This window comes from Plecotus auritus, assembly GCF_963455305.1.
Source record: "Plecotus auritus genome assembly, chromosome: 3".
NCBI lineage: Eukaryota > Metazoa > Chordata > Mammalia > Chiroptera > Vespertilionidae > Plecotus > Plecotus auritus.
Genome location: NC_137772.1, coordinates 225,093,815 through 225,364,873, shown reverse-complemented (window position 1 = coordinate 225,364,873; position 271,059 = coordinate 225,093,815). Strand labels below are relative to the sequence as shown.

Genomic DNA, 271,059 nt, shown 5'->3' with positions numbered 1-271,059 from the left:
TCTCTAAAAGCTTTTTTTTTTTAAGTGCTATCATGGAAGCCTTGAAGTCCTGGGTCTGTGCGCGGTCCGGAGATCTGCGGCGTGACCCTTTCAGCTCACCACAAGGCCAAGGCCGCACGTGGACTGCCTGGAAAGGCCCAGCTGGTGGAACGCAGGGCGCTTCAGACGCGACGGAACAGGACTCGGGCCCACTTCCTGGGGGAGCACCGGAAAATAGGGACGGAGCCTCCGTCCCGTGCCCCTCTCCGAGCGCCCCTTCAAGGTGACGTTTTACATCTAAGCACTGAAAGCAGATCTACAAGGACGGGGAGGGCTAGCACTGGAACTGCGAACAGTAAGACAAGCAGGCCCCTTGCCAGCGGAGCCAGAGGGGCCATCGCAGAGGAACGGCCCTGCGTGTGTCAGACCTCACACCCTGGAATGTGGAAACGGGGCAACACACCCTCTGGACGGGGCCCAAGCCACCTTGCTTCCCGAAGAACGCTCTGCGAAGGCCTAACAATGCAGCAGTTATGACTAAGCACCGGGCCGGGGGCTCCTGGACTGAGTGAAACAGTGGCTAGAAGTCGTGGCACTGTGCTGTGTTGTCTGCACCCACAGAAGCGTCTCCCCCCTGTGGATGCCACGGCTCCCCTTCCCCGTCGCATACATGCCCATCGCCTGTCTCCCAATAAGAGCAGGAGGTGGGTTCTGCCTGAATCGATGACCCTGAATAGCTATCCCGATCGATCTCAGTAAATGCTTGTGCCCCTCCTTGAAAGGCCCTTCCCTATTTAGGTTCATTGAACCCGATAGAACCCAGCGAATCGGTGCATTGCGTTGATGACAGCCATGCTCAGGAACGCAAGACAAGAAGACTGACCGAGAGGACTGGACCGAGCGTATCTGCCTGCACGACCTCGGTGGAGATGCTCTCTGGACAGGGGAACGGTCACAGACCCGGGGGAGGCAGAGCCGCTCTGAGAAACTGGGGACCCAGGTCTCACTCACCGCGGAGGACGGAGATTGGAATGGAGGAAGGGCAAGGACTCTATGGCGTCCTTTGTTTGTTTGTTTGTTTTTAACTGTTTTTGTTTTTTTTAATATATTTTATTGATTTTTTACAGAGAGGAAGGAAGAGGGAGAGAGAGTTAGAAACATCGATGAGAGAGAAACATCGATCAGCTGCCTCCTGCACACCTCCTACTGGGGATGTGCCCGCAACCAAGGTACGTGCCCTTGACCGGAATCAAACCTGGGACCCTTCAGTCCGCAGGCCGACGCTCTATCCACTGAGCCACACCGGTTTTGGCTTAACTATGTTTTTGTTGATTTTCAGAGAGAGAGGAAGAGAAACATCCATCGGCTGCCTGCTCCAGGCTCTCTACTGGGGACTGAGTCTGAACCGGACATGTGCCCTGACCGGGAATCACACAGGTGACCCCTCTGATGACCGGGAATCACACAGGTGACCCCTCTGATGACCGGGAATCACACAGGTGACCCCTTTGATGACCGGGAATCACACAGGTGACCTCTTTGATGACCGGGAATCACACAGGTGACCCCTTTGATGAATGGGAATCACACAGGTGACCTCTTTGATGACCGGGAATCACACAGGTGACCCCTTTGATGACCGGGAATCACACAGGTGACTCACCCCTTTGATGACCGGGAATCACACAGGTGACCTCTTTGATGAATGAGATGATGCTCAGCCAGCGGAGCCACACGGCGGGCTAGGTGTTCTTGGTTAGAAGCGTTGCTAAGAACAAGGACAACAATACATCCCAAGCTCTGTCTGCGGGGAGGGCCTGGATGAATGAGCGCACGGAGCGCTCTTGGATCCGAAATCCCATCCCCCAGGGAAAGGCAGCGGGCCCCTTGGAGAGGGGTGGCCCCAGGACTGGCTCGGGAAAGGTCAAGAAGAGCCGGGAAGGAAAGGAGAGCTGGCAGGATCCCGGGCTGGCTCAGAGGGGCCGCACAGGAGGCTGTGAAACCACAGGATGAGAGAATTGCAGGGAACACGCTAAGCGGGAAGCTGGGGGCACCAGCGTCATGAACTGAGCCTAGCATCACCACTAAAGGGATGGACGACGGGCTGACCTCATGGGCTTCCTGGGGTCATGGCTCCGAGAAGCGCTGTTCTCGTCCAAGAAGTGAAATCTGAATCGCATCCACGCGAAACAGACTTCCTGCCAGCCAGCTCCTGGGTGCGTGGAAAATGTCAGTGTCGTGAACGACAAAGGCAACCACAAGGGAAAACGCTGTGGCCCGAAGGAGACGCGGAGACAGAACCAGCCGCACCCCGCGGCCCTCGACTAATCCTCAGATGAAACAGATCGCCTGTCACAAACACCATTACAGCTAGGACGGCGATGAGAGAAATCCGAACTACGGAATGTGTACTGGATGACAATATTAATTCCATGTTAAATTTCCCAAGTGTGACCCTGGTGTTGTGGTTACGAAAGAGGCGCACGCCGGAGCCTGCTGGGTGAAGTGCCACAGTACCCGAAGCGAGCACGCACACGCTTGTATGTGGAGTGAGGGAGAGGGAGCAAGCGATAGGGCGAATGTAGCGTGATGTTAGCAGCTGGCGAATATGGGCATTCGTGGCGCTGTTCTGCAAAGGTTCCTATAGCTTTGAAAAATTTTAAAGTAAAAGTGTTGACCTGGCTGGTATGGCTTGGTGGTTGAACTCAACCTGTAAACCAGGAAGTCACGGTTCCATTCCCAGCGGGGTCCGAACACATGCCCGAGTTGTAGGCTCGATCTCCCGTAGAGGGCATGCAGGAGGCTGCCGATCCATGATTCTCTCTCATCGTTGATGTTTCTGTCTCTTCCTCCCTCCCCCTCCCCCTCTGACATCAATAAAAACATTTAATTTTTTCAATGTTGGGAGCCAGAGGTTCTGAGCTCAGCCAGACACCCACAGTGCCTCTCTCTGGGCCTCGGTTTCCCCTCTGAAATGGGGCGGGCTCTCGGCACTGACGTGCCAGGAGTGGAGACCAGATCCCATCTCCAGGGAACAGAAAACGCCCCGAGATAAGAAACTCTTGAGCAAACGGTGGCGTGTTCCTCCAAGAATGTTTATGGACTGACATTTCTCGTCCTGCGATCGCGTGTAAACCTGAGTTTGTCAGAGGCCACAGAGCTGATCTTGCGGGCTCAGCCCCAAGCCCCGTGAGCGGGAGCAGGCCCAGGGAGCTGTCCTTTCTCCCAGACGACGAAAAAAAAAAAAAAACAAGAGAAAGGCCTCTGTCCTGTGCTTTACCCAAATATGGGGAGAACCCTGCGGGGAGGGGGGGGGAGTTCAAATAATAATCTGGTCTTGGATTTATAAGCAAGTGCCCACTGCACAGATGCTGACTGTGTGGGGAAAGCGCAGGAGAAAGGAATCCGGGGACAGGCTTCTGTGGAGACCCCACGCGGGCTGCAGGGAGGGAGGCGTGTGGAAAGAGTTCCCCACTGTGGCCTGCCCCCCCTGCGTGGACATTCCGGAAGGCGTTTGCCAAAAAAGCGTTTGCCCCTCTTGGATCAAGTGGATTCTAGGGCCCTGAGCTGCGTGACTTGGGCCTGTTTGTCCGACTCGGTCCGTCAGACCGGCTTCCTGAACCCTGGCCCAGATGCCTGGTCCGGAGGCCGCGAAGCAGGAAGCTCTTCCGTGTGAAAGGCTATGCAAAGGCCAGGCCCGCACCGGCCTCCTGAGAACACGAAACCTGGGGACTTACGGGCTGCAACTTCCTGACCCAGAAATGTTTCTCCGAGGGTCAGAGAGGCCTGAGCCAGTTTCCACGAGTCTCTTCCTTGGAAGTCAGGGCCGTTGGGGGTACCCCCTCCCCCACCCCCAGCAAGCCCTTGCTGCCAGTGTGTGCCACATCAGAGAGGTCTCAGAAGCCAAGCGCTCCTGCCCCTTGAGATGCAGACACAAGCCCAGGCTCCTGGCCCTGGGGGCTCAGGCACCCCCGCCAGCCCCCTCTCTCCCAGCTGCAGCCAGCAGCCCAGAGAGGGGAAGCGGCCGGGCCAAGCCGAGCAGCAGTCAGAGCAGCGGTCAGACCCCGGCGAGCTTCCCCTTCTGGGTGGCATCCACCAGGGACCTGTCCGTCCTGGGGCCTCTGTGAGTTTGTGTCACCCCGTGACACCTGAGCAGTGGCAGGAGGTAGGGGGACCCATTTACAACATGAATTTAACGAGCGTCCCCCGGAGCTGCCCGCTCTCCAGTCCCAGTCCTGGAGCAGCTCCTGGGGCCCCGTGTCAAGGCCAAAGGGCAGAGGGGGGTCAGGGGACCCGCCCCCCTTGCCTTGGGGGAAGGTGAGGCTTCCTGGTTGAATGTGGCAAACTGGTTTGTCCATCTCTGGAATGAAGCCGGATTAGACATTAACGTCCCCCTATCTGTGGGATCTGGAGGCTGCCGGGCATGGGGCCACTCCTGTCCAGCCCCGAAATGCTCAGAACGGCTCTCCCTCCACCACATGGGCCCTCCCCCCGCCCACCTGGGTGGGTCAGCCCCCACGTCCTCCCTCCATCCTCCCCTTCACCCCACAGCAGCCTGGGAGCCACGGGGCCCCACCCCACTTCACAGAGGAGAAAACGGGGTTCTGAGCTACGTGGCTTCCCGACTCCTGCAGGGCCGGAACCTGCCTCGGCCGCTGCCAGTCTGTGTGGGCTCCGCTCCCTGAGTCTGGGCCTCAGGGCTCTGGGTGGGGCTGGGGGCCGTGGGCGCTGGAAATGGAGGGGGCAGGTGGGGCACCCCCAGGCTGTGGGTGGTGGCTGGATCCTGGGACTCCTGCTGCTCCCCGCAACCCCGTCCATCCCAGGCACTTCTAACCAGCCACAGGGGCTCCATGTGAGCCCGAGCCACCCCCACACGGTGCAGCCACAGCAGGCCCCGCAGGCGCGGCACAGGCCGCTGTTCCCCCACACACACACCCCCAGCAGACGGTGCCCCTCCAGCGCAGATGGGAAGCAGCTCTGACCTGGTGGTTTCTGGCCCTGCCCTTGCACACCTGCCAGGAGCCCAGCTCTGAAGCAAGTCCTCCCGTTCCGCTCCCGCAGGGCGCCGTGTATGCGGGAAAGGAGAGATGTTCGTCCGATAACTCACAGCACGCTGACGTCAAATGAAGCCACAGCCGGATAAGAAGAGGCTCCCTCAGCCTCTCCAGGTGGCAGGAAAGGGCCCGGGAGGGGACCCTGCTGGGCTCCAAGGGAGGGATGTGAGGGAAAGGTGTCACTGGGGGCTGATGCGGGGTTAGGAGCCCAGCAAGCAGCGGCGGCCCCTGGCGGGCAGGCAGCATCCACCTTTACCCCAGGTCTGTGTGTGGGGCAAGGAGAGAATCTACTAGAAGCCAGCCGCACCCAGCAAAGAAGTAGGGAAGCAGGGCCTGAGCTCGAGCTCCACCCCCTGCAGTCTCCAGCCAGGCCCCACTGGCCGAGCCCCGGGGAACGGGCAGCGGCTCAAGCGGAAATCCCAAATCTCAGAGCCACGGCTCCGCAGACAAAGGACCGAGCCGGCACGTGGGCCGGATGTCCTGGGGGCCGGTGCGGCCAGAGCTTCCAGGCCTGACCCGTTGGCGGTTGCCCGAGGCTTACCTGTGTGACACCTGTGTCCCCGCCCAGAACACAGCCTTCCTGAGGACAGCGTGGTGCCCCAGGAGCTGTGCCTGGCACAGCAGGGGTTTGGGGCGATGGCGTGTGTGGCCGACCCTGGGGGAAGTGGGCCCCACTGTCCTGTTTTGTTTTTTGTTTTTTTTTTAATATATTTTATTGATTTTTTACAGAGAGGAAGAGAGAGGGACAGAGAGTTAGAAACATCGATGAGAGAGAAACATCGATCAGCTGCCTCCTGCACGCCCCCTATTGGGGATGTGCCCGCAACCCAGGCACATGCCCTTGACCGGAATCGAACCTGGGACCCTTCAGTCCGCAGGCCGACGCTCTATCCATTGAGCCAAACCGGTTAGGGCTGTCCTGTTTTTATAGCTGAGGATGCATCCCTCCGGAAAGCTGAGGGGCCAGCGAGAGTGGAACCCCGGCTTCCAATCGGAAAGGGGAAGGGCGGATAGCATGGGCCCATCTCCCGGCCACTGTCTCCTCAGTCTCCCTGAGGATGGGGGCAGGGCCCAGCTCTGATGCCCCTTGTCCGTTTTACAAATGGAGAAACTGAGTCACAGAGCAGTTCGGGAGCTCACCTCAGGTCACGCAGCTAGCCCGAGAGGGAGCAGGGCTGTGACCCTGGCAGGAGCGCTCCCGTCTGGCCAGGAACCACATTCCCGGTGCATGTGTGAGCCTGAGGCCAGCGGGGGACCCTGGGGAGCCGGAGGCTGCGTGCTCACATCCAGCGTTTCCCAAACCGCTGGCGGGCCAGACACACGACCTCTGACCTCCCGCAGGGTCACAACACAGGCGTGGGGGGGTGGGCGGAAGTGGAGGAGGGGGTGGGGGATAACTGGTGATGGAAATAAATAAAAACACGGGCGTGAAACGGATGATTACGGGGATAAGGGAATCCCTCTGACTCACTGACTGTGAGAAAATAATTTCCAACATCTGAGCACTTCGTTATTGTCACAAACTGACAACGAGTCTCCCCTGCAGGCTGGGAGGGCGGGTCCTGAGCCTCCAGAGGAATGGGGGGTCCTCAGAGGGTCCAGACAGAGGACGGGATGGGTGGGAGCCCCGTTACTGAGTGTCTGTGGCCACCCGGCCCTAAGCAAGGCTGGGGGCAGGGACCCAGGAAAGCTGCGTGGGGCTCCCCGCTCCCAGATCCATTCACCTGAAAACAATTCCCAGTGGCCCTGGGCGACCCAGGCCCATCCCAGCCTGGGGACTCCCTGTCCACGGTCTGCAGAGAAGGAAACAGTGACTGACCGTGTGGACCGGGCCCCGGAGCCTGTGGGCGCCCAGGAAGACGCCTTGCCCAGCCTGCCACCCGGGGAGATCTCCTGGAGGCCGTGGCACCTCCACTGGGTCTTGCAGTGGGTAGAGGGGCGTGAGGTGCACGGAGTGGGTCTCTGGGGGACCACCGTGGGTGGGCTGGAGCCTCCAGAGCAGGACCCGGCTTGCTGATGCGCTGCCCTTGGCCAGCTCCCATTCCGGCTGCCCCGTGGGGCCGCGCGTGGTGTCTGGCGCCCCCTGGCGGCGCCCCGCGGCGGTTCAGAGTCGGGGCGGTGCTGGCACTATGGGAACGCGTCCACCCCACGGAGGACTTGTCCCAGTTCCGTAGGAGTCAGGGACTTTTATGTAGAAGAAAACATCTCAGCATATAACTCTGACATATCTGTCTTTACTAGTATATCGAAGCAGTCGTAAAATAGTTTTAATCTAATTATTTTTTAGTATTATTCTTTTTTTTAAAATATTTTATTGATATTTTACAGAGAGGAAGGGAGAGGGATAGAGTTAGAAACATCGATGAGAGAGAAACATCGATCAGCTGCCTCCTGCACACTCCTCACCGGGGATGTGCCCGCAACCAAGGCACATGCCCTTGACCGGAATCGAACCTGGGACCCTTGAGTCCGCAGGCCGACGCTCTAGCCACTGAGCCACACCGGTTAGGGCTTTTAGTATTATTCCTAATGGAGGAAGGGTCCCACAAAGGCAGAAGTGCCCAGGCGCAGGAAAGCCACACCGCGGGCTCCGCTGGGCGGCCCGCTCTGACCCAGGCCCTCCAACATCCAATGGTGGGAGGCTGGGGAGGCTGGGGGGAGAGAAGTGGAAGCGAGAGGGAAAGACAGAGAAAGAAAGTGCTTCTCTCCATTGAAGGGTTCCTCGCTGTATTGGCTTTCTGTCACAAAACAAAGGCAGACCTGACACACACATGTCACCTTACAGTGCTGCAGGGCAGGGCTCCGGGGGCTGACATCGGGGGCGGGTGGAGCTGGCTCTCGGAGAGAATCCGGCTCTTTTTTTTTTTTTTTTTAAATATATTTTATTGATTTTTTACAGAGAGGAAGGGAGAGGGATAGAGAGTTAGAAACATCGATGAGAGAGAAACATCAATCAGCCGCCTCCTGCACACCCCCCACTGGGGATGTGCCTGCAACCAAGGTACATGCCCTTGACCGGAATCGAACCTGGGACCCTTCAGTCCGCAGGCTGACGCTTTATCCACTGAGCCAAACCGGTTTCGGCGAGAATTCGGCTCTTTGTCTTCTCCCGCTTCTGGAAGCCGCCTGCACTCCTTGAGTTGTGGCCCATTCCTCCACCTGGGAGGCTAGCAACATTTCTTCTTCTGCCTTCTCCTGCCGTCACCTCTCTTTCTGACCACAGCCAGGAAAGCCACCTCCAGTCCATCGGGGCCCACATGGATTACCCAGGATCACTTCTCATCTCAAAGGCCGTACCCATGTCACTTCTGCAAAACCCCATTTTGCCATGTGAGGGGGCACAGAGCCACCCGACCCGGCGATGAGGGTGTGGACACCTGCCGACACCCTTTTCTTCTCGGTGGGCCTTCGATGCGCATTTCACTTCTTCGAAGAAAAGAACAATTTCATCGTCATGGCAAATATGGCTAAACCAGAATTTTTATCCAGGCTTTGAAATCATTTTATTTTTTGTTTAATCCTCACCTGAGGATATTTTTCCATGGCTTTTCAGAGAGGATGAAAGGAAGGGAGGGAAGGAGCAGGTGAGAGAGAAACATTGATGTGAAAGAGACACATCAACTGGTTGTCTCTTCCAACCCGGGCTAGGGAGTGAACCCACAACCCTGGTACCTGCCCTTAATCGGGAATCAAACCCGAGACCCCTCGGTGTGTGGGCTGATGCGCTAACCACTGATCCATGCCAGCCAGGGCAACATCGTTTTTATCTGTGTACAGAGAAGTGCCTACGTTGCCATTGCAGGCGGGGAGGAGTGGCCGGGGAGAGGTCCACGGGGGAAAAGGGAGACTTATGTAATACTTCCAACAATAATTTAAATTTTTTAAAAAATCGCTGTTGCAGCTTGATTTGTACAAACTGACCACACACACCCATGTAATCAGCACCCAGATCGAGAAGCAGAACATGCCCTGTGGCCCCAGGCACCCTGCTCATGCCCTGTAAACAGAACTCAGCTTATTGGCATGGAAACAGTCCCTCTGGGACATCACCTGGAGAGCATTGAGGTTAAAAGGAGGGAGCCCAAGTGATGTTCACGTGTTCATTCAGCAAATACGTCCTGGCACCTGTCCTGGGCCGGATGCCAGGAAATATGGGCTCGGTGATTCGATGCTGGTCCTATGGCACAGAGGCTGTGGAGGCAACCCTGGGGCGAGCGGGGTGCAGGAAGGGAGTGTGTGAAGTGGATAAGAACACAAAGGCGTTGGCCAAACCCAGTCAGGCAGACGGCTTCCAGGGAAAGCGGGTTGGGGTGGTGAGTACAGTAGTGAAGACGAAGGATGTGAAGCGAGGGGAACAGCCCGAGCAAAGGGACGGAGGCGGGAATAGACAGGACTCACAAGTTTTGGGAAACAGGTGGGCTGTGACCATTGGACATGCCGGCCTCTGAGCCTGGCGCAGACATTTCCACTTCCCATCCCCCAGCTCCAGTCTCAGCTGTGCAGACTCAGAACTGGAGGCCTTAACCCACAGGCCTGTGTCCCATTTTACAGGCGGGGGACACAGGCCTAGAGGAGAGAGAGATACCCACAGCCCATCATTCACGGCACTAATTCCCCCCTCACTCCACACCTCTTTACAGAGCAACACCCCCCACCCCCACCCCCCCCCCCCGCAGGTCCCCAGCCCCAAGCCTAGTGCTCGGGACCCAGACATGGGCACAAAATTAGAGGTGAGGCCTGAAGCAGGAAGGCTCTTTGAGGAGGTGACACAGGGGTCCCCAAAACCCAAGGAAGTGAGTTTTATAAGGAATGGGAGGAGGGACAGGGTGGGGCCTGGAGGCAGGACCGTCCTCCATGGGTCAGAGGAATGGAGGCTAGCGTGCCTGCAGGGATGACTGGAGATTCAGCTAGCTGGGACCCAGCTGTGTCACTCCCTCTCCCTCTCCCCCTGTCCTTGGAAGTGGGCCGCCTGGGGTGCGGTCTGGGGGAGGCCTCTGGCTGCTTCACCCAGGTCTTCCTGTCTGCAGATGCCAGCACATGGATGGATGCCAGGCCGGACCTTGACCTTCATCGGGATCACATGCCCAGCTGACCTCCTACCTCCTCACCCTCGTCCCCCTCAGACCTACCAACCCTCGTGGGCACACCCCCATAAAGCACAACTGAGGTAACAGACTCATAGCCCTTGGTCACTCCTGGGCTGTGCCAGGTGGGGCAGTCAGTGCGGGCAGGAAGGGCTTTGCCATCGTGTGCTTGAGACCTTTTTTTTTTTTGTTCATCCTCACCTGAGGATATTTTCCCATTAATTTTTTTTTTTTTTTTTTTTTTTTTTTAGAGAGAGTGGAAGGGAAGGGGAGAGACACATCGATTGGCTGCCTCCTGCACGCACCCTGACTAGGGCCAGGAATCCAGCCTGAAACCCATGTATGTGCCCTTGACCTGAAATCGAACCCAGGACCCTTCAGTATGAGGACTGATTCACTGAGCCACAGTGGCTAGGACCCGGCCCGAGACCTCGTCATGGGGGATGGGTGTGACCCATTTCTGGGTTCTGCAGAGGAAGTTCTCAGCGAAACTAGTCTTTGCAACTGGATGGCGAGAGGGAGGTTGACGGGAGCAGGGTGGGTGGGTGACAAAGTCAGTCTGGCGCGGGTAGCAGTAGGCAGGAGGAGGGCAGGGGGTCGGAGGCCAAAAGCTGCGATAGGAGGGGCTAAAACTGCTGCAGGGGCTCAGGAGCAGAGGTGGGTCTCAGAAAGGGCCGTGGGGCCAGAGCCTGGAGAAGATGAGTAGCCACAGGGGTGGAGGGGTCAGGGAAGGTCGGGAGACCCTGGGCTGGGGTTCGAGGCACGATCACAAGGGCCATTTGAGGAAGAGAGTGGTCGGCGGAGGCACGCCTCTTGGAAGTGGGCGGGGCCAAAGGAGGAGGGGGTGGGAAGGTTGTGGGGGGAAGGGACCGGCCGGCGCGGACACTGGGCGGAGGAAGCGGTGGCTGGGGGCGGGGCCTGGTGGGGTGGGGCGGGGCTGGATGATATTAGGGGCGGGGCCTGGAGAATCAGGGGCGGGTCAGGGAAGTCGGAGGTGAGTCGGGAAGTGGCCGGGAGGCGGTGTGGGCGTGGCCTGGAGGTCCGGGCGGGGCGTGAGGCGGGGCGGGGCCTAGGAGGCGGGGCGGGGCCTAGAGAACGGGACGGGGCGGGGCCTAGGGGCGGGGCGGGGCGGGGCGGCCGGCGGCCCTGAGGCGCGCGGGCGGAGGCGGCGCGGAGGTGCGCTCGCCTCTCTAGGCTCAGCGGGCGGCGGCGGCGGCGACGCGCACAAAGGCGGTTGTGGCTTCTCTGGTGCTCGCGGCGGGCGGCGCCGGGGCGGGTGCGGCGGGGCACGCCGGGTGTCCCCGCGGGCGCGGCGCGGGCGATGAGCCGGGGCCCGGCATGGCCTCTGCGCGGCCGCCGGGCTGGGCCTGCGCCTCGGCGCCCGCGCCCGCGGGGCTCCGGGTCGGGCCACCTGTCCTGCCCGCCGCCGCCTCCCCCGAGCCTGCGGGCAGCGCCGAGGCCGAGGAGCGCTCGCTGCAGCGCATGCTGCGCGCCATTGCGGAGGAGCGCGGCCGCCTCAGCCTGCGCCGCGAGGTCGGCGGCCTCGGTGAGTGCGGCCGGCGGGGCCTTCGGGGTCGGGGCGGCGGGGCCGGAGCGGGCCGGGCTGTGCGCGCCTCCGGTGTCTGCGCGTCTCCGTCCCGTGCGTGTCTCTGTGTGTCTCTATGTCGTGTCTCTGTCTGTCTCTGCCCCTGCGGGGCTCCCTGCGTGTCGTGTTTCCCTCCTGCGCCCCCGGGTCCCCGCGCCTGGGTCGTTCCTGTGCCCCTGTCTCCGTCCCAGATTTTGGTCCCAGGAGCGGCTCCCGTGCTCTGCCCCCCGGCTCTCTTTTTATTTCCCGGGTCATCGGTGTCTCCTCCGGCTCGTCTTCCTCCTTCCTTTCCGTGGCGCTGCCAGGCCCCTTCCTGCTCCGGGAAGTCCTCTGGGGCCTCGGGGCCTCGGGACCGCTGCAGAGAGTGTGGGCGCTGGATTTGGGGAGACCCCCAGCTCATCATTGGTCCCTGTCCCCAGCTGACAGGGAGGCCATGTCCCCGCTCCCCGAAGCCTTTGTCCTGCACTTGCCTGGGCCCTTCCCTCTAATCGGGGACCTGTTGGGCTGTGGTCCTCTGAACCCACCCGCTTGGCAGAGGGAGCCGGGCCTGCTGCCCCTCTCGGTGCGGGTCTGCCCCCAGGGGGGGCCCAGGTCATAGACGCCAGTGACGTGGGGTGGGTGCCTTGTAGTGTTGGATAGAGCCTGGGACTGCATGTGTGGGTGGGGTCTCGGGCTTGGCTGGGTGTGAGGTCATCCGTGCTGATGGATCGTGCCCAGACTGGATCGGGAGCAGCCCCCTCCCCTGTGTGTGGGGTTTGCCATTTTCTTCACGAGAAGACCCCTCCCTCCTTCATGCGGGAATGACTTCATAGCACGTTGTCTGCCGCCCCCACCCCACCCTCATCCCCCGTCTGGGCTGGGGATTTCTGAGGAGGCGGCAGCACCGTGGAGAAGGAATGTCAGCCTTGGAGCTTTTGCCAGTACGCCCTTCATTCGCCACTGGAGAAACTGAGTCCCAGAGAGCCCACGCATCCCCCTTAAAGCCACAAGGCAGCAGGGACATGGCAGCCCCCGGGGGCCAGGCCCCTCAGCAGGCCACGCCCTGGAGGGTGGACGAGGAGAGGAAATGCATGCCAGTCCTCCTTTGCGTGGAAGGCAGGCTGAGCCTAAGACACTCCTCCTCGGGGAGCAGGTCCCAGCCGACCCGCCCTGGAGTGAAGCTTTGCTCGTGTGCGCGTGGGAGTGGGGGTGAGGGGGGGTGCCACAAAGCGGGGGTGGACGAGGACATAGGTTTCTTTTCTGAAAAGTGTCACAACTTAGTTCTGAGCAGAAATGGGAGGCTCCGCGTTAATTCATTCAGCAGACATTCACTGAGCACCTACTGTGTGCCAGGCCGTATGCCCACCTGTCCCCTGGCACAGAAGGTCTGCAGTGGGAGGGGTCTGAGGGACCATCTGCGCTAGCCCTTCAGCCCTTTGCTCAGCAGCTCTGGGCAGCCCCCCCCCACTCCCCTGTCCACATGCTCCCACTGTCCTCTGACCCCCTGAGCATGTCCCCCCTGCTAGTCCCACCCCAAGGAGCCCCGAGGGCCATCCCCTAAGAACAATAATAATTTGCTCCAGCAGCTGGCATTTGCTGGGTCCCCACTATGTGCCAGGTGCCTTCTGTGCTGTCAATTTGCTGCTGGAATCTTCTTTCCAAGTCACCGAAGAGGTTCCCGGGGACAACCAGTGAGGCTAAGGCACAGCTGGGATTGACCTTCAGTCAGTCTGACCCCAGATCCCCCCCCCCCGCCCCCCCCCCCGCCGATGTCCCCAGCCAGGCCTTGCTGCACCTACCGGGCTGCACCTGGCGAGAACTGCCCCTAGTCGTAGCCCAGGGCAGAGCCTGCTGGTCATGCTATTACTGTTTGCTCTCCCGGCCTCCAGTCCGCCCTCCTCACAGGTCTCTCTGTCTCACCCCTCACCCTGCCCCGCACTCCCCTGAACTCGGCCCTGCTCTGACGCGCTGCACCCTTAGGCCTGCCGTGTTCTCCACCCGGAAGGCCACCCCGACTCACCTGCCCTGCAAACACCTACAGGTGTCCCCTCGAGCCTCAGGGAGCCCTTCTGCCACTCCCTGCCCCCTGCCTGTGCCAGTGGACTGGGTGCGTGTCCGCTGGACGCTCAGGGTGATGGGGCGCTGTGAAGCTCTGTGCGGCTCTTCCCTAGTGAGCAAGGGACCCCTGCAGGGCACTGCCCAGGCTGCGTCTCCTCCGTGTCCCGCACGGGCACGTGCAGAGCAGGGGCCCGGTAAACACTTAGCAAACAAGCGAGAGAACTGATTTCTGGGCTGGGAAATGAAGGGGACGGGTGGCCAAGGGGAATGGAACCCTAGCCTCCTCGGAGGGCTCATGTCCCCGTCTCTCATTCTTCAGATGAGACATGCGATGTTCAGAAAGGGGCCAGCTTAGTCATGACCTCATGCCCACGGTAGAGAGAGGACCCGAGGGTTGGCCCGAGCACCCAGCCGTGACCCCGGAACGCGGGCCCCGAGCCACGTGTGCATCCGGTGGCTCAGGAATCCCTCTCATCTCCACTCCGCAGCTGTGACAACCTGTTCCATTCGGGGATGAACTGAAGCCTTGCAGATGGTTGTTGTTGTTGAACTCGGGCGTAGGTTCTTCTGAACTGTGCCGTGTTCTCTGAGGTTGTTTTGAAAGTGTCAGGGAGGCTGTGGTGGAGACGCCTGACGCTGGACAAGCTGTTGCGTTTCTGAGTCACAGTGTGTGTCTGCGAGCGGGAGGAGGCGACCGCCCCCTGCCGCTGGCTGTCATGATGAAAGGCACCTTGGAGAGCCAAACCTGACTGGAACAGCACAGCAGTTTGGAGGACTTGCTCCGTGCCGTGCCGGGAGGGGCATCGGCCCTGATCCCTGCCTGGTGGGAGGGCACAGTGAGCCGGGGAGAAGCCAGGTGCGCAGGTGACTGTGCGGAGGAAAGGCCCCGCTGGAAGCGGCCAGGGCTTGGCCACTCCTGGCTGGATCTCGGTGTTTTGTCCACAGGAAGCTGCTTGTCATTCCAGGTAGCGGATGAGCCACGCCGGCGGGCGGAGGTGGCGTCTGTGGGCCTTCAGGATCCGAGCTGGGAAGCATGAGGGGGGCCAGTGCCCAGATGTGCGATGCAGACATCTGGACCAAGGGAGGCTGTCCCCTGACCCTCCTGCTGCGGCCTGGCCTTCTCATGGGCCCTGGACATCATTCCAGGCGTGCTGGGCGGCGGCTCCCTTCCGACAGGGGCAGCAGGACACTGACGCTGCGGCAGGCCACGTGGCCATGGCCTGGCCACAGGAGCGTGTGAGGGTGGGGCCTCCATCACGCCGTTGTCTTTGGGTCCTGGGGGGGTGCATTTCTGGGCTGTCCCCTCCTGTTCGGTAGCCTGGGAATTCTAGGTTTGTAAGGCTGTGGGGCAAAAGGCGTGTTTTATGTTCACTATTTCCTTTTGTCCTCAAAGTAATCCTACCCGGTGGGTATCAGGGTGCTCTATTCTTTTTTTTTTTTTTTTAAATGTATTTTTATTGATTTCAGAGAGGAAGGGAGAGGGAGCGAGAGATAGAAACATCGCCCTAACCCAGTGGTCGGCAAACTGTGGCTCGCGAGCCACATGCGGCTCGTGAGCCGCGGTTTGACACTCTGTTGACTAATGAGTTTGCCGACCACTGCCCTAACCGGTGTGGCTCAGTGGATAGAGCGTCGGCCTGCAGCCTCAAGGGTCCCAGGTTTGATTCCGGTCAAGGGCATGTACCTTGGTTGCGGGCACATACCCACTAGGGGGTGTGCAGGAGGCAGCTGATCGATGTTTCTCTCTCATCGATGTTTCTAACTCTCTATCCCTCTCCCTTCCTCTCTGTAAAAAAATCAATAAAATATATATTTTTTAAAAAAGAGATAGAAACATCAACGATGAGAGAGTATCATTGATCGGCTGCCTCCTGCTTGCCCCCTACAGGGGATGAGCCCGCAACTTCGGGCATGTGCCCTTTACCGGAATTGAACCTGAGACCCTTCAGTCCGCAGGCCGACGCTCTATCCACTGAGCCAAACCAGCCAGGGCAGGGTACTCTACTCTTTTTGCTGATAAGGAACTCGGTTATAGAGGTGAAGTAACACGTCCCCAGTCCCATGGCTGGTAAGCGCCAGAATCTGTCTGAGCCCAGGGCCAGGGGTGGGCAAACTTTTTGACTCGAGGGCCACAATGGGTTCTTAAACTGGGCCGGAACAAAAGCATGGATGAAGTGTTTGTGTGAACTAATATAAATTCAAAGTAAAGGAGCGGAGGGGAGAGCAAGAGAACCCTCCACTCTTTCGGCTCCGCGGGCCGGTTAGAACAGCCGAACGGGCCGGATCCGGCCCGCGGGCCGTAGTTTGCCCACGGCTGGCCCAGGCTCTTAGCAGAGGTGAGGCACCCCCACACCTGTCCTCTGGTGCTGGCAGCCCGGCCATACAGGTGTGCCCAGCTACCTGGCACAGGGTGGATTGGGGAAGAGCCCAGGCTGAGGTGTGAGTGTGTGCCTGTTGGGGGCACAGAGAAGGGAGCCACCGAGGCTGGGGGGGGGTGTTGTGCAGTGTGTGGCCTTTGAGAGGGACTGAGGCCTGGACGGAGGAGGACAGGCTAATGGGGCCTGCACGGTGGTTTGGGGCCCCGAATGCCTGGCTGAGAATTCGCACTTCCTTGGCCGGACCTTCAGGAGCTGTCGGGTGTTTGATTTGTGGGGTGGCCAGTCCCAGAGGGGCCGTGAGCTCAGAGGACGCTGCCCGCCTGCGTGTGCCAGCCGCTCTGCACCTGCGGCAGATCTCCCGCTGTTCTTACCCATTTTGCGGATGAGAAAACCAAGCTTCAGAGAGGAAAGTGACTCACCCAGGGTCAGGTAGCCGGGAGGTGGCCGAGCTGGGGGGCCATGAGGCTCCAGCTGAGGCCGGTCAGGTGCGAATAGCCATTTTGCAGAGAGTTCATGGAGTGAGCCAGAAGGAATGAGGGGGGAACTGCCCCCCCATGAGCCTCTCCATGGTACTGAGCACCTGCCAGCACCCTGTGAATTGGGAGAAGGACACACCGTCGGCCTGGCCCTTGTTGTGCTGGGTGCAGCGGCGGGGGAGGGGGGTGAGGGACTTGAGCGGGGCCTGTGGCTGGAAGGGAAGTCTGTGGGGCCCAAACATGTGGCCCTTCAAGGCCTCTGTGTCCTCATCTGTAAAGTGGACACAGCGACGACTGGAGGGTGCTGGGTTTGTAGGAGAAGTGACAGGCGCAGCCTCATGGCAGCGGGAGGCGGAGAGGAGACGCGGCAGGCCCAGGGTTGCCCCTAACGCTGCTGTCGTCCTGAAGGATCCAGGACGCGCGCCCGCACCTGGAACTAGGGTTGGATTCACAGCCGAGCTCAGGCTGCTCTGCCGTCACTGGGGACAGTTTGGGGCCGCGGGCGGCAGAGCTGGTTCTGGGCCAGCGGCGCGGGGAGGAAGTGTGGATGCGGAGCGGGGCCTCTTTCGGTTCCTGGCCTATTTTTAAGGCCTGTGGGTTCCGGCCTCCACCTGCCAGTGTGGTTCTCTCCCGGGGCAGGGTCTGCGGCCTCGCCGGGAAGCCTGAGGACGCTGGACCTCACACCTTAAAGACACCGAGGGTCACAGCTGCAGGGACACCCTGCAAGGTGAGACGGTGGTCAGCTGTGTTGGCACCACCCCGTCTTCCCCCTCCCCCAGGCTGGCCTCCAGGCCTGCTCGATGGCCTGGGCCAAGTTACGTCCCCCGGCTTGCAGCCTTTGCTGTCCTCACGTAAACTCACTTCTCGCGCTGGGCAGGCTCCTGAGTAGCAGACAAGCTGTGAGCCACTTGTTAAAAAACAGCCTCAAAACCCCCCAGTTTCGCCCTACGTGGTTTGGCTCAGTGGATAGAGCGCTGGCCTGTGGACTGAGGGGTCCTGGGTTCGATTCCGGGTTGAGGGCTTGGTCCCCAGTGGAGGACGTGCAGGAGGCAGCCGATCAATGGTTCTCTCTCATCATTGATGTTTCTATCCCTCTCTCCCTCTCTCTTTCTCTCTAAAATCAATAAAAATATATTTAAAAAAAGAAAAACCCCTCAATTTTTTCCAATTAAAAAAAAATGTCACATGCACATAACAGAAACTGGAAAATATAAGAAATGGAGAACAATTACTCATAGTTCCAGTCACCCAGAGGCACACTACTTAGGAACTTTGCAAAGTCTTGCTTTCCAGTCTTTATAAAGCTTTTTAACGAACACTTGATGTTCTATACATAGTTTCTTAATCATGCTTTCTTACTTAGGATTCCTGAAACATTTTTCACGTTGTTCAAACTCACCACGCTATTTAAGTGACTACAAGATAGTTGAGTGGATGAGCCGTAACTTCCTAACTGGTCGGATCTGGGGGAAACTGAGCTTAGTTTTTCACTATTAGGAATCGTTTGCAACAAACCTCTTCATTTGCACAAAGGTCTGTGCACGTGGGAGGGTTCTTTAGCAGCCTGGGCTGTAGGTTTCACACCCGCCGAGCCCCCCAGCTCTGCCCCGGGTCCGTCCTCCTGGTAGCCAGTTTATCAGTGATGGCTGGTGCCACCCCAGGTGATCGGGAGACTGTGCCACCTGCCAGGGAGGTGGGGCCAAGGATTCCAGGTTCCTCCTGCCCCGGGGAGGAGGGGAGCTGGCCCCCCCACCCCCAGCAGCTCATTAGCCGTTGCTCAGCCCCTGGGATCCTTGCTCCGGTAGCAAAACCTGGAGAGCCAGACGTGCAAGCTGCGTGCTGCCCCGGGTGCAGGGTGAAGCCGTCTGCAGCCAGGGGCTCTGTGCCCCGCGTCTCCCCTGAGTCCAGCGAGGCTGCTTCTCTCCCTGGCGGCCTGGGGCCGGAGAGCCCCTCCTCCTGTTCCTGCGCGCCTGGTATTGTGTCCTTCCCACGGCCACCCTGTGACCAAGGGCACATCCCCCTGGCCCGTGAGGACGATGAGACTCGCGAGAGACTGAGGCTTTAGTTCAGGGCCCCCGAGCCGGTCTGGGGCCCAGGTGTCCCGCACGCGCGGCTGCTGCCTGTCCATTCGCCCTTACCTGCCCATCTCGCCCAGGAGGGCCTTTCTGTCTGTGTGGCCTCCCCAGCCCCTGCTCTTCACAGGGAAGGAGGTTGTAGCAGCGAGAGTAAAGGGGACATGTCGGCGGCGGCTGCGGGGGCTGGGCGCTTCTGAGGCCACCACGCAGGCAGCCAAGGGCAGGAACTGAGCAAGAGGCCCGAGGTCCCAGTTCCTCATCGGGGGACAGCGAGAGAACGGCCTCTGGGGGGTGGGGGGTGGGGGGTTGTCTGGTTTCCAGAGGGAGGATGCCAGGTGACTTTGGAGGTAGGACCACGGAAGGGCCTGTTGTCCCTCGGTGTCTGGCCAGCTGCGCTGCGTCCTCGTTTCCTGCAGCGCGTTGTCAGCTTTGCATCCCTCCCAGCAATGGGAGGGATCGAGTGCTTAGTAAACTGCCTGAACGCGGAGAGCCCGCGGGAGCTGGGTGCCAGGCACTGCAGTGAGCAAGGCAGTCCCTGTCGCCGGCCTCAGAGCTGGGCGGGTCCAAGCCTGGCTCCGTGAGGAGGCGTGCAGGAATGAGTGCGTGGTGCACGCACTCGCCCGAGGCCCTCCGGCGGGGTGTAGTGTCTCCCCATACAGTGAGCAGGTTGCAGCATCTTCTGCAGCTTCCAGGGTTCTGCGACCTGCCTCATGCCACGTCGCCATGGCGCTGAAGGCGGGAGGAGGCGGGAGGTTGACTGATCGGTGACCCCAGGCAGTTGGGGAGCGGAGGGGAGGCGGGCGTTGAGGTGGCCGGGTCACCGCTCCTGTCTGGGGTGGGGCAACTGTGTGGGTGTCGGCGGAAGCCTGGGAGATTGCTCAGGAGGATAGCAGCTCGTTTGGAGGCCTTTGTGTGTGTCAGAGCAAAGCAGTGAGTCAGGAGTTTGAATAGGGCCACGGCGCTGAGGGGCTCCCAGGAGAGGGACGTTGGGCGTGGAGACACTGGCGCTGACTGCTCGGGCAGGACGGAGGCTGGCAGGGAGCCGTGGCAGGGAGCCAGGCGTCACACGCCGCAGGGCTGCAGGGTGCAGGCATTGCTGTTTGCAGAGTCTGCAGGATTGCTTTTGGAACGGCAGGCCGAGGGCTGCTGGGGCCAAAGGCCCACCCCATGAAAGCAACCTTGAGGTCAGGGTCAGGCTTCTTCCTCACTGGGTCCCTCATGCAGGGCCTGGCGCAGAGTGGGTGCTGGCTGAACCCGGCCTGAACTCCTGACCCAGCTCCCGATCTCATCTTGCGTCACCTGGCTTATTAGGGAGATCCCAGACGGGATGCGAGGACTGAAAGAGCACTTTGAGAATTCCGCAACCGTGTGCACACGTGAGGGCGGAGCGTGGATGAGGTTACTGCCGGTGAGGGCTCTGGGGTGAGACTCGAAGCTGCTCCATCATTCCCGGAGCAAGCTGAAAGCTGGGTTTGTCAGTCACATGCTTGTTCCGCTGACTCCCTGTTGTGGCCCTGCCCTGTGCGGGGTCTGAGGTCACCCTGTGCGGGGTCTGAGGTCACCCTGTGTGGGGTCTGAGGTCACCCTGTGAGGGGTCTGAGGTCACCCTGTGCGGGGTCTGAGGTCACCCTGTGCGGGGTCTGAGGTCACCCTGTGCGGGGTCTGAGGTCACCCTGTGAGGGGTCTGAGGTCACCCTGTGCGGGGTCTGAGGTCACCCTGTGCGGGGTCTGAGGTCACCCTGTGCGGGGTCTGAGGTCGCCCTGTGCGGGGTCTGAGGTCGCCCTGTGCGGGGTCTGAGGTCGCCCTGTGCGGGGTCTGAGGTCGCCCTGTGCGGGGTCTGAGGTCACCCTGTGCGGGGTCTGAGGTCGCCCTGGACGGCAGGGCGCTGAGCCAGCCGTCAGGAGCCCGTGTGACGAGGCTCCGCGCAGCACAGGTTTGGGGCAGGGTTTGGGTTGGGGTGTGGGCTGTCGTCTGGCTCCGCCACTACTAGCAGAGTGACATCAGACGGTGACTCAAGCCTGGAGCGCGGTGTCCTCATCAGTTAAACGGAGGTAGTAATTGTATCGCGTGGGATTTGGTGACGTTCAAAGCAGGTACAGTAAGTAGCGTGGGTGGGTGCCCTGCAACGGAGGGATCGAGTGCTTGGTATAGGAGGCACAGGGCTCAGGGAAGGGGGCGGTCGGTGGGGGATGGACCCTTCCCCTCCCGTCCTGGGAGGTGACAGCTGAGCTACTGTCACAGGCAGGTCACCTGGGCCTCCGTCTGGGAAGGAGGCAGGGGTGGGGGCTGGAGCATGGGCCACACCTCGGCGTTCAGGGGGCTGCCTGGAGAGGTCCTTTTCCTGTCCTCACCTCCCCGGGGTCCCCCTCCGCAGGGCCTGGAGTGCTGGGCCCTGGCAGAGGAGCCAGGCCTTTGCACTGAAGAAGGCAGGCACGGCACGGCAGGGGTGTGAGCTGGTCCTGGTTCTGCCACTCGGCATCGCTGAAACCCCTCGCCCCTTAGGCTGGCGCAGAGGACCAGCCGGCCTGTGGGATGCTCACGTGGGGACCCCTGGGACCCGCTTCCCAGCCCAGGCCTCCTCGGGGCAGTCCTGGCCCCGGGCAGCTCCTTGGACTTCGTGCCCGAGGGAGGGGCTTCGGCAGCAAAGGGCACAGAGGCACGGGTTCTGAAAGGGCTATTGAGGGACACAGAGGCCTATTCACTGGGCCCTGGCTGCCCGAGGGGAAGCGGCCAAGCGCTGCCTTGGACGCTCCCCAACGAGGACACTTGACCCCATTTTGGGGGGAGGGCCAGGCTGGGCAGAGGCTGCTGAGCCAGGCGAGCTCGCAGGAGGCACCTGGCCAGGCCCTTGTTCCGACAGCACCGGGCATCTACTTATGTGGGTCAGGGGTCCTCCGTCCATTCTCCACCCTCCAGAGAGACTTCCCTCGACCCCTCCCCGCCACACCCTTGAGGGGTCCCGGGTCCTCTGAGATACCCACCCAGCCCCCAGCCAGTGAGGAGGTCTGAGGTTGGGTCGGCCCCAGCTCCGGCTCTCGCTCAGCATCCTGTCCTCGCCACACCGGGCGGTCCCCCGGCCGCGGGGCCTGCAGTGCTGTGTCCTGCTTTGCCCACTGAACCCATAGTTATGAGCCCTCAGCTGAAACCCCCCTCCTCAGGGCGCCTCCCTGACACCCTGACACCCTGACGTGCGCCATGGGCTCAGGGCACACACCTGCGCTCCTGCCATTGCCCAGGCGGCTGCCCTGCGTGGTGACACGCTCCAGGGTCAGGGACGTGCTAGATGCCAGTCACCCTCACCGCCCCAGCCCCGAGCACCGAGCACCGCCTCTAAGGAGCGCTCAGAGATGTGTGCCGGGCTGGAATGAGGTGTGGGCCGGTGGCTTCCGGTTCCAGCTCCAGCCAGCTGTGTGCCCCAGGACGACTGGTAAACAAACCCGTTTCTGGGAGTGATGTTATCGGAGGGGTGATGTTATCGCGGGGTGCCCTCCGTGTCCCTGTCTGTTGTTGGGGGAAGTGGAGTTCTTGAGATGTCGCAAGGAAAGGAATTTGCTGAGACTCACATGGAGGAGGAGTAATTTATATTTTCACGGACTTGAACCCCTGAGTTTGCAGTGTCACATTTCCCTGCGTCCCAGTCTCACCTCCAGCAGGGCAAGGGGAAAGGTCGCTGCCCAGAGGCTCTGCTCCATGTTAAAGCCCGGGCCGGGCCAGCTCCGGCTGCTTAGCTTGCGCTCCCGCTGCAGCCCGTGGCGCGTGGGGTCTGCACGGCCATGGTCATGTGGCTGCAGACGTGCCATGGTGATTACATAACTTCGCACGTGGGAGTGAGGCTGCGGGAAGGCCCCGAGTGGAACCGCTGGGTCAAAGTGTAAGCATTTGTGGGTGTTGTTTCACAAAGTCCCTCTAGGGATTTTGTTGTTGTTGTTAATTCTCACCCGAGTTTATTTTTTCCATTAATTTTTTTAGAGATAGTGGGGAGGGGGAGAAGGAGAGAGAGATTGGTTGCCTCCCACATGGGCCATGACCTGCAACCCAGGTACATGCTCTTTTTTTTTTTCATTTACCTTTATTGTTGGAAGAATTACAGATGTCTCCTTTGCTTTTTTCCCCACTGACTCCCCTCCACCACACACCCGTCCTTCCCGGGCCTTCACCACACTGTCCTATATAATACAAGGGTGATATGCAAATTGACCCTAACGGCGGAACGACCAGAACAACCGCTGGACCAATCTCAGTCACTATGAGGCGCACCGGCCACCTCTTGTCCCTCCCCCCGGCCCTCAGGCACCGAGCACCCGATGGCGAACGGGGAACCAGGGGTGGGTGGCGGCGGGGGGCGGGGCCGGCTGTGGGCAGCTGGGGAAGATGGCCCTGATCACAGGTCAGGCCTAGGGACCGTGCCCGCGCATGAATTTCGTGTGCCAGGCCTCTAGTTGTCTAATAAAAGCTCAGTATGGTAAGTGTCTGGTTATCCATTCAACCAATCAAAGTGTAATATGCTAATGATATGCTAAGGCTGCTCAACCGCTTGCTATGATGTGCACTGACCACCAGGGGGCTGATAGTCGACCGGTCAACCAGTTGCTATGACGTGCACTGACCACCAGGGGGTAGACGCTCCGACTGGTAGGTTAGCTTGCTGCTGGGGTCCAGCCCATCGGGACTGAGCAAGATAGGCCGGACACGCCCTGGAGCCCTCCCACGGTTCCTCCCCAGCTGGCCAACCTCCTGCGTCCCTCCCCAGCCCTGATTGTGCATTGGTGGGGTCCCTCAGCCTGGCCTGTGCCCTCTCGCAATCCAGGACCCCTCGGGGGATGTCGGAGAGCCAGTTTTGGCCCAATCCCACAGGCCAGGCTGAGGGACCCCCACTAGTGCACGAATTCATGCTCTGGGCCTCTAGTACACATATAAGTTCCCCTGTGAATTTCTCCCCACCCACCCCACCCCCGTCTTCCCTCTGATATTCGTCAGTCTGTTCCATGCTTCTCTGTCTCTGGATCTGTTTTGTTCATCAGTTTATTTTGTTCATTAGAGTCCACATATGAGTGAGATCATGTGATATTTATCTTTCTCTGACTGGCTTATTTCACTTAGCATAATGCTCTCCAGGTCCCTTCATGCTGTTGCAAATAGTAAGAGTTCCTTCTCTTTTACTGCTTTGTAGTATTCCATTGTGTAGATGTACCACCGCTTTTTTACCCACTCGTCTGCTGGTGGGCACTTGGGCTGTTTCCAAATCTTAGCTGTTGTCAGTTGTGCTGCTATGAACATAGGGGTGCATCCATTTTTTTCCAATAGTGTTTCGGGTTTCTAAGGATATATCCCTAGAAGTGGGATCACTGGGTCAAATGGGAGTTCCACTTTTAGTTTTTTGAAGGAACTCCATACTGTTCTCCACAGTGGCTGCACCAGTGTGTGTCCCACCAGCAGTGCACGAGGGTCCCTTTTCTCCGCATCCTCGCCAGCACTTGTCGTTTGTTGATGGTAGCCATTCTGACAGGTGTGAGCTGATAGGTACCTCATTGTTGTTTTAATTTGCATCTCTCAGATGATTAGTGATGGAGCATGTTTTCATCTGTCTCTTGGCCTTCTTCTTCGAAGAAATGTCTGTTTATAGGTCCTTTGCCCATTTTTTATTTGGATTGTCTTCCTTTTATTAAGCTGTATGAGTTCCTTAGATATTTGGAAATTAACCCCTTATCAGATGTATCATTGCCAAATATGTTCTCCATGCAGTGGGCTTTCTTGTTGTTTTGTTGATGGTTCTTTTGCTGTGCAGAAGCTTTTTATTTTGATGTGTTCCCATTAGTTTATTTTCTCCTTGGTTTCCTTTGCCCTAGGAGCTGTATTGGCAAACATATTGCTATGAGAGATGTTTGAGATTTTGCTGCCTGTGGCTTCTTCTAAAATGTTTATGGTTTCATGACTTACATTTAAGTCTTTTATCCATTTTTAGTTTACTCTTGTATATAGTGTAAGTTGGTGGTCTAGTTTCTTTTTTTTTTTTTTGCATATACCTGTCCAATTTTCCCAGCACCATTTATTGAAGAGACTGGACCTCAGTTGGGAATTCTGGGTGTATGTTCCCCACTTTAGTTTTGTTTCCAGTCTGGCCCTGGGAGAAGGTGCAAGAGAGATCTGCCTATCTGGCCACCATTTTCTCCTCCCTCCCCCAAAAAATCAGGTACGTGCCCTTGACTGGGAATCAAACCCGTGACCCTTCGGTGCACAGGGCAGTGCTCTAACCACTGAACCATACCAGCTAGAGCTCCATAGGGATTTTATCAGTCCACCTTCCACTGTCAGGTGTGACCTCCATGTCCATTCACACCCTCTTGAACCTGGAGTGTCATCAGGTGTGTGGGTAGGTGAAAAAAAATAGTTTTCGTTTACATTTCTCTAGTTGTAGGAAGTTGAGTGTGTTCCCTGTCCTAAAAGCCATTCGTATCCCTCTTTGCTTTCATGCTGTTCCATGTTCTGAGGCGTCGTATGAAACGTGTTACCTGTTAAGGCACTCAGCCCTCACGAAGGGGTTCCCCGTTTTCCCGTTTATGGTGTGTGGGTTTTTATCTCTGTAGAGATTTCTTACGTGGTTTATCGTTTTTTTCTTTAATAGCTCTTGTGCTTTACTTAGAAAGGGTTTTCTCTCTGAGAGAACAGAAAAATTAACTGATGGTGGTTTTTTTTAATGGTTTTAGTTATAACATTTAGAAGTTGTGATCTTCTTGGGTTTTGTTTAGGCCTGAGCAGGGACTCGGCCTTCTCTTTTTCCTCCTTAGCCGGCTGTGCCAGGACCAGCTGTCGAGTGCGAAATAACGCACCATCGCCTTCACCTCAGTGAGCTGAAGTGGCGTCTTTATGTCAATTAAAGGACCATGTGGTTTCGTTCTATTTCGGTCCTTCCTTTTCGGTTCCATGGATCTGTCTAATGATGTGCCAGTACCCCCTTGCTGTCGTTAATCACTTAGTTCATTTCATTATTCATGCAATTAGCCAATACTTACTGTTTCCTGTAGGTCAAACAGTAGTCTGGGGACTAAGACTCCGTCCGTGAACAAAATCGAAGAGGAAAAGTGTCCAGACTTGATGGAGCTCAGGTTCTCTCTGTTAAAATAGGCCGGTTCTCGAGGGGCAGGTCTCGGCAGACAGTGGCCCCCTGCCGCCTGTGTTTGTAAACAAACCTCCGCTGGAGCCCAGCCATGCGCAGTGCTCCCCTGTGAGACTGCGGCGGCTCGGAAGCAGAGACAGGACCGTGTGGGCTGCGGAGCCTCGGGTGTTTTCTGTTTGGAACTTTAACAGAAGAAGTTGGCGGCTCCTGTGCCAGGAAAGGATGGAAAGCGAACAGACAATAGTCGGGTTTATACTGTGGCCTCCGGCGACCAGTGCTGCGGAGGGGAGAGAAGCAGAGGTGGGATGGGGTGCTGGGTGGGCTTTGCCGTTTTTAGTGGGGTGGTTTGGGAAGGCCTCCCCGAGAAGCTGGATACTTGAGCAGAGAGCCCGAGGGAGGTAAGGATGTAAGCCTCCCGGAGGATTTTGAGCAGGGAAGTGACGAGCACTGACCTAAGCGTGGGGTCCAGAAGGAAGCTGGGCCGTATAGGCGGGCCCCGGCGGCCCCTGGGCCGGGCGTGAGAGTCATTCATGAAAAGTGGTTGGCTCCCAGGTTGTTTGGAGATAGAATTGATGGAAGGTACAGAGATAAAGTCAGAGAGTTCTGCGGGGGGAGGGGGGAGTGATGGTAGAAACTGACACATCTAATCTAATAAAAGGGCAATATGCAAATTAACCGTCACTCCGTCACAAAGATAGTGGCACCCATAGCGGCCGGGGCGGGACATTGGCATCATTGCCCGGGCGACGAGGCCAGCGTCCCGCGCTCCAGCCGCGGAGGGAGGGAGGGCGTCTGGTCAGGCAGCACGCCCCCAGCCCAGCGGACACAACGCAGGGGGGCCTCTGCACGTGAGCTGCAGAGGAAACACCTTTTCTGACCGCTCACTGGCTAAGCTCCCTGTACGCCACCACTCGCAGTGTTCTTGGTAACTTGGGAAATAAGAATCCAAGAAGGTGATCTAGGGTTTTTCCACCTCACTCCTGGAGGAAAAAACTAAGATCCGCTGCTGGAGGGCTAAGAAATGTCATATCCTGCCCTAGCCGGTTTGGCTCAGTGGATAGAGCCTCGGCCTGCCGACCGCAGGGTCCGGGTTCGATTCTGGTCAAGGGCATGTACCTAGGTTGCAGGCTCCTCCCTGGCAGGGCTCCAGGTCAGGGCTCATGCAGGAGGCAACCAATCACAGTGTCCCTCTCACACTGATGTTTCTCTCTGTCTTTCCCTCTCTCTTCCAAGCTCTCTAAAAATCAATGGAAACATATCCTCAGGTGAGGAAGGAAGGAAGGAAGGAAGGGTCATATCCTATGAAAGACACATCTTGAAAATGCCTAAAGAAAGTTGTCATTTTTTCGTGGTGAAGGGACTGGAGTCCGTGTTGATGAAAACACCTTGGCGGCTGCGGCGGCCAGCAGTGGCAGCAGCAGTGGGGTGATGGGGCTGGCGCCTTCCCCTGATCAGCCTGGTCACCTCCCGCAGAGGGAGGCCAGACCACGGCCGGGACACAGCCTAAGCCATCAGTAGGACATCCCCTGAGGGCTCCCCGTCTGTGAGAGGGGGCAGGCTGGGCTGAGGGACCCCCCCCCCCCCAGTGCACAAATTTCATACACTGGGCCTCTAGTCCATAAATGAACAAATAGGTCCAAGAAAAAGAGGGCCGAAAGGTTCCAGTTGGAATCAGCTTCTGACGAGGCCATAGCTACGGATGATGTGGGGTCAAGGGAAGCTTTTAGGTTTTTGTTTTTGTTTTAAGTTGGTGAGTCTTGAGTATTGCATTTGTTAGGATTCTTTTGGTCACAAGTGAAGAAACCAAAAAGAGAAAGTTACTGGCTAACGGGCAGTTGAAACCTCCAGAAGAAAAGCAGTCCCCAGTGCTTAGGACCCGGGGTCCTCCTTGCTCTCCAGCTCCGTTCTGGGCGTCTCTGGCCCTTCCTTTCTGCAGTGGACCTCCTCCACCGGCATGACAGAGGCTTCGGGCAGCCCTAGGCTTCATGGCTGCGCCACTGACGGGGAATGTGTAGTTTGGGTGGACCGTGACATGGGACTTAGCTTTCCAGTACATTTTAATACATGCCAGGGGTCATGTCCCCACGCCACTCTTTCTACATTTTCCTGGCTGTTTCACATTCTCTTGCATTTTCTTTTGGGTCATGTTAACTTGATAGATCAAATCAGGTAGAATTGCTCTATGATTTGAATGTTCTCGGCTAAGAACTTGGTAAACCTTCTCAGTTGTTCCAGCCTTTTTAAAAACAAACAAACAAACAAACACAATATAACCACTCCTCCCAATATAGCTTCTAACTAGCAGTGTTGGTTTGTGTGTTGTTGTTTTTTTATTTATTGACTAGAGGCCCGGTGCATGAAATTCGTGCACGGGGGTCCCTCAGCCCAACCTGCATCCTCTGCAATCCAGGAGCTTCAGGGGATGTCCTACTGGTGGCTTAGGCCCACTCCCGTGGTTCTCTGCTCTCTGCGGGGCCTGGGGGATTCGCTGCAGCCATGGAGATGAAGCCCCCATGCCCTGCTGTCCGCTCTCTGCCTGCCGCCGCCATGCGCCACGCGAAGGAAGCCCCAATGCCCTGCAGTGTGCTCTGTCTGCCAGGCCTGGGGGCATCGCCGACACTGACACACTAAGGAAGCCCCATGCCCTGCTGTCCGGGCTCTGTCTGCGGGGCCTGGGGGTGTTCCCATCGCTGCCTTGCTAAGGAAGCCCCCAAGCCCTGCTGTCCGAGCTCTGTCTGCCGTGTCGGGGGGGGGACCCAGCCTTGCCGCTTGGTCCCCGCGAACCCCGTCGGGTCTGGCAGGCCCAGACACTGCAGCAGCGGTGGAGCGGGGAGGCTCAATCCACCCCCTCCGGCGGCAGATCCAGCCTCGCTGCTCCGGCAGACAGGCCCGGACACTCCAGCAGCAGGGCGGAGGGGACTGGACGCCACCATCTTGTGGCTATGGGGGCTGCCCTTTTGTCACAGAGTGACGGTTAATTTGCATATTACTCTTTTATTAGATAGGATTTGAGAGAGAGAGAGACTTGTTCAACTTATTCATGCATCCATTAGTTGATTCTTTTTTAAAAAATATGTTTTTATTGATTTCAGAGAGAGAAGGGAGAGGGAGAGAGCTATAGAAACATCAATGATGAGAGAGAATCCTGGATCGGCTGCTTCCTGCAAGCCCTCTACTGGGGATCCAGCCTGCAACCCTGGCATGTGCCTTGACCAGGAATGGAACTGTGACCTCCTGGTTCACGGGTCAACACTCAACCACTGAGCCACACTGGTCAGACAGTGGGTTGATTCTTGTGTGTGCCCTGACCCCTGGGCTCGAACCTGCCACCTTGGGGTCTTGGGATGATGCTCCCAACGGCGCTACCCGGCCAGAGCTCGGAGTGTTGGTTTTATCAAAAGTGTTGGTTCTGCCCTGGCTGGTTTGGCTCAGGGGATGGAGCGTCGGACTGCAGACTGAGGGGTCCCAGGTTCGATTCCGGTCAAGGGCACATGCCTGGGTTGTGGGCTCGATCCCCAGTGGGGGGCGTGCAGAAGGCGGCCGATCAATGATTCTCATCATTGATGTTTCTCTCTCTCTCTCCCTTTCCCTTCCTCTCTGAAATCAATAAAAATGAAAAAAAAAAAAAGTGTTGGTTTCTGGATGTAGTGATTTTGTCCCCAAATACCGTATGATTTCTATTTTGAAGTTTGAATAATTTTTAATAGGTTTTTCTTTTCTTTCTTTTTTTTTTTTTTTTTGCATTTTCAGGTCAGGTATAACATCACCTATAACTAATGTTAATTTGACCTTATATTCAGTGTCTGTTCTCAGTATCTTCCTTGTATAATTGCAGTGTCTTGGTTCCTTTATTTTATTTGTTTATTTTTCATTTTTCAATTATAGTGGACATTCACTATTATATTAATTAAATGTCTGGTGTCTTTACAACAATGTTAAGATTCGTATTTTATGGGGAGTTATTTTTTAGATCCAGAATGGGAGTTGAACTTTATTGTTCTCCTACATCTGTGGAGATGATTGTGTGTTGTTTCTCACTTGAACTATGAATATATAGTGAATAAATGAGTAGATTTCCTAACATTGGGCCTTCCTGGTATTCCTGAATTAAACCCTGCTTATTCATGGCGTGTCCTTTCAGTGGACGGATGGGTTCCCTTTAATGCTGTATTCAAGGTTTTTACGTTCCTATCCAGGAGTGAGATTAGCCTGTAATTGCGGGGCGGGGGGGGGGGGAACGGGGGAGGCACGTGCACACTGCTTTTGGAATGAGTGTTATGCCTCCTTGTTGAAAAGAATTGGCAAGTGCTTAGGCTCTAGGGACGTGTGCGTAACTCTCTCTTCGAGGTCCGGTAGAATCGTCCTCAGAAACTTCTCCGCTTCGACCCCAGTGTGCGTTGTTGGGAGTAGCTCTTGGACAGTTTTCCCCGTTGCTGTACGTGACCATCATGCTTGATGGCTGTACACTTCGAAGATTAGGGTGACGGGCTTGCTTAACCCGTGTGGTTTAGGGGTCTAGAAAAGAATAGGGGTGGGTTCGAAATGCCCTCTGAAATCCAATTCCGGGTTACTCCGGACGTCTGGTTAGTTGATGGAGAGTGGTTCCGCGTTATCCGCAGTAACAGTAGCAGTCTTCATTCAGTGAGGTTCACAGAGTGCCAGGTGCTGTTCCTGCCCCTTGTAGGATCTCATTTGGTCTCCATAGTAACTGCAGGAGGGAGCTGCTCTTCTCCCAATTTTACTGATAAGGAAACGGACCTGAGAGGTTAACTTACCCAAGTAGACAATGGTCAAGAGTGTGGCTCAGTGGCTGAGCCTCGACCTATGAACCAGGAGGTCAGGGTTTGATTCCTGGTCAGGGCATATGCCCTGGTTGTGGCTCCTTCCCCAGTAGGGGGACATGCAGAGGCAGCCAATCAATGATTCTCTCTCATTGATGTTTCTATCTCTCTCTCTTCCTCTCCCTTCCTCTCTGAAATGAATTTAAAAAAATATTTTTTTTAAAAAAAGAACATGAACCAAGTCTACCCTTAAACACTGTGCTGACAAAGGCTTCCCCTAACCCAGCTGTGGGCAAACTACGGCCCACAGGCCGGATCCGGCTGTTCTATCCGGTTCTCTTGCTCTCCCCTCCACTCCTTTACTTTGAATTTATATTAGTTCACACAAACACTCCATCCATGCTTTTGTTTCGGCCCTCCGGTCCAGTTTAAGAACCCTTTGTGGCCCTCGAGTCAAAAAGTTTGCCCACCCCTGCTCTAACCCCATGTTGTGTTTGCATTAATGTGGAAAGCCTTATAAGATATAAAAGCTCCCTTCCTTCCCAGTGTACATTTAAAGAATCACCTCTGTGGAAAATAGTTTAATTATGTTAAACTAGTGGCCCGGTGCACAAAATTCATGCCCGGGGCTGGAGGGAGTCCCTCAGCCCAGCCTGCTCCCTCTCCAATCTGGGACCCCTCAGGGGGCCTAAGCCGGCAGTCAGACACCCTCTCACAATCCGGGACCGCTGGCTCCTAACTCGGAGCGCCAGCGGGTCTTCCTTTATTTATTTATTTTTATTTATTTTTTTTAGGGCAAAAGTCTATGATTTTTAATTAAAACTGAAAAACTGTCAGGGACAGGGATGACAGAGGACCCATCCTAGGTGGATGGGATCCTGGGGGTGGGGAGTGGGGAACGTGGTTGACACAGTTGTCAGAATTCACATGGGGCCTGTGGATTGAACCCTAATGCCGTTGAATGGAGACTTCCTCACGTGGTTGGGGGGAGAATTGTTATGTAGGAGTGTCTGCTTTTGGGGAATACACGGGAGTATCCGGCATCCTGTCATGTGCAGAGCATGCTCTCACACAGCTCAGAAAAGACCGGGGGAAATGGGCATACATGTGTATAAATGCACACACTCCCACCCAGTCTAACCTTGCTGTTTTCGACTCCACCTTTGTGCACCTGCCTCCTTGCTAAGGTCCGTAACTCCAGAATCAGGGCTTGCAGAGCTTCCCCGGGCATTGGGCCACGGCCAGGGTGCAGGAACCCTGCAGGGAGACCCGCGGGCACAGTCCCAGCTGAGGTCCAACAGGTGCCACCGTTTTCTTGTTTCCGCTCCAGTATGTGAACTGGGGTCTGTTTCACGGCGGGTTCAGTTGGGGCTTTGGCATTTCTGTGCTTCCTGTGGCGTCTGGCTGTGTGGGATGGCCAAGCTGGCGCTCCAGTGCCGCCGGTTCCCTGAGCCCGAGAAGACTGTGCAGTAAAATACGGAGAGAAGGGGGAAGGGGAGGCCGGGGGAAGGTCAATGGGGAAGGAAAAAAAAAAAAAAGAGAGACATATGTACTACTATTTGTAATACTTCAAACAATTAAAAAAAAAAGAAAATAATTTTATGGTTGGGGGTCACCACAACATGAGGAACTGTATTAAAGGGTCGCGGCGTTAGAAAGGTTGAGAACCACTGATTCTAGTGGGTCATTCAAACCTTCAGTTTGAAAAATATTTCTCTAAATAAAGAACATTATAACTGATGAACAAAAAAATAGATACAGAGGCAGTAAAGCACCGAACAGACTGTCAAATTACAGCGGGAAGGCTGGGGAGTGTTGGGGTGCGGGGGAAGAGACCAACCAAAGGACTTGTATGCATGCATATAAGCACACCAATGGACACAAGACACTGCGGGGGGTGTGGGATGAGGGCATGCGACAGGGGGTAGGGGAGGCTGGGGGAAGCTCAATAGGGAAAAAAAAGGAGATATATGTACTACTATATGTAATACTTTAAACAATAAAAAAATAAAATTAAATTTAAAAAAATAAAAATAAAATACGGAGAGAAGTTCACATTGTAAGCAAGTTCAGGCTGCCCCGTTTCAACCTTAAGGAATCCACAGCACCATCACATACGGTATCCTTTCAACGGAAACACAGAGAGCGCTGCCCTTGAGCACGCACGGTGCCGGCTCACTGGGGCCCACAGACCAGCAGCGATGGCCACTTGTGGGTGACGTCGTGAAGTCATGACGCTGAGGCGACGCCGGGGGTGAGTCCAGCTGCCACGGCCACGTCCTGGCCCACGTCTGGGCCTACACCCCACAGTGAAGCCTGTGGTCGGGCACCGACAGGCGGCTCGGGGAACTGACATAGCCATGTCGGTACCCCGCGGTTTCTCTATGTACGTTTAAACCCTCCATGTTCTTCCGGAAAGAAGGACTTTTTCTCCTGCTCTGGACGGCCACGCTCCCCCAGCGGCGCCTGAGGACCTGGGGTCTACCTCGCACCCCAGCCTCGCTGACCCCGCAGGCCACGGCCCTGACAGCTTCGGGCTGCTCCCACCCGGACTCCGCTTCCCCACACCTGGCGGTGGGCCCAGTGCACCTGCGTGGAGCTCCCGCCTGAACCGGTCGTCCGTCTGGTCGTGACGGCCCTAGTCTATTATTAGTATGGATTGCCACTCTGCTGGGAAGTGGATGCTCATCCAGACGTCCTTCCTGGATATCATAGCACAGCAGCGCTCAGGAGGCCACTGTCACCCCCCTACCCCCTGGGGCAGGGCTGTTCCTGGGGCTCAGCCGTGTAACGGGGAGGCTTGGGAGAAGTCTGAGCTGATTTCCTGGCTTCCCAGCGGGTGACCTGAAGGTCCTCTGTCTCCTCAGGTATCCACGCCCTGCATGTGTCTGTGCGCGGGGCCGGGTGTGAGCCCCAGGTGCCAGCGAGCCCCGGATTCCAAGGTGTCAGTCGCCTTATCTTGACACTGCAGGCTGCAGCTAGCGCGGCGCTCCCAGCTCACCGGGCCGCCTCGCGGGCCTGCAGTCAGGAGTGAAAGAGCTTTGCTGAGCTGTCCTCCGCTCCGCGTTCCTTGGTCACTGTAGGCAGACCTCGCACCCAGAGCTGCACCCGTCTTGCATTTTTTACAAACGGAAGGCAAGACCCTCCACCAGCAGAAGACGACGACTCGCTTTACTCAGAACCTGCTCTCCTGCGCGGTCTGCCACCGAACCGACATCTCAGGTGTCCTGCCGAGCTGTTGGCACTCGTCACCCGTTCAGTGTTGTCCAGGAGACAGAATCTGTGGACCCCGGTCCTAGAGCACTGATCGGGCCAGGGAGACGTGAGCCCTCTCTCCGGCCCTGAAGCTGCTCCTGGAGAGGGCTCGCCCAGGTCTGAAGTTGGAGGACAGCGGTTACAAAAGCAGGTCCCCAGCGGCGGCCCCTCGGAGCTGGCGACGCCGGGTTTCCCGATCCTCACCCATCCTCATTACTCATGGACTCTGCGTTTGCAAACTCGCCTACTTGCTAACATCTACTTCTAATCCCAAATCCGTACTTAGGGCGCTTTCGAGGTTCCTTGGAGACGTGCAGAATGGTGAACATTTGCGTCACCTGAGAGGCGTGTCCCCGCTGAGGTGGGACAGGGCGGGGCTCTGCCTCCTGCTTCAGCTCCCGCCGTAAACGGGGGTCCTTGGCCGTCTCCTTAGTGCCTTTGTGTGCTTTGTGTCGGTGATTTGCCGTTTGAACCGGCCCCAGCCATAGTGCTAACGTGCTGGCTGGCCCCGGGCACGCGGAGGCTGCAAGGGGCCTTATGGAGGACATGCACGTCCGGTGAGCTTCAGGCAGGAGTGATGGTGCTCTTGGCCTGGAGTTCGCTGTTAGTGAACCAGCCGTATATTAAAGAAGGGTGTCTTTATTCAGAGTCACACATAAAGCAAGGTTATGTGCCGATTGGCGGACAGAAGCATTCTGTGACCAGAGGCTTGAAGGAACCCAGCCCTGCATTTCTCCGCGGAGCTGTGGTGTGTTTGGTGTTTGCTAATGCAGCCTTTGTGGCTACTTGATAAAACAGAACCTCCAGGGATGAGAAGAAGGGACTGTAATCAAGGCTGATTCCCGGGACCCAGGCCAGCAGGGAAGGCAGGCCTGTGGCGTGGAGCTGTCCGTGGTGCTGCCCAAGCGAGCGGCTCGGTGACCAGACTGACCACATGTCCTCTAAGTGGATCCACTGAACTCAAGGGCCAGGAAAACCCTCTGTCCCGAGGCCAGATGTCAGGGAGACGGGGGCAGAGGGCATCTGGAGATTAGGGAGCGCTCTGCTGGCGTGGCAGTTCCCAGGCCTGTCACCCAAGGGACTTCTTGCTGGTCAGGCCTTGGAGAAAGATTCGGGGTCCAGGGTTTACCTGTGGGAGAAAGACAGCACTGATTTCACAGGCCACACAGGGTCCAGTCACCCCTCGTGTGTTTATTCACGCACAGTCACTGCACCACACGACCTTGGGAAGTTTGGGATCCAGTGACCTCATCCGAGCAGGCCACACCCCGACAGAGACATGGAAAGGAGCAGGCAGAAGGTCCCCAGAACCCATAGCGTGGTGCTGTCATTATAACGCAGGAAATGTTGTTGTGCATAAGGCTTTATTTTTGTCTGTTTTATTTCTCTTCCATAAGACAGAGTCCTAGAAACAAACGCTCATTTGTTCTCTTGCACATCTGAGAGTTCCCAGCTCAATGCACCCTTGCCAGCTTCCATAATTACCATGTTTTATCAACTTTATTAGAGTCTAGTTCAGCCGTGGGCAAACTACGGCCCGCGGGCCGGATCCAGCTGTTCTATCCGGTTCTCTTGCTCCCCCCTCCGCTCCTTTACTTTGAATTTATATTAGTTCACACAAACACTCCATCCATGCTTTTGTTCCGGCCCTCCGGTCCAGTTTAAGAACCCATGGTGGCCCTCGAGTCAAAAAGTTTGCCCACCCCTGGTAGTTTATGTAAGATAAACCACATCCGCCGGAAAGTGAACCGTCTGATGGCTGCGAACCTGTGAAACCATCACCACCATCGGAAACTGCCGTTGCTCTTGTCACTATCGTTATGTCTTTCCGAAACGTCGCGTGGCTGTTACCTTACGGTGCGCAGCCCTTTGAGTGACCCCTCGCTCAGCTCAGCAGGACGGGTTTGCGGTTTGCCCGCTGTGCGGTGGGCAGTGGTTTGCTTTTATTGCCCGTGATCGCCCATGGAGTGGCAGGGTCATGTTCCGTGCGTCCGTTCTCCTGGTTCCCAGTCGGGGCTGTTAGGAACAAAGCCTTCAGGAACATGGGGGGGCCCGTGTGTGGTAGGCACAGGCTTCATTTCTTTGGGGTAAGCACCTAGCAGTGGGCAACTCGATGGTAAATACGGTTAGCTTGTAAGAATCTTCCCGTTTTCCTAAGGGGTATTTTTTTAATACCACCAGATTTGGCCCGGCTGGCGCGGCTCAGTGGTTGAGCATCAACCTATGAACCAGGAGGTCACAATTCGATTTCCAGTCAGGGCACATACCCAGGTTGCGGGCTCGATCTCCAGTGTGGGGCATGCAGGAGGCAGCTGATCCATGATTCTCATCATTGATCTCTCTCTCTCTCTCTCTCTCTCTCTCTCTCTCTCCCTCCCTCCCTCCCCCTTCATCTCCGAAATCAATTGAAAAATATATACTTTTTAAATTAAAAATAGCCCTAACTGGTTTGGCTCAGTGGATAGAGCGTCAGCCTGCAGACTGAGAGGTCCCAGGTTCGATTCCGGTCAAGGGCATGTACCTTGGTTGCGGGCACATCCCCAGTGGGGGGTGTGCAGGAGGCAGCTGATCGATGTTTCTCTCTCATCGATGTTTCTAACTCTCTCTCCCTCTCCCTTCCTCTCTGTAAAAAAATCAATAAAATATATTTTTAAAAAATTAAAAATAAATACTACCAAATTTGCCCTCTTAAAATGACAACTTGTTCTTTTAATATGAAATTTTGATTACTCGGGAGATCAATATTTTCCCCCATTTTGGCTAAGCACTTGTATTCCCCTTTGGTCTGTTCCCTATTTGGGTATTTCACCCATTTGTCTGTGGGGGTCTTACACGCTTTCTTCCCTAACCGCCATGATGTGAACTCTTTCTATTACGGCCTCGCTCATGGGTTGGATTCCCCTCCCGGTTTTCCTGTTCCTTTCGCTTTCTTGGGCATGAAGGCAGCTTTGAATGTTCGGGAGGGCAGCTCTTGTGTTTGTGGTGTTTCTTCTTGCATTTTTTTTAAAAATATGTTTTTATTAATTTGAGAGAGAGGGGAAGGGAGAGGGAGAAAAAGAGAAAAACACCAATTGGTTGCCTCCTACACTCTCCCGACTGGGGATTGAACCTGCATCCTGGGCCTGTGCCCTGACGGGGAATCGAAACGTGACCTCCTGGTCCATGGGTCAATGCTCGACCACTGAGCCACACCGGCCAGGCAGGAGTTGAGGTTTTATCCAGGAACCAGAGGCCCGGCGCACGAATTCGTGTATGGGCAGGGTCCCTAGGCCTGGCTGGCGATCAGGGCCGATTGGGGCCTTCCGGCTGCCAGCTGGGGCCTCCCTTCATTCCGTGCCACCCCCTGGTGGTCAGCGCACATCATAGTAAGCGATCGAACTCCCGGTCTCCAGGTCGAACTCCCGACGGGACACTTTGCATATTAGCCTTTTATATATATAGTTAAGCACAGCGCCTTTGCTTAATTTCGCAGGGGGTCTGTAGTGGCATGAGTCGGGCGTTGCCTGTTGTGGAAGTGTGGCGGGAATTTCAGATCGGTGGTGCAGACAGCCCGCCTGGTTCCCCTGGTGCCTGGGAGCCTGGGAGAGGCTGTCAGTCCTGCAGGCTCCGCCTTTGCCCCCCCCCCCGCTCCCCCAGGCTGACAGGCTGCGTTTATGTTGATCAGGCTGACCTAGACCCTGCTGGAGAAGACCCCTTCTGTTTCCTCCCTGGAGCCAGGCGGGCTGTGGGAGCAGAGGGGGAGGGGTCGGGGGCTGGTTGGAGCCTGGTTCGCTGGCAGCGCTGTGGCTGAAGTAAACTAAGGCTGGGGTTTCTGCTTGTGACTCAGCCTTCCAGAGCCTGATGGCTGACCCCAGGCCTAGGGGGCTTGGGCTGTGAGTCAGGGCAGCGGGCAGTCCTGGTCGGGCCGCTGAACTGCCTGTGAGGGCGAGGGAGGGTCCCCGCCGCCGCTTGGTCCCCCGTCTCTACGTGCAGGGTTAGGTCAGGCCCTTGCTGCACCCAGTAGGAGCCCGAGGTCCCAATGGGACCGGTTCTTCTGGGGCAGAGAGAAAGGAACCAGCAACGAGGGGTGCCCTGAGTTTACACGAAGCAGCTCTGGAGCGGATCCTGCCGTCTCCCTGCATCTGTCCAGAAAGGCAGGACACCCAGCTTCTGATCCTCTCGGCGCCAGGCACGGGCCTTCACGCCCCTGGCTCCGTCAGCCCACGCTCACCACAAGGGGCCTGGGCATCAGAGAGCCACACTGCGTGCCGCTGTCACAGAGCAGGTGGGAGTGCGTGGAGCACGGGCTTTCCCGCCCTCTGTGGCGGCGGGGGGAGGGTGGGGTAGCGTTTCTCCTTGTGCAGAGGCATTGTGACAGATGAATTACCTTCAAGAAATACTGCTTGTCAGAGAGCAGAGCCCCCGGAGCCCAAGCCAGAGCAGACCCGGCCGGCTGAAAGGCCCGCAGCGCAGGGGTGGGGGGCCCGCAGCGCAGGGGTGGGGGGGCCCGCAGCGCAGGGGTGGGGGGCCCGCAGCGCAGGGGTGGGGGCCGTGCACGGCTTCGCTGCTTTCTGCCCGCGGCCGAGACTCCTTGGCAAAGGGGCAGCTGTTCCTTTAAGTCGATTCTCTGGGGCTTGCTGCAGCCTGGGGTGGGGTGGGGATGTGGGCTGAGGGTGGTGCTTGTCTGATGACGACTGATCTCCCCTGCAGAGCCCTTCCTGCCCCAGCGCCAGCCCACAGCCTGTGACAGCCCGTGACGTTTCCTCTCCTTAGGTCTTTCCTTGCCACTGCAGCTGCTGATTCATCCTCGGGCTGGAGTTCGCGCAGCTGTGGGGCTGGGAGCTGGGCCTTCGGGCCACCCCTGGGTGGGGAGTCGGGCCTCCAGGAGGTGTCCCTGAGCCCCTCTGCCTGCCCCTTGGTGGGGGTGGGGTGGGAGAAGGGGCTCTGGACAGCACAGACCCTGGCAGATTTCTGTCCAGGAATGCAGGTTGTAGGTGGGGGAGGGGGCGTAGGGGGACAGGGCTTGGCCAAGGTCACATGGTGAGGGCCAGGCTGACGGTCCTTCTCACTGCTGTCTGGCCCCCTGCAGGGTGCTTGAAGGATGACCGCATCGCCTTCTGGACCTGGATGTTCTCCACCTACTTCATGGAGAAATGGGCGCCGCGGCAGGACGACATGCTCTTTTACGTGCGCCGGAAGCTGGCGTTCACGGGCACCGAGAGCGGGGTCGACGGGAGGAAGGTGCGTGACCTCCGCCGGCCTGGCCGAGCGTCCAGCAGGGTCTGCTCTTGGCAAGCCAGGCGGCCTTCCTTGCAGTCCCCGTGCCTGTCAAAGGGGGAAATGAGGGTTGCTGAGTACCTACTGTGTGCCGGGAGCCATGGGCAGACAGTCGCACATGCTTGCTGGAGGTGGGGTACATTGCTGTTAGCCTTCACCGTGACCCTGGAAGGCAGCAACGTTATCATTGTTGTACCTTTGAGCAAACTGAGGTTCAGAGGCGAGGTGGTTCGGCCAGCCTCTCATAATCCTATCTAATAAAAGAGTAATATGCAAATTGACTATCACTCCAACGCACAAGATGGCTGCCCCCATGTGGACACAAGATTGCTGCCACAAGATGGCCAGCAGGGGAGGGAAGTTGGGAGGGACCAGGCCTGCAAGGGAGGGAAGTTGGGGGTGACCAGGCCTGCAAGGAAGGGCAGTTGGGGGGGACCCAGGCCTGCAGGGGAGAGCAGTTGGGGAGGGCCAGACCTGCAGGGGAGGGCAGTTAAGGGTGACCAGGCCTGTAGGGGAGGGCAGTTAGGGGCAAACAGGCTGGCAGGGAAGCAGTTAGGCATCAATCAGGCTGGCAGGGGAGTGGTTAGGGGGTGATCAGGCTGGCAGGCAGAAGTGGTTAGGGGCAATCAGGAAGGCAGGCAGGTGAGCAGTTGGGAGCCAGCAGTCCTGGATTGTGAGAGGGATGTCCGACTGCCCGTTTAGGCCCGATCCTACCGGGATTGGGCCTAAACGGGCAGTCGGACATCCCTTGAGGGGTCCCAGATTGGATAGGGTGCAGGCTGGGCTGAGGGACACACTCCCCACCCCCCGTGCACGAATTTCATGCACCGGGCCTCTAGTTAGTAAATAAATGGTAGAGCAAAGCTTAGACTCCGGAGTCCAGGGTCCTCCCTGCCCATGGACAGGGTGACCTGGCCTGGGGATGATGGTGATGGTGATGGCCGCGCACTGACCCCAGACCACGGGCCCCCCAGTGGAGCTCCCCACTTCCTGATCTCATGTCCCCGCGGCACCTTGACGGGGCAGATGTACGCTCCCCTTTTGCAGATGAGGAAAGCAAGCACTCAGATGACGCGACTCGCCCAAGGCTTCTCGTCCCCCGTGTTTAAGTGTGTGGAGGAGTTAACGCAGCAGCCTGCGTGTTTCCTGCCCTTTTTTCAGAAGCTTTCGTTTTAAAATGTTTGAGCAACCCGTGTGCCAGACCTGGCAACGCACGGCTTTCTTTTAAACACAAATGGGGCGGGTTGTGGAGCAGCTGGGACTGTGCAGCCTGCCTGGCCCTGGGTTCCGGGGCCCTGACCCCTGCGGGCCAGGCCTGTTAGCTGGGGTGTACTTCGAGCCCCTGGAGGCCTCGCCCTGCCGTGTGCCTGCTCCTGGGGCTTGCCACGTGCAGAGTAGGTTTTCTGCAAATGGACAGGCCTGGCACCCCCTGCAAAGGAGACATGGTGACTTCTTGCCACGCTGGCCCTCTGCATGCCGGTGGCAATACAGCTGGTCTGGCTGGGCTTCGTGACATGTGGGGGGACTGAGCTACACCCCAGGGTTGGCCTGGGTCCCTGGCATTCGGCTGGTGTGCAGGCAGCTGGCTGTGGGACTGTTGTCCCCGGGACGGAGCACAGTACATGGTTGGCATGGTTAGTGACCAGAAGGAATGGGAGCAGAGCCCCTGGTAGATGCGTCCTGAAGGAAGGGAAGGTGTTCCCAGCAGCGCAGTGGTGGGCCTGACAGTGCGTAGAACCCCGCGCGTCCGGCGTCGCTGTGTTGTGTGCAGCTGCGCTGAAGGAGAGGAACGCAGGAGACCTGGGAGGCAGGGGCCGGACACGGGGACGCCAAAGTCACGCCCAGGAGTTGAGGCGTTTTCTCCAAAGCCCTGGGACGCCACAGGAAGGGATGCGGTCAGAGGGCCTTCCAGCAAGTGCTCAGCAGTGGGTGGACTGGAGAGGGTCGGGCAGAGGCAGGGCTGCTTGGGAGGGCTCTGGCGGGGCTGCACCAGGGGAGGGAGCGGTGAGAGGGTGGTCAGCTGGCACCCAGGGCGTGGGCTCAACCCAGCAGGGCCTCAGGTGACTGAACTGGGCAGGGGCGTGTGGTGCCCTCACAGCAGGAGGGGAGGGAGTGTTGGACGGGCCGAGTCGGTCCGAGGTGCCTGGGGGCTGTCTTCCAGGCGGGGGATCGCTGTCTGAAACAGGGCTGGGAGGTCAGGGACAGAGGTAGAGGTTTGGGCCCCGGGAGCCCGTGGGAAGAGGAGGGAGACAGGAGGCCTCGGACAGAGCCCTGAGCCCGATGCTGGAGGGAGCAGCAGGAGACAAGGAGCGATTGGCGGGGGGGTCACCCCTGGCCCTAGGCCTCTGCTGGAGCTGGAATTGTAGACGGGGTCTTTCCCAAAGGCAGTCCGCTGCAGCCGAGACGAGGCCCCAGCTCTGGTGAGGGGAGGGTGTTTGTGTGTGTGTGTGTGCGCGCGCATTTAATATTATAATGTGGCCTGTGGGCCTTGAACACTGTCCAGTTCCCAAGCAGAGATTAAAGTTTCCAAAACCGCATGGCGAGGTGATGCCCGGTTCCCTCTGCGTGCATCACCCCCAGAATTCTACCAGTCGTTGGGGCTGGAAGGGTCTGGGAGATGAGACGAACCGTGAGAGGCCAGAGAGCGGCCGCGGGGATGTGCCTTTGCAATCCCATCGCATAGGCCCCCGTTTCACACACGAAAGAACCGAATTAGTTGGCAGCAAAGCTAAGATTCGCATTCAGGTTTTTGGCTTTCTCGTAGATCCCATTAATTGTTATTATTATTATCTTTTTAAATTTAAATTCTTTATTGTCTAAAGTATTACATAAGTCTCCTTTTTCCCTCATTGACCTCTCCCCGGCCGCCCCCACCCCCCAGGGAGGGTGTTCTTAACCTGCCTCGGCCTCGATTCTCCCTCCAGGAGGGCGCGGGGGAGGCCAGGTGGGGTGAGTGGGCAGATACGGCTCTCACCTGGCGGGACAGAGGTTCCCTGGCCAGGGCGGAGGACTGTGGGGGAGGGAGCAGAGCCCTGGGTGAACGCTCCTGAAAATCGGGGGGTGTTGAGGTCAGCGAGGGAGCCTGAGTCCATGGGAGCATGTGTCCAGCTGTTCATGTGCTAGAATGTTCCATTGACCACCCAGTGAGCTGTGTACAGAAATGAATCAGCCCTGGCCCTGGCCCTGGCCCTGGGGAGCCCCCAGTCTGCTGGGACAGGGCGTAGCCAGGGACACAGAGCTGCGATGGTGGGAAGATGGGGAGCAGGTGCGGCCCGCAGAGAGGAGGTGACTTCAGCTGCGTGTTGTAGGACAGAGCGGGCACCGCAGTGAGCGGAGGACCTTCTGTGTGGCGGGACCCGCACGTGCGAAGCGGGAGGGGGCTGCCAGGTCTGGCTCGGTGTTTGAGGGCAGGGGGCGGGCAGCGATCTGAGGAGGCCCATGGGCCGAGGGGGTGCAGGCGGGCGGGGAGGGGATGTGGGGAAACCTGGTGGCAGCTTCCCAGGTGGCTTAGAAGAATGGAAAGTAAAGCCCTTGGCAGGTGCAGCGCCGGCTCTGGGCTCTGGGCTCTGCGGCGCCTGCGCACTGCGGGCCCTCTGGGCGCATGCGCACTCTGCATCCTCTGCGGCAAGCCCAGGCTGCTTCCGCCCCTTGCATCCTGCAGCCTGCAGAGTCGCCAGTCGCCATAGCAACCTGCCGGCTACCTGCGCTAGAGGGGGGAGGGTGGATGGGCGGATGGGCTGCCTGCTTGTGGGTTGGGGAGCAGAGTGTGGGTGGAACAGGAGGCTGGGTTCCCCCACCCCCGTGCAGCCTGGGGGGTTCAGCTCCTGGTTAACTCAGGGTCTCAGCTAGAGGCTGAGGGGCAGGCTGGAATCTGTGCTGACACCTGCCCCGTGCGGTGGCCAGGGAGAAAGCACTGGTGCCACAGGGGCACCCACTCACCCCTCACCTGTGCTTGCAGCTGCCTGAGGCCGAGCCCGAGGTGGAGGTGGAGGTGGAGGTGTACCGGCGGGACTCCAAGAAGCTGCCAGGCCTGGGGGACCCTGACATTGACTGGGAGGAGAGCGTCTGCCTGAACCTCATCCTCCAGAAGGTAAGGGTCCGCGGGGCGGGGCTCCAGCAGCCGGGCAGAGGGGGGCGCTGAGGGACAGCCGAGCCCTCCACGCACCCCTCCTGCTCTCTTCCAGCTGGACTACATGGTGACGTGTGCCGTGTGCACGCGCTCTGAGGGGGGCGACATCCACATCCATAAGAAGAAATCCCAGGTGAGCCGCCGACCGAGAGCTGCCGCCGCGCCGGGAACTGCAGCCCTGCCCGCCCTGGGTTTGTTCGGAAGGGGTGTGTTTTAGGCAGCACGCTCGCCTGGGTGCGGGGGGCTCACTGCGCCCTTAAACCCCCTTTCTTTCAGCAAGTGTTTGCGTCCCCCAGTAAACACCCCATGGACAGCAAAGGGGAGGAGTCTAAGATCAGCTACCCCAACATCTTCTTCATGATCGACAGCTTCGAGGAGGTGCGTGTCCCCCATCAGGGCTCCCGCAGGCCTCACCCCCGTGCAGAGGCGGTGGAGGGGGGGGCAGGGCTAGAAGCAGGCGGGTCTGGACTCCTACCCACGTGGCCCCCACTCTTCCTGGTGTTGGGCGAGGAGCAAGGGTGCCCCCCAGCATGGAGCCTCGGTTCTCCCACCTGTAAAGTCGTGCTCCTCGTCCTACTTACCCTCAGGGTCGGAGGTCAGAGGGCGCCTGAGTGGGAGGCAGCACTGGAAAGGCCTACGGAAGTGCTGGCCTGCAGGCGGGTCGTTATTATCGCCATAAACTCTAAACATGTGCCTCCCCCCACACGGCCCCAGCCTGGGACCCTAGGTGTCAGCGGGCAGGGCTGCGGGTCATCCAGCCTCTGAGGAGGGGGCGTGGCTTCCAGGGTCCCATGCTTTCCTGGATTTGATTGTATCTTTTTTTTTGAGAGAGAGAGAGAGAGGAAGGGAAAGAGGGAAGGGGAGAGAGAAAGAGAAAAAAAACACATAGATGGGAGAGAGACACATAGATTGGTTGCCTCCCATAGGGGTCAGGGATGTGCCCTTGACCGGGAATCAGACCCACGACCCTTGAGTGGCAGGTTGGCGCTCTATCCACTGAGCAACACCAGCCAGGGCTTGATGGTGTGTTGAAGCACCCTAGGCTCAGGAGGCTAAGGGCCCCTGGAGGCTCACACAACTTGTTCATCCAAGGAGCTGAGATTTGAAATCTGTGTGGCCTCAAAACTCAGGGTCACTCTGTGCCTGCATACAAGCTGAGAAGTTCAGGGTGAGAGGGGCTGGTTCCCCATGGCCGAAGTCGGGGAGACCCTGGATCCTGGGCCGGACAGTCCTCTCACTGCCTAACTTCTTAGCCTGGAGGTGTGATGAGGGCCAGGAGTCCATCCCCTTCCCTCCCCGAGTCGCAGTCACAAGCGCCCTCTGCTGGACGCTGCCCCTGCCGCGCAGTTAGGCTGCGCTGGGTCCGCGGAGCGGGGGGAGCTGGGTGGCCACAGGTGGCTCATCTGTGCCTCAGCGTTCTCACCTGCTAAGTGGGAGTTTTCGGGGCGAGTGAGGGGTGGGTGGTGGGCAGCTGACAGTTGGCGTCTTCTCTCCGCTTGCTCCCACCCCAGGTGTTCAGCGACATGACTGTGGGGGAGGGAGAGATGGTCTGTGTAGAGCTGGTGGCCAGTGACAAAACCAACATGTTCCAAGGGGTCATCTTCCAGGGCTCCATCCGCTACGAGGCGCTCAAGAAGGTGTACGACAACCGGGTGAGCGCGGGGCCCGGGCCCAGCCCCTCCCTGCCGCCCTCCTCACCGCGCCTGCCGTGCCCAGGCCCTCGCAGGGGGCTCAGGGCCAGCGCTGGCGACCTTCCCACGGCCGCTCCGAGCAGAACGCTCCCGGGCCGGCCCTGACGGACCTGAGGGACAGGGACCAGGCGGAGGCTCTCACCGGAGCTGGGTGCCACCCGAGGCTCCCTCCTTGGAGCCTGGTGGGGGGTGGGAGGCGGGCTCGGGTTCTGGGCCTGCCGGGCGTAGGGTCGTCCGGCAGTGAGGGGGGCGTCAGCCGGGGACCCCAAGTGTTCAGCACTGCCCTGCCTGTGGGGCTGCCCCGGGAGGGACGACTGTCCGGGCAGCCCGTGTCCCAGGGAGGGGCCCCGCCCACCAGCCGGCTCAGCCTTTGCCACCTGCCCACAGGTGAGCGTGGCCGCCCGCATGGCGCAGAAGATGTCATTTGGCTTCTACAAGTACAACAACATGGAGTTTGTGCGCATGAAGGGGCCCCAGGGCAAGGGCCACGCGGAGATGGCGGTCAGCCGTGTGTCCACTGGGGACACGTCCCCCTGCGGGACGGAAGAGGACTCCAGCCCGGCTTCGCCCATGCACGAGCGGGTAAGGGCTGCCCCGCTCGGGCAGGGCTCCCCGTCCCTTGATTCTGCTTCCCACCGTCTCCCTGATCCTACAGCCCCAGGGGAGGTAGGTGTCCTGGTCCCCACTCTGGTGAGGAGGCCGGGGCTCAGAGAGGGCACGGCACTTGCCCAGGGTCACACAGCAGGTTAGTGGTGGGCCAGAGCCCTGTCCGCTCCTCTGAGCTGTCGGTGCAGCCAGGCTGGGTTTACCGTGCGCTGGCGCCTGCCTCAGTGGACCTGCTGGGCGAGCGTAGGCCGGTGACAGGCCTTCCCTGTGAGACGGGGACAGTGAGGAGCTGGCCTCGTCCTGTCCCCTGAGCATCGGCTCTGCTCTTTGCCCGCCCGGGTGCTTCCCAGGTGTGAGCTGCTCCGCCCCCGCCCCCGGGCAGGAGGGCTCCCCTGTCGGCAGACCTGGTGTGACAGCACAGCCTTGCAGCCGCCTTTTCCGGGCCACCATCCTTCCCGGTGGAACCCAGGTCGGGGCAGCCGTACGCAGCCGCCCGCGGGGCTCGGAGGAGGAAGTCCCCCCTCCAGCCCACGGGCCGCTCTGCCGGCTCGGCTGTTCCCGGGGCTGCTCAGCGCGGTTCCCGGGGTCTTGGAAGGGGACGGGCATGTGAGCACGGCGGGCAGGAGGCAGCCTGCTCAGCGCGTCGCCAGGAGAGGGGCTGGGGAGGCTGTGGGCTGGAGTCTGGGCGCTGCTGCTCGCCACCTGGGACAAGTGTCTCCCTCTCTGAGCCTCAGTGTGCTCACCCGGAAATGGGGGGACACCTGCTCCCTGCAGGGTTGGGAGGCTCAGAGGAGCCGCTGCACCTCCAGCGCCTGCACAGGGCTTGGCCCGCAGAGTCCAGGGAGCAGCCACTGTAGTGACTGCGCTGGTGACCCGCTGGGGGGTGACTCCTAAGAACGTAAATAATGCTTCATGTGCTGAGGTGCGGGAGAGGGTTTGCCGGACTTTTAATTCTGTCAAACCATGTTAGCCAGGCACGCCTCCAGGAGGCCAGAGGGCGTTTTCTTTATCTTCTTTATACCTTCCATTGTTGTGTATCTTCTGCAATGAATGTGTTTTATAAGCAGAATAAAATAAATGGTATTTTTTGTAAGGATGGGTGAGAATTCCAAGCAGGGGCCTCTCTTAGCAGGGGGGTCCTGGGGTCACGGGGAGGGACTTGCCAGGGCCACACAGCTGTGAGTGGCAGGGCCTGACCTCCTGGGCACCTTTCCGGCCCCCGCCACCTCTGTGCTCACCGTTGCTTACCCTCTTTTCCAGGGGGGTCATTTGTAACCAGCGTATGACAAATGCAGATTCTGTGTGTATTGTGGTTTCTGGTGTTTGTTTTTTATCTTTTAAAAACCTTCCCTGACTTGTGGGAGGACCACCTGGAGCCAGCGGCCGCCGGGACTTTGGTGGACGTCAGAGCCATGGCGAAGAGGCTGACGGGGCTCCGGAAGTCTGGGTCCCAGCTCGTCTTGTTCTCAGATTCTTGTTTGCATGGGGAGGAGGGAGGAGAGGGGCCACGTTCCCTCTGCCTGGAACGCCCTTCCCCCCCTTCTTCACCTGGCGAACTCCTACTCGTCCTTCAGGACCCGGCTCCAGCGGCATCTCCTCCAGGAAGCCTTCCCTGATTTCTCGGGCTTTTGCCTCTGTGCTCCCCTGTGGTCCCTGCCTCTCTGTATCTGTCTCAGCAACCAGCATGCAGTCTGTGGTTGTTTCTCTTTGGGTCTGTGGCCCCAGCAGACTGTGCGCTCCTTGAGGGCAGGGCCAGTGTGAGGTGCCTGTCTGTGCTTGGTGCTGCGTCCGCCAGGCCCCACGTGGGTGTGGAGGATGTTCGGTGAACTGAACAGTGCGGTTAGAAGAGAGGAGGGGCCGGAAGCACGGACCACTGAGCCATAGCGTGTGTGGAAGAATGCCGGGGGGGCGGGGATGGGACATGTTAGCCAAGAGAAGAAATTAGGGCGGAAGACCTGAGTTGCAATCCGTTTTGCCATCATCCTGCCGGATGACGTGAAAGTTCACGTTGGACGAGTTAAAGTTGCTGTCCACCTTCGTGTCCTCACTGGCCCGAGGGGTCAGTGCGGGCCTGTCTCGTGGCAGTTCTGTGGAGTCACGTGCTGTGGCAGGTGCTTGAGCAGCGTCAGCAGCCAGTCTTTGCACTTAACCCAGCCCCTGCCGGTGTTTGAGGGCAGAGCTGGCGGCTGGTCCTGCTGGTCCCTGAGCTGAAACCACGTCCTAGTGCCCACTCAGCCCTCAGAAGGGTGGGCTCGGTACCACGGCCGAGACCCCTCCTCCGGCCAGGTGCTCCCCCGTGGAGCTCGGTGTCGGGGTTCGTTTGAGGGAAGGGAGTGGGCTTTGGGCCCCGCTGGTTGGCGGCTGCTCTGTGACTACGGCTCTTTGTCCCCAGATGGCCTCCTTCAGCACCCCCCCCACCCCGGAGCGGAACAACCGGCCCACCTTCTTCTCCCCGTCCCTGAAGAGGAAGGTGCCCCGGAACCGCATCGCCGAGATGAAGAAGTCTCACTCGGCCAACGACAGCGAGGAGTTCTTCCGGGAGGACGACGGTGCAGGTGACCGGCCCCTGGTGCCTCTCGGTTCATTCATTCATTCATTCATTCATTCATTCCTCTTAGAGAGGGTGCCTGCCCGGGGAGGGGCTGAACAGACAGATCCCTGCCGCAGGCACGCCCCCTTCCAGTGTGTCTGTTCAGTGAGGACCGAGCGGCCGTTTGCAGTCTTAGGGGTCCGTGCGCTTGCTGATGCCGATGGTCTGACTTCGCCGCAGTGGCCGGAAGTGCGTGCCGAGGGAGGGAGTGGGCTCTGGCCCGTCCATGCGTTTGTGACTTCGCCTGCGCTGTCTTTGGCCACTCAGCCTGCTCTAGAGCCGGGCGGGCAGCCTTCTTTCTGCCGGGGCCAGCTGGGTATTTGTAACATCGTTCGTGGCCACGCACACGGGTCCCTCTCCCTGATACGTGATGCACATGCATGAACTTAAACATCAGCCTGCAGAAAAGGAAAACCAGCCCGCGATATTTGGTCAACGTTTCCGTAGCGCACCCCCAATGCCTTGGCAAGGCCAGCCCAAGTGACTTTGCAGGCGGTATCCAGACGTTCCCACCCGGCTCTAGAGCCTTCAGTGGGGTCCCGCAGGGTGCCCAGGCCTCCGCAGCCTCCCGCCTGCCTGGGCAGAGGCCCTGGGTCTGGCCCACACAGTTGCAGTCCCTCGCGGCGCCCCTGTGCCTCTGTGGTGTCGGCCCCCGGCAGTAATCGTGCAGCCAGCGGGCAGCCATGTCGCCATGGGAGCCTGGGGCGTGGGGAGCCGGGGGCGGGGGCTGTAAGCCAGGGATCAACAAGGTCCAGTTGGAATATTAAAATCCCCACTCCGCGGTCCATGTGCAGAGTGGACTCCAGGAGGGGGGCCGGCTAACAGGAGCCGGAGGGAGTTTCAACTCAGCTCCATGCTGGTGAGGCCCCAAGTGCAAGTGCGTCTGCACCGTGGCCCTCAGGCCAGCGGCCCCACCGGCAGGGCAGGAGCGCCAGGCGTGTCTGCTGGACGAGTGGCAGGACGGCAGGACGGGAGCTGGGGCGCTGGTGCAAGTGGTCCTGTCCCCAGACCCAGAGACTCCAGCGCTGGCCTTGACCGCCCTGTGAGCTCGGGCAGTGCCCTCATCTCGGATCAGACCCACGCCTGTAGGAAAGCACGGATACCCACCCACCTGCCTCCCTGGGCGACAATGCCGAGCCATCCCAGCCTCGCCCGTGTCCGGCAGGCTGGTGGCACCTAGTTCCAGGGACAGGCAGGACCACGGGGGAGCAGAGGAGTAGCAGTGTGCGGGGTGCATGACCCCACGGCGGAGACTCCAGGACAGAGAAGGGGGTGGGGAGAGCTTGGAGGGGCGGGTGCGGCCCTGACGGAGGGGGTGGGCAGAGGGCAGGAGGGGCAGAGGTCGCAGGCCAGGGTAATGAAGCGCCCGCAGAGGGCGCAGCGGGGCAGAAAGGAGTCACCTGGAGCGGGAGGTGTCCCACGCCCTGACCCAGCCTCCTGCCCCCCAGCTGACCTGCACAATGCCACCAACCTGCGGTCCCGGTCCCTGTCCGGCACGGGGCGGTCCCTGGTCGGGTCCTGGCTGAAGCTGAACAGAGCGGACGGGAACTTCCTTCTCTATGCACACTTAACCTACGTCACGTTGCCGCTGCATCGGATCTTAACAGGTACCGCCTGCTGTGGACAACGCGCCTCGCTTCTTTGTAGCCAGCCTGACTCCTGGGCCCCAGGTTCCTGAGGCCCGTTCAGGGGTGACCCACCCTGTCCCATCATTTCAAGTCAGGCCCCTGTTCACACCCGGGGTGGGGCCTCTGGGAGAGGTGTCCCTGTCCCCGCTGACGGGCCTGGCCCCACCCCACGTCCCCGCCTCTGACCCAGGCCCTACAGCCCTGCAGCCTGCGCGGCGGGAGGAGGAAATGCCTGGGAAGTACGGCGCGGCCCTGCCTCCTGACTTCCTTGTCCTGTCCCCCCCCCCCCCAGACATCCTGGAAGTTCGGCAGAAGCCCATCCTGATGACCTAGCCGTGCGCGGAGCCCCCACGGAGCCCCGGCCCGGCCCTGCAAGTGCTGCCAAGTGCCTACCTGCCCCCCGCCACCGGGGTCTTCTGTGACAGCCAGCGCCGGGGCCAGGCCGCTCCACGAACACCAGCCCAAACTGAAGTGCCTCTTCCTCCTCCCGCTGGCTCTGCTCCTGCCCTGCGCCCACCCACCCATCTCCCCCAGCCCGTCTCTGGAGAGCCCTCTGCACCCAAAGACAACCACAGACACCGTGGAGAGAGCAAAGGAGCAGCCAGCGTCCAGGGTGTCCACCCCGCCGACCCGAAGTGCTCGTCCCGCTCGACAGCAGGCGGAGACCGCCCAGCTGGGGCACCCCGTGTGCCCCGGGTCCGCGCTTATGAAGGAAGCGGCCAAGATCGTGCAGTTCTGTGCCAATGAACCTCAGCATCCGCGTTGGTCCCAACCTGTCTGTCCTCCCTAGCGTGGCCCTAAGGGGGCCCCTGGGGAGATGGGGAGCACAGCCGTTGGATGGTGTGGCCCTGGGCTGGGAACATGTCACCCACCCCCGGTCCAGGGAGGCCTCGAGCTCAGCAGACGGGCCTGGGTCCCGCCAGAATGGCCTTCGCTTCCAGCCAAAGGGCACCGCCCACACACCTCCCACCTGGAGACCCCCCGCCCCAGGCCTCGCGGCTGAGCCCCAGAACGTGGACGAGGACAGGTGGGGGGCTCGGGACCAGGCAGCAGCGGCTGGGCTGGGGTGGGGGTGGCGTGCTCCCAGGAAGGCACATGCTCCTTTGGCCGGAGGGCCTGGGGTTTCATCTCTGGCTTTCCGGAGGTGACCCCCCTTGCCTGGGTGTGCTGGTCCCCTTTCTCAGACCGACTCACCGAGGCCAAGGGGAACTGGCTTCCAGGCGGCCAGTATGGTCAGTGTGGGTGGCACACGACCCCCGGGTTTGCCCGTAGCCTGGTGCCAGCCAGGATCTCCGCCTGTGAGGACCCACGTGCCCTCAGCAGCAGAGGCCTGGCCAGCCCACGGGAGTGCGCTGTCACCGGTCTCTGCTGCCCGCTGGCTGCTGTGTCTGAAGTCCTGGAATACCTGCGGGCCCCTGCTGTGCGTTGGAGGCCCCCTGGGGGCAGGAAAGGCAGGGGGCGGGGCTTGTTCCCGTCGGTTTTTATTCTGTGCTCCAAGGGTTTGCACTGGGCTCCGGAACAGGGACGGCTTGGGGCTTTCTCTAGATTTTGTATGCTGTTATTAAAAGCGAGCTGTTGCATTCCATTCTGCCTCAGTTTGCCCACCTGTAAAACGGGGCTGATACCACCTACCTCACTGACGTCTCCAAGTTCCAGTACACGACTGGGTCAGGGTGCGATCGCCAGGCATTCTGCACCACTGGGGTCAGGGGTCAGAGTCTGGATGCGAGTCCCCCCTTCCCCTGTCCTCCTCGTCACCCTCTCCCCACCCTGAAGATGTGTGATGGGGTTGAGTTGGAACCTTCTTGCTGTTCTCTGGTGCCCAGCTTGTGCCCAGCGGTGCCCCTGCTCTGCACGATTTCAAGTTCCGAAGCGGCGTCTGAAGCGGGGTCGCAGGGAGCAGTCAGGGCAGGCCAGAGCGGGGAGCCGAGCCTCGGAGTGAGCCCACGTGGCCCAGGTCTGCAGGCGCCGTGGGGGTGATCGCAGGCCGGAGCTTGCGTCCCAGGTGGCTCTACAGTGACCGTTCTCTCCCGGTCATCGGGGGTCTGAAGACTGGAACTCGGTTCTTGGGAGAAACGACGTAGCTTCCGTGGGGGATGAGCTAGTTGAGCACGTGCAGGAGGCAGGCCCCCCCGTTCTCAGAGGTGAGGAGCCCCAGAAGTTCCCCGCTGAAGCCAGCGGTCGGCCGGCTCTGAGGCCTGGCCCCCGCTCCTGGTTGTTCCTGGCGAGTCAGGCTCCTGGGGACCTCGGGGGTCCCGGGGCCAGTGCAGTAACGGGAAGACACTGCAGAACTCGGACTGGCGGCAGCGGCGGGCCCCGTGCGGCTGCGCTTCTGTCCAGCACACGGGCAGCGCCTGCACGTGGTGTCCTTGTCCCATCTCACCGACCAGGAAACCGCCGGAGGTGAAGGGAACCGCCCAAGATCGAACCGCAGGCCTGGCGGGCAGGAGGCCCACGCGGCATCGCCCCGTCCACACAGCCCTGACCCGCTGCCCAGGACAGACGGACGGATGTTTGGTGGAGCTGACCTTGGTCTTTAAATCCGAAAGGGCCTGTGATACTGACTTGAAAACCTGCTCCGAGGTGCTTGGTGACAACGCAGCGAGCTGTCAGCCGAGGTTTGGTTTTTCCAAGTGACAAATGGCATCAGGAAAGGCGGCAGGACCAGAAGCCGTCCCCGCGGGTCTTGGTGTGGGTCCATCTTTCGTTTCTGGGGACACGCCTGTCTCGTGTTACGCAGGGATGACGTGTGCGTGCACTCCTTGAATGGGAATTGGAAGTAAGTCCAGTTTTTCTTTGAAGAAACCTACGTGTCACATTAATCAAGCCCGCAACCCGGGCATGTGCCCTGATGGGGAATTGAACTGGCGGCCTTTCGTGCATGGGACATGCCCCGCCAACTGAGCCACCCTGGCCGGGGCTAGTTAGTAGGCATTTTAAGAATGAAATAAAATATTTTTTCCATTAAAACACATTCCATGGGGTAGTCCCTATGCAGTTGGTATATTCTAATGACTTGAAAAATCCATTTGACGTTGTAATATGGTGGTTTTAAATCGGGCCAAAATCCTTTAAAGGCTTCCATATTACAAGTCTGCTAGCTTTTTAATGAGACTTAATAGGTTTCATACATACAAGTTGTCTCAAAAAAAATGTATACACACTTTGAATAATTATTCATTCCAATGGGTTAAATCTGAAAAGAAACATGAGCTAGCAGCTGTTGAAATGTGTATACATTTTGGGGGGAATATATATATACATATATGCATATATTCTCCTGTTCAGCTTTCCAGTTTAGCCAGAATTTAGTTTTATATTCAGTTTCAAAAACCAGTATCTGTTGACATGACAGTGACTTCCTGTCCAGGCTTTCTCTCATCTTGGTGCCAGAAAACAAGCGTCCCCTTTAAAAACCCACCGAGTAGGACCCGGCCTCAGACCTGGCAGTGCCCTGCCGGCTGCCACCGCCCTGGAGCCTGAAGCCTTTGCAAGCGTCAGGGCCGCCCTGGAGGCGTCTTGGAGCGCCAGCCCGGTCCTGGGAGACGGCCTGTGGGAGCGGAGGCAGGTGCCCGCCGTCACTTCCTCTCCCCTTTTCCCTTATGGACTGGACCCTCCTGGAGAAGGGCCTCCTGCCCTGACTCAGCCCTGGAGAACCTGGAGCACCACACGCAGAAGCCAAATCACTTGACCACCGAGTGGCCTGGGGCCGGTCCCGAGTTCCGCAGCGGACAGAACCTCCGACGGGGAGGAAGCCAGACACGAGGGCGCGTTCACAGCCGGCGTTCCCGCCCTGGGCTCAGCAGATCCAAAGCCCACCGAGTGCATGACGCGCCGCCTCTCACCTGCCCTGCCCTTCGGGTCCCCGCTTCACAGAAGGTGGGGCGATTTGGGTGTAAATCCACATCTCCTGTGCTTTCCAAACAAATTCTCTGCTGAGACCCGCAAGGAAACCTGTGGAGATTTTTCACTCTGAAGCCGTAACGGAAGTGATTTCTGCAAAATCCATCTTAGCAAAAGCAGCTTGGCGACACACCCTGAGTGCCTGCAGGCCTCGTCAGCTGAGTTTCCATCGTCACCAGCGGCTTCCGGTCAGCGTCGTCCGCATTCCGGGGAGGTCACGTCTAAGCCGTGCCTGCGTGGCCCTCATTTCTATTGGAAGTTGCTTTGCATGGCGGTTATTACATTTATTTTTTCTCCCGTGTCTTCCTCTCCTGAACCTGTACCTGTTTCTGTTCTCTACGAGGGCATCTCAGATGAAATGCAGATATTGCAGCCACGTGGTAACTGGGTGACTGAACTTCTTTTGCCCCAAAGGTTTCTCCCTGTTTGGAGAACTGACACGAGCTACGTTTTGAACTGTTGCCGGGGACTGACGGGAACCACCCACTGCACGGCCTCGGCCGTCCTCGGGCCCGCCAGGGGTCGGCCCGCCGCTGCGGTCCAGTCAGATGCTGTTTGCGAAGTCAAATCCAAGAGATGCATGTCAGCCTTCGCGCTCAGCCCCCGGGAGGTGGGACAGCCTCGCAGTGTGCTGTCACCTTTCCGCGCCCCGGAGGGAAGTGGCCGGCGCGCAGCCAGTCCCTGGCCTTGGGGAAGCTGGTCTCTGGCCCCGGCTCCCGGCTCGCTGTAGCCTTGCTCTGCGATTATTGAAGCTGACGCTGAGCGTGGTGCCCGGGAGGGCTCGGGAGCAGAGGGGTCTGCAGAGCGGGAGGGGGGTGGTGGTGTTGCTGCAGAGCTGGGGGGCCTGCAGAGCCCACCCAGAACGGCCTGCTTGGAGCCACGTTTCGCTAACTGCCGGAGCCTCTGTCTATCGCAAGTTCATCGTGGATGGGAGCAGCCCGAGTCACTTCTCACACGAGGGGCTCGCGTTCCCTTTCCAGGGTCCGACGAGGGCTGTCACGAGGCCTGAGACACTGCAGGGAGTTATAGGCCAGGAAACGGGGGTCCAGGCGCACACATCTAGAAACAGTAAGGTCAGCACATCCAGGTGACCCTGGGGACTGCGAGGATCAGCTGAGCCGGGACTGAGCCCGGCATCATCTGGGCAGACTGAGATGGTGGTGACGGAGGAGGCCGCTCGGGGGGGGGGGGGGGGGGGTCACAAAGACGCCCTCGCCACCCATCAAACCCGGTAAATGATTAGGCCCCTGTGAAGCAGTCACCTGGAAGACGTTTAGCTGGAGTCTCCCGGCATCTCCCGAAGGACCTCGTTGCTATGTATCGCCGGCGCTTGATCACTTGCGGTTAAGTCTGACCCAGATGGTGCCCTTGCCTAGAAAAACACAGTCACGAGGGGGAACCTTTGGGGCTGCCACCCGGGGAGGAGGGGGACGGGAAATGGCCCATCCGACCCCACGGCCGTTGTATATAGACGTGGTGATGTGTAAACGCGTTGTACTCTGTGCTTGGTTGTTAACACAACAGGACCCCTGGGAAACTCGGGTGAGGAAGGGGAGCCTTTGTTTCGGGGATGATAACTGTGTCTTTCCTTTTGCCCACAGCCTTGTGTTGAATTCCCTCCCAACTTGGCCTCCACATGAGCCAACAGGTTTAACAAGGTGTCCCGCCCCGTATGTGGCTTAAGGTCTTTCATCTTGGACTCTAACTTGAATAAACCATCAGATTGCTGTGTGAACTGACCATGGCTGTTCAGTGAACTTCAATGATTGTATTTTGGGTGAACAATTTGGTTCGAAGGATTTTAGGCAAATCAGTTCCAGAAACCAGCCCAGCGGAGCCCTTTGCTGGCCGTGCGGGTCTGGCCCCTCCTCAGGCTGCATCGAACCCTGCGGGCTGGTCTCAGCCTGGGCTGGGCTTCCCTGGGAGGCAAAACCGCCAGCCACCAAAGTTCCCGCGAGACCATACCAGGGCTGCCACAGCTCTGCCAGTCCCCCTCGCACCCCCCCCCCCCGGAATGTGCCCGAAGGGTGTGCCCGGGTCATCTTCAAACACGTCACGAGGGAGCGCAGGTGGAGCCAGGTTCTCAAATCAGAGTCTGTGTCAGAGCCACTGGTTAAACCAGGAAACGTTCTGGAGTTAGCTGGTGTGACGGCCGCGGAGCTCTCCGAACACACTCACTAACACGGCCGCACTGGGCACAGCGTGGATCTTACAGAACGCGAGTTCCATCAACATGAAACAAGCTGGCCCCGCCCGGCTCTGACTCGGGGTCTGGGGTGGGACCCGGGTGTCTGAGGCCTTCGGGGCAGCTGCGCACCCAGGGCCACACTGGAGACGGCTGTCCTGCCAGCCCTCAGCTGAGAGCCAGCACGGTCCCCGGGAGAGGCTGCCAGCTCAGGGAAAGCACTGGCGGGTGAGTGAGTCTTGACAGTTTTCTTTCCCGGGCACATCGCTTACAGACCGGCCAAGTGCCGAACGCCTCGGGAGGCCGGAGAGACGTGAGCCTGACTCCAACCCTACAGCCGTGCCAGGGCCTCACTAGGGTTTTCTAAGGCACTGGAAATGCACACTTCCGTCAGCGCAAAACATTCTTTCTTGATCATTTTGACCCTTAGTTTTAAAATGTCCTTAAGAGCTCGGATTTTTGAGATGGATCTGAACACAGACCGAAACTCCACTGGCTCACCTGTGAGAAATGAAGCTGCCTGAACTCGTTTCTTTGGAAAACCCTCCCAGGCCCAAGTCCGGGAGGCCTGCCGTGAGGACCAGACCAGGTGGCAGGGAGAAGGCCGGCACAGCCCCACAGCAGCCAGAAAGAGCTGTTCCAGGCCCTGTGGGAGTGGCCTCGGGCCTGAGCACTTCCGCCTCCCTCCAAGCAGGCGGTTCTGGGTGGGGCTCTGCAGGCCCCCCAGCTCTGCAGCAACACCACCACCCCCCCTCCCGCTCTGCAGGCCCCCCAGCTCTGCAGCAACACCACCACCCCCTCCCGCTCTGCAGAACCCCCCAGCTCTGCAGCAACACCACCGCCCCCCCCTCCCGCTCTGCAGGCCCCCCAGCTCTGCAGCAACACCACCACCCCCTCCCATTCTGCAGAACCCCCCAGCTCTGCAGCAACACCACCGCCCCCCCCTCCCGCTCTGCAGAACCCCCCAGCTCTGCAGCAACACCACCACCCCCCCCTCCCGCTCTGCAGAACCCCCCAGCTCTGCAGCAACACCACCACCCCCCCTCCCGCTCTGCAGACCTCCCCCCCAGCTCTGCAGCAACACCACCACCCCCCCTCCCGCTCTGCAGACCCCCCCCCCAGCTCTGCAGCAACACCACCACCCCCTCCCGCTCTGCAGGCCCCCCAGCTCTGCAGCAACACCACCACCCCCTCCCGCTCTGCAGGCCCCCCAGCTCTGCAGCAACACCACCACCCCCTCCCGCTCTGCAGACCCCTCTGCTCCCGAGCCCTGCATTAGCGCCAGGTGCGTCACGGAGGAACACGGAATGTCCAACACGGATTTTGTTTCCCCTCCGTTTATTCACATTTCCCGGACTGTTACATGTCCTCAGTGGGATCATTCAGAAACGAACACAGATGGGATTACATGGGCTGACAATTCAAGTATTAAAAACGTTTCCTACTTAGAACAGAAAGCGAACATTGTATCCACCTGATTGCTAGGAAGTAAGCTTCCGTCTCCGTTACCATTGGTCTGCTGGGGGAGCCCTCGGCCCAAGGCCAAGCACTTCCGAGCGGCCTGTGCCCAGTGCGGGGCGGAGACCCGTTTGCCAAGAGGCTCCCGGTCACTGCGGGCCGCACAGGACAACCCCGTTCTACTCCGAAGCCTCGCTTTCAGAATGAGAACGGATACTGGGGGTCTGGGAGGGAGCCGCTTGGTGTGCGAAGCCTCGAGTGCACTGCGGACTGTTCCGGAATATGATGGCCCAGACACCCCCCCCCCACCTTTCTCAGTGAGCACTGGCCTGAACGAAGAGCAAGATGCGACAGTAGGTAGGTATTTTTGGCATGCAGCATATCAAAAATAGGGTTTGGAATTGAAGTTGTCAAACGGTCATCCTTTCAAAGAAAACCAGTTCCTAAACAGTCAGACTCGTTCTTCCTAGGAGACACAACCTAAACTTCTTTAAAACCGGGATGCTTCCGGCCGGTGTGGCTCAGTGGTTGAGTGTGGACTCATGAACCAAGAGATCCCAGTTTGCTCGCTCGTCAGGGCATGTGCCTGGGTTTGGGGCTTGATACCCAGAAGGGGGCGTGCAGGACGGACCCAATCAATGATCTTCTATTATCACTGATGTTTCTATCTCTCTCTCCCTCTGCCTTCCTCTCTATGAAATTAAAACAAAAACACAAAAACACCGGGACACACGTCTTCCGTCTGTAAGTCTAACAAGGAAGGAGCCCACAGCGGTTTCGCCCACTGGCGATGCTCACAAGGATGAGAAGGACGCACCAGTGGGAAAAGGCCACTGGGATGCTCAGTATTTGTCAAGATGCAACAATAGCTGATTCAGAACAAAAGGTACATAACTCACTTTAGGCCACCTACATAACACACTTTATAGGTTCTTAAACCAAAAATGAACATTTCAGTCCACGTTTAAACATTTTAGAGACTTATTTCTAACACTTTGTTAACGATGAGCGTGACCACGTGGGGCGGGGCAGCTGTCCCGCAACGGGGAGGAAAGGCCACACGCGAGGAGCTGGGGTTACAGTGAAATCGCACATTTCCGGGCTCTGGTTTACCAGCACCTACTTAAAGCGTAAGAATTGTAAGAAAAGATCACATTGTGAGTTATGGTCCACACATCACATTTTCCCTGTAATTTTCACTTCAACGGTGAGTCTTAGCAGCAGGAGTTTGCTGGGAATGTTGGGAGGAGAGCACACGTAGCCATCACGGGTTTGAAAGACGTAAGCCAACGACCTGCAGAGGTGTCCCCGCACCCCTTCTGTTGCGCATCTCGCCCGTCATGCAAAGGCTGACAACGACGCCCCCTGACCAGCAGGGTCCCTGCGGAGCTGCGCTGTTCCGGGAGGGGCCTCGGAGCCCGTGGCTAGGCTGTAACAAATGGGAATGCGCTCCCCGAACCTCCTCATCCTTCTGACAGCTGGATGCACAGATAAACCGCTTGTGTATTATTCATCCTCTGTAGCCAGAGCACACGAATAATCTCAATTCTAAGCAGTACATGCAAAAGCCACTGTTGCTTCTGCCTGGGCCGCGGGAGACGAGCCGGCCCACATCCACCACAGCGAGCACGCCTGCCTGCGTGTTCATCCCGGCACCCAGGCCGCCTGCCTGTGCGGTTCACAGACGAGCAGGGCAGTCACCTGACCTCCAGTATTTAAGTTATTTGATCACGTTGCCCCGCCCCTTTACACCTAAATACTGCAGCTTGTTTTCTTTAAAAAAAACGACACTATCTACAATTATTTTGACTCCTCTTTTCTAAGTCAGAAGATGTGCTGAAGGTCAGAACATACAGCGTGAGCCCTCAGGCACCGGCCGAGCCTTAAACAAGGTCGCCTAGTGCCGGCGCTAACCCAGTCGGGAACACGGGCATTTCAACCTTCAAAGCCGCGTCTCTCACGTGCTGTCCGCAGGGCACGCTGGCGTGAGCTCCCGGACAGCCGTGGGGAAGCAATGCGGCATTCCTGTGCCAACGGCTCGCCCCTCCACGTGGGCATCTGAACAAGCTCTCTCCAAAAGGACTTGGAACTTGATGGCGAATATGGAATATCCTGGTGTCCAAGTTCAAGGCAACACTTACACACACGCTCTCCCCGCCCTTTCCTGGTGCGTCACAAGGCTCCTGCCTGACAAAAGCTCCTGTGACGGAAGCAGGAGGAAGACCCCAGGACTCGGCTGGGGCAGCACATTCCCTCCCTCCTGCAGGATGGCTCACAAAGGGTAAGCGACCAAATTTGTGCTTTTACATCTCTCCCCTGGCAACCCCCCTTTATCCACTGTCATGAGGGGAATACAGGAGTACCGAACGGCACCTCATGAATCAAACTCCAAAACCCAAGGGCGAGTCCTTGTTCCCTGTGAAAGGAAAAGCAGTTCCCGGTCCTGCACAGCAGCCCGCAGGGGGCAAGGCCACGTCTGCTGAGCGGCCGGCAGAGGGTGACATTGGGGGCCCAGCTGCAGCTTTAGAAGAACACTTAGAAGCAAGTACACCCCGCCCAGCAGGGCAGCGCTTCCGCTGGGAGGGGCGCGGTCCCACAGCCCGGCCTCGCCCACCGGGAGGAAGGGCAGGGCCAGGCCCCTCTGGACACCCACCCTCGGAGCCTCGCCCAAACCCAGGGTGGGAAAAGCTTTGGGAAGTCCAATCGATACCCTGATTTCAGTCCAGTAAGACATCACTTGTGGTTAACTTAATAAATGAACATTAAAAATCCCTAAATTTCTTTCAAAGGTAGTTTACACGTTAGACAGTTCTTAACACTAAACATTAAAGGTTTATTGGCCATATTACTCTTGCTCACAAAGGTTTAAGTTATCTAGAAGTCCTCAGAGTGTCAACGGAAGAAGAAACCTGACTAAGCGGAGGGCGGCCGAGGCTAGGCGTCCTTTCTCCCCAGGAGGACTCGGTGCAGCTCGTCCGCATCCTCGCTGGTTTTGACCCGGATCAGCATGGTCACGGGGGCGGCGGCATTCTTCTCGTCCACGGGGGGGTTGGGCACACAGACGATCAGCACGTTGTTCTTCCCGGTCCGGGTGCACGGCATGTTGGGTGGAATCAGGACGTTCAGCAGTATGTTGCCTGCATTTAAGGAAACAAAATGACCCAAATCATACAAACTACAGCTCCGTGAACCAGAGCTCTCAGGCGCTAACCATTAAACACGGAGCCCTCTTGCACTCCGTGGATTGACAACTGGGAGCCACGGGAATGTCACGGAACGGCCCGGTCCTGACAGAGGCCAGCATGGTGTCCCGAGAGGACCCGGAGGCCGCCGGCAGGACCGGGCCTGCCCGACTGCGGAGAAGCCGCCTCTCCCGCCCTCCGCCGGCCAGCCCGCCCGCGGTCGCACTTCCGGGGGCACACGGGCCTGCCCCGAGTTCACTGTCACTGGAACAGAGAGCGGTCAGCAGAGAAACGCACCACCGGGCGGGGGGCCGGCTCCCGGGGAGTGGCGGTGCTGCGGGTTACCACCCAGTCAGGCTCACAGGAAGAAAGAGGCCCACAGAGGCCTCCTTCTGCAACCAGCCCGGGGCCCGCCACTTCCTCTTAGACGGCGGGTCCCTCCAAAACCCCCTTCCATGGACTGCTTTCAGGGCCCAGCGGGAGGGGGGCTGAGGGGAGAGTACTAATGATTTGCTACATAAAAAAGATTCCTTTAAATGATGAATCCCCTCGTGTGTTTATTATTAATCCACCCAATTTACCCCCAGCTTCTCAGCCACATCTCTAACACGCAGGAGCGTGCAGACGGTTTTGTGAGCTTTCTGCTCCAGCTCTTAGCAGTGCCTGTTCTACACACCACCCCCAGCACTCACACCAACCGCAAGAGCCGCTAAGGCAGGAGGAATGGGCCTGAACGGTCTCCTGTTCCCAGCCCACATCCCGTACTTGGAAACCTCAGACCGGACCGAGCAAGGGCAAGGGCGTCTACCCGGTGCCACGTGACTGTGCCAACGCGGTGCCACCTGGAAGAAGGGCACCCACCTAAGTTGGTGTCTGCCCGCACTAACAGCTGTGTCTTCTGATTCGCTGTAGGTTTTAAATGCAGAGTTCCTACACCCTTCTCTTTAAATTCATTGTCTTTCTTGTAAAAAAGTTTACACCTATGGAGAAAAACAACAGGTCCAGTCAGACAAACAACAACACATCAAATCTGTTTCTCACAGCCACGATCCACACTTGTGGGGGAAATCGCTATTGGATGAGAGAGAGGAAGCTTCAAGACCACCCTTTGTGGACCCAGACTGGGTCTGGGCACGAACCAGAACAGGAACGCCTCTTAGATATTTGAGAACCCTTCCCACTATTTTTTCAAATTATGACATAACTTTCTGAAACTACCCTTTCTCAAGACAATCAAAATCAGGGCCATCTGGTCTTCCAAGGACAAGAACAAATACACAAAAGCCCTGGCTGGTGTGGCTCAGTGGATAGAGCATCAGCCCACGGACTGAAGGGTCCCAGGTTCAATTCTGATCAAGGGCATGTACCTCGGTTGCAGGCTTGATCCCCAGCCCTGGTCGGAGTGAGCGTGAGAGGCAACCAATCAACGTGTCTCTCTCTCACATCGATGTTTCTCTCTCTGTCTCTCCCCATCCCTTGCACTCTCTCTAAAAATCAATGGAAAAATATCCTCCAGTGAGGATTAACTAAAAAAAAAATAAAACAGCAAAACAGAACGAACACTGCCCACAGCCCTCCCCTTTCCTTTCTTATTTCTGAATTCTTTTCAGGACTCCAACCATTTTTTTTATCTCCCCAAGTAATGACGATGCAGTAAAACGTCTCCTAGGAGTGTGTGTGACACAGCTCCTTAGCTTATCAATGAAGAAGCCAAAACCACTGCCTCTGATTTGCTCAGATTAGGAAAAACATTGTCAGGGGCACGCCTTCCTGTCATCTGTGCAAATAAATTTTAAAAACAGGCAAAAGGAATTGTTGGCCTCTTTTAAAAGTTCTCAAAAGTAGTTAACGCTTGGAAATCTCAGAGGACACGGTGATTTTTTGTTATGAAAACTGCTGACTCATTAGGCTGAACTTTTTCTATTAGAAAAATACATCTAGGGAAGCTTCTAAAATGGCAAAAATATTTTCCAGTAAATATCTCTTCAAAGTACTAATTTCATTTCGTTGAGAGTAATTTTCAAAATTCCCCTCTGCTTTCTTCTAAAGCAGGTGGACTACGCGGTGACGGAGGGGTCTGGCTTTGGGTGGGGAACACGGTGCAATTCACAGCCAATGTGTGACAGTTTCACTGACTCCTCTATAATTTTATTAACCAATGTCACCCCAATACTTTAAAACAAAGCAGCCCCCGACAGCAGGGAAGACAGTGTTCACACAGCCTTAATGGAAGGGGCTGTGCAGACGTGCGAGAAAATCCGTGAAGGCCAGCAAGTCTCCAGGACGGATCACAGACGCCTCCTGACCAAGAGCAGAAGTAGCACCGAACCCCAAGTCAGTGACGGGTGACTTCCTCGTGGGGGATGGAGGAGGGGAGAGGCAGGGAGGAGAGAAAGGGGAGAGGAAGTAGCCGAGAGGGGCAGGCAGAGCAAAGCAAAGGCCCTCTCTATGGCACTTTAAAGCAGAAGAGCTGGGTCGGCAGGAGAAGGCTGTGCCCAGAAGGAAATGTCTAGAACCGTGGTCGGCAAACTGCGGCTCGCGAGCCACATGCGGCTCTTTGGCCCCTTGAGGGTGGCTCTTCCACAAAATACCACGGCCTGGGCGAGTCTATTTTGAAGAAGTGGCGTTAAAAGAGGTTTAAAAAATTTGGCTCTCAGAAGAAATTTCAGTCGTCGTACTGTTGCTATTTGGCTCTGGTGACGAATGAGTTTGCCGACCCCTGGGCTAGACCATGCTGGTTTTAAACAAACGGGCGGAGAACGCTTCCTCGCTCCAGCTCAAGGAGCAGGCACAGCCCGCACAGCCAACTCGGGGCTGGGAAGCCTCCGTCCGCGGTCGGACAGCGGTCACCAAGCGGGCTCCTGGGCTCCGACTCGGACTTACTTTTTGGAGTAAAAAGCATCCTCTTCTTTCACCTCCGTGACCACTACTTTAGGCGGCTCGTCACTCTCTTCGTCCTCTCCACCTTCCGCAGAAACAACACGGACTCAGTGAGACTCAAACCAAGGCTTAGCCACGTGATCAAAGAGTCTGTTACCCACCTCCCCGTTTCAACCTAAAAATCCCACGTAAGCTGCTATCGCATTGGCGTGTGTGTGCACCCACTGGGTTTTTATGGTTTTGTGAAAAATGAGAAATTTGTGACATTTTTAATGGGAACATACTTCTCTATTCTAAAGCAACTATCAATTTATAGAAAGCGCCGGGATGAAAAAACGTCCTTGCTCATGATGCAGTGCGTATGCAAACTTTTACAGAGAAGAAAAATCAAACATGTGACAGTGAAGTGCTGGCCTCTGGCTCCACCCGTCCAAGCTGCTCTGCCCCCAGGGCCTGCAGGCTCAAGCTTCTCCCACACAGACAGCTCGTGCCTAGAGGAGTTCTGGCTCCACCCGTCCAAGCTGCTCTGCCCCCAGGGCCTGCAGGCTCAGGCTTCTCCCACACAGACAGCTCGTGCCTAGAGGAGTTCTGCGTGCCCCCTGAGGTTTACAAACGCAGCCCCTGACCAGACAGGGCCTCCCAGGAGATGCGGGAAGTACGTACTGTGTCAGAGATTGGCAGGAACCTCTTACCAGACTCACACCAACTAGGGCCAACAGAGTAAGCTATCTTCCTCGCACCCCTGCTGGTCTGGGGTCTATCACTCTTGCCCCTCCCACTTCCCCTTCCCTTCCCATAAAAAAGCCTGAATTTTGTACTTTCTTAAGATGGATTTGAGGGTGAGTCTCCCATCTTCTCAGCTGGCACCTTCCTGATCAATAAAACTTTCCTTCAAATTCTGAAGCCTTGGGCACACAGACAGGTAACACACACGTATGCATATACTCAGATCACCACTGGAAAATGAAAATCTCAATATGCTTCTGACACTTCCATCCCCAAATGCTCCTGTGACCACACCTGCATCATGCCAAGGATAGACAACATCAATCAGATGGGAAATAAGCAAAGTTGCCAGAGGAATCATTCCAAAGCCAAGCATCAGTCACTTGAGCTCTGTCTGAACTGCATGCCTCCCGTGTTCTGGAACCCCACCCCCATCCCCACCCCCTCCCCCACCCCCACCCTGCGCGGAGCCAGAACAGCACTTCCTTTCACTCCAGCCCCAACAAGGGGAGATCGAAGACATGGCAACAGAGGCAAATGCCCATCCTCTTAAAGAGAAAGGCAGTCCCATAAAACTCCCCAAACTAAAAGCAACTTAAAAAGCGACGCTAAGCGCCGAAACCGGTTTGGCTCAGTGGATAGAGCGTCGGCCTGCGGACTGAAGGGTCCCAGGTTCGATTCCGGTCAAGGGCATGTACCTTGGTTGCGGGCACATCCCCAGTGGGAGGTGTGCAGGAGGCAGCTGATCGATGTTTCTCTCTCATCGATGTTTCTGGCTCTCTATCCCTCTCCCTTCCTCTCTGTAAAATATCAATAAAATATATTAAAAAAAAAAAAAAAAGCGATGCTAAGAGAAACAGTCCTGGTGCTCAAACAGTCCGCCTGTGGAGAGACTTGGTTAACTGTCCGCTGCCTCACGAAGTCTGCCTTACAAGTACAGCCCTGCTTTGCTATGTGCCTACATTTATAACCAGATCTCCTACATACAAACAATTCAGTGCATATTCATGATACACTCAATAAAATACAATTTTCAAACGTTAATTCACTTAATTGTTTACATACAAGCCATGTATTCGATACTTTTCAAAATCGCTGTGCCTGCCCTAACCGGTTTGGCTCGGTGGATAGAGCGTCGGCCTGCGGACTGAAAGGTCCCAGGTTCGATTCCGGTCAAGGGCATGTACCTTGGTTGCGGGCACATCCCCAGTAGGAGGTGTGCAGGAGGCAGCTGATCTATGTTTCTCTCTCATCGATGTTTCTAGCTCTCTCTCCCTCTCCCTTCCTCTCTGTAAAAAACCAATAAAATATATATTTTTTTAAAAATCGCTGTGCCAGAAAATTTCATATTCTTGATTTTTATATTCTTAATCCTCACAATAACCCTACACAACAGGCCTGACTCCAGTCTGCAAACAAGGAAGCGGAGACTCAGAGGCTCGCCAACCTGTCCCGGGTCACACGGCTCGGAAACGATGGCGCACGTCTCTGCTTCTTCCCCTGAACCCAAAGCTCCACAGAAACAGCCCGTTTACCTTTGCAGCCGGCACTGCCGCCGCCTGCCTGGCTCTCCAGTCCTGTAGCGGCGAAGGGTGAAGAAGCTGGCTTACTCTGGGTCACGTCTTTGCCAAATAAGCTGGAGTTTCCAGGAAATGAAAACCCAGCCAGGGGGCCAGAGTTTAAGGAGCCCAAAACAGAACCATCCATTTTCTTGCCGAAATTAAACGAGGCACTTGTCGCTCCTAGTGACGGGTCCCCCTTTTTCTCAGGCACCGCCTCTGTCTTCTTTTCAGAGGCACCCTCAGTTTTATCCCCGTGAAACAAAAATGTGGACTCTGGCTGTGACTTTGTTGAACCAAAGAGGGAGGGAGCCTGGGAGTCGAGTGACATTTTGCTGGATTTCCTTTCGGAGCCGCTGCTCCCGCTGTCACCCAGCTGCTGCTCAATGCCCGCCAGGTAGCTCTCATAGTCTCTGAAGACCGGCGTCAGGTCGCACAGCGGGTTGGCGTTCACGTGCTTCACGATCCAGTCCCGCACACAGCAGTTCAAGGCCGCCAGCTGCTTGTGGTAGGCGCTCCCTGGTGGGGTGGGGCTCGAGGCAAGACCAGCGGACTGCTGACTGTCACCATTCCTTTTGGGATTTGAAATCTTACCATCAACCAAGGAGGCGGGGCCATTTGCAGCAATAGATCCTAAGGAAAGTCAAGTTTTAAGACTTATTTAGAAGTTGATTTGACTAATTCATCTAGATTTTTGTATCACTCTTCGTATTTTCTGCTTTTATTGCATCCCTTCTTTGTGACAGTTCAAGAAATATGTGCACGCCTAATATTTAGGATCTGGTTACCACAAAAATTAAATCAAACTCCACGCAGGAACAGTATCTATTATATGCTTGCATCAGTAATTTTAAAATAATCTTTTCCTTCAAAAAGATGCCCATTTTAAGCTTTTTCACAGCAAAAGAGACCATCAACAAAACAACAAGAAAGCCCACTGTATGGGAGAACGTATTTGCAAATGTTATCACTGATAAAGGTTTAATCTCCAATATCTACAGGCAGCTTACACAACTTAAAGATAAATGATCCAATAAAAAAATGGGCAACGGACCTAAATAGAATCTTTTCGAAAGAAGACAGAAGGAAGGCCAAGAGACACATGAAAACATGCTCAACGTCACTAATTATCCGAGAGATGCAAATCAAAACGACAATGCGATACCATCTCACACCTGTCAGAATGGCTATCATCAACAAATCAACAAACAAGTGTTGGAGAGGATGCGAGAAAAAGGAACCCTCGTGCACTGCTGGTGGGAATGCAGACTGGTGCAGCCACTGTGGAGAACAGTATGGAGTTTCCTCAAAAAACTGAAAATGGAACTCCCATTTGACCCAGTAATCCCACTCCTAGGAATATATCCTAAGAAACCAGAAACACCAATCAGAAAGGACATATGCACCCCTATGTTCATAGCAGCACAATTTACCATAGCTAAGATTTGGAAACAGCCTAGGTGCCCGTCAGCAGATGACTGGATCAGAAAACTATGGTACATCTACACAATGGAATACTATGCTGCCATAAAAAAGGAATTACTACCATTTGTAGGCACCTGGATGGAATTAGAGAACATTATGCTGAGTGAAATAAGCCAGTCAATGAAAGAAAAATACCACATGATCTCACTCATTTGGGGATAATGAAAAACAGTATAAACTGATGAACAAAAAGATAGATACAGAGGCAGTAAAGCATCAAACAGACTGTCAAATTACAGCGGTAAGGTTAGGGAGAGGTGGGGGAGATAAGAGATCAACTGAAGGACTTGTATGCATGCATATAAGAGTAACCAACGGATGCAAAACATTGGGGGGTGAGGGCATGTATGGGAGTGGGGTGGGGGGGGGGGGCAATGGTAAGATATGTACACATATAATACCTTAATAAAAAAAATTAAAAAAAAAAAAGAAAAAGAAAAAAAGACGCCCATTTTACCCAGAACTGTCAAAATACTGTTAGTATAAAACTTACCGCAAGGTTGTAGGAATGAACATCATTAATGCAGTTAAAATCTTAACAGAAAGTTAATTTTATTTTACTCACACTAACATTCTGCCACATTAAAATGAAACACTTCTAGAATAACTAGCTAAGAACAATCCAACAAGTTGGGATCTTTTCCAAGAACTCAAGATTTTAATCCACGATCTTATTCTCTATTGCTAATCCTGAAATCTTTTTTTTAAATATATTTTATTGACTTTTTACAGAGAGGAAGGGAGAAGGAGAAGGATAGAGAGTTAGAAACATTGATGATAGAGAAACATGGATTCAGCTGCCTCCTGCACACTCCCTGCTGGGTATGTGCCCGCAACCAAGGTACATGCCCTTGACCGGAATCGAACCTGGGACCCTTCAGTCCGCAGGCTGACGCTCTATCCACTGAGCCAAACCAGTTAGGGCTAATCCTGAAATCTTGACTAATTCCCTCAAAACAAGATCAGGCAACCAACGCATCCTGGGCAAAATAAATCCAGATGGGAGGCCCCCCAAGTTTCAGGAAGGTGTGTGCCATACACAATAACGAAGGCGGGTGGGAAGGCAGGCCTTTACTACGACCCTCCTCTCCTCCTTTGACCCTGAGGTCAATTCTCATCACTCATTCTCAGGAAAGATCTGGAGGCTTGGAGGTTAAGGAACTTCACCATGGTCGCAGAGCTGATAACTGGCAGAGCTGAGAACAGAACCTAGTTCTATTTTGGCTCAAAAGCTCATTCTCTACTGACGAACGCAAACAGCCCACATTTCCCTCATTTCTATGTTTCATTATGACTGTTCTTGCTCATATAGTTCCAGGACCCAGTGTAAGCACAAGGAAAACTTCTCTACGAAGTTATTTTCAGGGGTTATCTTTACACAGAGGTGAGGGAGGGAGGGAGGGAGGGAGGGGACCTACTTACCAAAGGCCACCTTGGTCTCGGTCGCAGCTCTCGCACTGGAGAAGGGCGGGGCACCAGTCATGCTGGTCCCATTGGACAGTCCTTCCAAAGGCTTCCCTCCAACACAAGCACCGAATCCAGAAAACCCTCCTCCTCCAGAAGGTGCAACCAGCCCTTTAAAGCCTTTAAAGGCCCCTCCACCATCAGACTGAAACATAAAGAAAGAGCACAGATAACTCGCATTTTTATAGCCGGCAAGCGAGCGGCAGGATCGTCTTGGCTAACTTACGCAGCCTCCACGAAAGGAACACTGCTGGCCAAGAGCAGGAACAGGACAGGAGCGATTTAGTCATGCAAACCAAGCCCCTTCCTCCTCGTGAGCTCTTCTCACGGCCCGTGGTGTCAGCCTCCGGGACGGCTGATCTCCTCCTGCCTACACCTCTCGCTCCACTCCTGGTCTGAGAAGACACCAGTGCACCTCGTGGCCTCGTGGAGAACTCCACACCACCCTTCCGTACATTTCCAAAACGGACCCCATCATTTCCTTCCTAGTTAAGTTGGCCCTTTCCCATCAAACGTCACCCGACTTATCACCTGCAGCCAACCACACACCCGTCCAAAGACCGAGACGGGACGAGGAAAGAACCACGTGGAATGGGCAGAGCCACCGCGGAGGCGCAGCTGTGGTTTCTCCCGAAGCCGCCACCCCCCTGCCTGAGCACAGCTGTCCAGGCCCGCAGCACAGCACCCCGGCCGGGGATGCATGGAGGGCTGAGGACCGTCCTGGGAAAAGTTGTCAGTGTGGTGACTGCTGACTCCTGACCACGTGACTTCACTTTCTGAGCTATAGACAGCTCATCCTTGGTCTTCTGAGCACAGAAGGAAGCATTTCAATGCACGACATGGTGGGCACGGGAAAGGCTGCTGTTACGGTTAAAGGACTTCTCCAACCCACACCTCGACCCCGGGCAGCAGAGGAGACTGAGAATTCCTTCTTTTCCGCTCTCACTGCTACTGACACGCACTCCTCGGGTCTCTGTGTTGCTGTCCGCATTCCCTCCTCCACACTGGCACTCTGCTCTAATTTGTCTGCACCTGTATCACTTCCGCAGCTGTGAGCTCCCTGGAAGGCACACACCCCTGCGGCCATTGTTCTGTAGGTTCTTCACCAGCAGGTCGCCAACCGGCGGTCCACGGACCAGGGTGGTCTGAGGGCCGAAAGGCTGGCGGTGGCTGTTCTCCACCAAGCGCTTCCCAAGTGGAGAAAGCACTTCACCGAGCGCTTCCTGATCTCCTGTCTCCCCGCCCGCCCAGGAGAAGAGTGGAAAACACTCACTTCACATCCAACGTTCCTACGCTTGGCTTTCTTTATGGCTCTATTCTTCAAGACTTCCTCACTGGCCACTGAGAACGTCCCCACCTGCGGGAGCACACAGATTAAACAGCAGTGAGACAAGGCCCAAGTGCAGAGACAGTGCTGAATGAAAAAGCCGGACCAGGCAAACTCCTCTGTTATCCGCTACTTTCAAAGAACTGTTTATCCTCGGAATACAAGTGATAGAGAGGGCACGTTAAAATTCACAGCCATGCTCTATCTTGGTGAATTCCAACGTTAGGTGAGTCACCAGTCTTCTGGAACCTACAAACCCAAGGTTTGAATCAGAGAGAGGAGTGCGTGCACGGAAGTGTGACAAGGCTCAGCCCACCAAACTTTGGTGCCAAACTACCTAGCACCGCTTTCCAATATTTCAAATACAATCAAAGGCATTAATAAAACCTAAGCTGGAAGGGACCTTAAAGAGCATGAACCGTTGAGAGTGGAGACAGTTCTGGAACCCAGGTGCCCGATCTAGTACTTTACTACTACCGTTTTCAAAAGTAAAACTGTATTTATGAAACACATAATTATTACTTTTACAAAGAGCTCTGCCCATGTGCCCTTCATCCAAGAGACCCCGGAGGCATTCTGGGTGACTACTAAACCCCCAGAGCGTGCTCCAAGCACCACGTCCACAGCGAGGAGCGTGCCACGGGGCTTAGCCATCCCTGCTGTTCCCACACGGCTGGCGTAAGCATTCCCTGTAAAACCTCCCACCCACAGCTATTTCAGAAAGTGTCAGGGATCTCCACAGCCTCAGAAGGGATCGTTTCATTCCATTTGCCCAAATAAATGTAACGGTCCTTCCACATTCATTCATTAGCAACTACCCAAACGGGAGTTCTTTCATTCCTGAAATATTTTAATGTCAAAGCAATCTTTATATGGTAGTCTAAATCTTACTGGGCTCAGAATGTAGCTGTACGTACGACTTGGGAAAAAAGGCAGTTACCCAAGTCTTGGCGAAAAGCATGCCGGCAGCTAGAAATGTCAAAAGGAAAAGCATGCTGGCAGCTAGAAATGTCAAAAGCCCTGTTAACATACTAACATGCTTGTGATTTTGACTTCCCCAACCATATTGGTGCAAACATTTGTAAAGAAAAAATATCAGTACCAGGAAATAGACTCAGAAAGAAGATAGCCATCCATAATAATATATAATAACAAAAGGATAATATGCTAATTAGACCAGACGTCCTTCCTGACGAAGCCAGGGCGAAGGGAAACCAGCCCAGGGCCCGGGTGCCTGCGGGCAGCCTGAGGGAAGCCAGCCCGGGTCCCAGGTGCGGGAGGGAAGCCGGTGCCGGCAGCGGGGGGAAGGAAGGCCTACTCTTGCATGAATTTTCGTGCATCGGGCCTCCAGTCTAAGAATAAGCTTGAAGATACTGCACATTCTTTAATTTTTTTTTTTACTTGACACTATCCTCTTAGCTTGGGTGCAGACTTCTCCGGTGAACCGGCCTGGGGATCCCACACTGCTGATGAAGCACCCGAAAAACGAAGATTTCCTCAGGGAAGGCCATTCTGATTTTGTTAGGGAAGAAACGAGGCCAATCTAAACTCTATTCCCATTAATGCCGTTTTTTTTTTGGGGGGGGGGGGGGTGCATCTCAGCTCTGTGAGAATAAGAACTGAAGCTGGGCTTTGAGAAGTAGAGGGAGGGATCTAAAATGACAGCGATGGCAGGCCACGATGGTGGGGGTGCACACTTGTCAAGTCTGAGCGTGGCACTGCGCTGTCTGTGACCCGATCGTTTCCTGTCCTTCAGCCTGGATTAATCCACGGGTTCGGAATGCTGCAGGTACAGGAAATTGGGGAGGAAGGAGCTGGTGGGAAGGCACACCCAATGTAATTAGTAAGCGTCTCTGTAAGTACAGGTCCCGAGAAACCACACTTTTCCGTGCAGGATGGTCTTAGAAAGGCCTTTTCATTTGACCAGTCTCCATGACGAGCCCCGGTTTAGATTGAGAAGCAGCACGGAATCACCCTTAGGAAAACTACTTTTTACCTCTTCGGCTTCGTCTTCTTGATCCCAATTCCTATCGGTCAATTCCTTCTCAGCAATTCTTTTGGCCATTGTTTCGAAGCTAAAAGTAAAAAGATTACAAGATTTGCTTTTCTAGACCAAGAGATCACTCTTACAAAGAATTTTCAAAATTCACTCTGGCATGAAATGGAACAGAAAACATTCCACTGGGAACTGCTTTAACGGAACTTTACAAAGGTGTTCTTAGGTCCCCGCTGTTTCAAACCCAGTACAGGATTGCGTGAGGAAGCAGGGTAGGTCTTCTGAACAACACCGAACCAACTCTATTTGAAAGAGTTATATGCGGGGTGGGGGGGTGAGGGCATGTGGGGGGGAGGCCAGGGGAAGCTCAATGGGGGGGAAAAAGGAGACATGTACTACTATTTGTAATACTTTAAACAATAAAATAAAATTTTTTAAAAAGTTATATGCAACCTCAATTGATTTTTTAAAACTGAAATTTTTTTTTTAACATATTTTATTGATATTTTACAGAGAGGAAGGGAGAGGGATAGAGAGCTAGAAACATCGATGAGAGAGAAACATCGATCAGCTGCCTCCTGCACACCCCCCACTGGGGATGTGCCCGCAACCCAGGTACATGCCCTTGACCGGAATCGAACCCGGGACCCCTCAGTCCGCAGGCCGACGTAAAACTGAAATTTTAAGCACTATACATAATCAAGAAGTGCTTAACTAACTTATCCTATGCAAATTATAGCCTTGCTACAGACAAAACATTTTAAATATTTAAAACTCTCTTCAAGATGATCCAGTGAAGTTCATGCTTACGTAGGAATTTTAATAAGATGTTGGTCATAAGTTCATAGCATAAGTCCTCTTGTTTAGGCTACAGGCGTTGGTATAAATACATTTCCCAAGACTGAACATTTAATTACCCCAAATTGCATATTGCTAAAATAGGACATCATTTAAAAGCTCAAACTGTAATTAATATGGACGTGTTAACATTCTGAGAATTTATAACCCTTTCAAAAGTAAGCCATGAGCTCAGTTCCTCTGACACCATGGTGGGGTGGGGCAGGGCAGGGTGCGAGGCGGGGACTGACAATGTTGTCTTGAAAGAGGGTGCTGGCACCTGTCCCTTTTTAATTTGGTTTTTTATCCCACAGCACACCCTCTGTTATCAGAAACAAAAGCAGTCAATGGAGAGCTCCACTGAGTGGCACAGCCCACCAGCCCAATGGACCAAGAAGCCCGGTTTCCTCGGCCACGCACCTCGCCAGGGACTTACCCGTTAGTTAGTCCAGGGCTCCTGAAACCTGCCCGCACCCTTTCTGACAGCCTTTCCCCACCCGGGTTTGCCCTCAACACCACAACCCCCAGTAAGTTCCTAGAAGTTCATGTTCACTAGGATACAAACTTACACATCACCTACTGCTCTTTAATGCCTAGAAAATAAACATCCCGTGCTGACATCCCCAAGTCCTCCCAAATCCACCCCTGTAATTACACAGGGGTTTCAGCTTCGAATGACACCCTAATAATCTTTGAGCCCCTTTTAATATCTCCCGCAAACACTTGGTCAAGTTTGGCTACTAGTTTTTGTAACCCAAACAGAAACAATGTAGTTTATACAGAATTCCTCACTGAACCTGACTGTCCATTCTTCTGGCCATTTTGCTGCTCAGTAACTAAGGTTCCCACGAGAGGGCAGGAGAGGTGAGAGGTTGAAATAGTCATTGTTGCTATTAGGACGAACTATTAATGTTAATAAGTTACTAAAAGGAAGAGGAGGGGGAGCTGAAAGTACAAAACCTGCGCTAAAGTAAGCATTAACCTCCAGCTCAGCCCCACAGCGGTGACCACAATGGGCTCAGCAAACAGTGTAAGGGTAGCGGCTCTCACACTCCACCGCGGTCATCAAATCGGACCGACCAGAGGGCAGGGGTCTTAGTTCTGGTGCTGGTGGTACCCAAACACCCCGAGCCTGCCCGTCGCGTGACAGCTGTGCTAGCTGTTGAGTCAGTGGTCTGGGACACTTTCTCTGGAAAATACTACAGGAAGACGCTGGGAACCCCGTTTTCCCATTTTCTTGGGCAAGCTGTTTCATTTTTGTGCCTCAGTTTTTTCATGTGTAGAACAGGGAGGTATGAAAACTAAGCGAGATAAACAAAAAACTTAGTTAAGAATAATGCCTGGAAAAAAAAAAAAAAAAGAATAATGCCTCAGCCCTAACCGGTTTGGCTCAGTGGATGGAGCATCAGCCTGCGGACTCAAGGGTCCCAGGTTCGATTCTGGTCAAGGGAATGTACCTTGGTTGCGGGCACATCCCCAGTGGGGGGTGTGCAGGAGGCAGCTGATCGATGTGATGTTTCTAACTCTCTATCCCACCCCCTCCTCTCTGTAAAAAATCAGTAAAATATATATTTAAAAAAAAAAAAAAAGAATAATGCCTGGAACAGAGGAAGGGCTTAATAAGTATTATTGAAGAAATAAGTTTTGTTAGAAGCAAAGGCTATAAAATACTATTCTTCCTCCGAAACATGAAAGTTCCTTGGAAAAAAAGAGTATTTACTTGAATTACAAGCCAAGCTTTAAAATATATTTTAACCAACCCATAGTTTGTCTCATAGCATGGCACTTCAGACAATCACTTTTCTTTTGGTGCAAGAAGAGGAATGAGGCGTCCCTGTAAAATACTGAGGGCGAGGCCTGCGCCTAGTCTGATGTGCTGGCTGCGAGTGCAAGGAACTCCCACAGCGTCTGGGCTTGTGGCGAAAGGCACCACGGGATGAAACGATCCCTAGAAAGCCCTGTGATGGGAAACGGAAACTTCACGGTAACGGAGGACATGTGGCCTCCGCCATCTGGGGCTGCCCAGCCCCCGGGGTGAACTTCAGTCCACATCAGCTTACCCTCAGAGGCAAACAGATGTGACCACCCTTGAAAGTGTAGTGTCCCGAGGAAAAGGAGAACTAGGGTCAGACTCCGGGACTGAACCGCGAGCGGAAAATGAAACTGCTTCCTTCTAGCCCCGGGGTGGCTCCGATGGGGGCTGCTGTCCCCAGTCCGTCCCGGGTCAGGGCACATACAGGAAGCAACAGTGGAATGCATAAAATGCACAAAAAAGGGGGGGGGGAGACTTATGGAATACTTTCAATACTAAAGATTTATTTGTTAAAAAAGGAGACAGGTTGGCAAAAAAAAATAACGTGGATGTCGTTCTCTTTCTCCCTCCCTCCCTCCCTTCCTCTCTGCCTAAAAATCACTTTTTTTAAAATTAACTGCTTCTTTAAGAAAGGAACAGAGTAACGGGGTGATCAATGCTGCGGCATCGCAGTAAGAAGAGAAGCCAATGCTCAGCCCAAGTGGCTCCGTGGCTGGGCGTCGGCCTAGGAACCTGGAGGTCACGGTTCCATTTCCGGTCAGGGCACACGCCTGGGTTGCGGGCTCCATCCCCCGTGTGGGGCGTGCAGGAGGCGGCCGATCGGTGATTTTTTTTTATCTCACCATTTATGTTCCTAGCTCGCTCCCTCCTTCCCTCTCTGAAATCATTAAAATTTTTTTTTTTAAAAAAGGGGGGGTGAGCTAGGCCAAAGAGATAGTGGAGGGGGCGAGAAGAGACAGGTGAGATGACCGAGGGGACAGAAGTACCGAGAGGAAGCGCTAGGAAGAAACCAGAGGCCACGCCAGGACAGCCCCTGCCCCCTCCGGCCGCCGGCCTCCGCCGGGGCCCAGTCCCCGGGCGAGCCTTCCCTAAGCCGGCCCCGAGCGCCGCTTCACAAACAGCCCCGATGGCGTGGCTGCTGTCACCCCGCCCCACCCCACCCCACCCCCGCGGGCACCCCCACCGCCCCGCGCCCCTCCCCAGGCCTGGGAGCTTCACTCCAGCGCCTCCTTCCCAGGCAGGATCCCCTCCAGGCCCGGGTCCCACATGCCGGCCCGGCGCCTCCTGCCCAGGCCGGGGCTGCGCACCTCGGCTCCTCCCCCGCAGGGTCCCCTTCCAGGCCCGAATCCCGAACCCCATCCAGCGGCTCCCCAAGCCTGGGCTCCGCACCCCGGCGGCTCCTCCCTGGGGTCCCACAGGCCGGTGCGGCTCCCCGTCCCCAGGCCCCTCCGCCTCCCCCGCTGCCCAGCCTCTCACCTCCGGGGCGGCTGCCGCGGAACTCGCTGGGCGGTGGGCACGGCGAAACTCCGGTGCGCGGCGGCGAGCAGGTCCGAGGTCGCGGCGGCGGCGCTCGGGTCTGCAGCGGCGGCCGGTCGCCGGGTGAGCGCACCTGGCCGCTTCCGGGGCGCAGAGATTCTCGAAGGACTCGGAGATCAGCAAGCCCGGAGTCTCACACACCATGTCCCCCAGGGGCTCGTCTGTCTGTGCTCGGCAGCGAGCGGAGCCGTCCCCTCAGCCGGAGAGCGCTGGGGGAACAGCGCCGAGCACGCTCCAGGCCGCCATTTTGTAACTCCAATCCGCCTCTCAAAACCAATTCGAAAAGGGAGGAAAGAAACGCCCGCGTCCAGCTATTGCGCAAGCGCGCTGGAGCCCAGCTCAGCAGCCCCTCGCTCGGCGGGCAGCGGGGCGTCGCGCGGCGCATGCGCCCAGATACTTGGAAACCGTCGCCGGGAGGAGCGTCCCATGTCTCACGCATGCGCGCGCCGGCCTCAGCCGGGGAGCCGGCGCCCGCGGCCGGAGTGGACGCACGTTGGTCACGTGGCGGCCGCCGCGCGCGTTTGAGGCGTTCGCTCCCGGCCCCTGCTGCTGGGCAGACGCGGGTGGGACTTGCGAGGCGCTCGGGAGAGCACGGTCAGTCCGTGAGCGTGGCTGAGACTCGCGGTGTTCCGGGCCGGGGGCTGCAGGGCCGAGAGGGGGACTGGCCGCGGCCCGGGAAACGTGAGTGGAGTTGAGGTAGCGTCCGATCGGAGCTCAGCGCCGCCCCCGCGCCCCCAGGAGCTGCCGCGCTGACCCTGCCCTGTGGTCGGGGGCCCCGCCCTGTGGCCCCCGCGACGGGCCTGGCTGGGACGGCCTCGGTGGTGCCGAGGAGAAACGGGCCCGCTCGCCGCACAGCTTGTGTTTGTTTTCCGTGGCGGGTGCCCTGCGGGCCATGACACTGGCCCCGAACGCGCTGCGGGAGGAAGTGAGGTCTGCCGGCGCGACTCTGAGCTGCGGGACGGGTGCTCGTGGCCAGCGTCAGGGTCCGCGTTCTTGTGTTCCTGTCTTCCTCGGCAGCGCAGCCTGTCAAGCCGCGGGTTATGCTGCAAAGTGCAAATCAGTTTTCCCAGTTCTTGTTGCCTAACAGTGAATAAACCTTTTGGGTTTGTGTTGTTAATCCTCACCCGGGGGTGTTTTCCCATTGATTTTTAGGGAGAGGGAAAGATGGGAACACGTCATGGGTTGCTTCCTGGCTGGGGCCCTGGCTGGGGCAGGGGAAGAGCCTGCAAGCAAGGCAGTGCCCTTGACAGGACGGAACCGGACCCTTTGGTCCACAGGCCGAGGCTCTGTCCACTGAGCCAAACCAGCTAGGGCATCAGTGAAAGAATCTTAACCATAAGACACTAGGTCAGTGGTCGGCAAACTCATTAGTCAACAGAGTGGCAAGCCGCGGCTCGCGAGCCGCAGTTTGCCGACCACTGCACTAGGGGACTTAGACCCGTTATTCACCGATTAGAAAACGTGCTTCAGAAAAGGGACATTCTCGGAGCCGTGGTTCTAACAGTTGGCAGAGGGGTTTTTATGGATATACGTGAAAATGCAAAAAAAAGTGAGTGCGTGTGTGCATGTTGAAAACCAGTTTGCCTGTGATTTCAGGGTGTTTCTGAAGTCTCCCTAAAAACCTATCCACGGACCCCTGTGTGAGGGACTCCCTATCTAGACACTGGGTTGAACAAATGTATAAAGGTTTTTTAAAAAAATGAAAGGTGGCCCGCACTCTGGATGTATGAGAAAAAGTCACGTTTATCCCCTGCCATTATGTTTACTTCCCCCGGGACCAGGATTCCAAAGCAGATGTTGCCAGATGTTTGTTTTTTTTGCTGTAGGCGTGAAAAGCAAGCCCCAACCCTGGCGCTATGCTAGGTGTTAGAATAGTAGGAACTGTGTGTGTAACTAGTCAGAGAATGTTGGCTAACGGTGTATTGCAAAAAGAGAGGTCTTTGTTTTTTTTGTGTTTTGGGGGTTTGTTTTTTGGTGTTTTTTTTTTTTTTTTTTTTTTTTGTTAATCCTCACCTGAGGATATGTTTCCATTAATTTTTAGAGAGAGGGAGAGACAGAGAGAAACATCCATGTGAGAGAAACACATCGATTGGTGGCCTCCTGCACGAGCCCTGACCAGGGCCCAGGCCAGGGAGCCCTTGACTGGAATCGAACCTTGGGCCCTCTGGTCCACAGGCTGATGCTCCATCCACGGAGCCAAACCAGCTAGGGCAGTGTCTTTGTTTTTACCAACAAAAGGAGGCCGTGGATGGAGTGGCCCAGCTGGTTGGACATCATCCCTACGCTGAAAGGTCACCCATCCCATTCCTGGTCAGGGCGCACACCTGGGTTTCCGGCTCGATCCCCAGTAAGGGCCATGCAGGAGGCAGCCAGTGGATGTTTCTCATCTCCCTCTCTCTTCCTCTATCTTTCTTTTTTTTTTTAATATATTTTATTGATTTTTTACAGAGAGGAAGAGAGAGGGATAGAAAGTTAGAAACATCGCCCTAACCAGTTTGGTTCAGTGGATAGAGCGTCGGTCTGCGGACTGAAGGGTCCCAGGTTCGATTCTGGTCAAGGGCATGTACCTTGGTTGCAGGCACATCCCCAGTGCAGGAGGCAGCTGATGGATGTTTCTCTCTCATTGATGTTTCTAACTCTCTATCCCTTTCCCTTCCTCTCCGTAAAAAAAAATCAATAAAATATATATGTTTAAAAAAAAAAAAGAAAGTTAGAAACATCGATGAGAGAGAGACATCGATCAGCTGCCTCCTGCACGCCCCCTACTGGGGATGTGCCCGCAACCCAGGTACATGCCCTTGACCGGAATTGAACCTGCGACCCTTCAGTCCGCAGGCTGATGCTCTATCCACTGAGCCAAACCGGTTAGGGCTCTCTTCCTCTATCTTAAAAAAATCAACAAAAACATTAAAAAAATAACAAAAACTAGAGAGAACACCTATAATACCCTTCAGGGTGATGTATAGCTTGCCAAAGCCATCTGATTGGTTAGGGGCCGAGCTGGAGCCAGAGCCCAGGTCTCACTTCCACCCCATTCCACATGCCCTTTCAACATTGAACGCCTGCTCTTGGGGACTCTGCAGATCTTTGGTGGCGAGCTACAGGTGACCCTTGGTCTCCTCTCACTGCCCTGGTCAACTTCTCCATATGCCTTACCTCTTACACCTTTCTAGCCACGGTTCTCTCAGCCCCCAGCCTCACCCCTTGCTTCCCCATCCTTACTACATAATGGGCACTCAACTGATGACCAAAGGAACAAATCCTTTTTCTTCATCCATAGAAACATTATCCCAGATAGTTCCCTCTGACTAACAGCTTGGGGATCTTTATATTTAGTTCTGTCTGTGTGAAGCTCATTCATCCCAAATTGTTTTTAGTGCCTTATAAATGGCTGGTTTTTGCTTTGAACATCAAAGTGTAATTATTAGTCAACTTGCTGTTAATATTGTGGATGAAAAGGGGCCACGTGCTAGCCCTGACAAGCTCGGGGACGTCTGCGTGGCGGGCCCTACAAACTCAGCGACAGAAGGTAAATAAGTGAACTTATTTATTGCCTTTTTGCATCTCAGATGACACATCCCTGGAATGTCAGAGTAATCCCCTTCTCCAGACCCCTTGGTGGTACAACCTCCCCCCAGGGCACGAGACCACAGAACCCCTCATTGCTGCCCACATACCATCTCGGTGCTGTAATGTATTAACTAGCCTGTACTTCCCCATGTAAAAGAAGTGTCTCTTCATTTGACTTTTTAAAAAAATATATGTTTTTATTGATCTTAGAGCGGGTGAGAGAGAAACATTGATGAGAGAGATATCAGTCTGCTGCCTCCTGTACTCCCCCTACTGGGGATCTAGCCTGCAAGCCGAGCATGTACCCCGACCAGAACTGAACCCATCTCTTGGTGCCCGGGATGATACTCAACCAACTGGGCCACACCCGTGGGGCTCTGCCTTTGACTTTTATTCGGTCTCAGAGGTTTCCCCACTTTACTTTCTCCCGCCTCCCTAATCTATCGTCAGTGGATTTCATGTAACCCCCCAATGTCTCCTGTGATTCTAATGTATAAAATAATTCCTAACTAAAAGTGAGTCACGGCAGGTAGTCACGGCCTAAGCCTGTAAAACTGCCATTCTCTGGGGCATTTTCTCAATCCACTGAGATATTGCTTCCTGGCAGTTGTCATCGGTTTGGCTCAAATAAACTCACAAAAATTCTCTACAGGTTTGGATGTTTCTTGGAGGTCAACTATATCTAGAATGTACCATACAGGGACATGGCGTAGGTAGTGAAAGACTTTCTTATAGTCACAGTCCTCACGTTGAAAATCACAGTTCTTACGTTGAAAATCTGTTCTTACAGTAATACGATATTTATCCTGTGAGGCTAAGCAAAATAGCACATTTACTTAATCACATATTGTAGCGTGCGGAATTGATGCCTTTCCGATAGAAATGAAACAGGATTTATGCATACCATAGCACTTAGCTGACATGCAGGTTGCATGGTGGCTCTCAGTGCTGACTAAAAGGACAGCTTTAAACTGCCTGTAACTCAGGAGAATGGAGGCCGTTTGCATGCGGACTCCCGCCGGCACGGAATTTGGCTGCTTCCGTTCAGCGAGAGCCTTTGTCCCTCGTTTTGTGAAATAGTCCTCCAAAGGTGTTAGCCAGTTTTTTCTGAAGTCTACCTCCAGAAATCCCTTTCAATTTGCTCAGCCCCTGCGGATTTTTGTGGCTGCCAAGCTGGTCATTTTCATGTTGATGTTCAGTAAGTTGGCGTCTAGACGTGTTGGCTTACTGCCTTACCTAATTCAAAAGGCGTTCATGGCTGTGGCTGTGTGACCTTGCATTTCCTTCTGTTGCTGGAGTGTCATGACATGGTGTCAGCCACATCATGCCACTGTGACCAAGTCGCACATGTCTCAGTTCACCCTGGTGAAGGGAATTGCAAGGTAATATTGGTTGAATTCCAGCTGCGTTCTGGCCTTTGCTTTAGGCAGGCCTCAGTCTTGAGATGGGAATCATTCTCTTGGGCTCACCAGAAAACGCCCAGCAGTAGGAAGCCTACAGGACCCCACTGTGCCCCTAATTTAAGGAATTTAAACAGGACGTGTTCCATCAGCCCAGCAGTGGGGCGGCAGGCTGGGGAGGTGGGTGGGTGGGAGGTAATCAACCAAAGACCTTGTATGCATAATATATGCATAACCCATGGCCACGGACAATAGGATGGGGGGGGCGTGGTGGAGGGGGTCAATGAGGGATAAAAGGGGACATGTAATACTTGCAACAATAATTATTTTTAAAATTTTAAAATAATTAAGTAATTAATTAACAAATAAAAAAAGACTTTAGCCCCACCAGCATGGCTCAGTGGTTGAGCATCAACCTATGAATCAGGAGGTCACGGTTCGATTCCTCGTCAGGGAATATGCCTGGGTTTCGGACTTAACCCCTAGTCGGGGGCCTGCAGGAGGCAACTGATCGATGATTTTCTCTTTATCATTGATGTTTCTCTCTTTCCCTCTCCCTTCCTCTCTGAAATCAGTATAAATATATTTTTTTAAAAAAGAGCCAGGAGCGTTGGAGTTGATTGCATGGAGTTTGATTCTTGACCATGCTGCTTACTACCGTAGGTGGGGGCCTTGGACAAGCTGTAGAACTTTGAGTCCAGTTTGTTCACCTGTGACCTCTTCATGGGGTTGCGAGGATTACAGAGAACATTAGTGTAGAACACACAGCAAGGGCTCGGTTAATGGACCGTTATCATGAGGCCAAGTTGAGGGGAGCTCCATCCCCCACCACTGGAAGGCTTTTCGTTTTTTTTCTAGTGGGATTCTTGTTTTAAAAGCTTTGTTTATGAAACAGACTTCAGCTCTGCAAATCCTTCTCGCCGCCCTGCAAGGGACAGTGGCAGGGCTGCAGAGGGAGAAAGTATAAACCAGGGGTCCTCAAACTTTTTAAACAGGGGGCCAGTTCACTGTCCCTCAGACCGTTGGAGGGCCGGACTATAGTTAAAAAAAAAAAACTATGAACAAATTCCTATGCGCACTGCGGGCCCGGGACGAGTGGGCTGCTAAGCAGGACAGGCAGCGGCACCAGGCGCTGGATCAATGTCCTCGGCGGGCCGCCTGTGGCCCGCGCGCCGTAGTTTGAGGACGTCTGATACAGTAAAGGCCGAGATGGGGTGGGGGGAGCGACCTCGTCAGGAAACATCCCTGTGGAGCTTCTCATTGCCTTTGCCAGTACCGAGGACTCCAAGGGAAGGGAACCAGTTGTCAAATGTGCTGAGATTTAGTTAGTTATTTTGGTTAATCCTCACCGGAGGATATTTTTCCCATTGTTTTTCCAGAGAAAGTGGAAAGGAGGGAGGGAGGAGGAGAGAGAAAAACATTGATGTTGCCTCAAGCACACACCTCAGCCAGGGCTTTGACCTGCTTCTGGGAACAGCTGAGCCCTGTGCCCCGGCAGGGGAGACCCCCAGACCTCTCACTGCAGGGCTCCCAGGGAGCTCCATCCCTGTGTCTGCCGCGGCCCTGTCTCCCGCTTCCCCGGGCTCCTCTGCAGCGACAGTGCAGTGGGCACGCCAGGCGGGCTGCTTGGTGGGAAGCGCAGGCAACAGCGTGACACGGGGACTGGCCACCGCCTGGCCGAGCCCCAGCCCCGCCCTCCCCTCCCGGCCTTCCCCCTCAAGCGTCCAGCCTGGGCCTCCGCTTCCTGGAGCACCTGGGTTGACAGGAACCGACAACTGGGTTGTTGTGCCCATATTCTAGATGCCAAAACTGAGGCTCAGAGAGGGGAGCAGAGGTTCCTACTCCAGCCCACCTCCCCCTCCACTGGGCCCAGCTCACAGGCGGCTCTCCCACCTGCCGCCTGGTTGCTATGGTACTGGAGGAGGAGGAGGAGGAACAGGAGGAGGTTGAACATTTGAAAGAAAACATTTAATTCAAACAAGGAGCATCTAGTCAGCCGTGCGCAAACTACGGCCCGCGGGCCGGATCCGGCTGTTCTATCAGGTTCTCTTGCTCTCCCCTCCGCTCCTTTACTTTGAATTTATATTAGTTCACACAAACACTCCATCCATGCTTTTGTTCCGGCCCTCCGGTCCAGTTTAAGAACCCATGGTGGCCCTCGAGTCCAAAAGTTTGCCCACCCCTGACTAGCTCCTGCTCCCATCACCAGGGCCCCTCATTGCATCACTGCAGGATTCCAGAGGCTCAGTGACCCGAACTTGTGTCGGGGTCCCGCCTCCCCCCCCATCGCTGCTGTGGGCAGGTTGCTGTCCCACAGCCTCAGCTCTGGAGGACCGGAAGCTCGTGATGCCCAAGTTTGCACTCAGCGGGCTGTGTTTTGCTGCGTTCCTGTTTTGGCAGGAAGATAGCACACCTCTCCGTTAAAGCATGCCGGTCCCCTAAGTGCCGTCATTGAAATGGGCTCGGGTCTGGACACGTGGGCGTGGTGTGGTCTCTCCCTCACGTTTTTATTCTCCGTGGCAGCATTTTTAAATGACAGGGGAAGTTAAACAGCAGGAGTAGGTTAATGATGACAGAAGGCCACCCCACAAGCCACGTCCAGGACAGGACATAGTGAACTTAATGACAGGCTTCAGAGGACAGGGAGGTGACAGGGGCTGAGCTGGGTGGAGGGCTGGCCCCGTCACCAGTGGCCGGGCTCTCAGGGCCGCGACCAGGGGCGGTCAGAGAAGACAGCAGCTGACCCCCTCAGTGAAGCCCAGCAGGCAGACCGGTGCAATCGCGGTGAGGATCGACATGTGGAATGATTTATACTTCCATTCCCCCAACCAGTTCCTCTCTATTTCATCACTTGATGAATCTGTGTACTAATTAATAGCTGCTACTTCATACTCAGCAGCTTAAGCTGCAGCTGAAAATTACAAGAGAGCCGAGAATGAGTGATGGCCCAGATACACTAATTACGCCTCCAGGGACGTGCCCAGGATCTGTAGACTATTTTCTCTCCTCCTTCGTCGCCTTCCCCTGGTGACTACGTTTGCTCTAATCACTTTTGAAGAAAGCAAGTTCCGTAGTAATTCGAGCATCTTGGGGTTTGTAAGCGGAGAGCCAGGGTAGGGTTGGGTGCGGTCTCTGTACCCGGATCCTGTACGGTGGTTGCACCAGGAGTCTTTCCATTGTAATGGGGTACACATTCCACCCAAACTCACTCCGGAAAGCTCCAGAAGGAAAGTGATTGCATCAGCAAGAAGAACTTGCAGGAGGCTGGGGCTGGCCCTGGGCACGCTGATCGGCTCAAGCGATGTCCCCAGGATTCCGTCTCTCCATGTCTGAGCACCGTTCTCTCATTCCTCTGCTTCATTCAGAAGCAGCCTTTCTCTGCGGCTGCAGAATCAGCAGCTCTGGGCTCGCAGGATCCTCAGCATTGAGGCCCCGAAGGAGAGAAAGTATCTTTCTCCGAGGGCCCAGCTCTGCCCAGCTGCCGTGCCCTCCCCCACCCCATCAGGCACCACGTCGGTGCTCTGCCAGGCTGCCTCCTGAGCCCACGCGGCTGGGAGAAGCCAGACAGCCAAGCAGGACTGCACGGAGTGGATGAGGGAGGAACCTGAAGGGGAAGCAAGGCCAGGTGTGCATGCAGGAGGCCAGCTCTGGCCGCAGGTGAACACGCCTTCCTCCCACCGGAGGACGAGGACTGGAAGTGCCCCAGCCCTGGTCCGTGCTCCTCCCTCTGCACTCACGGACGCTGCGGGTGCTGTGTCTCCCCGTCAGGTGCAAGGTGGGCACTGCTCCCTGTGCGTGGGTTTTGTTACCAGAACTTGGACATAAGATCAGAGCGGGACCTTGAGATTTTTAGTCTCGTTTTATTTTTCTTAATAGAGGTCTGGTGCGTGAATGCGTGCACCAGTGGGGCCCCTCAATCTGGCCTGCGGGATTGGGCTGAAACCAGCTCTCCGACATCCCCCAAGGGGTCCTGGATTGTGAGAGGGCAGAGGGACCCCCATGGTGCACGATCAGGGCCGGGGAGGGACTGCAGGAGGGCTCCAGGGCGTGTCTGGCCCATCTCGCTCAGTCCCAATCAGCCAGACCCCAGCAGCAAGCTAACCTACCAGTCGGAGCATCTGCCCCCTGGTGGTCAGTGCACGTCATAGCGAGTGGTTGAGCAGCCTTAGCATATCATTAGCATATTACGCTTTGATTGGTTGAATGGACGACCAGATGACCAGACACTTAGTGTATTAGGCTTTTATTATATGGGAGGATTATTTCTTGCAAGCTCATTATAGACAATTTTAGAAAATGCAGAAAATTAGGTTGCTCTGAAAGGTTGCTACAGCTGGTAGGCGGCATATTTCCTTCTTTTTACCTGGGTGAGCTTAAGCTGTTTGTATAACTTGGCACCTGGTTTTCCCTCTGAAAACCTTAACTTCCTCAGGTCGCTGCCTTGATGACCTGAGTGGAGCTCCTTGGTCCCGAGTGGAGCCTGGGCCTCGGGACAGGCTGCCGCCTGGCTGGACTCAGCCCTCCCAGGAGGGCCAAGGGACACTCCCAGTGGGAGAGAGACCGGCAAGGAGCCAGGAGGTCCTGACTCTCAGACAACCCAACTGTTACAACCCCAACACTTCTTCAAAGCCCCCCTCCCCCCATCCTGTGTGCACAATGGCCCCACGATTTGGCTGCTGCCTGACTGCACTGCTCCTGGCGCAGTCGTGGGTGAAGCGGGAAGCCAGCGGCACATCAGCCCGGGCCCGTTTCCTCTCGCTGGCAGGCTGGTGGCCACCAGCAGAAGATCAAGTCCCTTTGCTGGTGTGTTCTGCTTCTTGGGGTCCCCCTGCCTCACCAGGAAGGGCTTGCGAGGCAGCTTCTGAGTGTCCCACGGTCTCCTGGACCCTCCGCGGTGAGTCCCGAGCGATGGCTCTGCTCCTCCTCAGCCCAGTTACAAAACGCAGGCTGTTTACCCCGGGCGGGTGGGGCACTGAGTGGGCCGGGGGCTGTTCCCTCCATGTAGAAATCCACACTCGAGTTTAGGCTCAGCGATTATGCAGGGGCGTGGTTCTCTGTTGCTCTTACAGTCCATGGTGCAGTCACACACTCTGTAAGGGAAATGATTTCTCACCTGATAGGTCACAATAGCTCTCCAGAGCGAGAGCTTGTGGAAGTGGGGGTGGGGGTGGGAGAGGAAGAGGGAGAAGACGTGGGTGGGCCTGGAGGAAAGTCCTCCGACAAGAGGCTCCCCAAGGGACACAGCACAGGACTGTCGCCAGGAGGCGAGGCCTGAGGAAACGTAGGGATTGCCATTAAAACTGCATTTTAGCCCTGACCGGTGTGGCTCAGTGGATAGAGCATCGGCCTATGGACTGAAGGGTCCCAGGTTCGATTCTGGTCAAGGGCATGTACCTTGGCTGTGGGCACATCCCCAGTGGGGGGTGTGCAGGAGGCAGCTGATTGATATTTCTCTCTCATCGATGTTTCTAACTCTCTCTCGCTCTCCCTTCCTCTCTGTAAAAAATCAATAAAATATATTTTAAAAAATAAAAATAAATAAAACTGCATTTTACTGGGGAAGAAAGAAGGGAGTTAGGTATGGCAGGCAGTCCTCACAATATTAAACATAGAATCACCCTGTGACCCAGCAAACCCTTCTGGGTAAACACCAAGAAGAATTGGAAGCAGGGAACCAGATACTTGTCCACCCTGTTCGTCTGGTCACAGTCGCCAAAAGGTGGGAGCAACCCAGGTGTCGGATGAGTGGGCAAGCAACACGTGGTCCGTCCAACAGAGAAGATGATTCAGCCAGAGAAGGAAGGAAACGGACAGGCTACAACGTGGGTGAGCCCGGAGGGCATTGCGCTCAGGGAAGTAAGCCAGAGGGTGGCGGTGAGGGGTCAGAGGGCCCGGCAGGGGTCCGGGCTGCGGGGGGCATGCTGAAGAAAGCATGTCTCCCAGGAATATTGGTGGGAGGGTTTGGTTTGCTTGGTGTTGAGGAACGAATTGCACATTTCATTCTCAGTGATCTGTGCCGAGGATTATGGGAATTCGGGCTATGGGGGCTGGAAGGGACCTTATGATGCAACGGCTGAAGCTGCCCACGCTGCTCTCGTGGCTTCCGCAGCAGCCCGCAGGGCCGCACGAGGAATGGTCCCCTGAGTCTGCCCTCCGTGAGCAGATCCAGCTGTTTAACTGGAAATAAAAATAAATGCTTGGAGTAGGAGCGCGAGGGGCTCTCCCGTGATTATATGCGTGAAGCTCAGGGTTCGGATTCTGGGCATCTATTGTGAATGCCCAGGAACCACCTCTGCTGTTTCCAGTTCCAGAGAATGTTCCAGATGGGAAGGAGCTGATGATGGGTCTCCGAAGAGGAGGTTCACTGTGGACTTGGCCGTGGCGGGAGGCTGGGTTTTCTGTCTTTAGATTGGGAGGAACGGTTCCGGAGCCCTCACGGGGCCCTGGGGGCGGGAGGGGGGGAGTTTAGCACTCCTCTCCTCAGCAGGTAGAGTCGGTGTGGGTGTGGGTGTGGGGGGGGCAGGCGGGGGGCGCAGTCAGATAAGCAGCCCCGGCAGTGGGATGGCTTCTCCCGGTGACTAAGCACAGTGCATGGAAACAGCAGCTAAAAATGTCACCGCCCACCTCCCAAACTTCCCCAGGAAACAATGGCCCCGCGTGGGGCAGTCTGTGCGCAAAGCGAAGGCGCCTCCGTGAGCAGCCAGCGTGGGCTTCCCTGCAGTGAGCGCTGTGCGCGACGTCTTCGTTCCTTGTCCACAGACAGACAGACAGACGGACCGCAGGAAGGGCGCCTGTGGCTCAAGCCCAGGCACTTCCACTGGGCAGGCCACGCCCGCCCACACCAGCGTGGCACCGTTAGCGATGACCTGTCAGGTCAGCTCTCCCAGGACAACAGGCCACTTAGAACCCGTCAGCCTGGGGTCCTCATTCGTAAAGAAGGGCTCGGTCCCACCCAGGCAGCCGCCCAGACGGCCGTGAGAGGCTGTGAATAGCGAAGTGTGGCTTCAGTTAGCACCAGTCAACCGGGCAGGGCCCATCACCATCTGTGCCGTCCCCTGAGGCCTTCTTAAAGATCCTCACCTGACGATATGTGGTTTTTAAAAATGGATTGGGGCCCTGGCTGGTTTGGCTCAGTGGATAGAGCGTCGGTCTGCGGACTGAAGGGTCCCCGATTCCGGTCAAGGGCATGTACCTTGGTTGCGGGCACATCCCCAGTGGGGAGTATGCAGGAGGCAGCTGATCGATGTTTCTCTCTCATCGATGTTTCTAACTCTCTATCCCTCTCCCTTCCTCTCTGTAAAAAATCAACAAAATATATTTTAATAAATAAATAAATAAATAAATAAATAAATAAATAAATAAAAATGGATTGGGGAGGGAGAGGGAGAGAGAGAGAAACATTGACGTGAGAGAGAGCCATCCACCGGTTGTCTGCTGTGCATGCCCCTCAGGAACGGACGGCAGTCCGTGGTGTGCAGGCGGGCGCGCCAACCCGCAGGGCCTTCCGAGGTCTCCCGGCTGGAAGGGGCGTTGGGTGCTTTGGTGAAACACACACACTGTGTTTGAAGATGTAGTGAAACGGGGGATAAAATAGCTCAGTAACTTTCATACTGATTAGGTGCCAAAATGACAACACTTTGAAAAATATTGGATTAAATGAAATATATTATTAAATTTTAAAAAATTAGGTAGTGAAAAGTAGTAACGAATGACTGAGCCCAGCGACCTCAGGGTTGGAGGCAGAGTCTGAGGGTGTCTGTCGGTCCACTGGGCACAGCCGATGCTGCGGGATGCAGGCAGGCCACCCTGAGCCGAGGGACCACCCTGAGCCGAGGGACCGCCCTGAGCTGAGGGACCACCCTGAGCCGAGGGACCGCCCAGCCCCCTGCTGCCCGCCCCTTCCCCCCCCTGGAAACCCCCCCCCGGAGTGCGCCTGGGCCCCCAGCACCGCCCCGTAGGACCAAGTGTTTCACGGTCAGCAAACAGGTCTTTTCAGGTTCTGGTCAATAATAATAAGCCCTTAAGACCACTCCCACCAGCAGCTAGGACAGTCCAACAGGAGGCAGCTCTGGCCTGGGAGGAGACAGGCATTTCTCCACCGGCCGGAGGCGCGGGGAGCTGAGCGTGGTGGTGACGTGATGTGCAATGAATGGGCCAGACACATCCCCCACGCGTCCGGTTAGAACGCGGATTTTCGCGGGGTGGCTGATACTTATTCGGCTCTTGCCGTGTGCCAGACGGACTCCACGTGCTTTCCAGATTCTCACAGGTCCTCTGAGTGACAACCCTGGGGGCTCCGTGGAGGATGAAACCGAAGCTCGGAAACCTGAAATCAGTGGTGGAGATCATCCTTTAGTAAGTGGTGGGGAGAGAGTGAGAGAGACCTTGGTTTCCAGAACCTTCCCCCTCTAAAACCGAGGTCTCTACAGTGCAATTCCTGGAAAAATTAATGTCCTGCTCTTGGACTTACGCATTTGGCCGATAAGGGACCCAGGATCTTCTCAGCTCTCTTGACTTTTATATCGCTGCACTTGCTTATTTATTGGATTTTTACCGCAAAAAAAAAAACAGCCATAGAGGCTCCGAGACTCCACCGAGCAGGGGCGCTTGCTGAGCCTTCAGGAGAGCCTGGCCCCAGGGGTGGGGGCGGGGGTGAGGCTGAGGCCGCTGAGCTGGAGCCCCAGGCAGCTCCTCTGTGTCCTCCCTCCCAGCCCTCCATGGCGCTTCCCCACCCTCCTGGCTGGCCCCGCTCCTCCCATGTAGTAGCTGCCCTGGCCCACAGCCCACATCGCTTCCATCTGCCCTGAACCCTTCCAGCCTCGGACCTGCTCACTCCTCATACAGGAGGCCCTCCTGAGGTCGACCCTGCACTCGGCCCACACACAGTGACTCCTCCCTCAGGTGCAGCCCTCGGCTGCCAGGCCTGGGCCCTCGATGGAACCCTCCTGCCACATCCCTCCCCTCCCTGCTCACCCACAATGACCTCCATCCGGGAATCTGCTGCTCTCCGCTCTCCAGGGTCCATCCCTTCCCCCCAAGCCCGCTCTCCAGGGTCCATCCCTTCCCCCCAAGCCCGCTCTCCAGGGTCCATCCCTTCCCCCCAAGCCCGGGAACTCCTAACCTTGCTCCTCAAGGCTCCTCAGAAATGTCCCGCCTTCGGGAGGCACTCCCTGCCACCCCACCCTCCCTCCCAGGCCACCGTCCTCTCTTATTTCTGTTTCTGTCCTGGCAGGTGGTCAGGTCTGTCTGCTCTGGGGACCCTCGGGCACCCAGCACGGGGCCTGGCTGCACAGATGCTGGGCAGAGGTTTGCCCAGTGCACGATGCGGGGGGGACGGGTTTGTGTCTTCCGGTGCCTGGGACAGCCCTTGGCCTGCGTTCCCCGCAGGGTCACTGTCTCTGTGCAGGGGCTGGGGAGGACGGCGGTGTCCCGTGTTAGCGGAAGGACTGCTTCTCACACCGCCCAGCTGCTTCTGGCTAAGGTCAGGCTGGACCCCGCTGCTCGGCCACCCTGCCCGGGGTCACTAACAACCTCGCGGGGGGCGGGGGGGGATGGTGAGGCTGGGGATGGCCTGAGATCTATGCAGAGGTATTAGAACGCTGGCCTCCCTCGGGCCTGGTGCGCACGGATGGGGGAGGGGAGTCAGGATCACCCATGTGTGTCTCTGACCAGGTGGGTGGCAGCGCCATCCTTGGAGTTTTTGGCAAAGATGAGCTCGGGCTGGACCCCGATTGTAAAAAACCGATTTTGCTTTTTTATTTTATTTTATTTTATTTATTTATTTATTTATTTATTTATTTATTTTACAGAGAGGAAGGGAGAAGGATAGAGAGCTAGAAACATCGATGAGAGAGAAACATCGATCAGCTGCCTCCTGCACACCTCCCACTGGGGATGTGCCCGCAACCAAGGTACATGCCCTTGACCGGCATCGAACCTGGGACCCTTCGGTCTGCAGGCCGACGCTCTATCCACTGAGCCAAACCAGTTAGGGCCGATTTTGCTTTTTTAAAAGTGTCCTTTCAAAAGGGCTGCTAACGGCGTGGCATCACATGTGAGTTAGATTTCGTCAGCAGGCCCTTTGCGCTGTGTCTCATGCATTATTTTTGGAGGTCCGGACGCAGGGCTGTGTCTCGGGCTCCGTTTCCAATCACGCGTGTTTTCTTTGGTTGTTAAAGGCACAGTCTCTAACCAGGCCCATAAAGATGGCATCTCCCTCAGCTTCAGAGGACGCAGCCACGAACGCTGTGACTGATGTCTTCCTTCATTGTTTTCTTTTATTTCTCCTTCTGGACGCCCCAGGGCGACAGCCCGCCGGAGCGTTCCTTGGCGGGAGAGGAGGCCTATGTTTCTGGGAGCTCCTTGTCGAGCCTGGAGGCACCTCCAGAATCTCTGCTGTTTTACCGTCTGCCCACTGTGAGGCCCCCTCTTCCCCTCCCCCCCCCGCCTGTTTTCTTTCCTGCGTTCTTCTTTTCTTCTAAGGAATCATGTATTGATTATAGAAGGAGAAGAAGGGAGAGAGAAAGAGAGTCATCGAGGTAAGAGTGAAAGAAACATTGATTAGCTGCCTCCCTACCGTGGATTGAGCCCGGAACCTGGGCATGTGCCCTGACCAGGCACTGAACCGGTGACCTTTGGGTGCATGGGGTGACACCCAGCCCACCGAGGCACACCGGCCAGGGCTGTTTTTAACTTGTTTAATTAACTGATGTGATTTTTCCAGTGTGGTTTTTAAAATGAACTAAGTAATTAATTTGTAATCCTCACCCAAGTACATGCTTAGAGAAAGCGGCGGGGGGGGGGGGGGGGGGGGAGAGAGGAGGAGAGAAACTCCATGTGAGAGAGAAACATCGATCAGTTGCCTTCCTTGTGTGCCCCGACAGGCGATCAAACCTGCACCCCAGGCATGGGCCCTGACCGGGAATAGAACCAGCAACCTCTCGGTGTGCAGGATGATGCCAGGCCGTCCCTTTCTCCCCAGCCCCGCCCCCCCAGCCCCGCCCCCCCAGCCCCCGCCCCCCCCACGCCTGCCACCCAGAATGGCCTTCCACCAGGAACTCCCATCTCACTTCCACTTGGGGCCTTTCAGTCCTTTTGCTCCGAGTGCCTCTCCCATCTTCTCATATTTCAAACCGCAACTGAAACGCACACGCTGGAGTCCCCTCTGTTACAATGTTACGGGCATAAGGAAACCCCTCTAATGTGTGAAATGATTACTGTGAAATGTTTGCTGTGTGGAGACCCCAATACTCTGTAACTTCCGAAATGTTATAAACATGGGGAACGCCCCACTATCTTGATGTGAACGCCCTGAGCCCCGAAAGTGTGAACGCCCTGCTCCCAGCATAAGGCGCACCGTCTGGCCCACACCGACAAGACACAAGTTGTTGACTACCCGCTATACAAGCACCGGGCCTTCTTCAGTCCACGTCTCCTGCCTGAGAGAGGAGGACTCCGCGGCGCTCCGTGAGACGAGGCCGTTATTGGGGCCTAATTGGGACACCCTCTCTGGTCCCTGGATGATCCTTAGGCCCCGGGCCAGGGCTGCAGACACAGGGCACAGGCCCCGGGCCAGGGCTGCAGACACAGGGCACAGGCCCCCGGCCTGGGCTTCAGGGGCCCACAGCCTGGCGTGGCCGGCAGACCCACATGGGCAATGACAGCGCGGTGGGGTTCCCCCGAGAGAGGCCCAAAGCATGCCCAAGCGCCGAGGACAGGTGTCCCCGCCCTGAAAGCCACAAAGGCGGGCAGGAAGGATGGCCCTGAGTTGACTGAACAGGAGAGAAAGGTCAAGTGTACTGAGGCAGAGAGCGAGGGGGAAGGGAGGCGGGAGCAGGGGCCTCTCCAGTTAGGGCTGGTCTTGGGGAGAGGTGGGGCGGCAGGACACGGCAGCTGGTGGGTCTCACGGACAGGGGGTTCCACACCCATTCACTCAACAAACAGCTATCAAGAGTCTACCGTGTGCCCTAACCGGTTTGGCTCAGTGGATAGAGCGTCGGCCTGCGGACTGAAGGGTCCCGGGTTCGATTCCAGTCAAGGGCATGTACCTTGGTTGCGGGCACATCCCCAGTGGGAGGTGTGCAGGAGGCAGCTGATCGATGTCTCTCTCTCATCGATGTTTCTAACTCTCTATCCCTCTCCCTTCCTCTCTGTAAAAAAATCAATAAAAATATTTAAAAAAAAAAAAAGAGTCTACCGTGCGCCTGGCTGGTGTGGCTCAGTGGTTGAGTGTCTTCCTGTGCACAAGAGGTCACCTGTTCGATTCCCAGTCAGGGCACATGCCCGCATTGTAGGCTCAGCCCCCAGTGCAGGGCGTGCAGGCGGCAGCCAGTTGATGTTTCCCTCTTATGGATGTTTTTATCTCTCTCCTCCCTTCTCCTCTCTCTGAAATCAATAAAAACGTATTTTAAAGAGAGAACTACCCCTCGCTCCGCAGCCCACGCTGAGAGCACAGTGCTAGCCGTCCTGGGGGAGGGGCAGTGGGCGGTGAGGCAGGGCTTGCCGACTGGGCGCCTCACGCAGGGAGCCTTTATCAGGTGTGAACCCCGCTGTCCGGTGGGAGGAGACTCGGAGCTCAGGGACTGGGGAGGAAGACGCTGTGGGGGCCAGACACCCCGCCCAGAGCAGAGCTGTCTCTCCTTCGTCCCCACCTGCAGGGATCCTCCAGCGCCCGCCCCCCCTGCAGGCCCAGGACCTGGTCCTTCTGGCAGCAGCGGAATGGTGTGGGATTAGGATTCCATGAGCTTTCCCCGTTCTCTGAAACCTCTTCCCTCTGCAAGTTAACGATCTCTACCGATCACCCCTCTCAGGGCATCACCCCTCTCAGGGCAAATAATTCACCGGGGGAACCAGTGGCAGCGTGAATTATACCCGATTTTCTGAAATGTCTGAACTTTAAAACACCCCCTTTAACTGTGGAGTTGACATAACTCGGGATTCCTGCAATGATTGTCATCACTGCTGTTCAGTTAGTACAGCCTGTGCAGAGCCTCCGCCTCCACCCTCTCAGCTCCCATCACCTCTGTGAGGGAGGAAGTACTGGCCCCTCCCTCCCCCCTCCGCCAGAGAAGGGGGGAGAGAGAGAGGGAGGGAGGGAGACCGACTAAAGTGTGTTTCTCAGAGAGGTTAAATGACTGACTTAAGGTCGCACAGCTGGTCAAATTTGACCTCAGGTGTGCCCAGGCGGGCTCCCGGGCCTCATGTCACAGGTGCACGCAGCTCTTCCAACCGGCGGGTCCTCCCTTGTTCTGTAACCAAATCACCCTTCAGCCGGAAATCAAAGGCAGGTAGGTGGGCGGGGGCAGCGGGGGAGGACTGTGCAGAGGCCCCTCCTCCAGGTCCTTCCCGCACCAGCTCCTCAAACCAGCCGGGGAAGCCCCCACACCCCAACTCCCTGCCACTCCCCTGGCTCAGGGCTCAGCCCTCCTCCTCCGCTCAGATCCCGCCCCTGCACTCACATTCCCACCCTCTTTGCTCATTCACCTGAGGACCACAGACTGGGCTCCCCCCTGGGACCAGGGCCGCGGCCCCAGGAGGGAATCAGGCCCAGGCCCCTGCCCTCTACAGAAGCCTCTGGATGGTGGGCAGGACAGGTGTGCCACCCAACAGGTACAGGTGAGGGAGAGCGTGTGGTCTGACCGGTGTGCGAGTTCAGAAGGGGAGCTTGGACGAGTGGGCAGGGCCACACCAGGGGAGGTGACACTGAAGCTGGGGTTTGGGGGACCATTTAGAATTCATCACAAACTCTGCCCCCAAGTCCTAGGGCCCACTCAGACCCTCTCTCACCTCTACCAATGACGTCCTTCATCCACAGGCCGGTGCTGATAGCCACAGGGTCCTGCCCGCCAGGCAGCCTCCCCCAGGCCAGGATCCTGCTGTGAGGCCTGCATGAGGGCTCTGACGCCCCGTCTAGACGCCCTTCTGAGAATCCCGTGGGGCCTGGGCTGTCATGCAGGGCTGTGGGCCCAGCCCGTACTGGGTTTACTGCCCGCGGTGGCTGCCTTGTGATTCGGAATCACGGAGCCGGGCTCCGTTTTATCTGCATTGAGCTCTGACCCAGCCTCAGCCCGTCCTGACCCGGCCTCAGCCCGTCCTGACCTGGCCTCAGCCCGTCCCTCCAGCCTCAGCCCGTCCTGACCCAGCCTCAGCCCATCCTGACCCAGCCTCAGCCCGTCCTGACCCAGCCTCAGCTTGTCCTGACCCGGCCTCAGCCCGTCCTGACCCGGCCTCAGCCCGTCCTGACCCGGCCTCAGCCCGTCCCTCCAGCCCAGACACCAGGACACGGGCTGCCCGGGGTCCTGAGCAGCTGGCATAATTCTGGTGGAGATTTCTTTTTTTTTAATATATTTTATTGATATTTTACAGAGAGGAAGGGAGAGGGATAGAGAGTTAGAAACATCAATGAGAGAGAAACATCCATCAGCTGCCTCCTGCACACCCCCCACTGGGGATGTGCCCGCAACCAAGGTACATGCCCTTGACCGGAATCGAACCTGGGACCCTTCAGTCCGCAGGCCGACGCTCTATCCACTGAGCCAAACCGGTTGGGGCTCTAGTGGAAATTTCATTGTATTTCCTGGCCTCACTGCTGACTCGGGAATAAAGTTTCTGGCAACAAAGAATGTCCTTGTAAGACGTTCCTTTTATTAAGAGACACGATATTGTCAGTGAGGACGCCCCCGGCACCGTGTGAACCGAGTGCTTACTCCCGTTGGGAAGAGGCTCTCTGTTAGCAATGACTCCCGATGGAACGCCTTCAGCAGCCAGCTTCCCCAGTGGGTGCTCATGTGCTTCGACATACTCACAGTCATTCACTCCGTCTTCCCAGGCGCCCAGGCTCGCTGAGCTCCAGCCCCAGCTCTGAGCAGAGGGGAGACGGGTCCCTCCCAGAGGGGTCACCCGGGAAGTTTCCCGAAGCAGGGGACGCGCAGATGGGATCTGCCAGGGGGCCCTGGAGCTTCCAGGCAGGAGGCAGAGATGGGAATCCCGGGAGAGGGAGCTTGTCAGAGGCGCCAGGGTGTGAAGGTGAAGGGGGCTGGGGGAGGCCCGGCAGTGGGGAGGGCTGGGTCAGGAGAGGGGGGACTTGCTTGGCTGGGGGCCGAGAGCAGGGTCTTGGGCTGGTCTGAGGGGGCGAGGCCGCGGGGTGCAGGGGTGTCACCCAGAGCCTGTTCTAGGAGCTGACTTGGCCCCGGGCAGGAGGACCGACCGGAGCCTCGCCGGCCTGGTCCTGGGGTGCAGGTGTTGGTAAGGGCTGGGCAGCGGGGGCCTGTCTGAGGCCCAGGCACTCGGAGAGGAAGATTCAAGAATCCTCTCCAAGGTGGCACCCAACAGGGGACCCAGCTATGGAATTGGGGGGCCAGCAGGGGGCTGGTAGAAGTGGGAAAACCATCCCTTTTCTAACTCAGGGCAGTGCTGGGGGGAAGGGGTGACTTACACAGTAGCGGTACGGAGCCTGGGGAACGGGGTGGGGGTGTTCAGGAGAGAAGAGCCGGCCGGGCCAGTGGCTTCCATGTGGCCATTGGCTGGGTGTCTCCAACGAGGCCGGGAGGGGAGAGGAGCTGGTAGAGGGAAAGCAGGAGAGAGTTAGAGGTGGGCAGGGCCAGCCTGGCCGCCGAGGGAGAGGCCAGGCGGGTCAGCCGCAGGGACAGATGTTCACAACATCCAGGTTCACACATTTGCTCGCTCTCCTTTCTCACTCCTCCCAGATTTATAAACCTTGAACCATCTCCTCATTTCCCCAATAAAGTCATAATCGTTGCAATTAACACCACCCACGGCACCCCTCATGATTACAATAATGGTCCTCATTTCATTATTATAAATGTTGTTCATGACTCATAACTACCTAAGTGTGATTCTCGCCAGGGGCTGCCATGTGGCAGCAGAAGGGTTTTCACCCGTGTCCTCCCCAGAGAGAGGAAACGGGGCTGGAAGCCTGTACTCCCACCTCCTGGCTGTAACCGCCCACAGTCCCTGGTGGTCAGCCCGGGCCGCGTCTGCCCGGCGTCTTCGGCAAGGACAGCTCGGCCCGAGGTGGGGGCAGCCAGCCTTGGACCTGCATTCGTTTCCGTTGGAAAGCGACTTACCGGCTATTCTTAGACAAGTCATTACGTAGGTCTCCTAGTGGGTGCTGGCCTCGGTGTCCTCATCTCTACGATGGGGCTCCTGATGCCACCTCACAGGGTCTTGGGAAGGATTGACGTGAGACCACGTGGAAAGCCCTGAGCATGAGGCCTGACATTGAATGTGCCCAGACCTTCGTGGCCTCTGATGCCGGGACTTCCACCGGGTGGCTGCCTCCCAGGGGCACCACCTGCACGTTGGGGTCCAGCGGGGGCCAGCACAGCAGGCCCTTGGGGCCAGGCCCCCTCCCGCCCGCCGCCCTGGCACGGCCTGCTCCCGCACCCGCGGCTCGGCCCCCTGAGCAGTGTGGCCGAGAGGCAGGGGCTGCCTTCACGTGCTCCATGTTCCCACCGGCACTAGCGCCTACTGAGTGGGCGACCCCCATCCCATCTCACAGGAGGAGACGGGACTCAGAGCAATCAGACCAGCGGTGCCCGCGAGGCTTCGGAACGCCAGCCTCAGGCGACTGGGCCGCCGACTCCTTTCTCCACCCGGAAAAGACAAGCTCAGGGCCCAGAGGGACATCCTGGAGCCCCATCGTCAGCCCCCCGCCCCCGAGGCCAGGCCGAGGCCCAGGGCATAACTGGGGCAGCACATCAGGGACAGTGAGAGTCACTGAGCGCATCCCCTGGGCCTTCACCAAACCTGCAGCCGCTGTGCCAAGCCCCCAGCTGCCCTCGCCTCAGCCGCCGCTCTGCCCGTCCACCCGTCGTGTGCCAGGCAACACCGCCGCCCGGGGCTCCAGGGAGGACAGGCCCTGGGGCTCGCGCCTGGCTGGCCTAAGCGCTTTCCCCTCACCGGCTCCCTGCTCCCCTGCGGGGCCAGGTCTGGATGTTCTTCCCAAGGCAGCGTGCTCACCCTGCCTCGCGCCACATCTGGATGCTGCAGACAACAGCATTGTCAGGGCACTTTATTTTATTTTGTTTTTTAAATATAATTTTTAAATTGATTTCAGAGAGGAAGGGAGAGGGAGGGAGAGAGAGAAACATCAATGAGGACAGAGAATCACTGATTGGCTGCCTCCTGCACGCCCCCTACTGGGGATCAAGCCCACAACCTGGTCATGTGCCCTTGACCGGAATAGAACCTGGGACCCTTCAGTCCGCAGGCCGAGGCTCTGTCCACTGAGCCACACCACCTAGGGCTGCTCAGGGCACTTTAAACGGCAATGGCTCCCCATCGCCTGCTGACCATCCCACCCGCTTTCGGAAGCATTTGGCCTCTGCCCCATCAGCCCTCTCACGGGGGCAGGCGCTGCCCTGGCCCCTCCTGCTCCGCTCTGTCTTCCTCCCTCGCACCCCAAGCTCCTGAGGTCACCTGCGCTCTCCCACCTCGGGAGCAGGTGTGGCCTGGGGCTCTGTCCCCCAGAAGCAGCCCTTGGCCAATGAGGGCCAGGGAACTGGGGGAGAAGCCGCCCTTTCTCTCCTCTTGGGCAGGACAGCTGGGAGCTGAGAGCCACACGGACTCCAGATCTCCGGTGCAGCCGGGCCCGTGGAGGTGACTGCTCCTTACCCACCTTGCTGGGGCTTCCTTTTCTTCCCAGCTCACCTCCACACCCCGTGCTTCCTGGGGTCACCCCTGGGGTGATCTCCCAGCCAGACTCTCTCTTGACTCCTAGCTCATGGTTGGCTTCTAGCTTAAATCCAAGCCACCGCCTTCCTCCCCATCACACCTGTGTTCAGACCACCCGTTCATTCCAGCTCTGCACCCAGGCTCCCTGGGTGCCTGGTACCAAAACGTCCCGGCCCTCACAGCTGCGATTTGAACTCAGTGGAGCCCAGCCTCAAGGCCAGGATCTGGATCCCCACTGACACCCACTAACTAGGTGACTTGCAAGTAACCCAGCCACCATGAGCTTCAGTTTCCCCATGCAGACTGCAGGTGACAACGATACTGTCACCCCCGCCCCAGGGGGCTGCGGCAGTCAGTGACTGGATGGAGGGGGAAGCCTGTCAATGAGAATGGGGCTCCCTCCTCGGGGGCTCCCGCCTCTGTTCACACCCCAGACGCCTAGCAGGACCCCAGCGTGGTGAGTGGAAGCCAGGCCCTCCTCACTCTCCCCACTCACTCCCCAGCGATTACCTCCCCATGCACTTTGGCCTGGTCCACAGAGAGAGGAGCCTGAATACGCCCTCTGTTGAGATCAATACATGTGCGACCAATGAAATTATTATAACTTTTTACCAAAAAGCCAGTGACTTTTACAGCGATTACAGTGGAACCCTCTCCTAAGCGCCCTCTCTCTGGCTCCCGGAATCCTGGTCCCCTGGGCAGCCCCCTTGGCCAGGCTGGCGTCCAGGCCAGCACACGCACTGAGAAGGGGGACACCACCCTGAGTTGGACACCATCTGAGCTGAACCCAGAATGGAAGGAGCCAGGGCCTCCTGGGGCCCCTAGAGTGAGCCTTTTTGTTTTGCATGTGCTGAATCCTGCTTCTCCCTGATTGGTGCTAAACCCAGTGGAACAGGCGGAGTTAACCAGCTCCCTTACTCAGCCATCCCTTCCTGAGGCTCCCTGGAGCAGGGCCGGGATGACAGGCCCGGGGGTTCAGGGATCCCAACACACAAACACGCATGTCACTTGCACTGAGTCCAGAACTCCACTGGGGGCCCAGCTGAAAAAAATGCCCAAGGCTCTGCTGAGCCTGGCATAATCGGTGGCAGGTGGCAGGGGTGAAAGGGGCATTTGTTGAGTGTGCGTGCCTGGGTGCTTTCTGTGCTGTGGAGAACTAGGAAGCGATCATGACCCACCAGTGTGAACGTTTCCTTTAAAGTACGATTGCACCATTTCTCCCCAGCGTCTTTCAAACACGCTGGCCGCTACCCATAGGGCCCTAGGCATTGCGATGTTCGTTGGCTAGAATGGGAAGTCCACCACGCTAATCCACTGGACTGGACTTGGAGACAGTAACCTCCTGGCTGTGGGCCTGGGAGTTTGGAAATGTGATTTCCGTGGCTGTAGTTATCATTGTTTTATGTCACATTGACAGGCACGTTTACGATTTTTAACAAAAGTCTTAAAAGTCCAGTGCATCCGTTGAGAGTGTAATGTGAGTGTAAAAAAGTCATTAAAGGGGGAGCGAAGAGGTCCACGTTCGTGCTGTTGGAACCACACGGTGGCCATCAGGCGGCGGGGGAGGCTGGCACAGGACTAGTTTCATCTCCCAAGTCGCCGCGCTAGTGTGCAGGAGGCAGGCGGGATGCAAGACAAGTTAAACAAAGTAGGAAGGGGAAGAGGGAGCCGGGAGTGGAGGGGCCGGCGAGAGCCAGAGGGGAACAGAAATGAAAAATGGACATAAGTATCCTTAACCCTGGCCTTAGGCTGGGCTCCCCAGAGGAGGGCGATGGGGGCGCCCTGTTATCCTCGGGTTTGGCAAGAGGAGGGCCTCGCGGGCACCCCAAGCCGGGGATGGGTGAGTTTGCGCCCCTCGGTGCCACTTTTGTTCTCTGCTCGGGGCGCCGGGCCGCGGCCCGGCGGCAGTGCGCAAGCGCGGTGGGGGGCGGGGCGAGCGGCGGGCTCCGGCTCCGCCCCGGCCCTGGCCCCGCCCCCCGCCGGCCGGGCCGCTCCATCCGGGCACTGCCGAATTAGCATAGAGCCGTGGCACAACTTTACCGAGACCCAGCGAGATCCAGGCGCGCGCGCCGGAGGAAATATAGTCCCTGCCGGCGGGCGGCTCGCGTGGGCGGCGGCGGCGGCGGCGGCGGGGCGGGCGCGCGCCGGCCTGCGCGGGGCTCCCGGCGCCGGGGGGCCATGCGCTGGGCGGCTCGGGCAGCCCGGGGACCCGGCGCAACTTGCCGCCGGGCATCCTGAAGAGTTGGGGTGGCCGCGGGCTCCGAGCCGGGGTGCCCGGCCGCCTTTCTTCCCCCTCGCTGACCCCCCCCTCCCTTTCGGTCGTGGGGGAGGGGGCTCGTGTCCCCCATCCCCGGAGGCCCGGTCCGCCCCCGCCCGCTCTCGCCCCGCGGAGCCGTGCAACTTCTCGGGAGCTGGGGCCAAAGTGAGCGCAAAGTGCTGCCCAAGTTGCCGGGATGGAGCTGCAGAGCCGGCCGGAGGCGCTCTCCGTGGAACTCGCGCGCCACCAGGTAGGCGGCCGGGGGCCCTGGGCCGGGGTGGGGGCTCCAGAGACCCGAGCTCGGCGTCCCGTTCCTCCTCGCAGGGTCTGCTCGACTGAAGGTTCCGGAGGGGACTCCTTCTTGAGCCTGCCCCGGAGTGGGGGAAGTAACTACCTGCAGGACCCCGCCGGGGTACCCCTCCACCTTGCGATCCTTTACAGTTGCGGGGGGAGGGGGGTCGGGGGCCTACGAGACCCGAGCCCAGTGTCTTCTCGTTCTTGACACGGGCTCTGCAGGACTGAGGGTGCCGATGGGAACTCTTCGTGAGCCTGACCCGGTCTGTGCGAGTGTGTGCGCCGACCCCCTGCGGCCCCACCCCCGTGCAACCCTGCACAGTTTGCAAAAGTAGTTTTGGCGATTGCTGCTGGGCGAGCAGCGGCGTGGCGGCCGGAGCCCGAGCGGTATCGCGGCGTGCGCGTGTGTGTGTGTTGGGAAGATTAGGACGCGACTTGAATATTTATGAGCATTGCTCGACACGGACTCGCCGTGTTTACTTGGCTCTTTGTTCCTCCCCCCTCCTCCGGCACACACTCACACTCACGCTCACTCGCACACGCACCCCGGCCTGCAAACTTGCACGGCTCGGGGCGCGCCGCCGGGTGGCCTCGGCCCCCGCCCCGCCCCGCGAGCTGCCCCGATGAGGCGGCAGCCACAGGTAAGCGGCCTCGCACGGCACTGCCGGGCCGCTGCGCGTGCGGGACGTGGCGGGGGAACTTGGGGCGCGCTGCGGGAGGCCTGGCCCCGCGGGCTGCAGGGCGGGGGCTAAGGTCCTTGGGGCTCGGGGCGCACCCGACCCCCTGGCTGCCAGCCTGAGCCCACTCCGTGTTTCCGCAGAACGGCGACCTCAAGAAGCAGTTCCACGAGAGGCAGCCGCGGATCGCCGCGCTCAGCGACAAACAAGTAAGCGAGCTGGCCTGCGCGCACCCCCGCCTCGGTGGGGAGGAGGGTCGCGGGGTACTTTGGCAGCACCCTAAAAAGTGCCGGCCTCAGCGCAGCGCGCTCAGACTCCCAAAGGAGTCCGTGTGCCATCCTCGAAGTTACCCGGCCCCCCCTTTTCTGGGAAGAAAGAGCCGGGTTCTCAGAGGCCGGGGGGAAAGTGCAGTGGCCAAAAGACAGGAGCTGCACCGAAAAGGCGGCGAGCAGCCCGGCGTCCATTTTGAGTTGGTGGACATGTTTTGGGAATATGGGCATTTCTCCCGGCTCGGGGCCCCCCTTCACGCTGGCTTGTGGGTAGGGGTAGAGGGGACGGTGATTTGGGCCTTGACACCAAACTACTTGGAAGCGATTTCTGGGTTTCATTGCACATTTTATGTACAGAAGCGGTCCTCCGGGCGCCCCCTCCCCTCACTTCTCCAGCATCACTTTTTATTCTTGGAACCTGACGCCAGCTCCCGGGGAACAAAAGAAACGTGCCCCCGGGGTCCCCCAATTCTGCCCCAACTTTGGTCTGCGGGCGTCAGGTGTAGATGGGGACCCAGGAGGAGCTCCCCCCGCGGTGGGGGGCCGGGCCGCCGACGCCCTCTCGGCTCTCCCGGAAGGAAAAGTTGTCCATTGTGACTTAGTTGCGCTGAGCTCAGCGCTCGGGGTTTCAGCACCACGAACAGATGCCGCCGCCAAGAGCGCGGCCGGCCGCGCGCCCCCGCCCCCTCGCCCCCTCCCTCCCCTCCCCGCGCGCCCCTCCCCTCCCCGCTCCTCCCCTCCCCTCCCCGCACACGCGCTCCCGCCCCTTCCCCGCGCCGCCCGGAGCCGAGAACTTTGAGCGGCGCAGCCAATGGCGCTCCCGGGACTCCGAGGTTGGCTGGGGGTACGGGGGCGGGGACGCCGGCGCCCCTCCCCGCTGCCCCCTCCCCCCCTCCGCCCACCCCGCGGGCCCGCCCCCTCCCTCCGCGCCCCCTGGCATTTGATCGCTGTTCCTTCGGAATGCCGGCCGCGCCGTCAGCACCAAACTTGGACAGCGCCCGCGCGCGCCCCCGCCCCCTCCCCTGGTTCTGCCGCAGATCAGGCCCCCTCGTTTCTCCCCATATCCAGACTGGGGCGGCCCGATCAGATCCCCCCTCCCCGGAGGAATTTTCGCCGGTGGAGGGGGAGCGGGAGACGTGGAGGAGATTGGCGGGGGTGGCGGCGACTCTAGAGGGAGAACTCGGAGGCTGGGCGTTCATTTCGAGTCTTTAAAGTTGAAAAGTGATGGGAGGGAGCGTGCTCAAGAGGCGGGGGCCGGGGGTTGCGGAAAGAAAGATGGCTGTTCCCCGCCGCGGGTCTGCGCTGGTTGGGGGCTCCCGGCTGGACGGGAGGGTTGGGACGAAAGCATTAACCCCTTTCTGCCGGGGCCGCGGCCCCCTTCCCGGCCGCGCGCGCCCGTCCGGCAGTGGAAGCTTCCATTCCCGCCGGAGGGGGGCCCGGCGCGCGGCCCCGGCGAAGTCGGGGAGTTCGCGGGGGGAGGGGACCCAGGCCCGGCATTACCATTTTGATTGCTTCGATGCCATTTTTTGAGGGGGAGGGGTTGGAGGCCCCTTATCCGCGGAGCACAAAGATGTTTAATCACTGCGTAGAATCAAATCAGATACTTTAAAAAAAGAAATCACCACCGAATCTGGCACCGTGTGATAGCTGAGGGTTACTAAGCCTTTTTTTTTTTTCCCCACTTGGATAAAAAACGGCAAGTTGTTGACTTTTAGAAGAAGATTTAAAAGAGAGAAAATCCGCTAATCCCGCAGCTTTTATGGCAACAATGTATCTCTATGTGTGCTTCTGCAGCGCAATAGTTTCACTGTTCCGAGTGGCTTTCCAGAGCTTAGCTTTGCTCATTTCTTCTGCATTGTAGCAACTATTTCCTGCCGGAATTCAGAGGGCGAGAGAAACATTGGAAAATGTGCAGCCTCCAAGGAAGGAGCTGTCGGACGCCAGGCTGCCTTTGCCTTTAAATTTGAATGGGGATGGAATTTGAATGGGGAAGGATGCTTGTGAAGGGAATGGACCTCCATGTTTTTGTGTGTGTGTGTTTAAGAAAGACAACAACGAAAACTTTTGTTCTCAGGCTTTTTCAAAGTGTTTTTCTTTTAAATGACTAAAAATAACCTCGGGTCAGCCGCCAGGGTTTGGCCTGGCGGACTGGACTTGTGTTTGTAACTGTAAGTGTGTTGTTTTTCCTTTCCCCTTTGTGGCATTTTGTATAACAAGGGCTCATAAAAGGGGGGGAGGGGGCTGGGGCCTGGTGCAGCATGCTAATAAAGCTGCCTCTCTCTCCCAAGCTCCCAGCTGAAATCTTTCAGAGGTCACCTATGAAATGAGTTGGGTAGACTTAACATTTACCCGCGTATCTCTCTCTCTCTCTCTCTCTGCTTGGGAGAGTTTAGTGGTGATTGGCAGCTTGGCTGGGGAAAGGTGGATGAACTAGCTCTTGGAGGTGATTCTGGGCTCCCCCCGGGGCTCTGCTTGGTCACCCCGGACCTGCCCAGGAGGAGCTGAGATGTGGGAGCAGGGGTGAAAAAGCCAGCATTTCAGAGTTCGTGTTTAACTCAACATAAATTGAAAGGTAGTGTTCACGTATAGGTTTGCTGGGGGAGAAACTCACACCACGTGCACCTGCGGAGACAGACATGTTTTCGTGCTGCTCCCACCCAGAATGTGGGACATAAAGGTTAAGTTTCCATTAAAAGTGCACACGTGGGTGATGAGCCAGATAGTAAATGAACGCATGACCCCGTTATCCACATGTTAGAAATACAGTCTCAGCGGAGCAACATCTCGTGGTGGGAAGCTGTCAGTTTCCCATTCATACCCTTGGCGCTGTGTTTTTATTCTCCCCCAGTTACTTCTAGAAGCATGCACAAGTGTTTAAAGATGTTATCAAGGACTCCTGGAAGTAAGTAGGTTGGTTGTTGATCAGAAGGAGAGAGATACAGATTCTGTGTAACTCCTGTCTTTGGTGGACCAAGGAATTAAAAGGCAACCAGCTCCCACAGGACCCTGCTATTTGGAAACAGAGCTCATGTTTCTTCTTTAAAAGAGAAGGAGGCGTGAGGAGTTGGTGAGAGCGGAGTTGTGGCCCAGCGGAGAGTGGCCGGGCCGCATTGCCAGGTGGGGCTGGGATGGGGCTCGGTTGGATTCTGGTGGAACCAGGACCCCTCTTCTTTAACGAGACCTGATGTGTGAAGACTCCATTAGTCGCTCCAGTGGTTTTACGCCATGAATTTGCAGCGCATGCGGAGAGGCAGTAACATTTTTATCTCGATTGTCAAGTGACAAGCACTTTGGTGTAAATAACAGACCCCTCCGAATACCGGAGGGCTCGCTTTTTCCCTCGGTGGTGTTCTCCACACCACACTGGGTGCCACGTGTAGTGGGCATCTCCAGGCCTGAACTTCATGCGCGTTCAGCGTCACCCAGAGGAGCCTGCTGTGTGAGCTACAGGCCACGCTGGGTGGCAGCGCGAGCCTGGAGGTGAGCTTGGGGCCTTGCGCTCTGCCCAGCTGTCCATGTGCAGGGCTGTGGGCTCCGAGGGGCTGGCCTCGTGGGAGGATATCATGTTCGCGGTGTGCGCCCGGGCGCCGAATCGTGTCTTCACTGTGCGTCACCCGCCACGCTGGACACCAGAGGGGTTCCTCCCTGGAAATGTTCGCCGCGGGGAACTGCGGGGCAGGCTCCCTCGGGAAGCACCCCGACGTTCTCAGCCCTGCGGGACAGAGACGTTTTCCAGGCTCTCTTCCTGAGTTTGCTCCTGTCCAGGAGGCTACCTTTTAAAAGAATATCTTTTTATTATTTCAGAGAGGAAGGGAGATGGAGAGGGAGAGAGACGTATCAGTGATGGGAGAGAATCATTGATCGGCTGCCTCCTGCACGCCCCCTACTGGGAATCGAGCCTGCAACCCGGGCCTGTGCCCTGACGGGGAATCCAACCTGTGACCTTCTGGTTCATAGGTCGACGCTCAGCCACTGGGCCACGCCGGCCAGGCAGGAGGCTCCGTTTTCATCCGGCATCACTGCACGTTAAAGAGCATTGCCCCTCCCGGCACCCCTCGCTGCGTACTCGGCGGGAAAGAGCGTGGAGCGAGACAGCGGGGCTGGTCCTGTCTTCGCCCACGGCCACCTGCGTGCCTTTGACCGCCCACTGCCCCTCGCACAGCCAGTGTCCTGGACCCACACCTTCCTGAGCCACGTTCCCGGGGCCCTTCTCTCCCTCCGTCCTTCACCCCCTCGTCCCTCCCACCGTCACCTCTCAGGGGGGTGAGCGATGATCACTTGGTGACCCCACATTGCCTCTAGAGCTGCTGGCCATGTGACTTGCCTAGACTTTTATATCCAGTATTTCCTCCAACGCCTTTGTCAGGGACCGGGTCCCAGCCTCTGTGCCGTTTCTTCTTTTTTTTTAAATATATTTTATTGACTTTTTTTTTTACAGAGGAAGGGAGAGGGATAGAGAGCCAGAAACATCGACCAGCTGCCTCCTGCACACCCCCCACTGGGGATGTGCCCGCAACCAAGGTACATGCCCTTGACCGGAGTCGAACCTGGGACCCTTCAGTCCGCAGGCCGACGCTCTATCCACTGAGCCACACCAGTCAGGGCTCTGTGCTGTTTCTGTGTCACTGTGTGAGCTGAGGCTGACCGTGGCTGCCGCCCGGTGCGCCCGCCACAGCCCGGCCTCATTCCTCTGAAGTGGGGCAGCGTCTTGCCACGGGCTGGTCACTCGGGGCTGGAGGAGGCCTTTCGGGGTGTCTGTTGGCTCAACCTCCAACTCTGGGGAGAGGCGGGTCTGCCCGCTGTTTTGGGGGATTTACAGGGCTTTAGGGGACCAGACCCCGGATTTGACTGCCCTCCGGGAAGAGCGCCAGGAAGGGGAATAGCAGGGCACCACCAGCCAGGTGGCGGGTGCTGGCGCGGGGCACGCGCGCAGGAAAGGGCGTGAAAGAGGCTCTGCCCGTAGTCCGTCCTCAGCACGTGGGCCTTGGACATTATGTGCTCCCCCTCAGCTTTCCTGTCTGACTCGAACCCCAAGCCAGGCCCCTCCGACCAGCTCAGTCACCACACAGCCCTGCCCGGAAGGCTGGTTCTTAGTTTCCGTGTTATTCGGAGGAGCCCGGAGCCCGGAGAGGTTGCGGGCCTGTGGGCATCCCCGCTGGCGGGCGGAGGAGCTGTGGGCGCGGGGGCCGTGGCGTCCTGATCCTGACCCCGACCTGATCGGAACCCCGCGCCAACGCCGAGAGTGTGGGGAGATGACGGCACTTCCCACCAGGGACCGGGAAGGCCTGGCGCCTCGTAGCTTCTCCAGGGCTCAGGCAGGCAAGGGTGGCTGGAGTCTGTCCGCGACGCTGTGATAACGGGGGGTAATTTCACTCTGGTCAAGGTCGAAGGTCACCGAACTCGGGAGGGGGCCCTGGTCTGCACCCAGTCCCCGCATCTGCCTGGGAGTGTGTGGCCGGCTGGACGCAGGGAGGGGTCTGCAGGGTAGTGGCTGAGCCAGCGCAGGTGGGGGTGTGGATGGACCCCAAGCAAGTTCACTCCCCCGCCCCCTCCGCCCCCCGGTCTGTGAGGAACCCCGGATCCGCCTCCTCCACCCTCCCAGCTCCTCTTGCCCACCTCGCCGAGACCCCGCGGGGGGCTGCCGCTTTTCTTCGGATTGCTGCTGTTACTTTACCAGGGGTCCTCAAACTTTTTAAACAGGGGGCCAGTTCCCTGTCCCTCAGACCGTGGGAGGGCCGGACTATAGTTTAAAAAAAAAACTATGAACAAATTCCTATGCGCACTGCGGGCCCGGGACGCGTTGGCTGCTAAGCAGGACAGGCAGCGGCCCCCGGCGGGCCGGATCCATGTCCTCGGCGGGCCGCCTGTGGCCCGCGGGCCGCAGTTTGAGGGCGTCTGCTACACTTTAAGGTGTTGGCACCTTCTCATTTGGAAATGGCCTCTGTTCTCCAAAGGAGCAAACGTGTTCCTTAAGGCATTCTGTGTGGGCAGTTACTTGTCGCTGGTCGCAGCGGCGTCCTGGGGGTCGCAGCGGCGTCCTGGGGGTCGCAGCGGCGTCCTGGGGGTCGCAGCGGCGTCCTGGGGTCTCAGCGGCGTCCTGGGGGTCTCAGCGGCGTCCTGGGGGTCGCAGCGGCGTCCTGGGGGTCGCAGCGGCGTCCTGGGGGTCGCAGCCGTGTCCTGGGGGTCGCAGCGGCGTCCTGGGGGTATCAGCGGCGTCCTGGGGGTCGCAGCGGTGTCCTGGGGGTCGCAGCGGTGTCCTGGGTACGGGAGAAATTGCTGACGCAGCTTCTGGTCACAGCCCATGTCCCGTGCGTCTCAGAGGCGGGCGTCCCGTGGGGTCTCAGATGGCCGCACTGGGTTTTCTGCTTGGCACCTGGGGGGTGTGGTTAAAACGCAGCAGAAGGAAGTATATCTCTGGGGGCGGGGGGAGTAATACTTTGTCCAGGTTCGAGGGGAACCCTCAGCCCCCTGTGAGGTAGGAGGGCAGGTGGCTGGCCCTCGTCTCAGTGGAGAATTCCGCTTCCCCGGCTGCGTGGTCCCGAGGGTTTGTGAGGACACGGGCCGCGCGGGCCAGGCGGGTCCCCGATGCGCAGCCGGGTGGTGGGAGCTGTTACCAATACCGCTTTATCGACAGTGACCCGGCTGCAGAGAGCCGGCCGCGCCCAGAGCCGGTGCCCAGAGCCGTCATCGCCTGGAGGAGGTGTACCCACAGCCCGGACCAGGGCCTACACTTGGGCTTCGGTGGACACGAGGGCCTGTGTCTCCCAGACGCGACCCGATGACCTAAAGGACAGGACGTGAGAGGCGAGCTGTCTTGGCAGGGCACATCCGTCCAGCTCCCTTCAGACGCGTGGGAAGCTCTGCCCTGAGTGTGGGTGCCACGGCGCCCGGGGGAGCCAGGAGCCCGGATTGGGTCCGACCCCACCCACAGCCCCTCAAGCCTGTTTGCTTGCTAATTCTGTCCACGGGAGATGGCTTTCGGAAGCTGCGTGCCCAAGACGGTGTCCCCTGTGTGGGAGGTGCTGTCCTGCACGAGCTGCCCTCCTGCGTCACCAGCCTCCCCGTACCACCCCCTCCCCGGGGCAGCACGAGGCTCTGCTCTGGGAATCTCCACGTGGGCAGACGAGTCACCCTCCCACACAGGAAAGGTGCTGAGAGATGGTGATGGGCGTCATCTTTAGGAAAAGTGACGATGCTTTTAGTCTCCCCAGTGGAGGCAGCAGAAAGTTACTTGAAGCAGCAGAGGGGGGGTCTGCGGGGGGTTTCTGGGGGGCGGACTGCGGGGGGCTTCTGGGGGGCGGACGCCGGCGGGCTGTTCGTGCCGGGAAAGAGAAAGGGCAGGGATGGGGCGGGGGCAAGAGGGAGCAGGGAGCTGTGTTTCTCTTTGATGCCATTCAGGCGGAAAGCCAATCTGTGCATGTAAATGAAGTTGAAAATGCAATTAAAAATAAATACATACGAGAGCCCGTGATCCAGAAGTTAATGCGAGGTGCGGGTTCCAGTGCCAAGCAGCATTTCCCGCAGTCTGCCCGCCAGCCGTCTCCTGATGGGGCTCGGTGGTGATCAGGGCTCCGCCGATACGCCCGGATGCCTGGCCCCGCCTCTCCAGGTACCTGCCGGCACCCGCCGAAGCAGTTCTCCGCACCCATCTCGCCAGCGGCCTGCTCCCGGCTGCCCCTGCCCAGGGGACACGTGCTCATGAGGCCCCTCCAAGGGCTGGTCCTGGTGTGACAGGAGAGCCAGCAACACGGAGTCCCCGGTGTCATGTGGACAGAGCCAAGGGGCCCTGGACGCCGTTCCGGCTGCAGGCGCTGGCCGTGGGCCCACGCGGGGAGGCCGTGAGGAGCCAGAGCTGGGATGGGGTGCCCGCATGCTCCGTGTAGGGGACAGGATGGAGCAGGGGCAGCGCTCCCTGTGCCTCAAGCCCTCGTGCGTGTCTCCCTGAGTGCCCACTGGCCTGACAGCTGGTGCGTGTCCAGGAGACGGTGCTCAGATGGCGATGGCACCGGTGATCACCGCTCCTTGTGGAGTCGTGACGTCCAGCAGTGCCTGCTGGGTGCCTGCTCGGTGCAAGCAGCACTGGGCGCTGGGGCACCGCAGGGGATGGGACAGGCTCCTGAGACATGGCCAGTCTCAGGGAGAGACAGGTGATAGATGAACAGGTGAATTCCAGAGTGAGTGCTCCGAGGAGAAGTAGAGCAGGGTCGTGGGGGGTGGGGGGGCGGGGGGGGCAGTGGCTATTTCAAAGGATGGTAGAGGGCCTCATTGAGAAGGCAGCGCTGCCGGGGCCGGAGGAGTGAGCCCTGTGCCTCTGCGGGAAGCGTGTTTTGGGCGCAGGGAGCAGCCGGTGCAGAGGCCCTGTGGCGGGGCCTGGTGTCTCCAGTGGCCAGAAGAGAGGGAGTGAGAGCAGGCCCGCTGATGGCAGGGACTGGGGGGCTGTCCTCTCCGCCATGACTGACCCTGCCTTTCAAGTGACCACTGACCATACTGGATAAGAGGAGCAGGATTTTGACTGGAAGCTGGAACTTACCAGAAGGCTGACTTCCGCTGTGTCAGGGTTCCCTGATGTCCAGGGATGGAGGTGCTGGTTCTGAGACCTTTGCCCTCAAACCCACCCGACCCGTGGAGGAGAGGCAGCACCATGGCTGGTCGGAGGGGAGACCAGCAGGTTCTCGGGGAGCTGAGATTCTGTGGTTCAGAAACGCTAAGACCGAGGATTCTGTCCCGCCTACTTACAGCCTGAGATGATGTAGTACCAGACCTCAAACTCCAGCCAGACCGCGCACTGCCACCAGACGGCGCATTCCCCCAGACCGCGCACTCCCCCCGGACGGCGCACTCCCACCACACCGCGCACTCCCCCAGACGGCGCACTGCCACCAGACGGCGCACTCCCCCAGACCGCGCACTCCCCCCACACCGCGCACTCCCCCACACCGCGCACTCCCCCCACACCGCGCACTCCCCCCACACCGCGCACTCCCCCCACACCGCGCACTCCCCCCACACCGCGCACTCCCCCCACACCGCGCACTCCCCCCACACCGCGCACTCCCCCCACACCGCGCACTCCCCCCACACCGCGCACTGCCACCTGACCGAGAACTCCCAACGCTGCGGCAGGAGCGGTCCTTGGAGTTTTCCAGCGAAGCCAGAAACCACGCCTCTGAGGCCTAGACGTGGGCGGGGCTCAAAGACCTTCGGCCAAGGAACTGTGGGCCAGGTCCCACGTGTGGCCCCCCGTGCCCGCCCCCGCATGACCCTCTCCGGTCACCTGCTCCTTCCCCTTCCCCTTCCCCTTCCCGACAGGACTGGGGCCCCTCCTACCCCTCCGGTCTTCCCGCAGCCTACGGGTTGTAGTCTTGTCCCCCATTCACCCTCCAGCTCACAGGATGCCCACGTGCCCGGCACTAGACCCGTAGGAGCTGAAGGCGCAGGGCCCGTGGACTGAGGTTCTGGACAAGGGTGTCTGCTGTGACCCCAGAACCAGCATGCCTGCGCCCCGAGACCCACCTCCTGCGGAGAAGCAGTTGCTCCTGTGCAGGGGGCCGTGGAGGTTCTCCAGAGCCGTCCTCTCTCTTCAGAGAAGTGAGTGGAACTCAGTCTAGTTCCGGAAAGAACAGTCCCACCGCCCCCCACACCCCCCATGCCCCCCACGCCCGCCTGCCTGCCCGGCGGCGGAGTCGATGGCGGAGCGGCGCCTCGTGGAAGTGACTTCATTAACGAGTTCTGCCAAGTGGTTTGAATGGGGCCGCGCCTCCGTGTTGCAGGTCTAATTATAAACAGGGCCGGCACCAAATCAGCAGCCTTTAAAGGGAGAAGATCTGGCAGCGCGGTTTAAAGTGTCCTTTAATGAACTTCTTGGGCACTTGTATCTTAGCAACACATTTTATTACATCCTGGTGCAGCTGGGCGCACGCACAGTAATTTATCCCCCACCCGCCCCGGCCCCCCAGCTCCCCTCGGACTGGAGGGAGGCATGTGCCGCTTTCCCAAGGCAGTTTGCATCTCTTGGGCTTTGTTTAGTGGATGAAAAAGACACACGGCGTCGAAACCGGTTTGGCTCAGTGGATAGAGCGTCAGCCTGCAGACTCAAGGGTCCCGGGTTCGATTCCGATCAAGGGCATGTACATTGCGGGCACATCCCCAGTGGGAGGTGTGCAGGAGGCAGCTGATCGATGTTTCTCTCTCATCGATGTTTCTAGCTCTCTATCCCTCTCCCTTCCTCTCTGTAAAAAATCAGTAAAATATATTTAAAAAAAAAAAAGACACACGGTGCCGGGAGCAGGGACCTGGCTGGCTGGTGGCTGGCGCTGGGGACCAGATGGAAGGGACCCAGGCTGGGCCTGCGGGCGGGCGGCCGGCCATCGGGAGTCCCAGCCCCGGTGCTGCAGCTGCCCGTCCCGTCCTGTGCGGATTTCTGTCCCCAGCGGTCCCTGGGTTTGGGTATTTTCATCTGGACTCCTTTCCTGCGATGGCAGTCATTTGGAAGTAGGGACGTTTGCACATCTTCATCGAAGTCAGCAGTAGCCTGTGGGGCGTGGGGAGTGTTCTAGGCCAAGCACGTGGCAGGGGGGCCGCAGGAGAGGAGAGAGGCCCCGGGGCCAGGGGCCTTCAGCCCAGCCCCTGCTCCAGGTGGGCCGGGGCCTCTCCAGGTACTTTCCTCCTCAGCCTCACCGCCTTGTCTGCTGTGCGGAGTTCCCTGCCGGCTGGGACCATGGCCACACGCTCCGTGGCTTCACGCAAACGATGGAGCTTTATCCTCTCACCCTGTGGAGGCGAGGAGTCCAAAGTCGGGCACCCCAGGGCTGGACTCTCTCCAGGGGCGGGTCCTTCCTGTCCCTTCCGGTCCCCAGGAGCACCAGGCGCTGCCTCCATCTTCACGTGGTCTCCCCTGGTGTGTCTCTTTTATCAGGACCCCTGTCACTGGATGAAGGGCCCACCCTAAAATCCCATGTGACCTCAACTGAATTACAGCTGCAAAGGCCCAATTTCCAAATAAGGCTACATCTGAGGTTTTGGGTGAACTTGAATTTCCGGGGGACGCACGATTCAGCCCACTACACCTGCCAGTTGAAGCCGGTCACGCCCACCTCGGACTGCGGTTTGGGGTCCGGTAGGTGGTGGGCGCTCGATGGTAACAGCGCCAGGCCCACCGCTTGCCCCCCAGGTGGCCGTCTCCCACCCCTTCCTACAGCCAGGAACTGAGACAGAAACTGCGGCCCGGGCTCTGTTGGGAGCAGTACGATGGCCGTATTGCCTGATTTGAATACTGGAAACCAGGACACCCCAGGAAATCCAGGGGCCCCACTTGTTACTGTGCCTGACTCACCGGGAGTGGAGAGTCTGACATGGATTTGCGAATGCAGCTTGAAAACCAGCCAGCCACGGTCTCACCTGATTTGCTGTCGTTCAGGAGTGGGGAAGGGATGCTCTAACAGACGTCCTCAAACTACGGCCCGCGGGCCACATGCGGCCCGCCAAGGACATTTATCCAGCCCGCCGGGTGCCGCTGCCTGTCCTGCTTAGCAGCCGACTCGTCCCGGGCCCGCAGTGCGCACAGGAATTTGTTCATAGTTTTTTTTTTAAACTATAGTCCGGCCCTCCAACTGTCTGAGGGACAGTGAGCTGGCCCCCTGTTTAAAAAGTTTGAGGACCCCTGCCTAGAACACACAGAAGGCCCGTGGAAGTGTGTGCCTCAGGCCGTGTACAGCCCCTGTGCCCTGCGGCCAGGGGAAGGGCCCTGGGCTGGGGTGGAGGCCACACTTCCCACCCCTCCTCCCAGGAGCTTCTTAACTTGGCGTAAGTCACTTATCCTCACGCAGCCTCAGTTTTCACATCTGTAAAGTGGCCGTAAGGATGGACCCTGCCTCCCTGCCTCTGAGGCCCGTGGTGGGGATTAAATGCCTTGTGAGGAGGCACGTTTGTAACCTGCAGAATGCTGTGCTTGTGTACACATGTGTGCATGTGTGTACACACATGTGCCTGTGTGTATACATGTGTGCATGTGCCTGTGTGTGCTTGTGTGTGTGTGTGTGTGTGTGTGTGCATGTGCTGGGGAGCCTTAGTGTTTACATCACTGTCTTCTAGGGAGCTTGGGGCGTCTCCCGGCAGCTCTCAGCCCTGGCAGAGCTCTGCCCTGGGGACACGGGCCTGGGTGAACGTGGACACAGCCCAGCCCAGGCACCATGACGCCCGCTGGCCACTTCAGTGTGCACTGCGTGGAGGGTGTGCGCGTGTTCCCATTTCTCCCGATGCAGAGACGTGCATTGACCGTAAAAACGTGGACCTTAGAAATGGTTGTGGTGGTCTGGCTGGCGTGGCTCAGTGGTTGAGCATCAAACTACGAACCAGGAGATCTTGGTTTGATTCCTGGTCAGGGCACATGCCCAGGTTGTGGGCTCGATCCCCAGCAGGGGGCGTGCAGGAGGCAGCTGATCTATGATTCTCTCTCATCATTGCTGTTTCTATCTCTCTCTCCCTCTCCCTTCCTCTCTGAAATCAATAAGAATAGATTTGTTAAAAAAAAGAAAAATGGTTTTGGTGGTTTGTCCGGACTTTGTGTAAGAGATTTATTTCCCTTTTCCCCTGGTGATCAGTCACCGCAGGTGTGACCGAGTCCCGTCTTCTCGCTCATTAGCAGCAGCTGCCGTTTGGTGTGTGGGGCGCTGGCATGTACGTTACCATGCGTGGGCGTCATGTGGGCGGAGAAGCCGGCGCCTGAGGGCGGTGGGTCTGGTCCGGAGCATCTGGAAGTGCGATCCAGGGCGGGGCAGGGGGGTTGGGCCGCAGCTTCCCGTTCCCCGTCCTGGGCTTCTCACTGGCTCCTGGCGTTGTCGCTGCAGAAAGGGTCCCCGAGGCCTCTGCTGAGGTGGCGCCCCGGGCTCCTCAGGTCCCGAGCCGCGGGGGGGGGGGGGGGGGGGGGCGGGGCGGGCTGAGGTCTCTGCGGACTCCAGCACCGGGCCTGCTCCCACGTGCAGACGCGCAGGCACAGAAAAGCCAGCCTTTCTCAGTGACACGCCTTTGCCCGGCCTGGTGGTTCTTCAACTTCCCGTGTGGGGCGCCGGCAGGCCACACCCTGCCGGGAGACGCAGACAGGAACTAGAGTCGGGGTGATGCTTGGGAAGACTCGGGGGGCTCCTGCCGGTTGCTCCGTCTCGGGTTTGGGTTTTCCACGCGGGTAAGTGCAGTTCCGTTTTCCGCAGGAACGCTTTCCTGGACGGAGTGACAGGTCAGTAGCTCCTGCTGTTCTGCCAAGCGGTTCCCTCCAGGCTCTGCTTCCCGAGTAGGTTGGGCAGATGCTGACCAAACCCTCCAGGAAGTCCCTCCTCAGTGTTCTCCCGTGGGGCCTTTCTCCGACCGGAGCTCACTACCTGCAAAGCAAGGCCAGAGGCCCACTCCTGCTCATCCTTCACCCACCCACCAGCTGGGGCCAGTGTTACAAGGTGGGGGAGGAGTTGAGAGAGAGAGAGAGAGAGAGAGGGAGAGGGAATGGGAGAGGGGGGGAGAGAAAGAGAGAGAGGGAGGGGGAGGGGAGGGGGAGAGAGAGAGGGAGGGGGAGAGGGAGAAAGAGAGAGAGGGGGGAGGGGGAGAGAGGGAGAGAGAGGCAGGGGGGGTAGAGAAAGAGGGAGGGATAGAGTTGGAGGGGCGCTCCACAGAATGAAGTCCTGTGGCCTCAGTGCCTGCTCTCCCATCGCCCTGGGGAGCGTGGTATGGCTGCCTGGGGACAGGCGTGGTGACCAGGGTGGCAGCTCTTAATGCCCCGGCGTCCGTGGACCGGGAGATTTTACCCTAAACCCTGACTCCGCACAGCCCGTGCTTTCCGCGCTCAGCGCCCATCTCTGGCCCTTGTTCGTCCTGTGGTATCCAGCGAGTTGTCCGCCATCCTCACGCCTCGGTCACTCCCCGTGAGGTGGACAGTGCGAGCGTTCGCCTGGTAGAGCCAGGAGCATGGGCCAGAGGGGGCGCCCGGGGCTCAGCGCAGCGCCCGGGGCTCGGTGGGGGCTCAGAGCAGTGGGTTCCTCCCTGGCGCCTCCTGGCCTCGGCTCCCATCCCTCGCCACCTCGCCGTCCCGTCGCCCATTTGCCCTCCTGTTTCTCACTCACCCGCTGGGACCCCAGCCCGCCGCTGCCTGGCTGCTCTCCCTCCTCCAGGCTGTCTTCCACTCCGTTACGAGGTTATTTTTCTGGAGTTTCGCCCTGAGTTACCTCTCGGCGCTTAAAAACGATCTCCCACTCCCACTCCCCCATCCCCGCCCGCCCACCACGGTCAGTTGTGGCAGACACTCTCCTAGCCTCTCGCCCAGCTCAGAGCCCACGTGGGAGCCACACAGCCCTGTGCTTGAAGTGAGGGGCGGGGGGGGGGTCCTCCTCCCGCACGCAGCCCCCCTCTGCCCGCAGCTGCAGGAGCTCTGGCCCGTGGGAGGCGCTGGGGCTCAGGGAGCAGTCTGGAAGCCAGCGACTTGAGGAAGATTTAAAAATTCCTGCAGTTGCTAGACAGGCTTTCATTCCCCGACCTCTGGTCACTGCTTCAGCCCATCTCCTGACCGGAACTGCTGACCGTTCCCCGATGCGCTAAATGCCCGGGCCGCCAGCCTGCCCTCCGCTCTCCACCTGGGTGTTCTTTTCTCATTCAAGGCCGGGTCAGCTCCTTTCCCTCCAGAAAGGCACCTTGGATTCATCTGGATTGAATCATCGTGGCAGTAATGGTGGTGATGGCAAGGGTGGTGATGGTGGTGGTGGTGGTGATGGTGGTGGTGGTGGTGGTGATGGTGATGGAGGTGATGGTGGTGGTGGCGGTGGTGCTGGTGGCGGTGGTGGTGGCGGTAATGGCGGCGGTGGTGGTGGTGATGGTGGTGATGGTGATGATGGTGGTGGTGGTGGTGGTGGTGGTGGTTATGGTGGTGGTGGTGATGGTAGTGGTGATGGTGGTGGTGGTGGTGGTGGTGGTGGTTATGGTGGTGGTGGTGATGGTGGTGGTGTTGGTGATGGTGATGGTGGTGGTGGTGGTGGTGATGGTGTTGGTGTTGGTGGTGGTGGTGGTGGTGGTGATGGTGGTGGTGGTGGCAAGGGTGGTGATGGTGGTGATGATGGTGATGGTGGTGGTGGTGATGGTGGTGTTGGTGTTGTTGGTGATGGTGATGGTGGTGGTGGTGGTGATGGTGGTGGTGGTGGTGGTAGTGATGGTGGTGGTGGTGGTGGTGGTGGTAGTGGTGGCGGTGGTGATGGTGATGGTGGTGGTGGCGGTGGTGGTGATGGTGATGATGGTGGTGGTCGTGGTGGTAGTGATGGTGGCGGTGGTGGTGATGGTGGCAGTGGTGATGGTGATGGTGGTGGTATAGATGATGGCGGTGGTGGTGGAGGTGGTGGTGGTGGTGGTGGTGGTGGTGGTAGTGGTGGTGATGGTGATGGCGGTGGTGGCGGTGGTGATGGTGATGGTGGTGGTGGTGGTGATGGAGGTGATGGTGGTGATGATGGCGGTGGTGGTGATGGTGGTAGTGGTGATGGTGGTGGTGATGGTGATGGTGGTGATGGTGGTAGTGGTGATGGTGGTGGTGATGGTGGTGGTGGTGGTGGTGGTAGTGATGGTGGCGGTGGTGGTGGAGGTGGTGGTGGTGATGGTGGTGGTGGTGGTGGTGGTAGTGGTGGTGATGGTGATGGCGGTGGTGGCGGTGGTGATGGTGATGGTGGTGGTGGTGGTGGTAGTGATGGTGGTAGTGATGGTGGCGGTGGTGGTGGAGGTGGTGGTGGTGATGGTGGTGGTGGTGGTGGTGGTGGTGGTAGTGGTGGTGATGGTGATGGCGGTGGTGGCGGTGGTGATGGTGATGGTGGTGGTGGTGGTGGTAGTGATGGTGGTGGTGGTGGTGGTGATGGAGGTGATGGTGGTGATGATGGCGGTGGTGGTGATGGTGGTAGTGGTGATGGTGGTGGTGATGGTGGTGGTGGTGGTGGTGGTGGTAGTGATGGTGGCGGTGGTGATGGCGGCGGTGGCGGTGCTGGTGGTGGTGGTGGTGGTGATGATGGTGGTGGTGATGATGGTGATGGTGGTGGTGGTGGTGATGATGGTGGTGATGGTGATGGTGGTGGTGGTGGTGGAGGTGGTGGTGGTGGTGGTGGTGGTGGTGGTGTGGTAATTACAGTGATTAATGGTTTTTGTGAAGATGAGGGTAGCTCCTGTTCGCCTCAGGGAGAGACTGGAAAGGTGGGGGCATGGAGGAGGGCTCAGCTGCAGGCCCTCAGCATTCACCGTGCACACCTGAGGAAGGTGTGGGAACTCCTGAACCTCAGTTTTCCCGCCTGTAAAAGGGGAGCAGTGATCTTCCTAAGCTATAAAGGCCTATGCACGCGTACGGGCTTTTATTACTGCTAGAGGCCCGGTGCATGAGATTCGTGCACGGGTATGTTCCCTAGGCCTGGCCTGGGATCAGGGCCATCTTCCCCGGCTGCCTGCAGCTGGCCCGCCCCCGCTGCCACCCACCCCTGGTTCCCTGTTAGCCACTGGGCGATCGGAGCCTGAGGGCTGTGGGGAGGGACCGAGAGATTGGCCGTTCCCACCCGCTCGCTGGCCCTGCCCCTGCCGTGGGTCACCCTCTGTGTATGGGGTGACCAGCAGGGCAGGGGCCTTGGCCTGGTGCCGCCCGCGTCCCTCACCACCCACCCCCGCTTCTCCGTTCGCCATCGGGTGATGGGAGCCTGCCGGCCGGGAAAGGAACTGAGAGGTGGTCAGTGCGCCTCCTAGTGACTGGCCGAGTGGTTGTTCTGGTCGTTCTGCCATTAGGGTCAGTGTGCACATCACCCTGGTATTATATCGTGTAACTCGGAGGACTACGCTCAGTTTTATGGAAACTGGCATCTCTATGGAAAGGGAAAGGGAACATGGGTGACGGCACGGAATGGTCTGTGGTATTTGACTGTTTGCACTTGTGATTGGTAGACAGTCCTGTCCATCGGCATTGATTTCCTTAGGTTACGTTTTAAAACTTACTTCTTTTTTTAAAAAAAAAAATTTATTGATTTTTTACAGAGAGGAAGGGAGAGGGATAGAGAGCTAGAAACATCGATCAGCTGCCTCCTGCACACCCCCCACTGGGGATGTGCCCACAACCAAGGTACATGCCCTTGACTGGAATCGAACTCAGGACCCTTCAGTCCACAGGCCGATGCTCTATCCACTGAGCCAAACCTGCTAGGGCTAAAACTCATTTCTTAAAAAATTAACAAACAAACGCAGAAAGCACAGAAGACACTGAGCAAGCCTCCTCACCTGCCCTCGGCGTGGCGTTTGGGGATAGGCCCGGTCCAGGGTCCCGTGTCCCGGCTCGTCCCTGGCCTGCCGATGCCTGTGGGAACCCCCCCCCCCCCGCCCTGTTCCCATGTGGGGCCTTTGCCACTCAAGGTGCGGCTTCCGCAGCCTCCCCCCGGCCGGCAAGCTCTGAGCAGGTGGTCCGGATGCCGCACTCCCCTGGGAGCCGCCGACAGCGCCGAGCCGGGTAGGAGCCCCGCCCTTTGGGTTCGGCATGGTCCCCCGTCTTGCCTCGGCTCAGTCAGGCCCGATTTGGTTTTGTCTCTGGAGCCTCGTTTCTTGCTTCTGCGGCCTTGGTCTGCGGTCACGGGTGGCGTCTTCCCCGGCTCCGGCTCCTCGGAGCACAGGTGCCTGCTTCCTGGCACGGGACCTGCCGCTCCTGTGATCGGCACTCATCCCGAAGGAGCTACTGAAAAATAAGCACTGATTTCTAGGTAGAACTCACAATGAACTCTGAACGCCCCGTGTAACCTTGTTACAGGTAATCGCCCAGAACACACACGTCTGAAATCAATGAAAACCAACGGCCTCATTTGATGCGGGACGTGCCCCTCAGTTTTTGGTGGTGTGTGTGTGTGAGTGTGTGTGTGTGTGTGTGTGTGTGAGTGTGTGTGTGTGTGTGTGAGTGTGTGTGTGAGTGTGTGTGTGTGTTTATGAGTGTGTGTGAATGTGTGTGTGTGAGTGTGTGAGTGTGAGTGTGTGTGTATGAGTGTGTGTGAGTGTGTGTGTGAGTGTGTGTGAATGTGTGTGTGTGAGTGTGAGTGTGTATGTGTATGAGTGAGTGTGTGTGTGTGAGTGTGTGAGTGTGTGTGTGAGTGTGTGAGTGTGTGTGTGTATGAGTGAGTGTGTGTGAGTGTGTGTGTGTGTATGAGTGAGTGTGTGTGTGTGTATGAGTGTGTGTGTGTATGAGTAAGTGTGTGTGTGTGAGTGTGTGTGAGTGTGTGTGAATGTGTGTGTATGTGTATGTGAGTGTGTGTGTGTGAGAATTGTGTGTGTGAGTGTATGTGAGTGTGTGTATGTGTGTGTGTGCATGTGTGTGTGTATGTGTGTATGAGTCTGTGTGAGTGTGTGTGCGCTGTGTGTGTGAGTGTGTGTGTGAGTATATGTGTGTGTGAGTGTGTGTGAGTGTGTGTGTGTGTATGTGTGAGTGTGTGTGTGTGCGTGTGTGTGTGTGTGTGCGCTGTGTGTGTGAGTGTGTGTGTGAGTGTGTGTGTGAGTGAGTGTGTGAGTGAGTGTGTGTGTGTGTGTGTGTGTGTATGTGTGTGTGTGTGTGAGTGTGTGTGTGAGTGTGTGTGTGAGTGTGTGTGTGTGTGCGTGCGCCGTGTGGGCCCCGCCTGGCAGCAGCAGCGGCTGTGAGATGCCAGGTGGGAGATTGGCTCGAGGATGGCTGAGCTGCCTGGTGCCGTGCAGGAGTGGGCAGGACGCGGGCTCTGAGCCGCCCGGCATCCTCTCGCAGTGAAAGGGTCCTCATCTGTGACATGGGTCCTCATCTGTGACATGGGTCCTCATCTGTGACATGGGTCCTCATCTGTGACGTGGGTCCAGCCCGAGAGCCTCTCAGGTGATGGCGAGCACGCTCCTGCTCAGGGCGATGCCCAGCGCTTCTCACCCTCTTCCCTCCCACGCTCCCTGCTCCAGACCGTCTCAGCCCAGTGATGGTGCCGCAGTCCTATGGACTCGCTCGCTCACTCACTCCTTCTGCCGTGAGAGAAAAGGAAGCTTGACAGGAAATGGCCATGATGGACCCAGACAGAGCGCCTCTCACCGGGGCAGGAACTCTGAGGCCAGGCCGGGCAGAACCAGGGGAGAACCTGGGTTTCCACACTCGTCCTGTGTAGGCTGTGGGGATGGGGGTGCATTGCCACACAAAGGGAGCCCGGCGGGGGGGTGAGGGGGCGTGGCTGGGAGCTGGTCCCCGGCAGCCCCGGGACCAGGAGCCTGTGGCTGGCTGTGCGAGGTCAGGAGGTCAGGAGGTCAGGAGGTCAGCAGCATCGCTGGAGTAACTGGTGCATTTCCATGGAGTGGCCTTGCTGGCCCACCTTTCCGCTTCCACTCCAGCACCCTCAGAAACGCCGCAGACGGAGCCCTTCTCATTTCCTGTTGGTCCCTGGGTGGCGGGGTTTAGGGCCCCCTCCCCCCACCTCCGAGGGAGCACAGGTGCAGGGCCGGGCCTGGCAGGGGGCCTGGGGCCTGGGGCCCGGGTCCCGCCTTACGCATCGCAGTGCTGGGCACTTACTTAGCATCGCAGCGCCCCGTTTCCTCGTCTGCAGACCGGGCTGTTTGCTCCTGTGTTGGTCAGCCTGGCTTCCCGGGCGCCGGCCACGTGCGGGCCTGGGAGAGGCGCTGGGGAAACAGACCAGCCACACAGGATGCTGGCCAGGTCTGGGGACAGATCCATGCACCCCAATTTGGGGAGTGGAATCGGGGAGCTCAGACCTCTGAGGGTGCTGAGAAGGAGCCCTCATCCCAGCCAGGGGCTGCCGGAGGCTGTGTCCCTGAGAGGGCGGACTCGACACAAGAAAAGTGGTTAAGAGATGGCACAGGCTCAACTGTGACAGTCCCCCCCCCTCCCTCCCTCCTCCCCTCCTCCTTCTTCCCTCCTCCCTCCTCCTTCTTCCCTCCTCCCTCCTCCTCCTTCCCTCCTCCCTCCCTACATCCCTCCCTCCCTCCCTCCTCCCCTCCTCCTTCTTCCCTCCTCCCTCCCTACATCCCTCCCTCCCTCCCTCCTCCCTCCTCCCCTCCTCCTTCCCTCCTTCCCTCCTCCCTCCATTCCTCCCTCCTCCCCTCCTCCTTCTTCCCTCCTCTTCCCTCCTCCCTCCCTCCTTCCCTCCCTCCCTCCTTCCTTCCCTCCCTCCCTCCTTCCCTCCCTCCTTTCCTCCTCCTTCTTCCCTCCTCCTCCTTCCCTCCTCCCTCCCTCCCACCCTCCTTCCCTCCCTCCCTCCCACCCTCCTTCCCTCCCTCCCTCCTTCTTCCCTCCTCCCTCCCTCCTTCCCTCCCTCCCTCCTTCTTTTCTCCTCCCTCCCTCCTCCCCTCCTCCTTCTTCCCTCCTCCCTCCATCCCTCCTTCCATCCCTCCATCCCTCCCTCCTTCCCTCCCACCCTCAATCCCTCCTCTTCTTCCACCCTCCCTCCCTCCTTCTTCCCTCCTTCCCTCCCTCCTCCTCACCTTCCCTCCCTCCCTCCCTCCCTCCCTCCCTCCCTCCCTCCCTCCCTCTCTCCCTCCCTCCTTCCCCCCTCGTCCCCTATCTCTTCCCCTCTGTCTCCCCCTTTCTTTGGAAGCGTTGGGCAGTAAAGGCCAATTCCTCATCAGATTCCTTCGATTCCTTTAGTCTCAGGGGCAAATAAATGCCCCCCGCCCCCCCCCCCCCCAATGTACAGCTACAGGGAGGAGAGAACCAAGCTGGAGTGTTTATTTAGTTCTCGCTTTGCAGGAACACTTACTCAGAGCCGTACTCGGGCGGAGGGTTTGATTTGATTAGCAAGTCTAAGTGTATTAGCCCCAGACAGGAGCCTATCACAATTAGCCGTATCACAGTTAGCCGTATCACAATTAGCCGTATCACAATTAGCCGTATCACAATTAGCCGTATCACAATTAGCCGTGATTAGCTGTGCTGATGGCTCGGGTGGCAGTGCCGTGACAGATGTGCTTCCTGGTCCCCGGTTAGACGGGGGCACTTCACCCTGGGAGGGGGCTCGGCTCCCCGAGTCTGAGGAACAACCAATGAGTCACTTCCCCTGCCCTGACGCACCTGTTGTGTACAGCGCCTTGGTGGTGCCGGGCAGCAGGCCCCGGAGCGCGAGCCTTCTGGGCCACCCCAGTGGCACCCCTGTGACAGCAGCAGGGGTTCCTGTGTCCCCTGCTCACCTCTCTGCAGGTCTTGGTCACAGCTCAGGCCCCCCTTTCCCCCCCGCCCCCCGCCTGGCCGCCCGGGCTGCGTCCCCCGCAGAGCCTGGGGCTGCCATGGGGACGCCCTTGGTTACCTGGTCTGTGGTGGGCGCCTCGTAACACTGTAAGGTGCTGGCATAGACTTGGGAGACGCTGGGAACTATGTGACCGCGTCTTTATTTTTATTTACTTATTTATTAAAGTATATTTTTATTGATTTCAGGGAGGAAGAGAGAGGGAGAGATAGAAACATCAGTGATGAGCGAGAATCACTGATGGGCTGCCTCCTGCTCACCCCTCACTGGGGACCAAACCCACAATCCGGGCATGTGCCCTTGACCGGAATCGAACCCAAGACCCTTCAGTCTGCAGGCCAGCGCTCTATCCACTGAGCCACACCAGCCAGGGCAGGGTTGCGTCTTTGTAAGCTAGTTTATCTCAGCGTGGGTGGTCAGTGGCTTTGAACTAGGAGGGGGATGGGGTGGAAACGCCCGGGACTCCCCGGTCCTCCGGGAGTCCCAGGCTTCCAGGGGGCCCGGCGCAGCGCCCAGCAGGGAAGGCCTCGTGCTCCTGTGGGGGTGCAGTTGTTCGGAACTAGACAGCGTGGTCGCTCTCCCACCTGGCGAATGTCGTAAATGCCGCTGAGTCACCCACTTGGAAGGTAGATTTATTTATTTATTTATTTATTTTTATTTTTATTTTTTTAAATTAAGGTATTATATGTGTACGTATCTTACCATTGCCCCCCCACCCCACTCCCATACATGCCCTCACCCCCCAATGTTTTGCATCCGTTGGTTACTCTTATATGCATGCATACAAGTCCTTCAGTTGATCTCTTATTTCCCCCACCTCTCCCTAACCTTCCCGCTGTAATTTGACAGTGAAGGTAGATTTAAATGATGTGAAGTTCATCTCCATTTTAAGGAGAAAGGTGCTAAGAGCGACTTTGGAAGCCCAGACACTAACCTGGGCGCATCACAGAGGCGCCGGCGATGAAGTTTCCGCAAACGCAGAGCCAGTCGGCGGAGATGGTCCGCGTGTGTCCTCAGCGGCAGCCCCTGCCACTGCAGCTCCTCCCGGTCCCTCTCCACCCGAACCGTCAGGGGGCTCCTCGGGCTCTGGATCTGGGCCAGGCCTGGCCCTGGCACTGCAGGTGGCACGGAGCGAGACCGACGCGGTCCTCCCCACCGCGGGCTGTCGGTCAGAGCTGCCCTAGGCCGAGGCCGGTGCCTGGGGGACGGCTTGAGAACACTCTAAACTTGAAGTGTGACTTCCCTTTAAGGGATTATTATTTGGGGGCTGGGAGGGGCGGCAAAGAAAATGCTGAGCTGTGGGCTGTGAACAGTGCTCTCCGTCCAGGCAGGACCTGGAGTGGGCACCGGCCTCCGTCGGCAGAGCCCACAGAGCGATGGCTCTCCGGTCCCCAATGGACCGTGTCTGGTCCTTGGAATGAAACCCTGGTCCAGAGCCTTCCTGTGGGAGCTGGCGGGGCTTGGGGTGGGGGCGGGGGTCAGACAGCCTTCCTAGAAGAGGAAAAGAGAGTTGATCAGCATGTGAGAAGATGCCCAGCCGACCTGTGTCAGACTGGCCCCCGTGGATGTGCGAACAGTGCCCAGGGCCGGCGGGCACGGGGACCAGCCGGAATCCTTACGAAGCACGGTGGGCCTGGGGTTGGAGAATTTAGAAACAGTGTGGAGTCATCTGGTAAACCTGAAGGTAGATACTCACATCCCGTGACGAGAACTCCCGCCTCTGGGTGCATCCCTGCCCTAGAGAAGTCCGTACACAGGTGGGCCAGGCGACCACAGTCCTAGCCGCCGAAACCAAACAGCCGGCGTGGCGAGAACCACGGCACCACCACCAGCAGTGAGGGGTAAGCAGGTCCGCCTTGCGCTATGTGGCTGGGAAGGGGCTGAGCCAGGCCACGTGCAGTGACAAAAGTGAACCTTAGGGACAGGTAGTTGAGTCAAAAAAGGAAGTTGCAGCTCTAACTGGTTGGGCTCAGTGGATAGAGTGTCGGCCTGCAGACTGAAAGGTCCCAGGTTCGATTCTGGTCAAGGGCATGTACCTTGGTTGTGGGCACATCCCCAGTAGGAGGTGTGCAGGAGGCAGCTGAATCAGTGTCTCTCTCATTGATGTTTCTAACTCTCTATCCCTCTCCCTTCCTTTCTGTAAAAAAATCAATAAAATGTATTTTATTTTTAAAAAAGGAAGTTGCAGAATACTTCAATATGCCTTCACTTACATAAAGTTCAAAAACATGCGAAACAAAGCAAGGTGTTTTGGTAAACTACAAAGGAAAGTCGCGGAATGACACACAAAACTGTCGTTACCTGTATGTGGGAGGGGGACAGGCAGCGGTATTTCAAAGCTAAAGTCAGTTTTCTTCTGTTAAGCCGGGTCCTGTGCACACAGATGGTGTTGTGATTCTTTAAATGGTACACACGTGTTATCATTCCTAGTATCGCTTCGGTACAAGACACGCATACATGTTAAACTGAACTTGTGGGGATGGCGTGTCCTGCCTCTCACCCGCAGTGAGATTCTAGGTGTCAGGGCTGTCCTTGGCCGTCCTGCCTCCAGGCACATGGCACCTCCAGGGTGAGCTGCGTAGAGGGTGACGCTCAGGTCATACATTTGCTTTTTTCTAAACTAGCTTTAAGGCCACATTTTAAAAGTTCCCTGTTAACGGAGACAGATTCTGGAAATACAGACAAACTCATCAGCGCCCTCTCCTGGGCAAGGCGGAGCGGAGCGCCGGCGTCCCCGGTGGGAGGATGGCTGGCCGCGTCGTCAGCACCGCGGACAGCGCCGCGCGGACCCAGCCCTGGTGCAGGCGCCGGGCCTGGCCATGGGGCAGGGCGGCTGGAGCCCGGAGACCTGGGTCGGATCCCGCCTCTGTGCGGCTTTGGGCAGGTCTCTCAGGGCCTGGAGCCTCGGTCCCCTCCTGCCCTCCTCGCTGGGGGAGATGAGGCGAGGAAGCTGCTGGCACGGCCCCGGCATGTGCTTGGGGCTCCGAGAAGGGTGGTCCGGGTTAGAGAGCTCTCTGTGCTGCCAAGGGGAAGGGCCGCCTTTGCCCCGCACAGGTGGGTCCGGCCCGTGTCTCGGTGAAGTGTCCGGTTAGCTGGAAGGGTGGCCAAGGGGGCAGGCTGAGCAGGGAGGGCAGGAGGCACCCTGGCCGACATGGGGGTTGCCCGGGGACAGGAGCCCCACTGTGGCCCTGCTAGGCACCTGCCTCTCCACCACCTGCCCTTCCCGCTCAGGACCAGCCTCAGGGGCCCAGAGGAGGAGTGAGGCCAGGCAGGAGCCGGCAGGAGCTGCGACCCTGGGCCCTCAGTCCCTGGAGAGAAAGGTGTCTTGATGCACTTTGGGGGGTGGAGAGATGGTGGTGGTGATTTGTGGAAAGTTCTCTTTCCTCGAAGCAGGGCCCTCAGCGGAGCGTGTGGCTGGGGGAGCAGGGGGAGGAGGCGGGAGGCGGGCGTCGTCGGCCAGGAGTGCGCCAGGCTGTGGTTCGGCGCTGGAAGAGCAGGAAGGGCTGACGGGAGGATCCCAGGGCGTCTGCCTCTAGGCACAGCGACTCCCATTTGTTAAATCGCATTTCTTCTTTATTTGTTGAGCGATTGGGCGCTGAGCAGTATTACGTGATCTAAACTCTCCATGACACAGAGAACATTATACCGTTAATGAAAACAAATGGGTTGGCATCTATATCTCCGTATACCTCTCTGGTCTTATTAAACCGAAGTCGCATTCATGCTTGGCAGCTCTGATTCGAGCTGTGAACGCAGCGTGGGGAAGGATGCCTGCTGTCTGAAGAGCTATCCTTCTCCCCCCTGCCCCCCCCCCCCCACGCCTGGCTCGATGTGACATGCACTGTTCAACGCTGGGCCACGTCTGGGAGCGTTGGCGACAGGGCCTGGAAGTGACCCGCCGCCGGCACAGTGCTTCTGTCTAGAGCAGTGGTTCCCAATGTGGGGCCCACAGGGGGGCAATTTGATTTTTAAGGGGGGCAGTTCGAGAATGAGTTATTAACAGTGAATTTTTTGCATTTCTTACGGTTCTAGGGCCCTCATGTACGGCATATAAATATATCGTGACATATTTATGCATTTCAGTTCTCTATTATGTTTTGAAACTTTATTTGCTATTTTTTTGTATCACTTCCTATTATTATTTTTAACAGTTTCTTAGTGATTTCTTCCCCAGGACTTCAACTGTCCTTCTTTTATTTTTCTCTTTCATGGATGCCATGTTCTTTGGAAGCCTGTTTAGACCAAGCTAATGGCCTTTCAGGCTTCCTCCACGTGAATCGGAGTCACTTTTTGAATAATCCTATATAATAAAAGCCTAACATACTAAGTGTCTGGTCATCCGGTCATCCATTCAACCAATCAAAGCATAATATGCTAATTATATGCTAAGGTCGCTCAACGGCTTGCTATGACATGTACTGACCACCTGGGGCAGACAGTCGACCGGTCGATCAGTTGCTATGACATGCACTGACCACCAGGGGTCAGATGCTCCAACTGGTCGGTTAGCTTGCTGCTGGGATCTGGCCTATCAGGCCATGCCCTGGAGCCCTCCTGCGATCCCTCCCCAGCTGGCCACCTCCCTTGGCCTGTGCCCTCACAATCCGGGCTGAGGGACCCTCCCCGCCCCCCCCCCCCGAGTGCACAGATTCCATGCACCAGGCCTCTAGTTAGAATTATATGTCACAGGGGGGCATCAGGATGTTAGAGATGCTTAGGTGGGGCACAGCCGGAAAGGTTGGGAACCGCTGCTCTAGAATTAAAGCTCCGTGTACGTGGGGTGGAGGCAGGACGTGGTGCCGTGTGGAACACTCGCGTGTGTAGGTTGTGTATGTGCAGATGCAAGTGTGGGTCACATCAGGTTGTTCATGCAGACCTGTATCCTTGCACACGTGTGTGCTTGCAGCATCGCACCCCAGCACTCCAGGGCCAATAATGGAACCGACGTTTTACTCCCGTTTGTTCGCAGACCTGCAGTGACCCCAGCCCGGAGCAAGGAGGAGGGGCCAACCTTCTTCAGGGGCCCAGGGGCCCCACGCTCCAGACTTGGATGGATCCTCAGTATCCAAGACATATGCACTGAGTTTTGATTCTACATTTAATTCTACCTGTGGCGTCTTCTCCTGCCTCCTCCTGGCTTATTCCTGCTAATCCTTTAAGAACTGACGTGGCACCTCCTCTGAGAAGTCTTCCCTGACTGTGCAGAGCGAGGCCAGGTCTTCCTGGGCTGGTTGCACAGCCCCGGGAGCGCGGGAGCCATGCGCCCCCTCCCGTGGAGCCCCCAGCTCTCCCGGTGCCTCGCCAACGCTTGAACTCAGCCAGTGCTGTGGCTCACGTTGGGGCGTGCCCCTCCCTCGGTCGCTCCGAGGGGATTCCTCCCCAGTCCTCACTGTGAGGACCTGATGGGGCTCCTGGAGGTAAAGCCCCCAAAACGGTGAGGCCCCCAGGCGTTTCTCACTGGAGCAGCCCACACTGGGCCCCCGCAGTGCGCTGGTTACCGCGAATGCCTTCCTTCCGGTGCTGCTCCCAGCCTTCTCTGTGACTCCCGTGGCCGCTTGTCCTCTCTGGGCGGCCTCCTCCCGCTCCCTGGGTCTGCGCCCAGCTGTCTGCGTGAGGAGCTTCCTGTCGGGTAGCTTCCTGCTTTGGGGGGTCCCAGGAAAAGCCAGCCCAGGAGGCCCAGGCAGCTTCACGCTCCAGTGTTCGGTAACTGCGATCGCGCGGGGGCTTGTGTGTGCGGCCCGGCGCCCGGCCTGCCCCGCACCCCGCTGCCCACCACAGGGCAGGACCGCGCCTCCGTCCACTCGGCCGCAGCCAGGACTAGCTCCCCGCGTCTTTGGTCTTTGGTGTCCCGTGTCTTCCCTTTAACAAGACGATGAAAACGCACGAGAGGCCCAGAAGGCCAGATCTGTAATGCCCTCCGCCTTTTCCCGGAGCGAAGGAGGCAGGCGAGGAGAAAGGGCTCCCCTTCCCACCTTCCATGTTTTCATCAACAACATCAGCGCCCCCTCAGAAGGTGAGGCCGAGTGGGGGAAATGGGAATGTCAAAGCCAGGCCTCTCTCTCGGGACCGTTTTCCGCTGTGTCGCGCCCCCAAGGCCCAGCGTGTCATCCATTAGGGGCGTGTGAGTGTGAACAAAGGTGGCGCCTTTGCTCCCTGCAGAGTGGTCAGTGCCTGCAGGGGGGCAGCCCCTGGTGAGCCCCCGTGACGCCCTCTCCCCATCCTCCGCCCTCCCTTGTTAGCCTCTGAGCCCTCCCCCATCCTCCGCCCTCCCCCCATCCTCCCCCCATCCTCCGCCCTCCCCCCATCCTCCGTCCTCCCGTGTTAGCCTCTGAGCCTGCGTCCGCGTCCACTCGGCAGCACCCGTTGCCGCTTGCCGGGCCGAGCAGAGCAGACCAGGGCGGATGGCCGTCCTTCCTGACTGAAGGGCACGGGCTGCAGACGGAAAAGGCCTCCGAGTTCTTAGCACAACCAGGTCCCACGGCCGGGCACCTCCACGCAGCTCCAGACGCAGTGCTTGAACTTGGGGAGCAGGGAGTTTGGGAGGTGCTCCCCCAAATAAAGGAGCGAAGCCCGGGAAAACGGGATGACGTGCAGGAGGGAGCTTCCCGGAAGGGCCGGCGCCTGGCTGTGCAGGGGTGTGTGCTCAGTCGGGGAATTCGGGGGCCTGAGCCAGAGCGTCTTCGAACGCCACGCCAACGGCAGCGCGAGGCAGACCAAAGGCAGGCGTGTGGGCGGTGACCCCTCGTGCACCTCGAGGCAGGACCACCCATCTCCTTCCTGTTCCCGGTTTCCAGAGGGCCAAGGGGATTCCCAAAGTGGGCATCACTGCCCTGGGCGGCCCAGCAGCAGCCCTGGGCCCCCCCCCCCCGTCTCCCTCCCCCCCCAGCATCGGGTCCCCTGGGTTCCCCGCCCCCCCCCAGGGAAATCCCAGTATCTCTGCCATCAAACTCGATGCGAGTAAATGAAGTATTGACGGTTTCACTGACGGTTAGATTCAATTTGGAGCCGTCTCGCTGGGCCGTAATGGGCTGGCGATGACTTCCTCGCTCATCCGCTGTCATCCCGCTGGAGCTGAGTGATGAGGAAGAGACGCTCAGGGTGAGGAAGTCCCCGCTCCGCGGGTCAGGCATCGCCCGTCAACTTGGTGACAGCCCTCTTTGTCACTCCTCCTCAGCTCCTCCCCCAGGTACCACGCGGGAGCCTGCCTTGTTTCCCGGGGGAGCCTGGGTCTCAGGCCACGGGTTCGGGCACCTGTGGGGACTGCTCACCTGCTCGGTGCCACTCACACCCTTCCTTGCAGGCTAGTGACTTGGTGCCATGGGGAGAGGCCCAAGCCCAGCACAGTGCCCGCCTGGCACAGACAGGCCCATGCTGCGCTGATTAGATCAGGGCGGAGACCTAGGGCACTGCCCTCATCTGCAGTGTTAATAACACCCTTCACGTATGCTCTCCCTTAACGGCGCAGCCACTCTGAGCACAGGTCAAGGCTCCCACATGGGCAAACTGACGCCGAGTGGTTCAGGGACCTTCCTGAGGCATCTGGGGGTGTGGGGAGGCCGGTGTGGGTTCTGGGGGGCGGGGGGAGCCCGCTGGGCATAAGGGGGTCTGGCATCCAGAACCCGCCGGAGAAAGAACGAGGCTGAGACGGGGTTTCTCTCCTGCAAAGTGAGCGAGCTCACGGCGAGGGCCTCAAGCTTCCGCCGCGGGTGCTGCCTGGGGAGCTGTGGCCAGCTGTCCCCGCTCCCGTGGTCCCCATCTCCCTGCCCCAGGGTCATCTCAGTGTCAAGTTCAGAAGACCTTTTCTGGTGACGGTCTGACCATCTGACCCTGGTGGCCCCACCACAGAAGTGGGGAAACTGAGTCAGGAGACGAGGGTGCTGGTCCAGAGGGACTCTGAAGTGGGGGCAGCAGGAGGATCATTTCCATTCCGCACAGAGGAGGGCACCCGGCACGGTGGGGGGCCCCCACCCCGAGCTCCCAGTGGTTCCCCCACAGCCGTCACCTCCATCCCCAAAGCGCCGCCACCAAATGTCAGGTCCCTCTGTCCTGCGGGACAGGCCGGTGCAGGGACGCATGTCCTGTGTGCCAAGCCCTGTGGTGGCCAGGACACAGTGCTGCTGCTCCATCCAGCCCCCCCGCCCCCCAGCTCCTCCCTGTGTCCTCCGCTCCTCCCACAGGACAGGGTCGGGAGGAGGGGTGGTGGGGGGAGCCAGCCCACCCTCAGGTCCCTCCCGCGCCTCTCACCAGCCACCCGCCTGGGGCAGGTCATTCCCCACCCTCCCCCGTTTTCTCATCCTCACGGGGGTCCTGAAGTCACCCCAGATCTGAGGGAATCGGCAGGCACAGACATGCCGTCAACGCAGACCCCCCTGCCCTTCCTGTCTACCTCTGTCTCAGCTGGCCGAGCGGTGTCAGGTCGGGTTCACGGCCCGGCACAGAGTGGGGGGGTCCCTGCCTTCCCTACCTCTGTCCCCACGGCCCCGCACAGAGTGTGGGGGGGGTCCCTGCCTTCCTTACCTCTGTCCCCATGGCCCCGCACAGAGTGGGGGGGTCCCTGCCTTCCTTACCTCTGTCCCCACGGCCCGGCACAGAGTGGGGGGGGTCCCTGCCTTCCTTACCTCTGTCCCCACGGCCCCGGCACAGAGTGGGGGGGTCCCTGCCTTCCTTACCTCTGTCCCCACGGCCCCGGCACAGAGTGGGGGGCGGTCCCTGCCTTCCTTACCTCTGTCCCCACAGCCCCGCACAGAGTGTGTGTGGGGGGGTCCCTGCCTTCCTTACCTCTGTCCCCATGGCCCTGCACAGAGTGGGGGGGTGTCCCTGCCTTCCTTACCTCTGTCCCCACGGCCCCGGCACAGAGTGGGGGGGTCCCTGCCTTCCTTACCTCTGTCCCCACAGCCCAGCACAGAGTGGGTGCTCAGTCAACTAACGGTGCCAACAGGTTGGGAAAACCGTGGGGATTTAGCCTCTTCCTAACGGCTGCCGGCTCAGGGACTCAAAGCAGGAGCCCCGTCTGCAGGGATGCTCTGCCTCGTGGCCTGGGTGGTGCTTGCTGGGGTGCAGACATCTGTCTCCATCCTTGGGGGCTGCACACTAGCCCTGGGGCCGCCCCTCAGGTCGCTGCCCGCGCCCAGGAGGCCTCTCCCGAGCGAGGCGCGTGGGGGCCGTGGGCGGGCACCCCGGGCGGGCGCTGTGCAGATGTGCGCCTCCTCAGTTAGACCCCAGGGCGCCGAGGTGGCGGGATGCCGAGGCCAGGCCCTTGGGAGTGCGTGTCAGCCGTCACACGTGGGAACTCGATTTCCCGAAGGACTCTTTCCCCGAGGTCCAGAGGGCGGTGGGGGAGGGAGGCTGGCAGCAACACGCCCATTACCGTGTCTGGTCCCGGTTGGTTTTGAAGATGCCTGTCTGGCGGGGCCTCCAGATCCCAGGGCCCAGGCAGTGGCTCTGGGGCCTCCCCAATCTCGGATGTTGGGGAGCACGAAGTGAGGGGAGCAGGTGGTCTGTGGGGACCAGGGGAAGGACAGGCGCCAACTATTCCATGTTTTCCTGTCGCTCCCGCCCCCAGGAGGCCGCCCTGGAGACATGCCCAATACCAGCTGGTCCTTCCCGGGACAGACCAGAGGGGGGCCCCGCCCACGGTCTCCCCGGAGCCTGCGAGGCTCCAGCTCCAGCCCCGGCTCCTCTGTGCACCGCTCCCTCCCTCTCCAAGGCTGCACCCTCACCTGTGGTCCTCCTACGGCCCCATCCCCCCCCCCCCCCCCCGTGGGGACAGCCTGCTCTCTGGCCTTCCAGCAGGGGCCTACCTCCCAGGACCCCCCTCACGACTTTGGATAAGCTCTGCAGGCAGATAGAGCTGGGCAACAGGCGGGTGTCTCCCCTTGGGGTTCAGGGGTGCTCCGACGGCCTGGATGGGGGATTCAACAGGGTCCTGATGGGCCCCCAGCCCCTCCCCCCAAGGCCAGTTCTCTTTCCGACGTGGCATTTCTCTGTTGAGCTGACGTGGCGTGGTAGCTCGGTCGTGTGGACGCTCCACCACACAGCCAGCGTGGCTCCGAGGGCCGCCGTGCGTGGGGAGGTTTCCAGGGTGCCACCGCCCCCCCTCACCCCACGCTGGTTGCCACACTCGCTGGCTTCTGCCGCCCCAAGACCACAGCCTGGTTCTTGGCCCACGATGCCGTTTAGAGTGTGTTTCCTCCTATAAAGAGTGTAAAATGACCAAGTGAACGAAGCGCTTGGCCACACCGGCTGCTGGAAGGACCTTGTACACGTCAGCTCAGAGGGGCCACTCCCGTCTTCCAGGTTCCCGATTCGGAACGGCCTCCCCTGCAAAGGCCTCCGTGGCCCGGGCAGTCCGCCTCCGCTGGCCCGGGTCAGGGTCACCGGGACCCAGCAGACCGGAGCCGCCTGTCCAGCAGCTGGGCTTCCCTGAGGCGCACGCCCTCCCGACCGGGACCACACTGGGTCCCTGGCGCACACTTGTGTGAGGAGGAGCTGTTGGGGTGACTCAGCGGCTGTGTGCCCCCCCCCCCCCGGCCTGGGAGCAGGGAAGGCGGCTCTCCCCCGCTCTGGAGGCAGGACAGGGGTGCTCAGGTGACCCGGGCCAGCTGGGAACGGGTTGCTCTGGGATGTGCCCATCACAGCCGCGACACGCTTGTGGGCGGGCAGCAATGACAGGCGTGCCTGTCCCTGGCTTGTCTCATGCGCCGGAAACGCCCGTCGCTCCTCTAGGGACGAGCAAGGGGTCAGTGGAGTGGGAGCGGGAGCGGGAGCTGGTGCGGGAGCTGGTGGAAGCCGGCTCAGCAGGAGCGCGCCCGCGGCACGCAGCTCAGTCTATTCCCGGCCGTGAGCAAGGCGCGGTGGGTTCCGTCTGTGAATAATAAGCTGCTTACGTGGTATTAATGTTTATTGGCACCGACGAGGTGGGAGCTTGGTGGTTACCTTCGCCCTGCGTCACAGGGGCCCCATCCAGATGTGAGCAGATTGCGGCTGGAGAAGCTGCTGGGACGCGGGCTCGTGGAGGGACGGAGGCCAGGCCGCGGCTCCTCGCTGTCCTGCCAGGTGCTCGGAGGCCTGGCTGCTGCCCCACCTTCCTCAGCCACTGCCGGGCGCCCCCCCACTGCTGGGCACCTGTTGCAGACGGGGTGACTGGTGCAGAGCCGGAGCCCAGTGTGTCCCCGCCACGAGCAGTCTGCGTGCACCTGTCCCCTCGGCGCCTCCCACCGGCCTCGGCGTCTGAGGTCTCCCCGGCCGCCCTGGGGACTCGGCTGGAGCAGGAAAATCTGAAGTTATCTGTGACATTTATGGCCCATTCTTCCCTGTTAAAATGCTTAGCGCTGTAAATGCAGTCGCAAGGAGCTCATTCATCCTGACAAAGGGCGGCCATAAACCACCGGGAACGGCCTCCGGATGGCGTCCGGCCTGCCGGCTAACGTGTCCTCTCCGCGTGTTAATTCGGGTCCTGAGGCCGAGGCCCCGCAGGAGAACGCGCAGCGGGTGGGGGGTGACGGGCTCTCGGGGGAAGCCCATCCTTCCGAGAGGGAGGCAGTGGGGGGGCTGTGCAGCAGCCTCTTTTTTAGCAAATTCCTCTTGAACGACTTTGGGCTCTGCCCCAGGGAGTCACCCCATCACCAGGGGCACCCACACCCTGTAAGGTGCGCCTTAAGGAGCGTTGGCACCCCGCGCCCCAGCGGCCATGTGCACGCCAGCGGCGGCGGATGGGGGCTGGCGGTATTGTATGTGGTTCCTGGAGTCGCAGGGACGGTGCGAACTGACCACATCCTGTGCACGGAGGGCGGTTTCCTTGTTGGTGACCGAGTATTGAGAACGAGGTCAAAGCAAAGCTCCTATTTCCCCACCCACTGCGGGCCCTGCCCTCGCTGCCTCTGTCCAGCCGCCCCCTGCGTCCCCTCTCCACTCCATTTCTAAGGCGCAGAGTCGCTGGTGTCCAAGCAGCGACCAGAAGGAAGGCTCAGAGCCACAGCCTCTGGAGTCAGCGAGACGCACAGACACAGCGGGAAAGGAGGACCCAGGGACTGGGCTTGTAGCATTTCCTTCTCACGGGGCTGCGGGCCGGGAAGTCCAAGGTCAAGGTGCCGGCTGCTGCGGTTCCTGCCGAGGACCCTCCTCCTGGCTCACAGACGGAGGCGGTCTTAGTGACAATCCCGCAGACCGGGGTTCGGGGCCATAAACAACAGACATGTGCGCGCAGCTCCCAGTCCTGGAGGCCGGAGGGCCGAGGTCGGGCGCCCCAGGCCGGCGAGGTGTGGGCGGTGCGTCCCGCGTGGCCCACTCAGCAGCACCCTGTCTTCCAGGCTCTGGGGTCCGTCACTGCAGTGCCTGTCCCAGGTCCTCAGGTCAGCTCCTTGCAGAGGCTGGCCGGGCAAGGAGTGGCAGTGCTACCTCAGGTAAGCAGCCCAGGGCTGGGCCCCGGGGGTGTCTGTCCGTCTGTCCTGTGGCCGCGGCCCCCAGCCCCTCAGCACGGAGCCCCTTCCCTCGCCCGTCTCCTCGGAGGCGTTCGGACCAGCACCCGTCGTCCCAGTGAGGAACTGGGAAATCACTTAGTGGGTAATGACCAGGATTTTAAGAGATGGAATAAACTAGGCTGGCCTAGATTACTGCTTCTTGAATGACTCACTTCTGGACCGGGCCTTGCAGGGAGGGGGGTTTTACTAGTAAACGGGGGGCCACGGTTAAAGAGTACCATCATCCACCTGTCCGTCCGTCTCCCTCCCCCCAGGTTAGGCCAAAGACTCTGATTCCAGACAGCCTCCCCGTCACCCCCGGCCGGGACCGGCCACCCAAGCAGCCCCCAACGTTCCAGAAGGCCACCGTGGTCAGTATCAAGAACCCCAGCCCAGCCCTCCCCACCGCCAACAACACCGTGAGCCATGTGCCAACGCCCCGCAGCCAGCCCCAGGCCCTCGCCGAGCCGGCCGCCATCACCTCTTCTCTGAGCAGTGCCGGGGTGGCCTACGCCATCATCTCCACGGCCCCCAGCAATGCCGCCGCCATGGCCCCCAGCGCCGCCGCGTCCGTGGTCAGCGACAGCATCAAAGTGCAGCCCCTCCTCATCGGTACCGACAAGGTGAGGCTGTGCCCACGGGCAGGCTCAGGAGGCACCTGCCCAAGAGGCACCAAGTGAACGAGGCCGGGCAGAATGAAAGACGAGGGCAGAGTGGCCAAGTGGTCGGATGGATAAATGGGGTACGAATGAGTGATCAGGTGAGTGGATCCACGCATGAATGAATGAGGGCACACATAAATGGGTATGTGACTGGAAGAACATATGGCTGAGCGAATTAAGGCCAGCAAAACGAGAATGCTTGGTCAGTGCGTTCATCACTCCATTCATTGGGGTAACTGACTCCTACGATGTGGGCAGAAGGGGTGACAGCAGGGGAGCCCCATACTGACGATGGCTGTGCTGGTGGAGTTAGGTGGCCAAGGACTTTTTGGACCCAGGTGTCGGAATGGAAAAACCTGTCATTTCTTAGAAAAACCTGATTTAAAACAAACTAAGGTCGTCTCCCCGTTTCCCTCCAAGCGCCTTCTGACTGCTTTCCGAGGCCTTCGGGGCTGCGTGGAAGGTGTCATTTCCTCTCTTTGGCCTCTTTTCCTGTCCCCAGCTTGGGGTCCGCCAGGCTGCCCCCCTCTGGTTTGTGGCCAGTGTCACTTCCACTTCCCAGCCTGGAGGTCGGCACTCCCCTCTCATGCCACCATGTCACTGCACGCAGCGTACTTCCGGGGCCCTCCCACCTCCGACCGTGTCCCCAGGGATTCTAAACGCCTAAAGAGCTGTCAACGGGCTCTGTCTGACGCGGTCCCAGTGAGGAGTGTGGATCCAGGGCGGCCCGGTCCAGAGCGTGCTGAGCAGCTGCTTGGGGAAGGACTGTCCCAGCTTCACTGCAGCCTCTCCAGCATCCATGCTGTCGCTTTCAGCGCTTTTCATTTAATCGGTGTAGAGAGACGCTCGCTGTTGAAAGTTGAGTTATGTGGTTATTATTAAGCTTGAATGCTTTTCCTATACTTTTCAAGAGTTCTGACTCCTGAGTGTCATTTGAGGATATTCTTTGCCCTTCTTTCTACGGGGGATCTTCGTGTTTTTCCCCCCGTGAATATAAAAAGGGGCGTTATTTTCCATCCAGAGAATTCTGGGATTTTAAACTGTGATATGAAGAAGAACAAAGAGCCTTCCCTTAAGCCAATGGAAGAGAAGCCATCTTCTCACGATTCACAAGACAGTCATAGCCGTTCTCAGGGGGAAAACGCCAGTTCAAGTTACTCCTGGCTCAGCCCTGAGTTCCTTCCCCTGGACCCAAGAAACCTAACGATTTCCCGCCATTTCCTGTCCAAAAACAGAAATGAAATAGCTGAGCCACAGATGGGAGCGAGCCACCCAGGGAGGCTGGGCTACAGAAGTCAATTTCAGACTTTCCAGCCTCTGAAGCTTGGGTCAGACCCAGGGGTCACCCTGAACCCTGGTGGGGGCCGCCCTGAACCCGGATGGGGGCCGCCTGAAGTGGGGCTGCTCAGGGTGATTCTGTGTGAAGCCTGGAGCCCACCCCCTCCTTCTCCACACGCCCACCCACCCCAGGGCTTGGCAGGGCTCCTCAGAGTGAGAAAAAGAGCATTATGCGCACCCTCCCGCGCCCTCCTCGGCCAAGTGGGAGCACCTCAGACCCAGTGGCCTGGGGCCGAAGGGGCAGGAGGGGAGTGGGTGGCCAGGTCATGCAGCCGGGAATGCAAATTCCCAGCCCTCTGCTCGCCCTCGGCCTCAGTTTACCTGCATCTGAGTTGGGGATAAAGGAACTAAGCTCTCCTGTCCTCGCTGCCAGAGGTCAGCATTCCCAGGAAGCTGAGGGTAGAGGCGGCGTGACCTCCCGAAGGCACACAGCTGCGACACGGGAACACAGGACCGAACCCAGGGCCCCGGGTCCTCAGCCCGGCCCCGTTCTCCTGCAGACCACCTTCCCGGTGAAGGGGCTGTGGAGGCAGGCGCCCTGCCATAGCCTGCAGAGCTCCGTGCAAGCCGCCTCATTCCCGTGATCCTGCCGCTCCGGGGCCTGCGCCCTCTCTGCTGTCACCCAGACTCACCCTGGACCCCCCAGCTCCCCCTCCCGCCCCCCTCCCTCCCACTTAACCTCCCCCCCCGCACCCCTTCATCCCCCTCCCTGCGCCGTACCTTCCAGGTCATCATCATTCAGCCTCAAGTGCAGACACAACCCGAGAGCAAGGCCGAGTCGCGGCCGCCCACGGAGGAGCCATCTCAGGGAGCTCAGGCCACCAACAGGAAGGAAGACCGGCCCCCGAGCCAGGAGAACCCCGAGGTAGGTGGCTGGGGTCTGGGGGCTGCTGTCGGGGGTGGGGACGTGCTCACGGGAGTCAGCCGCCCTGTGCAGAGGGGGCTGTGAGGGGGACTCCTGAGCGCAGGCTGGGAGCGGTCTGCACGGGTCTGGAACCTGCTGCCTGAATTTGCATCCCCTGCTGCTAGTTCTTGGGGTGCGACAGGGGTGAACCCCGCTGTCCCGTCCGTAAAATGGGAGAGGTACGTCTTCCCTCCTGGCAGTGCTGTGGGGAGAAGCCATGAGTCCAGGCCTGCCAAGCCCGAACGGTGCCTGGGACGCTGCGGGGTCACCCACCACCCCGAGCCCTACAGCCGTGGTCCCTCCACGTTCACGCCCGTGCTTAGGACCCTGTGCCCTCGGAGGAAGCACGTGGCCCTGAAGCAGCCCTGGCTCTTCTCTCTGCTGTGACCAATCACAGCTCTTCTATCTCCTGTGACCAATCACAGCTCTTCTCTCTTCTGTGACCAATCACAGCTCTTCTCTATGACCAATCACAGCTCTTCTTTCTGCTGTGACCAATCCCGGCTCTCCTTTCTGCTGTGACCAATCATGGCTTTTCTCTCTGCTGTGACTAATCACGGCTTTTCTCTCTGCTGTGACCAATCACGGCTCTTTCTGCTGTGACCAATCCCGGCTCTCCTTTCTGCTGTGACCAATCACAGCTTTTCTCTCTGCTGTGACCAATCACGGCTCTTCTCTCTGCTGTGACCAATCCTGGCTCCTTTCTGCTGTGACCAATCATGGCTTTTCTCTCTGCTGTGACCAATCACGGCTCTTCTTTCTGCTGTGACCAATCCTGGCTCTTCTCTATGCCCGTGACCAGTCACGAGTGCCTGAAGGCGGGCAGAACAGGACTTCTGAATGCCTGAGAAGTCAACCCCTGCCCAAGGCTGGTGCGGGAGGTGCAGATGTCTCCGGAAGGTGCCCATAGAACTTTCCAGAAATTGCACATAGCACCCCCTGCCAACCCCTGCGAGAAGCAGGAAGGAGGACGGGCTCTCACTGCCCCTCCTAATGCGCCACCTGCACGGATGGAGGTGGAAGAGGCAGCGGCTCTGGGTCCCAGCAGGTGAGGGCCCTTGTGCTGCTGTTGGCGTCCTGGGCCTTTTCCACGTGCCTGCCCCGCCTGGCCCCCCTTTCTGTCCCTGCCAAACTCCCCGTTATCTCAAGTTTACTTCAGACACTGTCTCCTCCAGGCAGCCTTCCCTGACCACCCACCGCAGCGGGAGAAGAGGCCCTCTGGGCTCACTCGGCTCCTTAGGATAATTTTTATCCATGCCTTTATTATAAGAAGGCACCTTTCGTTCAGTTATTCGTGAGCATGACTCATGCCAGGCTCTCTGACGTAGTCCTGGCCCCAGGGACACTCACCCTGTGGCAGACAGGCACGGCCACGGGACTTGGGTTAACAGATGCCAGGCGTCACCAGAGAGGGGCACGTTCAGACTCTGAGAGGTGCAGGGAGAGGGCTTGGCGCACAAGGGGCATGACCAGCAGGGCCTGGAGGAATAGGCAGGGTCTCAACAGAGGGGCAGGAGGCAAGAGGGATGGCGACTCAGGCAGAGGGTGCTGCCTGGGCAACCGCATGGAGGTGGGAGGGGCCCAGCATGCCTCCGAGAGTCAGCCGGTCTGTACCCGCCGCACAGACGGTTCCGGTTCTGCAGCTGGGCTCAGTGGACCAGAGCCCCACCATGGTGCACTGACGCAGGCTGCCCCGGCGGAACTTCATTCCTGGGCACTAGGGAGCCATGGCATAGCTTTGAGCGGGAGAGGGATGTGATGGTTGGCCTGCGTGTCCACAAAGCCTGCGGGGGATTCGTCCAGGCTGACCTGGAGCCAAGGCTCCTCAGTGGCCCCAGGCCCAGTTTTATCTGAAGAGAGACAGGCATTTCGTTTCCATGGCAACGGGTGAGCACTCAGTGCACCTGCTGTATGCACCGGGAGCTCTGGGTCTGGCTCGGAAACAAGGCTCCCACGAGCACCCATCTGTCCCCCGTGGGTCTTGACACACTCTTAACCTCTGGGAGGGCTTTCTGGGTGGATTCTTTGTTCTCTCAAAGTTATCTTAGTCGATTATTGCGCATTTATACAATTAGTATAATTACATCTAACTACATAATTATCATAAATACATGTAATGGCTTAAATAGAACTGGCAATTACAGCAGCCTCGGCGTAAAAATCCTTGTCAAGGTTTCCTTTTAAAGAGGGCTCGGAGCAGCAGTGGCGCCTTGGAACCTGTGCTTGCGCAGTCCCGGTTAAGTGCACGAGGCTCCCCGTTGTCCTGGCCTCGGGCGTCATCTGACAGAGCTGGCCACCCTCAGACCACCATGTGCCCTGCACAGAGCCCGCCAGAGCAGGGCCAGCCCCATGAGGCCCTGAGCGCATCCCCAGCCTGGCCAGCTCTGGGACACACCTGTGCGCTCAGATGCTGCCCCCTCCGCACCATCCCTGCTGCCAAGGCCCCATTCTGCCTGTCTCTCCCCCGCTCTGGTCTCCCTGCCCCTAGATGGGTTCCCCCCTGTCCATTCACTCTGCAACTAGAAGGACCTTTCAGAAATAAGGAGGTCACCCCCTTCTTGGAATTCATCCACGTGCATCCCATCAGGATTACTCTTGGGTGTCCCCATCCAAAGACCCACAGCAACAACAGATGAAATCTAGGTGAGGACGAAGGCGTGGCTGTGTCCAGACTCCAGCCGGAGCAGGACGCCTGGGCTCCAGGCTCAAAGGGGACCAGGAGCGGGCAGCTCACGTGGGACAGTGAGTCCCCAAAGTTCCTTGGGCGAGACAGGGATAGAACCAGGCCACCCTGCTTGTACGGGAGCCAGTCTGAGCCTGGGGGTCACAGCTGCACATGGGGGTGGGGGTAGGGGGAGGCCCAGGCAATTACAAACTGGGAAGGGAAGGGTAAGCAGGAGGGAGAAAAAGTGAAAAATAAAATGAACAGAAAAAAAGGACTTGTGCCCCAAATGAGTCTGTAGACAGAATTCTAAAACACAGGAAGGGCCCTAATTCTGGGAATGACAAGAAATCAACACTTGGAACAAGATCAGATGAATATGAACATTATTTGAAAATCTGGTAATGAAAAACATGGCGATTAGTGGAAATAAAAAGAACCAGACACAAAGAGAAGAGAAAAAAACAATAAGGAAAAACAAAATAAACAAAAGCAGCAGCAGGATGAGGGAGATACTGCATGCTTTGGACTGGCCACTGCAGGTGGCGCAGACGCAGAGTTAAGAACACACGGGTGGATGTAAACGCAGGAAAGAGCCCGGAGGGTAGAGAAACCACAGCTTCCATCGCATGGGGGAATGGATGGGGGAAGGGCAAGGAGCAATCATTGAAGAACGAAGCTAAAAATTTTCTAGGATTGAGGAACATCAATGTGAGTTCTTAGATCAAAAGTCATCTTCGTCTCTCAGGCAGGACGAATAAGAGTAAATCTAGGCTTTTGGAGAAACCAAGATGGCGGCATAGGTAACCACCTGAACTTGCTGCCTCGCACAGCCACTTCAACACTACAACTAAAAGACAAAACGGGTATCATCCAGAACCACTGGAAGGCTGGCTGAGTGGAAATTCTACAACTAGAAGGAAAGAGAAAAGCACACTGAGACTCAGAGGAGGTGCGGAAGTAAAATGCAGAGGTACGGAGGTGCGTGCGCGCTGGCAACTGAGTACGTGGCTGTCTTTTTCAATCCGCAGGGAGACACAAGCTCCCGACTGCTCTGAACTCCAGTTCCGGGTGAGACTCTGGGGACCCAGATTCATGGGGCTGGGGGGCGGGGGGGGGGGCGAACTCGATTGTCTGGCATTGGGAGGAACTTGAGGGTGGCTTTCTCTCAGAGGTACTTGCAGTGATTACCAAGGGACACTGAGACCTGGGGGCCTCTTAGGGCAGGGCTGATGGGAAGCCATTGCTGTTTGCTCTGCCCTCAGACCCCACCCCACCCAAGCTGTGTGCAGAGGCTTTTGCATATGAATGGCCTGGTCCTTTGAAATCTAAATTACCTAACAAACTGCAGCTGAGTCAGACAGACCCAGAACATCCAAAAGAAGGTCCAAGGCCCCATAGCAGCTTGCATTGCTTCACAGCTGGGCCTCACCTGGGCACCTCCAAAACCCAAACAAAGAGGAATCTACAGATCTCTCCGTAGCTCCTGCTGGGTGGCCTCAGGCAGAGGCTAAATTAGCATCTCCTTGGAGATCCAAGAGCCAATGTACCTAGTGTGGGACCATCCAGATTACAACTCCTCAGATCCATAAGGGACACACGCAGGGGGCAGACTCAGTGAGCACCAAAGCCCCACTGAAGCAAGTCTTGCCTCATAAGGGTGTCTCCAGCACAGAAGTTCTTGCATCGTAGACACAGCTGATCCTCACAGCTAATTGGCCTGGAGGTCAATTCCTCCCAGTGATACCAACAACAATCAAGGCTTAACTACAAGACTGTGCGCACGCACACACACACACACACACACACACACAGAAAAAAAGACTGTGCACACAGCCCACAAAGGGGTGCACCAAGAGTGTCCACCTCAGGTAACTGGGGAGGCTGAGCCACTGGGCCCTATAGGACACCTAGCACACAAAGCCACTCTATCAACTCAGGGAAGCAGCCAAAATGCAGAGACAAAGAAACAGGTCACAAATGAAAGAAATGGAGGAAAGCAAACTACTGGATATAGAGTTCAAAACCACGGTTATAAGGTTTTTCAAGAATTTTCTAGAAACCACCGATAAATTTAGTGAGGCCCTCGAGGATATGAAAAAGGACCAACTAGAAATTAAGCATACACTGACTGAAATAAAGAATAATATACAGAGATCCAACAGCAGACTAGAGGATCACAAGAATCAAGTCAAAGATTTGAAATACAAAGAAGCAAAAAACACCCAACCGGAAAAGAAAAAAGAATCCAAAAATATGAAGATAGTGTAAGGAGCCTCTGGGACAACTTCAAGTGTACCAACATCCGAATTAGGGGGTGCCAGAAGAAGACAGAGAGCAAGATATTGAAAACCTATTTGAAGAAATAATGACAGCAAACTTCCCCCACCTGGTGAAAGAAATAGACTTAGAAGTCCAGGAAGCGCAGAGAACCCCAAACAAGAGGAATCCAAAGAGGACCACACCAAGACACATCATAATTAAAATGCCAAGAGCAAAAGACAAAGAGAGAATATTAAAAGCAGCAAGAGAAAAACAGTTAGTTACCTACAAGGGAGCACCCATACGAATGTCAGCTGATTTCTCAACAGAAACTATGCAGGCCAGACGGGAGTGGCAAGAAATATTCAAAGTGATGAATAGCAAGAACCTACAACCAAGATTACTCTACCCAGCAAAGCTATCATTCAGAATTGAAGGTCAGATAAAGAGCTTCACAGATAAGAAAAAGCTAAAGGAGTTCATTACCACCAAACCAGTATTATATGAAATGCTGAAAGGTATTCTGTAAGAAGAGGAAGAAGAAAAAGTTAAAGATAAAAATTATGAACAACAAATACATATGTATCAACAAGTGAATCTAAAAATCAAGTGAATAGAAAATCTGATGAACAGAATAAACTGGTGAATATAATAGAATCAGGGGCATAGAAAGGGAGTGGACTGACAATTCTCAGGGGGAAAAGGTTTGTGGGGGGTTTGGGAAGAGACTGGACAAAAATCGTACACCTATGGATGAGGACAGTGAGGGAGGATAAGGCAGGGGGTGGGGTGGGAACTGGGTGGAGGGGAGCTATGGGGGGAAAAAGAGGAACAACTGTAATAATCTGAACAATAAAGATTTATTTTTTTAAAAAAAGAGTAAATCTAGAAGCTAGGCATCTATGTCCAAGAATAGAAGGATAGATCATGAAAACTACTAGGGTAGCGCCACAGGCCGCCACCAAGGAATGCCGGGCACGCTGGGGGCTGCCAGGAGCCGGCAGAGGAATGTCCGAGAACTGCTGAGAGGAAGTAACTGCCAGCTCGGGGTTTCATACCGGCTTACCCATTCTTCAAGGGCCGGGGCAAAACAGAGACATTGTTAGACACAGACTAAGAGGTCTGTCACCCACAACCACCAGTGGAAAGAACTGCTTTAGCAAGAAGACCAGGAATCCAGGACGTGGGTGAGAGGCCACCACGAGCACCACGATCGTTTCCCGGCAGGTAATACATTTAAGCACAGACTGCAGAAAATACCCAGTTGTTATTGTTTTTAAATATTGATTTCAGAGAGGAAGGGAGAGGGAGAGGGAGAGAGAAACATCAATGATGAGAGGGAATCATGGATTGGCTGCCTCCTGCATGCCCCCACTGGGAATCAAGCCTGCAACCCGGGCATATGCCCTTGGCCGGAATTGAACCTCTGACCCTTCAGTTCACAGGCCGACGCTCTATCCACTGATCCAAATTGGCCTGGGCCCCAGTTTTTCAAAAACAGGTAGAAGGATTTTTTAGGTGGCAATAACAAGTTGGTCAGTGATGTTTCAGAGCAAGTTAGAACATGGTAAGGTTAGCGTGTTGAGAAAGAAATATTAACCTTCAAAAAAAAGAGAAATATTAACTTTAGACTTCATTAGAAAAATGTATAGCTAAGAACATATATTTTAAACATCTACACTAATCGCTAAAAATGATAAAATGCCACCTATCATTTCCAAGTCAGCAGAGGAAAAGGAGGTGAATGTGGGACCTTTTTCCCCCCAAGAAGACAGGAAAGGAAGTGAAAAGAAAGGATGACAAACTGAAAAGACAAACTCGTCACCGCTAAGAAGGGAACTGCAAAGCTGGAACCCGAGGACTGAGGGGAGAGGCGGCTAAATGGCCAAAGGACTGGAGACCACGGACCGTGAGCTGGAATTATTTAGGAAAAAATAGTAAAAACTGTCACAGATATAAATAATAACTGGATGAGCAGAGGGTTCCATAGACGTGGCAGGAGACACAGCAGGGACAACGTGGGCAAAGGGGAGAAAATTATACAAATGAAACAGGAAGAATGAGTTTTTGAACATTGGAAAGCGGTACCTACAGAAGACAAGCAAAGAAGGTACAACAGCAGGTAGATAATTGGAGAATGGAAAGAAGGACACCAGGACGGTGGAGCAGGATAAATACAGTCAAACCCCGACAATCCCCCGCAGTGATGTGAGTTAGAATGTAACACGTAGGCAGGTGGCTCCTGTGAGCCACCTGTGACCTGTCCTCAGATGTGCACAGACGTTATCTCCTGTGGGAGGAGGGGGAGGCTGAGCCAGGAGGCAGGAGCATGGGCCCTGAGGTCCTGGTATTCGCCCAGCCCAGACATTGCAGATCAGGCCAGTGAAGCGGTGCCCGTCCTGGGGGGTTCGCAGAGGCCCTGCCACTGTCCAGTCAGCCACAGGGCCCAGGAGGGAGAGGGAACCCAGGGGGCACCACCTGCAGCCTGGCTTGGTATCGATTGGCGGAAGCTGCTGGACCCCGTTGCCACGGCAGCAGCTCTGTGGCCCCCACGTCGTCTCATTAGTCTTGCAGTAACCTGGGGGCACCTCTTACAGGATGGAATGCAGGACCCACTGTTCCTGGTGTGGTGATGCTTCAGTGATTTCTAAGTATAATCCCAAACAGTTGATGAGATCGTTTAGTTTACACATTGAATGACCCCCCTGGGTACAAGGGGAAACGGTCCGTCCACGTGGAGACACAGCCCAGGAAGGCACTGACCTTTAATGGGAGGGAAAGGGTCTGATGCAGTGACTTCAGAGGAGATGGTCAGGCTGGCTCCTGACCTGTCCACGCAGCACCTTGGGAGAGGTCCTGAGGACAGAGTGCCCAGGACTCCTGTCCAGCCAGGCTACAAACACTCCCGTCCAGCGGAGCGGCTACAAACACTTTAAAATATATTTTCATTGATTTCAGAGAGGAAGGGAGAGGGAGAGAAAGGTAGTAATATCAATGATGAGAGAGGGATCGAGCCCACAGCTTGGGCATATGCCCTAACCAGGAATCGAACCATGACCTCCTGGTTCATAGGTCAACGTTCAACCACTGATCCATGCCGGCCGGGCTACAAAAACGTTTGTGGGTTTTTTAAAAAAATTATTGATTTTAGAAAGAGAGAAAGGGGGAGAGAGAGAGGGAGAAACATTGATTTCTGTTCCACTTAGTTATGCATTCATTAGTTGATTCTTGTATGTGCCCTGACCGGGATCGAACCTGCAACCTTGGTGTATCAGGACGATGCTCTTACCAACTGAGCTACCCGGCCAGGGCTACACAAATGGTTTAAATCTGCCAGGAACTTGGGATGTGGGCTCCCATGAGCCCTTCAGGAGAAACTACTACAGACTCAACCTCAGTTGGCCCCGAGCAGCTGGGGCCACGTTGGCACCAACGCTGAGGCGGGCACCTGTAATTAACGGCGAAGTCAAACCGAAACGGGGTAAGGATGTCGAACGGATAAGGAAGTTTAAATGTCGCCTGCTCCAATAATGGGCCAGGGGCTCAGCTGAGTCCAGCTGAGAGGAGGCGGGGGAGGAGGTAGGAGGTGGAATCAGCTGTGAGGTGGTCTTGTCTGTCATAGTTGGGACTTCAAGTGAATCAGAGATTATCACTGACAGCTGGCAAGTCGAGGAGACGTCTTTAACAGCATAGAAGTGAAAATTAGCGAGGAGGAGGAACAGTCACTGTTTGAAATGATGTAGAAAACCCAAGAGCAGGGGTCCTCAAACTTTTTAAACAGGGGGCCAGTTCACTGTCCCTCAGACCGTTGGAGGACCGGACTATAGTTTTTTTAAAAAAAACAACAATAAACAAATTCCTATGCGCACTGCGGGCCCAGGACACGTCAGCTGCTAAGCAGGACAGGCAGCGGCACCCGGCGGGCTGGATCAATGTCCTCGGCGGGCCGCATGTGGCCCGCGGGCCATAGTTTGAGGACCCCTGCCCAAGAGAATGGATGAAAAACTCCCACAGACCCTAAGAGAATTCGGCATGGTGGCAGGTGTAATATTAACGTACAAAACTTTATAGACACCCCCTTTTACAATAGCAACAAGAAGAGTAAACGCCTAGGAATAATCATAATAAAGTATTCAGCACCCCCTTGAAAGTTTAAAACCCCTGAAGATAAAAAGAATAGAGGCACACCATGGTCTGGGTAGGAAATGTTAGTATTATAGTTATTATTGGCCCCTAAGTTAATTTACAGCTTTGACCTCATCCCAGTAAATATGCCCATTGATTCCCTTATTCTCAGATAAATTCCAGGTGGATCCAAAATCTAAATGTAAAATGTGAACTATAGGTACTGAAATACAACACAGTCGACTTGCTGTATAACCTCAGCCTCTAGCCAAGATTAAAAAATCCACACACCGCAGAGGAAAATATTCATAAATTCCACCACGTACACATTTTTAAAGGTCTGCCTGGTGCCCCAAAGCCCCAGGAATGCCCAGCTCCGGGAGCATGGCCTGTGCACGGTGACTCCTCCCCCAGAGGGCAGGTTGGCTCAGTGGATAGTGTCGGCCTGCAGATCGACGGGTCTCGGGGTTCCATTCCTGTTGAGGGCACATTCCTCGGTTGCAGGCTCGAGCCCAGCCTCGTTGGGGCGGTCGGGGTGCGTGCCCAAGGCAACCGATCGAGGTGTCTCTCACATCGATGTTTCTCTCTGTGTCTTCCCTCCTCCTTTCCACTCCCTCTAAAAATCAATGGGAAAGTCTCCTCAGGTGAGGATTAGCCAAAAAAAAAGGGGGGGATGGGGTGAAGGGAAGGTCCCGGTGGGAACCCTGCCAGGCCCACTTCAGCCGGGTGGCCCAGTCAGCATCACTGCGGTCAGTGGGCAGCACGACCCCTGACAGGATGTAATGAAAAGGCATTTCCTCTCTGTCTTCTTCCCCAACCCACGACCCCGCTGTACCCCTGAGAAACTCGTCAGGCAAATCCCAGTGGCGGGGCCTCCTGCAGAATTCCTGCTCCTCATGCCCATCAAGGTCATAAAAAGGAGGGATGCTGACACTCAGTCCAGGGGAGCTAAGGTGGCGTGACGACTACATGTAACGTGGGTCTTGGGTGGGGTCCCAGGACGGAGAAAGCCCATTAGATTAAGCGGAGGAGACACGCAGGAACGAGCCAGCGCACTGGGTCTCAGCAATGCCTGCTGAGTGAGTGAGTGAGTGGATGGTTGGATGGATGGATGGATGGATGGATGGATGGACGATGAAGCCGAGGTAACACTTCTCTGCTTCCTTCTCAGAAAATCGCCTTCATGGTAGCGCTAGGCCTGGTTACCACAGAGCACCTGGAAGGTAAGGGCCCGCCGTGCGGACGGGCTGGGACGGGCCCGCCGGACAGGTGGGGCGGCGGGTGGGCTGCTGGAATCAGACCGGAGCAGTGGGTTTCGGGTCCCCCTAGTCAGAGGGTCCCCAGCGCCCGAGGGTGAACCAGCTTCTGGGAGGCCCGCCCACTGCCAGCCCCGGCCTCTTGGAAGGCTCCGTGCCGGGGCTTCGTGGGGCGGGGCCACCTGAGCTGCAGGCCTGCCCCCCCGGAGCCCTTTGCCTCGCGGTGCAGCTCAGCCAGGCCAGCGTCTGGCCACAGGCACCTGATGCCCGAGGTCCTAAGAGAGCCCCAGGCTGGATGATGGCACACGAGTGGGTACCTGGATCCCGGATACCTGCCACCTCCTGCCAGCCATCCTCTCCAGCCTGGCCCAGGGGGTGTGTCCTGCCTCGGGAGTGGGGGGGGCGATGGAGCAATGCCTGGAGACCCCAGCCTGCTCCCAGCACCGGGGCATCTGTGCAGACAGAGGCCGTGTGACGGGCGGGGATGTGATGGCCAGGGCTTTCGAGGAAGCCTGCGGGGTTCCTGGGCGGGAAGGATGGGTAACGGCGCGTCTCCCTGCAGAAATCCAGAGCAAGCGCCAGGAGCGGAAGCGGAGAAGCACCGCCAACCCCGCCTACAGCGGCCTCCTGGAGCCCGAGGTGAGGCCTTCCCGCAGCGAGGGAGGCTCCGGCTGGCCCCCCTCCCCCCGCCCCCCCTCCCCCCCCCCCGCCCTCTCCGGTGGAGCAGGTGGACACGGTGCTTCACCCCTGAGCTCGGTCCATTGAGAGACGATGGCAGGAGACGGAGGTGGCTGCTGAGCTGTCACACGTGCTCACTGGGTGCGGGTCGCAGGGCACAGCGGCTTCCCGAGGCACAGGCAGTGGGGGCACCTGGGCTGCCCCCTTCACTGGACGCAGCGTTTCTAAGACCCCAAAGTCCAAAGCTGGGGCTGCCCCCGGAAGAGAGGCGTGTCCCAAGGCCGGCAGGGCTCCGCAGGGCGTGGAGGGGTCAGGCAGTGCCTTGCCGCCCCCCCCGCACCCCGGGGCTCGGGCAGGCCGGGCCAGTTGTCCCTGGTCCACATCGTGTGCACGGAGCTCGGCGGGGACGGAGGGCAGCCCTGTCCCTGAGGCGGGGTCCCCGAGTGCCGTGGCCCGTCTGTAGGAGGGGCGGGTCTCTGTTTGGTGAGGCCGTTCCCTGGCCGTTCATGGATGAAGCCATCTCTCTGGATCTGCAAAGCCAGACCCTGGTCCCCAAGGTCTGTGGCCCGGGCCAGAGACCTCCTGGGAGCCCATCGGGAAGCGCCGCACGGCCGCTGCCCTGAGCCTGGACACAATAGGTCGGGGCAGCCCTCCCTGGGCTCCTCCCAAGGCTGGACCACAGCCTGAGGGACGGGTTAAGCCAAACACAAGACTCTAGAGCAATCTTTCTTTCTTTTTCTTTTTTTTAAATATATTTCATTGATCTTTCACAGAGAGGAAGGGAGAGGGATAGAGAGCTAGAAACATCGATGAGAGAGAGACATCGATCAGCTGCCTCCTGCACATCCTCCACCGGGGATGTACCCGCCACCAAGGTACATGCCCCTGACCGGAATCGAACCCGGGACCCTTCAGTCCGCAGGCCGACGCTCTATCCACTGAGCCACACCGGCCGGGGCTAGAACAATCTTTCTGAACAATCCCAGCAGCTCCCTGGAACCACCCAGGCGGGGACCAGCGTGCCCGGGCGGGAGAGCCACCTCTGGGAGGCGGAGGCGTCTGAGGCCGCCAGGATGCAGAGGCCCTCCTGGTCGGGCGCCAGGGCTCCTGGGCCACGTGCGGAAAGTGGGGTTTGGGGGCTAATCCCTAACACCCCTGTTTCCCCACCGGACCCCAGAACCGGCCAAGAGAGGAGACACAGACAGGCAGAGGGGCACCACAGTTCGCTCTGTTACTGATTTGCCCCCATGTGTGTGGGTCCTAACACGTCCTTCCTAGTGTGACGGGGTCCCCACAGGGAGCGGGGACAACCCCGCCCACCCCGCTGCCCCGCCCTGCGTCCCCGGGGCCTGTCCCCGTGGCTGCCTCCCCGGGTGTCCAGCGGGCCCAGAGCCTGGGTGGGGCTGACGGTGAGCCCTGGCAGGGATTGCGTCCTGAGGAGGGCTCCCCGACGGTGTTCGCTTTTGTTTTCTGTCCCCTGCAGAGGAAGCGGCTGGCGTCCAGCTACCTGAACAGCCCCCCGTTCCTCACGGCACGAGGTGAGCAGGGCCAGGCCCCGGGGTGCCCACGGCCACTGCGGTAGGACCCGCCCATCACAGAACTGACCCGGGCCGGGGTGAGGACCCTGTGCCAGGAGGGGCCCTCACTCCCCCCCCCCCCACCAGCACCTGCAGCTGCAGCCACTGCTTCCTGGCCTCCGCCCTGTGGCCCTGCCCAGGTGCCAGCTGCCACCACACAGCCCTGGGGAGACCTCTCCTGCCCACACAGCTGGCTGGGCTGGCGGCTCTCCCAGGCCTCACACACCCTCATGTGCCTGCCCTGGGCAGCACGTGGGCACCTGGAGTCCTCCGCCCGCCCTGCCTCGATGACTCGCTGTGTGGCCAGAGTTGTGTGGCCAGGACCAGACCTCCCCCTGGGCCTCGGGATCCTTCCATACCTCAGGGCACTGGCAGGCTGGGACCTGGCCCGGGCCTTCACCCCAGGATGCTGGGCCCCTCCCCGCTCTGCCAGCCCTGCCCCATTGCAGGACCTCGGGTCCAAGAAGCCAGCATCCACGAACACATCCAGTCACAACACCCACGAGGAGGGCGCTTTTATTTCAGTCAGAAAACAAGTCGTCTTGAGGGCAGGAAGTGACCTGCCTCTTCTTGGGACTCTGACCTTTGACACGTCAGGGCCCCTCCTTGGCCTTGGCTTTCTGATGTGTGAAATGGGCCGTGGGGACAGTGGCACGAGGGAGGGGTGAGCATGACAGCGCTTGGCAAGCTCTGGAGCGTGCGCATGAGCAGGGCCTCCCCCCGCTGGTGTCCTGGGCAGCCTGGCGTGGTCGTTAAGATGTGTGCCTGGCATCACTCACGGGAGTGAGTGGGTTACGGGCAACAGAGCAGTTCAGAATGAGTCCCGTGTTCTCACCGGAGTGATGCTCCCTCCCCCTACGCTCCCAGCTGCCGTGCTCCTCAAGAACGCGGGCCACGGCGAGCCTGGTCCATGGCAGGTTCTTGCCGTGACCAGGGCAGAAACCCTTACTCCCATCATGCCCTGGGTGAGAACCAGCTGTCCCAGGGGCCTGTGATACTCCCATTATGCCCTGGGTGAGAACCAGCTGTCCCTGGGGCCTGTGATACTCCCATCATGCCCTGGGTGAGAACCTGGCCACACTGGGGCCTGTGATACTCCCATCATGCCCTGGGTGAGAACCTGTCCACCCTGGGGTCTGATACTCCCATCATGCCCTGGGTGAGAACCAGCTGTCCCAGGGGCCTGTGATACTACCATCATGCCTTGAGTGAGAACCAGCTGTCACTGGGGCCTGTGATACTCCCATCATGCCCTGGGTGAGAACCAGCTGTCCCTGGGGCCTGTGATACTCCCATCATGCCCTGGGTGAGAACCAGCTGTCCCTGGGGCCTGTGATACTCCCATCATGCCCTGGGTGAGAACCTGGCCACACTGGGGCCTGTGATACTCCCATCATGCCCTGAGTGAGAACCTGGCCACACTGGGGCCTGTGATACTCCCATCATGCCCTGGGTGAGAACCAGCTGTCCCTGGGGCCTTTGATACTCCCATCATGCCCTGGGTGAGAACCAGCTGTCCCTGGGGCCTGTGATACTCCCATCATGCCCTGGGTGAGAACCTGTCTGCACTGGGGCCTGTGATACTCCCATCATGCCCTGGGTGAGAACCTGGCCACACTGGGGCCTGTGATACTCCCATCATGCCCTGGGTGAGAACCTGGCCACACTGGGGCCTGTGATACTCCCATCATGCCCTGGGTGAGAACCTGGCCACACTGGGCCTCATGGACTCCAGTCCTGATTGGTGCTCCCCAGCTGCCCACTAACATGTTCTCCGCCCTTCCTCCCTGTGCCAGCCAATGAGGACCCTTGCTGGAAGGTATGTGTCCCCTGTCTTCATACCCGGGGGTGGGGCATGCTTTCCCCAGTCCAGGTAGGATCACTCCTGGCAAGGGTGAGGGCCCGGTGTCCTGCTGCCCGGGGGCGGAGCAGAGGGCCTTTGGGCTCTGCCCTTGGTGCGCAGAGCTTCGCCCCCCGTCCACTTCCCAGCCGGCCCGGCAGTCGGGCAGCGCCGCCGGGGGCAGCCGCGGTTCAGGCTGGAGCCCTCTGCCCGGTGCTGAGGATGTGGGGACCCGGGAGCCACGCAGGCTGGCTGCCAGTGGGCTCTTCCTGTCTCTGCCCGGCCTCACTGTGTGGTCACTGCCCACTCCCGAGGGGTTACACTGGCAGGGTCTTGCCCAGATACCCACATTTCTGTGATCCTGCGAGTCCCCAGCCCCCCATGCATCTGCACGTCCCTGCCTCCCAGGACATTGGCTGTCTGTGACCCATCTGAAGGCCTGGCTCAGAATTTATCCCATGTTTCTCTGTGTACGTTTCCGATCTAATTCTAAGAGTCTTCCTTTCCCTACGTGCCTGTCATGATCAGGCCGCTGAGAAGCAGGAGGTGACGGGTGTAAACTCCGCTCACGCTGTGCTGTTTGCCCCAATTGGGCCTGCACTGTAGTGACCGGGGCTGGTGGCCTGGTGTTTGTCCGCAGCCGCCCCGTGCCCAGCCCACGCAGGCCCGGGGACGGACGGCAGGTGCCTTGAGCCTGAGGCCCGCCCCGCAGAGCCCACAGTGCTGGAGGGCCTTGGTGTCGAGGTAGGAGACCCAGATGCTGGTCCTGGTTCCACCCCCAGCTCGCCCTGGGGCCTGTGGCTTTGGGCAAGCAGCTCACCCTCTCTGGGTCCTTGAACTGAAACCAGAGGTGAGGGCAGGGTCTGAGGCCTCCTTCAGAGTCAGCCGGGGGATCCCATGTCCTGGTGGCACGGGCCGTCCCGGATGAGAGCCCTCTGGCCCCTTCCAAGTCTGAAGGTGGACGATGCTAACACGTGGGTAGAGAACAGACGTAACGTGCGGTGGGGGGGGGTGTCTCTTGGGTGGTGGGAGAGCACGCAGATTGCGCAGGTCACCGGGGTGTGGTTCTGAGCGCCTCCTCACTCTCAGCGAGCCTTGGCTCGGCAGGTAGTGACTCCCTGGCCCCGGAGGTGTGTAAGGAGAGGCTGACGATGACTGAGGCGACCTTTCTGAGGAAGGGCCACTAACCGCCCCTGGGTTCCTACCCGTGGGGCTCTGGGTGCCTGACCTGCGGAGCCCTCCCACCAGCCACGGGGCGGACGTGGAGAGGGAGACGCGCAGGAGCCACCGGGATGTGGAGACACCGGTTAGACCTGGTGCTGTGAGGACTGTGAGGACCGGGACATGCGCACAGCCCCTCACTGCACACGCAGGACCCCATAGCGGAGCTTTGGCACGTCCCCACCCCCGGGCAGGCACCCCGGATACAATCCTCAGCCTCGCAGCAGGATCCCTGCCCTGCCCCCACCCCTGGAGTCCTGTCCCAGGTGGAGGAATCGGGCCACTGGGGCCACTCCATGCCCAGCGAGCGCTCGGTGACCCTACTAAGTGCCAGGAACCCTGCTGCCCCTCCTGGTCCCATCCGGCTCCTCCCTCCTCCCCTTCCGGAGCCGCTGAGCGTGGCCGGGTCACGAGAGGCAGGGTGGCAGCTGCGCGGAGACCACACTCACCTCCGCCTCCCTTCCAGAGCGAGGTCACCCGTGATGAGCTCTGTGCGGCCTGCAAGAGAGGGGCCAACCTGCAGCCCTGCGGCACCTGCCCGGGGGCCTACCACCTCGGCTGCCTGGACCCGCCCCTCAAGACCGCGCCCAGGGGCGTGTGGGTGTGCCCCAAGTGCCAGCAGCAGGTATGGGGCTTGGTGTCACCTGGGGGGTGAGCCTGTCCCCCAGCACCGCGTCTCAGGCTGTGCAAACCTGTGCTTCCCGGGTGGTCCCTGGAGAGGGTGCCGACAGGGAGGGAGGGCAGGGGTGTGTGTGTGTGGGGGGCTGGTTGTCAAACAGGCCCCTGCACTGTGACTGCCCAGGGTCACAGCGCTCTGAGGGGGTGCAGCTCCCACTCCAGCATGATGGTGGGGCCTCACTGGGTCCCGGATTGGACCCCGCTGTCTCAGGCCCCCAGGACATGGGAACAGGACGAGTGCTCATTTATTTTTTCTCTCGTTGAGGAAGAACTCAGCCCTGCTTGTGGCCAGGCACTGTTTGAGGCCCTGGTGACAAGCAGACCCTACCCTTGCCCAGCAGCCCCTGGGACCCAGACCCCACGCAGGTGCGGCCCCGCCCCCGGTCCCGGTCCCGGCCCCGGTCCCGGCTGAAGGACCTGCAGCTCAGAGTGCTTGTGCCTCCCCAGGGTCACATACTTGGGGCGTGGTGGGTCCCCACCTGTCTGTCTGCTCAGGTCCCCTCTGCCCCGCAGGCCTTAAAGAAAGACGAAAGTGTGCCCTGGACCGGGATGCTGGCCATTGTGCGCTCCTACGTCACCCACAAGACAGGTAGGGCTCGGGCAAGGGCAGCTACTCCCTCTTCTCCACCTCCTCAGGCCCATCGGCGGCTGTTCTGGCCGGAACGCTGGAAAGAGGGCCCTGGGATGGTGCCTGCGTGCGGGGCAGTGACCGTGGGAGGATGGCATTCCAGTCCCCATGCGTCCAGCCAGGGCACGGGCTCCTGCGGGAGGATGTGGCCTGTAGGCGCCGACCTCGGCTTCCCACTGCTGACCTGCCCTCGGGCGCGGCCCGGCCCTCTCTCCAGTCAAAGAAGAGGAGAAGCAAAAGCTGCTGCGGAGAGGCAGCGAGCTGCAGAGCGGGCGCCAGCAGCTGGAGGAGCGGGACCGGCGCCTGGCCTCGGCAGTGAAGGTGCGGGGGCTCGGGGTGTGGGGAGGGGCTGCCCTAGAACTGCAAGATGTAGATCCAAAGCATCGCTGTCTGGTCGCTGAGGCCCCAGAAGAGAGACTCGCCAGCATCTCGCAGCGGGTCAGAGGTGACCCATTCGACAGTTACTAAGCAACTCCATCTGCTTCTGCTCCTGCTCAGCTCTGTGACCTGAGCAAGGCCCTGGCTGTCTCTGAGCCAGTGTCCTGTTGTGCAAAGTGGACATAATGATTTCCCCTCTGTAGGGCGGTGATAGGACAATGGTGATAGATGTGATGATGATGGTGATGATTGTGGTGATGATGGTGATGATGGTGGTGATGGTGGTGAGAGATGGTGATGATGGTAGTGATGGTGATGGTGGTGAGAGATGGTGATGGTAGTGATGGTGATGGTGGTGATAGAGATGGTGATGATGATGGTGGTGATGGTGATGATGGTGATGGTGGTGATAGAGATGGTGATGATCGTGATGGTGATGGTGGTGAGAGATGGTGATGGTGGTGAGAGATGGTGATGATGATGGTGATGGTGGTGATAGAGATGGTGATGATGATGGTAGTGATGGTGATGATGATGGTGGTGATGGTGATGGTGGTGATAATGATGGTAAAGCAGTGCCACGCCCTGGTAAGCTCTTTAAGTGTAGCATGGAGATACTCTGATTATTCCTATCTTAGAGTTTCGGGCACAGTCTCAGGGGTTGTAAGCTATTGGCCTCAGCAGCAAATAGCTCCGAGTGGAGGTGTCAGTCCTTTGCTTGTTGCTATGATACACACACAGGCTAGAAAAAGGCACGAGTACAGCCTGCAAGAGACAGAGCAGGGAGCTGGCTGGCGTCGGAAGGTTGTGCAGCTGCGCAGCTGGGCCGGGCTGGCTCTGAGCGCCTTCCCGGAGAGGAGAGCAGGCGCGGAGAGCAGGCGGGCAGGTAGTGTGGCAGCGTGAGCAGAAGGTTCCCACGCCCCCACACAAACACACCATTTGTAACCCTAACTTTAAAACAAACTCCTGTGTGTCTGGCTGCTGTTTAATTCCGTTTCTCGCTGCTGCCTGCCTTCTGTGAGGCTCTCTGCCTGGTTTCTTTCGGGCCTCTGCAGTGGGAGCGAGAGGCTTTGGGAGGGGGGTGTGAAGGGATGCTGCCCAGGTTGCCTGCACAGTTGAATTCTGAGACCCTTCTCTGTGCCCCCCACCCCAACAGAAATGCCTGGAGCTTAAGATGAGCCTTCTGGCCCAGCAGAGGGGCACCCAGTCATCCTTGGACCGCCTGCGGGCCCTCCTGAGACTGATACAGGGCGAGCAGATGCTCCAGGTCACCATGACGACCACCAGCCCCACCCCGCTGCTGGCGGGGCCCTGGACCAAGCCCTCAGCAGCAGCCATGCACGCTGCCCTCCAGCACCCCCAGGGACACAAGTGACCCCGAGGGCCCCGTGTTCACACCCACAGAGAGTCACTGGGACCCTGCCCACAAGACCGGGGGTTCTGTCAGCCTTAACTCATGAACAATGTGAATTTCAGACAAAAACAAAACCAGACAGAAAAGACAGGAAGGAAGGGCAGTGGAGCGAGGGACAGTCCTAGTTCTCCAGCCGGGGCTGGGGGTGGAGTCCCCCCACGTTCACATTCAGGTGGGGAGCACCATCGGCCTGCTGTGGTGGGACCGCCCAGGCCTCTGGCTTCCAGCACGGCCGTCCCCACACCTCCCTCGTGCAGAAGTGTGAGGGGGCCAGGGCGCCCCCCGCTGAGAGCCAGCGTGCCCCATCCCCTGCGGACCAGTGTCCGGTGGGGAGGAGCCGGGAACGCAGCCGGAGCTGAGTAGTGCAGTAGTTGGACAGAAGTGGGTAGTGAATCTAGTAGGACTCCAGGCCCCGCCCTCAAGGGGGCCATGCCCAGGGCTGGGTGCTCTGTGCCTTGCAGAACGCCCAGGCCCATCGGTCAGTATTAGCAGCTGTTTGACTTGAAACTGCGTCCAAGGGGCTGCTGCTGTGTTCCCTGCCAGTGCCACTGCCCCCAGTCCCGGCGCCCCCGGCGTCCCTACGCGCCCTCCCTGCGCCTCCCTCTCGCGGATGCTTTGGACTCGTTTTGCTGTGGGAGCATTTTTCTCACGGAGTTTCTGGGCCGGACGGCGCCGCAGCCACACGGGAGCATTGCGCGTTTTCCATTTGGGGCTGAATCCTTCCACGTCCGCGGAAGCCTTTTATTTTCTCCTTCCGAAGAGCCGATGAAGTATTCCACTCCTGGCTTCTTGCCAGTACGGACACTATGCCAAAAAGTAACTGCGTTTTTATTGTGAGATATTTAATGTGAAGGGGGCACCCTTAGAGTCTTTGCTCACAGCCGCTGCCGCTGGACCAGAGACACCCGAGGAAGGGCGGGGAGGGGGCGTGGCCTCGGGAGGGTGTGTCCTGGAGCGCAGAGGGTGTGCTGGGCTCTTAAAGGGCTCCTGCGTCCCGGTGGGCTGTGCTCGCTGTCACCTCCACCAGCTCCTCCAGTCCCCAGGGACTTAGCACAGCAAACAGATAGGCACCGGGAGCCGCAGGGCCCCCACCCCCAGCATATCACACCGTGCCAAATTGCATTGAACACGTGCGTGCGTGCGTGTGCGCACACGGCCCCAGATCCGCACGCAGCGCGCAGACCCACGGAGCAGGGAGGCTGGTCCGAGCTGCAGGCTGCCGCGGCCCCTGCTGTCATTGCCACGATTCCGGGAGAAACTGTGTTGTACGATACAGATCTATTTTAATACACTCAACACTGGGTTGAACAAGATTTTTATATTTTATTGATGAACAAAGCGAACTGTGAGACACACGTCTTCTATATTGGTCACTGTCGACGCTGATTATGCATTCCCGCGTGGCTTGCCACGTGAAGGTCTTCAGGTTCTTTGTTGGTTCCTTTCCTTCGTGGGTGGATTGGATTAAACTTTAAAAGATGGAATGGGAGGATGTGAAAGGTTGGACCCGGGAGGGGTAGCTGCTGACGCGTCTTGAGACTTAGTTTTTTGGACCACGGAGGCCCGTCCGGTGGGTAGTAAGGGTAGAGACAAGTGTTCGTCGTAACTTTGCCCGTGTAGTTCGTCTGTACGACGCATTAAACTGGATTGATGATCGCAGAGCCCTGTGGTTTGTGTTTGCAGCCCTCAGCAGAGAGGCCCTGGGCGCACATGGGGCGGGGCGTGGGCACTGGGGAGGCTGAAACCCAGGGAGGGTGGGAGGAGGGAGCTCACGGGCGCCCTCTACAGGCTGACCCCTCCCCAGGAGGCGGCAGGTGCACCTATTAGGGCCAGAATTGATGTTGCCAGTAACAACCAGCAGGCCAGGGGCGGTGGGGAGGTGCTGGCCACACTGTGGATCGTCATCACCCGCTTTTGCTGCTTCCTGGGCAGCGGGGCACACAAGGCCCCACAACCAGAGGGCAGCCAAACTGGGGAGCCAGACCCCCTGCACCTGGGCTCCCACCCCTGTGCCTTCAGCTGTGGCCAGAGCCGGGGATCCAAGGCAAAGTGACTGCCCGCTGGAGGCCCGGGGGTCTGAGGGATACACGGAGGGAGGAGGGGCACAGGGCTGCACAGCCCACCCAGCAGGGGTCTGCTACAAGCCATGGTGGGCCCAGGGTCACACAGTGTGACGGCTCTGGCTTCTCCTGCCTGAACGTTGGGTGGCGGAGGCCCCGGGTCCACGCCTCGGCCTGCTCTCTGAACGCCTTGGCCGGCCTCCCCCAGCCTCTGCGTTCTGCCTGAGCTCCTGCCTCCAGCCTGGTCCTCTGCTGCGGACTCCACTGCTTTCATCCTGGCACAGAGCTGCTGGCCGTGGGGCTGCTTCTGCCCTGACTCAGGGGTCCCCTGGGAGCCCTGCTAGCCCACCTGGCCTGGCAAAGCGGGGTGAAGAGTGAAGCTGAGGTTGGAGAGTGAAGACTGCCCGTGTTCCTGCAGGGCGGTGCGCGAGCCCTACTGCGCCTCGTCCCCATCCTCCAGCCCCGGCTCCAGCACAGCCCACTCACTCCCACCGCGAGGGCAGGGGTCTGGGCGCTGGTGCCATCCCCAGCCCCTGACCAGGACAGGGACTCCCTCCCAAAACCCACCCTCCCTGCCCCCTCCTCTTCCCTGGGACAGCTCTGCCATTAAAGGGACCCAGATTGTACGGACATCTGCCTCCTGCAGCTTCGCCCGCCCAGCCAGCACCCGGGGGTCCTGTGCCCATGTGTGGACAGCCCTGGGGTGGGGCAGCGCCCCTCCAGCACCTCTCTCCCAGCCCCATCTGACCCAGGCCCTAGAGAACAGGGCCGGTCCTAGCTCCCTGGCCCTTGGGGATGGAGGCCCCCCGGGGGTGGAGGGTGCAAGCTGTTGGATGGTCACCCTCTCTGTGGCCTCTGCTCACATGACTGCGGTGACGGGGACTCCACTTCCCAGAGGGCTGTGCTGCTGGGACACTGTCGTCATGTGTGTGTGTGTGTGTGTGTGTGTATGTAGGGAGGCCATGCCTAGGCCCCACAGACCACACAGCTCAAGCAACAGACATGTATTCTCCTGGAGGCGGGAGGCTGCGATCCAGGTGCCCGGAGGGCTGGCTTCCCCTGAGGCCGGGGACAGGCCGTGGCAGGCCTCCCATCCCGCCCCTGAGGGCCTTGGGTGTCCTTTGCCTAGACAGCCGATTCTCCCCTGGCGTTCTCACCCATGTCCCTCCGTGCCATTTGCTGGTAATCTCCGGCGTGCCCTGCAATCTCCAGCGTGCTCTGCCACCTCCGGCGTGCCCTGCGATCTCTAGCGTGCTCTGCCACCTCCGGCGTGCCCTGCGATCTCTAGCGTGCCCTGCCACCTCCAGCGTGCCCTGCGATCTCTAGCGTGCTCTGCCACCTCCAGCGTGCCCTGCGATCTCTAGCGTGCTCTGCCACCTCCGGCGTGCCCTGCGATCTCTAGCGTGCCCTGCCACCTCCAGCGTGCCCTGCGATCTCTAGCGTGCTCTGCCACCTCCGGCGTGCCCTGCGATCTCTAGCGTGCCCTGCCACCTCCGGCGTGCCCTGCGATCTCCAGCGTGCCCTGCGATCTCTAGCGTGCCCTGCGATCTCCAGCGTGCCCTGCGATCTCTAGCGTGCTCTGCCACCTCCAGCGTGCCCTGCGATCTCTAGCGTGCCCTGCCACCTCCGGCATGCCCTGCGATCTCTAGTGTGCTCTGCCACCTCCGGCATGCCCTGCGATCTCTAGTGTGCTCTGCCACCTCCGGCGTGCCCTGCGATCTCCAGCGTGCCCTGCCACCTCCGGCGTGCCCTGGCGTGGACGCGTCACCACCTCTGCCTCCCTCTGCACACAGTGTGCTTCCCGGTGCCTGTGCGTCCACATGCCCCTTTCCAAAAGGACCCGGGCATAAGGGACAAGGGTCCACCCAAGGGACCGCACTTAAACTTGGTCATCCTACTTCCAAGTGAGGCCCCATTCACCGTCAGAGGGTAGGGCTTCACAGGAACACGGCACCCACTTCCTCTGGCTGAGAAATGCCGGGGAACCGGCGCTTTGATGCCGCGGAGGGTGACGGGGCCTCGCCACGCTGACGCCGCGAGCCCACTTATCCTGTCAGAGGGAGCCCATCGTCACAGCAGCCACCAGAGAGCGTCGCGCCCCCCCCCCCCCCATTTCCCGGCGTCAGAACATTTGAGGCGTGTACTTCACGATCGTGTCGCACCGTGAACCTTCCTGCATAATTCATGAGGCCTGATGTAATGCCGTTAATTCCGGGCTCACCGTGGTGAGCGCATGAGGGAGCCATCATTTTCATTTCAGAATTTTTCCTGCAACAGGACCCCGGGGCCGCTGCCGGGATGCGCTGAGCTGGGTGAGTACAAGACGCCCTGCTGGGGGCAGGCGCCGAGGCCCGCGGCTCCTCCAGGGGCCGAGGCGGGGACCGGGGGCTTTCCTTGGGCTCAGACTGAGACCCCCTGGGGGACCCCCCCTCAGGCCTGGTCTGGGCTCCCTCAGGGTGTGTTTGAAAAAAAAGAATAAAGAGCCCAGGCCGGTGTGGCTCAGTGGATAGAGCGTCAGCCGGCGGACCGAAGGGTCCTGGGTTCGATTCCCGGTCAAGGGCATGTACCTGGGTGGCAGGCTCCTCCCCGGCCCGGGCCCTGGTGAGGGCACGTGCAGGAGGCGGCCCGGCGATGTGCTTCTCTCACACCGATGTTTCTCCAGCAGCTGCAACAGGGCCCATGTCCTTGCAACGGGCTGGCCAGGACCCCGGGGCCAGAACAGGCCACCCACTTTACCACCTCATTTCTCCACAGTGCCCCCCCCCCCCGCACCACCCCCTTTGCCAATTAACTCTGCAGGGCCCTCCCACTGCGATCCCGGCCTTGGCCATGAGACTGGCGTGGGCCAGCGGCGTGTGAGCACGTGCGACAGCAGCCAGAGCGAGGCGGCGCTTGTCCCTCTGCCTCCACGCGGACCGTGCGGCCACTGAAGCTCCCGCCAGACCAGCGCCGCCCAGCGGACCCCCAGCTGGCTTCGGGGGCTGCTCTGTGACACAGCTTTGCCGCAGCAGCCGCTGCCCGATGCAAGGCCTCACCCAACAAATGCCCGTCTCAGGCAGGCCACCGGAGTTAGGGTTCCCACAGACCTGTCACCGCACCTCCGCCCACGGCTCAGGGACTGGGCCAGGGCTGAGGGACCAGGACCAGGCATTGCCACTGGGAGGTCATTTAATGGTGAGTTTACAAAACACACACGTGCACAGACAGGCAGACGTCAACGGGACACTCCCAGCACTAGCGGCGTCTCCCGGCGGCTGCCAGGGGCCGGAGGCCTGGTGGGCGCGGCGAGGCCTCTGGCGAAGGGGCCGCCCTGCTCCCCAGCCCCGGCCGGTCCGGCGCCCGGCTCCCCGCGGGCGTCCTGGGCGCTGAAGACCTTCTCGTAGTACTCGATCAGCAGCTCGGTGAACAGGTTCAGGGGCACCAGGGTGGCCAGCGAGGACGCCCCCTGGGACGGCCAGATCAGGTTCAGCCCGAAGACGCAGGCCAGGTTGGAGCTGTTCATCTTGTTCCAGATGCTCTCCCGGGACACCTGCAGGGCAGAGATGGGGTGGCCGTGGGTCCTGTGCGGTGCAACAGCACTGGGCTGGGAGCCAGGGCTGCCACCTCGCACTGCCACCTCCCTGCTCCGGGCCTCAGTTTCCCCATCTGTAAGCGGAAGGGATCGGCCTTGATGCCGAGGGATCCTCCGGCTCTGACCTTCTACAGTCTCCTCTGGGACCCCTCAGCCTCCCCCAGACTCCTCTTCTACCCCAGAGGTGGGGCCTCTGGCACAGAGGGCATGGCAGGGCCCCTGGCTTCACCCAGCCAGACGGCCTGGGACACAGCCCCTCCCTCCAGCTCCCTCCCCCACGCCCCCCTCCGGTCAGGAGATGACACGGGAGCAGAGGTCCCAAGAAGAAGGCCAAGGGCAACAGCCGAGGGCCGCGGCGCAGGAGTGGCAGGGTGGGCATGGGCGGCCCTGGCCGCAGCGCGCAGGGTTGCTCAGTGGAGTCCCTGCCCGCCAGGCCTGGATGAAGTCCTTCGGGGCCAGGGGGGGGCGTTCCAAGGCCGAGGGAGGGTGACCCCAGCCCGGGTCTGTGGCGCCGACGTGGAGGCCGGGCCTCGCCGCAGCCCTGCCCGCGCTCACCTCGTGCAGGAAGCCCATGAGGTAGTTGAGGACCGCGTAGTTGTGGTCCGGCAGGCCCTGCACGATCTGGCGGCAGCGGGTCACCCGCAGGCTGCTCTCCACACCTGCCACGGCACGGGGTCCTCCTGAGTGCCCCCGCGGGGAGGGCCCGGGCGCAGGGGACAGGGCCCGCTGACGGCCTGGAGCTCCTACTCCCGCCGAGCGGCCGTTCTCAGCAAACCCGCCAGCTCCGTCCCTTGAGCGCCTGGCCACTGCCTCCCGGACGACCACTCACGTGACAAATGGGAGGTCCGGCTGGGTGCTGGCAAACTGCAGCCCGAGGGCTTGGCGGCCAAATGGCAGGCTTTTATCGATAAAGCTTTATTGGCACAGCCACACCCATTCATTCACATGCTGTCTAGGGCTGCTTTGCAGAGTTGAGTCTGGCCCCCAAAGCCTGAAATGTTACCATCTGGCCCTGCACAGAACAAGTGGCTGACCCTGCTCGAGACCACCTTCACCTGTTCATGATTCCCAGTGACTCAGGACCCCACACCCACCCGGGGGCGGGGGGCAGGGGGCGGGGGGCGGGATGGAGCTGTCCCAGGTCCCGAGACCCCAGTTCCCTCTTAACTGCACCCCCTGAGCTCTGTAAGCTTCAGGTCAAAACTCACCCATCAGCAAGCATTCCCAGGCTCCCGCTGCGGAAGCGCACCCACACACTTGCACACATACGCACACACTCACAAACACGTACACATGTACACTCACACATAGGCACGCACATGCACACACACACATTCTCCCACACACTGCCTTACATACACACACTCACACTCCCTTACACACACACACTCATGCAGATACTCACATGTACTTGCACACACATGCACACACTCGCACTCCCTTACACGCTTACACTCACACATGCGCGCGCACACACACACTCTCGCACTCCCTTACACACACTCTCACACACGCACACACACACGCACTCTCGCACTCGCACTCCCTTACACGCTTACACTCTCACACACACACGCGCACGCGCACACACACACTCGCACTCCCTTACACGCTTACACTCTCACACGCACACACACACACTAGCACTCGCTTACATACACACTCATGCAGATACTCACATGTACTTGCACACACACACACACACTCGCACTTCCTTACACTCACACACACACACACACACACTTGCAGTCCCTTACACGCTTACACTCTCACACATGTGCACACACACACACACACACAAACTTGCACTCGCACACCCCAGTCCTCGGCGTGCTGACCTCCCGCACGCCCTGGGCAGGGTTACCACCAACACTGCGCTTTACACGCACAGCTGCGGCTGCAGGTCCCCCTCCCCACCCCGTGATCGTTCTCTTCTTTCCTAGAAACAAGCCACTGTGGACGATTTCAATGGACACAGAGCGCCTGTGAAACGAGTATTTCCACGGGACCAGCGAGCCGGAGCTCAGCCTGTCCTGGACTTCAGCTCTCCAGCCGCACCCCGTCTTTCTAGGGACGATGGCCCCGGAGGGGGTCCCGGGGCAGGCCCACCTCCAGCTCGCGCTGCGGCCCCTTCCGAGAGAGCCCACCCAGGCCAGCAGCACGGACCCGCCCGCTGACTGTCACAAGCCACTGGGCACGAGCACCTACTGTGTGCCCAGAACCATGCCGGGCTCGCCCATGCCACCCGGCCGCTCAGCCAGCGGCACCTGGCAAGCCCCGCCCCCACAGACACGGGGCCCGGCGGAGGCTGGCAGGGGCCCCCCGGGGGGGTACCTACTGGTGATCCCGAGGACCTGCTCATAGGCCGTGAAGGTCAGCAGCGGCTGGGGCAGCTCCCGCAGGAAGGTCTTCAGGATGGCGGCCGGGATGTGGACGTCCCCGTAGTCATCGAAGTTCACGGGCTTCCCTGGACACGGGGCGTCACGTCTGAGCTCCGACTCTGGGCTGGGGATGCCTGCGTCCCGTCGGGCTCTGATGCCAAGTGGCTCTAAACCTCCGAGGGCAAGAGCCTGATGCTGGGGCGACATGTCTGGGGGACGGCTCTGTCCTCTGGAAATGGGGGTGCTGTGTGGTCGGGGCGCAGGCTCTCATCGTCCCCAGTGTCCGGCACAGGGCTGAGCAGGGCCGGCCCAAAGCGCCCAACACCGGCCCCGTCGCTTACCGAGCGAATGCGTGACCATGGAAATGACGGGGTGCACGGAGTAGAGTGGGGGCCTCCCTGTAAGCGAGCTCACTGCTTCTCCAGTGTCATGCGGCAGCTGCGGGAGCCTCCGCAGAACAGTCCCTGCCCGCAAACCACCGGGCCGCGGGGAGGAACCCCAAGGCAGGACGGCGTTGGGTGGCCGCCTGCCGGGAGGCTGGCCGAGGACTCACCGGGCAGCTGCCCCGGCCCGGGCTGTTCTGGGGGCTGGGGGACAGCCATGTGGCCGTGGGCATCGGGGCCGAGGCCCTGGAGGGCAGGAGGCCAGGGCGAGGGGTCCCGGAAGCCGACTCACCTTGGTTGTAGAGCCGCTGGATCTCGCGGACGGTCTGGATGCTGGCCGACCTCCGGAACAGGCCCTCGGTGCGGAGCCCTGCGTGCGGGACAGCCCCCTGCATCCCCGTCCCGCTCACCGGGGTTCCCGACTCCCTGCCCGGCTGGTTCTCCCCACCACCTACTGCCCCGCCTTCATTCTTCCTCTCAATCCAACTTTTTCCTATTCCCACCCGAGTGCCCACCCGCGTGCCCAGGAAGGAGACCGGAAAGGGCCGGGCACTGAAGTCAGACCGGCCGGTCGGTGCAGCTCGGCCTGGAGCGAGGCCCGGCCTCAGAGCTCGGCTGCCGCCCTGCAGGGCGAGGCCTCGGGCCCAGCCTCCGAGGCTGCGGAAGGGACGCGGGGAACATGCATGGCATGTGGCAGGCGCCCAGGGGCCTCCAGGCACTACTTCCCTCTCTTCCCACGAGTGTCTAGGGCGGAGCGGTCCAGCGCCCAGTCACTCGCTGCCCGTGATTTAAATTCAAGTTTAATTAAAATGAAATAAAATATAAGACTCCGGTCTCCCGACACATGAGCCACATATTAAGGACTCTATTGCCCAGATGGGTGGTGACTCCCACGTAGGATCACACAGATGAGACTCCATGCTCCCCCTCCCCCGCCCCAAGCTGCCTCCATTCTGAAGCTGAGTGAGAGATTCAACATGGATGTCCAACTGTGACCAGCGCCTGTGGGCGCCCTTCCCGGTCCTCGTCAGCCGGGAGAGCTTGCCACGCATCGTTACCACGGACCCTCGCCCTCTCCCCCCGCCCCACTGCTACTCGAACCCCTCCCTCCAGCCTCCCGCCGGCCCTATGGTCCTCCCGACCTCAGCCACTGCTATTCCCTCCGCCTGGGGGGCTGAGGGACCGTAAGAGGCAGAATTCTCAGACGCCCCCAGATCCCAGCACCCAAGTCCTCAGTCAAACACTAACCACGGCGCTGCTGTGCAGGGACTTTGCAGCTGGAATTGAGGTCCAAGGCAGCTGACCTTGAAACAGGGGGACGGCCTTGGGTGGGCCTGACCTAATCAGGCGGGCTTTAAAAGGGACCAGGTTCCTCCCGGCAAAAGGAATGTGGGGCACGGGGGCAGGGATGCAACGCGTGGCAAGGTCTCCACTGGGGGAGGGGCCACCCAGCAAGGAAAGCGAGACGGAAAGAGGCCCGTGGTGGGCAGCCAGCAAGGAGGCGGGCATCTCAGGAGTACCATCGCAGAGAACCGAATTCGGCTGCGGTTTGAGTGCGTGTGGAGGCGGAAGCTTCCCCAGAGCCCCAGAGGAAGGCAGCATGGCCCACACCTCGGATTTAGCTTTGTGGGACCCTGAGCAAGGAACGGCCCCGTGTGCCTGGATGTCTGACCTACAGACACTATGAGATAAAAGAATACATTCAAGCCCTGGCTGGTGTGGCTCAGTGGACAGAGCGTGGGCCTGCGGATGGAAGGATCCCGAGTTCGATTCTGGTCAAGGGCACATGCCCGGGTTGCGGGCTCGATCCCCAGTGGGGGGCGTGCAGGAGGCAGCGGATCAGTGATTCTCTCTCATCACTGATGTTTCTCTCTCCCTCTCCCTTCCTCTCTGAAATCAATAAAAATATATATATTTTAAATATATTTCTTTATTGATTTCAGAGAGGAAGGGAGAAGGAGAGATAGAAACATCAATGATGAAAGAGAATCATTGATTGGCTGCCTCCTGCACGCCCCCCACTGGGGATCGAGCCCGCAACCCGGGCATGTGCCCTTGGCCGGAATCGAACCTGGGACCCTTCGGTCCGCAGACTGACGCTCTATCCACTGAGCCAAGCCGGCTAGGGCAATAAAAATATATTTTAAAAAATAATGCATCCATGCGTCTCAAGCCCCTACGTTCATGGCGATTGGTGACCCAGCAGGAAGCCCGAGCAGTGACCTCCAGTGGAGAGCGCAGGCCCCTGATCCGACCCCCTCTCCGTGCGGTGACACCCGGTTCTTGTGGGGACAGCGTTACGGCGGGAAGGCAGCGCAGAGACCAGCCACCCTGAGCCCAAACGGCGGGACCTGTGCTGCGGTCACCGTGGCAACCAAGTGCCCGGACCTCGCTGGACCAGTGGGGGGGGAGGGCCAACGAGGAAGTGATCACTTCACATGGTCAGCAGCCACCAGCCCCTGAGCCCCGATGCGGGCTGTGTTTATGAGTGGGTTTTGTTTGTTTTAATGAATAAAGGAGCAGCTACGTTAAAGAAAAAGACACCCCTTTCACAGTTCCTGCCTTTGGTCTCCTTGCACTATCTTCCGTCCGCCCCTGAAACACGCAAGAGGAAGGAACGTAGGAGAAATGACGTCTAGTCAGAGCGGAGACAGCTCCATGGCACGCAGGCCCTCCGGCCACGGGGGCGCTGTCTGTGTGACTGAACGCACAGTTCCAGGGGCACGTGTGCGCGCGCATACACAGACATACACACGCACACGCACACGCAGCACCTGTCCCAGCCCCTGCCGGTGGCCACCACTCCTCCCGCTCCTCCTCTGTTAGGATCAAAGCAGCCTCCACACACCTTCCCTGTGGCTCTGAGCCTGGCCTCGGGGTCCTGGAGAAGTCACAAGGCTCCGCCCTCCAAGTCCCCGAGCGCACCGACGGGGTCTGCACGCCGGGCTTACCGATCGGGTCAAAGGAGCCCCTGCCGTGGAGGGCTCCTGTGCTATCTCCTTCGGCCCCACCACCAGCCCGGGCGTCGGACGCTGCTATTAACCCGCTGGACAGATGCGGAAACAGAGGCCCCAGGCCACACGGCTAGGACACCGTGGAGCCAGGATTCAAACCCAAACAGTCCAGGTCCAGAGCCCACAGCTGGAGCCAGGTGCCTGAGCCCGTCCCATCCGGGGCACCCGCCCTGCGCGGGTTCCCACTCCTCCAGCTCCCCGGCCCGGGCGCTCAGAACCGGAGCGGGCCCCCCGGGGAGGTGCACCGACAGCCCTCACGTCCCAGGCGGGCGCCCACACCCACTCACCCTTCTCTCGCAGGTACGTCACTGTGGACCTCAGCACCGGCGGGATGAGCTCGCCTTGATTTTTGTCTTTGAGGCTGAGGGGAGAGAGAAGACGGCACCGTTGTCACCTGGGCTGGACGGGTGATCGCGACGGGGCTCTGCTCCTCACCCCACCTGCGGGAAAGGCGGGCCGAGGAGCCCGCCGAGAGACGCCGCCTCGGCCGCCGGTGGCCAAACGAGTGGCAGGAACACTACACGGAGAGCGCGGTGTCGAGGCCCCGCCGGAGAGGCGCACGACACAGGGGGGACCTGGGTGGCGAAGGCTTCTCCTGGGGCAGCTTCTGGGTGGGTTTTGCGGGATGAGTAGGAGCCTCAGAGGACAAGAGAGGGAAGGGCCTTCCCGACGGAGGGCAGCACCGAGGGGGAGGCCCGGGGGGGGGGCGGGGGGAGACGTGGCCCTGAGGGCAGAAGCAGGGCCTGGGTGGACGCCGATCGATCAAACACTGCCGCGAAGAAAGCCTGGATGTGGCCTCCGAGGGCTGTCCACACTCCGCCTCTGGTTGTGCTAAGCTGCACCGATTCACGTAAGGAAACGTTAAAACATTACGTACAGCACACACGAAAGGCCTCCTGGACACGGACATGGACACAGACCCAGATACACACACACGGACACACACACGCACACACACACACAGACATGGACATTAAAACATTACGTACAGCACACACGAAAGGCCCTCCCGGACACAGACATGGACACAGACCCAGACCCAGACACGGACACAGACACAGAGACACACACAGACACGGACGCACGCACAGACACACACACAGACCAGATACACACACACACGGACACAGACATGGACACACAGAGAGAGACACGGACACAGACACACACACACAGACCCAGACCCGGACACAGACACACACACACACAGACACACAGACACGGACGCACACACAGACACACACACAGACCAGATACACACACACACGGACACAGACATGGACACACAGAGAGAGACACGGACACAGACACACACACACAGACCCAGACCCGGACACAGACACACACACACACAGACACACACACAGAAAGAGGCACGGACACAGACACATGCACACACACACAGACCCAGACCTGGACATGGACACGGACACGGACACAGACCCGGACACAGACACACACAGACACATACATAGACCCAGACACACACACACAGACATGGACACAGGCAGACAGACACAGACACACACACACACACACACACACACACACACGGACACGGATACAGGCACAGACAGACACAGACACACACACACACACACACACACACACCCAAGCTATTTGGCAGAATCAGGATCCGAAGCCACAGCCGCCCGCAGGGGGTCCCCCTCCTGCCCCCACTGGGCCCCCTCCCATCTGCCCTTTTCCACCGGCTGCGCTTTCTGGAACTTAACTCAGCAAGTTAACATCTGTGAATAGGGTTTGGTTATGAATTTTAATGAAGTTTATTCATTCATAGTCCAAGCCAATTACATATTTGGTGCTTTACTTAATATGTGTATTGCCATTTTTATTACAGTGTTCGCCATGAAGCGGCATGAAATATTAATTGGAAGAGCCAGTCGCACGGATTGCCTCTCCGAGTGGCCGGCTCAGGTTTCCAAAGGCTGTGCGACGCCCCTCGGCACTCCCTCAAGGAACAAGGAGCAGATTTTCAGTGACAACTGGTCCTGTTGCAGGGGTGGGGAACGTCCGACGGCGGGCCATCCAAGGCCCGCGAAATCATGTGGTCTGGCCCTGCCAAGGCACTAGGGGTGAGTTAATTAAGTGTTTGACCAAGTATCGCGGGCCAGCCAGTGTTTCAGGTGATAATTTTGTGTGGCCTGCAAATGATGTTCTAAATACCCAATGGCCCCTGGCAGAAAAAAAGGTTCCCCACCCTTGCCCTAGCTGGTTTGGCTCAGTGGATAGAGCGTCAGCCTGCAGACTGAAGGGTCCCGGGTTCAATTCCGGTCAAGGGCACAAGCCCAGGTTGCGGGCTCGATCCCCAGTGGGGGGTGTGCAGGAGGCAGCCGATCCATGATTCTCTCTCATCATGGATGTTTCTATCTCTCTCTCTCTCCCTTCCTCTCTGAAATCAATAAAAAACCATATTTGAAAAATAAAAAGGTTCCCCATCCATTTATCAGAATGCACCCCGGCTTTTATAAGGACCATTACTACTAGCGGCCTTCGATCTGGAGCTCAAACGCCGTGTCAACACGTCCTGAGAGGCACCTGCTCAAACCCAAGACCACAGGGCCCTGGTGGGCCTCACAGAACAGAGGGACACACGAAGTGTGAGTGTCCCCCCACTCGGGCGGACGGCTCTTTTAAAGTATGTATTTTTATTGACTTCCGAGAGGAAGGGAGAGGGAGAGAGACAGAAGCATCCATGATGAGAGAGAATCATCGGTCGGCTGCCTCCTGCACGCCCCACACTGGGGGTGGAGCCTACAACCCTAGCATGTGCCCTCGACCGGAATCGAACCCGGGACCCTTCAGTCCGCAGGCCGACGCACTGTCCACGGAGCCAAACGGGCTCGGGCTCGGGTGATGGCTTCTGAAGCCCATGAGGTGGGCGTGCTTTTAGTTTTACATTTTTATTTTATTTTTATTTTTGTTTTAAATATATTTTATTGATTTTTTACAGAGAGGAAGGGAGAGGGATAGAGAGTTAGAAACATCGATAAGAGAGAAACATCGATCAGCTGCCTCCTGCACACCTCCCACTGGGGATGTGCCCGCAACCAAGGTACATGCCCTTGACCGGAATCGAACCCGGGACCCTTCAGTCCGCAGGCCGACGCTCTATCCACTGAGCCACACCGGTCAGGGCTAGTTTTACATGTTTCAAGTTTTATGCGACAACACGAGACAGAAGTGGTTCTGAGCAACAAAGGAGCGAATCCAAAGGGTGCAGCTGGCCACCTGGGGGAGGGCTGATGACGGAAAGGCCAGTGGCCTCGGCCACAGCCGCCAAGGACCTCCGGATCAGGACACGGCCGCACAGCAGGACCTCGGGACGGCCGGAAGCCTTGGCCCGCTGGCTGCGCATCCCTGGGACCCTCCTCTGAGCCGAGTTCTCACCAGCGCCCCCAGAGGGGCCCACGGTCACTGCAGGTACACGTGTTCCCAACCCTGCCTTCCAGGGGGCCTTAGGAGTGTGAGGTCACACCCATTCACAAGAGGGGGGGCCACACCAGCACTTCTTTACAATATTTAAGAAAAGAAAAGGGTGCCCTGGCCGGTGTGGCTCAGTGGATAGAGCGTCGGCCTGCAGACTGAAAGGTCCCGGGTTCGATTCCGGTCAAGGGCATGTACCTTGGTTGCGGGCACATCCCCAGTAGGAGGTGTGCAGGAGGCAGCTGATCGATGTTTCTCTCTCATCGATGTTTCCAACTCTCTCTTCTTCTCTCCTCCTCTCTGTAAAATATCAATAAAATATATTTTAAAAAAATATGAAAATAAAAATAAAAAATATATTAAAAAAAATAAAACTAGAAAGAAGAAAAATAAAAAGAACAGGAGGTGCCGTCCGGTGTGCTTTTGTTCCAGCTATCTTCAGGGCGGGACCCCATCTGAAATACACTGAGCCGGTAAGTGCTTACCTAATGCCTCTCTGAGGGAACCCCCGTGGCCTGGCTGGGGAGGCGGGTGTGAGCCTCAACGGCCAGGAGCTACACTTGTAAACACAGTTAGAAACTCAGGGCCTCAAGTGCAGCCGCCCATCTCGAGGGCTCGACAGCCACACGTGGACAGTGCAGCCCATGTCTAGCATCACAGAAAGTTCTGGAAAACAATGGTCCATCTTTAACGGCGGTGATACACCGAGGCGCCCACTCCTACCTCCTCACCGCACACAGGCACCACCCCTCCCTGCCAGCTCTCAGCCGGCTCCCGGGCCCACCTGCCTGGCTTGGGGCCAGGTCCCTGCACAGCCCCTCCCCCGCACACCCAGCCCCTCACGGCCTGTACACCCCCCCCCCCCGTTCCCCCTGCTGCTGTCACTAACCACCATAAACCTGCGGTTCAGAACGACACAGTGTGTGATCTCGCTCTTCTGGAGGCTCAGAAGTCTAAAATGGGCAGCGGGGCGGGCTTTTCGGGGGGTCCTGAGGGAGAACCCGTTCCGGCCTTTTCCACCTCTGGGGGCGCCTGCAAACCCTCGGCTTGTGGTCCTGCAAGGTCCCAGCCTCTGCTTCCTGCTTCGTCCTCACATCGCCTCTCCCTCCTCCTCCTCCCTCTTGTAAGGACCCCTGTGGTGACACTGGGCCACCCGACAATCCCGGATAACCCCCCACCCCAGGACCCTCAACCAATCACACGCTCAGGCCCTTTTGCCACGTAAGGCGACACAGTCACGGGTTCCCTCCACCGGAACGTGGACGTCCGGGGTGGGGGGGGGGTGTCACTGTTCCGCCCGCCACACCCTCCTCTCTGCCCTCCTTCCCTCCAGGCCAAGAAGAGGGGGAGTCTCCAGGGCAGGCGTCCTCAAACTACGGCCCGCGGGCCACATGCGGCCCGCCAAGGACATTGATCCGGCCCGCCGGGTGCCGCTGCCTGTCCTGCTTAGCAGCCGACGCGTCCCGGGCCCGCAGTGCGCATAGGAATTTGTTCATAGTTTTTTTTTTAAAAACTATAGTCCGGCCCTCCAACGGTCTGAGGGACAGTGAACTGACCCGTTTAAAAAGTTTGAGGACCCCTGCTCCAGGGCCATGTCTGCCGCCCCCTCGCCCCAGAGTGTGTGGGAGAGGACCCTGAGGGGTCCCTGCACCCAGAGGCCGCGGGAAGCACCAGTGACAAGTGTGAGGTGGCAGGGAGCATCCTCCAGCTCCCGGCCCGGATGCTGCCCGGGGCCTTCCCACGTCTCGCCCTTTCAAAGGGTTTCAAGGTCGGGCGAGGGACCGAACAGGTTCTTACGTCGGAGAACCCATCGCACGTGAGTTTCCAACAGGAAATGACTCCCGGAGGTGGAGCTGAGCACCCTGCTCCGGGACCCCCCTCCCCCGCCTCTGCTTCCTGTGTGACCCACAGATCAGGCCCAGCCACCCCACGCGGGAGGATAAGACCTCCCCTTTGCCTTCCCTCATCAGGTGCCTCCGTGCCAGGCCCATGGCTCAACACTGAGGGTAGGAGGGTGGACAGAGAGCTCACTGCCGAACCCGGGAAACAGCCACAGAGACTCCCCACGCAGCCTGCTCCGACCAGGCTGCCGTCAAGGAGGGCCCTGCGTGCAGTCTAGAGCATCAGGGAGGGCTTCCTGGAGGAGGTGCCCCTGCTGAGTCTTAGAGAGTGGAAGTGGGCCCGAACGGGTGGCCAGGACCCTTTACAAGGTGGAGGGAAGTGTCCCGGCTATGGCCCAGGGCTGGGCCAGAGCTGCCTGGTGCGCAGTGGGGATGAAAGCTGGGGAGGACCCTGGGGCCTGGTCCTCTGCCTGCTGCTGGGTCCCCTGCGTAGGTGCGCGCGCACACACACACACACACACATACACGCACATATACACACATACATATATACACACATATACATACACACGCACACACATGCACACACACATACACACATACGCACATACATACACACACACACACAGAGCGGCGGGCATGCGGCTCAGTCACACATCATCTTCCTCAGGGCTAAGCTTGGCGACCGGAGGCAAAGGTCCGGGGAGGACCTGCCTGCACTCAGGGGCCCCCCAGGGTCCCGCACACTCGGGGACGCCCCAGGGTCCCGCACACTCGGAGGCGCCCCAGGGTCCCGCATACTCAGGGGTGCCACAGGGTCCCACACGCTAGGAGGCGTCCCAGGGTCCCGCACACTAGGGGGCGCCCCAGGGTCCCGCACACTCGGGGGCGCCCCAGGGTCCCGCACACTCAGGGTCGCCCCAGGATCCCACACACTCGGGGGCGCCCCAGGGTCCCACAAGGAAGGGAGAACAGGCCGCCCGGCTCACTCACTACTGCAGGCTGACGCCAAACTGCTGGGTGGGCAGCGGGGGCCGCGGCGGCGGCGTCTTGGCGGGAGCGAGTGGCCGGCCCTTGTGCAGGTTCCGGAGCTTCTCGTCGTACCTGCGGGCACAGCAGAGGCCGCTCTCACCCGCAGGCACACGCTTCGGGCCGCGCCGTGCGCACATACACCCCCCCCACACACACACCCCACACACAACACCCCCACACCCCCCCCACACCCCCCCACACTCCCACACACACACCCCCACACACACTCCCACAACACCCCCACCCCCCCACACACCCACCCCCACACCCCCCCCCACACACACCCACACACACTCCCACAACACACACCCCCACACACACTCCCACAACACCCCCACCCCCCCACCCCCCCACCCCCACACCCCCACACACACACACCCACACACACTCCCACAACACCCCCACACCCCCCCACACACCCACCCCCACACCCCCACACACACACCCACACACACTCCCACACACACCCACACCCCCCACACACACACACACCCACACCCCCCCACACCCCCACACCCATTGCCGCAGGGTTCACACAGACGGCAGGAAGGGAAGTCCAGCCCCATCAACTGCCCAGTCTCTCCTGCCAGCCCCTGGCCACTGCGTCCCCCACGTGTGTCTGCACAGGGACAGCCCCCTCTGCGGGAAACATCCCGGCCACCGTCCCGGTGACACTCCTTCAGGGTCACCTCCTCCTGGGGGCCTCTGCGACACCCCCTCCCCTGGTCCCTCCCAGCTGGGTTCCGTGCCTCCTACAGCCCCCGAGGGCAGTCACTCCCTGCACTGCCCCACCCCAGCACCTGGCATGGACTTGGTACCCAGAGGGAGCCCAGCATCTCCACCCGCTGCAAGGCTGCTGGCCTCACCTGCATGCAGCTTGGAAGGGGCCTGCTCCTTCAGAGGAGCCCCCAGAGAGGGAGATGCCAAGGGCAGAGGGCACCAGGCAGGGTCAGAGGGCGCCCAGGCAGGGTCAGAAGCATCGGCTGATTGGGCCCCGCCCTGTGCTGGCTGTGGGGTGCAGGCCACCACACCCCTTCCTGGGCTCCCTCTGGCCCTCCCCACAGGAGACTGGGAGGGGGGTCGCTGCTGCGTGTAAAATAGCAGACACACCAATGGGCTTTCAGCAAACGCCACGGAACCCGTGGATCTCCAGGGCACTGGACGCCCTGAGAGCATCCCGGTCCCCACACCTGACGCCCTGCCTCTGCGCCCCGGCAGCCAGCCGCAGCCCCGCCCGGTGAGTGCTGAGACCCGTCTGCAATGGAGGCGCCAACACTCCGGCCCTGCCAGCCCGCGGCCGCCTCTCCGGCCTTCCCTGCGTCCACGCCAGGCTGGCCGGTCCTCGCTGGCTGGCCAGTCCTCGCTGGCTGGCCGGTCCTCGCGGGACACCAAGAGGGGACGGGACGGAGACCGAGATCGCTCGGGATGGGGTGCGACTCACCGCACGACTTCCGGGGGGATGGCCAGCTGGTCGCACTTGAGGTGCTCACGGAGCTCGCTCAGGTAGTTGAAGTAGGTGACCTTTTTCCCAAACTTGTGACTGGAAGCGCAGAAGAAAGAGATGGAAAATCAGGCTGCCACAGAGCTGCGGGCGCGGGGAGGGGCGTGGGCGCGGGGAGGGGCGCGGGCTGGGCGATCCTCGCCTGTTCCACTGACAGTGATACCACCTAAGCCAGGGCGCAGAGGCCGCGGCACCCTGCTGAGGGCGTCTCGCTTTTATAGGATCGTGGATGCACCAGACACTCGGGAGACTGCTCTGGCAAGAACAAGAACCTGCCTCGTTTGGATCTGCTGGGACCCGGCGTGGGGGCGGGGATGGCGTGGGAGCGAGGGCGCGGGAAAGGCGGCCGGAGCGGGCGGAGGGCCCGCGGCTGCCTGGTCGGTCAGTGGTGGCTTCCTACTCGGCCACCTCCTCTCCCCTGAGGGTCCCGGGAGGGCAGGGACCACGTCCGAGTCCTCTCTGGTTTCTCTCCAGGACGCGGTGGCCCTGGGGACACCGTGGAGGCAGCATGGCCACAGGCCAGACAAGCCCGGGGTGAGTCCTCGCCCACGGCAGGGGCTCAGCCCCTGGAAACGGCTTCTCCCTCCGGGGCGCCCATGGCACCCACCCGTGCCACACCTGGCAGGCACCACGCCGTGCCCAGCGCTGTTTCTCATTTCTTCTTTCAAATACATTTTTAGTTTTCCATTACAGCGACACACACTATTGCTAGTGTCAGGTGTACAACAGCGATCAGTCACCCGGGGAACGTAGGCAGTGACGCCCACCCAGCACCACCCACGGTCACTACAATGTCACTCCGTGTCCACCGTGATCAGCCTCCGTTTCCTGGGCTGCGAAGTGGGGCGAGGACAGGAGGGAGGGGCGCCGTGTGAGCGGCGCACGCCCAGCACCCGCTCCTAGCAAGTGACCACTTATTTTCTTTTTAATATAAAAAAAATCCTCACCCAAGTATATGTTTTTTATTGATTTTAGATAGGAGTGGGGAGACAGAAAAGCACTGATGTGAGAACTAGCGATCGATGGCCTCCCCTATGTGCCCCGCGGGGGGATCGAACCCATCACCTGGGCCCTGACCAGGAATCGAGCCGTGATCTCCTGGTTCATGGGTCGACGCTCAGCCACGGAGCTACACCAGCCAGGGCTGGGCTGCAAGGTGTACGGCTTCCCTGAAGCATGACCGACTCACACAGAACCGCCCTCGTTCACCTGCAGTCGGGTGAGTGTGGACGGTGCGTGCCCGTGACAGCGTCTCCACAGTCAAGGTGGCGAGCACATCCGCCGCCTCCCAGGCTTCCCCATGTCCCCCTGCGTGTGCGTGTGCGTGTGCGTGTGTGTGTGTGACACTGCACTGTGACCGCGGGCTCCGTGCCGTCCAGGTCTCTAGCACCTTCCCATCTCATAACGGAAACCGAGCTGTTTTGGCACAAGCCCAGCTCGAGCCCAGAGCCCGAGGGAGGCCCAGCCGCGTGCGTGGCTCCCCCTGGTGGAGGAGGGGGATTCAGCTCGGTGGCCGGCCCCAGCCACCTGCACTGGGGGGCAAAGGGGGCCTCGGGGTCCTGCAGGGACATCGGCGGGACAGAGGCGTCAGCTTCAGAGCTGCAGGGAGGCTCCGCGTCCCAACGCAAGAACCCCCCCAGCTTTCTGTCTGCGTCTCGGTCCCTCTCCGGCCGGCAGCACTGGCTGGACCCCAGGCTCTGCAGATGGCGAGCAGGGCTCAGGCCTCCGTACACTGAGGTGCGTGCGTGTGTGAGTGTGTGTGTGTGTGTGGGGGGGGGGTGTTGGGGGAGGGATGGGTGGATGGCACGGGGTTCCCCCAGTCACCTCACAGCACGGGAGGCTGGAAGTTCCTTCCCAAGTCCCAGAGTGGCCCAGAGAGCAGAGCACGCTCAGAAGGCAGCCGCTTGGAGAATGATCTGGGATCACAGATGGTGCGTGTATATGTGTGCACACGCATGCATGTGCATGCATGTGAGCACATGTGTGCGCACATGTGAGCACATGTATGGGTGTACCCCCTCACCGAGTGAGCAGAGGGTCGCCGGGACCTTGGGGGGAGTGTGAGCGTGGCCACGGCCAGCAGGGCCTACCTGATGAGGGGCTTGAAGACGGTCCACAGGACTTTGATGAAGCTGGTGGGGTGCACCACGTAGAGGGCCTTCAGGTTCTTCTTGTACCTGAGGGAGGGGCACGGCCTCAGCCCGCCGCACGGCGACGCCTGAGCTGAAGGACGCCAGAGCCAAGTCAAGGACGTCAACCCGGACTCCGAGAGGGTCCCCCCGGGGGAATGAGGACGCCGCCCCCCGGCCCAGCACCTGGCGGTGGGTGAGGTCACGGGGCTCCCGCGGAGGCCGGGGCGGGGGCACCTCAGAACTGGAGCTGCCCAGACCCTCACCCCTTCTCCGCTCGGAACTGGTTCTGGGAGCAGGGAGGCCAGCGTGTGGGCCACAGGCACCCACTTCAAAACAAGGCGCTTCTCAGCTCCCGCCCTCCCCCCGAATAATTCAGTGCAGAGCCTTTGGGCTGGGCCAAGGCAGCTGGCACGCACGGGGCGGGCGGAGGCAGCGAGCAGGCCAGCGGGTGACTGCGGGGCCTGGCGGGTCACACCGGCCGGCTTCCTGTTCGGTACAGCCCGCAGCTAAGAAGGCTGACGTTTTCCCACGGTTGGGAAAAATGAACAGGATAACACTTCATGACGTGACATGTGAAAATGGAGTAAAGTTCGCACGTCAGCGTCCAAAACTACCTTTTAACAAGATGTTATCCTCACCCTGCCAAAACCGGTTTGGCTCAGTGGAGAGAGCAGGGGTGGGCAAACTTTTTGACTCGAGGGCCACAATGGGTTCTTAAACTGGACCGGAGGGCCGGAACAAAAGCATGGATGGAGTGTTTGTGTGAACTAATATAAATTCAAAGTAAAGGAGCGGAGGGGAGAGCAAGAGAACCGGATAGAACAGCCGGATCCGGCCCGCGGGCCGTAGTTTGCCCAAGACTGGGATAGAGCGTTAGCCTGTGGACTGGGGGGTCCCAGGTTCGATTCCGGTCAAGGGCATGTACCTTGGTTGCGGGCACATCCCCAGTGGGAGGTGTGCAGGAGGCAGCTGATCGATGTTTCTTTCTCATCGATGTTTCTAACTCTCTATCCCTCTCCCTTCCTCTCGGTAAAAAATCAATAAAATATATTAAAAAAAATGTTATCCTCACCCAAGGATATGTTTTCCCCATTGATTTTTTCAGAGAAAGCAGAGGGGAGGGAGGAAGGTGGGAGAGAGAAACATTGACGTGAAAGAGACACACAGGTGCCTCCCGCACACGCCTCGACCGGGGCTGGGGATCGAGCCTACAACCGAGGCACATGGCCTTGACCGGGAATTGAACCCACGACCCTTGGGTGCACGGCCGACGCTCTAACCACTGAGCCACCGGAGAGGCCCGGAACCGCCTTGGCCGGAACTCGGCCCCGCTGTTGGCGCACACACTGCGCGGCTGCTCACGCCATCGGGCGGCCGGGAGCTGTGACCAAGACCTGACGGCCTGCCCAGCTGGCCCCTAAGAACACGCGTGCCACCCCACCCCGCGGACCTCGCAGGGCGCAGCCCCGGCTGAGCCTCGCGTCGCCCGCCGCCCCCCAGGCCTCGCACGCACCTCCTGTCGAGCTCCCGGTAGGCGCCCTGCAGCCAGCGCAGCGACGGCCTGTTCCGGCTGCTGAGCCCGAAGTGGAAGTAGACGACGGCGTAGGCGCCCTCCACGTGCTGGTCCAGCGTGTGCTTCAGGTACCTGCGCGGGCACAGGCTCCGTTACCGAGGTCACCCTCCCGGGACTGTGCAACCGACCAGCCCCACGCCCGCCCCGCCCCGCCCGACGGCGGCCCCTCCGCGCAGTGCGCAGCCCGCACCACTGCTCCCAGCTCCCCCAACGCCGGGGAAGGGGGGCAAGGGGTGGGGAGCACGAGGCCCCAACTGCGGGCGGGCGTTCCCGGAGGGAGGTGCAATTCGGAGCTTAGCAGGACAGCGAACGACTCAGCGGCACAGACGTCCACACGGCCCTGCCACCCCCGCCCCGTCTGGTTCCAGAGCGTGTTCCTCACCCCAAAGGAAGCCTGTACCTACCACCCATGGAGCCACCCTGCCATCCGCCCAGGAGAGCTCAACCCGGAGCTCCGCACGGGTGACGCACCGGAGGCGCACATGGAGGGGGCGGGCCCAGGGGGACTTACTCCAGCAGACGCCTGTGGTTGAGCTCGTGCAAGGGGGGCAACCGGCAGCAGCTGAAGGTGACGATGCGTCTCCCGAGGCCGTCCTCCCCTGCAGGAAGACCCGGCTGAGCCCCCGAGGCACCCACCAGCCTGCCTCTCGGAACCACCGGCCTTAACACCCACGGGCGCTCCTGACCGCCCGCCCCAGCTCAGAGGGGCAGGGGGCCGGCACTCAGAGAAGGCGGTGCCTGCAGAGCGAGCCTCTGCCTCAGGACTCAGCAGGCTTTCCACAAATGCGGGCGCCCTCCCGCAGGCGCAGCCCCACTCCCTCCCCGCCCTGGCTCCCCGGTTTCCGGCGGGGAGCGGGGGCTCACAGCCTATCGATGCACATCAGACCTCCTGCTAAAGGGGGCCCTGTGCTGGCTGCGAGAGGAGCTGCTGGTCAGCTGGGCCAGAGCACGCAGGGGTGTGGAGATAAGGGCAGAAAGGCGGGGAAGGGTCAGAACAACGAGTGCCCGCCCGGGAAATCGGTCCTCAGTTCAGTCAGCAACAGGGCACGAGGGGCACTGCTGGGCTGTGAGCCCCGCCTCGCTGCCATCTGCGCAGGAGAGCTCAGCACGTGCAAAGGCACGGAGGCAGCGACATGGAGAGGGGGCGGAGCCCGGCGCCACACGGGGCCCACTTCCTTTTCCCCAGCAGCATCCTGCTTGCAGAGAGCCGTGAGCCATGCACTCCTTCGTTCAGTGAACACCTATTGAGCACCCCCTGTTTGCAGGGCCCACCGACTAGCATGATGCTCAGCTGTGAAGGGGAGTTACTACTTAGGAAGGCTTTTTCCTCCCCTTAAAACCAAAGGCCCCTCACTCAGCCTTTTCTTTCCCTATCAGCAGATTTCCCAGGGTCCAGCCAAAGGACCCTCACAGCGTTATGTATCTTCAACGAACATTCAGCAAAGCTCACAGGGAGTGTGGCGGAGGGTAACCCCGTCCCTATATTCTTTTCTCTACATCCGGTGCATTTGAAATGTTCCATATTGACAAGAGGGAGAGGGACTCACTAGCTGGGCAGCCCCGAGCCCGCCTCTCTGCTCATCTGCAACATGGAGGTGATAATAAAAGACTCTGAGGGGTACAGGAAGCATTAAATCAAGGACTTTTAAGTTGGTACACAGTAGGTGCTCAATAAATGTTCCCTGTCACCACGTGCTGGGCAGGATGCTGGGTGCTTCCAGGGGGGAAACGGAGGCCCAGAGAGGCAAAGTGAGCGTCGGAGCCGGTTCAGCTCACCGCTGGCTGACTCGGAGGGCAGCACCCCCAGCCGGCCTCCCAGCTCCCTCTGCCCCCGGGAACCCCACAATCCCAGCGGGGAGGCCCCCACGATCCTCAGCCGTGCGGACCCCGGGGACATCCAGCCCCTACACCTGATTAAGCAGTCACCACAGCAACTGTTGTCAACAACATCCATCAGTATGAGTAACTGCCCTCGCCCGTTCTCCGGCAACACAGGCCCGTGTATGAGAAACAGGCTTGAAGATGATATAATGCGGCCGGAAATGAAAACCATCAATAACGTGCAAATCCTGGAGGCATCGGTTTAATTCACTTCCCGTCTTTCTCCCTCGCTGTTTACAAGGCGGCATCGCTCACCGTCTGGAGGCGGGAGGGCCCCGTTTATGATAAAGAAGCGATTCCGCGATCCATCACGCCTGGGCAGGGAAGGCTTATCAAGTGCAGAACGAGGCGGCAGCAACCCCATCAGAGGGCCTGGGTGGGGCTTGGGGTTGTGTGCCAAGGTCGCTAACCTCGCTGCGGAAGCGAAAGGAATTCTGACGACTGGACCTGTTTGGTCTGCGACCTGATCTGGGTGGAGCGGTGACCAGGCGTCCAGCAAGACCAGGTCCCGCGAGAACCTCCCTTTCTTTAAAAAAAAAATCCTCACCCAAGGATATGCTTTTTATTGATCTTAGAGAGGGTGGGAGGGAGAGGGAGAGAAACATGGATGTGAGAAGCATCGATTGGCTGCCTCCTGCATGCACCCCAACTCCCCAGTTGGGGATGTCGGAGAGCCGTTTTCAGCCGGATGGTGGAACGACCGGTTGCTATGGTGCTCACTGACCACCAGGGGGCAGACGCTCAATGTGGAGCTGCCCCGCAGGTGGTCAGTGCGCTCCCACAGGGGGAGCGCCGCTCAGCCAGAAGTCGGGCTCACGGCTGGCGGGCGCAGCGGCCGTGGCAGGAGCCTCTCCCACCCCCACGGCAGCGCTAAGGATGTCCCACTGCCAGTCAGACATCCGAGGGCTCCCAGACTGAGAGGGCGCAGGCCGGGCTGAGGGACTCCCCCCCCCCACCCCCCGAGTGCACAAATTTCGTGCACTGGGCCTCTAGTAAAAACATATTTTAACAAAAAAAAAGTGTTGTCCTGATCCACCAAGGTTGCAGGTTCGATCCCCAGTCAGGGCACATATAAGAATCACCCAATGAGCCCTGACCGGTTTGGCTCCGTGGTTGAGCATCGGCCTGCAGACTGAAGGGTCCCAGGTTCGATTCCGATCAAGGGCATGTACTTTGGTTGCAGGCACATCCCCAGTAGGGAGTGTGCAGGAGGCAGCTGATCAATGTTTCTCTCTCATCGATGTTTCTAACTCTCTATCCCTCTCCCTTCCTCTCTGTAAAAAAATCAATAAAATATATTAAAAAAAAAAAAAAAGAATCACCCAATGAATGCACAAATAAGTGGAACAACAAATCAATGTTTCTTTCTCTCTCCCTCTCTCTGTCTAAAAATCAATCAATAAAAATTTTTTAAAATATATATTTTATTGCCTTTTTACAGAGAGGAAGGGAGAGGGATAGAGAGTTAGAAACATCGATGAGAGAGAAACATCCGTCAGCTGCCTCCTGCACACTCCCACTGGGGATGTGCCCGCAACCTAGGTACATGCCCTTGACTGGAATTGAACCTGGGACCCTTCTGTCCGCAGGCTGACACTCTATCCACTGAGCCAAACCGGTTAGGGCTAAATATATTTTTATTGATTTCAGAGAGGAAGGGAGAGGGAGAGAGAGAAACATCAATGAGAGGATCATCGATTGGCTGCCTCCTGCACACCTCCTACTGGGGATGTGCCTGCAACCAAGGTACATGCCCTTGACCGGAATCGAACCTGGGATCTTTCAGTCCGCAGGCCGACGCTCTATCCACTGAGCCAAACTGGTTAGGGCAGGGGTGGGCAAACTTTTTGACTCGAGGGCCACAATGGGTTCTTAAACTGGACCGGAGGGCCGGAACAAAAGCATGGATGGAGTGTTTGTGTGAACTAATATAAATTCAAAGTAAAGGAGCGGAGGGGAGAGCAAGAGAACCGGATAGAACAGCCGGATCCGGCCCGCGGGCCGTAGTTTGCCCACGGCTGGGTTAGGGCAATAAAAAATTTTTTAAAGCAGAAACAATACAAACACCATCTTAAGAGTTAAAATTCTACAAAGCTTCCATTTGGCCAAATTTATGACCCCTTAAGTAACGGCAGGTCATTGCACTATCCCTGTGACAAGTCTTTGGTTTCGGCTGTGGGCCTGATGCTCGGTACTGGACGAGTGGCACCCGGGGAAGAAAATTAGGGGAGCCCCTTGGTAGGAGTGACATGCGGTTGCCCTGAGGCGGAGCCCTTGGCGGGGTCCCGGAGTGTGCGTGCCACTTCTGGGAGGAGCGGGGGGCAAGAGCGGCAGGTCCTACCGTCCCCCGGGCCCACCCCCCGCCTCAGGGCCCGCAGGAAGGCAGGCTGCGCGGTGATGCTCCTGGGACCACCCAGCGGACTCACCTCCCACCTGCAGGATGCCGTGTCTGGCCACGTCGTAGAAGGGGTGACTCAAGCTGAGGGCAGGGTCCTGGTCGGCCGCTGCCACCGCTGAGGGTCTTCGCACTGCGCCCAGCGCGGCTGCCTCCTCCTCGTCTCTCTGCAGCTCTACGGCAGACAGTGAGGAGTAGAGGAAGTCAGCTGTGTGCCCCAGGGAGGAGCATGAGGGGGCCTCCTGACGTCTTTTTATAGGACAGTCACCATGCCTCAGCTGTGCACCCACCTTTGTTGTATGCCCACTATGCACCCACTCAGTATGTACCCCTTGTGGACCACCACACACCCACCTCAGCTGTGCACCCACTATGCGCCCACCTCTGCTGCATGCCCACTATGCACCCACTCAGTATGTAACCATTGTGCACCCACCACGCGCCCACCTCAGCTGTGCACTCACTATGCGCCCACCTCTGCTACATGCCCACTATGCACCCACTCAGTATGAACCCCTTGTGGACCACCACACACCCACCTCAGCTATGCACCCACTATGCACCCACCTCTGCTGCATGCCCACTATGCACCCACTCAGTATGTACCCCTTGTGGACCACCACACGCCCACCTCAGCTGTGCACCCACTATGCACCCACCTCTGCTGCATGCCCACTATGCACCCACTCAGTATGTAACCATTGTGGACCACCACGCGCCCACCTCAGCTGTGCACCCACTATGCGCCCACCTCTGCTACATGCCCACTATGCACCCACTCAGTATGAACCCCTTGTGGACCACCACACACCCACCTCAGCTATGCACCCACTATGCGCCCACCTCTGCTACATGCCCACTATGCACCCACTCAGTATGAACCCCTTGTGGACCACCACACACCCACCTCAGCTATGCACCCACTATGCACCCACCTCTGCTGCATGCCCACTATGCACCCACTCAGTATGTACCCCTTGTGGACCACCACACGCCCACCTCAGCTGTGCACCCACTATGCACCCACCTCTGCTGCATGCCCACTATGCACCCACTCAGTATGTAACCATTGTGGACCACCACGCGCCCACCTCAGCTGTGCACCCACTATGCGCCCACCTCTGCTGCATACCCACTATGCGCCCACTCAGTATGTAACCATTGTGCACCCACCACACACCCACCTCAGCTGTGCACCCACTGTGCGCCCACCTCTGCTGCATGCCCACTATGCACCCACTCAGTATGTACCCCTTGTGGACCACCACACGCCCACCTCAGCTGTGCACCCACTATGCGCCCACCTCTGCTGCATGCCCACTATGCACCCACTCAGTATGTACCCCTTGTGGACCACCACGCGCCCACCCCAGCTGTGCACCCACTGTGCGCCCGCTCGGTGTGCAGCACCATGGGAGAAGAAAAATGAGACCCAAGGGCTGGATATTGGCCTTCACACTGACAGAAGCAGAAACTGAGGCTCAGGGAAGGGGAATGACTTCCCCAAGGTCACACTGCCCACTGGCACCAGGGTATAGACCAAACTCGATCTCCCAGCTCCAAATTCTGCCTCGGGCCTTCCCGAAAGATGCTGGCACTGGCAGCTGGCAGGAAGCCATGGCGGGGGTTGGGGGTTGGGGGCAGACACCGGGTCGCTGTGCTATGAGGTAGGAAGCGTGTGCAGTCTTCCGAAGGGGAGTGTGAGAAGGGGCAGTTCCTTCAGACAAAGCAAATCGAGGGATTTCCAGAAACGTCTTCAGCCGGAAAAGAACGCGGGCTTCCGATTCCAGGCGAGGGTCCGCAGATGCACTGGACGGAGCAGGTCGCTCCAACATCCCCGTCCCCCCGGACCTCACGTGTAACCTTACTGGGGACCCGGGGCCCTCCGAGATGAAACGAGCGAGGATGAGGTCGCCCTGCTGAGGGCGGCCCTGCACCCAGTGCGGGGCTTCTCTGGGAGAGGCGAGGGCGGGAGCCACGAGGGAGGCAGAGTCCCCGCACCTATCTCGGCCAGCTCCTCCAGGTCCAGCCGGGCCATGCTCTGCGGTGGGCAGGGTGGCGGGCACACTGTCGCGCTGCCACCTCTTGGGGACCCGGGCAGGGGCTCCTTCTGGTGACCTGAGGGAGAAGCAAAGGAAGCGGGCGCATGTCACACACGTCTCCTGGATGGGGCTCCCTCCCACCAGCCAGCCCCGGGGCCCGGAGAGCAGGGCGGGTGGGAACAGCACCTGCAGGGCCCACGGACGCCCAGGACACCATCACGCCCGCCTCACCACCCCCTTCAGAGACACGCACCCTCACTCCTGTGCCCACTGTACGGAGCAGGTAATGGAGGCCGGCAGAGGTCAGTTAGAGCTGCTCACGGCTGCACGGCGAGTGACCCTAACCTACAGCCAGGCGTGACCCTGTGCCCGCGACGCTGCCTCAACGCCTGAAAACATCTAAAAGAATCCCTGTTTGTGTCCAAATCATGCAGTATCTTGTGTCCCTAAAAAGGAACGAAGTACTGACACACGCTAGGTCACGGATGAGCCTCGAAAACATTACGCTACGTGGAAGCAGCCAGACCCAGAAGCCACAGCGTGTCTGACTCCTCGGATACGAACAGGCAACTCCACAGAGACGGGCAGCCGAGACGGGGCTGCCAGGGCCGGGGGGGAGGACCAGGGGTGGCCGTGACGCCACGGGCTCTCGAAGGCGATGACAACGTCCTAGCGTTGACTGGGTGACAGCCGCACTATCTGTGAACATGCCGGCACCGCTGAGCCGCACCCTTTCCGTGGGCGAAGGGTGTGGCCTGTGAGCTGTATCTCAATAGTGGTTTTTAAAAAAACAAACAAAACAGGGTGAAAACAGCACGTACGTTTGGTCCAGTATTTTAAGAGCAAAAAAAAAAAAAAAGTTTAACGTTGTTTTAAAAATCTGTTTTCTGCCCTGGCCCATGTTGCTCAGTGGTTAGAGCACTGGCCCACGCACCAAAGGGTCATGGGTTCAATTCCCGGTCAAAGTCATGTACCTGGGATGCAGGTTCGATCCCCGGCCCAGTCGGGGTGTGTTTGGGAGGCAGCCAATCAATGTGTATCCATCTTTCTCTTTCTCTCTCTCTTCCTCCCTCCCTCCCGCTCTCTCTAAACATCAGTGGAAAAATATCTTCGGGGGAGGATTAACCAACAAGCAAATGAATAAGAAAAAGTGCTGTTTTCTGTGAATTCTGGGGTTAGGATCTGCCAACCCATTTATTTTCCCCTGTTTGTCCTTTTACTGTCACTTTTGCAGAAGCCTGTATTGCTCTTAACATGAGAAAACGTTATTTAAACTAAGAAATGCATGCTTGGTAATGGAGGTATTTTATGATATAAACATATTAAAAACCTTGCCTCCTTAAAAACACACACACACAGCCGAAACCGGTTTGGCTCAGTGGATAGAGCGTCGGCCTGCGGACTGAAGGGTCCCGGGTTCGATTCCGGTCAAGGGCATGTACCTTGGTTGCGGGCACATCCCCAGTGGGAGGTGTGCAGGAGGCAGCTGGTCGATGTTTCTCTCTCATCGATGTTTCTAGCTCTCTATCCCTCTCCCTTCCGCTCTGTAAAATATCAATAAAATATATTAAAACACACACACACACACACACACACAGACCGAAAGCCCTGTTAGCTGAGTGCCGCTTCCAGCTCCATTGCACAGATGAGAAAACTGAGGTAGAGAAGGGAGTCCCTGCGCAGATCCACGGCCTGTTAGGGGCGAGGCTGCGGGGTGGAAGCTCTGGCCCAGGATGGGGTGGCGCGGACTGGCCGGGGCCTGTGCACACACAGGACCGGGTTTGCTCCCTGGCAGGATGCGGGCACAGAGCACCAGCAGGGGAGCCCAGCCCTGCCCCCTGGGCCCCCCCTGGCCCCACCGCCCACCTTCTCCACAGCAGGGACGCACCGGCTTCCAAGGCCAGCCTTCCCCAAGCTGTGGCCCATCGCCGGGGCGGGCCCTGGGTGACACCAGGCCTGGGAGCCTGTCCTCGGCCCTGGGCCCTGGCCGGGAGCCGCTCCCCACCCGAGTGAAAGTGAGAAAGGAAACTCAATCGCCGGCACAGCTCCAGCGCAGCAGGCAGGGCGGCAGGAGCTGAGAGCTCTCATGTGGCTGTGGGCACCCACCCAGCGTCAGGGTGCCAGGGGCAGGGTGCCCGGACTGGTGCTGCCCTGGGGAGTGGGGGCTGGGGGGCCGTCCTGTGGGGGACCTGCTGGGGCAGTCCTGTGGGGGACCTGCTGCCACCATCATTCCTCTTACACCTCACAACAGGCAGGGGCTCCCCAAAGTCTGATGATGGAAGGAGGCCCCCCCACTCCCTGCCCCCACCCCAGGTCCTAGAGTCCCGTGCGCCCTTCTGTGGTCCCGCCCGGGGCTGAGCCTGTCCCCAGCCACACCAACGCCTGGAGAGCAATCTTCTGCAGCACCAGGTGCCCCCCTGAAAATGCAGGGGGACCCATGGAACACTCTAGAACGTTTGTTTGAAAGCCTGGCAGGAGGCCATGCCCACCAGGACGAACAACTGAAGCGGTTCTCGTCCTCGGCCCAGGCCTCTGCCCGCGGGGAAAGGCCTCCTGGCACCACGCCCAGGGGCACAGGCAGCCCTGAAACCAGGAAGCCGGCTTCTCCTCGCTCCGCCTCCGCCTCCGCCTCCCCCAAAAGGGATGTTTCGTCAGGTGTCCCTTCAGGGTCAAAACCTCTACCCCGTGGATCGCAGGGACACCACTATCTGTTCTGAAGTTGGCTCGCTTGGGGTTGGGGGGGGGGTGTCACCCACAACCAGTGCTTTGTTGTGGCAACAACAGCTAGTTGTGGGGAGATCTGTGGGTGGGGGAGCCTGCGGGCCTCCATGCCCACAGAGTCCTATAGTTGAGAATAAAATACGGCCGCCCCCTGGCTCAGGCACCCCCGGGCCTGGACCAGAGTCTGGGCCTCTCCCCACCCCTGCTGCGCATGGTCAGCAGGGGGCGGCCTGGAGCCCCGGAGGGCCAGCACCCTGCTCCCACGGCCCCCCACCGGCCCCCGCACCGTCAGCCCATCTTCCCCGGGCCCAGGAGCCCCGTGGCGTGGGTGGCGGGAGGCACCCCGGGAGCAGTACACTCCCGCAGAGGCTGGTCCCCCCTCCCCCGGCCCCCCAGCCCCGCCGCCGTGAGAGGGATGTCTGTCAGTGTGGCTGGCCTACAGCACCCAGCCGTTCGGTCAGACACAGGCCCGGGTGTTGCCGGGCGTATGCAGGGATGTATGTGATGAGCATCTGCAGTCGGCACATTCTGAGCAAAGCAGACCATCGCCAGGATGTGGGTGGGCCCCGTCTAATCAGGTCAAGGCCTTAAGAGCAAAGAGGACGTGTTTCCAGAGAAGGAATCCTGCCTCAAGGCCACAACCGGAATTCCTGCCTCAGTTTCCAGCCGCGTGGCCTGCCTTACAGGCGTGGACGGGCCGGTCCCCACAATGGCCTGAACCAAGGCCTTGGATCGCTCTGCACAGTCGGCCCTGCGTATCCGCGGCTCCCACACCCACTCCACCAGCCCCCGATCAGAGCTGCCTTTTTACCGGGTTGCCGTTGCTGCCGGGTGCCGTGTGGCCGGTCTATGCGGGCTGCACCCGCAGGAAAGCGTGCAGACCCTGTCTCCTTTTCAGCGTCCCCTCACGAGTCAGCACGAGCACCGCCCACAGCACTCACGCTGCGTGAGGGCGGGCCAGGGGTTCAGAGCGGGCTAACGTTCCCGCAGGGCGCCCTGCAAATACACCACTTCACCCACGGGACTGGCGCTCCGTGTAGACGGGGCGTTGTGGACCCAGTCCCTGTGGTTACCGAGGGACCCCTGTGCATAAAACCTCCTGGGAGCTCGGTTTCTCTGGACAACCTGGCACAAGCCTCCTGTGCCCTCAGATTTCTCCTTCCTGTGAATTATCAGAATCACAGAATAGTGCCGCCGGTGGGGCTCAGGGGTTGAGCGTCGACCTATGACCCAGGAGGTCACGGTTCAATTCCCGGTCAGGGCACATGCCCGAGTTGCGGGCTCCATCCCCAGTGGGGGGCGTGCAGGAGGCAGCCGGTCAGTGATCCTCTCTCATCATGGATGCTTCTCTCTCTCTCCCTTCCTCTCTGAAGTCAATTAATATATATATTAAGCCCTAACCGGTTTGGCTCAGTGGATAGAGCGTCGGCCTGCGGACTCAAGGGTCCCAGGTTCGATTCTGGTCAAGGGCATGTACCTTGGTTGCGGGCACATCCCCGGTGGGGGGTGTGCAAGAGGCAGCTGATCGATGTTTCTCTCTCATTGATGTTTCTAACTCTCTATCCCTCTCCCTTCCTCTCTGTAAAAAAATCAATAAAATATATTTAAAAAATATATATATATATTAATAATAATAATAAAAAAAGAATCACAGGATAGTGGAGCCAGGAAGAATCCTGGTGAACGTCGTGTGCCGTCAGTCGTCACTGAGACCCAGAGAGGGTAAGGGACTTGCCCAAAGCCACACAGCACGTTTGTGCAGAGCCGTCTCCTGACGCCAGCCTAGAACCAGGTGACTCCACGTCCGGTGGGAAATGTCTAACATCTTTTTTTTTTTTTTTTTTTAACGCAGGAGAAAGAGTGCATTCACCACCCGCCGCCCACGGCACATCTTCCTCCTCCTCGTGTCCAGGTCACGGTCATTCCGCCAGTCTCTGCAATGGGACCCCACCCCCTTCCTGGAAAGCTGTCTGAACGGTTACTTCCATCTCTGGCGGCCAATTTCCTGCAGTTACTACCATCCCGGTTATCTCCCCCGCGGGCTGTTTGACTCGTCTGGGAAGCTGTGTTACAGGCCCGCGGTGAGAGATGGGGGGCGGGGGGCAGCACGAAATCATTCTTGTCTGCAGGTGCCAATTCCGTCCTGCCCAGTGGAGGTTCATTCACTTCTCCCCCCCACCCCGCCACGCTGCCCCCCAAGGTCCACATTTGCCAGCCCCTGCACGTTCGTTTCGATATTCCTGACCTATAAACGCCGCCCTTCAGATTCTCTTTCCAACCAGTGATCGCGTCGGCAGGTTCCCGCCCGAGTCAAATAAAACCTTCAACGCGTGGTCATGTTTACACCCTGAGACAGGCCTCCTTAGCCTTCCCGGACGGTCCTTTAACGTGCCTTCGCGCTGGGCGCCCAGCCCTCCGCCGGGAGCAGGCACTGAATGAGAGGCATTTTTCTTTCCTTCTTTTGTTTCTCTTTTTGTTAATCCTCACCGAGGACATTTTCCCATTGATTTTTAGGGAGAGTGGAAGGGAGAGGGAAAGACAGAGAGAAACACATGGACTGGTTGCCTCCTGCACGAGCCCTGATCAGGACCCGGGCGGGGCGGGGTCTGAGGGGCCTGTTGCAACCAAGGTACATGCCCTTGACTGGAATGGAACCCGGGACCCTTTGGTCTGCAGGCCGACGCTCAACCACCGAGCCACACCGGCCAGGGCGGAGGGAGGCATTTCTGTCCCGCCTCACCCTCCGCCTGAGTCCACACCTGGGCCCCTGGCCCTCCGGCTGCAAGCCCTTCCCGCTGAGCCGCCCGGTGGAGCCTCCCGGGATGGGGACTGGGGCTCCGAGGAGGAGCCATCGGCATGGGACGCGGCTCCGGCGGAGATGTGGGCCACGTGGATGCCATGCAACCGAGACTTGGACTCGCCCGACTGTTCTATTTATACTTCACAGCAAAATGGTTTGTTGCTATAAAAATACATTTGCACATTCCGTAAACAACCCCTCACAGCAATTATCGAAATGCTGTTGCTACAAATTAACACCTACTTACCTTGGGCAAATTAGCACCAAATTTCATCGGAGTGGCGGGTGGATGCGCAGGGCACAGAGTTAGGAGCTCGCTAGGGCATCCGCACGGCCCGGCTCTGGTCTGGGAGCGGGCAGGCGCCCCCACCATCCAGGCCTAACCCCGTATTTCCGCGGGGGGGGGGGGGGGCGGGCTGAGGCCCCGGAGAAAGGCCGAAGCAGGGTCACACCTGAGGCAGGCAATGCAAAGCCAGGTGGGAGGGGCGGGGATTCTTGCTCTGGGCTGAGAAGGGGGTCCCCACCGAGGTGGGAATCCAGGGGCTCCTAGGAGAGTAATTCTCACCCCCGTCTCAGCTGTCGAAGATGGACTGATACAGACCCACTGCCCACTCTTCCTCGCAAACACCGCTGGGGCCTGACGCTGGCAAGAAGGCAGGTGGATGCCAGAAGCCACGGGCATTTGGGCAGGACACTGGGTGAGACACCCAAGGCCGCAGCAGCCAGGTCCAAGCAAGCGGTGACTTGCTACGTGACCTTGTCAGAGGCCTGCCCCCCCCCCGCCCCGTCCCAGGGACCCTGGGCGCTCAGAGAGGGCGAGGGGTCCGCTGGGCCACCCACCCCTCCTGTGGTTCTCGCAGGCACCAACGTCAAGACTCGGCTGCTCCCCGGCCTCGCTCTGCCCGCGCACCCGGGGCTCATCCAGGTGCCCTCACCTGCACAGGCCCTGCTGCCGGCGCTGGCCCAGCCCACCTCCCAGAGCCACCTGACTCCCCAAGTCACCCTATCTTCCTCTTCAGAGGTTTGTGGGGGAGCCAAGTGAGATGATCACAGCTACTTTCCTGGCCGCGAGGATGAGTGCACTCAGGCCCAGGAGGCACCAGGAAAGGTTCCCGGGTGCTTCTGGGAAAGAAGGGACCTGTGTCAAGAGAGGCCCCGGGAGCAGTGTGCTGTGTATGAAGGTGGGGCTGGGAAAGGCTGCACATAACTCCCTGCCCCTGGAGATCGAGGCCCACAAAAGGGCGGGAATTGCTAAGCCCTGATCACGCCAGACCTGATCTCCATACCATGCCCAGACCACTTCAGCTACATGGCCAATATAGCTCAGAGTCGGGTCTTTTGTTCATTATGGTCAAAAGTGTCCTGTTGCCCTGACCCAGTGGTCGGCAAACTGCAGCTCGTGAGCCACATGCGGCTCGCGAGCCGCGGTTTGCCGCTCTGTTGACTAATGAGTTTGCCGACCACTGGGATAGGGGCTTAATCACAAGGAACAACAACAGCCTGTAATTATTGGAATCGAGAGTCTATGTCAGTGGTCGGCAAACTCATTAGTCAACAGAGTGGCAAACCGCATGTGGCTCGCGAGCCGCAGTTTGCCGACCACTGGGATAGGGGCTTAATCACAAGGAACAACAACAGTCTGTAATTATTGGAATCGAGAGTCTAGGTCAGTGGTCGGCAAAGTCATTAGTCAAAAGAGCGGCAAACCGCATGTGGCTCGCGAGCCGCAGTTTGCCGACCACTGCCCTAACCGGTTTGGCTCAGTGGATAGAGCGTCGGCCTGCGGACTGAAAGGTCCCAGGTTCGATTCGGGTCAAGGGCATGTACCTTGGTTGCGGGCACATCCCCAGTAGGGGGTGTGCAGGAGGCAGCTGATCGATGTTTCTCTCTCATCGATGTTTCTAACTCTCTATCCCTCTCCCTTCCTCTCTGTAAAATATCAATAAAATATATTTTTAAAGTGTCCTGTTGACCCGGGTGCCTCACCCCTCCAGGCTGGAAGAGGGGCTTCCGCGGGTTGCTAGCAGCCCTCAGCTCCATCACAGCCCTCCTCAGCCTGCACCCTGCGTCTGTGGGTCCTTCCTGACCTCTCACCGTGTGCTCCCTGATAGCCGGGAACATGTCACCGCTGAGGGTCTTCGCACTGCGCCCAGCGCGGCTGCCTCCTCCTCGTCTCTCTGCAGCTCTACGGCAGACAGTGAGGAGTAGAGGAAGTCAGCTGTATGCTCCAGGGAGGAGCATGAGGGGGCCTCCTGACGTCTTTTTATAGGACAGTCACCATGCCTCAGCTGTGCACCCACCTTTGTTGTATGCCCACTATGCACCCACTCAGTATGTACCCCTTGTGGACCACCACACACTCACCTCAGCTGTGCACCCACTATGCGCCCACTCAGTATGTACCCCTTGTGGACCACCACACACCCACCTCAGCTGTGCACCCACTATGCGCCCACCTCTGCTGCATGCCCACTATGCACCCACTCAGTATGTACTCATTGTGCACCCACCACGCGCCCACCTCTGCTGTGCACCCACTATGCGCCTCTCACCCAGGCCAGGGACGTGATCAGGAGCCTAGGGGAGGGGGCCTGTTGAATGAGAGGACAGGCATGTGACAGCGCCCAGCATTCGAGGCCTCCAGGCCAGGTCTCCCCAGCATTCCCAGGTCACTCCCACGGCCCGCCTCCCTCCCTCCATTCTCTGCCATCGCGGGCTGCTCCCTCCCTGAAGAGGGCATGGTGGGGCCTCTGCCATAACCTCCATCATCCACGCTCAGACCTGCCAGGTGGGGGACGCTGAGCCCTCTCCTCGCCTGCCTAAGGGACGCTAATTCTCATGCTCCCCGCCCCCAAACTCAACGATCTCAGAGCAGACTCCTCTCCCAGCTCTGGACGCGAATATCCCAGCTGCCTACTCCACACCTCCCATGGCACCTCTGAGTGCCAATAGCTTCCGGCTCTTAGAATAAAATTCAAACCCCTAGAACCCCCTGAGACGCCCTGTAGCCTGGCTCTGCTGCCCTCTGGATCTCATCTCACACCACCTCTGCGCCCCAGGCTCTCTGCTCCAGCCACCCAGGCCTCTGGCGCTCCTCCAGCACCTCCTCCAGCACGCCAGGCTGTCCTGCCTCAGGGCCTTTGCACTTGCTGTCCCCTCTCCCCGGGACACGGGGCTTCTGGCTTCTGTGGGCAGGAAGTGATCCAGGAATGCTTTCTATTATTATCATTGGCTCAAGTGCAATTCAGTTATTCAGTCTGATTCAGACCCACTCCTCACTGGCCTCCTGGGAAATCGGTGTGGGAGCCACGGAGCCAAGAAACCTACTCTCCGCCTTCAGATGCCTCTTCCAGAAAGATCAGGTTACAGGTCAGCCAGGTCAAACGCTTCCGCTCAACGCGGCCAGAGAGAGAAGCGCCCCAGGTGCCAGGGGAAGGTCAGGCCACTCTGTACCTCCCAGACCGGGGTCCCGGGTCCCATCTCCTCTGTGCCGCCCCCCCACCCCGGAAGCCCCTCTGTCTCTTGGCAGCCAGCCCCACGCTGACCTCTGTGAGCAGGTCGGGGTCTGGGGCGAGCGGTGCGAGTGAGAAAGCAGGTGGGGGAGCTGGTGGTGGCCTCCACCACCTGGAGCTGTCCTGTGGGTAAGAACGTACTGGCTCCCTGCCCGCCAGTGTCTCCTCGGCTTGTTTTAAGGGGACACCTCTCCAGAAGGTTCGGGACTCCTGACCTGCCAAACCAGTTCCTTCTAAGGGACAGTCACCAGCTCCAACTGAAAATGAACTCCTGGCTGCCCGGCTCCGGCCGGGGTCACCGAAGAGAGACTGCTTGGCCCTCAGCCTGGGCAGGAACAGGTCCCCGCAAGTTCACTCCGCACACACTCCCCGAGGCTCTTCTCCCGCCCGCCGGGGGGGACTGGTACCAAGGGCCAGCACACACAAAGGTGCCACGCCCTGTGCTGGGCGCTGTGCACGAATTAACGACTCGATCCTCCCAATAACCCTATGAAAAGGTATCAATGCCCGGCTGCCGTGGCCCAGTGGTGGAGCGTCGACCTATGAACCAAAAGGTCACAGTTCGATTCCCACTCAGGGCACATGCCTGGTTGCAGGCTGGATCCCCAGGGCGGGGCGTGCAGGAGGCAGCTGATAATGACTCTCTCACTGATGTTTCTATCTCTCTCTCTCCCTCTCCTTTCCTCCCTCAATATATATATATATACTAGAGGCCCGGTGCATGAAATTCTTGCACGGGAGGGGGGGGTCCCTCAGCCCAGCCTGCACCCTCTCCAATCCAGGACTGCTGGCTCCTAACCGCTCACCTGCCTGCCGGCCTGATCCCCCTAACTGCTCTCCCTTGACAGTCTGATCACCTCTAACTGCTTCTGCCTCAGCCCCGCCACCATGGCTTTATCCAGAACAGCCGTGGGCAAACTACGGCCGCGGGCGGGCCGGATCCGGCCCTTTCGGCCGTTCTATCCGGCCCGCGGAGCCGAAAGAGCGCACGGTTCTCTTGCTCTCCCCTCCGCTCCTTTACTTTGAATTTATATTAGTTCACACAAACACTCCATCCATGCTTTTGTTCCAGCCCTCTGGTCCAGTTTAAGAACCCATTGTGGCCCTCGAGTCAAAAAGTTTGCCCACCCCTGGTCCAGAAGGTTGTCTGGAAGATGTTCAGTCTAATTAGCATATTACCCTTTTATTAGTATAGATTAAGATTGTCCGTATTTTACAGGTGGGGAAATCAAGGCACAGAATGGCTAGCAACTCAAGGTCTCAGAGCCAGCAGTTAACCACTGCACGTGGGCGCTACTCCCTCTGAGCCGCTCATGACACCCAAGTGAGAGGCGAGTCAACGGGCGGAGAAGTGACTTGGGGAGAGTCCTCAGCCAGGTCCCCTGCCTTCCAGGGGCCGACACCTGGACGGGGCCAGGTCAGCTGCCAGAGTCCCGGGAGCCGCACAGTAAGGTCTCTGGGCCGGACTCGGGATGGCGTGCCACTCGCAGAGCCCCGCACACACGAGCATCTTTGAGGCTGTCCCCGCCCCTACAGTGCCTGGCCCAGAGGGGGCCCCACAAATGCACCCCAGGAGGCCTGGGGCGCCTCTGGATACCTGTGACACATCTTCCTCGGGCATCACCCTTACTCAGAGGGTCGAGGGGAAAGTAATTGAGCTGGAAAGAAAGGGAAAACATCGCTTTTATTCCCCACGCTCATTTCACAAGGTCTGAAGGCAGTCACTGGCAGGCTCGGAGTGTGTCCACAGGAGGCGACCTTGTGCCCTGGGGAGAGGCAGTGCCCCGAGGGGAAGGGGCGGACGCTGCAGCCACAGCTGCCGCCAAGGCCCGGCTCTCCACACACTGGCCCTGGGACCTCGGACAGTCACTGAAACCTCCCTGCCTCGGTTTCCTCACCTGTAAAAGGGGACAGTAACAGTCCCCGCCTCCCGAGGCTGTGGTGAGGGAGGAAGGAGGCCATCACGCATGCTGTGAGGGCTTGACAGCCTGGCGACGGTGACCATCCTGGGAAAGGACGGCCAGCAGGGTCACGTTATGGGTCAGGAGGCTGAGTCCCCGGGAGGGAAGGTCACCTGCTCACAAACAGTTCTCTGACTCCTCCTGCTGCTTCTGTGCCTCAGTTTCCCCATCAGTGAAAGAGGGTACAATCAGGGAATGGGATGGCTTTTTAAATGTGGTGAGATCCGTGCCCTGGGCACCTCCGGGGTGGCTGAGCTCTTGCTGTCCTCTCTCTAACCGCAGCCACCGAGCCACCGGTGACGGCGTGCCCAGGACTGACGCGGCTTGTTGGGGAGATGTCATACGTCCACAGGATCTCTAGTGAAGTCGGTTCCCAGATCTTAAAAGATCTCAATGAGGTCAGATCTGAATGACTTAAGGACATTATCCAAGTCAGCTGCTACCAGCTCCATTGTCAGCTCCTCCACAGGCGTCCCCACCCCCTTACATGTGCATTACCTCCAGTCTTTGTGTGACCCAAAGCACCATCCCTTCCCTGCCTAGCTCCTGTCCATCTTCCACCTCAATGGTCGCCTCCTCCAGGAAGCCCTCCTTGACCACTCAGGAGCCCTTGGCTTCTCTCTGTCACACAGACCGCAGACCCTGGGTCCCTGTGGGCAGGGCCCGAGGAGGTGGCTGTCCACAGGGCCAGCACCCTGTGTCCCTCTCCATCCCCCATCGCTCCCCCTCCCTGCCACCCCTCCCCCGTGCTGGTTTGAGAAATGGTTTGTCACCACATTCAGGGAGGAACTCACAAACAAGATTCTAAAACTGCCACGGGAGACCATCCAAAGGCTTTACTGTTGAGTCTTAAGTTTGAGCTCTCACCTGGACACATGTCAGCAGCCCTCTCTGGAATCAACACGCCCCCAAGTCTGCGGCCCTGTTCCCCCACACCCCCACCACCACCTCCCCACGGGAAAGACAAGGACGCGCAGGAACCCCTCCCCGCTGGCTGGCTGTCTCTGGGAGGGTTCCGTGTCCCTCCCTCTGCCTCCCACACCTCCCGGGGGGGGGGGGGAGCCCCCGCGCCAGCGCTGTGGCTGCAAGGAATTCTCAGGATGGCCCCACGCCAGGGCTGCAGAAAAGTGAAAGCAGCCAGGGCCTCTCCCCCAACTGACACCGCTTGATGTGTTGGGGCCTATTTACTTTGGGGTTCCATGCCCTGTTGAACGGGCCAGCACCCCCTCCGAGCCCTGAGTTTGAAGCCGCGCGGCACCTGCTGTGAAATGGGCCCGCGCCTTCGCCTCCCACGTGTTTCCGCGCCCAGGCTGCGGGGAGGACGCTGATGAGTCTGCGCAGTGTGCGGACCGGCCGAGGGGAGACCCCGCGTTAGGGGAGGAAAAAGGGGGGCCAACGAAAGTTTGCGCTGAGTCAGCCCAGCCGGACCAAACCAGACCAAACCAAGTAAACACCGGGAGAGAAGTGAGGGCGCAGGACGAGAAGGGGGGTCGAGGCGGGAGCAGGAGGGAGGGCGGAGGGCAGGAGCCGAGGGGAGCGCTCGGGGAACCGGGGGAGGGGTGGGGCGGCCGGGGAAGGGGACCTGGGTTGGCACCAGTCTTGGCACCGCGACACGTGGCGCCCCGCATCGGCGTGCCCACCTGAGCAGCGAGCCCGATCTGCCGCCGACTCACCCCCTCGGAACCAGCGCGGCGCCCCCACGGGCACAGGCGGGCTCCCTCCGCCGACCCCAGGCCTCACCTGGCTGCGCAGCCCGCCGGCGCCACACCTGGGCTCCGGTCCACGGCCGCTCACCTGGCCCCGCCCCGGACATGGCTCCGGGCTGGACCGCCCCTCTCCCCGCCCTCCCCTTCCCCGCCCCCCGCAACTCTGTGGGCTTCGAGCATTGGACGCCTCGGGGTCCGGCTGGGTCTCGGGGGCGGGGGAGACAGGGCGGGGCCGGGACAGGTGGCTCGGCCTTGTGGGCGGGGCCGGGACAGGTGGCTCGGCCTTGGGGGCGGGGCCGGAACAGGTGGCTCAGCCTTGGGGGCGGGGGCGGGACCGGTGGCTCCGCCTTGGGGGCGGGGCAGGAACAGGTGGCTCAGCCTTGGGGGCGGGGCCGGAACAGGTGGCTCAGCCTTGGGGGCGGGGCCGGGACAGGTGGCTCAGCCTTGGGGGCGGGGCCGGGATAGGTGGCTCCGCCTTATGGGCGGGGAGGGCGGAGCAAGCGCGCGCAGCAGCCCCTGCACTTGGCGCGGGAGGTGGCCCGGAGCCCCGCCTTGGCCGAGCCGCCTTTGGCGCAGCGCCCAGGCCTGGGGCAGGCCCTGTCCTCGCGGATGTCAGGGATGTGCCAAGTGAGGAGGGAAGGGGTGAGATGTGCAAGGCGTTGAGAGGAAGCAGTCACTCAGCAAATGCAGGACAGTGGGGCGTCCCCACGGTTTCTACATGTTGGGAGCATTTGTGGAGTGATTGTTTCCGCCCAACCCCTCCAAACCTCCCCCCGGGCCTAGGCCAATCACGCAGGTGTTCATATCAGGCCAGGCCAGGCCAGTCAGTGTGACGAGCTGCTGGACTTGGCCTGGACCTGGAAGACTGGGGGGGAACTGGCCTCTCCCCTCCTCTCCCCCAGCCCAGAGGGAGCCTGGCGCACTAGGGACACCAGGCAGACATCCTGTGACCGCAGAGAGATCCAGGCTTAGGGTGAAGCAGAAGTGGCAAGGACCCCGGTCCTTGGTGACATTGTAGAGCCCCTGATCAAACCCAACCTGCGGCTTGCTTGCTCTGTCTGTGGACTTTCTCACTGAGTGTGCCAATGAATTCTTGCTGCTTAATCTAGTTTGAGGTTTCTATTCCTTGCAAGGTGCCACATGATAAAATATCCTTATACCTTTCATTTTTATTGATTTCAGAGAAGGGAGAGGGAGGGAGAGAGAGAGAAACATCAATGATGAATCATTGACCAGCTGCCTCCTGCACGCTCCCTCCTGGGGATTGAGCCTGCAACCCCAGCATGTGCCCTTGACTGGAATCGAACCCAGAACCCTTCAGTCCGCAGGCCGACGCTCTATCCAGGGGTGGGCAAACTTTTTGACTCGAGGGCCACAATGGGTTCTTAAACTGGACCGGAGGGCCGGAACAAAAGCATGGATGGAGTGTTTGTGTGAACTAATATAAATTCAAAGTAAAGGAGCGGAGGGGAGAGCAAGAGAACCAGACAGAACAGCCGGATCCAGCCCGCGGGCTGTAGTTTGCCCACAGCTGCTCTATCCACTAAGCCAAACCAGTTAGGGCTCCTTATACCTTTTAAACAAAGCACAAAGACTTTCTCTCCTGACAACGTTAGCGAAAAAAACCCAGGGAAGGCCTCTAACTGGCTAACCCTGAAACACGTGACCACTCCAGGGACCGGAAGGAAGCTGGACAGGCCAAACCTTTATCTTCCCCAAAGTTAAGCAGCCATCGACACACCAGTTTTGCCAATGATGACCATGAAATCATTGAACACCGGTTACTATGAATGGCGACCCGTGACCGGATCTAAACATCGGTTACCGTTCCGTGGAAGGCCAGAGGCAGGGGCTGTGGTATGCTCACGGCCGTACCCCCAGCGCTGAGGCCTGCAATGGCCCGCAGCGGGCGCTGTCCCGGTCCCTCTGACGGAACCAGTGACCTTGCATTCCATCCCCACCCCCACAACTGCCTTTTCCTCGCAAAGACTCCAGCTCCCAGCACACGAGCAAGTCATCCGCGCTTCCTTGCTCCCGAAGGACTTGGGTGGAGCAGGGCCGGGGGCCTCTTCTAGGTAAAAACTCCTTTTTTAAGAATATATCTTTAAAAAATATATACTTTTATTAATTTCAGAGAGGAAGGGACAGGGAGAGAGAGAGAGAAACGCCACTGGCGAGAGAGAACATTGATTGGCTGCCTGCAATCTGGGCACGCTGACCCGGAATTGAGCCGTGATCTCCTGGTTCGTAGGTGGACACTCAACCACGGAGCCGCTGGGGCGGCCGGGGGAGGTGGGGGGGGAGGTCGGGGGGGGGACGGGGGGGGCTCTAGGTCAGAACTCCTCCCAGCAGCCATTTGCTGGGTTTTGTCTAGAGCCCCGTGCGGCTTCTCCTTTCTATCCGTGGAATGCAGACATCTTTCATTCTGTGAAACCATCAATGTAGGACCCCTCTCTCAAGAAAGAGGGGCCAGGGGCAGGTTTTCTGTTTTAACAAGCACTTTGCAAGGAAGCAAGAGAAAACCCCCATCCGGTCCCGGCGGGGGGGGGGGGGGGGAGGGGGCGCGGTCATTCCGGTCATTCCGTGGTGTCACCAAACATCAGGGGCATGCGCTGTCCTCGCTTTTGTTCTGTGCAAAGCTCTCAGGAATCCCACCGCCACAGCTCAGCGATGGTGAACACGCAATAAAGCAGCAATACACCGCGACTGCAGGCAAAGGAATGCGGGTGCCGGCCCCCACTCATGACCGAAGGGAGAAGACACGGGAAGGAGCGGGAAGCCCCTCCAGTTTCTTTCTTCTGCTCCCCCAGCAGCATAATCAGTACCCCCCCGCACCCCCCCCCCCCCGCAGTGAGTCGTTTCCCCTTTGTTGCTGCAACAATAACTCCTTGCATTTCAAATGCTCTGCGACGGAAGAAGAAGAATGGTGCGGAGTGAAGGAATGACGTGGAAAGCCAGCGGTATCATTCCCAGCTTTATTAAATTCGCGCTCACGATGTTTATGACGCGGGAGAGTAGGTGCTCCCCAAGCAGCCGATTCCGCATTCATGAGCCGGGCTGTGGGGCTGGAGGGAGGGGGGACGCAGGTCCCGGCCCAGGTCTTGGCTCTTATTTGTTTTCTCCCAAATGAACTCTCCTGCCCGCTCGCTGCCTGAGCCCTGACTTTGTCTGCTTCGAACCGTGTTAAACCACGAAAGCAAAGTGTCTCCAGGCTGAGTGTGGGTGAGACAGCCGGCTTGAGCCCAGACGGCCAGCAGATCACTTCCACCTGCCCCGGGGGCCAGGACCTGAGATCCCCTCGAGGTCAGGGGCCTGCTTTGCTGCTGTAACAGGCCAGGGTCCCGGGCGGGGTTTCCCATAGTCCACTCCCTGCTCCACACGCCCCCCCCCCCCGCCCCTTACCGCCAATGCATTTGGTTGTTCATATCAATTGCACAGCCCAACCCCATGCCTCTCCACAAGGCTTTGGGAATGGTTTGGATCTAATTTTTTAAAAAATATATTTGTATTGATTTTAGAGGAAGGGAGAGGGAGAGAGAGAGAGATAGAAACATCCATGATGAGAGAGAACTGTCAATCAGCTGCCTCCTGCAGACCCCTACTGGGGATCGAGCCCGCAACCCCGGGCATGTGCCCTGATCAGGAATTGAACTGTGACCTCCTGGTTCATAGGTTGATGCTCAACCCCTGAGCCACGCCGGCCGGGCTGGACCTAATTTTTAAAGCCTTTGTGAGTTGCAACTGAGCAGGTCACACCCTTGCTGCCCTATTTCACATCAGGGTGGGGCCCTGGTCATGTGTGCTGGCCTCTGGCACCTTTTAAAAACATTTTCATTGATTGATTTCTTGAGAAAGAGAGAGAGAGAGAGGGAAGAGAGAGAGAGAGAGAGAGAGAGAAGAGAGAGAGAGAGACATAGATTTGTCGCTCCACCCATTTATGCATTCCTTGGTTGCTTCTTGTCGGTGCCCTGACCTGGGATCCAACCCACAACCTTAGTGTATCAGACGACGCTCTGACCAACTGATCAACCTGTTCGGGGCCCTGGCCCCTAGCAACCACCTTTCACATTCCCTTACTGGTCTCTCTGCCCACGGTGGTGTGGACGGCAGGGGCCACATGCTGACCTGACAGCTCAGGGGAAGGCCTGTGTGGCGGTCCTGCAAACTCAGACCTAAAGTCACCACCAAGGATGGTCTGAAATTAAACTTTAACTAAACGCAGGGATGGTGGGTAGTCACCTCCTAGGCCGGTATCTTCCCTGACAAGGTCAGCCTTTACCTTCACTGAGCCCGTCTGTCTTTTTGCATCTATGATAACACACCCTTGGAATGTCTGGGTAACTGGTAACGTCCCTTTTTCTGGAGCCCCTGGGGCACAACCTAATGTGCTGGCGCCAGGACCCATGCCACAAATTCCTTCATTATCATGTTCATTGTTCCTGCACCCACCTAAGTGTGTGTCCATCATTTCACTTTTTATCCAATCCCAGGGGTTTCCCCGCTTTGCTTTCTCCCCCCTCTCTAGTCTGTCACCAATGGATTTCCTGTCACCCACCTCCATCCCTTCCTTTGATGGCCATGTATAAATACAGATGTAACCCGCCATTCTCCAGAGCATTAGCTCAATTCGTTGAGGTTCTGCTTCCCGGCATATGTCAATAGTTTGGCTCCAGTAAACTCACAATAGTTCTTTACTGGTTTCCATGGTTTTTACGTAAACAGCAGTCAGACAACAGGGTTACTCAGTCTGCGTTGCAAACAGGGCCAGACAGTGACTCAGCCTCCACCCTTGTGACATGTGCCCTGGGGGAGGGGGGGCTGTCTTCCCTGGAATTTGTTACACTGGAGGGCAGCTGTGTGCTGCTCAGTTCGGGCGCAGGTGCAATGTGACGTGGAGGCTGCCGTGGCTGCAAGGTGAAGCACCTGGGAATGATTGGCATTGGTGCTGGTGGCACGTGGGGGTTTGGTCCAGTGCAACTGGAGAATGTCTGAGCGGAGGGAGAGTCTCTGAGCGGAGGGAGAGTCCCTGAGCGGAGGGAGAGTCTCTGAGCGGAGGGAGAGTCTCTGAGCGGAGGGAGAGTCTCTGAGCGGAGGGAGAGTCCCTGAGCGGAGGGAGCGTCCCTGAGCGGAGGGAGAGTCTCTGAGCGGAGGGAGCGTCCCTGAGCGGAGGGAGAGTCTCTGAGCGGAGGGAGCGTCCCTGAGCGGAGGGAGAATCTCTGAGCGGAGGGAGAGTCTCTGAGCGGAGGGAGAATCTCTGAGCGGAGGGAGAGTCTCTGAGCGGAGGGAGAGTCCCTGAGCGGAGGGAGAATCTCTGAGCGGAGGGAGAGTCTCTGAGCGGAGGGAGAGTCCCTGAGCGGAGGGAGAATCTCTGAGCGGAGGGAGAGTCTCTGAGCGGAGGGAGAGTCCCTGAGCGGAGGGAGAGTCCCTGAGCGGAGGGAGCGTCCCTGAGCGGAGGGAGAGTCCCTGAGCGGAGGGAGAGTCCCTGAGCGGAGGGAGAGTCCCTGAGCGGAGGGAGAATCTCTGAGCGGAGGGAGAGTCCCTGAGCGGAGGGAGAATCTCTGAGCGGAGGGAGAGTCCCTGAGCGGAGGGAGAATCTCTGAGCGGAGGGAGAATCTCTGAGCGGAGGGAGAGTCCCTGAGCGGAGGGAGAGTCCCTGAGCGGAGGGAGAGTCCCTGAGCGGAGGGAGCGTCCCTGAGCGGAGGGAGAGTCCCTGAGCGGAGGGAGAGTCCCTGAGCGGAGGGAGAGTCCCTGAGCGGAGGGAGAATCTCTGAGCGGAGGGAGAATCTCTGAGCGGAGGGAGAGTCCCTGAGCGGAGGGAGAGTCTCTGAGCGGAGGGAGCGGAGGGAGAGTCTCTGAGCGGAGGGAGAGTCTCTGAGCGGAGGGAGAGTCCCTGAGCGGAGGGAGAGTCTCTGAGCGGAGGGAGAGTCCCTGAGCGGAGGGAGAGTCTCTGAGCGGAGGGAGAGTCCCTGAGCGGAGGGAGAGTCCCTGAGCGGAGGGAGAGTCCCTGAGCGGAGGGAGAATCTCTGAGCGGAGGGAGAATCTCTGAGCGGAGGGAGAGTCCCTGAGCGGAGGGAGAGTCTCTGAGCGGAGGGAGCGGAGGGAGAGTCTCTGAGCGGAGGGAGAGTCTCTGAGCGGAGGGAGAGTCCCTGAGCGGAGGGAGAGTCTCTGAGCGGAGGGAGCGGAGGGAGAGTCTCTGAGCGGAGGGAGAGTCTCTGAGCGGAGGGAGAGTCCCTGAGCGGAGGGAGAATCTCTGAGCGGAGGGAGAGTCTCTGAGCGGAGGGAGAGTCCCTGAGCGGAGGGAGAATCTCTGAGCGGAGGGAGAGTCCCTGAGCGGAGGGAGAGTCTCTGAGCGGAGGGAGAGTCCCTGAGCGGAGGGAGAGTCCCTGAGCGGAGGGAGAGTCTCTGAGCGGAGGGAGAATCTCTGAGCGGAGGGAGAGTCTCTGAGCGGAGGGAGAGTCCCTGAGCGGAGGGAGAGTCCCTGAGCGGAGGGAGAATCTCTGAGCGGAGGGAGAGTCTCTGAGCGGAGGGAGAATCTCTGAGCGGAGGGAGAGTCTCTGAGCGGAGGGAGAGTCCCTGAGCGGAGGGAGAGTCCCTGAGCGGAGGGAGAGTCCCTGAGCGGAGGGAGAGTCTCTGAGCGGAGGGAGAGTCCCTGAGCGGAGGGAGAGTCCCTGAGCGGAGGGAGAGTCTCTGAGCGGAGGGAGAGTCTCTGAGCGGAGGGAGAGTCCCTGAGCGGAGGGAGAATCTCTGAGCGGAGGGAGAGTCTCTGAGCGGAGGGAGAGTCCCTGAGCGGAGGGAGAATCTCTGAGCGGAGGGAGAGTCCCTGAGCGGAGGGAGAGTCTCTGAGCGGAGGGAGAGTCCCTGAGCGGAGGGAGAGTCCCTGAGCGGAGGGAGAGTCTCTGAGCGGAGGGAGAATCTCTGAGCGGAGGGAGAGTCTCTGAGCGGAGGGAGAGTCCCTGAGCGGAGGGAGAGTCCCTGAGCGGAGGGAGAGTCCCTGAGCGGAGGGAGAATCTCTGAGCGGAGGGAGAGTCTCTGAGCGGAGGGAGAATCTCTGAGCGGAGGGAGAGTCTCTGAGCGGAGGGAGAATCTCTGAGCGGAGGGAGAGTCTCTGAGCGGAGGGAGAGTCCCTGAGCGGAGGGAGAGTCCCTGAGCGGAGGGAGAATCTCTGAGCGGAGGGAGAGTCTCTGAGCGGAGGGAGAATCTCTGAGCGGAGGGAGCGTCTCTGAGCGGAGGGAGAGTCCCTGAGCGGAGGGAGAATCTCTGAGCGGAGGGAGAGTCCCTGAGCGGAGGGAGCGTCCCTGAGCGGAGGGAGCGGAGGGAGAGTCCCTGAGCGGAGGGAGAGTCCCTGAGCGGAGGGAGAGTCTCTGAGCGGAGGGAGAATCTCTGAGCGGAGGGAGAATCCCTGAGCGGAGGGAGAATCTCTGAGCGGAGGGAGAGTCCCTGAGCGGAGGGAGCGTCCCTGAGCGGAGGGAGCGGAGGGAGAGTCCCTGAGCGGAGGGAGAGTCCCTGAGCGGAGGGAGCGGAGGGAGAGTCCCTGAGCGGAGGGAGAGTCCCTGAGCGGAGGGAGAGTCTCTGAGCGGAGGGAGAATCTCTGAGCGGAGGGAGAATCCCTGAGCGGAGGGAGAATCTCTGAGCGGAGGGAGAGTCCCTGAGCGGAGGGAGAATCCCTGAGCGGAGGGAGAATCTCTGAGCGGAGGGAGAGTCCCTGAGCGGAGGGAGCGGAGGGAGAGTCCCTGAGCGGAGGGAGAGTCCCTGAGCGGAGGGAGAATCCCTGAGCGGAGGGAGAATCTCTGAGCGGAGGGAGAGTCCCTGAGCGGAGGGAGAGTCCCTGAGCGGAGGGAGAGTCTCTGAGCGGAGGGAGAGTCCCTGAGCGGAGGGAGAGTCTCTGAGCGGAGGGAGAGTCTCTGAGCGGAGGGAGAGTCCCTGAGCGGAGGGAGAATCTCTGAGCGGAGGGAGAGTCCCTGAGCGGAGGGAGCGTCCCTGAGCAGAGGGAGAATCTCTGAGCGGAGGGAGAATCTCTGTGAGATGGGAGCGTCCCTGTTTTCCCATCAGGCCTCTGCCGTGGGGTGGGGTGAGGCATTGTTCCTGGAAGTTAAGCCTCGAGCTTGGCTCTCCTAAGTCCTGGCAAACCTAGGAGCTTCCAACATCCTTTAATAAACGCCTTCGCTGTGTAACCAGCCGGAATCGGCTTCGGTGACTTGCAACTAAGAGCCTTCTTGATCCCGCACCCTTCTTCGTGTTTTCAAATCCTCGCCCCAGGATATGTTTTTATTGACTTTTAGAGAGAGAGGAAGGGAGAGAGAAACATTTATCAGTTGCCTCGCATAAGCACCCAACTGGGGATCGGGAATGGAACCCGAAATCTTTTAGTGAACGGGACACCGCCCCAAGCAACCAAGTCCCCCGGCCAGGCCCACCTCCTTCTGTTTTATGCTGTCCGGCCCCTCCTCCCCTTCCAAACGCAGCCCCACGTCCATCCCCGCAGCGAGGAGAGAAGGGTCAGCGCGAGGACTCCTCCTGTGATGTCACCGATGCTCCCGTCAGTCAGCAAGAAGTGCTCTTGTGGGCAAAGCCATCAGCTCATTATCACCTTCAGGTCGAAACCCATGAAGTCGTCTGCCCAGCACACTGTCGTCTGTACAGCGTGGCTTCATCAGACGCCTGTTATCGAGGAGTTACAATCCCACAGCCAGCACCTGCTCGGCATGTCCATGTCGTGCAACAGACAAGCAGAGGAACAGCACCGGCTCCAGGGTTTTATGTCTGGAAAGATCCTAGCTACAGATGGAGAAACTGAGGACAGGCGACCTGCCCACCACCACACAGCCGGTCAGTGATCAATTCAGGATGAGAACCCAGGGTGCCGGCCCGGCCCGCGAGGGGTATGCCGTACACGCAAACATGTAAAATGTCATGTCCCACGGTCAGCCTTCTCCCGCTCACAGACGATTTTCCTCTAGAGCAGTGGTCGGCAAACTCATTAGTCAACAGAGCCAAATATCAACAGTACGACGATTGAAATTTCTTTTGAGAGCAAAATTTTTTAAACTGAAACTTCTTCTAACGCCACTTCTTCAAAATAGACTTGCCCAGGCTGTGGTATTTTGGGGAAGAGCCACACTCAAGGGGCCAAAGAGCCGCATGTGGCTCGTGAGCTGCAGTTTGCCGACCACTGCTCTAGAGTATTTGGGAGAGTGTATCAGTCAGATCCAGCCAGGTTATGATGCAATAACAAACATCCCCCAGTCTCAGGGGCTGACACTGATTTAGGTCTCCTCCATTCATGACATGCCTGCAGCCCCCGCTCCCTGCCGCCTGGAGCGGTCCCATCTGGAACACGCCTGTCACCACGCAGAGGGAAGAGGAGCTCTGGAGCCCTAACCAGTTTGGCTCAGTGGATAGAGCGTCGGCCTGCGGACTCAAGGGTCCCAGGTTCGATTCCGGTCAAGGGCATATACCTTGGTTGCGGGCACATCCCCAGTAGGGGGTGTGCAGGAGGCAGCTGATCGATGTTTCTCTCTCATCGATGTTTCTAATTCTCTATCCCTCTCCCTTCCTCTCTGTAAAAAAATCAATAAAATAAAATATATTAAAAAAAAAGAGGAGCTCTGGAGGGTCTCCGCCTGGCAATGAAGTGCTGCAGCTCCCAAGGGCCCCAGTCCCTTCTGCTCAGGACTCCGGGCCCCACCAGCCACCAAGGGACCAGGAAGTGCAGGCCTTTCGTGTGCTCGGGAGGCAAGGAGCGGAGCACCGTGACTTACGGGGCCTACCTGCCATCTGTTCCTTGCATCCCGGCTGATGTCCTCTGCCCAGCAGCCTCCCCACGTCCCCGAGGACCCCCGAGGCTGCTGCCCACGTCACCACTGGACACTCCTGGAGCTCAGGACCACGGTCCCCCTGCTGGGAGGCCCCTCCTCGTGGCTTCAGCAGAGGAGCCCACACCAGGGAGCCCGCATTCCCTAAGGGAAGTGGTGCGGAGAGCTGTCTGAGTTAGCCTCCTCGGGGGCCCTCGTGTCCGTGAATCCCACGGTCTTCGCCCTCTTGTGCGGCTCATTTCACTGAGCAGTGTGTCCTCAAGGTTCATCCAAGTTGTGGAAGTGACAGCATTTCCTCCCTTTTTTAAAAAATATCTTTTTACTGATTTCAGAGAGGGAAACATCAATGATGAGAATCACTGATCAGCTGCCTCCTGCACGCCCCCTACTGGGCATGTGTCCTGACCAGGAATCGAACTGTGACCTCCTGGTTCATAGGTCGATGCTCACCCACTGAGCCACGCCGGCCGGGCTGGATCTCCTTCCCTTTTAAGGCCGAGTCATTCCATTGTGTGGACGGACACACCCTGCTCACCCACTCACCTGCCCACGGACACCTGGGCTGCTGCCACCTCTCGGCTCTCGCGAGTGGAGGTGCTACGAACACGGGTGGGCGAGCATCGCGAGTCCCTGCCTTCCGTTCCTTGGGGGCATATTCAGTCTTTCTAATTACAGATTAAATATTACTTTCACGGCCAATGGAAAATCAAACGAGTCAAAACTCTGAAGGGGGCCCCCTTGGCACACACTACTTCCTAGCCTTTCTCCCCGAGTCCTCCCCTTTCTCGGGGGCCCCCCACCTGATGGGAACCCTCCTCTCTCCCTGCAGCGATTCCTGGGCCGCAATCCACCTGGCAGCACCTCCCCAAAGCCCCAGCGGAGCGAAGTGGGTGCTTGAGGACACGCTGGCCCAAGGGCATTTTGGGGTGCACATACATACCCCCAAACAAATGTAAACTCAGGAGGTGCAGTCAAAGATGCTCGGAAGGCTCTGGTGGTTTCCTAGATGCCACCTCTCCATTGGGGGTGGGGGTGGGGGGGGCGTGGGTAGGAGGCTCCAGTGACCCGGCTGGGCTCCTGTTCCATGGTGACCCTTGGCTTCCAGAACAGTCCTGGGGGTCTCGCTGGCTGACAAATGGGCCCATCACCCACCAGAGTGCTACGGAGTGAACTGTGCCCCCAAATTCCTCTTGAAGCCCTCACCCCCGTGGAGTTGTATCTGGAGGTGGGGTCTCTAAGGTTAAATGAGGTCACGAGGGTGGGGCCCGATGCCCAGGATTAGTGTCCCTGTGAGAGGGAGCCGACTCCAGCACGAGCAGGGCTGACAAGTTTTATTCCTCCCTCGTCCTGCCCACGGCGAGGGCAGGCAGCGCCCAGGATCTGGACAGTCACCCACAGGGTGTGCTGTGGGGAGTGGGGGGCGGCAGGTGGGTCCGAGGGCCATTCTGGGGCCTGGCCAAGTGGCCCGAGTCACAGTCTCCGTGGGCGTGGCGTGCTGGGTGGAGTGAGTGGTGATGCCCATCCACGCACACGAGGCTGGCCCGTGCACCTGGTGACCCGCAGGAGGCAGGTGACGCCCGGGGCACAGACACCCTAGGACAGAGTGGCACTGGGGCCGGGGGGGAGGGGGGAGCAGCAATGGTTTTTCCAACAAAGAGGGAGATGCTGCAGAGTAAAAACCTCTCTCTCTCTCTCTCTCTCTCTCACACACACACACACACACACACACACACACACACACACACACACTGGGGCTCAGTAAAAAACGCGCAGCCTTCACACGATGCTCTGCCGCCCCCGGGCCCCCTCAAACTCCGAGGCGCCCGACCCACTGCGCCGGCCAAAGTCAATGAAGATGCCTTCGGAGTCCGAGTCCACAGACTCCAGGATCTGGTCCACCAGGTTCTCGGGGCTGGAGGAGGGCGGGGAGCCGCAGGCGGGCCCGGGCTCCGGGGGCTGCGGCGGGGGGTACAGTCTGCTGGGGCAGGGCCCCGACTGGGTGCCCGGGGAGGGTGTGCAGTCCCCCGTGGGGCCCTGGCCAGGCGCATCGGGGCAGGACGTCATCTCGGAGACGGAGTGCCTGCGGATGCCCGCGCCCCCGGCCGCCGCGCCCTCCGCCTCGTGCTCCGCCACGGGGTTCAGCAGCGGCGTGTTGTAGCTCTTGGAGCGCACCACCGGGTTCTTGGCCAGGACGTCCCCCGAGCGCGAGCGGCGCAGCAGGTGCTTCTCTGCGGACAGACGGACGGACAGACAGACAGGCGTCAGGCTCGAGGCCAGGGGAGGCAGAGGGGGGGGGTTCCAGGCCCTCCCTCCTGCCAGAGCCGCAGCCCCTCCTGAGCGCGCGGACTGGGCGCAGAAAGGCCAGCCGGGCACAGTGGCCGGGGCGGGGGAGAGCGACGCGGCTCCCACCTCCCGTCTCCTCCTCCGAGGTGGCCCTCTGGAGCGGCAGGTCCTGCGTGGGAGGGGAGACCTGCTCAGGCAGGTGGGGGCTGGGGGCTAAGACTGTCCGCTGTCCCCTCCTCCCTCCATGCAAAGTCAAGCAATCTCCGCACCAGCGCTCTCCTGGGCCGATCAGACCGTCCTCAGAGCTGGAGTCCTAATGTGTGTGCGCGTGGGAGGGCGCGGGAGAAGACAACCCCCGTGGGGGTCCACAGGTCCGGTGTGTGGGGGGAGGTGCCACATTGGGGCAAGGAGCAAGGAGCCCTTCAGCGTGAGGTCAGGGCTGGGGTTTATTCCGTGTCCCAGGAGCCCTGGGGCGCAGGGAGGACCCGGGGTGACTGCTTGCAGCCGTGGGCAAACTACGGCTCGCGGGCGGATCCGGCCCGTTCGGCTGTTCTATCCGGCCCGCGGAGCCGAAAGAGCGCACGGTTCTCTTGCTCACCCCTCCGCTCCTTTACTTTGAATTTATATTAGTTCACACAAACACTCCACCCATGCTTTTGTTCCGGCCCTCCGGTCCAGTTGAAGAACCCATGGTGGCCCTCGAGTCAAAAAGTTTGCCCACCCCTGGCTTAGGGGCAGGTCTCCATTCCCACTCAGGACCCGCAGTTCCACAGAGTGCCACCAGGTGGCAGGGCTGAGGGTGCGGAGCTGCTCAGAGGCCTTCCTGGACCAGAGGCAGGCTCCGTCCTCACTCTGCCCCCACCCGGCGGGTCATCCAGGGCCTCAGAGAACCAGGGCATCTCAGAGTTCCCCTCCAGCCGCCAGGGTGCCCGGGGCTGAGCCGTGCCTGGCAGCGTGGGGACAGAGGGAGGCAAGGATGAGGACGTTCCTTACACTGCTGTCCCCTCGCTGGGGCCGGGATGTTCCCCCTCCACCTCCTCCCAGGCCAGGCCCCTCCTGGCGCTTCGGCTCGGCAGCCACCGCCAAGGCTGGACTCCCCGGAGCTCCCTGCCCACAGCCTCAGGTCACCCGGCACAGGTCCCCTTGGGGACTTATCTGGGGACTGTGCACGCAGTCGTCTGCCTTTCCTGGCGGACGAGAGCCTGAGGGTGGGGCTTGGTCTCGACCGAACCCCCAGGACCAGGACCAGGCACAGGCGCACAGTTTCCATTGATGAGTGAACCGGTGGGCTGTCCGTTAAAGGAGCAATGGGCTGGTTTCTATGGACATGGCAGGCAGCCCAGGACGCCAGCGCCCCCACCCCCACCCCACCCCCACTCCTCCCCGGGACTCCCCAGGTGAGCCGGATTTCTGGGGCTCGGGCACGTGCTGTACACTCTGCCCTCCTGACGCCCAGGACTGAGCACGGATCTGACTCCTCGGGGGCAGAGGACGCCGCTGGGCCCTCAGGGGAGCCGTCACGTCACCACCGTGTCTGCCCCCTGGCCCCCTCAGCCCTTGAAGGAGGGACCCCAGGTGACCCATCTCAGAGTGACCAGGGCCTGGCACACGGCCCGGGCCTGGGCAGAGGTGGATGGGCCCAGCGGTCACCTGCCCCCGCCCAAGGCCCGGCGACCCCTACCCAGGACGCAGGAGTGTGTGAAGGAGCCCTCGCCGGAGTAGAGGCCGTAGGTGCCCAGGTAGGGCGACACCACCTTCTGGACCAGCGTCTCCAGGCGCAGGTAGTCCTTGGTCACGCCCCGGGACTCGTGCACGCCCTGCGAGAGGGAGGGGCGGAGGGTCACCCACAGCAGGCTCGGCCGCTCACCCCGAGCTCGGCTCCAAGCCACCTCCAACACCCCGCCCTCCTCCCAAGCCCATCAAGACGTCCCTCCCAGGCCCTCTCGAGCGGCGGCCTCAGGCCCTGTCCTGCTCTGAGCCCCTCTGCGCTATCCCCGGCAGCTGTGGGTCTGGGTGACCGTGGTGCCCGGGGGAAAAGGACCCTGTGGCCACGTGCGGTTGGGCACCCTACAGCCCGCCCCTCGGAGAGTCCCCATGCGGCTCCCTGGCGGCTCTGGACGACCTGCAGGGCAAGCTCCTTCCCCCGCTCGTCCTCACTCCCCGCCCGTCCTCCCTCCCCGCCCATCCTCCCTCCCCGCCCGTCCTCACTCCCCGCCCGTCCTCACTCCCCGCCCGTCCTCACTCCCTGCCCGTGGAGCGATGCAGGCGGGAAAGGCTGCCCCGTGGGCCAGGCCTGCTCCACAGCCACGTTGGGCAGTCAAGGCCCGTCCACCGGACAGCTGCCCGCCCCCTCTGTGCCCCCTGCTCCCCCTGACGGGTCTCAGCCAGCGCCTTCCTGGCCCCTCCTGGGATCTCCTCCTCCTCCAGTTTCACTCGAACCAAAGCCTGAGGATTGAGGCTGTGCACAGGACGGCCTGGGGCTCGCTGATCGGGGGCAAGCTCTGTGTCCCCAGCACCCCCGCAGGGGCTGGCACGCAGCTGGCATGTAGTGAGTGCTTTCTGAATGAATGATATATGGATGGATGGGTGGATGGGTGGATGGATGGGTGGATGAATGACATCCCTCCTCAGGCTGTCAGTCAGTAAGGGACAAGGTACACTCAGGGTGGAGATCAATGACAGTCCAAGACAGTAAGAGAACCCCACTCTGCTGCCTTCGGGAAACCCGCTCACACTACAAAGACGCGTGTGGGTGAACAGGAAGGGAGGGGACGCTGTGCCGGCGACCACTAACCGGAATAAAGCAGCAGGAGCCGTGTCAGTGTCAGACAGGGAGACTCCAGGCCAAGGAAGGTGACGGGGTGAGAAGGTCAGTACAGCCCTGGCCGGTCTGGCTCAGTGGCTAGAGCGTCGGCCTGCGGACTGAAGGGTCCCAGGCTCGATTCCGGTCAAGGGCATGTACCTTGGTTGCGGGTACATCCCCAGTAGGAGGTGTGCAGGAGGCAACTGATCGATGTTTCTCTCTCATCGATGTTTCTAACTCTCTATCCCTCTCCCTTCCTCTCTGTAAAAAATCAACAAAATATATATATTTTTTAAAAAAGGTCAGTACGTAATGGCAAAGGGGTCGGTTCTCTGCGAGTAAGACGCCATACAACCCTCACGTACCCGCACCTGACAGCAGAGCAGCAGACCACGGAGGCGAAAGCTAACGGAAGTGCAGGGAGAAGCACGTATCTGCCCTCACAGCTGGCGACTCTACACCCCTCAGACACACGGTCCTGCAGCAGAGACCACGGGACACAGCTGACCGCGCCGCCGCCAGCAATCCGCCGGGCATCACTGACGGCCAGGCACCAGTTCCTCCCGGAACGGAAGAAGACACATCGCCTCAAGCCACAGGGAGCATGCGCCAAACAGACCCCGCTCTGGACCAGAAAACACATCTTAGCAAATTCTAACAAGTACAACGCATACAGCGTCTGCTCTCAGGTCACCGTGAAACGGAACCAGGATCAGTAACAGAAAGATAACTGGAAAAAACCCCCAATACATGGACATCAAACAACTCACTTGTAAATCATACCCGAGTCAAAGAAGAAACCTCAAGAAATAGTTTAAAAGACTTAGAACTAAATGTACATATAACATCCAAATTGGAGAAATGCGTCAAAAACAGTGTTCAGAGGGAACCTGATAGCACTGAGTGGGCATATTAGAAAAGTGAAAGATCCAAACTCAGTAACCTCGCTTCCACAGAGCAAATGCAGTCTGAAGTGAGCAGAAGAAAAAACACAACGATCAGAGCAGAAATCAGTGAAACTGGAAACAGGAATCAATAGAGAAAAATCAACAAAATCAAAAGCTAGTCCTCTGAAAAGGTCAATACATTTAATAAATCTCCAGCCGGGCTAACTAAGAAAAAAAAGACACAAACCACTATCTTCTTCTATACCAATAAAAGGGTAATATGCTAATTAGACCGGGAGACCTTCCAGACGTCCTTCTGGACAAAGCCATGGTTGGGGGGGGCGGGGCTGAGGCAGAGGAGGTTAGGGGCAATCAGGCCAGGAGGGGAGGGCAGTTGGGGGTGAGCAGGCCGGCAGGGTGGGGGCAGTTGGGTGCGAGCAGGCTGGTGGGGGGGACAGTTGGGGGTGAGCAGGCTGGCAGGCAGGTGAGCGGTTAGGAGCCAGCGGTCCCGGATTGTGAGAGGGATGTCCAACTGCCGGTTTACAGGGATCGGGCCTAAACCGGCAGTCGAACATCCCCCAAGGGGTACCAGATTGGAGAGGGTGCAGGCCGGGCTGAGAACGCCCGTCCCCCCTCATGCACGAATTTCGTATCAGAAATAAAAAAGAACATCACTACAGACCCTATGACCTAGCTGTGCTTGGACCAGGAGGGGGTGGGATTCATCGGATGGCCCGTATGTCCATCATCCGGATGAACGTAAAGGACCCCAGACTTCCCTGGTCCTGTCTCTGTCCCCAGCAGCAGTGCCAGGAACGGGTATGGCACCGCTGAGCTAAGCTGGGCTTCTCATGAACTTTATGTCATTTTATTTCCAGGACTTGTTTATGGAGTCTGCTCTCTGCTCCCCACTGCAGAGAGGAAATGGGGGCCCAGGGGCTGCATTATTTGTGTGCACTCAGAGGCAGGGCTGTTCCCTGGCTTCTGGGACCCCGTGAGAAGGAACCGTGACTCTGTGGGCGAGGCACAGGGCGCACAGTAGGTCCTCAACACATGCTGTCCAGCAGCTGTGACTTGAGGTCCATCTGGAACTTGAAAGCAGTGGGGACAAGTTCACTGGGACAAGGTCATTCCAAGTGTGGGCCCAGTGGGGGGCGGGGCAGCAGCAGAACCGTATGGTTTGGGGAGGCACCCACAAGGAGCAAGGAGGACAGTCTGGGTGGCCAGGGGGCCAAGCCCAGAAAGCTGCATGAGGCATGGTGGCCACCAGGGGGCAGCACCACATACAGGATGGGGCTCAGGGGATCAAGGTGGGACCTCGTTCCTTGGTTCTAAATCCCAGCCATGTGGCGCCTGCTTCCAGGGGCCAATTGAGAGCTTTGCATCGATTTCTCCCCGTTATCCCTGAACCTGCCTGCCAAGAGGCGGCCTTACTCCATCACACCATGAGAAAAGCGGCTCGAGAGACAAAGTCCCACAAGGCCTCCAGCTTCCACCCGGCCAGGTCTGACCGGACACCCTCGAAATCCCTGCTTGGCCGCCTGCTGCCCCCGGAGCTGCCGGGCCACCTCAGCTCCCAGCAGTGCCGCCCCGGGACGGCAGCCTCCACAGTCACCAGCCCCCTTGCTCTGGGCTCTTCCCCACTGCCCTGGCCGCAGGCCCACCCGCACGGATCCTGCTTGAGCACGATTCCCACGTGCAGGGGGTCCAGACAGTGAGCGGGCTTCGGAGCGGGCCGGACTCGGGTGGCCCAGCTGCTGGCCTTGTCAGGTGCAAGCAAGCGGCTCCTGGCGGGGACGCGGTTTCCCTGCCGGTGCTGCCCTGGTCCTGGGACAGTGAGCTGAGCTGAGCCAGCACCGAGCCGGCTGCCGGGCCCACACGGGGCCCGGGGTGAAGCAGAAAGGCCAAGTCTGCAGTGGAGGCTGCTGGTGGCCGGTCAGACCCCGTCGTGGGCAGGCCACTCACCCCCCCGCTGCTAGGAGTGTGGCTGCCAACCGCTCGCAGCTGCTCCCTCCCCAGAGCTGTCCCCTCGGATGAAAGCCTCCCCACCAGAGATGTCGGGACCCCTGTGGGGCGTGGGGGAGGCGGCTGGTCCTGGTCCCACTCCTGGGCTCCTGTGGGACCAGGCTGAGGCCGGCCTTCCCCGGAACCCCGGGCTCTGCCCAGCGCCCCGTCCCCAGTGTGCCAGCTGCGTGTCTGCGCCTGCTTCACTCCCCGCCCCAGGTTCCCCCTGACAGCATCCCGCCCGTGACTCATGTGGACCCAGGTCCTCGTCTCGGCTCTGCCTCTGGGGGCCTGGCCTGAGCCACCATCTGCCCGAGCCCGGCCGTGTGCCCACCTGTAGCACCAGCAGCATCTGCACGATGGCGGGGGGCACGCGGGCGTGGGCGCGGGCCAGCGCGTCCTCCAGCTTCACGCTGAGGGTGATGGCGTTACGGAAGTGCAGCAGGGCCAGCTGCCGCACCGACGGCTCCTTGCCCTGCAGACACAGAATGCACGCCGCCGCCAGTCACGGGCGACCCCGGACGCAGGGGCAGGGACCCACTGACCTGTCACACACAGAGCCCCTACTGTGCGCTGACATGGCCTACTACGTGCTGCTCAGGCTTTAGGGGGCCTTAGGAAGGAGCTGCCTTATTTCCATCTTGTGGGTGGGAAGCAGGTTCTGAGAGGCCGGGGACAGCATGCCTGGCCCTGTTACGGGTGCGGACAGCCTGGAACGGCAGCGTGGGGCGGAGGGTGTCCCTCCCCAGGCCAGGCCGGCCGTCACCGTGGCCTGGGGGCCCGGGGCCTCGGGCCGCTCACCTGCACCGGGTAGAAGATGGCCTGCAGGGTGGGCAGCACGTCGCTGAAGAAGAAGTCCCACGTCTCCGCCAGCGAGTCCAGCAGCTTCTGTCCTGTGGGCACAGGCGCCGTCACTGCCCGTCCCGAAAGGCGTGGCACTCAGGCTGGGTCCCGGGCCAGTGGCGCCTCTGAGGCAGGGCCCAGAGCACCTGGCAGCTCGGTGGCCCGGGGTCCACTCGAACCTTTCTGTGCCTCAGTTTCCCCACTACGATGAATGAAACGAGCTAAACAGGGCCTGGTGCAGAGGAGGTGCTGGTGTGTGCTCGCTGCTGGGCCCCGGTCCTGCCCACTAAGACCCACACAGGGGCCAGACCCATATAAGTGCACCCCGCCCCCCAACAGGAGCTTCTGCTCATCTTTGTCTCCTCTCGTGTCATTCACGTAACCACCCCGCCAAGGAGTTGAGGAACCCACCCACCCATCTGTCTCTCCTCCCCTCCCTCCACTCCCACCAGTCTGTCCACCCGACAGATATTTATAGAACGTCTACACGGTGCCAGACCCTACAGTGGGGACCCAAACAGTCCCCGCTCCGTTGCATGACAGGGAAGCAGGGCACTGAACAGCAGTTATGAGGACGATGGCACGGGGTCACCTCACTGGACAAGTGAAGAGAAAGCCTCTGAGAGGTTCAAGGTCTTTCTCAAGGGCCTGGGTCCCTGACACCCCAGGGTGCCTGAGGGGGGCTCTGGGGAGCCAGGGAGACCATTTCCAACCACAGCAACGTGCCCAGGCAGGAGAGGAGAGACGGTGATGCAAGCCGATTAGGGTGGTTTGCCGCACTGACCGGCGCCCTTGGTGTGTGAGCCACAGAAGGAGGCGGTTCTGCTGGCCCCGAGGAGGAGCGGTGCCATGCCCGGGGATGGGGCAGCTGAGGGCCCCCGGGCCGGCCCGGGACCCCCAGGAAACGCCAAGTGCGGACCCTTCAGCCTGCCCGCTGGGAAGGGCAGAGTTCGGGAAGAGCAGAGTTCGGACGAGGGGCTGCCGGGGCGGGAGGAGCCGACCCCCACCTGCAAGCCAACGAGGCACCAGCAGGGGCGTGGGGGCATCTCTGGGTGAGGAGGGGCCAGTGCCCCCAGCGGGTAGGTCTCCCAGACTGCACTGCTCCTGTCTGACCGCTGGAGGTTTCCATGGGAACGGGAGTCAGACAAGAGCCTTGGTCTCTCTTCTCACTTCCTTGTGCTCTGGGCCCCACTCCCTCCGCCTGGAAAGCCCCAGGTCTGTGTCGGTGCTGGGCCCCGGGAGGGGGGCCTGCCGGGGGCCGCCCAGTCCAGCCCGGCTGGCGGTGACGGGGGTCCGGCCTCTGTGCTCGGCCGTCTGCTGGCACTGAGGCTCCTTGCCAAGCAGCCAGCTCCCCGTCCTCCCCGGGGCCCACATGGGTCTGCGGCGGGACAGGCGGGTGCTTGCGGCCCCAGAGGCTCTGCCTGAGCACAAAGGTCCCTTCAGGTCCCCGCCATCGCCAGCAAGGCAGCTGTTGCCAGGCCGGCTGCGGGGTACCCTGGGCGTGGGCCAGGCCAGCGTCCGCCGGGCTCAGGACACCCTCCGGGCCCCGGAGCGGAAAGGCCATGGGAAGCAGACGCTGTCACACACGGAGCCCAGGCCTGGATCTCTGCTGGGGACTGAGGTCTGGGGGTGACGGTCAGGCAGCACCGAGATGAAGCTTTGCTGTGGGGCGCCAGGGGGGAGCCCCGCACCCTGAGCCTCAGTGTGTTTCTCTGTAAAATGGGTGCAATCACTGTCCCACTTGCACGGGGCTAAGAACAGGTGCTCAGGGAGGTGGCTTTGCCACGATGACCAGTGGGCCACGTCTCTGCTGACACTCAGCAGGGCCCAGGCAGCGGCTGAGGCCCAAGCCGTTCTGCCCCGGGGCAGGTCGGCCTTCCTTTGCCAAGTGCTGAGGGCTGACTCTGAGGCCTCAGGTCTCAGCCCGGCTGTGGAGTCCCCGGGGACAGCGATGACCACGGGGCTGGCTGCTGAGGGGGTCATCCTGGCTGCGGCTGGAGTCCACTCCTATCAGCCATCACGCTGAGACACCAAACGACAGCCTGGGCCGTGTCCTGGGGAGGAGCCTCCACCTCCTGGCTGGCCTCCAGGCTTCTCATTTGCAGGAATCACTCTGCTCGGGAGCCCACATTCAAGGCCTCCAGGGAGGCGGCGACAGGAGCAGCGGTGAGGGTCCGGGACCGTCCCAGGGGCCGCCACCCTGTCCATCAGAGCCACGGGTGAGGACGTGGCTGGGTGCAGACAGCAGTCTCCGGGAAGAACTCTCCCTGGGACCCAAACTGGGGTGGGAGGCTCTCCAGGCTGCTCTCAGGGTGACAGGTCGGTTACTGTTCCCTTTGCAGGGCCAAAGGGGGCCAGACGTCATCCGGAACAGACTATATTCCGAGGCTCTACTCAAGGGCCACCATCTCCATGCAGGCCTCCTGGATTGCCAGTGAAACCAATCCCTTCACCCTGACAAGCAGCACACGGACTTTCACCGTCTGGTGTCCCCCCATGGCTGTGAGGCCTCTTTCGTTCCCAGGTCCCCAAGGCCACTGTGCGCTGACGCGTGCTGAGCATGTGGATGGGGCGCGACCACCCCCACAGTCTAAGACGGGGACGGAGCCAGAGGAAAGGCTGCCCCTGTGGCTGGATGAGAATGGGCTCCGGGCCTGTCCCTGAGGCCAGGGGGGTTGGACGGGGCGGGCACTCCTTGCTGGGTGGCCTGGTGGACACGGCCGCTGTGGGCAGGACTCCACCAGCCACACAAAGCTCCCCTTCTCCAATGATCCCACTCCCCTGGGCTGGTGCTGGTGGGAGGCGCGGACACCCGGGAATGTGCCGGAATGTGCCGAGTCAGGAGAGGGGCGTGGGCGGGCGTCTCCGCCAGGTGCCAAACCCTCACTGCCTGGCCTGCAGGCTTCGTGCTGCCTCCTCCAGGAAGCTGGCCCGGAACCTCCCGGCCCCACAGCTGAGGTCCCCGTGACCCTTCTCAGGCTCCTGCCTCAGCAGCTTCCACCGGCTACGACTGGGGCCGGGGGGTGGGGGGAGGGAGAAGTGCGGGGGTTGTAGAAGGAACGGGGCATGCAGCTTGGAGTTCATGCAGAGCCGCCAGCCCGCCAGGCCTCAGTCTCCTCCTCTGCAAAATGGAGCAGCGGAGAGAAGAGTGAGGACTCGAGGAGGCATCTGGAGCGGCGGAGAGAAGAGTGTGGGCTCAGGAGCCGTGTAGCAGCCACATGGCCTGGGTGTTCCTGAACCCCACCGTGACTCAGTTTCCCCATATGTTCAGGGGCTACAAGGTTGCTGGGGGACCCAGCGAGTTAAGAGTCGGGAAAGTGTCTACAGAACAAGCATGTGCTCTGTGCCTGTGCATAGTAGGTGCTCAACAAATGTTCATGGAACCTGAACCCAGCAGGGGCCTGGACGCAGAAGGCGCTCGCGAAGGCGTATCGGCTGAGCCGGGCTCTCCCATCCCCTGACCTCTCCCTAAGGAGGCACCCCCTTCGGCTGTGGCCCCAGGGCCCGGGGACATTGGGAGTGGAGGGTGTGGGACTGGGCACGTGCCCCTGAGACTCGGGGCCTGGAGGAGAGGGTGGGCGGGCAGGACCCTCCCTCCTTGCTGAGGCCTGAGCCGGGCAGAGGCCAGCTGGGACTCCCGGGCTGTCAGAAGGGCAGAGGCGTGTGCTCTGGCGTCAGGCGGGCCGGGGTTCGAATCCCACCTGCCCTCCTTGTTGTGTGGCCAGGGACAAGCCGCCTGCCATCACTGCACTGTTCCCGAGCTGCAAATGGGAACAATGACCCAGAGGCCTCCTGGGCTGGGCGTGGCCTTAAAGAGAACACTCCCAGCATTCCCGGCAGGGAGCCCCCACCAGCTGTGGGCCGTGGGTGAGGCAGGGCCTTCTCCCCAACACCTCTCGGGCCTCCTGGGGAGCAGAGGCTCTCCCCAGTGAGGTCCCCTCCTGGGGTCAGGCCTCAGTCCACTGCCCCTGACCCGCCATTTCAGTCCCTCTGAGCCCTCCCGACCAGGAGGGCCATGTGGCCCACCCAGAGCCCTGGAGGCCCAGGCGAGGCTGGCAGTCCGTGGTTCCCACGGGCCACCTGCTGTGCCACCCTCCCTGGCAGGAGCCACGATGCCCAGCAGCCACGCCAGCCAGCAGCGTGGCCCAGCGCACGGTCCGGCCTGGCTGCCACTCACCCTCGTAGAAGCGGATCTTGTCCCGCAGGATCACCATGCCCTTCGTCAGCAGCTGGTTCTGAAAGGCACACGGAGACGCTGTCACCGCCTGAGGGTGCCCGGGGCTTCCTGGGGGGCAGCCGAGGCTCCCGGGAAGGGGCTCACCGACATCCCGTCTCCTACCCGCCAGAGCCTGCCCCTCGGCTCGCCCTGGGAGGACACGGACAGCCGACTCAACCAGGGGTCGTCAGAGACAGGAGGTGGCCGCAGGGACAACCCCGAAAGACAGGTGGCGCTGGAGCCTCCGCTGAGCCGGCAGGCAGGCTGCCTTCACCCCCAGGAGGGCGCTGGGGCACGCAGGGCCGCGATAGGGGCCTGTGTCAGTCACATGAGGCTCCATTCACCCCGGCCAAGAGGTGCACATGCCCCCGTGTCCACCCACGGGTACGTGGACAAACGGGGTGCAGACAACGGCTTGTTATTCGGCTGTAAAGGGAACGAGGCACCCACACCTGCCACAGCAGGACACGCTGTGCTCAGCGAAGGAAGCGGACACAGAGGCCACGTGTGAGATGAAATGGAGCTACAGGGGGAGGGGCATGGGGCTGATGATAAATTCGAGGCTTCTTTGGGGCTGAGGGAATGATCCGGAACTAGACAGTGGTGAAGGTCACAGGGCTGTGACTACACTAAAAACCCCGGAGCTGGGCAGCTGAATGGGTGCACCGCCTGGCGTGTGAATCACGCCTCGACAGAGCCTTGTGACCCTGGCAGGTCCCGTGTGTCAGCGCTCTGCAGGCCCGCTGCCCGGATGGGGGGCCGGGAGCGCCCCGTGCGGCAGCGCCTGGGCCAGAGGGGCCTTGGCGACGCTGATACTCCGTGGCTCAGGGCTCAGGGGCTGTGAGACGACCCAACACGGACGTCAGGGGCCCGCGGTGACGGTGCAGGAGGAGGTGGGCCAGTAATAACAGAGCCCCCCGAGTCCTGCCACGTGCCAGGCCCCGTGCTAACACCTCACCTGAATTTATTGTTTAACCTTCACAACCGTCAGCGGTGGCTAGATGGGGAAACTGAGCCATGATGAGGCAGAGGCCCTGGAACCTAGTGCTCCATGTGCCCACTGAGGGTAGGTGAGCCCCGGTCCTTTCTGGCCAGCTCAGGAAGCAATCCCAGCTGGGCCGGAGAGCAGGACCACCCACCTGGAGAGCGGGACCACCCACCTGGCCAGCGGGACCACCCACCTGGCCAGCGGGACCACCCACCTGGCCAGCGGGACCACTCACCTGGAGAGCGGGACCACCCACCTGGAGAGCGGGACCACCCACCTGGAGAACGGGACCACCCACCTGGAGAACAGGACCACCCACCTGGCCAGCAGGACCACCCACCTGGCCAGCGGGACCACCCACCTGGCCAGCAGGACCACCCACCTGGAGAACGGGACCACTCACCTGCAGGTACTCCGTGAAGAAGGACCCCAGCTCTGTCTTCAGCAGCTGCCTGTGGGCAAGAGCGGGGAGGAGAGTGAGGGAGAGTGGGAGTCAGAGACCACTCAGTGGCAGCTGCCGGCACCCTGGGACCCCCTCCTTCCTGGCCCAGGAGCGGGCATGTTCCAGGCAGGGCGCAGCCTCACCTCACAAGCGAGCTTCGAGACCCAGTCACAGGCTCTCGTGGGATCAAAGCTAATGGCCAATCACGGATTTAATGCACAATTAAATTCACTTAATTTAACGTGGCCACATGATGGGGAAGAGCTGGGGCGGGGACAGTCCTGAAGGACCCACAGGCCCTGGAGTCAGGGGCCTAAGTCCCGGCTCCAGTGACGAGTCCTCTGACCTCGAGTGACCCACGACCTCTCTGTGCCTCAGTTTCCTCATCTGTAAAATGGGATGATAAGGTGCCCGTTCCTCAGGCGCTGAGGAGTGTGAGGCATGGAGAGCGCAGGGCACGTGGCTGGCACAGAGCAAACTCTCAAAAGTAAGGCCCTGCTGTGACCTAACAGCTCCCGGCACTTCGTTTTGAACTGGCTAAACAGAAGCTGCCCAGCCCAGCTGGTGTGGGTCAGAGGTTGAGCGTCGACCTATGAACCAGGAGGTCATGGTTCTGACAGTCAAGGGCGCATGCCCGGGTTGAGGGCTCGATACCCAGTGGGGGGCGTGCAGGAGGCAGCCGATCGATGGTTCTTTCTCATCATTGATGTTTCTATCTCTCTCCCCATCTCCCTTCTTCTCTTAAATCAATAAAAATATATATTTTTAAAAAGACGTACTATACTAAGTGCTGGCAATACTGTGGTAAATAAAACGATTGTCTTTGTCTAAAAAAGAAAAGAAGTTTCCCCAAACAGCCTAACTGGCCCACTCACCTGACCTCTCCTGCTTCTTGGATACGGGGCCGTCTAGGGGCCCAGGGGTGCATCTCTGCCTCCCCCACCCAGACACACACTCTGGAGGGAGGCCCCTGTTCTATGCAGTCCCTGAGGGCTGGTGACGAGGGCACGTGGTCTGGTGTTACAGTCGCCCCCTCCCGCGGTGTCCCCCCCCCCCCCCCCCCCCCCGTTCATGCTGCGGAGGGGAAGGGCGCAGACACTGCTGAGGCCTGTGCGGGTGGTGTGCTCAGGAATTTAGAAATATTTCCCATGTTCTGTTGTTTAAGCAGCAGGTTCTTCCGGCTTGTGACAAACCCTGCTTCTGAAGCAGAGGCATTTTAGGAGCACGGCTGCGTGGGCCCCACTGACCCCCTGGTGGCTTCTGCGTCCTCCCTGCCCCCGCCGTGGCCAGAGAAGCCTGAGAAAAGTTGGGTGGGTCACACGAGGGCCTGGGAGGCCACAAGTGCCTGCTCTCACACTTCCCCAGCCCTCCCTCCCTGGCCTGGCTCTGTCTGTCTACAGGGGCCTCTCAGCTCTGTCCCAATTACCCCTGTCTGTCCATTCCAGGGGTCCTCAAACTTTTTATCTATTTATTCTTTTAAATATATATTTTATTGATATTTTACAGAGAGGAAAAGAGAGGGATAGAGAGCTAGAAACATCGATGAGAGAGAAGCCTCAATCAGCTGCCTCCTGCACACCTCCCACTGGGGATGTGCCCGCAACCAAGGTACATGCCCTTGACCGGACTCGAACCCGGGACCCTTCAGTCCGCAGGCCGATGCTCTATCCATTGAGCCAAACCGGTTTCGGCGGTCCTCAAACTTTTTAAACAGGGGGCCAGTTCACTGTCCCTCAGACCGTTGGAGGGCCGGACTATAGTTAAAAAAAAAACAACTATTGCCAAAACCGGTTTGGCTCAGTGGATAGAGCGTCAGCCTGTGGACTGAGGGGTCCCAGGTTCGATTCCGGTCAAGGGCACGTAACTTGGTTGCGGGCACATCCCCGGTAGGAGGTGTGCAGGAGGCAGCTGATGGATGTTTCTCTCTCATCGATGTTTCTGGCTCTCTATCCCTCTCCCTTCCTCTCTGTAAAAAATCAATAAAATATATTTAAAAAATAAATAAATAAATAAAAAATAAAAAAAAACAACTATGAACAAATTCCTATGTGCAGTGCGGGCCCGGGATGAGTCAGCTGCTAAGCAGGACAGGCAGCGGCACCTGGCGGGCTGGATAAATGTCCTCGGAGGGCCGTATGTGGCCCGCGGGCCGTAGTTTGAGGACCCCTGGTCCATTCCTACCTTGAGCTCCGTGGGGCGGAAGGGAACAGCACAGAGGCAGCACAGGCCTCCTTGTAGCAGCTGTGTGACCCCGGGCAAGTCTCTCGACCTCTCTGAGCTTTGGCCGCCTCCACTAACACCCAGCACTACTGCAACCGCCTCGCAGACTGCCGGAAGCCGGTCCCCGGGGCTCCTTCCTTGGCCACAGGAAATGAGGGCGATCTAGGAATGCCCCTCCCATCACTGGGGAGGTGGGTCCTCCTCTTTCACAGAATAAATGCCTTTCCAGACGCTCAGCGCCAGCGGGGAATGTGGGCGTTCTCTTGAGCCTGACCAGATGTCCTCAGGAGGCGGGGGGCGGGCGGAGGCCACGCCAAGGGCCCCTGGTGGTCACTGCGTCACAGCTCTCAGGGTGGAATCTGGGTGAGGCTGGTGGACTGGGCTGGGGCTGGGAGGGGTGGGGGGTGCTGGCTGGGGCCTCCCACCCTGGCACAGCCCTTCCTGCCCCTCGCAGACCCGGGCCTGGGCCTGGCCAGGACAGCCACTCACCTGACGCCCTCGTTGAGGGTAAAAAGCTCCTGGTCCGGCAGCCCCTTGCGCTGGAAGACGGCGATCACCCCGTTGTGGATGCTGCAGGTGGGGGGAGAGGAGCGCTGTGCCCAGACCCCGGGACCCACCCAGCCTCCGGGACCTCCTTCGGCCCCGTCTCCATTGCAGCCTTCCTGCTCGAATCGGGGAACTGGCGGGCCGGCCAGAAGCAGGGATGGGCTGTCCCAGTGGGACCCCGTCCACACCCGAACCTCAGTTCCCACCTCAACCCCAAGATCCTGCGCCCCGGCCTCCCCTGTGCGCTGGGCCCCGCCCGGCACCCTCCAGGCCGTCCTGTGTGCCCCCCACACTCTGCTTCCCTGCCGATGCTCCTGAGCCCTCCAAGCCCGGGTCGCACTCCCCAGCGTATCCAAGCCCCCCTCCCCCACCCCCGGCTTCTCAGCCTGGGCATCAAGGTGCCGGGGCCTGCGCTACCCCCTCCCTGAGCAGCAGACCCGGCGTCTGCACCAGCCCTGAGGGGGGCGGGGGGCGCTGCTCGCAGAGCTGTCTGCTGTCTGGGCCCCCCTCTCCATCCACCTGGCTCCTGCCCTCAGATCCCAGGTGGCCGCCAGCTTTTGCGCGTTTCTGGGTGAAATGCGATTTGTTAGAGTAACTCGCTTCCGCCGCTGTTACAAATGCCTGTGCCCAGCGCCGGGCTCGGAGAGGCGGCCGGGTAAGTACCTGGTAAAATTCATCCCACTCCCTCACCCTCCAAATCCAACGATCCCGCCCCCTGCCCGCTAGGGGTCTGCGGCCCCTCCTCTCCCTTCCGCCCGGGGCCCTCCTCCCTCCACCTGCCCCCGCGGACACCCCCCTCACCCGCTGCCAGTCATTTCCCTGCAGGCACCCACACCCACTGCGCAGCAGACACAGCAAGGGCTGGACGTGGCATTCAAGGCTCCTCAGGCGTGACCCCTCCCGAATTCCCGGGCACCCTACACTCCAATCCCAGAGTGCTGGGCCTGTCGGGAGCCACACCTCGGGGCCTTTGCATCCACTGCCTCTTCTGCCTGCAGACAGCCTTCTCCTCCCGTCTAAGAGGCAAGCAGCTATTCAGATGGGACCCTCGGCTCAGGGGCTCCGTGACACCCTCCCGACTCCCTCCCCTCTCCGTGTGGACTCATGTCCCAGCACTTGGCTGATTCCCTTCCTGTTAGTCCCTCCCACTGGCCACACGCTCAAGTCCACCACCTGACAGGCTGCGTGACTTGGTGAGCAGGGGTCAGCTGGACACGCGGCTGGTCACACCACAGGGCGGGCACGCTGCTGGTGCCCCCATCTGCCTTCGCCGGCCCCACCCTTCCCAGCAACACGGACTGGCTGCCCGCTTTTCAGACGAGGAGACTGAGGCTCAGAGAGGCCAGGTCCCCTAAGGGAAGCCACAGAGCTCGCCCAGCAGCTGCTGCTGTCCCGCAGGCAGCCAGGCCTGGGCAGGTTCTGGCTGAGGCCCTGCAGGGGACGGACGGGCAGGGCAGGGCCCGCGTCCTGGTGGGTGGAGGGTCTGAGCGCTGTGCGCACGATGGGGGACGTGCCCCGGTTCTACAGCTGATCCCAGCTGAGCCAGGCGCCCGGATGCTGGTCACCCGGTATTCCGGGGTCTGGCGTTGGAAGGCTGCTAGTCACATGTCCAGGGACGTGCGGCCTCTGCCCTGTGTCCTGTCTGTGAAATGCGGGTCTTGCGTGTGCCCGCCCCGCTGCTGTGAGGATGACACGCCGGCCTGGCCAGGGCTCGGCCTCAGGTTCGGTCACGGCCAGGATCTACGCACCCAGCTCCCCGTCCACAGGCTAAGAAAAAGGGAAAGCTCGTGGGAAGTCAGATGGCCACTAGGAAGGAGAAGGCTGCCCCTGGAATCGGACAGCTGGGCCGTACTCTCAGCCTTGTGGGGGCTGCTGGGGAGCTTGCGGGGGGCGGGAGGAGGGGACGGACATGGTGCAGGCGGCCCCACCCAGCCACTTCCGAAGCTCAGAGGGGGCCGGCCAAGTCCTCCCTGGGACCCAAGTCAGGCAGATGGAGCCCGGGGGGCCTCTGAGGCCTCAGCGACCCCCCGGCCTGGTCCTTCTGTTCTCGGGGACCTACGCTTACCAGCCTCTCTGTGCCCTCCTTCCCTTAAACCAGGGGTGGCGAGTGCCCGGCTCGCAGGCCCCATGAGGCCTGAGAAAGTATGTGGCCTGGCCCTGCCGAGGCATTAGGGGTGCGTCATTAAATGTTTGACCAGCCCTAACCGGTTTGGCTCAGTGGACAGAGCGTCGGCCTGCGGACTGAAGGGTCCCAGGTTCGATTCCGGTCAAGGGCATGTACCTGGGTTGTGGGCACATCCCCAGTAGGAGGTGTGCAGGAGGCAGCTGATCGATGTCTCTCTCTCATCGATGTTTCTAACTTTCTATCCCTCTCTCTTTCTCTCTGTAAAAAATCAATAAAAAATATATTTTAAAAAAAATGTTTGACCAAATACCGCAGGCCAGTGTTTAAGCTGATCCATGTGCATGGCCCTCGAAGGATGTTCTAAATCTCCACATGGCTTTGGCAGAGAAAAGGGTGCCCCCTGCTCTAACCCTTCTGGACACCCCGGCCCACTGCGGTCCCCCCAGAAGAGGTGACCCTACACCACGTGGCTGTGGATGGCCAGGCCCGCAGTCTGGCCCCTCTGTGACCCTTGTACCATCGCCCCTCCTGCCTCAATGGCCGTCCCCCCACCTCCCTCCTTCCGACCCCCAAGAGGCCAGCCCTCTCTGCTCTCACCCGTGTGGGGAGAGCATTCCACCCCATCTCCTGCTCGGGAGGGGGTCTACTTGGCTGACTGTTTAGCCTCCCCCGTCCCTCCCCCCGCACAGGGGAGCAGGGTGCCACCTGAGGAACATGCCCTGGCCTTGCATTCTGTCACCTCCTGTCTGAGCAGCCCCGCCCACCCGGTCACCTGAGCTCTCACCCCACTGCCACCTCCAGCCCCCGCCCAGGCTGGCTCAGAGGGGGTGTGGTTTAAATCCCAGCTCTGTCTGCCCACCGTGCCTCAGTGTCCCCATCCACACAACGGGACTCGAGCATGGCCTCTGAGGGAGGCGATGGGGCCGGCGCCCTGCGGCTGTGACACGGTGAGGTGAGGGCCACAGAGGCTCTGGGGCCACCTGCTCTGTGGTTCCTCAGTCTCTCCCTCTGGCCAGCACACGAGGTGGGGCCTGTCACACTCAGGGGAAACAGGCTGCAGGCGGCCCCACCCAGCATCACACCCAGCCTGGAGCCGGGGCCCACAGCCCGCCACGCCCTGCCCCGCCCACACGTGGGGGTGGGGCTGGGGGTCGGGGTGGGGGGACAGGCAGGACCCGCTCCTTCCCATTTCTCTCGGAGGAGGTTCAGCTTTTCCCAAGTCCAAGTTGGGTAAACAAGCCCTGCTGAGCCCCTGGGAGAGGAGGGGGGAGAGGGTGAGAGGCCCTCATGTGACTTGTCCTGCCCCCAAAACAGAAGTGAAACCCCAGAGGTCCCGCGGTGGGGTGGCCGCTGAGACCAGAGGAGGGCAGGCTCCGGAGCCTCCAGGAGCCCCGCCCCCGGGCCTGGCCCTCCCCACGTAGCACAGGAGACAGGGCCACTCCCAGCCTCTTCCCGGGCACTGATGGGCGCAGGGCACAGGGCACAGGGCAGACCCTCGGCGAGGCTCCGGGGCACCCAGGATGGGCCATGACCTGCCACTGGGGCTGCTGGGACAGGCCTGCCCAGGACTGGGGGAGGCAGGGGCTGTGGGGAGGCTGGGAGGAGGGGCTAACTGGGGGTTCTGGGGGCACCGGCGGCACCCTGGCCTGGGTGGAGGCTAGCCTGGGACTGCGAGTGGCTGGGACCCAGCTGGGCATCACCTCTCTGTGTTGCCCACCTGCCAGGCTGAGAGTGAGCGGGTGGGGGCCACCCAAACATCGCCTCTTGTGGGTCAGGCCCTTGAACATCCGGGACCCCTGGAGGTAGAGCCCTGCCCTTCCCGGGGTCCCTCCCCTGCTCTGGACCCGCCTCCAAGGCCGGGTCGGGGAGGAGGGGGGCCCTGCCAGTGTCCTCACTCCCTCACTCTGCAGCCCCCAGAGAGCCCCCCGCCCCCGCCAGCCCCGAGCAGGCTGGTCCCTCCTTGGCCCCTCTGACTAGTGTCTCACTAGTGCCCACCCCCCCCCCCCCACCCCGCACTCCCGGACCCGGCGCTGCAGAAGCCATGGAAGGGCTGAACGGGGGCGAGGCCGGCAGGGTGCTGGCTCCATGGTTGCTCCTCTGGAGGCTCCAAGGCCGGCCCATCAGTTTCCACTTTTCCCAGCTGGAGAGGCCCTCAAGTCCTCAGGCCTGCACCCCTCCACCCACAGCCCCTGCTCACCTCCTCCCTCCACCCACAGCCTCTGCTCACCTCCTCCCTCCACCCACAGCCTCCCCTTCCATCCTCCCTCCGTCCACAGCCTCCCCTTCCATCCTCCCTCCGTCCACAGCCTCCCCTTCCATCCTCCCTCCACCCATAGCCTCCCCTTCCATCCTCCCTCCACCCACAGCCCCTGCTCACCTCCTCCCTCCACCCACAGCCCCTGCTTACCTCCTCCCTCCACCCACAGCCTCTGCTCACCTCCTCCCTCTACCCACAGCCTCCCCTTCCATCCTCCCTCCACCCACAGCCCCTGCTCACCTCCTCCCTCCACCCACAGCCCCTGCTTACCTCCTCCCTCCACCCACAGCCTCTGCTCACCTCCTCCCTCTACCCACAGCCTCCCCTTCCATCCTCCCTCCACCCACAGCCCCTGCTCACCTCCTCCCTCCACCCACAGCCCCTGCTCACCTCCTCCCGCCACCCACAGCCCCTGCTCACCTCCTCCCGCCACCCACAGCCCCTGCTCACCTCCTCCCTCCACCCACAGCCTCCCCTTCCTTCCTCCCTCCACCCACAGCCTCGCCTTCCATCCTCCCTCCGTCCACAGCCTCTGCTCACCTCCTCCCTCCACCCACAGCCCCTGCTCACCTCCTCCCTCCGTCCACAGCCTCTGCTCACCTCCTCCCTCCACCCACAGCCTCCCCTTCCATCCTCCCTCCATCCACAGCCTCCCCTTCCATCCTCCCTCCACCCACAGCCCCTGCTCACCTCCTCCCTCCGTCCACAGCTCCTGCTCACCTCCTCCCTCCACCCACAGCCCCTGCTCACCTCCTCCCTCCGTCCACAGCCTCTGCTCACCTCCTCCCTCCACCCACAGCCTCCCCTTCCATCCTCCCTCCATCCACAGCCTCCCCTTCCATCCTCCCTCCACCCACAGCCTGTGCTCACCTCCTCCCTCCACCCACAGCCCCTGCTCACCTCCTCCCTCCACCCACAGCCCCTGCTCACCTCCTCCCTCCGTCCACAGCCTCTGCTCACCTCCTCCCTCCACCCACAGCCTCCCCTTCCATCCTCCCTCCACCCACAGCCTCTGCTCACCTCCTCCCTCCACCCACAGCCTCCCCTTCCATCCTCCCTCCACCCACAGCCTCTGCTCACCTCCTCCCTCTGTCCACAGCCTCTGCTCACCTTCTCCCTCCACCCACAGCCTCTGCTCACCTTCTCCCTCCACCCACAGCCTCTGCTCACCTTCTCCCTCCACCCACAGCCCCTGCTCACCTCCTCCCTCCACCCACAGCCTCTGCTCACCTCCTCCCTCCGTCCACAGCCCCTGCTCACCTTCTCCCTCCACCCACAGCCTCTGCTCACCTCCTCCCTCCACCCACAGCCTCTGCTCACCTTCTCCCTCCACCCACAGCCTCTGCTCACCTTCTCCCTCCACCCACAGCCTCCCCTTCCATCCTCCCTCCACCCACAGCTTCCCCTTCCATCCTCCCTCCGTCCACAGCCTCCCCTTCCATCCTCGCGGCTGCTCTCACTCTGACCCCGTGTCCCCCCTCAGAGACCGTCACGATGACACTGGGCCCACTGGATAATCTGCCCGAAGCGCCTTAATCACACCCGAAAAGTCCCCTCTGCCTCGCAATATAACGTGTTCACAGGTGCCGGGGAATCTCTGGGGGTCACCACTCTGCTGACCCCATGCAGGCCACCTTGGAGGGGCAGGGGGCTCGGGACCTAGGGCCTGGCCCAGAGCGAGGAGGTGGGGTGGACAGGCCTCAAGGCCCCCCCTGCCCCCCCTCCACCAACTGCTCACCTGGAGGCTTCCGCCCACCCCTTCTGGCGCCCCGAGACCCCCAAGCGCAGGCCCTGGAATGAGAGCGGGGCGGCCCCGGGGCTCTGAGCCTCACCTGCAAGATGGGGACCTGCGCCCACCTGGAGCTATTTCGGGATGTAAGGAGCTCCTCCCACCTGAGTCTGGATGTTGTGGCTGCTCAGCATGGCGGAGATCTGGGCGGGGAGCGCTGTGGGGGTTGGGCCAGGGCCCCCTCCAGGACCAGGGGGGCAGCTCCAGCCTCCGGGGCGCCTCAGTGGGACACTCGCTCACACATGTCCTTGGGCAGTGGCTTCAAGTCACACCCGGGTGCAGACCCAAGGCCCTGTCAGCTGAAGACAATCACCCAGCCTTGGAGGCGGGTCTATGGGGAGAGTGACAAGGGTCACCCGCACCCCGTGGGCCCACACGCTCCCCTGCTCCTGCCTGGCTCGGCGCCTCCATTCTGACATCTAGGTGGGGCAGGTGCTGGGCTCTCCAAACCTTAGCACTGGGGCAGGCCCAGGCCTGGAAGGAGCAGGGCATCACAGTGGTTAGCACCCTCTGCCCCAAACGCAGGTGTGGGGGACCAGTGTTGGGGTCTGGAGAGCTCCCTCCATCCTCATCTCAGAACATGACCTTCATGGAGCTGGAGGCCCCCACACGCATGGGTCCCGACCTTACTGTGGGGGGGGGAGGCGGCATACGGGACTCCAGGTGGGAGCGGCAGGCGAGCCTTCTAACCTCCCCGCCCAGCCTCTCAGGGCCCAGCACCGGGCTGGGCACCAGGAGACCCCGTCCCACCCGCTGAACTTCCCACAGCTCTAGAGGATGGTCTGCAGGGGCGGCCCGGGGTGGCCCACCTGGCACCCCCCCCCCCCCACCGCCGTCACTCAGGCGTTTCCTGCACATGGATGGGAAGGAATGCACGCGGGCCACCGGCGTGTGCGGTGGGCACTCGGGTGTCATCCGTGTGCCTTCTTCCCAGCACTAAGCAGACCTGCGAGTCCCTCGCTGGTTGACTGGCATCCTGTGTACTTCCTCACGGCCCCAGGGACCCACAGCCCGGCTCAGCCCAGTGCCGGCGAGTGAACGAGTGAGTGAACGAAGGAATGAGTGGCTAAGCCAGCGCGTGGATTCCATCCTCACAAATGGAGGCGGAGCCTGGAGTGATGTGGCCGACAGTCACCGACCCCCCCCCCCCGCCCCCCGCCCTCCCCCCCCCCCCCCCCCCCGCCCCGGAGCTGGCAGGGCAGGGAGGACCCGCCCCCCTTGATTTTGGACCTCTGGCCCCAGAATGCCCAGGAGAAAGTTGTTGTTTTAGGTCACCCAGTTTGTGGTGACGTGTGACGGTGGCCACACAGGTACAAGGAGGTGCATCTGGGACTCGAAATGAGGAGTCAGCTCAGCAAGGCGGGACCCACTGCAGGCGTCCCCCCCCCTGCGCTGTGCTGTGGGCCTGGCAGGGGGCCATGCAGAGACCAGAGGCCCTGCCCATCGGCGTCACTCAGGGACCTGGCGGGGGTGGGGGGGGGCGGGGAGGCACTTTGCTCCCTTCTTGGTGCGGTCCCCCCTCTGCCTGGGGAGGAGAGGACTCGCCCTGCCATGTCCGATGTGAGCCCGTCTCCCAGAGAACTGTGTCCCCCTCTGTACCTCTAAACGGGGGGGGGGGATTACCCCCTCCCTGGGCTATGCTGGTGGCAAAGTGAGCCCAGGGCCATGAAGGGGCTGGCACACGCTGGGAGGGCAGGAGGGTGGGGTGGCTGCCTGGGGCCTGTGGGCGCTGCTATGGGGAGGCACGCGTTCCTCAGCAGCCCGCCAGGGCCGGGAACAGAGGGAGCTGAGTTCTCAAGTTCCCGTAAGTAAAAAGCGGCCGAGGGACCCAGGTGACCTCTCAGGGGAGACGCAGAGCTGAGCGCAGGGTGCCCCACCTCTGTCGGGGGACACTGGGCAGGGCCGACCACGAAGGGGGCGGCTCACGAAGCTCAGGAGCCAGCAGATTCCCGAGGAACCTCCCCAAACCCCAACCCTACAGGCGCACCCGACAGGAGTGTGGGCTTGAGTTAGGAGTGACAGGGGACCCACTACGTCCAGGCAGGTGGTGAGGGCATTAACACCCACCTTCACATTTAATCCCTACAGCAGCCCATTTTATAGGTAAGGACACTGAGGACCAGAGAGGTGAAGTGACTTTCTCAAGGCCACACAGCAGGGAAGAGGCAGAGCTGGGATTTTAAGTAAGGCTGTTTGGCTCCTTCCGGTACAGCCACAGCAGAGACACAAGCAGGGGCTGTGTCTGTCTCCCCGATTCTGGGAGAGGGGACGCCTGTGAAGACAGCGCGCAGCCACTGGGTCAATGATATTCTCCAACGAGAGTCCTTCTTTCACTGTCTCCACCGGGGTCCTGTAAGGAGGGATGTGCGTGCCGGGGACAGATGGGGAAACTGAGGCAGAGACTTGCAGCCCTCAAGCAGTTTGCAACTTGGTGGGGGGCAGGAGACAAGAAGTCTGGGCGGAGTAGAGAGCCTAGTGGCACAGAGCAAGGTCCCGCCCCGATGCTCAGGAAGCCTGGCCAAGGCCCCAGCCGGAGGAGCAACGGGCAAGATTTCACTGCCTGGCGTGTGTGGTGGGGGTCAGCACCCACAGCCCCCCTCAGCAGCCTCACGCTGGTCCCCATTTTCCTTTTGGTGAAAACGCCTGTGTTTGCAACGGCCGTGAGCAGACACGCTGCTGAGAAATCCCACTAAGGAAACCATCTCCTTTCCGGATCCCCAGCCTGGCCTTCAAACACAGCTGGGTGGAGGGGCTCCCCGGCCCTGCCTGTCTGGGACGGGCCCTGGGGGAGGGTCGTCGCAGGAATGCCGGGCAGCTGCCGCACCCGGCCGGCCGACAGCTGGGAGGACGGGGCCGCTCGAGGGAAAACCACCCGCCCACCGCGATCTGCATGCAGACAGGAAGCGCAGCGGCAGCCTGCCGCCTGCGCCCGCCGGGCTCGCGCTCCTCTGCGAAATGGGAAAAAGACTTCCCGCCGCACTAGCTCCCGGGCTGCCACGAGCACTGAGCCGAGACGTGGGGAGACCACGGGTGGGAGGCGGGCACGCGGGCCCCCGCCCACCCCGCCACCCACGAGCCAGGCGCTTCGGGACCAGCCGGGTCCGCGGTCTGCTCCCTCCGTTCTAGGAACACGTTGCACTGAACTTCCCTGTCCGCCCCACAACTCCGGCGCAGCGAGTTCTTGCAAACTATGAAGTGCCGCGGGGCCCACAGCACCGGTCCTCGCAGGGGCTCGCCCTCTCCCGCCCGCCGGGTCCAGGGCTCCCCCTCCTCCGGCTCTGGGGCCCCGGGCCCACCGGCGGGCCGGGAGGGCGCGGCCTTACCTGTTCCAGGTGGCGTTGGCACAGGCCCGGCGCTGCTGGGTGCCCCGCTCGTCCGCGGAGGCGGCGGCCGGCTCTCTCTTGCCCAGGTCACTGAGGCTGGGCGAACTCATGAACTTCAACCTGCGGAGAGTCCTCATCGTGACCCTGGCGGCCCGCTTCGCGCCCACGCGCGTCCGGCGCCGCGCCCTGCGCCACGCGCCACACCGCGCCGCGGGCCCCGGCCGGCGCTGCGCTCTCTACGAGGAAACTTGGGAGAGAGCAGGAAGCCGATCGGCCCTCCGGGGTCCCGCCCCGGCCCCACGCCTCTGCTCCGGGCCCAGCGCCGGCCGGCCCTCCGGGTTAATCATTGCTCCGAGCAGCGGCAGCGTGGAGCGCCGGGAGCACCGCGGGCAGCGCGGACCCGGCGCAAACAGAGGCCGGGGGCGGGGCCAGGGCGGAGGGGCGGGGCTAGAGGCCGGGGGCGGAGCAGGTGAGGCTCGGGGCGGGGCTGGGGGAGAGGGCGGGGCTGTGCGGGGCGAGACGGGGCGGGGCCACGAGCTGCGGGCAAAGCCCGCGCCTCCGCCTCTAAACCCCAGGTCAGTCCCATCCCAGTCGTGCTCCACCCGCTCCGCTCCCCGAAGGCCACACATGCCCGCAGGAAACCAGCACGCACGGTAGGAACAAACCATGCCCAAACGCCAGCCCCGCCCCGCCCCGCCACTGCGGACACGTCCACACGATGCTCAGCGACTCTTGATCCCCGCCCCCCGCCCCCCCCAGAACTCCCCACTCCGCAGGGTCACCCCCTCTTCCCTGCCCCTCCCCACAAAGGCTGTGTTCACACAGACGTCTCTGTGATTCTCATGAAAACAAAGCCTTCAGCCCCTAAGGTGCCTCAGGCCAGGACCCCGCTCACCCTGGCTACTCTGATGGGCCTCCTATGGCCTGAAGGAGTTGCTAGATTGGGGGGGTTGGGGGGATCATGAGTGGCTTTCCCAGGGGACAGACATGTAAAGCTGTTGCTACAACCCCTGCCCCCCTCCCAGGTCCCTTGAGACCCCATCAAAGGGAGCTCCCGGCCAGGTGTGCACAGAGCTTTTTTTCAGATGCTTGATCCCGGCCAGTCTCCTAGGAGTAGGGATTTCCCATTTCCCAGTTGAAGAAACTGAGGCTCCGATGGTGAAATAACTTGCCCATGTCATACAGTCAACCAATGACCAAGCTGGGCCTAAGCAGGCCTCCTGCCCATATGGCCGAGACCCGCCCTCCCCCCACAGGTTCACCCTCCCTGCCCCGCCCCCATCTTCAGGTGGCAGGACAGCAATGCGGCCCGGTCGCCCTCCTGGGCCCCTCCTGAAGCTGTGCTGAGCGGAGCAGGTCCTGGTGCCAACAGAGCCAGCCCTGTGTCTCCCCCTGAACGCTTCCCGTGTGAATCAGCGGGGAGCGGAGGGGCTGATCCCAGACTCTCAGCATGAGAAGGATGCGAAAAGCCCCCCCCCTCCCGTTGTACAGAAGAGGGAAACTGAGGCCCAGAGGCCACTGGGTCCCCGATCCCAGAGTGCATGCCTCTGACACTCCACCCTAGATGGTGGAACCAAAGCACCTGGCCCCTGGGAGGGAGGTTCCATACCACGGGGTGGAGGGGAGCCACCTCGGTGTGATGCAGAGTAGGGCGACATCATGGTTCCCTCTCAGACAGGAACCTGAACCTCAGCGTGAAGGAGGCAGGGGCGGAGCTTGCCAAGGCCCAGCTGAGAAGCTAAGGGGCTTCTCTTGTGGCTCCAGGAGCCGGGAGAGCCCCATGGAGGCGAAGAAGAGCCTTGTGAGAAGACACTGTCCGGTTCAAATCAAACAGCATTTCCTGAGTACCTACTACGTGCCAGCCATGACCCTCGTCCTAGGGAGGCAGCGTCACCGCTGACAATCTCCGGGGCTCTGAGCCAAAATCCAGGGCGTGGACGCTGTTCCCAGAGCTGCCACCCCAGGGCTGAGACCATGTGACCTCCTCACCTTCACCCAGTCACGTCACGGGGGGCTTCTCGCCCCTTTGGAAACATCTGTGATGCTGCTCCCTCCACCTCCACTGTCACCTCTCCAGGAGGCGCTGATGGCATCTGGCCAGGATGACAGATACCTCTGCCCCCGCCTCCCGCCCCCCCCCCCCGCCCGCCGGTCCACATGGGGCAACAGACAAGCCTTTCCTCCTCCGCTGCTCGGAGAGGTCCTTGCTGGGCACCCCTGCGGGTTCCCATCGCCTGGTGATCAAGCCCAAAGCCTGCAGTCCTAGAAAGGGCCTTCCCGCCTGCGCCCTCGCTCCCCAGCCCCAGGGTGTCTTTCAGCGAAGGCTGCCGCCCCTCCCCTGACTGCCTTTACCCTGGAGAGGCTCAAGGCTCCCCTCTAGTCACTCGGTGGCTTTTCGTCCTATGCCATAAGCCACACTGTGGTGGCTTTTACACTCGGGCGCCCCCACGCAGTAGGCACGCAGTAGGCATGCAGTAGGCACGTAGTAGGCATGCAGGATTGGTTGAATGGCTGGATAAACACCTGTCTCACTGGAGGGAGGGATTAGACTAGATTGGCGCAAACGCCTGAAGAAAGGTGCCACCATGGACAGACACTGCCCGTGGCAAGGGGCAGGGAGCCAACCAGGTGGGACGGAGTGGGGGGGGGGAGGGGGGAGGGGGAAGAGAGGCTTTCCTGAGCTGGAGGCGGGCCCTGGGGAGAGGCAGGCAGGCAGGCTCTGGCTTCCATCAGCCGCTGGGTGGGAGGGGCGCCCCGCTGGCCTGCTGGCTGGACTGCTCAGATAAGAAACTCAGGGAATGTGGGAGCAAGAGGAGGGGAGGAGGGGGTGGCTGGGAGGGGGTCTTGGCGGAAAGGGGGTGGGGTTGCAGCAGGGTCTGCGGGAGGTGGGCCGTAAGAAATTCCAGAGGGAGGAATGGCCCAGGGTTTAAAAGCAACTATAGTCAGAGTTAAGGAATTAGCTGTGACCGCCAGGCCCAGCAGTCAACACCCCACAGCCCAGGGCCTGGGGCAGCGGGGACTCAGTGTGCGGGCTGTGACAGGCAGAGGGACACAGAGGTGGTGGCGGGCTGACAGCCCAGGGGAGCAGCCGGCCCCCAGGGCCACAGCGTCTGAGGCGGAGGCCAGGAGGGGACAAAGCGGGGCCCGGGGAGCTGAGGGCCAAGTCCAGCCCCTGGATCCGCCTGCAGCAGCGTGGTGGAGGGGCCAAAAGCCAGAGCCGCAGCCACGGGCTTCACGGCGCAGAGGCTGAAAGGAAGCCCTGACTCCCGGCTTCTCGGAGCGTCAGATGACCGGGCCTCGGGCCCAGGCCCCACGTGATGGCCCTCACTGCGCTGCTGCCCCCGCAGGCAGGCACGCGGCTCCCGGTGCCCACGGGCCCACCACTCACCTACGGGGCCTTCCGGGCCTGGTAAGGAGTGGGGGGACTGAACAGCTATATGGAGGGGTGGCCCAGGGCAGGCCCCTCTGTGCCTGAGGCTCCGGGAAGGGAAATGCTCTCTTAAAGGAAAGGGAGGCCTGGGGGACCCATTCATGTGCCCCCAAAGCTGCCTGAATGAGGACCTACGTGCCCGCCACAGGCTGTCAGGAGCAGGCACAGGGCCTGGTCCGCAAGGAGGACCCACTGTCCCCAGGGCTTATCCTTCTAAAGGGAGAGGGAGCCCTCGGGTAGGCGGCCAGCCTTGGGGTCAGGTCAGATGACTGTAGGGCCTCAGTTTGCCCACCTGTAAGAGGGGTGAGGTCCAGGGCTAGACTCCTGCCACGCCACTAGCTGCCACGGGGGAGCCTGAGGGGCAAGGAGAACCCGAAAGCCTTTCAAGGCCACATGCGCCCCGTGGACGGGGTGGCTGAGACGGCGACCCTGGTGTCTGCTGGCTGTGACTGCCCCGAGGCCTGGCCCGGAGGTCTCACCCTCACAGGTGCTGGGACCTGCGGGCCGGCCTGGCTCCCGCGGGAGCCGGGAATCAGGGTCCTCGGGGCCAGGGCGTCTTAGGGGCCCGGTGCCCTGGGCTCTGCAGACCCTGAGCCCGCACCACCTTACGCTCTGCTTCTTACAGGCGGGCAGCCTGGAGCCCGGGGCGGGGCCTGCAGGTACCCCCGCCTCCTTCACCAGCTCCGCACCTCCAACCTGTGGGTGAGGGGTGGGGGTGGGGGTGGGCAGGAGGGCAGAGCAAGGCCACTTGAGTCATACGGCCTCCTCTAGTCCTCGAAACGCTGCCAGGCAGGGGTTCAGGCAGAGAAACTGAGCTTGGGAGGTCAAAGTCAGAGTCAGAAGCTAGAGGCAGTAAGCTGAGCCGGAGACACTGTCCCCAGCTCTCTCACTCCTGCCAAGAGCCACTTCAGCCCTGCCCACCCCGGGCACTGCCCGCTCTGAGGGGCACTTCTGCCCCCTGGTGGTGAGGCCTGGGGTTCCCCAAGCTGATGGGAAGGTCCACCCGCTGGCTGGGGAACCCTGGTCAGGCGACACCCAGGGAGGGGCTCAGCAGTGTGCCAGGCCCGTGGGCGCCCTCGCATCCCTCCTCTGGGATGGACAGGGATAGTACCACACCTGCCCCCCGAGGAGGTGAGGGGGGGCGAGACAAGTCATGTGCTCATGGGGTGCAGGCCAGCTCCCACACCGAGGACAGCTCGCGTCTGCCAGGGGCCCCGCCCAGAGCGGCCCTGAACAAACAGCAGCCCGGTTTCTTACTTTAATCAACATCACGAACAGAGGCAGCGCTGCCAGGATGCGGGGGGGGGGGGGGGGGAGGGGGGAGCGGGGGAAGCCAGGCCACCACCAGGGGCCCCTCCAGCCTCCTGTGCAGAGAATGGCCACCGCCCGCCTGGGCTGCCCGAACACCAGCTGGATGCGGAAAAGGCAGCTTTGCTCTGGCCGAGTAGCTCAGTCGGCGAGAGCACCCTCCCAGTACACCAAGGTTGTGGGTTCGATCCCCGGTCAGAGCACATATAAGCATCAATCAATATGCTGTATCATAAACAAATAAGTGAGCACCAAATCAATCTCTCCCTCCCTCCCTCCCTCCCTCCCTCCCTCCCTCCCTCCCTCCCTCCCATAAAGGGGGAAAGGCAGTCTGCCTGCTGGGCTGAGCCCTGGGCCTTCTCCTCCTGTTGTGGGTAGGGTTGTGTTCCCCCAAAAAGACACGCTGAAGTCCGGACCCCCATACCTGGAATGTGACCCTATTTGTTTTTTGTTTTTTAAAAACATATTTTTATTGATTTCAGAGAGGAAGGGAGACGGGGAGATAGAAACATCAATGATAGAGAATCATCGATCGGCTGCCTCCTGCCCGCCCCTTACGGGGGATCGAGCCCGCAACCCAGGCATGGGCCCTGGCCGGGAATAGAACCATGACCTCCTGGTTCAGAGGTCGACGCTCCGCCACTGAGCCACGCCGGCCGGGCGATGTGACCCTACTTGGACTTAGGTGTGACCCAGCTGAGGTGAGATCACACCGGGGTGGGGCGGGTCCTGCATCCAGCGACGAGTCCAAAGTAGCAGAAGGCCACGTGGGGACACGGACACAGACACAGACACAGACACGGACACGGACACAGACACAGACACAGACACGGAGAAGGACGCCGCGTGCAGAGGGAGGCGGAGGCTGGAGCAATGCAGCCGGAAGCCGGTTGCCAGCCGCCCCGAGGGGCTGCAGAGGCAGGGAGCCGGCCCTGCCACACCTGGGCCTCCAACCTTGGCCCCGGACTGTGAGGAAGGAGGTTCCGACGGGAGCGGCTGAGACGCCCGGACATGCTTTCCCCAGACGGGCCGCCCTCCCGGCCCCGGCTTGGACCTCGGCGTCCAGCAAACCCCAGTGCGGAAAGGCCCCATGCTCGGGCTGCAGGCACCCTCCTTCCCAGCTGCACCCTGACCCCCGGGAGTGCACAGGCTCCGGAGCCGGGGAGTCGGAGGGGAGCAGCCCGCCCCTGAACACTGACAGCGGGGCCATACTGAGCCCACACTGCGCCCACACTGTGCCGTGCCTTCCCCCCACACTGCGCCCACACTGCGCCGTGCCATCACCCCACACTGCACCCACACTGCACCGTGCCATCCCCCCACACTGCGCCCACACTGCGCCATGCCATCCCCCACACTGCGCTGTGCCATCCCCCACACTGCACCCACACTGCGCCGTGCCATGCCCACTGTGCAGACGTGCAGACTGAGGTCACACAGGGCAGAGATGGTTGAACTGGGCTCGCCTTGCAGCTTTCTAGTCTCCCCAGGGCACCTCCCTGGCCCGCAGCCTTTTCTTAGAAGAATCCCTGGAAAGAAGGAGCTGCTGCGGGTACCAGCACTCACCCGATAAGGGCAACCTGGGGGAGGGAGCCCGAGGTCTCGGGGAGGGCTTATTCAGCCACTCGCCACCTCCCTCACCCCTCCCTCCCCAACTCCCTCACCACCTCCCTCCCCACCTCCCTCGCCACTCTCCCACTCTCCCCAAAGAGTTCCTGTCCCAGCCGGACCCAGCCCCAGCCGGGGAGCAGGGCGAGGCGGGAGCCCAGCGTGGCCTGCCTGTTGACTGTAAACAGCCAGGGGCCCAGGGAGGGTGGTGCTGGCTGCCTGCCTCTGCCGAGTCCAGGGCGTGGCTCACGGAGCCCGTGTCCACTCGCCATCCCTGCTTCTGCGGGAACGCGGCCCAGCCCGTGAAGGGACAGACTCACTGAAGGAGAAACCGCTCCGGAGAGTCTCCGCATGTGGGTGGGGTCCCATCTCCCCACGGGGCGAGAGGTACCCCTTCCTGCCCAGCCGGCCTGGCCCACCGTAACCCTGCCAGCTGGACCCTCATCTGCATTCCAGATGAGGTGTGGAGGTTCCAGACCCTGCTGTCACCTGCAGGGCCCCAGGTTGGTGAGGGCAGGGCCAGGACGGATGCTGGGGCCCCATCCCAGTCCCTGGCTGCCGTCCTCCCATGCCGTCCTCCCAGCTCCGGGGCCGGCACGCACAGGCCCGGCCCTGCCCAGCAGCTTGCCCACCTCTCTGGGCTCAGGATTGCCCCAGCGCTGCCCTCCCAGACGGCCTCCCCGCCTAGGCCTGGCGGCGCTGGAATGTGCCCTGCTGCCAGCATCCCCGGCCCCACGAGGCTGCAGACAGGCCTCTGCCTGCAGGCGGGACTCCAACGCTCCAAGCCTGGCGTCCAAGACCCTCCACAGCCCGGGCACAGCCTCCCACTCGGCCCCTCCAGCCCCTTTCCCCACGCCCACCTCCACCCGAGACAGCAGCTCGTGCTCTGCACTGGCTGCCTGCTTCCCCCTCGGGCCTTCCCCGGGCTCTGCCCCCCCTGGCCGCCTTCCTCCCGTCCCTCCCGCAGCCGCTCCTTCAGTGACTGTAACAAGGGCCTCTCTGGCCAGCAGGGCGGAGCCGGGTGGGCCTGGGTAGGTCTGTGGCTTCCCTGGTCAGAGCGCACCACTTGGCTGTTTAATGGCTCACCGTGGCCTCAGTTTCCTCGTTTGCAAAGTGAGAATGTGGGGGAGGAAGAGGCGTTGCCCCCAAGGTTCTTTAGCTGGTCTGATTGTCAAATAGACGGGAGACTTATTAGCAAGAAGCAGTAACCAAGTTTAATGCGTATGCACATGTATGTATGGGAGACCCGCACGCACGGGAGTCAGGGACCTCGCACGGGAGTCAGGGACCTCGCACGGGAGTCAGGGACCTCGCACGGGAGTCAGGGACCACGCACGGGGGTCAGGGACCTCGCACGCAGGAGCGGCTCTGAGGCAGGAGGACCTGGCGTATAGAGCGTCACGCGTGCGGGATGCAGTGCGGCGCCGGGGGCCGCGGAAGGCCATGTGCGGGACCAGGGGAGAGCAGGTGCTTGGGAACTCGCCGTGGGCCTTGCCACGCAGGTAGGTCAGAGAAGGTGCCTCTGGTGACCTCTTATCCTGAGCGAGTTCCTCTTGGTCGTTAAGGGAGGTTCGCACGTTTCTCCTGAACCCGCAGCTAAAGTTGCCTTTAGCTCAAAACTATCTGCGTACCACAGAGGTGCCTCTTGGGGTGACTCGTGCTGAACCCCCATCGAATCGTGGCACCTTCCTCCCCGGTATTCACAGCTGCGGCCGCTGAGACCACGCCTGGCCCACGCGCCATCATCCCCGGCCGGCCTCGCTCAGTCCCACGCGGCCCTGCGGCCCATCCCAGCGTGCAGTCCTTTCTCATGACACAACTGACAATGCCCAGGCTGCCCCCTCTGCCCCGTGTCAGGGTCTCAGGACAGGCCTGCCCCACCCTCAGCCTGGGCTCCCCTGAGGCTGGGGCTCCTGCAGGCAGAGGCCCCCGGACACTGACCAAGATGGTCTTCTTGTCCCAACTCTTGTGCGGCTCCTCTGCCGGACCAGGCCCCACCCGGGGCTTCCCTCTCCCTCGTTGTCCACTTTGAGCAAGAGGCCTGCTGGGTGCGCTTAGCAAAACTCCCACCCGTGCGGTCTTATCCCCAGGCCTGCCTTCAGCTCAGCAGGGCTCTGTGGCGTTGACCTCACCGGAGCCCCTGACCCCAGACGGTCCCTCTTAGTCCTCTCCTGTCCGTGGGCCCCGCCCAGCCCCTTGGCCGTGAATCTCCATGTGTCCTCGTTGGAGCTGAGACCAGCCCTCCCACCGTCACACTGACCCCCACAAGACCTCCTCCACCGTGGGGAGCTGCCAGGGCCCGAAAAACCTGCCCTGCCCCGAAGTGAGGCTGTTTAGGGCCTCGGCCCACCCCACTCTGTGCAGATGGTGCAGAAACTGTCCCCACCTGTAGCCATAAAATCCGACAGGAATTCCCAGATCCCACCCGGCCCTGGGGTGTCAGAGCTGGGAGGGAGGGACTGCAGGGATGGGGAAGGTGAGTCACGGAGCTGGAGGGGGCGGGGCCGGGCCCCCCCGGACTCCTGAGATGGCCTGAATTTACAGGAGAGTCAGAGACAGGAGCGAGCAGGCTCTGTGCGGGCTGGGTGAGAGGTCGGCATCCACGGGGCGTGTTAGGATGATCCTGCATCGACCACGTGAAGGCCAAGAGGCTGGGCGATCCGAGAACTATGCATCCGAGAGCTCCTTCCGACATCTCCGGGAAATGCCGGGAAGAAACATACTAACATCTTCTGAATGCACACCTGAGGCCCTCGCCGGTATGGCTCAGTGGATAGTGCGTCCGCCTGCAGACGGAAGGGTCGCAGGTTCAATCCCGGCCACGGGCACATGCCCGGGTTGCAGGGTTGATCCTCAGCAGGGGGGCGTGCAGGAGGCAGCCCATCCATGATTCTCTCTCATCATTGATGTGTCTCTCTCTCTCTCCCTCTCCCTTCCTCTCTGAAATCAATAAAGAAATATATTTTTAAAAAATGCACAGCTGAGCTTGTGAGAAAACAAGGGAAGTCACGGGCCAGACTGATGGCATGAATGTCGCCGCTGAGACGCTGTGCCCACGACAGCGACAGCATGTGTAATAGGGTCGCACTAAAGGCCAGCAGTGTTTGAACATGCACCACAACAGACAGCGACGCCGCAGTGCCTTCCTGTACCAAGCCCGCAGCCCGTGCCGCTGGGATGAAACCGGGGCGCTGGGCGACGTGAGCACCGATGGCTGCGTGGGCGGGTGCTGGTGGGTGTCACACCTCAGACCTGTGACTTCCCTCCTGAAGGGTTATCCTTGCCGTAAGCCAGCCCTGCCCGTTGCTTCTCGGCCTCTTTCAAACGCCTCTTTCCCGCAGAAAAACCCTCCAGCGAGCACGTCATCCTACCCCCTCTCCTGAAAAATTCCTTCCGTTCCTCCTCCTTTCCAAGCGCACGGAAGAGGCTGTGGCCTGCCATGCCTGGAGCGTTTTTCTCAATCGATTGAGACCTTGCTTCCAGACTTACCCTCTGTGTGGCTCGAATAAACTTTCATAAACATTCTCCACAGGTTGGCACATGCTCACAGGGACAGAAGGCATGAAGCCAGGTGCCGGTTAGGGAGCCAGTGTCCAGGGCGTGAGTGCGGTGGCACAGCGTGCCGGGTGTGCGGGGTGGGGAGGTGGGGGAGTGGGACCAGGAGAAGGAAGCGCCCGCGGTCTCCGTGGGCACGGCCCTGCCTTCCTTGGTGTCCGCGGTCTGTGTAGAAGTCCCGATGGCCTCGGGGGCCTGGGCACGCCTGGGAGGGTGTCGGGCACCTGTGTGGTAAGTGGGGACACGGGTCCCTTCCCAGGCTCCAGCTCCCCCTCCCACCCGGGGGGATAGCGGGAAGGCCACCTGTCAGCAGACTGTGAGACCTTGGCCACCTGGCCAGCGGCTCCGGCTAAGAAAGGCCACAGAGAGGCTGTGCCGGGATGAGCCGGGCTGTTACCAGCTCGCGTCCCGTGTTTGGATCTCACGCAGCTTGTGCACGCATGTCCCCTCCCCGGCACGCCCTGCTTCCTCTGTTTCCTGTGCTCCACAAACCCCGTGTCGGGAAAGTCTAGGTGGTGGCCAAACCATAGCGCCGGCCGGCCCTGCTGTGGCCTGTCCGCAGGCTGGACGGGACTTAGCAGGACAACTTCCCGGTGGCAGCGGGGCGGCGCTAAACTTCGCCGATCGGCCGCCGCCGCGGCGCACGCGAGTCCTAATAGACCTTTGTCTTTCCCAGCCCCTCCTCCGGGTTATGTCTTTGGCATCCACACACGAGGCGCGGGGGGTGTTCTGGGCCCTCAGCACTTTGCAAAGCGGCACGCCTGCCTGGGTCACCTCTCTCACACCCGCACAGACGCACGTCAAGGTCAGTGGGGCTTTCTGCTACTCCGTGCCCAGCAGACGCCCCGCTGGAGGAATCTCGTGCCTGAACATGGCCCAGAAGGTGCCCGTTCCCCGTCACCCCAGGTCAGAGCCTGCCAAGCGGGGCGCCTGGAGTCCCTGCAGTTTTCAGGATCTGGGGACCTCGGAGCTGTCTGCATAGCCCCTGGATGTGAGGGTGCCTCCTGCTGGGAGAGGGGCGTGGCTGAGGAATGAGCATGGCCCATCTGTACGGAGCATCTGTGGTACCCAAAGATTCGGAGCGGACGAGGAAGGAAAGGCGTTATTTTTGTAGTTAAGCACATTTCGCTCTATTATAGATCGCGGCGAACTCTTCGTGGATTTTGAAGGTAACACGAAATTTCAAGGTTATGGGGCCTCAGTGGGTCCCGCACAGACCCCCTGAGGATGCCCCACTCTCTCTCCCTGGCAGTCAGGAGAGCCTGCGGACCCTGCTCCACACTCTAGGTCCTTGGGTCAAGCCAGACCACAGAAGCACAGAGGGTGCTGCTCAGCACATCACACAGGGAACCCGTGATGGGGGCTCCTAGGAGGACGTCCCTTGGATCTCATTACCAGGAAAAGCTGTGTCTTCATCTTAAGGGCATTATGAATCTAGTAATCCTCTTTCCCTTTTTGCTCTTGTTGCTAGGAAGCTCAGTCAAAAAAATCAGTCCCTATCTTACATGTGTACTGGACCTCCTGGCATGTTTTTTGTTTTTTTTTTAATCCAGGCACATGATAAAGACTGTAACAACAACATGGCACAGGGATCACATTAAGAGCATTTTCTAATAGCCACGCACGGGCCTGAAGGACGAACACGTACAATCGGGCTATTGCAACGCCCTCGGAGGCAGGTGCTCCGGACAGGGCTGATGAAGCGTGGGTGGTGAGCGGGGCGACGGCAGAGCAGCAGATGGGGAGCAGCCACCGTCAGACTGCTTTCCGGGGCGGGAGGGGTGGGCGAGCAAGGAGACTGGGGCTCTTCTCCTTTCTTCACGCTCCCCACCTTGCACACCTGCATCAGGGTCCCTCCACTCTCCTCGTCCATCACCTTGGTCCGAGTTTGGGAACGGAAAGAGCATTTCATAGGCCCCCCTCCCCCGCCGCCCCTCCTTTCCGTGTCCACACCATCAAAGCAGGAGGAAGTCAGTCTGGCCTCCCAAGGAGGGAAGTCGGGTGACCTCGTTTCCAGGCCTCCCCGCCCTGCTGTCACCCACAGGAAGCCAAGCCCCAAGCCCTTGGAGCCCATTTTATAGGAGGGAAGACGGAGGCCTGGCGCAGAGCAGGGCAAGCTGGGCCGCCCATGAGCAGGGCTGTCCCAAGGAGTGGGGAACGCAGCAAGTGCTGAGGTCCCGCTGGAGAGGCCGTACCAGTCAGAGTGTCCACTGACCAGGAAACCGAGGTCCAGGTCAGCGGAAGGGCTGAGGTCTGAGCCCAGCTCTGACCGGAGCCCACAGCCCACAGCCACGCCTGCCTCTGCCCTCAGTGATCGGGAGCGCCTGCAGGCCAGAGCCTGTCCCCGAGGCGGCCCCGCCCCTTCCCTGTGGAGCAGTGACGCAGGCAGTGGGGCTCCAGGACTCCAGAGAAGGACACCGACTGCCTTGGGTTGTCCGGCAGCAGCCGTGACATTTCCAACAGGCCTGGAGGGTGACTGCCCAGCAAGGCCAGGGTGGGGCCCGGCCAGATGGACAGGACGGGACTGACCCCGTGTGGACGAGGGCCCCAGCAGGGACACCACAGGGGACTGTGGTCAGCAGCTCCGTGCAGCCCGTTGGGAGGGTATCGAGGGGACAGTGCAGGCCACACAGGCTGCCAGGGCAGAGGCGAGAGGTGACCCTCGGCCTCTCCATCTCCCCCACCCCGCAGCGCTCTCGGCCCCAATGCAGCTGCTGTGCCCAACCTGCTCCCCGGGGTGGGGGTGGGGGTGCACGGCCGGGGCTCGGACAGCCAGGGTCTCCCTCGGGGACAGGCCAGGAGCTGGACCTGGAATGAAGCCAGCGGAGGCGGGGCCAGGCCTCCCGGGGCGGGAAGGGTAGGGGGCCCACAGGGGGGGCCATGCAGCCGACCTCAGGGAGCGAGGGTGTTGGGAGGGGAGGGTTTCAGGGAGACCACCACCTGGGTTCTGGCCTCCCAACTTGCAACTCTGCTCCGCATCGCCATCCTCCAGCCCAGGCCTCGCCAGCCCCAGGCCCCCCATCACAGGAGGCTGTGGCATGGGGAAAGGATGGGGGTGTGAGATGGGGTGGGGCCTTTGGGAGCCCCCGCCCAGCTGGATGCTGAGATGTGGCCCGGCTCATAGCTCAGACGCCGTGAGCGCTGGGGTGGGGGTCCCACGAGGCTTGTTCTGCTGAGGATTCCCGGGCCCCGCTCCCAGCCTGCCCTGCACCTGTGTAAACGGGGGACCCTTGTCTGTGGGCCGGTCCGCCTCAGGTGCTGCATCCTCTGAGCATCAGTCTCCCCATCTGTAAGGTGGGAACCGTGCTGACAGGCCGCCGGGGAACGGCACTGGGTGTGTCCCTCTGGGTGTGTCCCACTGGGTGTGTCCCACTGGGTGTGTCCCACTGGGTATGTCCCACTGGGTATGTCCCACTGGGTGTGTCCCACTGGGTATGTCCCACTGGGTGTGTCCCTCTGGGTGTGTCCCACTGGGTGTGTCCCACTGGGTGTGTCCCACTGGGTATGTCCCACTGGGTGTGTCCCTCTGGGTGTGTCCCACTGGGTATGTCCCACTGGGTATGTCCCACTGGGTGTGTCCCACTGGGTATGTCCCACTGGGTGTGTCCCTCTGGGTGTGTCCCACTGGGTGTGTCCCACTGGGTGTGTCCCACTGACCTCCTCACCTTCCACTGGCCACAGGTGCTGGTCACCATTTCACCCGTGGGGCCTGGGGCCTGGGGTGTATCGGGGGAGGGTGGGGGTCCTGGGGCGCGGCTGGGTGATGTGCCAGCCACACGCGGGCACGGCCCACAGAGCTGAGGCTCAGAGAGAGGAATCCAGTGCTCCACCAGCCGCCTGCGTGCGGGGCCGGGGCCGGGGCCGGGGCCGGGGCCGGGGCGGGTCCACAGCCTGTGTCCTGGCGCCTGCTGTCCCCGAGCCCTCCCCGGTGCTGGGTGTGGGGGGTGGCCTTGCCCAGACGCTGGCCTGGCCCCGAGGGGTCCCTCCTCACAGCTCCTCGGCAGATTGTGGTTGTGAGTCACCGAGGTCTGGGTCTTCCTCTGTGGTTCCCAGCGTGGGTGGCGGAGAAGGTGGGGACGGAGGTGGGACGTCGGCCTGCCGGGAGGCCTCACGGTGGCTGTGACCTGCATGGCTCCTCCCACCCCGGCTCGGCCCACAGGGACTCCCCCAGACTCCAGGGGCAGATGGCACCAAGGGGTCGCCCGGGCTTTGCTGCAGGGATGAGACAAAAGGGTGAGCACGGGGTCACCCGCTCCTGGGCTGTCTGGGGGAGCAGGTCTCCCTGAGCCTCCTGAGCAGGTTAAAGTGGAGGCCAGCATCCTCATGAGCGGCTGTCCCTGCAGGCCAGGCCCATCCCTGTCCACGAGCTTGCCCTCCGCTCTGCCTGGGACAACCTTCCCCTGAGCCAGGTCTGGCTGGCCAACTCCTATTCATCTTGCAAAACCCTGCTGAGAATGCCCTCACCCACCAAAGTCCTTTCCACGAGCCCCGCCCCACGACACAAGCATGTGCTTTGGAGGACAGCACTGCCCAGCCACAGCTGCAGCGGGCACACTCCCCACACACGCCTGTCCCCTCGCGCCCCCGGTGGCGCAGGCCGCCTGCAGCCCCGTTCCCTGAGGACGCGTGGTGAGGCAGTGCTTGGACAGAGGCCTGGCCTTTGCCCTCCTTCCATTTAACCAGAGGTCCTTGAGAGCCGGCCACGGGCCAGGTACTGAGCTGAACACCGGCTTTGAGCCTGACCTCGGCCAGACATGCCCTGTGCCGCCTCCGGCTTCTCCACAGGCGCCTGTGCGGGTGGCCGGGGTCCTCATTTTACCGGCGGAGGACAGAGGCCCACACCAGGCACACCGCGGGCTCTAGAGCCCAGCATCTGACTGCATCCAGGGTGCCCAGCCCAGCCCACCTTCTCTGCCCACCTTGCCCATCCAGCTGAAAACCCAGAGCGGGCAGGGGACCCTCACCTGCGCCTGGTGGGGCCAGGGAAGGAGGCTGCTGGGCCTGGCTGAGCCTGGGCAGGCCTCCTCCTCCCCCTCCCCCTCCCCTCCCCTCTCCCTCCCCCTCCTCCTCCTCCTCCTTCCTTCCCTCTCGCCCATCCCTGCCCACAGCGCCCACAGAGCTCAGACCAAGGTGATGGCCTTGACCTTGACCGTTAGCCCGGAGGCCTTTTCCCTTCTTTGGGCTGGTTCTTCCCACTTTTGGGTAAAGCAGAGGTCGCCGCACCTGCACTGGCCCTGCCTCCTCTGGGCCTCGGCGTCCAGGCCCGGCATCCCGAGTGGCCTCCTCTCGGACCCGGCCACTCTGCCTCCCCCTACCCACCCCAGGCCGCGGCCCGCGCTCCCTCGGGGCTGCACCTGGGGTTACGCCTGCGATGACCTCCTTTTGGCTGCTGCCCGGGGCTCTGGTGAAATCACACGCATCTCGTGTCTGTGGCTGTCCTCCCGGCCCTGTCCCCAAGCCGCCTCCTGCCGGCTGCCCCCACCAGCCGCCTGGGCAGGGCTCGGCCACGGGCAGCGGAGCTCAGGGAGCCTCCGGGGCTGGCTCTGCGATTCGCTCCAGGAATGGCGCCCACTCGGTCTGTAGCGTCACGTTCTAACGGCCACCCCGCCAATGACAAGGAGGCCCGGAGGCTCCGTGATGCGCAGGCTGTGGCGGAGGCCAGCTGCTCCGAGCTGGGCTCTGGGGACACACAGACCTGGATCTGAAGTGCAGCTCCGTCACCTGTTACGGCGTGGCCTCAATCCCCCATTCTGTGAAATGGGGACAGCGAGGCCTGCCCTAGGGCTGCGTGAGGACCTCAAGGGCTCCTTAGTGCTAAGCCCCCTCGCCCCAGGGGCAGGCCGTGGGCGGTTCTCAGCGGATGAAGCTACTTTGATTCTAAAAGGAGCCTCCCCCGCCCACCCATCGCTCAGGATCTGGTCCAGCCCCCTCCTTGCAGGTCTCTCGCCACCCCTACCTCACCCTCCTCCAGGTCCCCAGCCACACCAACTGGCCCACACTGGCCCTAGCACACCTGCCTCCCCGCGCACCTGCCTCCCCGCGCACCTGCCTCCTGGTACACCTGCCTTCCAGGTACACCTGCCTCCCCACACACCTGCCTCCCCACACACCTGCCTCCCCGCGCACCTGCCTCCCCGCACACCTGCCTCCCCGCGCACCTGCCTCCCCGCGCACCAGCCTCCCCGCACACCTGCCTCCCCACGCACCTGCCTCCCCGCGCACCAGCCTCCCCGCACACCTGCCTCCCCACGCACCTGCCTCCCCGCGCACCAGCCTCCCCGCACACCTGCCTCCCCACGCACCTGCCTCCCCGCGCACCTGCCTCCCCGCGCACCTGCCTCCCCACACACCTGCCTCCCCACGCACCTGCCTCCCCACGCACCTGCCTCCCCGCGCACCTGCCGCCCCGCGCACCTGCCTCCCTAGCAAAGCTGCCATGTTGGCGAGCCCGCAGGCTGAGCCAGGGGCCTCCTCTGGGCTTCTGCCTGTGACAGCTCCATCAACCCTGGGTGCCCAGCGGGCAGGGCTGTGTCACTGGGACGGTCGCCCCACGGGGTTAGCACAAGGCTCTCGAACACACACACGGAGCCACGGAGCGAACCCTAGAACATTTGGAAAGACAAGGACGGTGGAGAGGAACAGCCCCCAGAGCAGGCGATGCCACCGCCCGGTACGTCTCCTGCCAGCCCCTTCCCGTGCCGGGCTGGGCCGTGACGCAGCCAGGGCGGGCCACTCCAGGAACGCCCCCAGCAGGCTGCCGCCTGCCCTTCCCTCGAACAAACAGATCCTGGGTTTGCGGAGCTGATGTGAGGCCTGACAGAGGGGGTGTCGCTCCTGGTCACACTGCTCCGCGAGGAGGCGCTCATGCTGGGGGCCAGCCCTCCTGACCCCTGGCTCTGCACCACCCTCCCCCACAGCCACCTCAGCCCCAAAAACCCTGCTTCCTTCCCCACTGAGCAGCGGAGCATCCACCCTCTGCGAGGGCCTGGAAAAGGGGGGCCTTGTCCACAGACAGGTCATGAGGTAGAGGCCCTGTCTTTACCACACGCCCCCCGGCCCCGCCCCAGCCCTGGACGCCATCACTCACTCACTCTCTCCTTCATTTATCAGACGCCCGGGTTGAGCCCTGAGCTTGACCTTGGCCGCAGGGACGGATACCTGGAGAGAGATCACTCCCACAGAAGGTTCTAGTGCCAGATCGAAGACATGAGCAAAGACCCAGGTGGAGGGCATGGGAGGGGTTCTGGCTACCCTGCCTGGGGTAGACTTGGGGCAGCCAGGAAGGCTTCCTGGAAGAGGAGGGCATCGGCCAGCAGGGGCTTCAAGAAACAACAAAAGCCCCCAAGTGGAAAAGGGAGGAAAAGGATTCCAGGCAGAGCAATGGCAGGGGAGGCTCGGAGGAGGGAGGGAAAGGCGTAGGGTGAGCAGGAACATGACCTGAGTGCGTGGGCAGGCAGTGAGGGGAGCGACAGGGACCCCTGTCCGGAACTGGGAATGGAGGTGACCCGGCCCCCCCACAGGGTTCCCATCAATAGCTTGTGTGTGGCCAACCAATTGGCTCCTTCTCACAGCTGAGTGGCTCCAGGGACCAGTTCCCTTCAGAACTCAGCTTAGAAAACACTTCCACCTTCACCCACCAGACCCAAAGGCCCCGGGGCGCCAGCTCAGGTCACTTCCTGGGAGAGCCGTTCGCAAAGCCTGCTGGGGCCTCTGGACACCAGACCTGTTCCAAAGGCCAATCGATGCTCGTCAGACGGATGTGAGGATGGGACAGACAGCGTGGACACAGGTGGGATCCTTGCTCTAGAAGGCAGTTTACCCCCAATCCACAAATCAGAGACAAGGCTCAGAGAGGCGGAGCAACCTGCCAGAGGCCACACAGCATGTAACTAATCAGCAAGTGGGCCCAGGCCTGCACCCAGCCCTCTCTGGCTCTGTGGGCTCCCACCACACGGGCAGGCATCTCCCACGCCCTGGCCTGTGCACCCAGGATCCTATCCAATAAAAGAGTAATATGCAAATTAACCACCACTCTGCTACACCCACAAGCCATGCCCACCAGCCAATCAGGAGTGAGTATGCAAATCAACCCAACCAAGATGGCTGCAGCCACCGAGAGAGCAGGAGGGAGGCTTGGGTTTCCCCCACGATGGAGGAAGCCAAGCTTTCTGCACACCCTGGCCGGCCCAGGCCTCCACTTAAGGCTACAAAGTTTCAATTATAGAAGATACATAAATCCCAACAAAAATGGCTGCCACCACAGAGCAAGCAGAAGGCTTGGCTCCGCTCCAGGCTACAAAGTTTCAATTGTAGAAGATAAATAAATCCCAGATACCAGGGCCTCTGCTTGGGTCACCGGGGGGCATGGCCGGCCTGCAAACCACCACAAGCCCCTTGCTCAGGCTGCCCCACACCCCTAGGGAACCCCCACCCTGATCCGGGACACCCTTCAGGGCAAACCAGCTGGCTCCCACCCATGCACCAGGCCTCTATCCTATCTAATAAAAGAGTAATATGCAGATTGACCATCACTCCAACACACAAGATGGCTGCCCCCATGTGGTCAAAGATCCTGCCCCCATGTGGACACAAGATGGCCTCCACAAGATGGCCAGCAGGGGAGGGCATTTGGGGGTGACCCAGGCCTGCAGGGGAGGGCAGCTGGGGGTGATCAAGCCTGCAGGGGAGGACAGTTAGGGGTGACCAGAGGAGGGAAGTTGGGGGCAAACAGGCTGGCAGGGGGCAGTTAGACATCAATCAGGCTGGCAGGGGAGTGGTTAGGGGGTGATCAGGCTGGCAGGCAGAAGCAGTTAGGGGCAATCAGGAATGCAGGCAGGCTTGCAGTTGGGAGCCAGCAGTCCTGGATTGTGAGAGGGATGTCCGACTGCCCGTTTAGGCCCGATCCCAGTGGCAGTCGGACATCCCTTGAGGTGTCCCAGATTGGAGAGGGTGCAGGCTGGGCTGAGGGACAACCCCCCCTGCACGAATTTTGTGCATCGGGCCTCTAGTGTGTTTTATGAATGAGTGAACAAAAGCATCTGAAAGCCCGCGCCTCCCACTCCACACGGCACCAGGGCACTAGGAAGACGCCATCTGCTACTGTTTTTTTGGTTGCTGTTACTCTGGAAATCAAAACCACAAACCTGAAGTCACAGCTCGGCTTCAGGAGACACGCGCAGACCCTGATTCAGGGCAGAACGGCAACAGGCGCGGCCAGGGCAGGCGTCACACCGACGGGGGCACAGATCTCCGCTCGGCCACAAGCGACCCAGCGCACTGCACCCTGCTCTGAGCCGCGGTGTCCCCGCCGCCAGGGAGGTGCAAGAGGACCTACCTTGCTGGGTGCCGAGGACTGAGGAGGTGCGACCCTGTGGGGTGGGTGCAGGGGGGTCCTCTGGCCTCCTCTGCCTGGACCTTGGCCGAGGCCTGCGTCCTGCTGGGCGAGCTCTGAAACCCTCAGCACGGACGGCCCTGGGTGCCCTGGCCTGTGTGTAGCTGAATGGCTTACACATTAGGAGGCATCGGCTCGGCCAAAGGGCAGAGGGGCGAGGAGGGCAGGCAGGTGCCTGGGCTCCCGAGACTCAGCCGGACAACAAAGCGGGGCTGCAGGCCTGGGGCAGGGGCTGCCCCCCAGCTGCACCCCATGCCGGGACGCCCCGCTGCCGGCGCTTCAGATAAATATTTTATCGCTGCTCACAGAGCCGTCCCCAGGAAGGTGCCTGGGCCTGGGGGCCCACAGGGCACCCCTTCCTGCCCGGAAAGAAGGAAGTGGCTGGGTGCGGTGTGGGGCGGGTCAGGACCCAGGCAGCTCGTGCATTTCTGTGCTGCAGTGACTTCAGGTCCGCTCAGCTCAGCAAATACCCCGGGAGCCTCACTGTGCTGGGTGCTGGGTGCTGCGCTCGGCCCTGCCCCACAGACAGTCCCCATCTTCCTCTTCACCTGTCTAGAACACCAGCTCCCTGCCCCTCGGCCCAGTCAAGGCCCTCCTCTGGCCCTGTGCCGCTGCCACCTCCTCCAGGAAGTATTCCTGTCTCTCCCCTTCCCACTGTGTGACCTTGGGCAAGACCATCACACCCTGAGCCTGTTTCTAATATGGAACTGAGACCCCCACGCCTGGGGGACACGGTGAGATTGTGTAAATGCCCCAGTGCCTGGCCCACATGAGACTCCTTCTCTTTGGGGGACTAGAACGGCAGGAATCAAATCAGTAACTAGTACTGAGCGTGTCCGGGGTGGGACGCAGGCACGCACACAGCTGGCTCCTGTTTGCAGGGATCCACAATTCAAGGGGGGAGATGAGACCTAAATAACAGTAACAGCAGTCATAACAGCGACCGAGTTTGGAGCCCCCTCCGATGCTAGATGTGTGACGTCACAGCCCCTCACTTGCTCCTGTAGCAGCCCTGTGACGGGGGGTTCCTCCCCCCAATTCATAGCAGAGCAGGGACCTGGGACTCCGAGAGGGGAGGGGCCCTGCCGGAGGCCACCCAGCCTGGCGGGCTGACCAGCCGCCCCGCTGGGCCTTTGGGGCGTGACCTTGGGGTTTTCACATCACTGTCCGCGGGGCCAAGTAGAACGAGACACCCACAGGGGGTGATGCGCAGCCACCAAACAGATCAGCGTTGGGGGCTACTTAGGGGCAGGGTGCAGCTCCTGGCACTACGTTAACTGAAAAAAACACACCAGGATCCAAAACTTTCCATGCGGGGTGATGGCGCCTTGTAAAAATAGTTGTACGTCAAGATACAGTTATTGAAAAGAAGACTGGAAACGATGCACAGAAATGATGATGTTTAGGGGGCGAGGGGACAGGTAGAATTGGGGTCTACTTCCCAGACTTTATACAACATGGCTACATCGGTTTCAAAATTAAAAAATCTTCTTATTAATAGGACTGGCCTGACTCAAGGGTTTCTGGGGCACCTGCTGTCTGCCCTCCTGGGCTGAGCGCTCTCCTCTCTCGCCTCAGGCTGGGTCTCTGGGAGGGACCCGGCACCAGGGATGCAGAAGTTGGGGCCTCCCTGCCCACCTCCCACGGTGGGCCTCCCAGCATCTCCAACCTAGCAAGGCCGCCCAAACGCTTTATTCCGAACGAGAGACCTGGTGCTCGGAGAGGTTAGGCAGCTTCCCGAGGCCCGCAGCTGCTATGTGGTGCTGCCGAGATTTAAAACAGTGGACCTGACTCTGGGGTCCCCAGCACTGGGGTCCCTGGCCCTGCTGGCTCCTCCTCGGGGCCACCCAGAGCTGAGGGTCCGAGGCCAGAGCCAAGCCTACAGGAGCTCCAGTCCGGGATCAGGGATCCCCGAGTCACTGGAACTGCGCTCACCGACTTCAAAGCCCCTCCCACCAGGGATTCCCCTGGCTTCGACGTGGAGACATTAAAGAGGGACATGGTTTGAAGAAAGAGGGTTGTATTGTCACCGGGAAGCCACCTCCTCGTTCCACTCACCCGTCTTTACAGCACACAGCTCCCGGGAGACGCCCGCCCCCTCCTCAGCCCTGAGCCCCGGGGGCCTCCCGGCTTCCTGCCCCCAAAGCACAGTCCTGACCTGCTGGCTGACTCAAGGGCGGCGGGTGGCACCGTCTCACTGGCAGCTTCCTGTCCAGGTTGCGTCTGTGCCCCCCGTTCTGCGTGGCTCTCTCGGCCTCACTGGGGATGCCCTGCCCCGTGCCAGGCATGGAGCCTGTGAATGAGTGAGTGACCGAGTGACGCCCCCTCCCTCTGTGGGGTCTCTGCTCTCCGCTCGAATGTCCTGGGAAGACTTCGTTCATGCGCACGAACACCCACATGAACTGGCTTCCCCCCGCCGCCCCCCCCCCCCCCCGGCTCCTGGCCCGGCCCCTCCTGCGTTTCTGCTCCCTTGACTGGCGGGGGTCACCTGGGACATGCGGGCGCTGTCTCCCCGCGCCTGCCTTGAGCGAGACAGCTGGCCCAGCAGCCCCGCCAGGGCCCACACAGCGCCACGCGATTCTGACCAGGCCATTCGGCTCGACCATCACCAGGCCTTTTAAGCCATCCATTAGAAACAACAAAATCCATTAGCAAACAAATACCGCTTTTCCTGCTGCTGGGAACGTCTGTCCAGGAGACTGTCCCCATCCCAGGCAGTCAAAACGCCAGATGCACAGCAGTGCCAACCACTCCCGCCGCCGGTGGACCCGCACTCATGGCCGGCCGGTGAGGCGGCGGGCACGGTGCCTCCACTACCCAGAAGGGGTGGGCCGCGTGACCCCCAGGTTTTGGATGAGAATCGGAGGCCCAGAGAAGCGAAGTGACCTGCCCGGGGTCACACAGCCAGCCAGGGGTGGCCTGGGATGCTGGCCCAGGTCTGCCTGACTACAGAGCAACCCCTGCCCGGCCCCCAACATGCACACACTTTAAACGAAGGGCCGGGACCCCCGACCACTTGGCAGAAAGCCCCTCGGGAGGCCCTAGCATCCTCTGCCTGTTGGGGACCTATTTGCCCGGCACCCAGCCGGCTGTGGCCCCTAGGATCAGCCCCTCCTGGGTCCCCCCGCTGCCTGCCAGCCAGAAGGAGCTAAATGACCTTGTCCCATGTCCTACACCCCCCGCCAGGGGCTCACACCTGACTGCGCGCCGCAATGGGGGTGGGCTGTAAAGTGCAGGTTCCTGGCGCCCCCTCAGAGGCCAGAGGAGCCAGGAAGAGGCTTGTAGTCCCCGTGGTCCCAACCCCACTCCCGGGGCCCTTCGCTCACCCCGGCAGGAAGGGCTTCGGGTGGGCCCCACGCGGGTCTGAGGGAGCACCCCCCCCATGCAGTCCACGGAATGGCCTCTGGGATCCCCGGGGCCTTGAGTACGGCCACGCTCTCACCAGATCGTCACTAACCACCTGGACAGCCGTGGCCGCCCCACGGGGTTGCCCTCCCTGCTGCCCAGGCCACGCGGGGACATGGAGGCTGCCGGCAGGAAGTGGCCTGGAGCAGAGCTCACCACACCCTGGGGCCTGGGCCGGCGGCGACCCCCCCAGCCCAGCAGGCTCCCCCTACCTGCTCCTCTGGAACGAATCTGAGCCAGCGCAGGCCTGCTGTGCACAGGGCCCGGTGCAGGCCTGACCTCCCAGAGGCCCACACCCCGGCCCACCCATCTGCCCCCTGTGCATGTGGGGTGTTGCCCTGCTCTGAGGGCAGGACCCCCCGGCTCCAGCCCTGGGCCTCTGCCCTCAGAGGTGCCAGCTGCCCCAGCCCACGCCACCCTCTGCAGGGCCAGCTCCCGGGGGAAGGTGGCGGAGGCCCAGGCCAGGGCGGAGGGGTGGGGCGGCGCTGGGCCAGGCCGGACCCCCGGGGGAGGTGTCATCTCCGTTTGCTCTCTGGGGCCATGCAGAGGGAGGGAGGGCTGCGATGGGGCGCGCAGTGCGGGCAGGAAGGTCAGGAAATGAGGCTCTGGACAAGGGGCTGGATGGACAGGCGGAGACCTACTCCCGGGGACCCCGAGAAACTCAGACGCAGGTAAGAAAGGGGGGCGGGGCGGGGAGACGGGGAGAGGACGGGCTGGGGAGGTCCTGGGAGGGACCAGGTGGGAGAGGGTAGACCCCCACTCGGAGGGACCCCCTACCCCACCCCATGTCCCCCGCATCCGGCGCGACACACGCGCGCACACACACGCGCGCGCGCACACATACACGCGCCACTCCGAGCCCCCACCTTCCGCAGCCGCGCGTGTCGCCCGCCGCCCACCCTGCCCCTGCCCCGGCGGGGCCTCGGGACCCGTCCCCGCCGCTCACCTAGGTCCCCGCGCCACCGCCACCACCGCCGCCGCCGCCGCGCAGAGCCCAGCCCCGGGCCGAGGGAGGGACCGCGGAGGCCCCGCCCCGCCCCCGGGCCGCGCAGGACGCTCGCGCCGCGGCCACCGACCCGGGGCTGCGGGGAAACCCGCGCGGCGGCCAGCGGCGCCTTGGACACGCCCACCGACCAGGGCCCGCGGGGCAGCACCCGCCGGAGCTGGGCTCGGGGACCCAGTGCCCTCCCTGGACCCCTACCCCGGTGCCTGGCAGGCTGCGGTGGTGTCCGCCTAGGGAGGGGGCATCCCCGGTTACCTGGGTGCCCAGTTCGGCTCTCAGGCCAGCAACCCACCCCGGGATGTCCTCTAAGGTCCTCTGAGAGCCCCCTCCCCAAGCCTGGCCTGCACGGGGCGCTGGGAGCCAGGAGGGGACATCCGTCCCTGCCGCGGGCTGGGGGACCGACGCAGCCAGCAAGGCTTCAGCATCCGGATGGCTCCATGCCCACTGGCGGCGGCGCCCTGAACTGGTTAGAAATTCCAACTCTTGGGCTCCCCCTGCCCAGACTCACAGACTCTGGGGGTGGGGCCCAGGAATCTGGGTTTAACAAGCCCTCCAGGCCAGGGGATTCCCGAGCCCCTGAAATTTGAAAAGTCCCGCCCTGGTGAAATGGCCAGCACCCCACACCCAGCCCCCCAGCCCCACCCCGAGTGTCTCACAGGGCTTTCACCCTCTGAAAGAGGCGCGCCCTGTCTCCCTGGTGACCCTATATTGGGTGGGGGTGGCCCCTGGACCAGGAATTTCCTGACCAACAGTCGGTGCCAGTGGCAGCAGGAAGCCGGTGCTGCTGGGGCCAGGCCTGGGGCATCGGCGATGGTGACTGGTCCTCATGTGCTCACAGGTAATGACTGAAAGTTTCGAAATGCGATTGGGCAAGGATTTTTGTCCACATCCAACACTAACACCCCTCCCCCCCCACACACACATACTCACACACACACATCGTTGCGTGTATGTGAAGGTGAGCCCTCTGCCTCCTGAGACTGTGAGAGTGGGGCAGCAGGCGGCAGCCTTCCTGTGACTAGAGCCCGGGAGAGGAAGTGGGTGGTGGGTCCATCAGGGCCCTGGGTTGGGTAAGTCCACCTGAGCCACAGGCCCAGGTGTCCCAGAGATGGGAGGGCATCTGGGCACAGGGACCAGCTGGGGGCAAACACACCTGGTGTGTCCCTCTCTGGGCCACCTGCAACCCCCTCCCCCGTTCACTCTCTTCCTTTGCCTGGTTCTCTCTTCCTCTTTATACTTGGACTTGGCATTCATATATTCTACAGCGGCTTATTTCTTCATGGCGGAGTTTGTCCAGGAGGGTATACATTCCTGAAAGAGGCGGCTTGTGTCATATATACTGAGTGGCCTGATTATTATGATCTCTGAACGCATAATAATCTGGCCACTCAGTGTATATCCTATATAATAAAAGGCTAATATGCAAATTGTCCCCTCGACCAGGACTTCGACCAGCAGGCAGGCTGGCCAACCGCCCATGTCCCCTCCCCCTGGCCAGGCTGGCCGGACCCCACCCATGCATGAATTCATGCATCAGGCCTCTAATGTGTGTGTGTGTGTGTGTATATATATATATATATATATATATATATATACACACACTAAGTGGCCAGATTATTATGCATTCAGAGATCATAATAATCTGGCCACTCAGTGTATGTATATATACATATTATTGACTTCAGAGAGGAAGGGAGAGGGAGAGAGAGAAACATCAATAATGAGAGAATCATTGATTGGCTGCGCCTCCCCCCCCCCCCACCTTACTGGGGATTGGGCCCACAACCAGGGCATGTGCCCTTGACCAGAATCGAACCTGGAATCCTTCAATCCTCAGGCTGACGCTCTATCCACGGAGCCAAGCCGGTTAGGGCGACTTGTGTCTTTCCTTTACCCAAGTGTCCCTGGTGGTTAGGACAGTGTTTGGCACCTAGCAGGTGGCCGATAGATGTCTGCTGAAGGAATGAGTGAGTGAATGACCCTTAATGAGTGGTGCTGGTCACTTCCCATCTGCAGCACCCCCTGTCCCCCAGATCCATGCGCTGGCGGGCTCTGTGCCCACCCTGGTGCCTGGTTGGGCCTGGCCAATGGAAGGCAGCCGCTGGCGATCAGGGACAGCACAGAGGGTGGGGTGTCCCCCCCTGCCCACGGGCTGCAGAGTGGGCATGCACTCTGCCCACCCCCCCCCACCTCCCCAGGGCTGCCACCAGCTTCCACTGGAAGCACCATGCTCCCGCCTGTCCCTCCCGCCCCAGGGGGGGCAGCTTCTCACAATTCCAGCCTCTTGTCTGGGCCACTTGGGGCAGTTCTGTCTTCTGCTGGGACCCAGGCCGAAACAGGTGCTGTCTTTGCCACTTTATAAAATTGGAAGCGGAGGCTTACCAAGGTCATAAAACGTGCCGAGCCGAAGACCTCCATAGACACCTCAGAGAACACACACACGTGGCCGGCGGTCCCGTGAAAAGATGCCCCCCCTCCCCCACCTCCGACGGCATTGGGAACGCACATGAAGACAGTGAGGTGTGCCCCATGTTCCCGTGAGGATGTGACGGCCCAGGACACTGGCGCCACCGGAGGCTGGTGAGGACGGGGGGCGGCAGGAACCCTCATTGGTTGCTGGTGGGAATGCGAAAGGTGCAGACAGCCAGGCGGTTTCCTACAGAACGAAACGTCCTCCTTCCGTCCGATCCCGCGAGCGCACTCCTTGGCATTTACCCAAAGGAGCCGAGACCTGTTTCCACACAAAACGCTGCGGTGGGTATTTCTGGCATCTTTGTTCATAAATGACAAGACCTGGAGGCCCCGAGGTGTCCGCCCGGAGGTGAATGGATGAAGTGTGTGTTCAGGCAGCGGAAAGCTGTTCAGCGCTTTTTTAGTCACCCAACCACGAAAAGACACAGAGGAAACTTCACTGCACGTGACCCCGTGACGAAGCCCATCGAGGAGGCTGCATCGTGTACGTTTCCAACTGCACCACGTTCTGGCAAAGGAGTCGGTGAAACCATCAGCGGCTGCCCGGGGCCAGGGGAGGGAGGGAGGAGTAGGTGGGACACGGAGGACTTCAGGGCAGGGACGCTGTTCTTTATCACACTACAGTGGTGGTACATGTCCTCACACATTTGTCCCCACCCACAGAACGTGCCACGCCCAGAGCCAACCGAGTGTACACACGGACTGCGGGTGACATGGGTGTTGGTGGGGGCTCATCCATTGCAACAGCCTCTGCTGGGTGCTGGCCATGGGGAGGCTGTGGGTCTGTGGGGAGAGGAGGGTATGTGGGAAATCGCTGTACCTCCCACTCAATGTACCTGGAAACCGAAACTGCCCTAAAAATTAGTCATTTTCAAAAGCACAGATGCCCTAACCGGTTTGGCTCAGTGGATAAAGCGTCGGCCTGCGGACTCAAGGGTCCCAGGTTCGATTCCGGTCAAGGGCATGTACCTTGGTTGCGGGCACATCCCCGGTGGCGGGTGTGCAGGAGGCAGCTGATCCATGTTTCTCTCTCATCGATGTTTCTAACTCTCTCTCCCTCTCCTTTCCTCTCTGTAAAAAATCAATAAAATATTAAAAAAAAAATAAAAAGCACAAGACCACGTGGCCAGTGAGGGCGGAGCTGGTGCTTGAACACAGGCCCTCCTGACCCGAAGCCCGGACGTCTGCTCCAATGGGGGCTGTGAGCGCTTCTCCGAGGGCCCAGGGTTGGGCGGCATGAACGCGGCCTGGGTGACCCAGAAGGCAGCGACCCTGGAGCCCCGGAGACCCTTCCTGCCATGCTCCGGGGTGCCCTCTGCCTCTTCCGGCCACCAGTGAGACGGAGTGTCCCCTGGCCTGCAGGACGTGTGTGTGTGTGTGTGTGTGTATGTGTGTGCGTGTGGCTATGTGTGTGCATATGTGTGTATGTGTGTCTCTGTGTACGTATGTGCATGCATGTATGTGCATATATGCATGCATGTATGTGTGTGTGCGTGTGCGTGTGTGTGTGTTCGTTCTCAGGTGAGGCCCCTCCCCTGGGCACCGCTGCCTGCATTTCCATTTCCTCCCCTCGCCCTCCGCCCTCCGAGTGAGCCCAGCGCCCCTCGTGGGGCAGCTAGCAGACCACGGCCACGTCCCTGGTCCCGAGACCCGCACTCTGAGCCTCAGGCTCCTCGCCTGGCGGCGGGGATGTCACGCTGCATCCACAGGTCTGCCTCTCATTTCCTTATCAGCCATTGGCTAACGGAGTCATGGAAGACATTGCAGGAGATTTCGCCCATAACAAAAGGCCCTGCAGAGCTTAAGCCGTGTGTGGAATTTCATCCTCTGATGGGTGATCCTACCTCCCCACACTCCCCTATGGAGACGGGGCCCTTCTGGGGGTCTCCAGACACCCCCGTTGGCCCGAGGGCCTTTGGTGCCTTGCAGCCCTGGGTGGAGGCCTGCACACGCCGAGGGCTCTCTGCACGGGGAGGACTCTTGGAGACACCTACCTGGTCACGCAGACGGGGACACAGGCCAGCAATGAGCAGCGACTCGCCCAGGGTCACACGGTGGGCCGGGCTTGTAATGACCCTCAGGTGTCCACGACCCCACCCTGGCGGTATGAATATCCGACCTTTCACGGCGGGAGGACCTGGCAGGTGCGATGCAGGCCCTGCAGATGGAGCGATCCTGGGTCCCCGGGTGGCCCGATGCCATGAGGATCCCTGTAAGAAGGCGGTGCAGCGAGAAAGGGCGGCGTGACAGCCGGAACAGAGAGACTGAAGTGCTGCCCATGGCGGGGGTGGGGAGGGGTGGGAGGCAGGTGCCTCTGGGAGCCGGAAAGGCGTGAGCTGGGTTCTCCTGGAGCCTCCGGGAAGAACGCAGCCTGCTGACTGCGGCGTCCAGACGCAAAGGAAAATCAGTGTTTGGAGCCCGCAGCGCTGTGGCCAGGTGTTAGGACAGCCACAGGCACCAGCATGCACAGCGGGGCCAGGACTGGACCCTGCTCTCCCGCTGCTCAGCCAGCTCCTGGCCTGGGCCGGTGCCTTCCACGGGGGTCTTTCCATGATGATCCTGCAAGCTCGGGGCACATAAGGAAGAGGAGGCCCCGCCGGAGTCCAGAGCGGCAGCTGAAGGAGGCCGGCATGGGCGACACCCTCCAGCGACTCTGTCCACCTGGAGGCCAGCGCGGGCCTCCCCCACCGCCACCTTGACCGCCTGCCCGCCAGCTGCCACGGGGGCTGGACGTGCAGCCCTGGCCGGTGACCGCAGACGGGAGGCCGCTGCTGTGCAGCATCTGTGACTTGAAGGGAACCGCGCGACACGAGTAATAACATCATGACATCTGCACTGTGGCCCGGCTTCTCTTTGTGCTGTAGCGTCTCAGACTTGACCTTGGTCTCAGATGCTCCGTCAGGCGGCCCTCCGCACCCTGGGCAAGCCCTGCTAGTCACAGCGGGGGCTGGCTGGCCTGGAAGCCGTGACCAACAGCAGTCGCTGTTCAGGCACCTCCCTCGCCTCCTCCTTCTCTTCCCTGGAATGGGACGTCCGCGAAAGCAGGGGGCCTGGACGTCAGCTCGGGATCCCCGGGTGCAGCCCAGGGCTTGGCCCACAGGAGGCGCTCAGAGAGTGTCCAGCGAACGGATGTCCCTTGCAGACGCTGTGTGAAGTCAGCATCCACAAGGCGTTTTGACAATTGCGTGTCTCACCTGGGCACCCACCTGGGCACACACCCGGGCACCAGGCTGGGCTGGAGAGGTGGGGGGGCTCTGGCTTCCGGACTCCCCACGCGATGGTCTGGCTCCTGCACTAGTTTTATCTGCCCAGGTCCTGTCCCAGCTGAAAACCAGGCCCTCTGTCCTCAGCGCGGGCCTGGCCCTGGCCCTGGGCCCACTGGCCACAGCCGGGCTGAGTCTGGGACAATGGAGGGAGCGTTCAACACGTGCCTCATCGCACTAGGCTCTGAGCTGGGGGCTGGGGTGCAGAGCCAGGAGCTCTGGGGGTGTGGGGTAGGAGACAGAAACCAATTCCGCCACGGGGTGTGACAACGCCCGTGACACTGAAGGCCCAGAAAGGGCCCTGGGGAGCTGGAATGGAGATCCCCTCCTCCTGGGCGGTCAGCAGCAGCGCCCCAGGGAGGGGGGGCCTGTCGTGGCTCCCAGACCAGTGCTCAGCCCACAGGCCGGCGCCCTCGAACACAGAGCCTCCGGTGAGGGACCTGGGCCTGGTGCCTGCCCGTGCGGGAGGGTCTCAGGCTCAGCCCCAGGTGCTGGACCAGAGCAGGGGTGCCCGACAGGGTGACCTCGCAGGACCCAGCCTGCCAACCAGGGGTGAGCTCCCCCTCCCCACACCCCTCCCTCCCCCCTCCCCCTCCCTCCCCTGGGATTTGACTTGGGGATGAAGGGGTCTGAGTGAGGCCTTTCCCAGGCAGGCAGCTCCCCGCCGCCCCTCCCCCCGGCCCACGCTGCGAAGCTGGCAGCCTCCCCCGGTCCTGGGCCCAAGCCTCTGAGGCCGGCGGGCCAGGCAGTCCGGCCAAGAATCTGTCTTCAATCACTGCTCCCCGATTTCCCAAACAGAACCAGCCCGGCCTCCGCAGGAAGCCCAGGCCCGATTTGCCTTAGAATAACTCGCATCCTGGGCGGCCTTCTGGGCAGGCAAAGCCCCAGGCCCTCTCCCACGTTCTGCATTCGGGGGCCTCATCCATCGCCAGGGCCTCCCCGCTCCCTGGGGCCGAGTGGGGGAGGCGGTTTGTGGATGCCACGGGGCCTTCTGGTGGCAAGGCTGGCTGCTGGCACCTACACGCGGGTCCGGGACAAGTGGGAATGGGGGCAGTGGACATCCTGTCTCCTTCCTGGCCCCCTGGGAGCCCTCCAGTCTCTCGCCATTTCCTGTGATGTTAGCTGTGGGGTTTCTAGCAGTTTCCTGACCCAGTTGGTGACGTTCCCTCCCATACCTACATTGCTGACAATGAAAATATTTTTTTTGTTTGTTATGAATGAATTTGGTCACCTAGTTTTTTTTGCATTTATTGAAATCATATGATTTTTTACTTTTTTTTTTTTTTCTGTTTAGGAAAGGGAATGCCGCCGACTGATGTTTGAATATTAAGCCAACCTTGCATTTCTGGGAAAAAGCCCTCCTTGTCACAATTCATTACGGTCTGTCTGTGTTTACAATTTGCTGAGAGTGAGCCCAGGAGTTTACACAGATGTTCATGAGTGATACTGGTCTGCAATGTCCTCTCTCTCTCTCTCTCTCTCTCTCTCTCTCTCTCTCTCTCTCTCTCTCTCTAAAATACGTCCTTGCCCAGGTTTGGTACCAGGTGATTCTAACTTGCTAACAGCCCTTGGGGCGGGCTCTTCCCCCCTCCAGCTCCCGAAGGGGTTTGATAAGGTGGGTGTTCACTCTTCCTTAAATGTGTGACGCTCTCTTGGTACCAGGAGACGGTGTCTGAACGGCCGTGTGCACCGAAGAAGGCACCTCCCTGGGTCTGCAGAGCCAACCTGCCTGACACGCCTCGCTCACCACACTCCTGGCCACCTGCCCCTCGGCGGTGGTCACTTCTCTCTGAGACCTTGTTTTTTTGTTTATTTTGGTAAAACGAAGGGAAGACTATCTTGCCGTGAAATTTAGCAGAGAGAATATGTGACATTGAGGAGGATTATGCCAAATGCTTCCAAAAGTGCTTGTTTTATTCCTCTGCACTTAGGGTTTAAACCGCCACGCACACCCCCCCCACACCCCCACACACCACACACACACCACACACACACACTCACACCACACACCCACCCCCCCCCACACACACACCCTCCCCCCCCCACACACCCCACACACACATACACCCTCCCCCCCCACACACACCGCACACACCCCACACACACACCCCACACACACACCACACACACCCTCCCCCCCACACACACACCGCACACCCCACACACCCTCCCCCCCACACACACCACACACACACACCCCCCACACACACCACACACACACACACATCCCACACACACCGCACACCCACCCACACACACACCACACACACACACACAAACACACACCACACACACACACACACACACACACACACGGACAGACATGTATTAGTCCTGTAACTGATACACGAGAGGTAGCTTCAGGAACCGTTGGATCCAGGGGCTCCGAGGATGTCACTGGACTGTTATGGCCTCCTCTTCAGGCAGACCTGCCCCTGGTGCCGGCGAGGGGGCTGCCAGCACCTCCTGCCTCAGCCCAGCAACCTCACCAGGAAGAGTGGGCTCCGGCAAGGATCGCGGGGCTGGCCCGCATCGGCCCGCGGGGTCCCGTAGCCATTCCTGGACCGCTCGCTGTGGCCGTGGGCTGCCCAGGATGACTGACCAGGCCAGGGTCGCTGGCCCGTCCCGGGAGCCGAGAGCACATGGACCACACTGGGGGAGGGTTTCTCGGACGGAAGCTGGTGCCTGCGGGAGGCCAGGGCGCCGGGCAGGGACAGGCACACGGATGTCTGGGCATCCTGGCCTCAGGCGCTACAGGGAGAGCAAAGCCGGCAGAGCTCTGGGGCCCTGACGCCATCCTTGTCCTGCCCCAATGAGCAGCTGGCTTATGGGGGGCAGAGCAGATGTTTGTGGGTGACCTGCTGCTCTCCCAGGCTACCGGCGGGATGGGACTAAACGCTCATATATGACCCCCCGTCTCTGCCGAATCGGCTCCAGTAGGGACAGGCAGCGAGGACCCCCGGCTGTCGGGTCACAGAGTGCGTGGGCGGGTCGCTGGGCGTGGCACCCGCTGGGGTGAGGAGGTGACCCCCTTTCAGCAGGGTTTTCTAGGTTTTTGTGGCCCCACAGCTCTAAGACTCCGAGGAAGCGGTGTGGGTGGGAGGGGTGGGTGTGACAAGCGTGGCCGGTTCTCTGTGGTCAGACAGGAAGCAGGGGAGGAGGTGGTGGGAGGGTGCTGCTTGTTACAAAGCCTCTTAGCCCGGCCTGTGTGGCTCCGTGGTTGAGCATTGACCTAGGAACCAGGAGGTCACGGCTGCATTCCCAGCCAGGGCACACGCTGTGTTGCAGGCTCGATCCTTAGTGGGGGTCGTGCAGGAGGCAGCCGATCCATGATTCTCTCTCATCACTGATGTTTCTCTCTCTCCCTTCCCCTCTGACATCAATAAAAATATATTTAACAAATCCCAAATCCACTTCGTGTCCCCCCCCCCATGTAGGCGGAGGTCTTCACCTGTCGGGCCCCCAGCAGCACCCTGTGTCCTGCTCTGCCCACAGCTGAGCCCGCACCCCCCCCTCGCCCCCGCCTCCTGGCCTTTGCTCTGACCTGGCCAGGCAGGCAGGAACCAGGACCCATTCAGTCCTGAAACCCAGGACACCCCCGTCTGACTTTCTCCGGACCTTGGGCAAGTACCTGCCCTTCTCGAGCCGCCGGCCCAGCGGGGGAGGCGCAGATGCTCGGCTCTGTGAACTTTGAAAGCCAGGGAACCCCTTGTTCAGTGGGGGGATCCAGTCCGCAGCAGGGATGTGATGGAAGCATTAAAAACGCATCTTATCAGCCGCCACAAACATTTCCTTTTCCAGGAGGGACACCGCCACGGCAGGCAGGCGGGGCAGGGAGACCCCAAGGGCGAGGAAAGGCGCAGAAGGGGGTGGGGCTCAGCAGCCTAGCTGGTCTTGTCCTGAGAGTAACACCGTGGGCCGGGGGGTGTGGGGGTGTGGGTGTAGGGGGCGGGAGGTGCCCCCCCCCACGTATGTCCTGAGAGGCACCGCCGTCCTGGGCGCCTGGCCGTCTTTCCGGGATTCTGCAGGGAGGCAGTGGTTGCCATGGCTGCTAGAACCAACGATCACCAACTGGGTGATCACTGCCTCACAGTCTGGAAGCCAGAAGTTCAGAAATCGGGGTGTCATCTGGGCCACACGCCACCTTCTTCCTTCCTCCTCCTCCTCCTCCTCCATTGATTTCAGAGAGGAAGGGAGAGGGGAGAGAGAGAGAAACATCCATGATGAGAGAGAATCATTGTCTGGCTGCCTCCTGCACCCCCCGACTGGGGATCGAGCCTGCAACCCGGGCATGTGCCCTGACCGGGATTCGAACCGTGACCTCCTGGTTCACAGGTCAATGCTCAGCCACGGAGCCCCGCCCCTTCTGACGGCTCCAGGCAAGAACCCTCCCTGCCTCTTCCAGCCGCAGGTGACGGTGCCCCTGGGCTCGGCAGCACCCCTGTCCCCGCCGCCTCTGTCTGCACAGGCCACCTCCCCTCTGTGCGTGTGCGGGCCCAGACTTCCTTCTTATAAGGACGCAGTCATATTGGGTTAGGGGCCGCCCCCCCGCCGCCCCCGTCCAGTATGACCTCATCTTCAGTTGGTCACGTCTGCAAAGGCCCTGCTTCTAATCAGATCACATCACAGGTTCTGGGTGGGCGAGCCTTTTGGGGGACGCTCTTGGACACAGTGTGAGCGAACATCCTGGGAACACAGGGCTCTTTTCCCCCCAGAGCCAAGGGCCAGGCTCCCCGAGTTCAGGTTCCGCTCCCATCGCACAGCCTCTGAGTAGCAGGTGCCCCTGGGGAAGCCGGGCTGGGGAGCGGGCGCAGGAGAAGGAGAGGTGAACCGGCCTTGGTGTCTGATCCAGGGGCCCTGGCTTCGGCCAGCGCCTGTGTGCAGCGGCTCGCTGGCCAGCTTGCAACAGGGCGACGCTCTGCGCCCCAGTTCCTGCCAGTGGTGGTGGGGGGGACCCGGGGCTGAGCGAATGGCTCAGCGTGGCCGAAGGAGGGCAGTGTGCGAAGCCCGGGTGAGACTCCAGGAACAAAGAGGAAGAGGCAACCAGCTGGGAGGGTGAGGAGGAGGCGGCTGGCGGCTCTGTGGGGGCGGGGCTTGACGAGGCCCCGCCCCCCGGGCTGGTGTCCGGCGATGCAGAGCCCCGCCCAGGCCCCCTGCCAAGTCTTCCCTGGGGCTGGGGCTCTCTCTAGGGCTGTGCTGGGGAGAGGGGGGTGGGGTGGGGGAAGGGCAGGGATGGGCAGGGAGCCCGAGAAGGGGCTGGGCGTGGGGTGAGACCCCAAGGCTGGAGGGGCAGGGAGAGCTGCTGTTCCTGCACAGGTGCGATGGCCCCAAGCTCTGCAGGCTCCGCTCCTTTGGGGCCCCAAGACCCCGTGGCCTCTGTCGGACCCTGATGTCCTGCGTTTCAGTGGAAACTGTCCTGGGGCAGGAGGGAGGTTGCTGTGGCGCCAGCCTTGCCTAGGCCCCCACCCACCCCCCCACCCACCCCTTCACTCCTTCACTGACTCCATGTAGTTGCTGAGTTTGTCCCAGATTGGTGACTGGATGTGACCAACACAAGGCAGAAAACTGGTGCCAGGAGTGGGCACGGCTCAGGGCAAAGA

At 59.8% G+C, this 271,059-nt stretch overlaps 5 protein-coding genes across 12 annotated transcripts; 2 read left to right on the top strand and 3 right to left on the bottom strand.

The window, feature by feature from the left end:
- The first annotated feature begins 11,325 nt into the window (after nucleotides 1–11,325).
- Nucleotides 11,326–51,304, top strand: KIAA0930. Of its 3 annotated transcripts, none has more exons than XM_080663078.1 (10): nucleotides 11,326–11,663; nucleotides 38,888–39,039; nucleotides 43,034–43,165; nucleotides 43,260–43,337; nucleotides 43,481–43,582; nucleotides 44,716–44,856; nucleotides 45,283–45,477; nucleotides 47,894–48,056; nucleotides 49,540–49,698; nucleotides 50,012–51,304. In XM_080663078.1, exons 1-10 carry the CDS (start codon nucleotides 11,456–11,458, stop codon nucleotides 50,050–50,052), a joined length of 1,371 nt encoding a protein of 456 aa, XP_080519204.1. In that variant the 5' UTR covers nucleotides 11,326–11,455; the 3' UTR covers nucleotides 50,053–51,304. The 3 variants fall into 3 exon arrangements, with proteins under 3 accessions (XP_080519204.1, XP_080519205.1, XP_080519206.1); XM_080663079.1 differs by lacking the exon at nucleotides 11,326–11,663 and adding an exon at nucleotides 38,514–38,663; XM_080663080.1 differs by lacking the exon at nucleotides 11,326–11,663 and adding an exon at nucleotides 38,560–38,686.
- Nucleotides 51,305–57,132: 5,828 nt separating this feature from the next.
- On the bottom strand, nucleotides 57,133–76,536 carry NUP50 (nucleoporin 50). Its single transcript, XM_080662072.1, has 8 exons — nucleotides 76,011–76,536; nucleotides 71,885–71,963; nucleotides 69,835–69,918; nucleotides 68,520–68,706; nucleotides 65,589–66,245; nucleotides 63,331–63,412; nucleotides 61,309–61,427; nucleotides 57,133–60,402 (listed from the first exon to the last, which is right to left on the bottom strand). The coding sequence occupies exons 2-8, from the start codon at nucleotides 71,951–71,953 to the stop codon at nucleotides 60,200–60,202; spliced, it is 1,401 nt and encodes a 466-aa protein (XP_080518198.1). The 5' UTR covers nucleotides 71,954–71,963; nucleotides 76,011–76,536; the 3' UTR covers nucleotides 57,133–60,199.
- Nucleotides 76,537–100,850: 24,314 nt separating this feature from the next.
- On the top strand, nucleotides 100,851–159,190 carry PHF21B (PHD finger protein 21B). Of its 2 annotated transcripts, none has more exons than XM_080661376.1 (13): nucleotides 100,851–101,241; nucleotides 102,106–102,171; nucleotides 135,764–135,856; nucleotides 136,189–136,536; nucleotides 138,641–138,778; nucleotides 149,038–149,089; nucleotides 149,685–149,761; nucleotides 151,284–151,338; nucleotides 153,174–153,196; nucleotides 154,905–155,063; nucleotides 155,630–155,705; nucleotides 155,962–156,065; nucleotides 157,279–159,190. In XM_080661376.1, exons 1-13 carry the CDS (start codon nucleotides 101,188–101,190, stop codon nucleotides 157,495–157,497), a joined length of 1,464 nt encoding a protein of 487 aa, XP_080517502.1. In that variant the 5' UTR covers nucleotides 100,851–101,187; the 3' UTR covers nucleotides 157,498–159,190. The 2 variants fall into 2 exon arrangements, with proteins under 2 accessions (XP_080517502.1, XP_080517503.1); XM_080661377.1 differs by lacking the exon at nucleotides 100,851–101,241 and adding an exon at nucleotides 101,846–101,926.
- A 3,558-nt stretch (nucleotides 159,191–162,748) lies between these two features.
- Nucleotides 162,749–199,571, bottom strand: ARHGAP8 (Rho GTPase activating protein 8). 2 transcript variants are annotated; one of them, XM_080659244.1, is made up of 13 exons: nucleotides 199,521–199,571; nucleotides 186,746–186,862; nucleotides 184,776–184,919; nucleotides 180,980–181,067; nucleotides 180,409–180,540; nucleotides 178,854–178,940; nucleotides 176,704–176,802; nucleotides 175,224–175,334; nucleotides 169,233–169,306; nucleotides 166,224–166,301; nucleotides 165,506–165,634; nucleotides 163,723–163,826; nucleotides 162,749–163,125 (listed from the first exon to the last, which is right to left on the bottom strand). In XM_080659244.1, exons 2-13 carry the CDS (start codon nucleotides 186,780–186,782, stop codon nucleotides 162,811–162,813), a joined length of 1,398 nt encoding a protein of 465 aa, XP_080515370.1. In that variant the 5' UTR covers nucleotides 186,783–186,862; nucleotides 199,521–199,571; the 3' UTR covers nucleotides 162,749–162,810. The 2 variants fall into 2 exon arrangements, with proteins under 2 accessions (XP_080515370.1, XP_080515371.1); XM_080659245.1 differs by having other exon boundaries at nucleotides 199,454–199,561.
- An 11,037-nt stretch (nucleotides 199,572–210,608) lies between these two features.
- PRR5 (proline rich 5) lies at nucleotides 210,609–259,756 on the bottom strand. Of its 4 annotated transcripts, none has more exons than XM_080659247.1 (9): nucleotides 259,668–259,756; nucleotides 236,025–236,144; nucleotides 226,474–226,554; nucleotides 223,726–223,774; nucleotides 222,296–222,353; nucleotides 218,077–218,168; nucleotides 217,610–217,750; nucleotides 213,263–213,398; nucleotides 210,609–211,526 (listed from the first exon to the last, which is right to left on the bottom strand). In XM_080659247.1, exons 2-9 carry the CDS (start codon nucleotides 236,132–236,134, stop codon nucleotides 211,075–211,077), a joined length of 1,119 nt encoding a protein of 372 aa, XP_080515373.1. In that variant the 5' UTR covers nucleotides 236,135–236,144; nucleotides 259,668–259,756; the 3' UTR covers nucleotides 210,609–211,074. The 4 variants fall into 4 exon arrangements, with proteins under 4 accessions (XP_080515373.1, XP_080515374.1, XP_080515375.1 ...); XM_080659248.1 differs by lacking the exon at nucleotides 259,668–259,756 and adding an exon at nucleotides 251,280–251,506; XM_080659249.1 differs by lacking the exon at nucleotides 259,668–259,756 and adding an exon at nucleotides 251,149–251,167.
- Nucleotides 259,757–271,059: the final 11,303 nt, after the last annotated feature.

Coding starts and splice junctions, on each gene's coding strand:
- KIAA0930 (XM_080663078.1), top strand. CDS start 11,456: ATGGCCTCTGCGCGGCCGCCGGGCTGGGCCTGCGCCTCGGCGCCCGCG. Junction 43,583..44,715: donor TGATCGACAGCTTCGAGGAG/GTGCGTGTCCCC, acceptor CTCCCACCCCAG/GTGTTCAGCGACATGACTGT. Junction 48,057..49,539: donor CCGGGAGGACGACGGTGCAG/GTGACCGGCCCC, acceptor CCTGCCCCCCAG/CTGACCTGCACAATGCCACC.
- PRR5 (XM_080659246.1), bottom strand. CDS start 236,161: ATGAGGACTCTCCGCAGGTTGAAGTTCATGAGTTCGCCCAGCCTCAGT. Junction 222,354..223,725: donor TCTTCACGGAGTACCTGCAG/GTGAGTGGTCCC, acceptor TGTGCCTTTCAG/AACCAGCTGCTGACGAAGGG. Junction 217,751..218,076: donor CCATCTTCTACCCGGTGCAG/GTGAGCGGCCCG, acceptor CTGTGTCTGCAG/GGCAAGGAGCCGTCGGTGCG.
- ARHGAP8 (XM_080659244.1), bottom strand. CDS start 186,782: ATGGCCCGGCTGGACCTGGAGGAGCTGGCCGAGATAG. Junction 181,068..184,775: donor CGGCATCCTGCAGGTGGGAG/GTGAGTCCGCTG, acceptor GTCTTCCTGCAG/GGGAGGACGGCCTCGGGAGA. Junction 178,941..180,408: donor TACCGGGAGCTCGACAGGAG/GTGCGTGCGAGG, acceptor CCCCTCCCTCAG/GTACAAGAAGAACCTGAAGG.
- PHF21B (XM_080661376.1), top strand. CDS start 101,188: ATGGAGCTGCAGAGCCGGCCGGAGGCGCTCTCCGTGGAACTCGCGCGC. Junction 101,242..102,105: donor TGGAACTCGCGCGCCACCAG/GTAGGCGGCCGG, acceptor GTGTTTCCGCAG/AACGGCGACCTCAAGAAGCA. Junction 135,857..136,188: donor GAGTGGCAGTGCTACCTCAG/GTAAGCAGCCCA, acceptor CCCTCCCCCCAG/GTTAGGCCAAAGACTCTGAT.
- NUP50 (XM_080662072.1), bottom strand. CDS start 71,953: ATGGCCAAAAGAATTGCTGAGAAGGAATTGACCGATAGGAATTGGGAT. Junction 69,919..71,884: donor AAGAAGACGAAGCCGAAGAG/GTAAAAAGTAGT, acceptor GTGCTCCCGCAG/GTGGGGACGTTCTCAGTGGC. Junction 63,413..65,588: donor CGGCAGTGCCGGCTGCAAAG/GTAAACGGGCTG, acceptor TTTCTGCGGAAG/GTGGAGAGGACGAAGAGAGT.